The sequence below is a fragment of the Tamandua tetradactyla genome, chromosome 13 (assembly GCF_023851605.1).
Source record: "Tamandua tetradactyla isolate mTamTet1 chromosome 13, mTamTet1.pri, whole genome shotgun sequence".
Lineage (NCBI taxonomy): Eukaryota > Metazoa > Chordata > Mammalia > Pilosa > Myrmecophagidae > Tamandua > Tamandua tetradactyla.
In genome coordinates this window covers 86,411,482-86,638,176 of record NC_135339.1, presented here as the reverse complement: position 1 = coordinate 86,638,176, position 226,695 = coordinate 86,411,482, and the positions used below count along the sequence as shown (strand labels likewise).

The 226,695-nt window shown below is 44.8% G+C and overlaps 1 protein-coding gene, 1 long non-coding RNA gene and 1 pseudogene across 2 annotated transcripts; 1 reads left to right on the top strand and 2 right to left on the bottom strand.

The window, feature by feature from the left end:
- Positions 1–69,831: 69,831 nt before the first annotated feature.
- Positions 69,832–203,153, top strand: CPXM2 (carboxypeptidase X, M14 family member 2). Its single transcript, XM_077126333.1, has 14 exons — positions 69,832–70,138; positions 80,921–81,019; positions 103,948–104,057; positions 121,560–121,699; positions 153,651–153,735; positions 154,663–154,813; positions 164,937–165,025; positions 172,531–172,654; positions 174,884–175,080; positions 176,620–176,799; positions 189,960–190,257; positions 194,305–194,444; positions 195,919–196,018; positions 201,054–203,153. Exons 1-14 carry the CDS (start codon positions 69,832–69,834, stop codon positions 201,317–201,319), a joined length of 2,286 nt encoding a protein of 761 aa, XP_076982448.1. The 3' UTR covers positions 201,320–203,153.
- LOC143653283 (MICOS complex subunit MIC10-like) lies at positions 111,419–111,653 on the bottom strand (annotated as a pseudogene).
- Positions 151,495–170,553, bottom strand: LOC143654413 (uncharacterized). Its single transcript, XR_013161800.1, has 4 exons — positions 169,807–170,553; positions 168,501–168,657; positions 152,291–152,383; positions 151,495–151,835 (listed from the first exon to the last, which is right to left on the bottom strand). It is a non-coding gene; the product is annotated as an uncharacterized LOC143654413 (long non-coding RNA).
- Positions 203,154–226,695: the final 23,542 nt, after the last annotated feature.

Here is a 226,695-nt window from a genome sequence, read left to right as displayed (position 1 = left end):
TCTCTCCCAAGGACAGGGGAAGGCTCAGTGATTGGTAGGCTCGGGCATCACCTGTGGACTTAAATCAACACGTGAAATTCATCTACGGCTGATTGCACGTGTGGTCAGCTAAGGGGAGGGCCTTCCACAGTGAGTGAAGTTTTCTTTAATTAGCTGGAAGCTTGAAAAATAGAGGTCATAAGAGAGCTCGGCACTGCACAGCGCAGGCAGCTCAGCACACCTTGTCTCAGCACTTCAGCTCAGCCCAGACGATTGGACGTGCAGAAAGCGATCGCCCCGGGGAAAGCCGTTGGAACCCAGAAGCCAGGGGAGAAGGTCAGCGGACGCTGTGTGCCTTCCCATGTGACAGAGAGACTCAAGGTGAAAGCTAGCTGCCTTTTCTCTGAAGAGCTATACATTTTTAACTAAATAAATCCCCTTATTAAGAGTATGTTGCATTCTGGCAGCTTTAGCAAACTAAAACAGCTGGGAAGGCTGCAGGTCCCCAGCCCACCCCCCACTCTCTCTTCACCATCGTCCCTCAGTTGCATCTTTCTGTTTATTGATTACCATGTAAGTGTTCATTTGAAAAAGGATTCTGTGTCTCTGAACCATTTGAAAATCCCGGATCTGGCACCCAAAAGACTGTCCTGGCCTCAACAGTTGATGGTTCTGCAGCAAGCACTTGTCCTGCCGCATGGCCCGCCAGCTTGCTTGGGGCTGAAGCAGGGCTGAGAACCCCAAGCAATGCCAGATGAGTTGGTCACCCTGGCACGTTCTCACTTGGACGGCTTATATTTTGAGCCAGGGTCGCGTGGGGAGGGGAGATGCCACCATTCAGAAAACTCCCTCAGTGCTCGTGTGCCAGGAAGAATGGGATCAGAAACCAGCTCAGTGGAACCCTGAATGCACAGGGGAGGGAAGCTTATCTCCATTTGTTTCTGAAAAAAGCAGCATTTACTGTCACTTGCAAATCACAGCACGCCAATCCCAGGCAGGCCAGGAAACAGATTGAGGCCAGGGTTAGAGTGGCTGATGGGGGCTGAGAGGAAGGGAGAACTTTAAAAAAAGAAGAGGAATTTCACACTGAATCCTCAATCTAGTTTACAAAGAGACTCATAAAATTTCAATAGAGCCCTGGGACTGTCATGTTTATAGACATAGCAGCAGCAGAGGCAGTGGCTTGGAGTGTGACCAGGAAGTGTGGAGGCCAAATGCATTGCGGAGTGTCTGATTAAAATAACCCAGCAGCTTCCAGGCGGGGGAAGGCAGGTGGTGGCTGGGGCTCAGTCCACTCCCACTGCTGCACGGAGGAGAGGAGCTTCAGACTTGTCTGGAGCTTCAGTTTCCTCTTGTCTGGCAGCTGGCCCATGCCCAGCCCTGGCCCACGTCCTTCTGAAGGAGGGGACAGAGCTCAGGTCCAGAACCCCCCTATCCATGGAGCATTGTGCTTTTCTAGAAGACAGACACATCTAGGACAGTGTGTGACGTAGGCGGCAGCTCTCGTCCAGTAGGGGCATTTGTGATGGATTCAAGACTGGCTTGAGAAGGAAGTGGATCTGGCTCTGGAGGTTCTAGGAGTTCAAAGGACAGGGAGGTTTTCATGGCTGGGAGGGGTTCCTGGGGTGGTTGGCCCCGGGAACCACAGCATTTGGGTAGGTAGAAAGGGAGATCGTTGCAAGCAGGGGAAACAGCATTGAGCAAAGGTAGGCAGGAAGGAGGACCCTGAGTGGCCTGAGTGGAAGGGAAGGGGCAGGGTCCCCAAAGATGAGGAATTTTGTTGGGGAAAAGTATGAGATGAGCGTCACTTCCTGGCCCTGATGATGAGATGAAGACAAAAACAAAAACCTTGTCACTGGAGAAGAGCTTACAGCCTAGACTCTACTTGGGAGAAACGAGCCTACCAACATAGCTGATTGTGATGAAGGTACGGGAGTGGCATCCGTCAGTATCAGAGGCCCACTATGACCTACAGAGCTGAAATACTCAAATGAAATTGAAACAAGCCAAGTTGCAGGGAAGACCTTTCAAATCTATCTCTTCTCCCTCATCCCTATGTACTCCCACCACATTCCCAGGAATCTGCGTGGCTCGGTGTTAACATCATGGCTTTTAAATATTTTCCCATTATGTGTTTGAAAAGTAATTTCCACATATTGGTCTATGTGGGAAAAAGGAAGAAAGACCTGGTTTTCACTGGTTTAAGGCAACACGAGAAAAATAAAAGGTCATGAGTATTTTAAAAAGCCAGATTTATTCAATTTAGAGGACTGTCCTTTCCCTGCGATGACGCTGTTCCTAGATTTTTGCTGGTAAACTAGTTTTCTTTAATGAAATCATGGTGAGAGGTGGATGGTAGTTTTTTCTGTTGTTGCTTTATTTTAATTTGTTCTGTTTTAAACTGGCCACCCAACGTCAATCGCTGAATCCACTTAAAGTCCTGGTTCCTGAAATCGCAAAGGCTGGGCACCACTGTTCTGCTCATGGGCTGTCCCCCTGCTGAAAACAAATGTTGGCGGAACTTACAATTTTGACGTATGAACATTGGCCAGGAGAGGCTGGGCTGCAGGGGTCCCAGACTGAGCTCATGCTGTAGACACAAAGGCGGGGCCCCTGCAAGGAGAACCCACAGCCTTCCGTCCTGCCTCCTTTGTCCTGCGCAGTGGGAGAGGTGGGTGGTTATGGTGAGGGGGGTGGGGCAGGGCCAATGCGGGGTTTGGAAGATGCTGTAAGATTGGAACCTATGTAATTGCTGGGGAAACTCACTTCTTTGAGTTAGGTGTGAAATGGGGATGTTTTCTCTCCTTTGTTCCAGACCCAGGGAGATCAGCTTCTCCCAAGACCTGGAAGGTTGCCCACCCTCTGAGGCTTGTGTGTCACCCCTCTCTGACCAAATCTGGTCAGGCCCTTCCCATGAATCCTGGAGTCCCTGAGCCAGGTTGACAGGCCCACCCGGAGCCCACGCCCCTTTCCTTCTAGACGCTGCTGCATTGCCTGGAACCTTGGACAGCCCCACCTGAGTGGCCCCAAGGCCGTTCTAGCACCTGTGCAGGCCTCCTCCCTAAGCCCCTCCTCCTTGGGCCCTCCTCCCTGAGAACCTCTTCCCTGAGAACCTCCTCCCTAAGCCCCTCCTCCCTAAGGCCCTCCTCCCTGGGCCCTCCTCCCTGGGCCCCTCCTCCCTGGGTTCTTCCTCCCTGGGTCCCTCCTCCCTGGCCCCTCCTCACTGGGCCCTCCTCCCTGACCCCTCCTCCCTAAGCCCCACCACCCTGGCCTCTCCTCTCTGGGCCCTCCTCCCTGGCTCCTCCTCTGGGCCCCCAGCAGTGCCCCAGTCTTCACACCTAAAAATGAGAAGCCAGCCTCTTCTCTAGTCTGCCTCCAGAATATAAACCTCCCACACAGGAGCATGGGGGTCTCCTCTATGTGGAGAGTTCTCAGGCAAGAGAAAGACCCCCAGCTGCTGACGATTGCGAGCTCCCCCAGGAAATGGTCCTGACCAATGCCCTAAGAGCGACAAAATAAACCCAAAGCCCTGCTGTGCACATGGGGGTTTTGGTGCATTGCTCTCGACACGTGCACCCAGAGTCCACCAGACATCTGCGAGACCAGAGGAACAGGGAACACAGAAAAGTTATGGAGAAAAAGAAGCTCTATGTCACATTTTAGAGGTTGTACAGAGTTTTTTTCTAAACAAAAGCAAGATGTTTAAAAACAGAACTTTCAGAGAACAGAATGAATTACTGGAGGCTAAACGTGTGATAGCAAACATAAAATCAACAGAAGAATCTGAAGAAATTAGAAAAAAAGAAAAAGGGAAAACAGGAGAAAAAGATAAGAAAATCGGAAAATCGTATTAGACAGCCTGATAGCTACAGAATAATAATCACAGGAAAAAAAAGAAGCAAAGAAAACAGAAAAAAAGAAAATTAACTAAGAAATAGTTCTTACATTTAGCTTTGAAGTGATTATCTTCATCTGGATGAAAAATCAGCAGGCTAATTCAATGGCCAGAATAAGATTCTTAATTCCTTCCCCCAGAAACACACAAAAGCATACTTGTAATTCCTGTCCCCACCCCCGAAACATTGTTCCCTGGTGCCCTAACAGGGAATAGTACTGCCAAGCCCAGGGAACCCGGCTGCAGGTGGAAGCCACAGCAGACTTGCCCTTTTGTTTCCTCTGACCATGTTCCCAGGTGAGGGAAACTGCCTAAAACGAGGGGGTGAAAGAGAGAGGGGAGGCGAGAGAGCAGCTCTCAGAGTCTGTGGGTTAAGGGTCTTGGCCACACTCCTTTTTGAGCCGTGGACACGGAGGGGAGTCATGTCCCCAGTCATAGGGCAGCCTTGATTAGATGATTTTTCTCCTTTTGTTCCTACCCACACTGTTTTTCCAGCAGATTGCTGAGCCCTTTCAAGCTGAGATACAGGAGGAAAAAAAAAAAAAGAGCCAAGCAATATAAGTAAAAGTCAGATGAATAGCATACTTCAAAACAGGGATTGCTCAAAGAACGAAAAGATCTCAAATGAATTCTCCATAACCCAGAGGTAACTATAGACATAATGAACCAAAAAAACTGAGTTCATTTGAGATCTCTGCAAGTTTCCGGGAAGAGTATACAACTGAAATGAAAGGCAAGTTGGCAGAACTCAGGAAACCAGTGGAAGAGAAAAGCAAAACATTACGGAGATGGAAACCACTTTGTAAGCAAAAAAACCTGAGAACACAAGTTTGAAGAAATTGTGCAAAACAAACCTGCTTGAAGATCTCAACATGATAGAAGAGGATTCTCTCAGAAAGCAAGGGATAGCTAGTGCTTCCAAAGAAGAGCTCAGAATTAATGGAACAGAAAAAACACCCACTGGAAGAGGGGAAATGAAATTTCCAAGATTAAAGAAGGACTAGAGTCTTCGCCCAACTGAGTGCATGGAATGCCAGGAAAAATGAGTGGGCAGTGATCACTGTTGACTCCTAACCATATTCAACTCGGAATACCATGACAAAGGCAGAATCCTATGACAGCAGAGCAAGATGGAACCAAACCCAGCTCCTCATCACCCCCTGCAGCATTCAGCGCCGGTGGGGGTCACAGGCATAGGGGGGCAAGCGCTCCAGGGCTTGGGAGAAAGGAAGCGTGACCCAGTGATCTGGTCCTTGGAATGCAAACCCAGCAGACGTGTTGACGTAGTCAATAATTCAGGGTGTACCGAGCCTAAAAGCCTTTTTTTGACGAACCCTTGAGGAATCAAAATACAGATCTCAGAAAGGAAGGCTCCGTGCTGGGCGGATTGGTGGTGAGAGTGCAATCTATTCCATTTGGAGCTAAGAGGCAACTACTCTTGGAATCATGTTATGAAACAGAGCATAAATGTTGAAAGCCTACCCCATGTAAGTATCAAAAGGGAGGGAAGGGAAACTGGTATTTCCCTCATCTTTCATAGCAGGAAGTCAAGCTTGAAATATGTAGTCATATCAAAATATAATAACTTCAAGTTCTTAATATTTTGATAACCTTTTGCCCCGTTAATTTTAAAGGGCTCTTTGAAAATTTTTTTAATGACTATAATTTTATTTTAATTAAAAAAAGTCATTATTCTTAGGACATTTCTTTTGGAGTGTTCTCCTTTTTAGTTTGTTTCATTAAAAAAGAAAGAAAGAAAGAAAAGAGTAGGAAATTAGAAGTCTTTGAAAGGCATTTGCCCTAACTCAAGTCCTGTGGGCAAGGAAGGAGCTGAGGGTTGCAGACCAAAGCCTGCGAAGGGTGGGTGGGGGATCCCCGCTTCTGCTGAGGGGGCTCAGGGGCCGGCTCCCTTTTCCACTCCAGTCCTGCTCTCTCCCACCTGCCGGTCTTTCCTTTCTCCAATCTCAAACTGTGTCCTTCTCAAGCTGGGGCTTGAACAGAGAGAAACTGGGAGTGCGTGTGGGCGGTTCACTCACTAACTCACTCACTCACCCACCCGTGCACCGAGCAGGCGTTTGTGCTCTGGGCTGTGGAAGCTCTGGCATACAGAGTGGGTCTGCCGCCTTCCGGGTCTGGTGGCCTCGCAGCCTGGGAGGGGACAGACGGGGAAGGACTCTCAGAAGTCTCAGGGCCCTGTGGGGGCTAGGGGAAGGCTAGGCTCCTTACGAGTGAGGTGATAACTGTGGGCTCGGGAGAGGACGGGTTTCCTTGGGGTGGGGCTTCTCCTCTGGGTCTCAGAGGGTGATGATGGATGGTGCACACTGGGTCTTTTCTGAGTTCTCTGGAAAGAGCCCACCTTGCCCTTGGGGGTAACTGCAGCAGCCTTGTGTCTCCCTGGACTGGCCGTAACTGTTTGGTCCAAGGCTGGGGGCACAGGCCCAAACTGGGGTGAGATAATTTCAGATTGCTTGGTCCCAATCCCAGCTCCCTGACTGATGGGTTGTGTGAGCCTGGGCAATCTAGCATCTGCTCTGTGCCTCAGTTTCCCATCTGTGAAATGGAGCCAAGTCTACCTACTTCATTTAGTGGTGGGAAAATCAAAGAGAAGATTCCCAAAGCACTTGGCACCATGCCTAGAGTCCCTTGGAATAATGGTATAGATGGACCAAGAGACTCAGAGGGCCTGGGTCCCCGAGGGCACACTCTGTCCAGGCTCATAGTCCTTCCAGTGTCCTTGGCACTGCTAGACCAACCTGTTCTCTATGCTGCATTCCTCCTTCTGCTAGCTCGGTGGTGATGGTGGTGGAGGGGTTTTGTTACTGCCACAGAGACCCACAGTGTCCAAACTAATGTAGAGAGAGGGTGTCTTAGTCTGCAAGGCTGATGTGACATATACCACACAGTGGGCTGGCATAAACAGCAAGGCTCTGTTGAGTCACATTCTCAAAGGCCAAAGTTCCAAATCAAGACATTGGCAAGATCACACTTTGGGAATCTGTAGTGTTCTGTTGCTGGCTTGCCACCATCCTGGGGTTCCTTGAGTTGCTTCTCTGCCTCCATCACATGGCGTGTCCTGGGTCTCCTCCTGGGGCTTCCTCCAACTACTGGTTTCTTAATAAGGCCTCCAGCAACACAGATGAAGACTCACTGTGAGTCAGTTGGGCCACACCTACGTGGGATCTTCAAAGGTCCTATTCACAAATGACTCCACACCCTGCCTCACCTTCAGGTATTCAAAGATATTTACAAATATTAAATAGGAACAGGCATTAAGATTAAGAACCTGGCTTTGGTTGGTGCATGATTCACTGTACCACAAAGGGACTGAGGTGGCAGGCTCAGGGCTGCATCCTAGAGGCAGAAACAAAGCCGAGCAAGCTTGGGCTGGTGCCACGTCTCCGGAGCAGTGCAGCAGGCAGGAGGACCAACGGGGGCCAGACCACGGGGCCCTGGTGGGAGGCAAGAGCCCACCTAGGGCGTGGCATGTAACAGGTGCACACTGAGATTGGCTGCCCTGCCCGGGACACTATAGCGAGCCCCCCTCAGCGAGGTCAGTCTCGCTGTAAGATGGGTGATGAGTTAGATGATTTCCAAGATCACTTCCAGCCTGGGAAGCTGGGTTGTCTGGGATAAGTGATAGAGTGATGCAAGTGATTCATATACACAATGTGTGAGGTACATTATTGTGTTACATGCTTAGCCAGGCACTCTTCAGATCCCTCCACGGGCATTATCTCATTCAGTCCTCATATTCTTATCCCCATTTCATAGATGTGAAAAAAGAGGCTTAGAGAGGTGAAGTCTCATCTGCCCAGCAGGAACTGGGTATTTTTAACTCCATATCCTTTGCATTCAACCAGTACACTCATCTGCTTATTTATGACATATTTAAAGATGGATCTTTTTGTCCTTCCAGCTGGCGAGTGACAAAATACCAAAAGGGAAAACTAGTCAATTCATATAGAAAGAAGAGGGTAGAAAGGAGAATGTAAGGAGGACCATGTCAGAGAAAAGAGCTGCCATTTACCCTTACTTGAGAAAGCCCTTGGACAATACTTCCTGTTCTGCACAATAAAGGACTCTAGAAACCGGTTTATTTGAAAGAACCATGAGCTAATGCATATGTATGTGAACGCCCAGGCACAAGAGCGTGTGCTGTTGGCCTTTTCCTGTGTTTTCTCTGGGTCTTAGTCTGTATTTAATATATGTAACCAAATGCCTCCATCGTGCTGTTTCTCATCTAAGAAAAAAAACAAAGAAGCCCAAGAAAACAAGATTTAGAAATGCAGTAGAGAACAGAAAGCTTTTAAACTCAGCAATTTCATTTTTTTTTTTCATGAAGGAGCTCACCTAACACGGTGAGGTTGTCACCATGGTCCCAGGTGAGATGTCCCCAGCCCAGGCAACCCAAGGTTGTTAGTCCCCCAGCAGAGCCTTTCAAGTTTGTCTTTACTGTGTGGATCCAGAAGGAAACAGTTTCGCCTTTGGAAAGAATCCAGTTACTTGACCTTTTGTATTAAAGACCTGTCCGGAGAATTTTAATCATCCGGGCAGGATGAAAGAGTTCAGTCATCCTCTCTGGATTTTGGTGAATGTGCATTTCAATCTCAGTGATCAGGTGGCTTGATTAGTTCTTACAGGTAAACCAAGATGCTCAGAGATGGCTGCTCAGGGCACTTTCCTCACTGCCGGTGCATGGGACCTGAGCACTCAGGGCTGAACATGTGGACCTTGGAAGAGGATATTGAGTCTCAACCCAGCTGTAGCTCTGTACCTAACCTCAAGGGGGTTCAGTCGCAACTTTTCCCAGGGTCCTTTGGGCCTTTGAGCCCAACTAATATCGCTTTATATTATAAGAGTCTTGCTGAACCCAAACCTAGGCCTGCATGATTTCCCACTGGCTTGTGGTGCCAGTGTCAGGCCTGCCATATTAGTTCCTGCCACCCCCAGTGCCCCCTTACACATACAAAGCACTTACATGAGGTCAGATTAGCATAGCTTCATGCCAGCCTGTGGGATCCTAAGCATGGTCTGGGAAAGGCCTGGTGGAGGTGAGAGTGTGGGGAGCAGTAAGTATTTTTCAGCAATAATCAAATCTGCCATCGCTCTTCCAGTTTCCTGGGACTGATGTATGCCTTGTCTTGATCTGGTCTCAGTTTCCCTCTGGCTTCCCTCAGCTTTTCCACTTGGCCCTTCTCCTGGCTGATGTGCCATCATCTGTGACTCTGCCCTAATTAGCTAAAAATATCTTGAGAAAGAAAAATGAAGTGGGAGGTCTCACATGACCTGATTTTAAAGCACACTGCAAAGCTATAGTGGTCAAAGCAGCATGGTACTGGCATAAAGATAGATATTGAATTGAATGTTCAGAGATAGACCTTCTCATCTATGGACAACTGATCTTTGATAAGGTGGTCGAGCCAATCCAACTGGGGCAGAGCAACCTCTTCAATAAATGGTGCCTAGAGAACTGGATATCCATATGCAAAAGTATGAAAGAGGATCCGTATCTCACACCCTATACAAGATTAACTCAGAATGGATCAAAGACCTAAACATTAGAGCCAAGACCAAAAAACTTTTAGAAGAAAATGTAGGGAAATATCTTATAAATCTTATAATGGGATGTGGTTTCCTAGAGCCTTACACCCAAAGCACAAGCATTGAAAAAAGAAATAGATAAATGGGATCTCCTCAGAATCAAACATTTTTGTGCATCAAAAAACTTTGTCAGCAAAGTAAAAAGGCAGCCTATGCAATGGGAGACAATATTTGGAAAGCACATATCAGGAAAGAGTTTAGTATCCAGAATATATAAAAAGATTCTTCAACTCAACAACAAAAAGACAAACAACCTAATTAAAAGATGGGCAAAAGACATGAACAGACACTTTTCAGAAAAGGAAATACAAATGGCCAAAAGGCACATGAAAAGATGCTCAACTTCACTGGCTATTAGGGAAAGCAAATCAAAACTATCATGAGATACCGTCTCACACCCACCAGAAAGGTCATGATCAAAAAAAGAGAAACAACAAGTGCTGGAGAGGTTGTGGAGAAAGAGGCACATTTATCCACTTTTGGTGGAAATGTAAAATGGTACAACTACTCTGGAAGGCAGTTTGGCAGTTCCTCAGAAAGCTAAGTATAGAATTCCTGTATAATCCAGCTATCCCACTATTAGGTATATATTCAAAGGCATTGAAGGCAAGGAAACAAACGGACATCTGCACGCTGGTGTTTATAGCAGCATTATTTACAATTACCAAGAGATGGAAACAGCCCAAATATCCATCAACAGATGAATGGCTAAACAAGCTGTGGTATATACATATGTATACTATGCAGCTATAATGGAATAAAGTCACAAAGCATGTAACAATACTGATGAATCCTGAGAACATTATGCTGAGTGAAATTAGAAGCAAAAGGACAAATACTGCATGGTCTCACTAATATGAACTAACATTAATGACCGAACTTGGAGAGTTAAAGTTAAGAACACAGGTCACCAAGAGATAGAAATAGGATAGAGATTGGACAATTGGTGCTGAAGGAATACAGATTGTGTAGCAGGACTGATTGTAAAAATTCAGAAATGGATAGCACAATACTAGCTGATTGTAGCTCAATAATACAAGTACACTGAATGAAGCTGAATGTGAGTATGATTGAGGGAGAAGGGCTAGGGGCACGTATGAAACCAGAAGGAAAGACAGAAGATAAAGACTGAGACAGTGTAATTTGGGAATGCCTAGCATGGACAATGATGATGATTTTATATATACAAATACAAAAATGATTTTGCATGAGGGAGAACTCATACATGTCAGTATTGCAAGCTGTTGAAAATGGGATGGTATACAGGAATAATTACAATCAGTGGAAGCTAGGGTCTATAGTCAACAGTAACGTTGTAATATGCTTCCACTGAATGTAACAAAGGCATTACGCCAAAATTAAATGTCAACAAGTGGGGGTTATGGGGCAAGGGTATGAATTCTCTGTGGAAAAAAAGGAAATGTCTTCATATAGATTATGGTGGCTTTTCTAGTTTGCTAGCTGCCAGAATGCAATATACCAGAAACAGAATGGCTTTTAAAAAGGGAAATTTAATAAGTTGCTAGTTTACAGTTCTAAGGCCAAGAAAACGTCCCAATTAAAATAAGCCTATAGAAATGTCCAATCTAAGGCATCCAGGGAAATATACCTTGGTTCAAGAAGGCCGATGAAGCTCAGGATTTCTTTCTCAAGTGAGAAGGCACATGGCAAACATGGTCAGGGCTTCTCTCCCAGCTAGAAGGGCACATGGGGAGCATGGCGTCATCTGTTAGCTTCCTCTCCTGGCTTCTTGTTTCATGAAGCTCCCCGGGAGGCGTTTTCCTTCTTCATCTCCTTAAATCGCTGGCTGGTGGACTCTGCTTTGTGGTGCTGCAGTGTTCTCTGCTCTCTCAGAATTTCATGGCTTTCTCTCTCTTCCTTCTTCTCTGCTCTCTCTGAATCTCCAGCTTTCTCCACAATGTTTCCTCTTTTTTTTTTTTCCAATCCAGTTTAACTCCCACTCTTGAGTGAGTCACATCTCCACGGAAATAATCTAATTAAAGTTTCCAACATACAGTGCTGAATAGGGATTAGAAGAAGTACCTGCCTTTACAAAATGGGATTAGGATTAAAACATGGCTTTTCTAGGGTACATACATCCTTTCAAACCGGCACAGTGGCGAAGGCATGTATACATACTTAGGTTGGATTGTATGATGTATAAACAAACTGTTTAAAAATGAACAGAGAGAAAGAAGCGCTAGAGTAAATATGGAGAAAGAGATGAACCGATTCACTGTTGGTAGGGAAGCTGAGAGGTGCAGCCCCTTGGAGGGCAGTGTGGTGGTCCCACAGGAGGCTAGGGGTGGGGTTGCTGTAAGACCCTGGAACCCGGTTGCTCAGTGTATACCTGAAGGAACTGAGTGTGGGGACATGAAAGGACATTTGCACGCTGGTGTTTATGGTGGCAGTGTTCAGGATTCACAATGAATGGAGGTGGCCTAAAGGTACAATGCCTGAGGGAAGGAAGGAAGAATTGCGGTTTATACATACAATGAACTACTGAGTAGCTGCAAGAAGCAGTGAAGTTGTGAGACATGCAGCTAAGTGAACGCACCTTAAGGACTGTATGTTTAATGAAATGGCAGAAATAAAAAGACACATATTATCATGCCTCAATCATATGAACTAACTGTAATGTACAAACTTGGTGTCCTGAAGTTGAGAGCATGGGTTATCAGTGTGGGGCCTATTGTAAAGGGTCCTAGATTGTAAGCTCTCACAGCAGCCACATATATTCAGGAGTTGTAACTGTTATTTCTAAATTTTGAGATACTGAGCTGTTTGTATATAACCTGGTCATTCCCAGGAACTTCAGGTATTTAAGAGTCAGAGTTAGAGCTCTGAAGCTATGAAAGTCAGCAGTACCTCATATGGGAACTGTTTAAAAAGTTGAAAAAGGGATCAAACGTTGAGTAGGGATATGAATGAAGCTGATTTGGATAGGACTAAGGTAAATCTGAATGCAGGGTGAAGGATGATATCTTCCATATTTTAAAACGTCAACTTCTGAATGAGACCAAAGGGAGAGATGTTTATTTGGTGCAAAATTTATATTTTGGGTAATGCATTACCTAATTTAACTTGTATGGTCAGTTTAGTTGAACATGATAAGTACATGGGATCTTGAACAGGGTGTGAGATCTGGTTAGTTTCTATAGCTTAGGGTGAAGTCCCAATGTATTCCAGAGTAATCTGGGCAGCAAATAAAGCCCTCAGTCTTAGGGTTCAGCCCTGTGAAACTTATTCCTGCAAAGGAGAATCTAAGCCTACTGATAATTATGCCTAAGAGTCACCCCCAGAGAACCTCTTTTATTGATTAGATGTAGTCTCGTTCTCTAAGCCAACTTGGCAGGTGAATTCACTGCCCTCCCCCTACCCGCCCCCCCCCCCCATGGGACATGACTCCAAGGGGTGTAAATCTCCCTGGCAACATGGGACAGAACTCCTGAATAAGCCTGGACCTGGCATCATGGGATGAGAGAGTCTTCTTAACCAAAAGGGGGAAGAGAGAAATGAGACAAAATAAAGTGTCAGTGGCTTGAGAGATTTCAAACAGAGCAAGAGGTTGTCCTGGAGATTATTCTTATGCATTATATAGATAATTATTTTTAGTTTGTGGTGTATTGGAGTGACTGGAGGGAAGTACCTTGAAACTGTTGAGCTGTGTTCCAGTAGCTTGGTTCTTGAAGAAGATTGTATAATGATACAGCTTTTCAATGTGTGGTAGTTAGATTCAGTTGTCAACTTGGCCAGGTGAGCGTACCTAGTTTTGTTGCTGCGGCCACAAGCCAATGGTACGTGAACCTCATCTGTTGCTGATTTACATCTGCAGTCAGCTAGGAGGCAGGCCTGCTGTTTGACTTAATTGGCTGGTGCTTAAATGAGATAGCACAACATAGCACAGCCTAAGCAGCTCGGCATTCCTCATCTCAGCACTCGCAGCTCAGCCCAGGCCTTTGGATATGCAGAAAGAAGTCACCCTGGGGAAAGTTGTTGGAACCCAGGGGCCTGGAGAGAAGACCAGCAGAGACTATCCTGTGCCCTCCCACATAAGAAAGAACCTCAGTGAAAAGTTAGCTGCCTTTCCTCTGAAGAACTAACAAAATAAATCCGCTTTTATTAAAAACCAATCCGTCTCTAGTGTGTTGCATTCCGGCAGCTAGCAAACTAGAACACAATGTGACTATGTGATTGTGAAAACCTTGTGTCTGATGCTCCTTTTATCCAGGGTGTGGACAGATGAGTGAAAAAAATTAGGATAAAAATAAGTAATCGAGGGGAGATAAAGGTAAAAAATTGGATAGATTGAAATACTGGTGGTCAATTAGAGGGTGGGGTAAGGGGTATGGGATGTATGAGTTCTTTCTTTTTTCTTTTTATTCCTTTTTCTAGGGCGATACAAATATTCTAAAATGATCATGGTGATGAATACACAAGTATGTGATGAAATTGTGAGCCATTGATTGTACACCACGCATGGACTGCATGTATATGAAGATTTCTCAATAAAAATATTTAAAGAGAAAGACTGTGGAGGACAGATGTGTGGACTGTGTACTGCAGCATCTTAGGAGCATCTTCAAACCTGTGCAGAGCATGACCTGAATAAATAACTGAACGGGATGACCCTGCCCCACCAAGGAAAATGAGCTTGACCTCAGGGCAATAGGAAGCCTTCGAAGAGTTTTAAAAGGGTTGCTGTGGCTAGAAACGTGGGTTAAAAATCACACTGGCTGTGGAAAAAAAGGATGGCAGGAGGAGAGAGAGGAGGCAGGAAAGGCAGGGGGAAGGTGATGTAATCTAGAGGAGATGTGGCCAGGGAGAAAGGAGAGGAAGGCAGTGATTTGCGCTGGTCGTCTGCCCAGCAGCTCACATGGGCACAGAATAAAGAAAATGCCTTGCCATTGTAAACACCTTCAATGAATAACAATGGGGCTTGTAAAATTAGCCTCCATTTGTTATTGCTTATGCCGCGGAAACTTTCCAGGATTTTTCTTCTTCACGGTTTCAATGATGCTTGAGAAATCATTTCGCTTTGTTGCAGATAATATGCACACTTCAAGGCATTTCTTTGTTCCAGTGGCTCTTCCATGCTAGTGTTCAATACCTTTACTCTTTTATGACTCAAAGGATGTTATTGAGTCCTGCCACCCACACTGCACCCTGGCTCTGAAAAAGCAGAATAATTTGGATGCTCGAGATGGAATAATGTTTGTGTCGCCAGCGTGTCCAAGACGGATCACCTCGCCAGGCAGCCCTTCCCTGGTTAGTGCCTGGGGCCCAGCAGCTTTAGCTCTGCCCGGGAGCCTCCAGCGGAGTTTACTAGAGCCTGACCCTATTAGCTTCCCAGGTCCCCCGCCCCTCAGCTTGGCAGCCCACCCTCAGCACCTTGCAGGGGAGATTCTCGCACCTTTCTCCCAAAGCTGCCCTGAAGACCATCCTTGGTGCTCCGCTGTCTACAGATAGTTCTGTTCTGCATGATAGAGAGAGAAGACTTGGGAATTCCTGAGGGCAATTGAAGAGGGAGGGGTAAAGCAGAGAGCCGAGCAGATGGAGAAGAGAGGGGAAGCTGAAAGAGGAAAAAAAATCCCAGGGTGTGTGGCCAAAAGACTCTTAAAGAGCCAACTGCTAAAAAAAAAAGATAGAAAAAGAGAAAGAAAGAAAAATAAATGAAAAAAGAAGCAGAATGCCTATGATTCAATTTGAAATATGTGCCGTTGCCACAGAAGCATCTGAGTTGGTGGAAGCTATTGGCCACGGCAAAGAAATCCAAAGAAGCCAGGGCTCAACACAAGGGCAGTTTCCTTTCCTGCCTACTGGTGGGAGGTGGGGGCTGGGGCGGGGGTGGGAAGGGGAAGGTCCTGGGGTGGGAGGTCCTACAGGTCAGGTCCGGGAGCAGCACATGCGCTTTTTTTCTGATAACTTCATTGAGGCATGTTTTATGTATCATAAAATTCACCTATTTCAAGCAAATTCCACCAAGGGGTGGAACCATCACCATAAACCCATTTAGAACATTCCATGTCCCCACCCAGTAAGATCCCCGAGCTTATTTACAATGAACCCCTGACCCCAGCCCTAGGCCTCCATTGATCCACCCTCTTCTCTCTGTAGATCCCCTGAAGGGATCATGTATGACAAGTGATCTACTGCATTTGGCTTCTTTCGCTGAGCACAATGTTTTGAGCTGAGGGTGTACCTGAGATATCAGGATTTAAGGGATGATTTTGATTACTGAATCATTTCATAGTTATTCCTTTTTGCTTTCTGGTATATTGGAGTAGACGTAGGGAAATACCTGGAATCTCTAAACTGTAATCCAGCTACCTTGGTCTCTGATCATGACTGTGCGGCCTTTATCTTCTGCCCCTGTGATTGCAAAATCCCTGTGACTCACCCTCACTTGAGCCCAGTTATTCAGTTTTTCAACGTTAGAGTCTTGTGATCACTCAAGACAGCCCTTAATGTTTATTAATGAAGGGTCTAGGGTCAGCCCTGAATGAACCCGCCCCAGATCCGAAATTATCTTGATGACCCAGACTGGATCTAACCAAAATGTGACCACCTGACAGGCACAGTAGCTCAGACTTTAACCTATCAGTCACCTATACCTCATCCCACCATTTTCTTACATTCGTTCTGTGACTAAGTATGTAATTAATCTGCATATGCTCAATAATTAGCTCACCCCTAATTACATCATCTGGGGCCACTGAGCACATATCCTAAACCCTGCCCATCTTTTCTCTAATAAAACTATCTGAATTACTGCAGTTCAGGGAGACAGACTTTGGGCCGCTAGGCCATCTGCTCTCCTACTGCATGCCTAGTAATAAACTCTTTGTCTCTTTGAAACCCCCGTGTCTCAGGAATTGGTCATCGATTCGGCCAAAAGAATCCATGGCCTTTGTCTTGTAACAAGGGGCCTTGTGTGCATGGTTCATTCCTTTTTATACTGCTGAGCAGTATTCCATTGTATGGATAGACCACAGCCCACTCTCTGCTCCTCTTCCATTGGCTAGAACTCAAGTTGTGTGGCCAATCCCAGCTCAAGGGAGGCTGGGAAATGTAGTCTGTGTGCCAGAGGAAGAGCCAATCGTGGTGGACAGGTAGCAGTCTCCACCCCATACGCCCTCCCTGCTTCCAGTGATGCCATACAAAGCTATTAACACACACATATGGTATATGAGTGGGGTGGCTGTGTGTGCTTGCGTGCATGTGTGTGCATTGCATGTGTGCATGTATGTGTAGAAATTACAGAATCCAAGTCTGAGTTGGCTCGATCAGTTAACTGCTGCAGGGCATGTACGTGGAAGGCGGGTACAGACCATAAACTGAAGACCAGTTTAGGGGCAAAATTTCCCTCTGCCACATCTTAAGGGTCTTATCATTGCCTGTATCCCCCCAGCAGGAGGAAGGAGGGCCTGGAAGACAGCTCTATAATGCCCACCCTGCTCTCCTGGAAATGTGGGGAGGGCCGACGAAGGTCTTATCCACAGTCTGGTAGTCAGGGAGACCCCAATTAATGGGATCATTTAAAATGCACTTGGAACCAGCTCTTGGAACAGGCCTTCTGGGAGGGTGTCTAAAGACATTTATTTTGAGCTTTCAGATTTTCTCAGTGTATTGGTGACTCTGCTTTGCAGGTGCATCATCATCATAGCTCAAAGTCTTGGAGGCGCATTTTTGTTTATAAAGAAAATATTACCTCTCCTTACATTTTTAGAATAGTTGTCCAGGAAAAAAGTTTCCTCCATAAAAGTTCTGGTCTTTGTAGGAGTGGGCAAGTCCTTGTGTTTCTGCTCCTTTCCTGAAGTTGATGCTGCTACCAGTAGTTCAGGGTGAGAAGGTATTGGCGGTGCAGCCTGGGGTGGGGAGGTTATTTAAGGATGCATTTTGCCCCACTCCCTTTGATTCTTAGTAATGTTTTTCATTTAGAATTTTAATCATTTGGCAGGAACCTGGAGTTTAGTTCTTGCTGGCCGCATGCTCTTTCAAGGCCAGAGAACTCTAGCACCTCAAACAATAGGCTGGGCTGTCCACGCCGGCTGCCGGAGTGCAGCTGGCCGGCTTCCCTGGGGCAGCTCAGGCCCCACACCTGCTCTGGGAAGCCCACATTGGGGTCAGAAATTCTGCATCTGGGCCTCATGATGCCTGAGAATGGCTGGGTATCTTAATGGGAGAGAGAGAAAGAAAGAAAGAGAAGAGAAGAAGAGAAGAGAAGTGCTATTGCTGACCCACTGCAAACAGAAGGTTGAAAGTGCAATAGGGATTCTGCTGTCTGTTTTCCAGATGGCAGTGGGGTTATACAAAATTCTGCAAATAACTCTGAGGAGCCACCCTCAGATTTGCTCTGTCCCATCCAGAAATTCTCATCCAACGGCAAAACGCCTATTTGGATAGAACTGAGAAGAGAAGGGAGTAGGAGGAAAGATTTACTGCAACTTTGCAGCCATTTCTCAGAAAAGCAACTCACCTTTTCTTGGTCCTGGAAATCAGCAAGGTTGAATGCTAGTATTTCTTACCTGGGTCAAATCCCCTGATTTCAAAGACAATAAAACAGACCAAGAGAATAAGTGAAATGAGTTTGCATCAGAACCAGAAGTGGAACTCGGTTCTTTTGGCTCATAGAGGATGGCAGAATCCTGTGTAATGCTTCAGGCTCCTCCACTGACCTTCTGTTTCCCGTGATACAAGGAGCCAGTGGGGAACTCATGTTTATGTTAAATCTGCTCTGTACCAGGTACTGTTCTTGGCATATGTCCAGTGCTCTTCTGTAAGCCCCCCAGCCTCCCCCCCCTCATGTAGGCATCAATGTAATTCTCCTTTCGGGGCGTGAGGAAATCAGGTTGAGGACTCCCCCAAGGATTCTCATCCAGGCCAGCCTCTTGCCCAAACCTGGGACCTTCACACAACATGATGGACAAAGAGTTCCTGACAGTTTTACCCCTAGGGGAAGCACACTCTGTCCCAAGCTCTGGTGTGTGGCAGTGGCCCTGGTGGGAGCAGCTGGGGGTGACCAGAGCTATGGGCTGCTTCTAATGCCACAAAGGGCCTGTCCCAGCCTCACCTCTGGCGGCAGAAATGTCTTTGTAGGGCCACCCATTGCACGGAATTGCATAATACCTCCTTCTTCTCCACGGGGCAGATTTGGGGAGCAGTGGGGGCTCTATCTTGTGCATCTGGGAAGAGGATAGTGAGGGTGGCACCCTACCAGGCCCAAGGCTGTGCAGGTGAGCTCACTGCACCACCAGCCCCCCATGGCCTTGGCCCTGGACCTTCCCCATGGGTAACACTCAGCAAGTTCTTGGCAGCCTGCTCCAGCCAGTTGTACCCACATGGCCCCGGCTGAACAGCTGTGGTTCTTCTTTTATGATCCTGTTTGGGTGTTTTTCAGACCCAACCTCATGGCTCTTTGCTTCATGGGCTGAAATGCAACCTTCTACAAGGTCCAAGGGGTCTCTCAGCCTGAAAAGTTGAATTTCCCCTGAGCCCCATGATCCTGGAAACAGAGAGAATCAGCAAAAGAGAAGAAATGTCCTCACCCTTTGTGTCCCAGGAGACAGTTTGCTGCAAAGAACCCCCCATCCTCATATGACTTGAACTCATGATGTGCCCCCCTTGTTTACTTGTGTCAAGGCTGGAAACAGACCCTCCAGTTTCCCACTCTTGGACTCATGAATGGCTAGCTGAATTCCTTGGCCCCCCTGATCGGTTGGAACAAAATGCTGGTTAACCAAATTTTGTTTAAGAGTCTCTCCTTTCCTGTGAGGCATGCTACTAGGTGTATGAACCTAAGGACTGTATGTTGAATGAAATGTGAGGAACAAAAAGACAAATATTATCATGCTTCAGTTATATGGACTAACTATAATATAAAAACTCAGTGAACTGAAGTCGAGATCATGAGTTATCAGGTTGGGACCTATTGTAAAAGACTGTAGGCTTTTACAGCAGTCACATAGATTCATTTGTCACTGTTATTTCTAAATTCTGAGACTCAGAGTTAGAGCTCTGAAGCTATGAAAATCAGCAGCACCCCATGCAGGAACTGTTTAAGAAGTTGAGAAAGGGATCAGACTTCAAGTAGAGATATGAATGTAGCTGATCTGAATGGGACCAAGGTAAATCAGAATACAGGATAAAGGATAATATGGTCCATATTTTAAAACTTCAACCTCTATGTGAAACCAAAGGGAGAGATTTGGTGCAAAATTTATATTTTATGTAGCATATTACCTAATTTAACTTGTATTGTCAGTTTAGTTGAACACCATGGAATCTTGAATAGGGCATGAAATTTTGTTGGTTTGTCCAGGTTAGTGTGATGCTCTGATATATGCCAGAGTAATTTCAGCAGTGAATAAAGAGGTATTTGCAAAGTCCCATTGAGGGACTGGGGAGAAAGGAGGAAATATTTAATTTCCCCATTTGGAGAATTTCTGATATTCTCGCAAGCAGTGGGGACAAGCAAATCATGGGCTGGGCCCTCAGTCTTGGGGTTCGCTCCTGTGAAATTTATTCCTGCAAAGGATAGCCTAAGCCTACTTAAAATTAGGCCTAAGAGTCATCCCTGCCCCCCAGAGAACCTCTTTTGTTGCTCAAATGTGGCCTCTCTTTCTAAAGCCAACTCAGCAGGTGAATACACTGTCCCCGCCCCCAACTCACCACCACCACCCAGGTGGGACATGACTCCCAGGGGTGAATAAATCTCTCTGACAATGTGGGGCAGAACTCCCGGGATGAGCTGGGAACTTGCATCAAGGGACTGAGAAAGCCTTCTTGACCAAAAGGGGGAAAAGAGAAAGGGGACAAAATAAAGTTTCAGTGGCTGTGAGATTTTAAACAGAGTTGAGAGGTTATCCTGGAGGTTATTCTTATGCATTATATAGATATCCGTTTTTAGTTTATGCTGTATTGGAGTGGCTGGAGGGAAGTACCTGAAACTGTTGAGCTGTGTTCCAGTGTTGAGCTGTGTTGATTCTTGAAGATGATTGTATAAAGATGTAACTTTTACAATGAGACTGTGTGATTGTGAAAACTTTGTCTGATGCTCCTTTATTCCAGGTTATGGACAGATGAGTAAACAAATGGATAATAAATAAATAAATAATGGGGGAGGATAAGGGGTAAAATAAATTGGGTAGATGAAAATACTAGTGGGTCAATGAGAGGGAGGGGTAAGGGGTACGGGATGTAAGAGTTTTTTCTTTTCATTTCTTTTTCTGGAGTGATGCAAATGTTCTAAAAAATTATCATGGTATTTGAAATGACCTCATCTCCCTTCCTACAATCCTTAAAAACCTTGAATCCCCTACACTCAGGGAGACAAATTTTGGGCCATTAGGCTGCCTGCTCTCCTAGTACATGCAATAAACTCTTTCTGTCTTTGAAAACAAAACGAAACAAAACAAAAATGACTGTGGTGATGAATACACAAGTATGGGATGATATATTGAACCATTGATTGTGCAGCATGTATGGAATGTATGTGTGAGAAGTTTTGCCAATAACATATTTTTTAAAAAAGAAGTCTCCTCTTCCCCTAGACTGCTGAACGCTGGCCGACCCTTGAGGCAGCCCCTTCTGAAGGGCCCATCCTGGAAAGGAGGCTGGCCTCAGTGCCAAACATCCTTTGATCAGGGCCCCCCCCTTTCAGCCCACGCTCCCCCTTCTCCACACCCATATCTTCCTAGCCTTGCTACTCCCCTCTTTAAAAGAAATCCCCTCTTTACCTAACCCTCAAGAGCCTTTTGCAGATCTTATGGTCAGGGAGGCCCCCTATTGCAGTGGTCCTTTCCCTACCTTGCAATTGTCCTTTTGAGTAAAGTGTCCTTACAAAGTCCCCAAGTTTGTTTTTTTTTTTTAATTTAATAGGCCTTTGTGCAACCTGCTATAGTGGTGAGGGTGAAGTCTATGTGAATTTTATATTTATTGCCCCATTTCTCTGTCGGTCCAAGTAGAGGCAGTGTTTTAACATTACTCTCCGTGGAGACCATGGGTGCTCCAGGAAGAAGCACCAGGCTTGTCCTGCAGCGTTGAGCCCTGGCTAGCACTGTATCCACCAGCAAGAGAAGCACAGTCTAGCCCATGAGGCTGGAGAGACACATGCGAGAACCCACACCCTCCCCCAAAATAGAGTTGGTTTTAAATCCTGGAATTTGAGAGGGGGAAGCCACTGACATCTATGGCTGCCTAGGAGGTGGACGTTGGGGCCTCCACCAAGAACTTGGAAAGGTGGAAATGAAGTCTGCTGTTGAGAGCTGTAATTAAAACCAACACATGCAGGGCTAGAGCAGGCTGTGCAATCTTGCTGGACAGGCACAGGCAATTCCCTGCCTCGACGGTCCTTAATGGAAACAAACTCCTGAGAGGCTTAGAGACTCTGTTGCTGTTAGGAAGAGGGCTCCTCAGTCCTGAGGTGGGTGAAGGAAGAGTCATTGGAGGAAGTGTGGGCAGGAGCACCAGAGGGGAGCCTGAGGCTGTGGACTCTGAGTCCCCCCTGTCCCGAGGGTGGGGTGAAGGCATCCCAGGGGAGAGCTGGGTACAGGGGCAATGGAGGATTCCCGATGCTACAGGGAGCTTCACAGTCAGGAGAACTGGAAGATTCTGGTTCTGGGAATGAGGTCATTATGATGGTAAGATGGGACTATTTAGCACTCCGTTCTGCCAGGCCTCCTTATTCTGATTCCATGAACACTGTGTTAGTCAGGGCTGTCCAGAGAAACAAAACTGACAGGAAATGCACATACATAAATGTAGGTCAGTATTATGAGATTTATTATAGGAATTGAGGATGGAGATTGGCAAATCCAGATTCTACAGGCCAGGCTACAAGTTGGGCAAGCTGACTGGCTGAAGTAGAGGTGGAAATTCTTCCTTCTGACTGCTGAAATCATCAATTCTTCCTTTAAGGCCTTCAACTGATTGGATGAGACTTCACGCATTGCTGAAGGCAAGCTCCTTTGCTGATTGTAAATGCAATCTCCTTTGTTGATTGTAGATGTAATCTTCTTTATGGATTACAGTCAGCCATAGATGCAGTCAACTGACTGATTATTTAAACCCAGGAAATAACCCTTACAGTAACAATCATGCCACTGTTTGCTTGAATCCTGTTGCTGGGCCCAGTTAACTCTTCTTGTGCAGGATGAAGGTGTATGCCAATCCCTCCATCCCTGGTCTTGCACTATCCCTAGTCTCACTCAGGCGCTTCCCCATGGAGAGCCAGTCATGAAGAAGCTTGTGGTTCTGAGCTTCCCATGCCCTGCAAATTGGTGCACTGACGTTCCAGGTTTAGCCTTATCTCATTTTTGTGCTGATTAACATGAATTTGCCTGTCTGGGCCTGATAAAACCAACATCCAGGCAGTCTCCCCAAGATATGTGCTCTCCATGCTTCCCAAATGTTCACCCTCGGCTGATTCTGCACCAGGCTCTGTGTTCAGCACTAACTGTGCACAGCCTCATTTTAATCCCAGTCTCTCTCAACTAGGTATACTCCATCCCTCCCCTGCCTCATATCAGGATGAGGAAAGTGAGGCAGGGGAAGTCCCGTCACACGCCCGAGGCTACTTGGCAGGTCAGGAGCAGAGATGGGATTGGAATCCGGCTCTGTCTGACCCCAAAGCTGGGCTCTTTCCATCTCACCTCACCAGCTGGACTGAGAAGGGTGAAGTCCCCCAGGGCCCCCCGAGAGCACAGAGACTTGCTGAGCCTGCCTGCCCTCCGCCTGCTGGGCCTTGCTCCTGGCCGCTTTGCTATTTTGGCTTAAATGTGTGTGTCCTGTTACCAACCTCCCCCGAGGCTGGCTCAGGTAGAATGCATCGCCATGGTAACCCTTGTTAGAGAGGGGCAGCACATCGCTTCTGGAAAAAATAATACGTGGGTTCCCACCACTTAGCACTCTGTGGTCTGAGGGCTGAGTTTAACTGGCACCATTCGCAGTTGGCTCAGCAGATACACTTCTTGGCTTTATCTTGCTGATGTGGTATCCAGGATACCAGGAAACAGGATATGTTTGCTCCTAGAGAAGAGGAAGACGGAGAGGCTCTGAGCCTCAGCCGGTGTGTTGTTTGCACTGGCTCCGGTTTGTCTGATCAGGGGGCTGGTGCTCTGGCCAGGCTATGGAGGCACCCGGCTTTGCCCCACCTGCTTTCTTTGATGAGGGTTACCTGGGCTGCGTCACACTTGCATACCTCCAATAAGGGTCACCTGTGTCCCCTACCGGTCCCCCTCTCCCAACCCCATGAGGATCACCTGGGCTGGGTCCCACCTACACACCTGAAAGAGGGTCCCTCCCTCTGCCACCTTCAAGTTCATGGTGCATGACCCTCCTTTCTCTTCACTGGCCCTCACACACCAGAGAATATGGGGGCGGGGGCCTTGAGCATTTGAAAGGTGGCTGTGGCAGACGCTGCAGCTGGTCGTCCAGTAACCATTCCACTTTTCCTCTCGTGGAAAGCATCAGCCATGATAATCCCCTTCTGCTTTGCCAGATGTGCACTCTCCTAGGCTCCTTTGCAGCTTCAGGTGACCACATGACAGACTTCTGGTCACTGAGCTATTGGGGGAGGTATCCTTGGAGGCTTCTGGGAAAATTGTTCCCTCCCTAATAAAAGGAGAGAGATGCAAGGAAAGGTGGTCCTCTCCTCCTGGTTGTTTGGGATCAGCCACGTGAGTACGTGGTATTTGGGGCCATCTCGTGGCCGTGAGAGTTAGGGTGGCTGGCCAAGCATCCTGATGTGGCTGAGCTGTGGACCACCCTGGTTTGAGCCACCTCTAGACCTCTTTTTTGTGACATAGCAAATGGTCTTTTATTGTCTGATCCCTCCCTACTCGAAGTGTGAGCCCATCTCAGCACATCCGTATATCACCTGGGAGCTTGTTAGAAATGCAGAATCTCAGGTCCCACCCAGGCCTCTTGCATCAGAATCAGCGTCTTCAGGTGATGCGTGTGCAGGTGAGGTGTGAGAGGCATGGGCCACCGAGGCGGGACTGCAGCCATGTGCTGGGTGGCACTGGCTGAAGAGACTGATAGGCATTTGCTGATTTATAGTTGGGAGCTTCCTAGTGAAACAGCTGTCCGGTCTTCATCTTCGAGAGATAAAGAGACCATGAAAATTCATGATAATGATCCTTTGGATGGGAAATGACACCTTCTCTAAGCATGTTTGACATGTTTTGACAGATACGCCTTATAGAGCAAGACCAGATTCACTTTCTCCACGAGTGCAAGGAGAACACGAAGACCTGAGCCTACATATTTCATGACCATGTTATGAATGCAAGAAACCGTGGGTGTGAAAGCGTGATTTCACTACTTTGTGACCAGAGACAAATTTATTGCAAGGCTACTTGTACAGTGTGCCACAGGATTTCCAGTGTTTTTATTTTTTTTCCTCAGTGTGGTCTTAAAGATTTATTTGCCTATCTTTGTGTTCTCGTAGGAGCTAATGTTGGACTGTTGGGTTCTCTCTCTGTGTCTGTGTGTCTGTGTTTGGTATGTGTTGCGTTTCTGTCCCATTTGCCCTGCGGCAGCCATCATAAATGGGCTTACAGCTGTGCAACCCTCAACCACGGAGGTGTGCTCAGTTGGGGTCAGCCCAGCCCCTCTCCAAGCCTAGAAGAGACCAGAACCCTTTAGCTGATTTGTAAACATGGGAGCTGTGCTAAACGCTTATTGTATGACATCGCTGAGTTTCACAGTGGTTTATTGGATACCTCAAGTTTTCATAGCTCAGTGTCACTTGCCCCACTGCAGGTCTGTATGCTGTCCCCTCCCCCAGCTAGAGAGACAGCGATCAGCAGGGCACGGTAGGGGTGAAGGTGCAGAAGCCAAAGGAGGGGGTGGGTGTGGTGTGTTATGAATAAATTGACTGACCCTATATCGGATACTTTTTAGGTTGAAGTTCTATCTACGTTTAAGAAATTTAAGTTATTTTGGAAAAGCTCCCTCTGCATGGTTTCCCCTTACCTGTCAAACCAGAGGAGCGACGAAACCCGGTTCACGTTGAGAATCAGGTATCGTGTCCGCCTCCTGTGTGTAGCCCTGACATCCACAGACCTCCATCCACGGAGGAGACAGACTTGTGCTTCACTCTCGTCCACCCAGAAAGACCAGGTGAAAACTCTTGGAGGAACAAAGCTCCGTGGGGGTTGGAGGGATTGAGGTTCTCCTAATCCTCATGGGGAATGTGTGTGAAAACGTACCCCCGTTTTACAAGTGAGCAAGCGGAGGCTCGGAAAGCTCTCGAAAACTCCGCAGGGCTCAGTTCTGTTAAATGGCCAAGTCAGGATGCCGCACAAGCAAAGGGATCTGTGCAATGCAGTCCACCGCCTGCCAGGCTTGGTGGCCTTGGAGATCCGCAGTGGGGCATGGGGGACAAAGGGCATCAGGTGGGTCACCCTATTCATCGTCGCGTTCAGGCAAAATGTCCCCACTGGAACTTTTCCTAGGTTGAAACTGAGTTTTCATTTTTTACTAGCTTTTTTTTTTTTTCCCTTCATGGCAAAGGAATAGAGATTAGTGGCAGTTTCTATCCATTCCGATTAGTTTGGACAGGGCTAAAAACCTCCGTGTGAACTGGGAGATTTTTTTTGGGGGGGGGCGGGGGGATTCAAAAAATTCTCTTTGAAGTTAATTTTCTGCTCAAAGTTTTTATTTATGTGCGTGTGTGTGTGTATGAGACAGAGAGAGTGAGGGGGCAGAGAAAGATGCACAGATCAGAATATCTTGTTGAGAGCTGGCTTTTTCTGGAAATTCATTCTCCTGGTGGTATTTCTGTGTTTATGCATCTCTGAGCTAAGGACAATGAAATCTTAATTCTATTCACGTGGAAGACAAAGCTACCTCCTCCTCCTGCCCAATCCTTCACCCCACCTCGCTCCAGAAATAGGTCCCAGCAGCTGTTTCCTGGGTGGGGGGTGGGGGTAAAGGGCATTTGCTTTTAGCTCATTTCTCCTTCGGGTGGACTTGCCCTCATCCTCTCTGAAGTCCGGGCTTTTAAGTCGAGAAAGATCAAATTTACAAGTTCAAACCAGGGCCCCAGAAAACAAAACATATTGCCTGAGGCTTTCTCTCTCAAAAACGCTTGTTTTCCCTTCTCAGAACTTTAGTCAGGATGCCAGGAAGAGAAAACTCACTGTGAATTTTAGCTTCAAGGAGTTGTCAGGAGGCTTTGTTGAAAACGAAGGGTATTTGGTTCCTGGAAGTACACGAAAGGCTCAGATTCCGGGGAAAACAGTTTCTCTCCACAACAATAGGATTTTGTTCTTGATTTTTTCTTCCAACTGGGCTGAAAGTCAGGGAAGCACGTTTTCTAGTAGATGAGTGGGGGTGGGGTGGGGCGGGCAGATCTCAGATTTGTAGACCCTCAGAGAAGTTTCTCAGCATTATGGCAGGAAGGCACCTGCGCTCCAGGCCAGCCCCGTCTTCCCCAATGCCCCACACGTGGTGGGGAAGCCTGAGGCCCCCAGAGGGAAGCAGCCCTCCTGAGATCCCCCAGCTGCCCGGGGGTGGGGTGGGGGTGGGGTCAGGACTACAGCTCAGTCCAGGGCTCTTTTCTCCTTGACGGCATCCTCCCACCCCCCAAATCACACCCAAGTTATCGTCAGAGAGGGTTGGGGGGGTGGGGGTGGGGGGCGTGGGGACAGCTGCGCTCCTCTCTCACTTAGACTAGGAGGTCAAGTCCAGAGAGGGAGTTGCTAAATGCTCAGGATCTAGCCGAGGCCGCAGCTTTGCCTCCTCTAGTCATCATGGACCTTGCTGAGCCTCGGTTTCCACATCTGATGGAGCAGGGGACCGATAAAAAAGGAGCGTGAGAGTTATGACCTCCCCCACCCAGGCCTTTAGGGGGCACCCTGTGTCGGCAGCCCCTGGTGTCGGCAGCCCCCAGTGTCGGCAGCCCTGGGTGCAGGGTGGAAAAGCCCCGAGAGGGTGTCCACGCTACCTCCAGAAGAAGGGAAAGGAGCGGGAAGCCAGGAGGGGCAGAGTGGAGCCTGGGACGGGGAAGCCAGACCCAAGACCCAGGACCCGGAAGGTGGGAAGGTGGGAGTCGGGTGGGGGAGAGAGAGAAGGGGAGGGCATGGTAGGAAAGGAGCAACTGCACTTGAATGGGAGACTTCGGGGAAGCGCAGAGAAGTTTTAAAGGACTCTCATGTGTTGCATGATGGAATCCTCCCTTTTAAGGTTTTTTGGAGTTGCATTTCCATTTCATTTGGATGCTTTTCGGTGCTGAGAAGGGACCCAGCTGCTTTACCTGGGAGACATGCAGACTGTGTGCAGTAATCCTCCCCTGTGTGGTCGCAGCCAGACGTAGACTCACCTGCTCTGCAGGGAGCTGGCCCACAGACCAGAAGAGCTGCAGGCACCCCTGGGTGCTGCCGAGGAGTCACTCAGCTCCTGACCTTCCTGCTTCCCGTTTCTAGCGATGGATTTGGCACAGGTGGTAGAGCACAATGGCTCAGACCACGCGCTTTGGAGTCAGGTGAACGTGGTTTCGGGTCCTGGACACCCTTCCCTGCCCTGCCTTACTGCCTGCAAGTTCTGTGCTGCCCTTATTCTCTGGTGGCTTTGGGAGCGTGACTTGTCATCTCTGATCTTTAGAACTCATCCATAAATGGGGATTATGGTGCTGAGCTCATGGCACTTTCTCCAGGATTAAATTCAATGCAGCGTACAAAGCACAGTCTAACCCTGATGAAAGTTCAGTGATAATAGATGAAGGGGACGATGCTGCTGCTTGTTAATTTGACTGATCTTTGCTCAGAGTTCCTCCCTGGGCCCTACCTTACCCTCATTTTTCTTTCTCCTGACTACCTTGGGGAGCACCAGGCCAGGCTCCTAAACCCTAAGCCAGCTTCTAATCATCTGACACCAACTCCTTGCCATGGAGCACACTTGAAGCTAGGCCTTTTCAACCTTTTTTTTAGGAGTTCTGGCCACATTTTTGCTGCCTTCTCTGTAAAATAGCATCCATAGTGAATAAGTGACATGGTTGAGCAGATTCTATGCATTAGGTTCTGGGATGGCCCTTGAATCCCAAGCCTCACACTGTGCAGGGGAGGGGACAGTGTACATGAAGTCCAAGAATTTGCTGACAAAGCTGGGGGAGAGAAGAGGTGGGGAGAACATGGAAGCTGAGAGCTGGAATCGAGGGAAACTTGAACCAAGATCCATCTGACACATAATGAATGTGACATGCCATTCCCATCACCTGCATGGAGTTGGGTTTAACCAAAAGGTTAGCACAGGGTCATGGCTTCAAGCAACAGGGAGGGGAGAAAGGGCCCTGCAACCCGCTCCCTCCAAGCGGGTGGAACAGACTGTTCCTGGGAGGGGCCGCCCCGCAGGGGAAGGAAGAACTTGGCTCACAGTTCAGAATTTCCCCAAAACAGTCCCAACTAGCAATCCGATCTGCTGTCAGCTTCAGTTGTGCACTCAGAGCTCTCCTTCATGTCTTTACCAGGTACAGCGGGCACAGTTGTTGGTCAGCAACTATTTCCTGCTTCTCCCTTCTTAACAGAAGCTCACATTTGTTCAGGTGTTCTCTCTGTCACCTCAGCCCCAGCATGACTAAAGCAAAGGTGACCCTTCTTGACTCCAGGAGCAGCTCGATGGCACAATCAGATCATGTCATGCCATCCGATGCCCTTGCCTGGAATCAGTTTAGGAGCACACACAGTCCAGTCTGGACAAGAAGAGTTGGGTAGGAGATTTCTTGCAAGAGAGGCTTCTTCTCTCTCAAGTGAAAAATTCCAGGAAAGATGGCTCTCTCCTTCTTGTGCACAATGTGTCCCAAGGAGATAATGACCTCTCATGACCTACCTGCAGGTGGGAGATAAAACTGACCCATGCAGGACCAGACTTCCAGTTTTGTGAGGTTATACATCATTTTAAAGGGGGGGGGGTCCTCTGGTTTTGCAGTCCAAGTCATCTTTACTGACACACTAGTCCAGAATGCTGAATAAGTCAGAGAAGCACAGAAACCGTGGCCAAGTAGGAGAGAGCACATTTTGCCGTTAGGTCACTCACCCAAACCCAGCTGATGATGGATTTTGGTGTGTTTCCTAACTCTTTGATTTGTTAGATCTGAATATGGTCAAATCTTTTTGTTCTGTTTCCTTCTCATAGATCATCTATCTTGAGATATTTCCTACTCCCACACAATCAGAACACCTGGGGCTTATTCATTCTAAAGGCAGCCAATCCCAAATCAATGCTAGAATGAGAGGATCTGAAGGTTAAGTGGTCAGTGGCCAGCTGCTCCAGCCACTTGCTGCCCCCTGATGTCAGGGTTAGAGATTGGTCCTGCTTGTCTACCTTGTGAAGACCTCACTGTCTAAGGTTCCAGCTCTTTAATTCACATCCCCTGGTCAGTTATTGTCCCTAATGCACAATCACTGCACCAGGCTGGTTTGGTTCTGAGAACTTCCAGCCTCTGCCCCAGGGCACAATTCCAGCGGTTTTCAGGCACATTGTAATTTGGAGTTGTCTCAAGGGGCCCTCCTGTTACAGATTATAATACATTTCAGAACCAGTCCTCTCCGTGTGAGCCCTGTGCCTTGTGTTGTATCTGGGCTGCCTGCCTAGTCTTCCCCTTCCCTCCTGGGCCTTCCTCCTTCCTTATTGTGGTCCTTGCTATATATCATGTCACTTGCCACAGTACGAGAGAATCTCTTGGTTCAACCCCAGACTTTCCAGACTTGGAGCTCAGGGTACAGGCAATGGAGTTCAGAACTCTCCTTTCCCTGTTTTCAAAATCCCCCTTGTGCTCATTATGCACATCGGTCCTCTTGTATCCAGAGCTCTGCATATCAAAAGAAGAAGCAACTTTAAGCAGCCACTGTCTTAGTATTGATGAGTGAGTTATTTGATTGGGAATGAGACCCCAAGGAGCAAGAGTGGGACCAAGGGGAGGACACTGAAGGACAAGAGTCAACAGAATGATGGATTTTTTTGTAGACCACTGTAAACGGCAGTTGGTTGCCTGATCCTGCAGATTTCTAAGAAACCTTATGGAATGCATCTTGGAGGTGTCCACCCAAGGAATAAAGAGAGAATAATGGCATTGACTGGCTCCTGACAGCACTGCTCGAGGGTATCCAGTGGGGTTGAGTGTCAGGGCAGTCCAAAGCCTGCAGAAAGCTGGTTGTTGCTGTAGAGACTGGAGTGAGATGGGGCTGGGAGTTTTCTGCAGAGGTGTATAGGAGCCGTTTGATACCAGTACACATATCATACATACAACACACACAAAAGGGTGCCTGGGCAAGGGTACCTACTGACCTTCCATTTGTATTAGAGTCTTGGTTTGCCAGGCTTCTATCACAAATACCGTAGACCGGTTTAGGTTTAACAACAGAAGCTTGTTACCTCACAGTTTTGCAGCAGGAAGAAGTTCAAAATCATGATATTGTCAAGGTTGCTTTCTCCCTGAATTCTGTAGTGTCCTGGTACCGGCTTCTGGTCATCATTTATTTTTGCTTCCCATCATCATAGGTTAGTGTCCTCTTCCTTCTGACTTCTGTGACTTCTGAGTTTTCTTATAAGGTCTCCAGTCATCCAGATGAAGACCCACTGGCTTCTGTTGCTACATCTTAACGAAAAAGAACATCTCCAAAAGGTCCTATTTACAATGGATTCACACCCACAGGGTTGGGGTACATAATTCAGCCTACCACAGCTAGCAAGCCTGGAGTCTGCCCTGGACACAGAGTTTGGATTCAGGGGAGCCACTTGTCTGCCTGAAGAGGTAGTGGGCACCTTTCTTTTGTACAGTTTTACCTGAGCCTTCCTAAACCCACATATCTCTGCCTTCAATGATATTCTGATATTCTGCAATATCTCATTAAACAAATGCAGCATTTATGACTTTCATACAATCTTTGAATCCTTAGTTTTTAAATTTAGCCTTAGTTTTTAAATTTCCCGTGTTGTGTCAAAGTCTTGTAAGTTTCACCTTCAGTAGCTGCCCCATGGCCCTGGTAGGGCACACGGTTTGGCAACCAGGGTGCAATTCCAGATAATACTGTGGGGACAGCCTTTCACAGGGCAGTTTACTCTCCCATTTCATTGGTGGACTCCGACTCTGACTCCGACGTGACCATCCTTCTCTAAAAATAACTGCTGAGACCTCCAGCTTCGTTTTTTTTTTTGTTGTTTGTTTGTTTTTTTTAAGTCATGCTGCCTGACTTTAAGGCATATTATGAAGCCACAGTGGTCAAAACAGCATGGTACTGGCATAAAGATAGATATATTGACCAATGGAATCAAATAGAGTATTCAGATATAGACCCTCTCATCTACGGACAATTAATCTTTGATAAGTCAGTCAAGCCAACTCACCTGGGACAGAACAGTCTCTTCAATAAATGGTGCCAGGAGAACTGGATATCCATATGCAAAAGAATGAAAGAGGATCCGTATTTCACACCCTATACAAAAGTTAACTCAAAATGGATCAAAGATCTAAACATTAGGTCTAAGACCATAAAATAGTTAGAGGAAAATGTAGGGAGATATCTCATAAATCTTATAATTGGAGGTGGTTTTATAGACCTTACACCTAAAGCAAGAGCGCTGAAGAAATAAATAAATAAATGGGAGCTCCTCAAAATTAAACACTTTTGTGCATCAAAGAACTTCATCAAGAAAGTAAAAAGACAGCCTACACAATGGGAGACAATATTTGGAAACAACATATCAGATAAAGGTCTAGTATCTAGAATTTATAAAGAGATTGTTCAACTCAACAACAAAAAGACAGCCAATCCAATTACAAAATGGGAAAAAGACTTGAACAGACACTTTTCAGAAGAGGAAATACAAATGGCCAAAAGGCACATAAAAAAAAATAACTTCTGTGTCCTTCTAGGTATTTAAGATGAGCATCGTAGGAGGAGGGGATACGTGCAATCATCTGGATGAAGTCCAATCTAGAAGTCTGATTTTCAAATGTTTCTCTTTTGTGATCTTGGAACTCCCCCCTCCCCAGGTGGCAGGGCAGGAAAGCAGCCAATGGAGACCTAATCACCTGCAAGGCAGGAAAGAAACTTGAGTAAGGAAGTTGATATTTTGTCCTAAATGGCTTTAAACTCTAATGTGTCCAAGAGAATATAGCTCTTGTCCAAAACAGAGATGTTGACATTAAAGAAAAGATTGTAGAGAAAATAAACCTGGTTAAAGAATCAGCAGGCCTCAGCTCTCCCCAGTGAGTTGTGAAGGCAGCTGGGCTTGGAGGCTCACACTCACCAGAGCTGCATGGCCGGTGGAGGGAGCAGCCACTCAGCTCAGCCTGCGGTTCCCATCCTTGGGACATATGGAGGAGTAAGACAGGCTGTGGGACCAAGATTGCTTCCCAGGGGTGGAGCCACACCATAGGAGGGGTAGGGGGAGTTAGGGAATTATTAGGAGTGGGCTGAGGGTTGGAGACCAGTTCGGGAGTGGACCCAGGGGTCCATGAGGAGCCCCTCCCCACCCCCCACCCCCCCCTTTAGGCATCTTCCATTGTGAGATTCTAGCAAAGGGCAAAGCAAGCAGTACTTCCACCTTTGGCTGTTGTCCGGTTATTTCCTTTTCTGCAATTGCTCCAACCCTTCGTAAAAGCAGCGTATCTGTCTGCAGTGTGAAGTGCTAGTCTGGCATAGGTGCAGATGCAATGGAGGGGTTTGTTCTACCCCATCTCTTTCCAAGCTCCAGGAGGGGGGAGAGGGTCAGCCTAAGGGGGGGCCAAGAGCTCCAGGTGGTGTCAGATGGGGCTGGAGAGAAACCAGCAGCAGGGCAGGAGTGCAGGGGAGGGACATGGGGGTGAGAGGCAGTGAGCCCATGCCTTCCAAAGGTCCTTAGGGATTAGAGGCGGGAACACTCAAGAAAGGAGAGGAGAGGAGTCGTCAAGCTCCCAGACGCCATGGTGGCAGGCCCTGAAAATCTGCTGCAGCTCTAAAACCTGTCTGTGTAAATCTTGTCACAGGATCTGAGGCACCTGCGGAGAATGGTGCTTTGCCAAAGGCTGGGGAAGGGGGCATGAGAAGGGCTCTGTTTGCCCAGGCCAGGCTGGAAAGAGGCAACCTTTTCTGGGGGCCCTGCTCCACACACCTGTGTCCACTGCATGCATATTTACCAGCTTCCCAGACGGCACCCAGTAAGTGGATGCTGTGAATCATTAACAGGTGTTCAGTTAAATAGGAGCCTATGAAAGGCGTGTTCTCTGGGTAAATGAGTCGAGAAACCATTGTATACCAACGTCCTTTCTTGGGAAGTCCTCCTGCAAAGAGCACATTAAGGGCTCTGAGAAGTCCTACACTATGATCAACAAAAACATATTTAAAAAACTTAACTTAGATTCGCTCATTATTTTCCAAACTTTTATAGGGCAGGGTTTATGACACCCTGACACAGGGACCCAATCATGCACCTGTGCAGTCACCCACATGTGTACAGGGATACATCCAGGAAGGTTGGGGCTCATACACTCTGGTTTCTCCTAAGAGTCACCTCTGAAGAAGTCCTTCTCACTTCCTTTCTCCTTTGCTAATTAGCAAATAGATGCCTAAGGGCCTCTCCTCCCATGCTCTCCCAGCCCCCTCCCCACCTGATGGTCTCTATGGTGGTGCTTGGTTCCTCCCCTAAGTTTGCAGTTCCCCCTTGGCTGGGCAGCCTCATTAGTCCACGCTGTCTGTAGGGTTACCTGCGACCATGTTACCCCCGCAGATAGGGCTGGGCTCTCAGAGACCTGGACCATAAAAAGCCAAAGTGTTACAGCAAATCTAGTGAGGATAAATTTCTTCAGCCTACACTCAGATCTGCCGCTGCCGAGAGGAAAGCTGTCTCAACTCATTACCAAGCTCTGGAGATTTCCCGAGCCACTCAGTGTCTATAAATGTGAAAGGGTTGTGAGGATCGAACATTAAACCATATGATTGAATAGAATGTCAGGAAATGCCATTGTGAATTGTTTGGGGAACATTCTTTCAGTGGCTTGTTGGATCTGCTCTTTGGCTGCCTTTTCCCTGCCTTCCCGTAAGAGGGAAATTAAAAGCACGTGGCGGCTCTGAGACATGTTTTGAATTTTCATCTCCCGACTCCCTAACTGCAGGTCTGAATAGCTTGTCAGTTTCTGGGTTACTATCTTTTGGTTTGTGCTTTTTGAGATCCTGAGGAAAGTGGATAGGCAGGGCCCCTTTGAAGCAGCACTTGCCGTCCGCAGCGTGCTCCAGGATAGCTGTAGGAAGCAGCGGGAAGGGCGCTCCCTCCTTCTCCCCGCCACCCCACTCCCCGGGCCATCACTGGCAGAGGCAGGACCCAGTTCCTTTGGAATGTTTCGGGCCCAAGATAAACTACGCGGAGCCAGGGGGCTGCTGGGAGCAGGGCTCCCCAGTTTGTTTTTATTCCACTGTGGAAAACTGGATGGCAGCTCTGCCTAAGTATTGAGAGTGCCTGGGGAGCAAACTGATGTCTTCAAATTAACAACTTGAAAGCAGGCCTGGGAGGTGAGGGAAGGACTTAGAGACAATCTGGAATCATCTTACCGGCCCCATACATGGACTCAGATGTGGCGTTTCCCCAAGAAAGCTGATGAGATAATCAAGGTGTTTAGTTGGAAGACTGACTTTCCAGCTGGTTTCATTTATCTGGTGGGAGACATGGGCTGAGGTGGTGGCTGCACCAAAGAGAGGAGCTGAGGGGGCCGGGACTTCTCAGGGAGAGGCAGTCTGCTCCTCTTGAGCCCGCTGGTGAAGGAGGGGCCCCCACCCTAAATAGTCCAAGAGGGCCGAATGCACGATACCCTCTGGACAAATGAGCTTGGCAGCAGGTTATCTGTCCCATAAATTCACAGCCCACCCAGGAGGACACAGCGAGCCCCGCAGGGCCATGGCGGGGGGAGGGGGGTGGGCGGTGCACCTGGAGCAGAGGGAGGCGGCAGCGAAGCAGAGACGGGCTCAGCAGCGATGAGGGGGTGCGGTGACCTGGTTCCCGAGAGCCTCTCCCAGCAGGAAAAGAGGGGGAGAAAAGAAGGAGAAAGGGGGAGGCGTTTGGCCAGAGCACCTTGTTCAATGCAAGGATCACAAGCGGAAGATGTGAGTAGCAGGTTTGAGTAGTTTCACCGCTGGCAGAGAGGTGAGACCGCCAGGCTGAGGACAGGCTGGAGCGCAGCTGGGCAGGCTGGTGGGGGACGGCGGGGCGATGGGGCGAGCTGAGAGCAGCAGAGCTCGCAGTGAAGACTTTGGGGTTCTGGGAGGCTCAGAGATGCCAAGGCAGTGAGCGAATTGTTAGGCCCTCAGTACGCGGGGCTTCTCGGGAAAGGTAGCTAAGGGCTGGGTGGGCAGCCCTGCACGTGGCCTTTCGGGGGTATGCATGGAGATGGATGGTGGTGAGGGCAATGGAGTCTGCCTGAGGAGGGGCTTTGGGCAAACCAAAGAGACCCTGACTGGAGGACAGCATGACCCTGGGACTGGGGTGGTGTGTCCCCTGGCTTCCTGACACCTTCTGGTGATTACAGATGGGGCCTCCAGATGTGAGCGGACCTGGAGTGGGGCAGGCTGTGTGTATGTGTGTGTGTGTGTGTGTTGCAGATGCTGGTGCCAGGGAGGGATGCTTGCCTCTCTGGACTGTCACCAAAGCAGGTGATCTTGGGCAGCAAATCACTGGGATGGAGCCGGATTAAAATAAGACTTGTAGAAGGCCGAGGAGCATCTTCCAGCAGGAGCAGAGGCCGAGAAGAGGGGCAGAAACAGGATGGCCTTTGGCCAGAGAACCTTGTCCAATGTAAGGATCTGAAGGCAGGTGAAAGAGCAGGCCCAGGGCAGATGACACTTCCTCCAGGGCGGCCTCCCAGCCTTCCTGCTCCCATTGCTGCTGGTTGCTAGGCCCCCGTTCACCTGGGCTTTGTCCTGCAATGCAGGATTCAGGTGATGTCCTGCAATGTCCATTTTGGCAGGGCCCTGGGACTCTGACCCATAATGCTGTCCACAGCGCTGGACCCCGGTGAGAAACCTGAGAAGATCCTGGCTCTCACAAGCCAAACTGGCCCCTTTCACTCGGGAGTACGATCTGCCTTTTGGCGGGGAAATCTGGCCTCAGGAATCTTCCAGAACCTCAGTCCCCTCAGACCACTGCCAATGGCCAAGTCCATGACTGCTCAGGGCCCTCACTGGCGTCTAGCTTGCTTTCTGTGCCACCACCTGTCCCGGCACTGCCTGCCCCAGCCCACCTCCTTGATGGTCCCCTTTCTCATATCGCATGAAAGGACCTCAGGTTGTCTTCCAGCTTCAAGCCTCCTGGCTTCTTGAGGATCACTTGATCCAGCCTCCTGACCTCCAGAGGGACCTGCTGCAGCAGGGCCCCTGCTCTACCAAGGGTCACAGGGAGCCTCGCAGCCCCCGTCCCAGTTAGCAATGCTGTGTAACAAGCCACCCCAAACTGCATGGCATAAAACACCGACTTTTTATGCTCACAGATTGTGTGGGCCAGGAATCTGGAAAGGACCCCACGGGGACAGCTTGTCTTTGTTGTCCGATGTCTGGGAAGTCTCAAAGCCTGAGGGTTGGAAGCATCTGAAGGTCTGTTTCTTTGCGCCTGGCATGGGACGCTGGCTGATGGCCTGAGCACCTACACACAACTGCTCCCGGGGCTGCAGGATGGCTGCCTTCCAGGAGGGAGAGTTCTGAGAGGGCAAGACACAGCCATGGGGCCTTGTCAAGAGGACACTTGGTCATTTCCACCCTGTGTGGCCAACACAGCTGCGGTGACGGGATCCAGGGCTGCCGCCTGATGGAGGAGTGACAAGTTCATATTGTAAGGAGAGCATGTGAGGACCTGGTTTATTTATGTAGTCAATTTTGTTGACGTATAATTTACACAGAATAAAATTCACCAAGTTGGGATTGCAGGGAAATACAGCCCACCATGCCCCACCTTCTTCAGACTGCCAGGCCGTCCGTGGTGAATCACTATGGCTGCAGTGCTGAACCCTCCAGGAACCAATGCCCAGGTACCAGCTCTGGGATTGGAGGGGCTGCTGGGGTTGGGTGCCAGTGGTGAGCCCAGCTATTGCCTGTTTCCTGGTGAACACACGGACAACTATATAAAAAGTGGAGAATGCCATAGTGAGAAAGAAAATTATTATATTAGTTCTTAATAATTAATAATTATTGTGAGCTAATGACCAAGTGCTGTTGGGAACCATGAGGCTATCCAGAGCCACAGTTAAGAGCTTAGGCTCTGGAGCTGACCTACCCAGCTGGGAATCCTGGCTCTGCCATTTATTAACTGTGTGACCTTGGGCAAAGTGCTTAACCTCTCTGTGCCTCAGTGGCCTCATCTATATTAGGACTTATAGGGCCATGAGGAGGGGTCAATGAAGTAAAGAATTATTGCCAGAGATGTTACCAGTTTTGCTAAGTTGCTAGAATGACTCACTGAACTCAGGAAAGGTTTACTTTAGTAAAAAGGATACAAATCAGAAGGTGCTAGAAGCAGAGACAAATAGGGCGAGATCTGAGAGGGCCCCCCAAATAGGAAGCCCCATACCCTAAGAATGGTAGACTCATGTGTCAAAAGGAGCACTCTGGGAGCACAGCGGGGGGCCCAGCCCTCCCTGCTGACTAGGGGGCCAAGGAAAGCATCCCGAAGGGGCTGGAGTTTACCTGTGCAATGTCATTCTGACTCGTGACTACCTGGAGGGAGGTCAGAATCTACAGCACCCCCAGACTGCCCTCACTTATGACACCAGCTGCAAGTTCAGGGGTTCCCAGGCCACCCATGCTTCTGACCAACTGGCTATAAATTCCCTTCCATTCTTTATGGGGAAACTGAGGCCCAGTGAGGGAAAGGGCTTGTCTGGGATCTCCCCCTGGAGGGGGTGGCACTGGGGTTGGTTCAAATGCCTGCTCTGTCCACAAGACTTTTCTTGGTGATTTGTCCCCCAGCTGGGGACACAAAAATATGCCAACCAGATCCAGGTGAAGGGGCAGATTGAGGCCTGGAGGAGCCCCTGGGAGGAGGGTGGGTGGTGGGTTGAGGTCCTGACCTGAGCAGCCCACCCACCCCAGCCCCAGGCACCTGTGGCCTAACACCCCAGCTCGTTCAGACTAGCCTGCCGTGCCCAGGGGTGCACAGGAAGCCAGGAGGGACTCGTTAGCTGGCATCAGAGAATATACATCAGCCTTGCCCCAAGGACAAACCCTGCACCACCCACCCCACAACCACCAGCAGATTTTGCAGTAAGATTCCTGGGCCCTGACCCGGGAAAAGTGGGGCCTGGGAATATGCATTTTAAACAAATCTTCCAGATAATTCTGATGTGCCATGAAGGCTTAATGGCTAAGAGATTGTTTGGAGTAAACCCTGTATCAGCCCAGACCTCCCCCACATCCCCGTCAAAACCACGAGGCTCCTGTCAGCGCAGGAGGGAAGTTGCAGGGCAGGAAGCCTGGTCTAGCAGAGAGTTAAGGCTGGAGCAGATGGCAGAGAAGGTTGTGTTCCCAGGGGATGCTTTATAGCTAGGGAATGGGGAGGTCACGCATGGAATAGAGAGAGGACTGGGTCCTCACGAGGCTTCCGACCCATGTGTTGGACTAGATGGGCAACAGAAGGTTCTGGAAAGGCAGTGTTGGGTCCTGGGAGGACCAGGGACTGGGGGTCTGGCACCTGATCTGTTCTAAATTTTCTGTGTGACTGTGGACAAGTCACTTCCCCACTCTTAGACTCAGTTTCCTGTTCTCTAAAATGGGTGGGCTTGGAATATATGACCTCTGGGGCCCTTGCAGTCCTGAAACACTGTTATAATTTTCAAACACGATATACATATGCCAGGTCTTGGGATTTCATTGGCCATCAAGGCAAATAGTTAGGTCTTGTAACCTACCTTTATTATTTCACAGTATTGCAGATTATTATGGGTAGTAAGTTCCATAAGTTTTGTTCACTATTATATCCCTAGCTTCATGAGTAGAGCCTTGAGGCTTAGTAGCTGTCAATAAATATTTGTTGAGTGAATGAGTGAACAAACAGTTCTTATAGACTGGGGGAGGGGCTAGGCAGCAAACAGAAGATGGAAACCAGGTGCGGTGGCTGTGGGGTGGGAAAGTGTACGACACTGCAGGGGCATTAAGCTGTACCTAGAAACACACACACGGCTCCAGCAGAGACTTTGGAAAAGCAGATTTCATGGGATGTGTATGACTTACAAATGTTTTGGCACGGGCATAAGATTTCCAGGAGGCTGTTTACAAATTAGTTGTGCTTTTTAAAAAATGTAGGCATTTCAATTAAATTCACTCTATTATGTGAAATTGTTGTTGAAGCCATATCTCTCCTTGTACACTAATTAGCAATCAAAATGCTGACGCATTTTGCAGATTTAGCAAAGGCTGACGAAGATGATCTTTGATTCTCTGGAAAACAAAATTAATAAGTGTGTGAGATTCTTTCTAATAATCTCAACTGCTTAATGAGGTCTGGAAACTTGCCGAAGAGCTAGGCAGGCGTTCAAGCCTGACTTCTCTGAGTTTTGAAAGTGTTGCTGTTTTTAAATGCTGGTGGGAACATTTAATTGAGAGAAGCAGCCAGTGGACAGTTCCTCCAAATCACTCTCTGCTGGGATAAAACACCAGCTCTGGGGCTTACATTAGGTCCAGGGGCTCTAGCTACCTCCCGCCTCCTCTGTGGGTGGGTGTGGGGGCGATGGGAGGGCATGGGCTGTGTCCAGCTGTCCTCAAGGTTTCCAGTTTCAAGTGGGTGCTGGACCGTAAACAGCAGGTACCCAGCCACTACATGCTGTTTGACTACAGTCAAGAACAGCTACGGGAACTGCAGCCTCTGACCTTTAATGAAACTTTGAGACAAGTTGAACTCCTACCCCTCTCCAAACTTCAATTTAACTTATGCCATGCTTACTTTCTCTCCCTCTGCATGCATGTACGTGTGCATGTGTAGAGGTACATATTACCTATACATGTATTGTGGAAGACTGAATTACGTACAGCCGTGTAGACGTGTACTTAGCCCTGGTCTGTGTGCCTGTGGGTACGGACCCACTGTGAGCAGGACATCTTGAGGTTAGGGGCCCAGCTGGATGGGGTGGGACTTGCTCTGAATCCAGGAAGGCCTTAGAAAAAGAAGGAAGCCAGAGGTGGGAAGCCAGGTGAAGCCTGGAAGAGAAAGGAGAGGACAGCACCAGGTGACAGGAAAACCAAGGAGCTCTGAGGACAGCCAGCAAGCCAGCACCAGAATGCCAGTCTTCAGGGAAAAAGGAAGCCTTCTCAGTACCTACATTTTCTACTTGAGCCCATATGCTCCCGTTGTCTAAAACAAAACCTGTTTGCGGTTTGTGACAGCACCTCAGGTAAAACAGACATATGGACATGCATGTACCCCCACCTGCACACGTGTGTCTGTGTATGTACATGCGTGTGCAAAAACATACATGGACACACGTATATACTGAATTTATTATACACATGCATACATACTAATGCACAGCCATGCACACAAGTAATTTACAAATAAGTTCTTCCTATCATGAAACTTCATCCCGAAATCCTAATTGGGGTTGAAAATGGAGCCTGTCCATTTCTCCTGCGTTTTCCAGCTGGTGACACTCTACCCTACTCCTACCCCGCTCCTAGCCCTCTCTCTACTCCACTCCATACCCCTCTCCCTATCCCTCTCTTTACCCGACTCCTACCCAACTCCGTACTCCCCTCTCTAACCCGCTCCTATCCCACTCCTACCCCACTTTTTTGCCCCACTCTATACTCCACCCTTACCACACTCCCTACCCTGCTCCTACCCCACCCACTTGGGGAAGTCCCTTCACTTCCCTGAGACCCCTTTTCTTTGGAGAATGTAATCTCAGCTCTCAGAACTGTTGTAAGACTCAGGGAGCCCAGCGCAGCGTGTATACGGTGAAGTTCTGTATTCGCTGTGCACAGGAGACTCGCTGCAGATGTCAGGCCGGGCTGGGGACCGAGGAGCAGGTGGTAGCATCAGCAGAAAACCACTAAGGGGCTTGAAGCTGTCCAGGGGCAAGGAGCTCTGTTCTCCCCTGGTCCGTGTGACAGGCAGTCATATTTCTTTAGGAACGGCTGCTTTTATTGAGGGAGTCCAAATCTGCAGTGAAGTTGTCACTTCAGTAAGAGGAGAGTCACCAAAGAGGCATGCTTCCTGAGCCTTGCTCAGCGCCCCCAAGACAGATGGATTGTCCAGACAAGTGCAGAGGGTTGTAATGAACACCTGCTGCTTTCACCACCGCGTCCAGGGCACAGGCTTCTTTGCAGAAATAGATTTCTGATTTTCACGTGCACATCATGTCAAGACAAGCCCCATTCCTGAATTAATTGTGCGTGTGCCAGGGGTGGAGGCATGATCAAAGAACCTACTTGGTTTTATCAGGTTCTTGTTAGCTTGAAACTGAGGGTTCCTGTAGTTAACAGACAACAGGCTGTGTAGAGTGAACTGGGCCATAGTAGTTTTTAGTTCTGATAAAGAATTGCTACTTCTGCATGGCCCAGTATTAAGATTCTGCCTATTGGGCTTAAAGTCTACACTGCATTGTCAGCAGTTCTAGGGTCACCCCTCAACTGATAGCACAACTCCAGGGAATACCATCACTCCCATCGTGTGTTATAGATAGAAGGACACCATGTGAATGGATCCAATTGAAGTTGTGCAATATGGCCGCCAGACAATGCCCCACATCCCCTTGGAAACCCAGCACTTAACCCATGTTTTTTGAATGCATCATTGCCTATGTGCATTATATCAAGGAAAAATCTCTCTTCCAAAATTTTCTAACTTTGAACCTTGCATTTCTGCCCTTATCCCGTTAGATTCTGCCGAGTCCAGCGACCACACCTGTGGCTAAGACAGCTGGCCGCACTTCCTGCTTTTTCAGTGATCACTGTCTACAAATTTTCCATAATGGGTAGAGTAGGGGTTCTCGGTCAGGGGAGATTTTGCTCCCCAGAGAACACTTGGCGATAGTGGAGATGTTTTCATTGTTGCAGCTTGTGTGGGGGATGTTAGTGCAACTGGCATCTAGTGGTCAGAGGCCAGGAATGCTGCTTAACATCCTAAAATGCACAAGAGAAGCTTACAACAAAAAATTATCTGTCCCCAAATGCCAATTTTATTGAGGTTAAGAAATCCTAGGGGAGGACAGAGTAAGTTTCATATAAAAGGGTAAAGATTTGAAGGGCCAGGCAGAGAAAGACAGGGCGGGGGATGGAGCTCCGGCCTTTTGTAGGTGAGGAATAGCCAAGAATGGGGCAGGCTTCAGGCATCAGCACCCCAGTTTTCAGATCTCTCTCTCCTTTCTCAGTTCTTGGAAGGAGATGGGAAGCCAGGAGTTGGCTTTTCTCCCTGAAGTTAGAAGCTGCCAAGGAAACTGCAAACCTTGATTCTGAATCGCCACATCTCCTGGGATTCTTTTTATCTCTCTAAGTGTCTGTCTTCCTTTCTTCACGTTGGCCAGCGCTGGCCTCCCTTAGCAGCCTACGGGACTCTCCACTACTCAGAACGTCTCTGTCATTATGTCCACGTGTCAAGAACCTGAGCTCACGCGTCTTTGTCTGAAAACAGCTGTCTTTTGGGACTCGTGGAATAGGTGGGCTGCTGGTTTTTCTTGTCTCCTGTAGATAGCAACCCTTTAAGTCGGCTTCAGCCATTTTGGGCTATACGTGTATTTTTGTTTTGTTTTGTTTTTTTCCTTTCGGTTGATGATGTTATCCATTGTGGGTCAATGGTTACCATTAATATCTTGGAATATTCCTTTCCATAAAGAGCTTTTTCTTCATGAAAACAGAATCAAGAATTGCCAGGCCAGACCAAACCTCTAATGTTTCATGATTTTGAACTTTAGATGCTTTGTTTCTAATCCTAATTTCCTTGGATAATTGGAGCCTCATGAAAATTTGTAGAAGTTTAAATAGTTTGTCATCTTCCTCATCTGTGGGTGAGGTACCCTCTCATACTGCTCCCACTTTTCTGAAAAGAAATCTTCAATGATAAATGCACTATTTTTTCCTCACATTAAAATGGAGAGATTACTCCACCCTTTCCCCAACTGTCCAGTGCTTTCAGAGGTTTATTTTAAATGATAAGAAAAGTTGATTATATACTGAACCTTTGGAAAATATAGAAAAGTAAAGTGAAGAGGAAACTTGTTGACAGTTCTTTTATCAAAAGAAGTAACCAATTGCATTTTATTTTACTTCCATCTAGCCTTTCCTCTGTGAGCTGTACTTTTGAACATAACTGCAACCAGACTGTTTAATTTTGCATCCTGATTTTTTAAAACATTAGGTCATAAATTTTTTCCAAGTTATTACAAACTCTGTGTAAAATAATTTTGCTTTGCTCTTATTGTTTAAATTTATTTTTCTATTTATGAACTACTGTTGATAAATTCTGAGAATGTTTTTGTTTCACTTTTACTCCTGGAGAATAATTTTACTAAACGTAGAATTCTGGGTTGACAGTTCTTGTCTTTGAGAACTTTAGAAATATTTTTCAGCAGTCTTGTGGTCACCATGGTTTCTGATGAGAAATCTGCATCATTCAAATTGTTATTCCCTTATGTATAATGTACCATTTTCTCTGACAACTTTCAAGATTATTTTTCTTTATTCTTGGTTGTCAGCAGTTTGACTATGATGTGTCTTGGCATGGTTTTCTTTGAATTTATTTTGCCAGGACTTCACTGAATTCCTCGAATCTTTGAATTTATGTCTTTCACTGAATTTGGGATGTTTTAAGCCATTATTTCTTTAAATATTTTTTCTGTATCACACTCTTTCTCTTCGCCTTCTGGGTTTCCAATGGCATGAACGTTAGACCTTTTGATATTGCTCCAGTCCCCTTAGACTCTTATATTTTTCTCTCTCTGTCACAGAATGCTTTTTATTGATCTATCTTCAAATTAACTAACTTTTCCCTCTGTCATCTTAATTCTGTTATTACATCCCTCTAGTGAATTTTTAAATTTCTGCTATTGTATTTTTTAGTTCTAAAATTTCCACTTGATTATTTTTTATTGGTTGCATTTCTTTGCAGAGAACTTTAAACTTTTCACATGTTTTAAGAGTGCCCACCCTTCTTTTATGAAGTATCATTGCCATGGCTGCTTTGAAGTTTTTGTGTCATAATTACAACATCTGGGTCATCCTGTAGTTGGTATGTTGTCTTTTCCCTTCAGGGTTGTTGCAATTTATCTGGTTCTTTTTATGTTGAGTAATTTTGGATTGCATCCTGGATATTTTAAATATTATGCTGTGAGACTCTGTATCCTGTTAAAATCCTCTGGTAGATGCTGACTTTTTGTTTTAGTGGACAGTCCACCTGATTAGAGTTCGACCACAAGTCCCCACCCATCGTCTGTGGTTCCAGTGTCAATTTAGCTTTTGCAGCCTTGGCTGCACCTTCAGACATGCCCTGAGGGGGCACCAGTTGGGGCCAGCCTGCGTTTGTATAAATCTCAAAGCCTTGTCTGTGCTGCTTCCTGTCCATTCCACATGTACGCAGCTCAGAGCCCAGCTGGGACTTGACACATCGACTCAAGGGATCTCCTTCCCCAGATTTCTCTTCTGCTTGATCTCCTGCCTACCCTCTGGCACCCAGGGGACTCTCTTTCTGGTGCTCTGCCTGGAAAGCAGGGTTTAAATATCCCAGTGTTTTCATACACTTCTCATGATGGGCCCCACTTTGGAAGCAAAGTGGGAGGAGAAAAGAGAGGAAAAATAAAAGTCATCTCCACACCTCATTCTTTGGACCACAGGCCCCCTTTTCCCCATGTTTGTATAAGCAGAAGAAAGGATTTTCTCAGAATTTTAAGGGCTTGTAAGGCTGCCTTTGCTGCTGCTGTTAAAGAATATTGGCTTCATGACTGCGACTTGCCTCAAGGCAGGCTGGGAGACACATGGAGAAAAATGATTAAATAAAAAATGGGGATTTCCGCCTCCCATCCCCTCGCCCGGCTCCCCGCCACACACACACTCTGCCAGGCAGGGCTACTATACGGTCCTCTGGCCAGAAAGAAAGGGTTTTCTCTTGGAGCGTAATCTGTCTGCACCTGCTGCACAGTTCCAGGATTTGGTTTTCCTAACATCTAAGCCAGGAAATTTGGGGGTGAAGATCCCAGAAGATTCACCACCATGTCTGCGTTTTTTAAAGATTTTATTTCTTTCCTCAATCCTCCTGTTATTATTAACTTTTCAGAGTCCTCTGCTAGTTATTTTATATATTCTGTCTACATTTTTAGATGTGATCAATGAGAGAGAGAGGGTGGGTTGTGTTCCAGCATCCCAACCCGAACCAAAGCCTATAGAATCTTTTTTTTCATGACTGTATAATAGGTCATCAAGCACATGCCATGGTCCCTTGAACTTTTAGGTCATTTGTATCTTTCCTTTATTATAAATAAGCCACAGTGGTTACCTTTTACTGTATTAAGAATTACTGACTTAACAGATACTCAGGAATGGAATTACTGAGCCAAATCATATGAACATTTTTACCTCCTTGCGCTTCCCTCTATCTGGAATGGTCTGTCCCACATCTTCTCATGAATGGGTCCTTCTTGTCTCCCAGTTTAGGGTGGTGTGACAGTGACTCAGTGGCAGAAATCTTGCCTGCCATGCCGGAGACCCAGGTTCAATTCCCGGTGCCTGCCCATGTAAAAAAAAAAAAAAAGTCAACTCTCAGTTTAAATGTCACCCCCCTTGAGGAGGTCCCCAACTTCCTCACCTGCCTTAGACACTTGATCACCTGCTTTTAATGTCTTGATGGCTCGCATTGCTAAATGCAGCTGTCGTGTGCATCAGTAGTTTATTACGTATTTCTACTAAAATGTCATCCCCTCTGGTACAGGGGTCTTGTCTCTCTCTTTCAGCACTGCATCCCTAGCTCCCAGCAGAGTGTCTGGCACAGAGGAGGTGCCAATAACAGGGAATCTTAGCGCTTACTGTGTTCTCATCGCATTGCTTCTTCCAGAAAATGGGCCTAAGAATACTACCCACCACCCTTCACATACAAAAAGAGAATGTTTGTGAAAGCACATTTGGTTGCTAGGTAAAAAGGTACCATTAAAACCCAAGGCATTATGTCTCTTAATGTGCATACAAAATAGCAAGATAATTTCAAATGGATTTCGAAGCCCATAACAATCTCTCTGCCAAGAGTGGCACTTAAAATGAAGGTTCTGTCCGCAGGGCTCTCTCCAACTCCCTGATGGCTTTTCAGTGTTTCATTTTGAAGGAAAGGGTTGAAAAAAATCCAGGCTGGGTGTAAGAAATGATTGTGTAATTTAATTATTTTTAATGACACTAAAAATGTTAGTCATTGTAACTTTCCTTCCTGTGCCTGAACACATCAGAGACACTCCTTAATTAGAAAAGGAATTAAGGTCCTTCTCTGTGGCCTCCGCTAGAGAGATGTTCCAGGAGGATCACGAAGTCCTGAATATTTTGGCATCTGGGGATTGTCGAGATCTATTTTCATCTCCTACTCTCTCCCTCTCTGCCTTGAGTTCTTCTTGTAGGTCTGTCCCTCCACCGAATCTCATTCAATTTCAAGAAACCAGGCTTACCCTCCCTCCTTTCCTTCCCTCAGCTTGCCTGCCTCCTGCCCTCTGTCTTTCCATCTGTCTCTTCCTCCCTCCTTTCCTTCCTTTCTTCCTCCCTGCCCACCCCACCCTTCAGGCAATGGATTGAGATGAAAATCAAATGGCAGAAGGCAGCTTGAGCTGGCACTGAAAGATGATTGCAATCGTTTGGCCAGATCCAACCATAAACTTTAAACCAATGCCTGCTGTATACCAGGCTCTGAGTAGAGGAGAGAAGTGGGACCCACAGTTTTTCCCTTGAGGAGTTTCTGAGTTAGTGAGATCAGACACACAAGGAGAGGTCAACAGTCAAAGATTTCATGTGAGAGAGCTGAAGGCAGTCCGAGAAAAATGGCCAAATGCAATGAATGGACAACTTCTTTGGGAAATCCTGAGGAAGGAGCAGTCCCCACCATATCTAATTAGGGTATGTGGGCAGGCATTGCAGAGCTGGAAAAAGAAGCCCAGAACAATTCATATTCTTCCCTATTTTACAGCTGGTCTGAGCAGGCTGGTTCTCCAGCCTGGACCCCTGTCCCACCGGATGGGTTGCACCGTCCGTTCTTCCTCCACCCAGCCTACCTTGATGGCACAGACATGAGAATTGTGCACCCAGGGATGTAATTCTAGCTTAACTGCAGCTAACTTTATGTTCTTGGGGCTGGGACTGGCTGGTGGCCAAGATGGTTTTTCTCTCCTGTAGTCATTTGTGTTTGCATGAATGTTTCTCCCACAAGCGTAAAGTATGGCATCAAACTCCAAGGCTGAAAAGTGAACAAGTCTTGTGCAAATGCCCTGGAGTCCACCTGCTAAGGCCAGCTTCCAGACTTGGCCCTGGAGGGGATGAAGATGTCCTTGGTCTAGGTGTTAGAGGGACTGCAGTCCAGGTGTTGAAGAGGTTCCTGGTTTCAGGAGCCAAGACCTGCTCAAACCCAAGAGGGAGCTTTCCTGGAAAATTCAAAGAATGTGTATTGGAGCCCCAGGGTTGGGAGTGCATGCAGGCTTCCTGAGTAACCAGAACTAGGAATGGAAAGTCTGCAGGATAGTTTCTCAGCCCTCTTTGCTTAGCTTCCAAAATAATGCTTATTTAATGCCTGTTCTGGCAGGACTCTGGGGATGTAGTATGGGTAGATCCGACACAGTTCTTGACCTTAGGAAGCCACCGAGCAGTGAGGGAAGTCTACAATAAAGCTACCAACAAACAGCAAATAATTACCATTTTGAAATAAGCAGGTAGCTGCAATGGGGCCTGTTTTGCTTAGAGAGGTAGAGGAGGTCTCCCTCAGGGTAGGATGGTATAGAGTGAAATGAATGTGGGAGAATGAAGTATATGAAGGACAAGGCAAAGGACATTCAGGCAACAGTGGTATGTGCAAAGGCCCTGAGGCCAGCAAGTCTGGGTGTATTTGAGAAAGCAAAATAAATTAGTTGGAAAGGGGGCATAAAAGCTGTTGGAGGTGGGGCAGGACAAGAGCAAGTCCAATCTCAAGTACCTTGGTAAGGAGTTCACATTTATTCTTAGTGTGATAGAAGTTAAAGGGTTCAAAGTAGGGATGTGACATGATCTAATTCTTGTTGTAAACTGATGAACTGCAGGGGAGCAGAGTGAGAATGGGGGGCTGATTAGGAGATGCTTGAGCAGGTTCAGGTTGGAGATAGGTAGCTTGGATGGGATAGTAATTTTAGAGATAAGAGGAGAAAATGGATTCGTGGAGTAATTTGGACTTACTAAAAGTTGCAAGGCTAGTTACTTAAGTTTCTGGCTTAAGTAACTAGATATAGAATGGTGTCATTTACTGAGAGAAGGAAGGCAAGTTAATGGGAAAAAAACAAGAACTTACCTTTGGGCTTGTCTGGGAGGTTGATGAAAAATCTAGGTAGAGAAGTCAAGGAAGCTGTTGGATATAGACCTGGAGCTCAGGGAGCTGTCGGGCTTGAAGTCTACCTGGGAACTTACTGGCATGTCTGGTACCTAAAGCCATGGGAATGGAAGGGATCTCTTAGAGAAAGAAGATTAGAGGGGCCAAGATCCAATGCTAAAGAACATGAAGGTGTAATCACGGGAAAGGAGAAGGAGGTAGAGCGAGTCTGGTCAGGAAAGTGGGAGGAAACCAAGGAAGAGTGGCATTCCAGGCTCCAAGATAGGAGAGTGTTTGGGAATGTGGCCACGGTCAACAGGGCCCATGGCTGCGGGGAGATTGACTAAGAAAAGGGCAGTGTCATGTTTGGCTGCATGGAGCTCACTGATGGCCTTGGCAAGAGCTGTTATGACACTCACTTTGCCCACACTCACTTTCCCTGCTTCTCAGTTCACAGGGCAGATGAGAGCCCCTTCCCAGCTTGCAGGCTTTCTTGTTACAGGTCAAACTGCCAACAGCGTGGGCTGCCTGCCCTCAGTTTGAACTCCGTATTCACAGGGACAGAGTGTTCTTGGCCCAGCCTGACCGCATGGCATGGGGGTGGGGCCAGCAGGTATGGCTCGGGGTTGGGAAGTTTGTAGAGCATGGGCCGAAGGCAGCTTCCAGGTCTCAGAGAGTGGGAGGGTGTCACGTCCTGAGCTGGACAAACACGTTGAAAGGACACCTACTACCTCTGGTCCACGGCATCATTCTGGAGCTTCATCTCTGTGAACCTGGAGCTGCTGGTCACCATGGAAACAGAAGCTTTTGTTCCCCACTTTCTCTCCTCTTTTTCTCGTTCCTCCTCCTTCTTTCCCCTTTTCCTTCTTTTCTGCCCACACACCCACTCTCTCTTCTCCTTTACCTTTTCCCCTCTATTTTTACCTCTCATTTTCTATCTTGCTTGCTCTGAATTTATTCTGTTATGCACAGCTCTGTCATAGATACTTTTACTTCCCCTTGATGGACAAGTTGGTGAATACATACATATATCCATTTATGCATACATACATGCCCACCTACGCACATAAACGCATCCAAATGCAATAATTCCAGGGCTCTTTTACAACCAATGTTACCCAAACAATTGTTAGAAAAAGAATGAGGACTGGGGAAAAATGTTTTCTAGTCTTGCCATTCACCAAAAGCTACTTGGAGTGCAAAGATATTTCTTTTTCCCTGGCTTATTCTGAGGCTCCCAGTTCAGATAAAGCATCACTTCTTTGGCATATCTGTGTATAATTTAAAACAGCCAGAGTTTGATTGCTCCTATCTTAATATACATAGGTATCAGTCATACTCAGCTAATAAAATAAAATAAAAAAGGCTCAGTGAGCTTTTTATTTTATGTATACACACAAGTAATCCAGAATCTTCCAAGAATGCTGCTGCCAAACTCTGTACTCATTAATCAAATCAAGGCAGAGAGCCCAAAAGCCAACTAGGCAGATTTAGGACTCTAAAGCTGAGTAGAGTAGGGCTTGGGGACCCATCTCCATTACTCTCACATCTATGTACTCTTCCAGCATTTCCGGCAGCCAAAGAACTTAGTGTGAACTAATGTTGCAGAGAGCCTTGGATATGACTACAGATAGAGACAAATGACAAGTGCTGGAAGTTTCTTCATGACCCATGGTCTACATGGCTTGTTGGCAAATGAAAACAACAACAAAATAGTTGAAGCGTTGTTTGGCTCCAAGAGGGACAAAATAACTGGATAGCTGACTGCATTGAGATTGTGTTGTTGTTGTTCTAATGAATTAATAGATTTTAGGAGTCAACATGGCAAAGGTGGATTGTTTTTGAAAGTCCGGCTGCAAATTAGCTAAGTGCCTTTCAGAAGCTCCAAACACGGATACTGGCCAGATTTGGAATAGGTGTGCTTGAGCTCTTGCTCCCTAGAGCCCCGGGTGGGTGCCCGACAAGATGTGGGAGATGAAAGCAAACATACCTTGGCCACCAGGCCATCCCCTCCTTGACCCTTGGGGAATGTCCTCCAAGGGTCCATCTGCAGAGGCAGGACTGTGGCCTGGGCCTTTGGAACAGAGCCCAGAGTCCAGTCTCTGTTGCCCCATCTGACCTGGGGTGATAACTCCAATGTGATGAGACTTAGTCTCCTCCCCTGTGCCATGCACCAAACTCCCCCCTCCAGGGGGGCTGTGGGGATTCAGGATATGGTGTTGCTGGAGCTTCTCACTCACAGTGGGTGTCTGCTGAGGCACGGCCCTGGTCAGAGGCCTATGGAAGCTCTGGGGATGCCTTTGCCTTCTCAGAACCTGGCAAGTATCTCTGTGATGTCCTTGACTTGCTCCCATCTATCTCCTTAGCCTCGTCTCTTGCCAGCCTTCGAGTTCAGCCTGGCTGAGTCACGGGTTCCCTAAAGGTTCTGACCTTCTCTCATCTCTGGTCCTTGGAACTCTGTGCCCAGGGCCTCTCTGCCTGGGTAAGTAGCGTCTATCCCGCCCTTCTCATCTTTGTCACTGTTGCCTCACTGCTTCCTTGATGCCCAGCTAGGAGCACAGCTGTGCCTGCGAGTGTCCTTGCAGCCCCTTTGGCAGCAGGCACCTGTCATCCACTGGGTCACGAGTGTCCTGAGGCCAGGAGTACCTGGCACCTGGCACAGGGCCTGGATCCTAATGGGTTCTCGTAAGTGCTTGCAGAGTCAATTAGCAGATGCAGCGGTCACCAGACTAGATTTATCCTGGGAAACATATGGCTGATGGTGAGTCGGGACAGGGGTGTGGTTGGGTGAGAAGCTCTGTTTATACTTGCACCATCTTCTATATGCTGCAGTAGAGCTCATCTGCACAGCACTTAGAAATTGACTATCCTGAGCCAAGCTGGGCTTGCCCTTGGGTGGGCACCATTGGGAAGCCTGGTGCGACCGGGTGGGGCTGGCTGCGGGAGGTGGAGAAGGCGGGGTGTTGGTGGGCGGGGGCTGAGAGAGGGCCGCCTGCTGCAGGCCTGGCCCCTGCGGTGGCAGGGGAGGGGCAGTTAGTGGTCAGTCTCCAGAATGAATGGCGTAGAGGAGAGATGTCAGACCTGATAAATGCTGACATGATATCAGAGGGTTGTGTCAGCGGTGAGGCCAGGGTCTCAGCCATTCGTTTGAGGAGGTCCCCACCCGAGGCCATGGATGCAAGGGGTTGATTCCCAGCCTCCAGCGGGAGAAAGATTGAGAGCCCGGCCAGATGTCCCAGGCTAGGTCCAGGCCCAAGGCTGAGGGATCCAGAAAAAGTCATTCCTCTGGCAAGGACAAGGGAACAGAGGGCTGAGTCCACTTGTGCAGATTGGGCCGTAATGGAGGGTGGAGGGAGAGGGGGTGGGTTCAGTGAGGACACGTGTGGGAGGCTCAGCAAGGCACTCCCAGCCCTGGTCTGCCTCAGTGGGTCTGTGGCGGCCCCCCGACCGAGGGGGCTGAAGCTCTGGGACTACTCCTTGCCCTGGCCTAGGGCTGGAAGCTGCTGGGACTGAACCCATCAGGGCAAAAGGTGGCTGGGACCTAACCCGAGCAGACCTGACATAGGGAAGTGGGGGACACCTCTCCTGGTGGCATCTCCATTCCAAATGAAGAGCTCCAACTCATCTTCAGGGAGGGATGGGATGATTTTTATTTTTTTCTGAAAATGTCTTTAGTTCATCTTCATTCTTTTTTTTTTTTTTTTTTTTTTTTTTAAAGAGAGAGGGAGGAAGGGAAGGAAAGACAGAGAGAAGGAAGGAAGGAAGGAAGAAAGGGAAACATCTTTAAACATTTTCTTGTTTTATTGTATTTTGTTTGCTTGTTTGTTTTTTACATGGGCTGGGGCCGGGAATCGAACCGAGGTCCTCCGGCATGGCAGGCAAGCACTTTGCCCGCTGAGCCACCGCGGCCCGCCCCATCTTCATTCTTTTATATTTAAGTAATTTTTATTGTGGCAACATATATACGGCTTAACATTTCCCATTTTAACCAATTGTTGTAAACATTCACCATGTTGTGCCACATAGGATGTGCTTCTTTGTGTGGGGGAGACTGTGGTCAGGACATCCCCTGGGCCCCGCGAGTGACCCTCGGGATGACCGCCTGCCCCGAACCTTCCGGGAACAACTGGGAGGCCCCAAACCAGCTCCCATGTTCTTTGCTGTCAAAAAACCTGCCAGAGGAGAGAAACATGGTTACAGTTATTTGCTTGTGCCTCGCCTTCTTTGGATTATTTTAAATGAAGTCAGAATGACTTGTTGAAAGATGTTCCTTAGGGAGCTTTTACTAGCTTTCCAGTTGAGTCATACTTTAGACACTGAGGGCTTACTGTCAACCTCTGCGTTTAGGGATGTGTCGACAAAGATGTAAAGCTGTTCAGTGGGAAGAGAGATATTCCGGAGGCTTTGAACAGCCCAGCAATTAAGCTCTGTTGGATATATAGCAGCCTGGACAGAGGCATTTGGAGGCAAATGATGGCAGGTATGCAAGCTTCAATTTGTCATGTGAACCATGTGGGTCATAAATTATATAGCTGCTCTGCCTTTCTGGGCATTGCACCAGTTAATCACTTTGTTTAACAGAGATTTGGTACTTTTGGCAAAAGATGCTCTTAAAAATAAATGTTAAGCCTAGAGTGGACTGTCCTCTGAATTTATAGAGACATGGAATTTGGGAGGTGAAAGGACCTTGCCAAGGGCAAGTCACACCTCTGGACCCAGAAACCTCTGTGGACAGGTCAGATGTGGGCTCACAGGATGCTCGGTGGAAGCTTTCCCTGGTAGTAGAACCTCAGCGTGGAGGAGAGCAAGTCCTCAGTGAAGGCTGCAGAGCGCAGATCTACATGGGGTCATGTAGGAATCACACTGCCTGAGCTGAGCAGGCAGGATGTACCCTGAGCCCAGCAGAGGGAGGTGAAACCACAGCCTCGAAATGACAGAATTGCCTCTTAAAAGGTCAAGTCAGTTTGCTGGGTTCATGCAAATGTTCATTTAATCTTAGTGAGAATTAAATGTGAACTTTGATGGGTTTTGTGTTTACTGTTTTGTCTGGTCCCTGTGCAGCTGTCCCTGGTGGCCCAGGTAGGGGGGCCAGGGGGTCCCTCTCCTCACCCCCACTCTCTATCCTGCCATGGCCACTACCTCCTGGGATGTGGCCCCATTTGTATCTCTGTCTTCCCACTGGGTTGCCCAGGGACTGGCCCTGTAGGGTGTTCAGCTAACATTTTAGTGACTGGGTGAAGAAATTAGCAGGTGACCTGTCTCATCCACAAGCCAGGTTGTTTCTGCACTTGGCCTTCGGGTCTCTTGTAAGACCTGCTGCTTAAGCTGCTAATTCTGGCATTTAAACCTCTCCCTTCCTAGTCCTTCTGCATCAGAAGTCCTGCTGCTCAAACCTGCAATCCGAGAGCATCCTTCACCCTCCCTCTTTCCCCACCTCCAGTAAGCCCTGTGGATTCTACCCCCAAAGGCTGACTTGGATCCATCCTTCTTTCGCTTCCTGCAGCTCCTGCTCCTGCTCGAACCACGAGCACGGGACCTCCAGACCCATCTCCCCACATCCTTGCTTTTACCCAAAGCCCTTCTCTACCCAAATATAATCCTTAGTATGTCACCCCTGTTGTCTTGTAAACTCTTCTGTAAATTCCCACCAAAGTTAGCAAAATTCGAGACCACCTTCTCTGGTGTTCTGCTCACTCCTGCCCCGAGCCACCCTGGCAACACCGTCTGCCCGGGCCATTGTCCACTTGGAAGAAATGCCATTTTCATGATAACATCATTGTACGGCACAGAAACTTGAGAATAAGTAAAATCTGACTTGAATAATAGTCTCTCTTCTAAGTACAGAAAGCTGTGTGGTTTGAAAGGAAAAGAGTTTTCCATTAGGAGGGCTCTAAAAATAGTCCTGGTGATTTGAACCGCCTACTCCACTTTCAGCCCACCTGTTAATTACATTAGCAAATCATCTTGGCGGCCGGCGCAGGTACCCGGCCGTGAGGCCAAGGCCACCTCTTGGGAGCACTTCCCATTTGGATGGGAGCCCACTGGGGAACGCGACCATCTAGGACACACACCCAATCCCCCCTTGCCCCCAGGCTTCGCACAGACAGTTCTCGCGTGAAGTTCATTGTGCCGAACTCGTAGGGTCAGAGGCTCCTCAGTTCCTGGAGACGAGCGCCAGATGGGGAGCAGGCATCCTCCAGGCAGCTGCTGGGCAGTCAGGAATTGCGTGGGGAGAAGAACCCCAGGGGCAGGCTGCTGGTGGAGGCAGCCACGTGGAGAGCAGGGGCTCTTCCTCCCTGCTGGCTTTCCTTGTGGAGTGGGACCCGGCATCTCTCTCCCCTACAACATGCCTGAGAATGGCCTGAATCCTGAGCCAATGGAAGCCAGAGTTTTCCCGAATAGATTTCTTATCTTCCGAAGGGACCTGGGGTGGGGCAGGTTTGAGAGGGCACAACGGGCCAAAGCCTAGTGTTTACTTAGTTCGTTAGTTTGCTTTGGCATTCCACGGCAGGGAATGTGCAGTTTGATTTTTATGAAGCATCGTAGCCTCTGGATTTAATTTAAACTTGATTCCGACCTCGTTCACACGTACCCAGAGGCTCCAGGGCACCGAGGGGGCTGACATGATTTATGGCCGGGTTGTCTGGGGAGCCCCTGGCAGACCTCTCAAGGTCCCGAGCTGTCTGAAGGAGGGCGGGCAGAGCTGCCGCGGTGGGAAGGCTGTTGCGGGCAAGCTGAGGCTGCTGTGTTTTCCTGTTTGCAAGGCCTCTTTATTCCATTAGTCCTTTCTTAGCCTCCTGGGGCCACTGTAACAAAGTACTACAAACCATGGGGCTTAAAACAACATTTGTTGTCTTGTAGCTCTGGAGGCTTGAGGTCTAAAATCAAGGCTTTGGCCAGCGCGTGCTCCTCTAATCCCAGGGGCCAATCCGTAACTGCCCATTTGGCTTCCTGTGTTTGTTGGCAATCCTTGGCTAGTGGCATAACTCCATCTCTGCTTCCATCTTCACGTGGCCTTCTCCCCTCCGTTCTGTCTCTTATTCCCTTCTTGGGAGGACAGTCTTATTGGATTTTAGAGGTCCACTTCTCTCCAGTATGACCTTATTTTAACTTGCCTCATCCCATCTGTCATAACCTTATTTCCAAGTAAACTCGCATTCTGTGGTCCTGGGGAGAAGGACGCCAACATATATTTTGGGGGATCATGATTCACCCCACAAGATCTTAGAGATGAAGAAGCAGAGGTTCAGGGAGGCTCAATGGCATGGGGAGCCCAGGTCCCCTCTCTCTTGCTTCTGAGGAGCACCTCTCGATTGAAAGAATGGAGATGTGTGAATGGAGGTGGCAGACAAGGAGCTGGATGCAGGCGGCCTCCTGCAGGTGGGAGGATTCGGGAGGCGAGAGCAGGGGTGGTTCCTGGCAGTAGGACGCGGGTGAGTGAAGGAGCGGAGGGAGCTGAGTGGAGGGCATGGCCTCACTTTTATGTCTAGACACCCCCGGGTGGAAAGAACTGTTGGAGAGAGAGAGAGTTTGCAGGCAGCTCAGGCATTGCTGCAGAGTCTGCCTCCGGGCTGGGAGTCGTTCTGCAGATGTGAGGTGGTGCCGAGGGGTTCCAGCCTGTCCACTGAGGGACAGAGGAGGGGTCTGGGAGCAGGATGGAGGCTAGATTGGGTAAAGTGGGAGAAATCACTGCAATTGTGCTTCTTGGGTAACCCTGCTCTGGCGTTCAGAGATATTGGGGGGCGGGCAGTGATTGTGGGAAGGGGAAGTGGGAGATGCCAGGATCATGGGGAAAGGCAGACACGATGCTGGTCTGGCCTGGGTGGCCAGTGGGGAGGCCAGATCTTCACTGTGTTGGGTTGAGGTGACGTAGTCAGCTCTGGGACATTGTTCAGTCACCAGCCACCTCTGCTCTGGAAAGTCGGGGCATGCAGAAGGAGGAGGGGCCCTCAAGACCTCCAGTCCAACCCCCCACTTGGCCACTGGGACATCTGAGGCCCAGACCCCCCCGCCCGGTGCTGTCCGGCGGTGCCTCCCTCCCTGGGCCTGAGGCTCCCCATCAATGGCACATCAAGTGTCAACAGGGAAGGACACTTTGTAAGGCTGCTCCTCCAGAGGCCTTGAGCGCTGGACACAGGACAGGCATGCTGTGTTGGTGATCACTCTCTTACCACATCATCTGCTGGGGAGGCCTCTTGGCAGGGAGCTGGGCACATGGGGCGAGCGGATGCCCGCTGCCCCGCCTCTGTGTTGCTTCCCTGCATGCCTGCCCTCTGTGCGAGCCTGTTTGTGGTCCCAGGACACTGGGACTCAGCCTTGGGGACCCCATGCCCACCATGTGGGGGATGGGGCAGTGGGCTCGGGCAAGCGACGCTGGAAGAGGCCTGTTGGGAAGGGAAGGGGCTGACGAGTGAGTGCAGGAGAGGAAGTGCGCCTGAGCTGGGGGGGTGGGGGCTTGAATAAAAGAAAAGCCCATGTGTTCAGAAGCACAGGGTAAGAGCGGGGTGTGGAAGAGGCTGAGGCCAGCCTTCAGGGTGCACTGGCCCCAGGCTTCCAGGGCGTGTGACAGCAGTCATGCTGGAGCCTTCCCGCAGGCCCTGCTGGGAGCACTCACGTATGTCAACTCACTGACTCCCCACGGGGTCTGCGAGGTGCTGACCGCTGTCAGTCCCTGTCCCAGACGTGGGCACAGAGGCCTGGGGCATGAGGCAGCCTGCCTGAGGACGTAGCAGATCCCAATCCACTAGAATCTAAGTCCAGGCTGACCGCCTCCCGGGCCCACTCTCTTAGCCACCTGCCTGGGCTGACTCTCACATCAGAGCGATCAGAAACGCATTCGGAAGTGTGGTGGGAAGAGAAAAGGTAGGATGCAGAGCCAGGAAATGGGGGCAGAAGAGTAAGTCCTATTGGAGATAGAATTTTCTGGAAAGGGCTCTCTGAGAGGGTCACATTTAAACTGAGACCTGAAGGATAAGAGAAATTTTTATCTATGTAGCTAATAACCAGGAAGGTTTCATTTGAAAAAGAAAACTGTGTGCATTGATTTTAATTGTTATTCTGTTATTTCAATTCCACTTCATAAGCCTCACTATTTTTTCCTACAGAGAAGAGCTCAGAGCCGAGTTCGCTCAGCACTAGCTGAGGTGGGGAAACTCATGATGCCTGGAACACACAGGACCTGATGGGAGAGATGCGGGTCCAGGCCCACCAAGCACGCCAGGGATGGAGAGCTTTCCCCAGCAAATCTCCTATTTTTGTCAGGCTATTGCTATGTCTGGAAAGCCTTGCTTAATTTGGAGCTCTTGGATGCTTAAGAAATTAATTGGTTTGGCTCCAGCTTTTCCTCCCGAGACCCATTGTAAAATTGCAAAGTGACTGTGCAACGTAAATCGCTCAGTGTGTGGCAAAGCTGCCCACCTCAGGGTTCATCGCTGGGAGGCCAGGAGGCGCCGTGGCCTGGTTGCTGGAACTAGTAGGGTCCTCTTCCTCCATCGTGCCTGGCCCATGCCTGCGAGGGCTTCAGGGAACCTGGTGGAGGGACGTGGGACTGGGCGCCGGGTGGGCAAGTGCTGAGATGACAGGTGCACTTGGGGGAAACGCAGTTCCTGCAATGTCAATTTCAGCCCATGACTCTTTATTGAGTGCCTACTGTGTGCCCAGCACAGGGAGGAATCTAAACTTGAATCCTTCCTTCCAGGTCGCCGACCGGCTGGACCACCAAGCACGCTCTGCAGGCAATTGTGTCCTGACCATCCCTCCTCGGGATGTTCACTGGGAAGTGGGGCATCATTTCAATGCCTACCTGTGGCATCTGGGGGCCGAGAGAGACCTGCACAGGCAGGCGTGGAAGCCCAGGAGGGAGGGAGAGAGGAGGGCTGTACCGCAGCAGGAGAGTAGGTGTGCCAGGCGGACCTTGATGTGTGAGCAGGAGTGTGCCAGGAAAGGAGGGGCCCAAAGGCCCAGGGCGCTGGGTGCGCATGTGCTGGGGATTGAATCACATACCCCGTGAAAGACATCAGCAAGTCCCAATCCCCATCCTGTGGGTGTGAACCCGTTTATAAATGGGACCTTGGGAGATGTCAGTAAGTTGTGGCCAAACTGAATGAGGTGGGCCTTAACCCAAAATGGCTCATGTCCTTACAAGCAAAGGAAATTGGCCATGGAAGTGGAAGCCAGAAATGGAAGCCAGAGGGGACACGGATCACCATGTGATTGAGGCAGAGGTACGTTTATAAGCCAAGGACCACCAAAGACTTCTGGCAAACCATGGCCAGAGCGCTTGTATTCAGAGAGAAAGCCTGGCCTCGTGGCTTGGGTTTGGACTTCCAGCCTCCAAAACAGGGAAACAATAAATTTCTGTCATTTAAGCCAACCAGTCTGTGGTATTTGTCATAGCATCCCTGGCAAACTGAGATAGGGAGAGGGGTGATAGGAATGAGGAAAAAGCCATGGCCTAGAGGTAGCCTTTCCCCAGCAGACAGGAATGGGCATGAGCCTCACACCCAGAGGACAAGATGGTGATGACAACAATGCCTCACAGCTACCCCAGCTCACCCGAACCACTGAGAAGCCATCTAAGTGGTTAAGTATGTTATTTTATTAAATTCTTGACACATACTCTATTAGCTCAGGGCAGGATTCCCCCACTTAACAGATGAGCAAACTAAGGCCAAGGTAGAGGAGTTCTGGCTCAAGGTACACAGCAAATGAGGGGCAGGGACAGCATGAGAAGCTGTGGGCCCCCCGTTTGTCTGGTTTCACCAGGCACCCCGCCTGGCACAAGGCTGCCCATCCCTGTTGATTGGTTTGCTGAAGCGGCCAGAATGCAATATACCAGAAATGGAATGGCTTTTACAAAGGGAATTTATTAATGAATGAATTAATGTTCATTCATTACAGTTCTAAGGTCATAGAAATGCCCACACTAAGGCATCCAGAGAAAGATACCTTAACTCCAAGGGAAGGCCAATGTGTCCAGAACACCTGCCAGCTGGGAAGGCACATGGCTGAGCTCTTTGCCTTCTGGTTTCAAACAGCTTCCCTGGGGGTGTTTCCTTTCTGCATCTTGGAACGTCTGGGCCTCATGTTGGTTCTTTGTCTGCTCTCTCCAGATGGTTCCCTCTTAAAGGACTCCAGTAAGCGACTCCGCCTTGAATGGGTGGAGACACACCTCTACGGAAACCACCTAATCAAAAGGTGCCCCCTACAATAGGGTGGGTCACGTCTCCATAGACACAACTTAATCAAAAAGATCCCACCTAACAATATTGAATTAGGATTAAAGAACTTGGCTTTTCTGGGATACACAACAGTTTCAAACCAGCACACCCACCTTGGCCACTCCTGATTAGGTAACTCCATTTGGAGGCTCTCTGCATGCTAAAATATAAAATTTAAACAATTCAATATTGAATACCCCTTACCACCACCCTCAGAATGGAGAATGGAAACGATAATGGCAAAAATGCTTTCTATTTTACCCACTGGAGTTTGGAAGCTTGGATTTTAAAAAAGGTTTACAAATTTTATCCAGGTTGTTATAGTGTTTTTCAATTTTGGTCTGATACCCAAAGCATCAGATTTTCAACCTTGAAAGTTAACCTTAGATTTAGAAATGGATTCTTAGCTACAAACTTCATATCCTGATGTGATAATTCGCCTTCATTTATGCACAAAGGGGAACGTGCTCAGTTGGAAGGAAAACAATACCTTGCTGCTCTTGCAAGTACCTAGTGTTTCTAAGCCTCAGCCTCTCTGTTTTGGTTTCCCATCTGCTAAAACAAATCCCATACAATGGGTAGGTTTAAGAACAGGAATTTATTGGCTCATGGTTTCAGAAGCTGGAAGGCTTACTTCCTCAGGAGGTTGGCATCTGCTGGCTGGCAATCTTTGGGGTTCCTTGGCTTTTCTGTCACATGGCAGTGCGCATGGCCATGTCTTCTCCTTTCTCTTTCGGGTTCCATTGACTTCCGGCTTCTGGCTGCTCCCTGTGGCTTCTCCCTCCGTCTGATTTTCAGGTTGCTTCTGAAGGACTCCAGCAATCTGGATGGGTCTACACCCACCAGAATGCTGATCAAGGACATGTCCACACCGGGATACACAATTCAACCCACATCGCTCTCTAAAGCATGTGTCTGTTTCTGCATGTATTTACAACTCGGAAGCAGTCTTTGTAAAACTCAGCTGTCAAGGTGATAAGATTTGTGTTTCCTGATTGTACCTCTAAGGGCAGATGTGATTAAATTGAATTTAAGAAACTACTGTGCAATCCGCTTTTGATAAATGCTCAGTGTTATGATTTTAATCAGGTAATTGTAGCTTGAAAACTAGGGATCTATTTTTCTTACTGTCTAGAGGTGTTTTTAGATCATGAAACATGGATGGCAAAAGGACATTTTATAAATGATTTTAATATATTGCATCTGCTTTGTCCTTATGTCTGTTATTTCATAAAAATAATCATAAAGTTATAAAAGAATAAAAGGCTAATCCACTTTACTAAATATATAATTTGGGCAAAGTTGAGAAATTAGTGCCATAAAAACTGATTGGTTTATTTAATTCGGTGGAAAGTTAAAAATCAGTTAAGTTGATTGACCAATCTTCAGTTTTCAAACACTTTTGGCAATATTATAGAGATGGCTTTAGTGACCTGCATCCTGGGGGAAGGCGGGGGAAATGTTGATGTGTTATTCTCTACTGGTATAAGCCTACTAATAGAAAAAAGAGTTTCTCAGCTGAAGTTTTCTCTTTCATTGGGTTCATGACCTTTAATGCTTTCTCTCACACACATAACTGGCATGTGCCCGTTTGGAATTCATCAGGCTGCAGGAGTCTGCTCTCCCAGGCTGGTGGCACCTGAATGCATCCCCCCCCCCCCGCCCCCCAGCAGGCCTGTGTGCTCCTATAACCCCACATTGCCACCCATGCTAGGTGCTATCCGCTTTCTAACTTTGGCCAGGCTAACAGTTGTCAGATGATACCGCATCATTTAAATGTGCATTTCTCCAATTACTAATTTTGAGACTTTTTGCCCCTTTTTCCATTGGAATACCTCTTTTCTTCCTTATACATTATAGACATTAATTTCTTGTTTAGTTTTGACTTTGCAGATAACATCTCCGAATATGTTATGTGTATTAATTTTGCTAAGGGCTTCCTTTGAAGGACATAAACCCCATATCTTACTGCAAACCAATTCATCAATAATAATAATTATTATTGCTATTATTATTTTGCCTTATAGTTTGTGCTTTTGAGGTTTGCTTAAGAAGTTTTGCTCCATCTCTAGGTCACAGCAATACATTTCCATGTGTTTTTTTTTTTGTTTTACTTTTCAGTTTAGTTATTTAATCCATTTGTGGTCTACCTTTTGTGTGATCTTAGGTAGGGAACAGTTTAATTTTCTTCCATTTGGAGACCCAGTTTTCCCAAGGCAATTAGTAAAGAATCTACCTTGATTTCAAATATTCCTGTACTGTGTGTTTTCAGTATACTACACGTAAGTCCGTACCTAAGCGCCTGCTTTTGTCACATTAATGTGTGGTATGTCTATCTTTGTGCCAATACTAAGATTTCTTTTCTTTTTTACTGTTGCTTCATAATGTGTCTTATTTTTGTGATGTGAGGACATTTTTGTGATGTGAGGGCATTTCCCCTTCATTCATATATTTTAGATCAAGTTTATTGAATTCCTAAGAAAATCTAACTAGAATTTTCATCTTTGGATTTATAGATTAATTTATGGAGGAATAATTGACATTTGATGACACTAAGTTGTCCCATACAAGACATGGTATATCTTGCCATTTGCTCAGGACATCTTCTGTATTCTTTGTTATAGTTTTAAAATTGCCTTCTTAGAGGTCTTCTGTGTTCTTGGTGAGATTTATTCTAAAATAATTTATAGTTGAGCTACTATGATGAACTGTATCTTATATTTATTATATTTTCTGGTTTGCTACTATTGGTATAGAGAAATGTTATTGATTTTTTTTTAACTTTCATCAAGCAGTCTTTCAAAATTGTTATATTTTGTTTAACAATTCTTTTGGACTTATCTGTGATAATAAAGGTAAAACCATTTTACTTCCTAAATTTATACCTCTCCTGTACTTTCCTTTCCCTACAGCATTGTCACAACTTCAGGACCATGATAAACAATTACGGGGATGATGGAAATCCTGGCCTTGAATCCAACATTAAAGGAAATGAATCTAAATTTACTCTATTAATTATATTGTTTGCTATAGCTTTTTGGTACAAAATCTTTATCAAATTAAGAAACTTCCCTTTTATTTCTAGTTTGCTAAGAGTTTCTTTCTCAAAGAGCTGTTGACTTTTCTGAAATGCTTTTGTGCACCGACTCATATAATCATACAATTTTTGTCTTTTGGTCTACTGATGTGATGAGTTACATAGATTTTCTGCTGTTGAACCATCCTTGTCTTCCTAGAATAAGACTTACTTGAATTTTAAAAACTAAGTAGTTGGATTCATTTAGCTAATGTTTGACTTAGAAATTTTTTGCATTTATATTCACAGGGAATTAAGCCTATAATAAGCAATTTAAAATATTGTCATTATCTGGTTTTAAAATCAAAATTACATCAGCTTCATAAAATGATCTAAGCAGCTTTCACTCTCTTTTCCTATTTTTTAAAAGTAGAAAAAATTTAAAAGATGGGAATTTCAGCTTCTTTAAAAGTTTGGTAAATTCATCTTTAAAACCATGTGGAAGTTTTGTTTGCTTGTTTTAAAGAATAACTGTTTAATTTTTAAATTTAAATTTAAATTTTTTAAAATTAAAAATTTAAATTCCATTTTAATTTCTCTAATATTATTAGTTCTCTATTCTTATGCTGACTTTGGCATTTTATACTTTCTTAGGAATTTATTAGATTTTCAAATTTGTCAGATTCATAATGCTTTCTCATTATATTTTTAGTTCCTTTCCCATCAAGCTCATTGTCTTCAATGATGTGTGGACACAGCAAGGCTGTCCTACTGCAGAAACTGCAGTGGGATCCCAGGTTTTGGACTGAGTTGTTTTAAAATTGATTATAGATATGGGTGGGCCTTTCCAGCCTTGGGACTTCATCAAGTGTGTGAACCAACTGCACTTGACATTCTGTTGCAAACAGCCCCGTGCCTTGACAGACGACAGAGGAAGGGGTGTGCTGGGCTCCAGGTCTTCCAAACCCTTTCTTGTGACTCTGGACCAGAGCATGGCAACCCAGTGTATGGGGAGAAAATGGTGGGCTTGGGGCTTGGGGCTTGGGGCAAGCATCTTCCTGGGCTTTGCTACTTGGCTTCTCACATTGAGTAACTCTTCATGCAAACAGTGACTCCTTGGAGATTACTATTGCTTCTCTTTTAGGCTTCATGAACCAGGTGACCACAGGGAAAGCTCCTGAATTTCTACATTTGAGGGACTTAGGGACAACCGTCTTGTTGTAAGGAGGGTTAGAGATTTGATGGGGGCTAAATGCTCCGCCACCATTCCTTGTGATCGTCACTGGAGGCCCAAGCTACACCCTTGCTCTGGCCTTCTACTGAGAGCATCCGTGGGTTAGTGTGATGGGTCAGAACTCCCTTTGGCCAGAGGTGCAACGTGCTTGATGACGCAGCGGGTTTGGAGTCAAGACAGTGGGAGCTTCAACTCCCGAGTCAATCACTTGTTATTCGATGACCTTCAGCAGGTGGCTTGACAACACCTCATTTTCTCAGCTCTAAGATGGGGGAAAATTATTCTTCCCTCACAAGGTGGTAAGAGAATTTGATCAGTCAGGACTCTGCAGGAAACTGAAGGCACACACAGGCGCACTGAACAGGATTAATTGAAGGGTGTAAGTGTGGACAGGGTGAAGGAACAAACATGGGATGCTGAGGCTCCAGGGACAGACAACAACAGGAAGTCATTACACTTAGGCCTGCAGAGCTAGAGCTGAGAAGGAGGGCTGCAGGGCAGCACGGGGGTGCAGCCACCAGCAGGACCCCTGGGGCAAAAGGGGTGGTGGGGAGAGGTTGGGGAGCAGAGGAAGAAATACCCAGATCTTTCTTCTCCCCATACTCCTGTCCTTTGCCTCTTATTGACCAATCCCAGTGAGAAACTAGAGCACAAGGGTGCTCCATCCAAAGGGAATAGCTTCCAGGACACAGAGCAGGGCAGAGGGAAGTGGATACCAGAGAGCGTACAAACAGAGAAAAACTGACACAAAGATTAAATGAGATATCTGCACATTAGCTTGTGCACTGAACACCCAGCATTGCTGGGTCTCCAAAGAGTCTCAGCAGGCTTTGGCGATTCTGAGATTCCCCCAAGCTTCCTCAAGTCTTCGTTAACTTGGTTTCTTAACAGTTTTCACAACAGCATCTTATTATCTACAAATGGAGCATCTCAAGCCAAAGCAAATTTCTCCAAGGTCAAACTGAAAATGAAATTACAGAGTAAGGCAATAGTGAGGAGAGGAACTGAGTTGCAAGTTGGAGCTGTGAGCTAAGAATAAGGCTTATCAAAAAAACGGTCCAATCTATAGAGAATGCGAGTAAGAACAAACATGTTGAAAATGAAATGTGAAATGGATAATTGTGTAGTAATGAGATTAAGGACATTAAAAAGGACACTGCCATTTAAACCGCCACATCTCAGCATAGTAACGAACAGGGGGAAACCCTCTAGCTTCATAATTATAATCATAGTTGCCATAACAACTTAGTATCGCTCTCCCCGAGCATCCATCTCGAGACTGTATTTTTAGCAATGGTTGTGCCTGAGCATGTATTTTTCTTTATATAGCAGCTAATTTTTCAAATTACCAATCTTTCAAAAAAATTCCATTTTAGTTCTCTCTGAAAGTGTAGAAGTCTCAGGGATAATTAGGGAAATGAGCAGGTGTGAAAGTCCGCTATGAAAAATGCTATAAAAGTATTGATGTCTTGACAACATTTGTTTCAACAAAATGTTCTCTGGACCTGCATACTCGATTGTTCCTTGTCGAGCGGCTTAACATAAATCTCCGTGAGGCTCATAAATATTTTAGAAATTATTAGCTGTGGAAGGCATTTGAGGATTATTTGACAAGTACAGATTTATGTTGTGTAACAGAAATTGGCTTTAACAGAATCCTGAGTCTAAGGAATGGTTTAAGGACTGCTTTACCTTGCTTAACAGAAATGTACTTAACAGATTCTCAAGGGAAACAAGCAAAGGGTTGACTTTAAAGAACACCATTTGAAGAATTCATTAACCATTTTGGTCTCCCAATTTGCCCCAGCTGGAGTGTCTGCTTTTACAGCATGGCTAATGTCCAAGAAATGTTAGCTCTACTAACACTTTTCTCACCCCACTTACCCTATCGGGAGGTGCTAACAGCCCTTCTTTAGGGTCCCAGACTTAAGTTAGATCAATAAATTAGTGAGTTGAGAATAAATAGTTCTCAGAAAGAAGCACTCTTTGGTGGATGCCATGAGAGAGTCTTAGCCAAGAATAGTCACATGGCAAGATTTATTGGGAATTTTCTATCTTTCTTGTCTCTGCTGGTTTCCATGGTGGATATAAAATTAATAGATTATTCATGTATAAAGAATGTGCAAATGCTGGGCATAAGGCAATGACATGGGTGTCTTGTTGTTTGGGTCCAGTGATGAGCAAGTGAGCCTTGAATTCAATGAAGAAGGGCTGGATGTACTTGGGACAGGCAAGCACTTGGGATTCTTCAGGAGGGGGCGAACACTGTACATGGGGTCTCAGAAAGAATAGCTGGTGGCCTGCGAGTTAGAGAGGCCCAAAGTAGAGAGACCTGCTGAGCAGGTGTTGGAGTAGCTGGCTTGGGATGCTGAAGGATGGACTAGCCTATTGGCAGTGGGAACAGACGGAGAGAATATGTGACATAAGAAGCAACAGGACTTCCTGTAGCATTAGATAGAGCAGAAGGTTAAGGTTCAAAGATGATATGGAAATTCTTTACCTGGCAAAATGAAGGACAAGGGGACGACTCCCTGGCAGATGATCAGTGGGGAGGAGGCAGGATGAGTCATGGAGAACAAAAGATCAGGGTAGTGAGGTCAGCTTTGCCACCCCATTTTCCCCCACTGCATAACTCTGCCTCTGCCTCACAGATTTCCAGGCAAGCAGCCCTGGAGTGTAGGAGATCCAGGCAGACAAAGGGAGCTCCAGGACTCCGGGCTGCTGCTTGTCGGAAGCATTGGCACTGGTGCAATCAATTCCTCGTTCTATTTGTTCTGCTTGCTTTAATTATGCTTCTCTCCAGGGAAAACAAATAAGCAGGCAGTCATAGGGAGAACGGTCCTCAGTGGGCCTCACTTTCTGATTCCAGGGCTGTGCTGAGAGTCACATGAGGGTGGGACACTCTCTGCACACTCACCAGACCTGGAGGAGTACGTGTGTGTTACCTTATTCACCTGTGAGGTGCGGGGAAAGAAGCAAACTGTTCTCAGAACTTGTCGGTATGGGGCCACTGAGACTCCTGCTTCTTGACTTTCACTGTTGCACAAAGGCAGACGAGCAGGGTTGAGTCCTGACTGTACCTAGTTTTCTTTGTCCTTTGGTGAGTTGGAGCCTCAGTCTCATCCTCGGTAAAATAAGAGTTTCACATTTTAGTTTTATCATCATTGCTTGAGGAGCTTCATAGACGCGCAAGTGCTTGATCTCCAACTCTTAGGAGATTCTGTAGGTCTGGGGTGGGGCCTTGGCACCAGCAGCTCTGGAGGCTCTAATGGAGTCACAGCAGAATTTTCTGGCCAGAAGTGTGCTTGGTTGTGTTTTGCACAACTCAGCTGGACCCCCTGAGGGTGCTGCTTGTTGCTGGAGCCCTTTCTGCTTTGCACTCCATGTCAGCGTGACTTGCTCTCTGGAGTGCTGCTTCAGGAAAGGCAGCCCTGAGTGAGTGAGCCCTGGGGATTAGCATGGACAGGGTCCAGATGGGGTTGTGTGCCACAGGGAGGTTTGGGAGGGGAAGTGGTTCTCCTTCCCTCTCACTCTGAAGACCTCTGCTGGCTCTGGGTTCCAGACAGTCAGTGGTGAACAAGCACGTTCACCACCTCCTGCTCCTTAGGAACAGGGCCCTGCCTCAGCCTGCAATTTCTCCCACCTTAGCCATTCTGCCCTAAAGGATGGCCTGCTTAAGATGGACTGTGTGGGGACAGCAAGTGAAAATGAGGTAGCAAGTTGGGAGACTGGAGGAAGAGACTCGCAACTGCCCTGGCCCAAGCCCTGCCACTGTGTGAGCTCAGAAGCGAGTCCTGCCCTCCTGGGGAAATGGGGGGCCCAGGGAAGAGGCTTTACCTTGGTGCTCAGATTCCAATTCATTGGTATCCTGGGATCCTAGGCCCAAAGGAGCTGGCTAGGAGGGTGACAGCCTACCCTGGGTTCGAGGGCAAGTCTGTCCCTGCGGTAGGCAGAATGGCTCATGATGATGCCCATGCCAGAACCCCAGGGACCTGTGAATAAGTCAGGCCACATGGCAAAAGGGACTTGGCAGGAAGAGTAGCCTGGATTTTCAGGTGGACCTAATCTAATCACCAGACGCTTTAAAAGTAGAGAACTTTCTCTGGCTGGAAAGAGGGGAGATGTGGCAGAAGACAGGAAACCTGAAGCTGTGAGAGGGATTCAATGTGCCTTGCAGGCACTGATCTGGAGGGCCCACGTGTAAGGACTGGAGAGAGACTTCTAGGAGCTCATGGAAAGGAAGAGAAAGAAGGAAGTGGGGACCTCAGTCCTACAACTGCAAGCAAGGGAATTTCAGCCAACAACCTGAATGAGTTTGGCAGTGAATTCTCGTTCCCCACTCAGCCCCTCCAGTAAGGAATGCAGCTGTGCTGACACCTTAATTCTAACCTGGTGAAACCCGAGCCAGACTCTAACCTGCTGAACTAAATAACTGGGTGCCACTTTAAGCGGCTAAATTTGTGGTCATTTGTCACAGGAGCCATAAGAAACCACTCTGGTCCTGATTCTCCTGCCTGGAGAGCAGAAGCCACAGGTGTAAGGCCTTGGGCTAGTCAAGGGTGGAAGGTACTCCCCAAAGGAGGTACCCGAAGCGGTAGGGGCTCACACTGGAGGACCCTTTGGGCAAACGCCCCTCCCCTCCCCCGTGCCTCCAGGGACAAATTCACTTTCTCTTCTACTGCCTGAAAGCCAGAGTCATGTTTCAGATGGGAGCAGGGGTCCTCCAAGGGCACGAGGCCCTGCCCCCACTGAGAGTTTTCTTCTCTGGTCCCTGGGGAACTGGTGGCTCAGGAATTCCTCGTCCACAGCCCCTGAGACGGGATCACGGTGACACTGAGTAAAACACTGCTGTCCGCCAGCGCCGCAGCACATCTGGTGTGAGCCAGGGCACAGGGCAGGGCGCAGAGGGTGGAGGAGAGGCTGCGGCTCCGAATGTGCCGTAGGACCCTGGGCAAACCTTTTCCCATCTCGGTTCGCATTTCTCCGCAAGTAAAACGAAGGCAAGGGACAAGTGGCCTGGAAGTTTCCTTCTGCAGGATTTAAACTCCTTTGAGTTTCTGGGAAAGCGGCGTGCAGCAGGGCAGCGCACTGGCCCAGGTCCGGGGAGTTGGAGGCAGCTGACGGCGCTCCGGGGCGCGGGGCACCCAATCTCCCAGGGCCGGCCGCGGCGGGTCGGCGGGGGAGGGGGAGGGAAAAGGGGAGGGGGAAGGGGAGGGGGAAAGGCAGGGCGGGGCCGGCTCTCCCCGCGCCCGCCCCGCGTCTCGGCCCGCCCCTGCCCGGCCCCGCCCGGCCCCGCCCGGCCCGGCCCGGCCCAGCCCCGCGGGCGGGTCACAGGCGCCGCCGGCCGTCCGCGCCCCGCGCTGTCGCCCGCGCCCGCCCACCGCTGCCCGCGACCCTGCCCCTGCCCGGGGCGCGGTGCGGAGCGGTCATGGCCCGCCGGGGCGCCGCTGCGCTGGCGCCGGGCCTCGCGCTCCTGGCGCTGGCCGTGACCCTGACCCTGGCCGGGGCCCCGGGCGCGGCCCTCGAGGACCTCGACTATTCGGTGCAGGAGACCTGGAGCCGGGAGCCCTACGCCGCGCGCCCCGAGCCCCAGCCCTTCTCGCCGCCGCTGCCCGCGGGCACCCGGGACGAGGAGCGGGAGCCCGGGCTGCCCCGGCCCAGGCCGCCCAAGACGGTCACCAAGCCCAAGAAGGCTTCCAAAAAGGAGAAGCTGGCTCCGGAGACGCCACTGTCAGGTAAGTAACTTTCTGCGCGGGGCGCCCGAGGGGGCGGTGGCCTGCTGCCTTCCAGGGGACAGCTGGTTCCCTGCCCGTGTGCCTGGGGCTGGCAGCCCGGCGAGAGAGTCTGCCAGTCTCCTCACCGCTGCCGGTCCCTGCTCCCTAGAGGTTGCCTCTGAGCATCCCATCCCCACCCCACCCCCCAGCTTCCCGGGACTTTAACGTCTCCCACATTCCACCTCTTGATCCTCGCTCCTGTTCAGAAAGACACAGAGCTGTGTAGCTGGGAAGCTGCCTGGAGATCTGGCTACTCTGTGCTCTAAGTTTCGCAATCACGGGGCATGTGATGCCCCTGCTGCACACTTCTTTTCTTCTCTGCTCGTTTTTCCGTCTTCACACTGGGTATTTTCACTTCTCTAGAGTGGCTTTTCTGATTTGGGGACATGAGTGACCTTCTGGGGAAAGCCCAGTGAGTGGGACTTTTCCCAGCCACCTCCCCTCTCAGCTCCCACCCTCATGCCTTCTGTGGGTCCGTTAAAACCTTTGCCAGCTTGGGGCAGCTGGCACAGCCTCGGCTGCGGTGCATTGAGCCACGGCCTCTTTGGCTGGGACTTGGGTGCCTGTGGAGGGGGAGCTGCAGGGTTTCTAGAGCCCTGTTTTCCATCCATCCATCCCCACACTTCTCAGACCCGTCCCTGGTTTCTGCCAGCCCTGTGTCCTGGGGAAATGCCTTTCATTCCACTTATGGCACACACTGTGGGACTTTCTCAGTTGTTTTCTTGATTGTTCCCAAGTTCTTGCTCAAGTTGCAGGGGGCTGCAAGCCTAGTATTCCGAGATGGTGGAGTGAGCAGGACTGTGGCCAAATCCCCCGACCTTGCAATGGCCTTCCTGAAAGGAGAGACGTGCCTGTGGCACCGGCACGGAGTTCCTGGCAGGGAAGGAATCACATTTGTTTAGTTAAACTGTTCTCGAAAGTCAGCAGCACGCGTGGTGGGAAGGCTGTGCAAATGGAGATGCAAAACCTCCAGTGTGTGTGACGTGTCACAGCAGCCCGTTTTACACAGGTGTGGGGTCCTGTCCCAGTTTGCATCTGCGGGCAGCTCTACAGATCACCAGGCAGTTCTGTGAGTGGTGCAACCGTGAATAGGACCGTCCCGATCTTCCTAAAACAATGTTTTGGGAGGAGCGATTATGGGAATTAAGGTGTGCAAAGGCCTCACTGATTTAGTATCGGGCATAGGGATGGGAACAGGCCCCCATGTTGTAGGATGTCTGCCATGACTATACTAGGAGCTTTTGGTAAAATTATTTCCCTGAGTATTGCCAGTGGCTCTGAAGGGAGCTTGTGCTGGTTGTTATTTTACAGATGAGGAAACTGAGGCTCAGAGAGTTTAAGTGACTTGCTCAGTGCGCTTGCTGGCTGGGGAGATTGTGCTTTTAACTCGACCCTTTTTGTTTGGTAGTTTGATTCAAAGGCACGTATGTTTTGTCTTTCTTTTCGGTATCTGCTATGTGCCTAGCATGGCTCTGGGCATAGTGGAGAGGTTAGGTTCTGGTATTCCTATATGGTAGGAATGTTCCTCTATATTACGTTCTGGTATTCACAGGGGGCCAGAGCAGGGGGGAAAGGGGGAGAAGGCCTAGACCCGCTGTCAGGAGACTTTAACACCCAAATCCCGTGCTTGCTGACCCTGGAATCTGGGGCTCCTCATTCAGCTTCCTGGGTGCGAGTTTCCTCTTCTGCAGGTAGGAAGACCAGCACCTGCTGCTCCCTGAAATAGTCACTTTTCCACCAAGCTTCCATTGTGTTGACTTATATCTGCTTGTGCTGGTCCTTCTGTGAGCTCTTCATTCATTCCGCGGGTTTTTACTGAGCATGTGAGACCCCGAGGGCAAGAGCAAAGCTGTTGCCGATGTGGTGTGGGCTGCACAGAAGTGTGGGGTGCTGTGGGAGTGAACAGTAGGGGGCCTGACTTAATTTGGGGGGTGTAGGAATTTCTTCCCAGGGGAAGTGCTGTTTAAGTCCTGGCAAGGGAGTTAGCTTTATTGTCCAGGGGACTCTTACCAGGGACCAGCCATCCACCTGGTACAGGTAATTTCCAAGATAGCTTTTTGTTTTTCCTACCAGAAAAGCTCAGAAGTTGCAGCCTGGCCTCAGCAGCATCCGTGGCTTCATGAGCCTGCACATCCACAGATGAAACACCAGTGTTTGCCAGCCTGGCAGGGTCAGGGTGGGGCATCTCTGGGGGAGAAAAAATCGGGGTGCAGGTATGCCTGCGAGAAGCAGGAGACAGGCTCTCTGCTTTTGCAGGGTCCTCTTGGAGATGGAAGCTGCTGGGCCTAGGAAGCCTCTCAGTCCCCTTGACCAGTCCCTGCCACTGCAGGAAGCCACCTGGTTCCCGCCAAGCCTCTACCAGGTCCCTGGGCTGCTGACCCCCGAAACTCAAAACAGGCCCTTGGGACTTCCAGAGCCCCAGCTCCGAGCTTCGCCCTGGAGGCCTCTCGGGGGAGCTGGGCAGGCGGTGGCTGCTTTAGCATGCGTTTCTAAAGGACCCATGTTAGAGTGCTTAGAGCGCCCCCAGTGATGGTGGGCAGAATGGGGCATTTATTTCTTACTTTCAACTCCTGTCCATTTGCTGTTTTGGTGTTTGGACCCTGAGGAGGTGAGTCTGGTTTAAGAGGGTCACATTGATTAGGGGGTCAGTGATAGACTCCTGAAGCTAAACTGCACTAAGAGAAAACTACTTTTCCCAACTGAAGTGACAGCTTCGTGTGTGTTCTGTTCATGATGCAAGAGAAGCTTTCACCTCTGCACTGGAACATTTTGTAAAGGGCCGAGATGACATCTTAGGAAGGTGCTTACAGGGGAAGGAACTCTGGGGTGACACGTGGCCTAGGGTATTTCATGCAAACTTCGCTGGTTGCACTGGGCACGTGCCTAGCAAGCACCATTCTAGGCCTGAGGTGGGAGCCAGGGGTTAGATTTGGAAGTGACTAAGAGGGTGAAAGGATAGAGAGCTAGTTTAAATATATTCATATGCTCTATCTTTGCAGATGGCAAAATATTTTCCAAGTAGTCCTTGTCTTGCATGAAGTTCGGGCTCATGGGAAGGGAGAAGACAGATGTTCTGTGTGGCAAGGGGAACCTTATCCTGACCGCATAGGAAGATTTACACAGGGAGCCAAGGGCCTTGTGACTGGGCTTGGTGTGGGGTTTGGGTGGTTTCCTCTCTCAGTGATGCTTTGAGGTTCAGCTTGTCCATAAAGCAGAAGACCTTGACCTTTGGTTGTTCATTCACACGATCACAGAAATGCCCAGTGCTGGCCTTCTCATGGAAAGGTGGGAAATGAGGTGGATTGGAGAACTGACTCCTTTGGTTAATTGGGAGAATGGCATTTTTCCATGAGTGGCTGATGAGCTTCCAGAGGTCCGATACACTGAACAGAGTGTAATCCTTATGTATTTTTTAAGTTTATATTTTGAGATAATTTTAGACTCACAGGCAATTGCCAAAATAGTACAGCAAAGTCCTGTGTACCTTTTCCTCTACTTCCCCCAGTGATTACATCTTGGTTCACTCACCTGAAGGACAGGGTTCCTTCATCTTGGTGGTATTGACATTTGGGGCCAATTGTAGGGGGCTGTCCTGTGCATTGTAAGATGTTTAGCAGCATCTTTGGCCTCAACCTACCATATTCCAGAAGTACCTTCCAGTTGTGACAACCAAAAATGTCTCTAGATATTGCCAGATAACTTCAGGGCATTGACAACTTCTGTTCTATTCAATATCAAAATAGAAAACTGGCGTTGGTACATTACTATCAACTACATCGCATTCATTGTTCATATTTCGCCAGTTTTTAAATGTTCTTGCATGTGTGTGTGTATAACCACCTCTCCCGTCAAGGTGAAGAACTGGTGAATCTTTTTCTGAGGTGGCAGCTGTGGGACCTTGGTATCAATATTTTTTGAGGGCCTCATTGTGATTACTGGTTAATCCTAGAATCTCAGAACTTGGGGGAACCAACGTGGTCACTGAGTGCAAATTCTTATTCAATATGAGATTTCCATAGTGAACGTCTTGGCCTCTGCACATGCCTGGAACCTCCTAAAGCTGCCCATTCATTTCTGATTGCTAGAATAGTCTTCCTCATGTGGACCTGACAGGCTGCTTCTCTCTACTTACAAGGGGGTACCTGCCATCAAGGCACATCAGCTTCTGACATTTGCAGATAGCTCACCTGTCTCCCATGAATCTGTTCATCTCAGGCTAAATGGCCTCTATGCATTCAGCTGTTTCCAGTTCAACTCAATAGTTTCCAGACCCCAATAGTTTCCAGACCCCTGCAGTTGGGATGCTCTGGGGGCCAGAGAGTGAGTCTCAGGTTCCTAGTTTTCCTTATCCTGGGGTGTAAATAGAATAAGGGACCGTGTTTCGCGCATGAATGGATTTGGGCTATGCTGACTTTGCATGTCCTCTCCAAATTGATGACTTTGGTTTGTGGTGATAACTCTTTTAAGGAAATAAAACAAAACAGCAATAAACACCACCGTTATCTGATTTACCAACCTTTTCCCTCCCTGCTGGTAGTAAGAAACAAACTAATAAACAAGACTTCTAGTAGGCGAATGGAAGATATATTTTTCTTCTTCTTCCATTATGCCCTGTGGTAGAAGTAGGGTCAGATATGTAGCCGTGCCGGTTTGAAAGGATGTATGTACCCTAGAAAAGCCATGTTTTAATCCTAATCCCATTTTGTAAAGGCAGCAGTTTCTTCTAATCCCTGTTCAGTAAATACCTGTGAAACGTCAATTAGATCATCTCCCTGGAGGTAGGACTCAATCAAGAGTGGTTGTTAAGCTGGATTAGGTGGAGACGAGCCACCAACCATTCTAGGTGGGTCTTGATCACTCTACTGGAATCCTACAAAAGAGAGAATCTGAGAGAGCAGAGACTCCCACAGCATCATGAAGCAGAGAGTCCACCAGCCAGCCCATTGTGGAGATGAAAAAGGAGAACACCTCCTGGGGAGCTGGAGAGGAAGCTAGCAGATGACTCCGTGTTCGCCATGTGCCTTTCCAGCCAAGAGAGAAACCCTGACCATGTTTGCCATGTGCCCTTCCACTAGAGAGAGAAACCCTTCTTGAACCAAGGTATCTTCTCCTGGATTCCTTAGATTAGACATTTCCAAAAACTTGTTTTAATTGGGACATTTTCTTGGCCTTAGAACTGCAAACTAGCAATTTATTAAATTCTCACTTTGTAAAGTCATTCTGTTTCTAGTGTATTGCGTTCTGGCAGCTAGCAAAGTAGAACAGTAGCCTTTAAATTTGGACTCCTGCTCGCTTGGTTGTTTGCAGCTTTCTTCAAGGACTGGCAAGAGCGTGCCCCTGTCTGCACATGCGCATACCCGCATCGCATCCATCCTCGTCCTGAGCCCCTGGAATTTGCAGAGTGGGCAGCGGGCCACGCATGTGGTGTGTCTGTGCTCAGAATTGGCTCTGCGTGTTCAGCTCATTCGCATTTTGTACTCTGTTGTGTACTGACCACGGGGGAAAATAGCCAGAGCATTGTTAGCTGAGCATATTTGGTTATAAACAAAGCCCTTTCTGTTGTGAGTGCTGCACGCGAGTTGATGGAAGGGGCCTCACTCTCTCCAGGGTGTTTTGCAGGGTTTGGATGCTGGTATGTGAGGGTCAGAAGTATGTATTTGCAAACAGTTCAATATGTATTTTTAAATAAAGCCAACCACAATGTTATTAGCTCACCTAAAAACAAACAAGAAACCTTTATGTCATCATATTATATGCTCATTTTAACAGTTAAATTCAAAGTGTTTTGTCCAAATAAACTCCCCTTGAAATTCTGAGGGAATGGACGTTTGTTTAAAAAAAAAAGTCATTCATTGTACATCAGCAAATAGCTTTCTAAGACACCACACCCCTTTCCAGAATGCTTTCCAAAGTCAACCCTTCATGCTGGCAGATCCCTGCCTGCCTGTGCCCAATGTTCCAGAAACCAGGGCTCATGCATGGGTGATAAAAGGGAATGTGGGGGGCACTCCCATGTTTGGAGAAGCTGGGTTGGGGTGCTGCGGTTCTTAAAAGCAGTCATTGTGTTTATAGTGGGCCCCCATGTCCATGGCCATCTAGTCTCCTTGGAGCCCTGGGGCCAGATGGGAGACCCCCTGGGTGCTGGGGCTGATGGCAGCCTGGCCCCCTGGAGCCTAGAGTCATGGGGGTGGCTGCCTCCTTTAGGCCCCCCGAGATGCCCAGGAGTCTGAGCTTGTGGGCTTGGCAGTTCCAGCAATGGCTGCCCCCTCTGTGGTCCTTTCAGGTCCCTGCCCCCACTGCTGCCTTTTGGGGTCTCTTTGGATGGCCCAGGGGATGGCTGGTTTCCATATCGGACTGCAGCCAGTTAGCATCCATCTGGGTGTCGCAGGATCACTGATGTGACAGCAGCCACCATACAGGTTAATGTAAGGCTCTAATGCCACAGGGCCTTTAAAAAACTTCATTTTAAAATAATTTCAACCTTACAAGAAATTGCAAAAATAATACCAAAACCCCCCCACATAGAACTCCAGTATACTTCTCCACCCAGATATCCAGATTTACCAACTTTTAACATTTTGTCATATGTGTTATATCTGTTTGTCTACTTATCTATCAATCTATTTCCTAAACATTTGAGTATAGATTGTTTACATTGTGCCCCTTAAACACATAACTCTTCATTGTACTTTTTCTAAGAACAGGGTATTCAATTATATGGCCACCATAAGTACAGCTATCATTTTTAAGTAATTTAATATTGATATAAACCATACCATCCATATTCCAATATTTTATTTGCACCAATATCCTTTTGGGTAATGCCTCAGAGTTTTATTGACTAGCGTCTCCCTGCAAGGCATGGGGCGGGGGTGGGCGGTGTTCGGTGTTATGTTTATTGAGGGCTCATGTGACTTCTCCAAGCCCAGAGGCCTCCTGTATGGGGGACAGTGGTCATCCAGGCCTGCTGGTGGTGTGAGGGCCGATGGGGCCCACACCCAACCTCGCAGCCGTTGGAGGGGTTGCCTGGCGACACCTTCCCCTGACACGTTAGTATACTGCCCGTGGTCCTTGCTGCCAATGAGGCAGCTTGGACTTTGCCCTTCCCTTCTTCCCCTCTCCCTCCTTGGCTTTGTGACTTGTGCATCTTTTTATCTCAGGTAAAACACTGCACCCATGGCTGTGTCGCAGGCTCTCTTGCCAGGTGGAGCTCAGACTTAGACAGGCAGGTACCAATGGGCATATGCTTGGCATAAACCTACCTGCACCTGCTACCTGGCATCTCTTTAAAGGTAAAGGATCTTCCTTTGGTTGCAAGTCAGGAAGGTTGGCTGCTGGCTACATGGGGTGGAGATTGGGGGCTGCCTCCAAAGCACGGGGCCTCAGGCTGACCCCATGGTCCCTCATGCTCTGGAGATGTCTGATGGTGACCAAGCCTTCTGCATGAATTGCTGGTCCAGAGGAGGGCAGGGGCTGCCCAAGCTGGTTTCTCAGGGAAACTCTTTGGTGGTGGTGGGAATAGAGAGACGGAGGGAGATGGATTGAATTTGGTCTAGCCCTGGTAAAGGTACTTAGAAAACAACAGTAGTGCCTCTGACCTCCACAACCCAGATCACTGAGGTCACTGATTGCTCAGGATTCACCTGCACCGCCCCCTCTCCACCCCTTACCATACTTGTTGGAGCTTTCCTGTCTCACGACACAAGCTATTTCTTCTCTGTCCATGCCACCATCCCTTTCCTACCAGCGTCTGCACGGCAGCATGCTTTTCCAGAGGCTCTGGCTTAGGTGCTTGCTCCTGGCTCTCCTGATGAGCTTCCCTGCAGATGGCCTGTGTTTGTGGCTCTTCTCTGTCCTGATGCCTTGAGGCTGCATTTCTGGGGAGCTCCCCAGAACCCTCTTGAGCGTTAGGGTGCAGCTTTCCTCCTGTTTGGACTCCTTCATAAGAGGCAGGCAAGGAGCCTGGAGCCCTGGGCCAGGGGTGCTTCCCCAGAGGGAGTGCCAACCTACTGATCTTGTGGTATTCTGAGAAAAAGGCAGATATGCACCAAAGCATTTTTTTTTTCTTTTTTGGGTTTCTGGGATATTGCTACTGTAAGCTCTTTGTATAGAGATAGAAAAAAAATAGTTTCCTATTAACTAAGAATTATATTTCTCACCATAGACCAGAATAGAACATGTGGTCTGCACTGGCAGTTCAGATGTGCTACTTTTAAGGAATTCAGTTTTGTCATGTAGCCCAGATGGCGATGTTGATTTGATTCTGGGGTTCCTCCTTTTATTGCTCGGTACACTATTTCCACTTTATTTTCTTCTTTCATCTGTACAGACCATATGTTGCCTTTCTTTTTATAAGAGAGAAAGGGGTGACGAGGGGGAGGCATGCACACCGGCATGGAAGGTCCAGATTTGGAGTCAGCTTCCAGCTTTACCGCCTCCTGGCTTTTTGTGTGACCTTGGCCCGTCTCTTCTCCCCTCTGAGCCTCAGCTCTGCCCCCCGCCCTCCTCCCCCACCTAAAATGATGTTCCTAATAAACTTCCCACTCTCAAAGGTTAGTTGCCGGGACCCAGTGTTATAATCTGTTTGAAAATGCTTGTGAATTGTGACTCACGCTACACCTTAGCTGTTATCCTTTCCAGCAACTGAAATGTTTTCTGGTTTGTGGGTGGCTTCATAATGATGTCAACAATGAAATTATTCAGGGATTACTGCAGGCCAGGCATTCTCCTAAACTTTCCTGTCGTCTGGTTCCCGCTCACAGTAACCATTGAGGCAGGTGCCGCCGTCTCCTTGTTTTGCCAATGAGGGAGTGGGTGCGTGCAGGTGAAGTAGTTGGCTGAGGATGAGCGGTCAGGGCAGTGGTGGAACCTTCCAGAAGTCAGGCTGTTGGACCCTGAGGTCCAGGCTTCTCACTCTAACTACCTCCTCCGTAGAGAAGGTGGGGTCCTTTTTCCTGTTGTCTCTGGTTCTTCTGCTGTTTTTGACAGAGCTTCTGGTCCCCACATGTTGGTCCACCGGGGAATCCGACTTTCAGGGCGGGTAGGAAATTTGCCCCTTTGGGCCTTTATTGGAATCCTGGAGCCGGGCATCGGGTGTGATGGCCTGCTTGGGTCGTGCTCTCTCTCTTTCCGTGTTTGTGCCACGGATGCTGCCACGAGGTTGCCCTGGCAGAGGAAGGACGTGCAGCGAGCAGCCAGCTTCCAAGGAGGGTGGGATGGAACATTCTTGCCCAGAGCTTTGGCTTTTTCTTCATACAATTTGTGCATTTTTTTTCTTTTTTTTTAACGGCCTTTTTGCCAGGTCAGACTCAGTGTCACCAAAGGTGACGCTCCTGGTTTTGCAGGGAGGGCCCGGCCCCTTCAGACCCCGCCGGGGCTCTTCTGGAAGAGGCTGTCCCTGCAGGGTCCCTCTACGACGTTCCTGCCCACAGAAAGTGGCCAGTGTGTCCACGTCCTCTGGTCAGCCTGTGCCTCCCGCTCTCGTGGACATTCTCCTTAGCTGGCTTCCTGGGCCCTGATGGGACACTCAACCCCTGGTTTTCAGCTTATAGGAAAACTTAAAGACCCTCCCACCAGGCATCAGCTGAGAGTGTGACTGAGAAAGGAGTTCCCTTGGTTGGGCCTAATAGTGTCCCTTGAATTTTTAAGATTTTGGGTTTCCTTAGTAAACTTCTCACTCTCTCTTTGATGACTGTAGAACAGTCTGAAATGATTTCATTAATTGGCACAAATCCCCTAAATGTTCTGGTATCTCAACTTGTTTTGTTTTTTAAATTTAAAAATACTTCATTGTTAAGAAGTTCTAACCATTATCTGACCTTCAGTGAGTCATGAGCCTTCCTGGTAAAGAGTGTTGTCTCAATTTTGATGGCTGTTAACTGATGACTGTTGAAGGTTGAGATTGCTGTGGCAATTTCTCAAAATCGACTTGCTTTTTAAAGTCTCTTTTTTCCATAGACCTCCTCCTCCTCTTGGTTTTGCCTGTCGTCATTCACCGACTTCTGTGTCCATTCATTCGTTCATTCATTCGTCTATCCATCCATTAATTAATTCATTAATTCATCACAGCTGATTAGGTCCCAACTCTGGAGATAGAGTTGTGAGAAACACTGGATGCTGTCACACCCTCTGGGCAGCTTGATGCATGCTAGATTGCCTCTGGGGGTGGGGGGAGCCCCAGGGGAGAGGGGTGCCGAGGGCGCAGAGACTGCCAGTGCTCCCTTCCTGCAGGCCTCCTGCCCCGGGCTGCTGTGGGTCTTGGTTGCCCTTGGCTCACACCTGCTCCCTGGGGACCTGCCCTGGGAAGAAGGTTATATCTCGCCACACCCCCCTCAGCTGGTCGGGGTAGCCAGAGACTAACCAGCAGTGGGAAGGGCGAGCCCTTGTCTGGGTGGAATGCTCTGTGGTGCAGTTCCACAGCCAGAAGTCTGTGTCCCCAGGTCCGTTTTCACCAGGAATCCATGGTGTTACTCTTGGGGCTCAGCGTGGGTCAAAGGCTTTGCACCCCTATAACAGTAACAGCTTGCCTGTGCACACTCTGTATTGCACGTGCTGATTTTCCTGGTATTGGCAATAGTGTGTTTCCTCTCCTTTAACCGCCGCATTGTAGAGCCCGAGGCCCATCGCCATTCTGGATGGGGAGGAGGGGGTAGAGACTGTTCCTGCAGGGAGATGATGTTGAGTTCCCACCCTTCTAAGGGGACTTTGATGTACACAGAAGTAAAGGCATGTTTCTCCTTTTAGGTAAAAATAACAGCAGAAAAGTCCTGAGAACCAAGAACTCTGAGAAAGCCGCCAGTGACAGTCACAGTACCCAGGTGGCCCACGAAGACGTCCGAGAGAGTAAGTGTCCCCGGAAAGCCACCCACCCGCCTGTCACCTGTGCAGGGAGGTGGTAGCGGGTGCAGACCCCTGGCTGGATCCTGGAGCGTGTCTGTCCTTAGCCGTTTGCATGGCCAGTAGGGGCAGCAGTCACGGCAGCTGCCACTTCTGCAGGGCACAATAATGCCCTGTCTGAGCCAGGTCTTCCCCGGATGCAACTGCAGCCCCTTCTGAACTTCTTGCAGCCCTGCGTTGCTTTCCCTGTGCTCGCCCATGAAGGCAACGTCACTTCCTTTCTCTGCAACCTCTTCACTGTCCTCAGCCTTGGGTGCCTCTCCTAGTTCCAGCCAGACCCAGGGCGCCCAGGCTCAGGGGTCATGTTTGCTTCTGTTGCAGGGAGTAGGTGGTACCTGGCCAGGCCTTTCCCAGTCATGTGATACATATGGGCCCATTGATTAGTTACCATTTGGATGCCCTGAGGAATGAGTTCTCAGCTTGTGGGCCAACTTCATTCCCTGGCTATCACTGTTACTACTGTTAGCTCTAACCAATTCTGTTATTTTCTCTCTAGTACTTTCAACTGTGTGTTCAGGACCATATTTCTGCTAATATTAGTAATTGCAATCATTTATCAAGCACTCGTGCTCTCAGTGGTGGCCAGGCACTGGCCCAATATTTGACATTTCCTGGTGCCCCTCTGAGTATTGTAGGCATTATTGTTATGAGTTATTTTTATTATTATCATCCACATTTTACAGATGAGGAAGATGAGACTCAGTAATATGTGTGATTTGCAGAGGGTTACACAGACGGTCAGTGGAAAGACAGAGATTTGAACTCAAGGTTTTCTGATCCTTGACTTCCTGCTCAGGGGCACAGCTGCATTCACAGAGGCAGGAGCTGTTTTCAGCCCATTAGGAGGGGGTATCGGGTGCGATGCTGGGCTTTACTTGCCAGTTTGCCTGGAGATGGAGTCCTTTGGGGTATCAGCTAAATAGGGTGTGCTGGTTTGAAAGAAAGTATGCCCCCTAAGAAAAGCCATGTTTTAATATAAATCCCATTTCATAAAGGTAGAATAATCTCTATTCAATACTGTATGTTTGAAACTGTAATGAGATCATGTCCCTAGGTGATGTGATTTAGTCAAGAATGGTTGTTAAACTGGATTAAGGGACAACATGTCTTCACCCATTTGGGTGGGACTTGATTAGTTTCTGAAGTCCTATAAAAGAGGAAATATTTTGGAGAATGAGAGATTCAGAGAGAGCAGAGAATGCTGCAGCACCACAAAGCAAAGAGTCCACCACCCAGTGACCTTTGGAGATGAAGAAGGAAAACGCCTCCCGGGGAGCTTCATGAAACTGGAAGCCAGGAGAGAAAGCTAGCAGATGATCCCATGTTCGCCATGTGCCCTTCCAGCTGAGAGAGACGCCCTGACTGTGTTCGCCATGTGCCATCTCACTTGAGAGAGAAACCCTGAACTTCATCGGCCTTCTTGAACCAAGGTATCTTTCCCCGGATGCCTTTGATTGGACATTTCTATAGACTGGTTTTAATTGGGACATTTTCTCGGCCTTAGAACTGTAAACTAGCAACTTATTAAATTACCCATTTTAAAAGCCAATCCATTTCTGGTATACTGCATTCCAGCAGCTAGCAAACTAGAACATAGGGGATAATGAGACCCCTGACCTTGAGTGGGCTGTGGGCCTTGGCTTTTTATCCCCTTTCCCAGGAGGCTGACGCAATGTCAATGCTTTCTTCAGTTCTCCAATGCTGCAGGGCTAAAGTGGCCGTGGATACTGGTCTCCCCTCCCTGGGCTCTTTCTGCCACCGGATTTGGGCTTGGTAGTTCCTCACTGCTTGTTAATTCTTCAATGCTTTTGCAAACATTAAAAAAAAAAAAAAAAAGTCTAGATGCTTTCAGTAGCTCCAGTGGAAGGGTTGGTCTGAATTACCTAGCTTTTCATTAACAGAATTGGATGGTATTAAATTTCAGGATGCATTTTTCAGAAAGATTTTTGAAGGTCATTTCTCTCTCCACACACACATGCCCAGGCCCGCTCCCCATGCGCATTTGCTGAAGTATGAACTTGCCCCTTTTCTGCCACGGGTACCTTCTCTGGCCCAGCCCAGTGGGGTTGCTCCCCTGACCTCGTCCTCCTAGTGTTGTCTGAACAGATGCTTGTCCCCAGGGCGGCCATCATGGTGCTGACTCAGTAGTCCCAGGAGGGAGAGGACGGGGGTGGGGGTGGCAGCGAGCACTGGGACTGGGTCCCAGCCCCTTTAGACAGTCCTGTTGGGGAGCCCAAGAAATACCCCGTGCTTTGCTATTTTCTGTACTTTTCAAGTCCATCTCAAAGGTGCTTAGAAAGTGACTCTTCAATGAAAATAAAATTATTTGATTTTCTTAAAAAAAAAAGTGACTCTTTAGTCACTAAGACGAAACATGTGCCTTATAAAGCTTTTCTTGTATTCCTTGACAATTTGGGGGGTGATTCTCTTGTTCTTCCAGTGGGCTTGGTGATGGGGGCTCAGTCGGGGATCCTGAGCGTTGCTGCCGCCTGAGCTGGACACGTGTCTCCACCCAGCGTGGGTGTCATCCCATCAGAGCCTCGAGGTCCAGCCTGGGGCCTGGGCTTTGGAAGAGCTGGGGAGAAACTACCACCATGGGCAGGAACCCGGCCGGATGGGGGAGTAGGGACAGTGTGCGCCCTCGGGACGGCCTGGGGGCACTTGCGGACCCCTTTACCTGACCCCCGAGGTGGTCCCCGTGCACAGGCTCGCACCTCTCGGCGACAAGGACTCGCAGCGCTCCGGCTCCTTTGAACCTGGAGGACGAAGGCCGGCCGCCCTCGTGCTTCTCCCGCTCTGGGGGTTTTGTCCCTGCCACGCTCTGACCCATGTTTCCGTCGCCTCGAAGCTGTGGGGTCGACACTGTGTTTACAAGCCTGGCCCTGGGATAGATTTAGCAGAAAACTGAATTTGCCATGTCATAGCCTAGATTAAAAAATAAAAGTTTTAAGCCATTTAGGGTAGAAGTTGTTCTAAAGGACCTTTCTTTCCTGGCTTATTAAATAGTTGGACCATGAAAACAGTATATATACATTGCAGACAATTTGGAAGGTGTTGAAAAATACAAAGGAGGAATTAAAAGTAATCCACAATCTTATCTTCCAGAGATAACCCCCATCAACATTTGTAATCTTTCCTTCCAGTCTCTTCTCTCCGTCCTTGGGTGTATGAGTATGTGAACAAGGACGAAGATTCAGGTATATGTATAGATTATGTGCATGTTTTTTTTCAAAATTGAAGGAGTCCTTTTATTTTTACTTAAGGTACTGTTGCTATTTTCTCATGTCATCAAATATTTTTCATAACATGACTTAAAATTTTTTTTAGTGATGTTTATTTTTTGTGCACCTGACATCACATTTATTAATATTCATGCTGTTCCCAGCCCTTGCCTTTTACGCAGCTCTGTAAAAGCTGCTTCTTTTGCCCACCTTCTCCCTGAACTCGCGTTTCTTAGAGGAGAAATTGGTGGTCAGAGGGTGACCATCAACCTCTGGAAATGTTTATGTCAACTCGCACCGTCACCAGTTTTGATAGTCTTTTACCCATTTCCTATCAGATGTTTGTAGGTGTGTTGATTCATAAGAGTTCTTTATGAGTGCAGGACAGGGACCTCCTGGTTTAGGCACCACTGCCTAGTGCGGTTCAGAGCCAAACTAAGTCAAACTAATTGAGTCTAATTGAACGGACTGCAAAGTCCAGTTCTGCTGCTTACTAGTTGTGTGACATTGGCCGTGTTATTTAATCTCTTTGTACCTCAATTCTATCCAATATAAAATGGGGATAATAATTGTACGTATCTCATAGGACGGGGATGAGTATTAAATAAGATTACTCAAGCAAAACACTTAGAACAGTGGGTGGCACAGGGTAAATGTGCAATGAAAGCTGTCGATTGTCACATTAGATCCTGCTTATTGGGCTTTATAACTGGGTGGTTTCCATCTTTTATTATGTCCTGTGAAAATGTAGGGATGTAAGCAGCTATTCCTTGACTGTTTCAAATAACAAGGCTCTATGTCCATGATCTTGGTTTTTCCTAGAAGAAATTCTGTGACAACTCTTTAATTTCTTTCGTGATTATTGATCTATCAGTGCTTCGATCTAATACCTGTGTGGAAGGATATTCACCATGTGTGTATCAGATGAAGACGTGTGAGAAACAAATTAGTAAAATATAGATCATCAGAAAAAGGACAGGAAAATCCAACGCACAAAAGTGTCAGAGAAGCAATGTACATTTGAAAGTGATTTTATGTAACAGCCAGGAATATAATTTTTTCCAGAGTTGTTTGTTCTGACTACAGAGCAAGAGACAAGACCTCTACTTACCATTAAAGGATATGCTAATGTAAAAAGAAAGCAAGATAGGATAGATGGAGAAGTATTTAAAATAGGTCCAAATGTTAAGAAAAAACAAAACTAAAAATGAGGGGTGCAAGGGTCGTTCAGTGGTATAATTCTCATCTGCCATGCGGGAGACCCAGGTTCGATTCCAAGCCCATGCACTTCCTCTCCCCACCCCATCCCCCTATAAAAAGTTCAACAAATGGAGCTGCAATGATGGGTTACTCACGTGGAAAAAGAATGAAATGTGACCTCTACCACACAGCATAAAAAAAAAAAAAAAACACCAAAAGACTAAAAATGCAAAGGCAGAGTTAAAACCCACAAGGAAAGATCTATTAATTTAGAACTGAGGGTCTTTGCCAAAGCAGTAAAAAATAAATAAAAAGTATAAGAAATGGGAAGAAGAAACAAAATTGTCGTTATTTGTATGTGATGTGATTTTGTGCCCCCAAATCCAAGATAATGTATAAAGAACTAAAATGAATAAAGGTTTGGCAAGTTTTCTGGATAGAAAATCAACATACAAAAATCGATCGTACTCCTGTATATGAGCAATAAGGAGTTAACAACTGAAATTAAAAGTGTCGTAGACTATCAAGTACCTCTGGATAAATCCATTAAAAGATGGGCAAGACCTCTACAGGGAAAATTTTAATGAGAGAGATTAAAGAAGACCTAATGAATGGAGAGAGATACAATATTCATGGATTAGCATACTCAATGTTGTAAATATGTCAGTACCCCAAATTGATTTCTAGAATCAGTGCAACTGTGATCACAATCCCGAGGGAGGTTTTGTAGACTTGATAAGAGAGTAAGAACATGTACATATATGTGTGTATATGCGGTGAGTCAGTAATAGCCAAAAACTTTTGAAGAATAAGGACTTGTTTTAGAAGATATCAACATTTTTACAAAACCATAGTAATACAGACGGTGAGGTAATTAGCACCTGGGCAGAAAAATGAATTAATGACACAGAACAGCAAATCTGGAAATCTACCATATTTAGATATTTGACATCCAACAGACAGAGGCAGCATTGCAGAATAGCAGGGGACTGATCACCTTTCCAATGGGGTACCTTTAAGAAAATAATAAAGTAAAACTTCAATTTCACATCATAAATAAACAAAATCCATTTCAGGTGGTTGAAGACCTAAAAGTGAAAGGAAAAAGAAAGCTTCAGAATATAATATAATACCTTTATGACTTTGGGATTGAAAGTAGTTTCTAAAGCTGCAAATAGCAGCAACCATAAGAAAATGATTGATATATTTGACTACATTATAATTAGGAATTTGACCCCACAAGAATGAAAAGATAATTCACAGAAGCAGAGAAGATGTTTGCTACAAAAATTGTAATGTCAAAACCCATACCCAGAATAATTACATCTGTAGGGGAAAAAAATTGAATAGGAATTTCACCATGGAAATAAGATAATCAAATGGCAAATAAATGTATGAAAAGGTGTTCAACTCGTTAATAATTAGTAAATGCAAATTAAACCCCAATGAGTTACCGTCATATACCTAGCAGACTGACAGAATGTTCAGGTCTGACAATAGAAGCATTATGGAACTTGTGGAGCTACAGAAGACTCACACAGTTCTGATGAGGATATAGAATGGCACAGCCACTTGAGGAAACAATGGAATATTTGTTCAACAGTAAAATTGGGCCCAGTCTAAATTATACCTGGTGAAACCCACACCCATGGGTACCCGGCTAGGTACACAGGAATTTGCATAGCAGCACACAGTGGTTAGGGCTATCCAGAGAAATGGGGTATATGTGTGTGTGCATAGCAGATATCTGCTCCCACTCCTTAGCTTCCTTTTTATGTTATGTGACAAAGGTGGTGAATCTTTTGCCTGATGCACTCAAATGACTATTTCCTGAGATACCAGGGTTTCAAAGAGAGAAAAAATTTATTGCTAGGTGCAAGGCAGAAATCAGATGGCCTATCGACCCAATACCTGTCTCCCCAAACTGCATAATTCTGACAGTTTTATAGAATTGAAAGATGGGCAGGTTTTAGAATAATGAGCACAGTGGCCCTGGATGACGTAATCAGACATGATCTAATTATTGAACACGTGCAGATGGATTACATGCCTAGTCGCAGTGTGCATGTAATAAAATGACGGTCTTAATATGATGATGGGCATGATTTTTAGTATTATAATGAGACTAGGTGACTTGTAGGTGACTTGTAGGTTAAAGTCTAAGCTACCGTGTATGTCAGGTGGACCCACTTTAGTGAGATCCAGTCTCTGTTATCAAGATAACTTTGGACTTGGGGTGGGTTAATTCTGGACTGACGTAAGACCCTTCATTAATAAACATTGGGGGCTTTCTTTAGTGATTATAAGGCTCTAAAGTTGAAAAATGAGATAAATCGATACAAATGAAGATTAGTCAAAAGGTTTCTATAGTCATAGGGGCAGAAGATAAAGGGTATACAATCATTATCAGAGATCAAGAGATTTCAGGTATTTCCCTCTGCTACTCCATTATACCAGAAAGCAAAAATATCTATCTAATGATTCATAATCAAAATCATCCCTTAAATCCTAATCTCTCAGTTACAATTCCATTAACAAATAATAGATATTCTTAATTTGAATATAGACCAATTATCAAACCTTTGTCATGGGTATCTATAGTATAGTCATTTGTTTAGAGTCAGGCACATGAACCCCAAAATCATGAGGCTAAAATGTGGGTGAGAATGTGGGCATTTGGTGAGCAGTAAATGTGTCTGCCACTTTAGGTCTTTAACAACTCTCTTTCATAAGCTAGTCATTTTATTATTTATGAATATTATCTTTTTATTTTTATTTTTATAGTTTCACCTTATGGTAAGTGATCAAGTTTCTTTAAAAATTAATGTTTTTCTATTAAAATCATTAGTTAAATAAAACTTATGAAATGGTACGTGGAGATGGATGAGGTTAATGAACAAATGTTTGAGGTTGGAGGAGTGCTTTCTGTTTTGAGCTAGTGCTTCCTTTCCTAGCTTTATAAGCTATGTCTAAAGAACAAAATATTAATTTTCCATGTTCATGCATACATTGCAATTATCAGTCATACTGGATCATAATAAACATCCATTCATTTATTCAGGAACCATCCTTTGGTCCTTGGGAATGCAATGCTGTAAACTTGCAGTTGCTCACCGTAGCCCTGTCTGGAAGACAGATGTAGAAGCCGTGATCTTTAACGGGGGTGTGTACTTTCTAGAGGGAGTGACTTGAGGTGGGGGTAGGGTGGGTAGATGGGTGCATGCATGTGTGTGAGAGAGGAATGAGGGTTTGGGGGAAGGACAACTTCGATATCTTTCCAGATGAGGCTGAGCAGCACGCTGGAGGAGGAGATAAGCAGTCAGAGCTTCCTGCTTAGGACCGATGTCTGGAGTGAGGGGCTTTGGCCAGTGTGCGCCCAGCCCCGCGTGCCACATAGCTGTCCAGGTCCCTGGAAGTTGCCTCTCTCTGACCTGCTGGTCTGGGAGTGAAAATCTCTGAGCTTGGTAGACTTACAGGCAAGACTCACCAATCAGGTTGTGAGGGACCCCATAGGGCAGTGGTTGTCAACCTAATAGGCTCAGAGGACTTACCTGGGAGCTTGAAAAATAACCGGTGCCTGGCTCTACTGCTGTCCAATTGTGGCTGAGTTGGAGTCTCTGGGGAGGGGCCTGGATGGGCTTTTTTTTTACTACCCTGGAGATTCTGATTCTCATTCAGGGTAAGCGCTGCTGATCTGAGAAGTTCAGTTTCCTTTAAAATGATGGGTGTTCTGAAGATGTCTTCTTTGGGTGTTTTTCTTTTTTTTAAATATTTTTACTGTAAATGTTAACAAATAAACATACAAACATTCTTGACATGCAAATATTCTATACATGGTGTACAACCAATGGCGTACATTGTTATCAAATAGTTGTGTATTCATCACCATGACATTTTTTTGAACATTTGCATCTCTCCAGCAAAAGAAGTAAAAAAGAAAAAAAGAAAAACTCATACATGGTATACCCCTTACCCCTCCCTCTCATTGATCACTAGTATTTCAATCTACTCAACTTATTTTAACCTTTGCTTCCCCTATTATTTGTTTATTTTTACCCATATTTTTTACTCATCTGTCCATACCATAGATAAAAGGAGCATCAGACACAAGGTTTTCACAATCGCACAGTCACTGTGAAAGCTATATCATTATATAGTCATTGTCAAGAAACGTGGGTACTGGAACACAGCTCCACAGTTTCAGGTGCTTCCCTCTAGCCATTCCAATCCACCATAAACCATAAACTAAAAGGGGATATCTGCATAATGCATAAGAATAACCTCCAGGATAACCTCTCAACTCTGTTTGAAATCTCTCAGCCACTGACACTTTGTTTTGTCTCATTTCTCTTTTCCCCCTTTTGGTTGCGATCTGGGTATTTTAATGCTTGCCGAGAGTTAGGTAAGGCTGAAAGCTTAGCTCCTTTTCCCCAGCAAACTGAGAGATGCTGAGCCCTTCTGGGGAGCCAGGATGTCTGAGTGAGGCAAAGAGCCACTGCAGACACATTCTCCAAGGCCCCAGAAGCTCCCTCCTCATCCCATTGACCAAAGGGAACGTCACGCTCAGAAAGGCGGAGGAAAGAATTTCCCACATCAGAGCTATTCACTTTATGGGCAACAACGAAAGCAAAAATTCAGAAAGGTTGTGAACTCATCTTTGCACTTGATGTTTTGAAGAATTCTTTGCTCATTTTCCAGCAGACATTCGCAGCTGGCCAGAGGGCCACAGAATCCAAGCTTCCTTCTGCCAGCTGCTGACACCTGTCCCAGCTCTAGCTCCTTTTTCTGGTGTCTACCCCAGGCACCACCAAGCCTAAACCAGAACCCATCAGCCTTCCCAATATTTTCACTTGGCAACTTGAGTTTGCACTCAACTATTGTGTTTTCAAGTCAGGCCTGGGATTTTTTGTCACACTTGATTTTCAAATTGTAACGTGGGCACTCAATAGCTGCTTAACTCTGTTAGTGTTCCTGAATCTCAGTTTGTCCATGTGTAAAATGGGGATGTGATGCCCTTCTCTGGTCATTATGAAAATTAAATGACAAGATGTCTTCATTTTCCCTGAATCATTCCCCTTTAAAACTAATTTTCAGGATTTTACTCTGAGAGGATTTGACTCTCATAACAGTCCCCCTTTCCCACCCATTTGGGATATTTGGGATGGGGAGGGATAATATCCTGGATTAAAATGTCTAATGTATTACTATATTGTGATTATGCCCGTAACTTCTTGGTCACATAGACCCCCGTGATATTAGATCTAAATGACACTTTGATTTATTAAAGCCTGGTGTGCATAAGGGGAATTCATGATGATAATGATGGTGAAGATGAATAAATATACACCACAGAGCTAACATCTGTTTTTTAAAGTGGCTGCAAAGCAGAGAATTTTAGCCAGGGAGCAATTTAATTAAGTGGGGTTAAGCAGGGGTCCCCACGCTGTCTGCCCCCCGCCCCCCACCCCGATCAGTCTAGAGTGCGACCTGTGTGGTGGTGCCCCGCTCAGCACAGCACAGGCTCCTTGGAGAGCCGCTGTCGTTAAGGGAACAGTGGAGTGTCATCTTTGCAGCTGACAGGCACACTCATTCTTCCAGGTGATGACACGTTTTAAATCTCTAATTAATATTTTCCTGAAGGGTTCTTATCACACTTTCATTTTTCCCGTTCTCCTTATCCACATGCATCTCGGGTTTAGAGTATTTTCTGTCTCCAAATCAACAAAAGCCTGATTTGATGATAGGTTTTTTTTTAATAGGAGAGGGAGCTAGAGCCGTGGCCCATACAGTGGGCCTTCCAGAGTGATTGCAGAGCTTCTTTTAGTGCAGCCTCGCCGGGAATTTGGCAGAAGAGGCAACAGATGAAGGGCTGTGAATGAGTTTCCCACTCATTTTGAGTACTCTTTAAGCCTACCGATTATCTCATCGGCTGACATTATAATCTTGGTCGCAATACAGATCTATTGCTCTTCCAACAAAGATGCCATCACTTGGGGATTTGGGCCTTTTTGACTTTTCCCACTGCAGATATTTAAACTAAACTCTGAAACTTTTGTTTCTTCTCTCTTCTACTTTATCACCAATGCAGCCCTCCCGTCTTCCTCAGCAGTGTTATCTACAGGAAGGACAAAGGCCATTGTCGTTAGAGGTGGTTCCATGATTGACAGCTCCTTGCACAGGGACCAAACGTTTCTTTGAGAATTTCAGACAGAAGGATTATTAACGTCTTGTTCTGACTTTGCATGGCCTTTATTTCACCTTACCTGTTGACCACTAGTTTAGCTGATGGTAGATTCAAGATTCTAATGCAGTTTGCTTTTGGGTGCATGCCTGGCTGACAAGCAGTCTTGTATTGATCTTATTCTCCTTTTAACAATCTGCTAGAGGTATTTGATGAGGCAGGGCCTATATGCTGGGGCAGTGCCCTGTGTCTCCTTTCCTCTCTGCCATTCTAGATTTCTAGGATTTGAAGATGTGGAGGTTTCCTTCAAAGCTGTGAATTCATTCTGTGGCTTTTGTTCAGGTTGCTTTTTGCAGGAAATTGCCATTGGGCTCTAACGTCAGCATCAGTCCCTGATTCTGGCACATGTCCAACGTCTGCAGCCCAGGTGAGCGAGTGAAGTGCTCAGGGTGCCGCTTCAAGGACCAGGAGGTAGCCCTGAGCGTCCCCATTTGAGGGGGCCACAGCCAAGTGCAGCCCAGCCTGCCGTTCCTCACTGCTCCTTTTCTTTGTCCTGCTCATTGGTTCTTGTCAGCACAGGTGCAGCTCAAGAAAGGAAAGCCCCTCCCTTTGTGGACCCCTGAAAGGCGGGGGTTATCACTGGTTAGAGTGCTTTGGCAGCCTGGGATCCATCTCCACCCAGGGTCCCTGCAGCCTTCAGACTGCTCTATATGTTTAAAATTTCCTACCCACTTCTTTTGAGCGGGTGACTGTGCTTTGTGGGGGGTTCTCAAATCGCCATGCACAATTTTCTCTCCAATTTTGCATCGTTCTCCTTTGCAGGTGATCTGAAGGGGAAGTGGGGAGGAGTCACCTCATTTTGCTCATTTTGGACATTGAGTAGACTTGCTAAAAATCTTTGGTATGAAAAGGAAAAAACTACATCAGCTTGAAATGTATTCAATTTCATCAGAAGGATGAAATTAATGAAGAGTTCATGTCAGTGTGCTGTATTTTGGATTAATTTAGAGGCTTTAAAACCAAAGATAATCCCTAATTCTCCTATCCTTCAGTATAGAAAAATCCTTAATCTTTCTAAGATTCCAGTGTGAGACATTCAGTGTGAATCAGGCAGATGGGCCTGTGAACTTTTGGTGGATATGACTCTAACCCAAGATTTTTGCCTAGTGGCAGATCTTTGCATGAAAGTTTGTGTTTGAAATACTGTTGGAGATTGAATCATGTGCCTCATAAAAGGCATGTACAGGTTCCAACCCCTGGTCCTGGGGGTGTGAACCTATTTGTAAATAGGACCTTTGAATATGTTATTAGTTAAAGTGTGTCCAAACTGAATGAAGGTGGGTCTTAATCCACTCTGGCTGAAGTCCTTCTGCATGAAGGAGACTGGACACAGGGAGAGGCCATGGGGAGCAGTCAGATGCTGGAAGTCGATGGAACCTGGGAAGAGGAAAAGATGCTACCATGTACCCTGCTGTGTCAAGGAAAAGCTGAGAACCAAGGATTGGTGGCAGCCAGCCCCAGTATGGCACAATCTTTGGGGAGAAAGTTTCACCCTATTTATTGATGCCTCAAGCTTGGAGTCCACCTAACTTCAAAACTGTGAACCAGTAAGCTCCCAGTGTTTATGCCAACCCATTGTATGATGTTTATTTTGACAGCTGGGAAACTTAAACAACTACTTTATACTTAAACTTGTCTTAGTTAAAAGTGTCTTTAGGATGTAATTTGGGGGAGGTGGATAATTCCCAGCTCTTTTTTAACTGGGCCTAGCAGGATACCGTGTTGTGGGGCATGGCACCTTGTATTAAGTAAGGATGAAGTCAACTCAAGTTAACTTGAATTGATTGTTACGGAAACTATGTGAACATCAGTGTAGAACAAATACATAAGGGAAGGAAAGGAGTGAGAAAAAATTAAAAAATGGAGAATTGGTGAAATAGAAACTTACTGGGTGAAGATGACACTTGTGCCATATCTGTGTGATACTTTCTGGGGTTTCTACCATCTGAGTGTGTGGGAACAGAATGCCAAGGAAGAGGAAGTAACTGCAGCTTTGAAGAGCTTCTTCAGCAGCAGACTGTAGAAGGAGATGGTCTGGGATAATTCATTTTAGCTGCCATGTTCATATCTACAAGTGATACAAGCCAACTTCTGCTATCCAGGAAAAGGCTTGCTTCAGCCAGGGGTGGCAGAGAGAAAAGTGAAAAACAAGAAGAGGAGGTCTGGGGAGGAGGGGGAGAAAGAGGAAAACATGTTTTGAAATCCACAGATTAGCCAGGAAGGAGAAAACTCCAGGGCCCCCTATGGAAGAGACCAAGAAGAGTCCAAGAAGAGTCCAGGGCATCAAAGAGGGCCACCGAGGAAGGAAGGCCACTGTTTGTGGAGACAGAAGACAGGAGTTGAGAGTGCAAGAATATGGCAAGGATGTGGAGAAGGAAGGTGTGAACTCTACCTGGGGTTGGACAGTGAAAGTAGCTGGAGAAACTAAGTACACTTTGTGGACATTTATCTTCAGCACTGGACAGCACCTCTACCTGCAGTCCCAGGTGCCATGATGATTGTCTGTTTGGTGTCCCAGCACCCACTCCCCTTGCTAACTGTACCCTGATTCCCTTTTGGGAAGTTGAATGTCTCTTGCACTGTGCAGTCAAAGGAGCAGATGCCTGGCATAGTATGGGGAGTCAGGCCCTCTCCAGGTGGTGCAGTGTGAGGTGAGCGGGGTATCTCAGTGGTTTGAAACTGGTCTGGAAGGTGCCACTGGGATCAGTCCTTCCTTGTGTGGCACAATTTCGTGGTTACTCCTGCCTGGATGACGAGTGCTGTCATGGTTCTGTCCTGGAGCCTGTTCTCTTCCCAGCCTTTTGTTTATTCTCACCCTTCAATAACCCCTCTTCTTTCCTAAATTAACTCTCGTTGGTTTCTTATAATCAAAGAACCCTTACTAACACAAGTCAGTAGCTTTGCTGCTTTCATTGCATTTTCTTGGCATGGATCCATTATCTCTTGCTGCTTTATTGATGGCATGAGTGGAGAAGGCTTCCAAAAGGAAAAAAAGTGGGGCGGGCCGCGGTGGCTCAGCGGGCAAAGTGCTTGCCTGCTATGCCGAAGGACCTCGGTTCGATTCCCGGCCCCAGCCCATGTAACAAAAACAAAGAAACAAAATACAATAAAACAAGAAAATGTTTAAAAATGTTTCCCTTTCTTCCTTCCTTCCTTCCTTCTATCCTTCCTTCCTTCTCTCTGTCTTTCCTTTAAAAAAAAAAAAGGAAAAAAAGTTCTCTAAAGATAGTGTCTTCTAATAAGGCAAAAACCCCCCAGGTGTCAGATTCATGTGGGACTGCATTTGCAAGCATGCTGAGCAAATCGTGTGTTTATCTGGACTCCCTACCAAAGGCATTGTCGATTGTGCTTTGGATGGGGGAAGGGGCTTTTATGGCTTATGCTGTGGCACCATTGCAGTGACAAGAGTGTGTTTGTCTGATATGGCAGCAGATGGTGCTACCAGTGCATAAAACCCCAGTTTTGCCACATGTAGGTGATCATCCAGGCCCTTGAGAGTGCATGTCCAAGAAATAGCCCACTTATGGGCACTTTCTTTTTGCCCCTTGTCTCTTTTGTGTAGAGGATGGGAATGGAGCTTCCATAGATCAACAGAAGAGCAATATTGATGCATTTGTACAATTTTTTTATTCACATCGTTTCTTTTTTGAATTAAAATATTCATGTACGCATGTCCTGATTTATGTATTTTTTTCTGGAAGGATTGCTGTGGATGCTTTATTTAGCTAGCAAGTCATGTCTGTCTAACCTGCCTGCATTCATTCATTTGTTCTTTCCTTCCTTTGATCCACCCATCCTCCGTCCATCCCAGCCCATCATCACTTATGGCACAGTTCATCTCACAGAAGCCACCAATGTTCATGGTCCCTCCTACGTCCTCTGAGTCCTCCTGGGGTGTTACCCCCTCCTTGTGCTCTTCACCATGGCCAGGCATCAGCTCCACTGTCCTTCTCATGCACAGCACAGATGGTCAGCAAATGCTTACCAATCAAGGCAGGTCCTCAGCACATACTGACAGAGCGAAAGAGGCAGCATGACATAATGGGAAAGACTGGAGCTGAGAATCTGAAGTTCCAGCTTTGCCCTTTAGAGGAATGCCATTGGCAGTTCACTTTGGAACTCGGGCCTCTGTTTCTTCTTTCAAGGGTTAAAGGGAAGGATTAGATGGCATCTCCAGTCCTGGAAAGTCTGAATTCCTCTGATTCAAGCACCAAGGCAGTCTTCCTTACTCAGGGGCCCTGCAGAGCTGAGTGGGTGGCTGCTACTGGCCAGGCCCCTCTCACCTCCTGAGACTGAGGGTAGAGTGGGGTGGGGGATGGAGGTGGGTCTTTCCACTGCCAGGGTTTGACATGGATGGACAGATACCCTTACACCTCCAGGGGTGCCTCTAGGATCTTTGGGTCACTTCTGTCTTAGTAGTGACCCATGAGACTTTTTTGTTTTTTGCCTTTGTTACATTTTAGAGATTTAAAAATATTTCCAGTAGAAATCGATTTTTTTCACTTCTACTTTGCTGTTTTTGTTTGCTTTATTCAAAGTCAAGTGTTAAGGAGGTAGCATTACTGTGATGGTTTATTTCATGTGTCAACTTGTCTAGATTAAGGTATCCAGTTATTTGGTCAGACAAGCATTGCTGGGCTGATTGTTACTGTGAGGGTATTTAGTGGATTTAAATAATCAGTCAGTTGATTGCATCTATGGCTGATTATATAATCAACAAAAGAGAGTGCCTTCAGCAATGAAAGAAGTCTCATCCAATCAGTTGAAGGCCTTAAAGGGAGAACTGATGCTTGCAGCAGTCAGAAAGTAGAATTTCTATCCCTACTTCAGCCAGCCAGCTTCTCCCGGGGAATTCATTGACACCTTCATTCAAATTCCCAAGTTTTGGCCTACTTTATGGAATATAGACTTGCCAATCCTCATGGTCTAGTGAGCCAATTCCTATAATAAGTCTCATAATATTTACATATCTAAATCTCCTGTTGGTTCTATTTCTCTGGCAAGCACTGCAAATGTTGGTACTGAGAGTGGGGTCTTGAGAAGCAGAATTTTAAGGATGAGGTTCCTATGTTGGCTCTGGGTTTTTTGGAGTTGGTTCTCTAACCTAACTAGATTAAAGCCACTAATAATATTTCTGATGATTAAGGTGCCACTGATAGTTCATGACATGAAGTGGCAATACAGATACACAATATCACCATTGATTACTGCTTCTCAAATGTTTATAAGAGGCAAGGGTCTCGGTGATAATATACTTGATACCTTATTAGAGTTTTGTGGAGTTAAAAGCTATCATGATATTGGCTAAAGCATGGACCAAAATGTGGCTTATATTACCTAATGTTGAAATGCCAGAACTTCCCTGGAATAGTGTAGATAAGGAAGGCCAAAGGTTTAGATAGATTGGAATATTAGAGTAGACTTATTATGTAAGACCTGCCCGTCCACTCCAGGAATGTCCAGGGCACAAACCTTTCCCCAGGTCTGTGAGGAATAAATTTTTAAGAGTAGTTTTTTCGTCTCTGAAGAACTCCTGTGTCAGTTCTTCAGAGATCAGGAACTGCCCCTGAACTTGGGTCCTTAAACACCATGGGGATATTGGATTCCTGGTTAACTGGAGTCAGGTGGCAGCCTTAATCCCCAAAGATGAGTTAGGCATGGCTACCCTAACGGCACACCAAAGTCAAAGTAGTAATCATAACAGTCTGACAAGTAGATACCTGCGGTGTTGGCTAATCAGTCATGGGATACCTTGAAGAGAAATTTTTGGGCAGTCTACTAAATTCTTCCTTGATCTGTATAAACAGAAGACGTATAGCTCAAGTGAGCAAAAGTCTAATTTATTCCATAAAAACAGAGAGTCAAGGCCCCTCAGTCAATTGCTAGACTTGAGTCAGTTTACAGATGTAGAACCCCATGAATGAGGGGTACGTCAGGTCCCTTGAAGGAAGGATCCTGCTACACTGCCAAAATTTTCCATTCATCTTCCTGCCAGCCTTTGCCAAAGGAACCTAGTTCCCTTTACCAGGGTGACTGCACACTGGAGAAAAGGAAATAACCAGATATTTCAGGATTATTAGAAACTGTCTCTGAACTGACATTAATTTCAAGAGACCCAAAACATTACTGTGGCCCACTAGTCAGAGTAAAGGTGTATGGATGTCAGATGACCAATTGAGCTGTAGCTCAGGTCTGTCTTACAGCGCGCCCATTGTTCCTGAACCCATTCTGTGGTATTTCCCCGGTTTTGGAATACGTAATTGGAATAGGCCTACTCAGCAACTGGCAGAATCTCTATATTGGTTCCCTGACATCTGGAATGAGGACTACTATGGTAGGAGAAGCTAAGTGGAAAACAGTGGAACTTTCTGTACCTAGCAAAATAGTAAATCAAGTAACACTGCATTCTGGAGGGATTGCAGAAATTAGTGCTGTCATCAGGGACTTGAAGGTTGAAGGGCAGTGACTCCACCACATTCTTATTCAGCTCTCCTATTTGGCCTGTTCAGAAAACAGATGGATCTGGGAGGATGACATTATAAACTTAACCAGGTGGTGACTCCAACTGTAGCTGCTGTTCCAGATGTAGTGTCCTTGCTTGAGCAAATCAACACATTCCCTGGTACCTGGTAGGTAGTATTGATCTGGAAGATGCTTTTTTTCTTAATACTTGTTAGTAAAGACTGCCAGAAATAGTTTATTTTCATTTGGCAAGGACAGCAATACACCTTCACAGTCCTAGCTCATGACAGTCCTATGTCATTATCTACTCTGTACGGAACTTAATCACCTTTCCCTCTCACAAAGCATCACACTGGCCCATTATATAGATGACATTGTGAACCTACTGAGCAAAAAGAAGCAATTATTCTAGACTTATTTATAAGGCATTTGTATGTCTGAGGATGGGATATAAATCTGATGAAAAGACACAGGGGCCTCCCACCCAGAAGGCATCCAGTGGTCTGGGGCATGTTGAGACATCCCTTCTAAGGTGAAGGATGAGCTGTTGCCTCTGACTCCTCCTACAATGTAAAAAGAGGCACAGTGCCCTGTTGGCCTCTTTGGATTTTGGAAGCAACATATTCTTCATTTGGACATGCTACTTCAGCCCATTTATGGAGTGACTTGAAAAACTGTTAGGTTTAAGTGGAGAACAGAACAAGAGGAGACTCTGCAACAGGTCCAGGTTACTGTGCAAGCTGTTCTGCTATTTGGATCATATGATCCAGCAGATCCAATGCTGCTGAAAGTTTCAGTGGCAAATAGAGATGCTGTTTGGCAACTCTGGCAAGCCCCTATAGGAGAATCAGAGTTCAGACCCATAGTATTTTGGAGCAAAGCTCTACCATTTTCAGATAACTACTTTTCTTTCGAAAAATAGCTTTTAGCCTGTGTTCTACTCTGTAAGCTGCTGGAATGTGATATATCAGAAACAAAATGACTTTTAACTTGCAAGTTTACAGTTCTAAGGCTGTGAAAATGTCCCAATAAAGGCAAGGTTATGAAAATGTCCAAATTAAGGCATCCAGGCAGATACCATGGTTCAAGAAGGCAAATGATGTTTGAGATTTCTCTCTCAGCTGAAAAGGCACATGGTGATATCTGCTAGCTTTCTCTCCAGGCTTCTTCAGTGTTTTCTCCAGGGCTCTGTCCATTCTGTTGGCTCTTTTGGTTCTGGTGGCTCTAAAGGTTTTTCCAAAATGATTCCTTCTTAAAGAGCTCCAGTAAGCAACTCTGCCTTGCATGGGTGGAGATACATCTCCATGGAAACCATCTAATCAAAGGTTATCATCCACAATTGGGTGGGTCACATCTCCATGGAAACAATCAAAAAGGTCCCACCCAGCAATATTGAATGAGGATTAAAGGAATGACTTTTCTGGGGCACACAATAGCTACAAACTGGCACTAAGCCTGCTACTCAGCCTTAGTAAAGACTGAACATTTAACCATGGACCCACAAGTTACCATGAGACCTGAATTGTCCATCATGAATTGGATGTTGTCTGACTCCTAAAGCCATAAAGTTGGGCCTGCATATCAGCACTCTATCATCAAATGTATGTGTTATATACAAGATTGAGCTTGAGCAGGCCCAAGATACAGTTACATTACATGAGGAAGTGGGTCCAAATGCCCATGACCTACACTCCTGCCACATTACCTTCTCTCTCATAGCCTGAAGCTGTCAGCATTTGGGGAACTCTCTACCTCAGTTGACTGCAGAAGAGAAAACTTAGGCCTGGAGTACAGATGGTTCTGCACAATATACAGGTACCACCTGAAAGTGGAGAGCTGCAACACTGTAGCCTCTTTCTGTAATATCCTTGAAGAGCAGTGGAGAAGGCACATCTGCCCAGTGGACAGAACTTCAAGCAGTGCATCTGTTTGTTGTTTTTTTTTTGCTTGAAAAACAAATGGCTGGAGGTGTGTTTTTATACTGATTCGTGAGCTAAGGCCAATAATTTGACTGCATGGTCAGAGACTTAGAAGGAACATGATTGGAAAATTGGTGACAGAGGTCTGGGGGAGAGGTATGTAGATAGAACTTTCTGATGGGCAAAAAACATGAAGATATTTGTATCCCATGCGAATGCTCACCAGAGGGTGACTTCAGCAGAGGAGGATTTTAATAATCAAGTGGGTAGGTTGACCCATTCTGTGGAAACCAGTTGGCCTCTTTCCCTACTCATTCTTGTCATTCTCAGATGGGCTCATGAACAATATGGCATGGTGGTAGGGATGGAGGTTACACATGGGCTCAGCAGCATGGACTTCACTCACAAAGGCCAACTTGGCTCCTGCCAGCAGCAGAGACCAACACTTAGTTTCCATTGTGGTACCATTCCCCAAGGTGATCAGCTTGCTACCTGGTGGTAGGTTGTTTAGATTGGATCGCTGCCATCACAGAAGGTGCAGTATTTTGTTCTTACTGGACTAGACACATAGTCAGCATATAGATTTACCTTCTTTACATGCAATGCTTCTGCCAAAACTACCCACCATGGACTTATAGAATATCTTATCCACCGTCATGTTATTCCACAAGCATGGCTTCTGAACAAGGAACTCACTGTACAGCAAATGAAGTGCAAGAATAGGTACATGCCTGTGGAATTAACTGGTCTTACATGTTCCCCATCATCCTGAAGCAGCTGGATTGATGGAAGGGTGGGATGGCCTTTTGAATACTCAGTCGTATCACCAACTGAGTGGCAATATCTTTGCAGGGCTGAGACAGTATATTCCATGAGGCTGCATATGCTCTAAATCAATGTCCACTCTATGGTGCTATTTATCCCATAGACAGGATTTACAGGTCCAGGGATCAAGGGCTATAAATGGGAGTAGCACACTTTTACCTCCAAAGATCCTCTCAAAAAATCTTTGCTTCCTGCCCTTGCAACCTTAAGCTTTGCTTGTCTATAGGTCTTAGCTTCACAAGTAAGAGGGCTTCCACCAGGAGACACAATAATGAGTCCATTATACTGGAAGTTAAGACTACCACCTGGCCACTTTGGGCTCCTCATACCTCTGAAACAACAGGCAAAGACGGAATTACTATGCTAGCTGGGGTGGCTGATCCTGATTATCAAGGGGAAATAGGACAGCAACTATACGATGGGAAGTAAAGAAGAGTGTGCCTAGGATACAGGAGATTCCTTAGGGCTTGTCTTAGTGCTACCATGCCCTGTGAATAAGGTCAATGGAAAACTGCAACAACCTAATCCAGGCAGGAATACTAATGATCCAAGTCCTTTTGTAATGAAGGTTTGAGTTACCCCACCAGGAGAAGAATCAAGACCAGCTGAGGTGCTTGCTCAGGGTACAGGGAATATGAAATGGCAGTGGAGAAAATTAGTTTTAAATGCATCCATGTTGACCATTTGCAGAAACAAGGACTCTAGTGGTTATGAATATTTCTTCATTGTTTTGTTATGAATATATTTGTATATACAGAAGGCAAATGGTTTGGTTTGTTAAAGCTGCTGGAATACAATATACCAGAAATGGGTTGGCTTTTACAATGGGGTTTTATAAGCTTACAATTTACAGTTGTTAGGCTATAAAATGCCCAATTTAAGGTATCAACAGAGCAGTATCCAAGACCAGTTACCAGCAAGTTTGGGCTCCTCTGTCAGATAGCAAGGCATATGGCAATGTCTGCTAGTCCTTCTCTCCCGAGTACTGTTGCATCAGCTTCTGTGGGTGTGTCCTAGTCTCATAGCTCCTCTGGAGCTTTTTCCATGAGCTTTTCTGGGCTTTCTTTGTGTCCTTTAACCTCTTACAAAGTATTCAAGTAAGAGGATTAAGACCCACCTTGAATCAGGTGGGTCACATCTCAGTTGAAATAACCTAATCAAAAGTCCCACCTATAATAGGTCTACACCCACAGGAATAGATTAAGAGAACATGATCTTTTCTGGGGTACATAACAATTTCAAACCATCACAGCAAATATTTTTGTTTTCTTCCCTATCTTATCCCTATCTTATCATGTTACATATATGTTATTAACTTTATGTTATTAAGTGGCAGGATATCGAATTAAGAGTGAATCTTATCTACAGACTTGCATCCTCATCTGGGGAAAGGGTTAGTGCATTTCTGGTTGTATGCAAGACATTTGGATTAAATTAGGCAAAAATATGCCTGTTATTGTTTCTGTTTAGAGAGTAAGCATGGTTTAAGGAGAAGTATATGAGTGCCAACTTGACAAGGACCGTGATAGTTAAGTTCATTAAATTGTTAAGTGTCATATTGGCTAAGTGATGATGTCCAGTTATTTGTTTCTGTGAAGATATTTCATGGGTTTAAATCATCAGTTAGTTGATTGCATCTGTGGCTGATTACATCTACAGTCAACAAAGGAGATTGTTTTCAGCAATGGAAAGAGTCTCATCCAACCAGTTGGAGTCCTTAAAGGGAGAATTAGTGATTCCAGCAGTCAGAAAGAAAAATTCCTCTCTCTACTTCAGCCAGCCAGGTGCTCCCAGGAAATTCACTGAAACCTGCATCAGAGTTCCCTAGTTGAGGCCTGCCCTGTAGAATTCCAGCTTGCCCGTTTCCGTGGTCGTATGAGCCAACTTCCATAATAATTCTCATTTTATTTACATAAGGATATCACCTGTCTCTTCTGTTTCTCTGGAGAGCCCTGACTAGTGCAATCACCTTGAGACTTTTCAGACCTAGATGGGGGTGAAACAGCAGATCAGGAGTTGGGAAGCCAGATTCTTACCCTCAAGTTGCTGTCATCAGTATCGGGTACTCACCAAGGGTCGCCTGAGCTCCTGCGTTTTATTCTAAGGGCAGTGTGGATCCAACTGCTTTTAGGAGCTGTTCTCAGACTTACCAGCTTTGCCAAGAATGGAAGATAACAGATTTTTTTCTATTTATGCTGTTCTGCTCATTAAGATGCACAATACAAAGGTTAGAGTTGCTGAAGCAAAAGCAACAAGTTCTGATTCATTTGCAGAGCTCAGCCATGGGTTCATTTTGAAATTTGTAACTAATAACACTCCCTGACTCAGTCATGTTCTGGAAGGATGCTTAATTGGAAACAGACTCAGACAGTAGCATGGAGAGCAATAGAGAAGGAATATGGAATGGAAGGGGGGAAACACCCAGAAAGCTAATGTCATCAAGAAAGAAAATGTACAGAGTTTCTATTTGAGACTATGGAAAGGTTTTGGCAGAAGGTGGTGGTGATGGTAGCCCAGCATTGGGGGTGGGATTAACTGCATTGAACTTTATATTTGAATGTGTTCAAAGGAGCAATTATAGGTTGTATATGTTATTAGAATTAATTTTTTAAAAAAATTAGTGGAATGTACAACACAGTGGACCCTGAGTTAAACCATGGACTGCTGTTAATAGAACAATTATGTAAACGTGCTTTCATCAGTTGTAACAAGGTGTGTAGGGTGGTATGTGCGAACCCAATATTTTTATACATGATTTTTCTGTAAACCCATCAATTCTCTAATTAAAAAATGAGAGAGAGAGAGAAAGAAAGAGAAGAGAGAAAATCGACAAAATTTTGACAATTGAATCTGTGATATTTTTCCAGAAACATTAGGCATACCGGTGGGTAGGGTTGCTCTGGTGAGTGGGAGTTCAGGGGAACAAGCATGTGGTAGGTTTAGAAAATCAGCAGCACATTTCTTTCAACATCTGCCCTTATTTCTAACAAGCAATGTACTTTCCAGGTTGCCCACCTCTTGGTCTGGAAACCTTAAAAATCACAGACTTCCAGCTCCACGCATCAACAACGAAGCGCTATGGCCTGGGAGCTCATCGAGGGAGACTCAACATCCAGGTAGCAGCCCCATTTGAAGGATTCTGATGGCCTTGCTAGTTGCTATGGCAATAGAGACGGCAATGATTAATTACACTTGGGTTTGGCCCCATACACCACATTTAAAATGGGTTAGCCCTAGATCTTGAAATAAGGAAAAGACATTGCTGCATAGTCCTCATGTTACAGAGAGAGCCCTGAGACTCCAAGAGTACACGTCTTGTCCAAAGACTGTAGTTAATAAGTGACAACTCCAGTACCTGGGCCCAGGAGTGTCTGCCTCACCTCTTGATCTCTTTCTGTCCTTAGACAGGCAGGGGAGCGGTCTGAGCAACTGTGGGCACAAGGCTAGCAGCGACATGGTACATAGAGGCAGTGATATTTTCCCTCCTTTACCGCCCTGCCAGCCCTTCCCATCCCCATTACACATATACTCCCTTGGTCGCTTCCCTGACTCCCTCCATCATGACCTTTCAAGTCAGACCCACAGTGTCTCCCCTGGGTGTGGCACATCATATCTGACTGTCTGCTGAGAGTAGCCCTTGGAGAGCATCTCTTTCCGCCAATCCCAAACTCAAAGTTCTGCTCCAGGGAGGACCTCATTGAACACCTACATGTCAGGCAGATTTTGACTCCATGCCTTTGCCCAGGCAGGTCCTAGCTGGAGCTCCTTTCCCCTCCACCATGCCCAAACTCGGTAAATCCTTCTTTTCCATGCTGTTAGTTTCCTAGTGCTGCTATAACAAACCAGCAGAAGCTTAGCCACTTCAACAGCACATTGATTATCTTGTAGTTCTCTAGGGCAGAAGTCTCACTGGGCCAAAATCAAAGACTTGGCAGGGCCAGTTCTGGGGCTGTAGGGGAGGAGCCATGTCCTGGTATTTCCCAGCTTCTAGAGGCCTCCTGTGTACTTGGCTTGCGGTCTCTTTCCTTTAAAGCCAGCCACAGCAGGTTGAGTCCTTCCCATGCTGCCATCTTCTGGCTCTTTATTCTGAGTCCATCTTCCACTTTAAAAATCTGTTGTGATCCCATTGGGGATTTCCATCTTTTAAGGTCAGCTGCTTTGCGACAAGATTTCTGTCTGCAGCCTTTCTTTCCCTTTGCCATGCAGCCTAGCCTGTTCATGGGTTCTGAGGATTAAGACATGAGCATCTTGGCATTCACTGCCTGGCTGTCCACATCCACAAAACCCTTCCCCTCCCATGCCGACTCCTCCTGATCTGCCCTTTCTCTCTTCAGCATGTGCTCATATACTGTCCCGTATGGGTCTCTCGTGGTGCTGTATTCTAGTTTTCTTTCCCCTAATGCTCCCTTCTCTTGTGTGGTGTCCAAACCCTTCCCCCTGTCCACCACCTCTTCTCACCTCTCAGCAGAGGCCAGGCTCTCGTCACCATACTGGAGCTCCTCCAATGCTTCCCTGAAGGCAGATATCTTCTGAGTGGCAGAGTGGACAGTCATGGTGCCCCTGCCACTGGCCAGCACTGTGCTGGAGACTGGACCTGAGTGGATGAGGCCCCTCCCACGGTGCCCACAGGCTCGTCAGGGTCTGAGCTGGCTGCAGACTCCCAGCTCTGCCCTTCCCGCCACCTCCACACTTGACTGCATCCAATAGATTTTCAAACAGCTCAACCTTTACCACTTTTTGGTTCAGAGGAATTCAGGGGGAACATTTCCAGAACCAATTTTAATGAAATCCAAAGGCTGGTTTATGAATAGTCTTTCTTTTTTTACTTAATAAGAGCTTATAAGAAACATATGGAAGTGTGGCACTGGAAACTGTTTAACCAGACAGTGATCATATGAGTTCTCCAAGTTTGAAGAGAAGTAGCTTTCTGTAATCCCAGAGTGTTTTCAGCGGTTTGTATGGGCTCTAGTTTTCCCAGGGAATGACAGCTTCAGGCCACAGCAAGGCATAGGTACAGATGGGTGGAGGGTGCTGTTTTGTTTCTCAGTTGGGGGGTTGTCATCTGATGTCTTGAATGCTTTCCCTGTAAATGAAGTTAGGCTTTAAGAAAAGAGGGGGTGCTTGCATTTTTCCAGGCTTTTAGTAAAAAATTGAAAGACCCTGTCAGCCCTGAATTTGTTTGGGGGCTCTTTGTGCCCATCCGGATGGGAATTCAACAGACAAAGAGCAAGCAAAGTAGGGTATGAAAGTGTCAAAGGTTTCAGTCTGGTGCTCCGAGTTCAACTCTTAGCCCTGACGTTTCTGGATTCTGTGACCTTTAGAATAATTACCTCATGTCTCTGAGCCTTAGTTGTCCCCTCAGAAAATCTGAGTCCTTTGGAAACCTCACAGAGTGGTCAGGTGGTGGAATTAGGTGACGTGATGTTTTCTTTTTTGACAACTGTATTTTTTTTAAATAGAGAAGTTATAAGTTTATAAAAAAATCATGCAGAAAATAGAATTTCTGTATACCCCCATATACATTTATGCAATTTTCCCTATTATTCACTCTTTGCATTAGCTTGATACCTTTGTTACAGTTAATGAACCAATATTATTATAATTATACTATCAACTAGTTACATTAGGGTTCACTGTGTTGTACGGTTCTATGGTTTTGTTAAAAAATTTTATTCTGGTAACATATGGCCAACCTAAAATTTCTCCTTTCAACCACATTCAAATATATAACTTAGTCAGGTTAATTACATTCACAGTGTTGTGCTACCATCACCGCCATCCGCTACCAGAACTTTCCTGTCACCCCAAATAGAAACTCTGTAGCAGTTCAGCATTAACTCCTCATTCCTTACCCTAACCCAGGTCCCAGGTAATCTGTATTCTGGTGTCTGACTCTTTGAATTAGCTTTTTTCTATTTTGCATCAGTGAGATTGTACAACATTCGGCTTATTTCACGCAATATGCTATCTTCAGGGTTCATCCATGTGGTAGCATGTATCAGAACTTGATTTCTTTTTCTTTTTGAGTGTATAGACCACATTTTGTTTATTCATTTATCTGTTGGGTAGCACTCTGGCTACTTCCACCTTTTGGCAATTGTGAATAGTGTTGCTGTAAACACTGGTGTGCAAATATCTGTTCAAGCCCCTGCTTTCAGTTTTTCAGGGTACACACCTAGAAGTGGGTTGCTGGGTCATATAGTAATTCTATAATTTACTTTCTAAGGAACTGTCAAATGGTTTTCCACAGTGGTTGTACCATTTTACTTTCCCATCAACAATGAATGAGTGTTCCTATTTCTTCACATCCTCTCCAGACTTGTTATTTTCTGTTTTTTTTTTTAATAGTAGCCATTCCAGTGGGAGTGAAATGGTATCTCATTGTGGTTTTGATTTGCATTTCCATAATGGCTAATAAAAAGCACTTTTTATGTGCTTTTTGGCCATTTGTAGATCTTCTTTGGAGAAATGTCCATTTGCGTCTTTTGCCTGTTTTTAAATTGGGCTGCTCATCTTTTTGCTGTTGTGACTTATAATTTTAAAACATTTATAGCTCTGAAAGTTAAACATAGAATTACCATATGATCCAGCAATTCCACTCCCAGATGGACTCTTTCAGTCTTTCAATACCTCAAAGAATTGAAAACAGGGACTCAAATGCACACACATTTATATCCTTTGCAGCATTATTCACAATAGCTAGAAGGTGGAAGCAAACCAAGTGTCCATTGACAGATGGCTAGATAAACAAAACATGCCATGTCTGTATGGCAGAATATTATTCAACCATAAAAAGGATTGATGTTCTGATGCACGTTACAACTGGGATAAATCTTGAAGGCCTCATGTTGGGTGAGATAAGCCAGACACCAAAGAACAACAATTGGTTTAGTCTGCTAATATAATATATCCAGAACAGGTAAATCCATAGAGACAGATATTAGATGGGTGGTTGCCAGGAACTGGGAGAGGGGGCAGTGGGGAGCAACTGCTTAATGGGTATGTGTTTTCTTTTGGGACGATGGAAAAGTATTGAAACTAGATAGAAGTAGTGATGACACAACGTGGTGAATGTACTAATTGCCATTGACTTGTTCGTTTTTAAATGTGTAATTTTAGTTTATGTGAATTCATCTCACTTCTGTGCTTAAAACCTTCAGTAGCTTCCTGCTGCTTTTCGAATAAACTCCCTGCTCTACTCCCTGCAGAATGCCATCCCTCTCTGAAAGTCCACGAATGTGTTTTTTAGTGGTGTATCGTCTGTCTCCCCCTTGAAAGTGAGTCCGCTTATGAAGAGGCCTTCTGTCTCCTGCTTGCCCCTCTCCTGGGTCCCTAAAAATCACCTGCAATGGCAGATGCCCAAAGGATCTTGGATAAAGACCTGGCTGAAGTACAAATACTGCTTACTCGCTGACCTGCCTTCACTGGACCGTGCAGGGGGCCGAAAGCCAGACAAGCCTTCCAGCAGGGAGCAGCCAGGCTATGCTCACGTCCCGGTCATTTCTCCTGCCTCAAGTGTCCTGACCCACGAGCAGCTCCCCAGGTGGAACCCAAGCTCCCCAAAGCATAGGTGGAACACACTCTCCTGTCTTCAGTCGGGACAGAAATAAGAGGGTGGTTGAAAATGGCATGGGTGCTGTTTGCCTTTATAGGCATGGTTTCTTTAATGGCATGTTACTTACCCTAATGCCCTCTGGCAAGAATCTCTCTGTACCTGCTCTTACACTGTGAAGTGGATGTTTTCATAGCAAAGTCCAGCCCAGCTGTCTTCCAGCCTCTGTATCCCACCCCCCCTTGGGTTCCCAGTATTAGCTAGGAGGGTGAAGCACTGCCCACAGCTGGTGAGGGTGGGCTCTGAGGCTTTGTTGCATGACCCCCCTGGGGAAGCAGTGACTAGGTCACACCCCCTTTCCTTTGCGCCTTCTAGAGTCAGTGCCCTGTGAAGCATATTCCAGCAGCACAGGTGCACAATTAAAGGCAGTTCTCCCAAAAATATACCTCCCCGCACATAACGGTCGGAAATGGCATTTAAAAATAACCACATCTTGTCTCGTATAAGAGTTTTTGGTAGGCGTGTCAAGCTAATGGGATTTTATGTGAGAGAAACACGGAGGCACCAGGATTTGGAGCTATATTTAAATACAGGGTTGCAGATTATGACTGAGTTTAGTCCCTCCCTCTGCATGCCCGGGCTCTGCGGGGATGTGCCCGACAGTGGCTCAGCCTGAACATGGGGACCCAGAGGCTGGGACGTTCGCCTTGAATCTAACCAGCAGAGTGATCTTTGGGACCTTTGCTGAAGAATCCCTGCTCCTCTGAGGCCTGGACTCTGTGTCAGGAAAGTGGAGGGCGACTCCACCCCCAGCTCTGCTCCATCAGGGGTTTGTGAGGCCCAAAAGAAATAGGAAACTGAATTGTCCTTGGAAATTCTCATTGCAAATTCTCAATGCATAGTCATGTCCCTTAGAATTCCTCTGTGCAGCAGACCATGTGAAGATCCTGTTAGGTGCCAGCCACTGAAAGAGCAGAGAGGAAAAGCTCCTGTTTTATTCCCTACACTCAAGATGCTTCTAGTCTGTACAGAACAGAGAACAGGAATCGGCTCTAAAGGTCATTGCTTTGCACTGTGCCAAGCATTTTACATGCGTTATTTCATTTATTCCTTAACATGAGACAAGTACTATTATAATTACCTCCACTTAATTGAAATCAGACACACAGAGTGGTGGAATAACTTGGCCAGGATTTCCCAGGAGAGTTAGGATATGGATCCAAGCCCCTTTCTGCCTCAACTGGCTGCTCCCAAGGACTCCATAAACCTGCTTCCCATGTCAACACATTGATGAGGAATGTTCTAAATGCATCTGGAGTTATCCTTAGACCATGTACCTCCCTCTGTTTGAACAATTACCTGGTGCTTATTTACTCCTCTGTCACCCTCGCCTAATGATGAGCTTGCCGATGGTGTGAATCTTGCTCTTCTGTGCATACTCCAAGCTCTTTGAGCACGGCACCTGGCACATATATGCTTAAAATAAATGTTTCTGGGTAGTTGCTGCAACACTCAACGGTAACACAGCTGCTGTGAAGAAGTCTGGGAAGGCTTCCGAAGGAGGTGATGCAGGCTGGTCTGTTCTCAGGTGTGTTTCTGTGTTGTGAATTTGCTCATGTGTAGCATTGGTCCATGTATGATTCCTTTCAGGGACGCTGGTGTCTTGTGGGCCCTAGTGGCAGCACTTGAACACAGAACACACCAACACTCCGAGCACAGATGCTTCCGAGGAGCACAGTACACACTGCAATGCCCGTTGCTCCACGTTCCTCTTCTTGGTTCACTGTGCCCTGTGCTCTGTTTCAGAAATGCTTATTGCTTTGTTCCTTAATTCATGTGCTCTCACCCTCACAAGTCAGCAGCAGCTTCCACTCTTCCTTATACCCCTTTTCCTAAGCTACCTTTTTTTTAAAAGATCAAATCTATAATTATAGAAGTCTGTGCATGTATAAGCAATTTAACAGGTCTTTTAAACTCTGCTTAGCACTTTTTTTTTCAGCATTTGTTTGATTTTAGTGTTTTTATTCCAGACCTGTATACATTTGAATAGTCTTCCAGGAGCCCTATTTTTCTTTTTTGTAGTTTAAGATTTTGCAGACTGTAAACTTTTTTAGGAATGCATTTGTCATATTATAGCAGAAGCACCTGTCTATTTGTCCCTCATGTTAAGCAGAGGACCTTGAAAGATTAGAAGCACCTTGTATCTCCACTTATAACTTCTTTTTATTTTTGCAAGTTGAATTTTGCTTATGTAAATGTCATAAGATAGCACAGAGAAGAAACCAGAGTTTACCTTTCATCAGTACATTGGGACAAGCTAGATTATCCAAGACTGAAAGAAGGGATCATGTTCAACAGAGTAGCAAAGGTTTGACCTCTCTTCTATGATGATTCTTCCAGTGTGCCCAGGATCATTTTATGTCAGCTCTTACAGCTTTGATCTCACCTAGTAATTGGGGCAGCAACAGATGGATTTGAAATTAGTATCTTGGTTGGCAAAAAAAGCACATTTTGGCAATCACATTTGGATCATTTGTCTCTACCTGGTCTTAGCAGGTAAACCTGCATTCAGGTGATTCACCTAAAGCTACCCCATCATCCATCCTTCTCCTCTAGGACCCCAAGGGATTTTCCATGACTCATAAGCAGAATCACCACCTAAGTGATTTAACCTACCACCATTATTATGTCAGATGCTTCATTCCCTGGAAAGCCTCCTTCCCCTTCCAATTTCCAGAAAAATAAAAAATACAAAACAAGAAACAGACTTGGTTTCAGATGCATAAACAGTGTGCTGGAGTATAAAGCATTACTGATAACATTGTTATAGAAGAATGTCAGCTTACTCCAGGGCACTTCCTGAGTATTCCTGAGGAATAGACACGATTTCTCCTTTCCACCCAGTGGGATGTTCGTGGGCATACATCACTGCTCGTTGACATATTTTCCATGGAGAAGATATGGAGCCTGGAAATCGTGCTGGCATTTGGAGTAGTCCATGGCCAATCCCAAGCCAGAACCAAAGGCTAACGGTCACATTCTTCCTTTAAAGACGGTAAGGGAGAAAACAATTCCTAATCCAAAACCAATACCTATTTTCACAACCGCATCCGCCATGCGCCGGTCCGACCTGCTTCCTGCCCAGCTCTGAATCCGACATGTCCCCCGCCCACCGTCCCAGCTTTCCTGACCAGCGCTTACCATCTTAAAGGGCTGAGTTTCAATCTCATTCTGTGACTTTAAAGAAATACTGAAATATTGAGGCAGCGTGACTAGAACTCAGGCTGTCACTGCGAGTCCTGCCTATTATAAAGAATGAAATCAAGTTGTTGCTTAGATCAGGGTTTGGAAGAAAGTTGACGTTTTGAGGTCAGAAGGAAAAAATGCGGACCCAGCATTAACATTTCCAGGCGCCTTTGTGATGGCCTGGGCAGGGCCATTTGACTCTCTCGTGACCCATGTTTTGTCTCGTGTGTGTTAGAAATGATTCAGAGTTTGGCCCCTTAGAGACGTTCACCTCATGTTCTAAGTAAATGTCTGGTTAGATTAATAGTATCTGCCAGATGTGTTTCCCCGCAGCACCACAATGAACCGTGCCTCCTCTCTTTAGTCATTCCATGAAAAGAATTCTGCAGAGCACCTGGATGCTAATCTCAGGTCCAGTTTCAACCTTCTGATGATTTTTTAAAAACTGCAATGAGCCGTGTGGGCTTGGAAGGTGGCCGGTGCCTGTGGCTGTGTCCTGCAGGAAGACACCAACTTGGTTTCAGAACATTAAACCGGATTCTATCCTGGTGGTCTGGATGCCTTTTTGAGACGTGTGTCAAGGTGCATCCACGTGGGGCCAGCCTTCCCAGCCCCCTTGCTGTGGTCCTCTGCGCCAATGGACCTGCTGCCTAGCTGGCCCAGATGGAGAAGGATGTGGGTGACACCCCATGCACACCCCATTCCTGGCTCCTGCTGGACCCCACAACGCGAGCCTTTGGCCCTCATGTCTTCAGATCTTGCCTGATTTTCTCTGTGCTCCACTTCCAGCTTTTTCTGCTGCACAAAAGTTTGCTGTAACTCAACAATTCCTTCATGAGGCTAAATAACATACTAGGTGCTGCGGAGGCAAAAAAAATCATCACAGTGGGCATCATTTCCAAACCAAAGAATGTCATGCTCATGCCAATAAAGGGATTTTGTTCTGAATCTGCCTTCAGGAAACAATCTGGGAGACAGTATTTGGAGACCAGAATGCTGGAATTTGGGCTGTTCAGATTTTTATGGTAATAACAGGACCAAATATTTTAAATTATGGCTCTTAGGAAGTTGAAAATGAATATTTACCGTCATGATTATGATGTACTGTACTTATTCTCAAGAAACTCATGTCATAAATACATGTGAAGTTAGAAAAACTGAGGGTAGAAGAACATTGCATCGAGAAAGCCTGCATACCAATAGAGCCTGACCCGTGAATGACAGATTTTTAAGAAACCCAGGGAGCATCTGGTTCAGATACAGATTCTCTTCTACTTGCTACTTGCCAGTGACTGTGCTATGTTCATTTTTCTTTACTATTTCTGTTTGGAAGAATAGCTCTGTTTTAGACTTAAGGAAACTGGAGTCCAAAGGGGCAAAGTGACCTGCTCTATCCCCCCAGTTCATAAGTGCAGAGCGGAGATGAAAAGTCAGCTTTTCTGGCTGCAGGTATGCCCAGTGTGCTTTTCCTTGCCATTCCCTCGAATCTCTAGATGGTCCATTGTGTTCATCGGCTTGTGGCCTCCCCCTGTTACCCCGCTCAGGACTTGCCTTCCTGACTGCTGGCTTGAACTGCTCCCAGAACCTTCTGGGCCCAGAGAAGGCCCATGGAGACCTGATGAGTGTCAGTAATGCATGCCTGTGGCATCTTATGTACATTCAGCCATCACAACCTATGAGCATCTTCTCTAATGAAGCCAGGTGGGGATGGCACCTTGGCCCAGGCAGCCAGGCTGTCTCGTGGACGTGAACAGTTGTGGGTCGGGTGTGCAGGTCAATCGCTGTTCATGCCTGAATGGATGGAGAAGGCAGCGTGGAAACAGATAAAACCAGTGTGGGAGAGCGGAAGGAGACGGAGAGGAGGAAATAAATAAACCAAATTTATTTATTCATTTAATTTAAAAATCACAGTCTCCTGGGGGACTTTTATGTACCAGGCACTGCAGTAAGCTCTGGGGTGCAATGGTGAGCAGCACAGCAATAGTTTCTGATGGCTGAATTTATTGAGGACTTACTATGGGCTGGTCTTGGGATACTCGGTGACCAAAGCAGATAGGGATCCTTGCCATCTCCAAGTTATTATCTAGTGGGGAGGCAAATAAAAGGAAGAAATGTAGTAAAAACAATTGATAAATGGTTTATGGTATATTTAGAAGAATTTATTTTGAATGTTTTAAATTTGAAACTCTAGGCATTTATGGATTTCCTTAGCCAATGTAATAAAATATTTAGGAAATTGGCTTTGAGTTTGAAAAATGACTTTAAAAACAATGAGTATTTTTTGGTAACCAAATTGACTGCTGAGGTCTGAGCTGAGATAAACTTTGCAGAAGTATCAATTGATTTGCACCTGGGAAATTTTATGGATTTATCAAAGATTTATGGCAGAGGTTTATCACAGAGGTTTATTGAAGGTCGGTATTCACAGCACATCATGGCAGTTTCAAAGCAGATTACTGAGCCACAAAATATTGTGATTATTTCCTTTCATGAACAATTTTTTTGTTCTCCTATTATTGCATATGTTTTCGTTTTGAACACTGACTCCCTGTGACAGATTTGGTGTGTAAAACACCCTTCGCTATGATTTTCTGCAAGGTCAAGCCTGTTCAATGATTTTTAGTCTCTTTTTTGATTCTTGTTTTTCTGTTGACGAACCTTCAAGAGCCCTTTGACCTATTGCCTTCTGAACAGGAGTCTTCTACATACTTACTTTGCTGGGACTTCCTTTACCACATTCTGAGAATTCTCATCAGTTTTCTCTTATGTTGAAACTTTTCATTTCCAGATCCTGTATCTTCCTCTTTTTTTGGTGTTTGGCCTCATTTTTTTGTGGCACCTGTCCTCAAGTAGCTTCACGGAAATGGTGCATGAGAAGTAAATTTTTTGGAGATCTGTGTGTCTGAAAATGCTTTAATTTTATCACACTTGATTGACAGTTTGGCTGGGTGCAAAATTCTAGTATAAAAACCCTTCTCCTTCAGAGTTCTGAAAGCATTATCTGTTCATTGTCTTCTAGTTTCAGATATTGCTAATGAGAATTATGCTACTATTTTTATCCACCATCTTTCTTTGATTTTACTTTTCTTGTTACTTATTTTCTCTTTGGAAGTTTTTAGAATCTTCCTAATGTTTCTAATGTTCTGAAATTTTACAGTAATATGCCTTGGTGTGAATCTTATTTTATTTGTTGTACTAGATTCCTGGAGTTTCAATTTGAATATGTAAGGCTTTCAGATCAGTAGATTTTCTTATAGTACTTATTTAATAATTTATTTATAAATTAAATAATTTATAATTAAAATTAAATAATTAATTATTTATAATTAAATAATTAAAATCTTCTGGATGTTTTCTTCTGCTTTCGTTGTTTTCTCATATTGTCTGTTTTCCTTTTCTGTCTTATTTTTTTGTAATATTTCTTCAGCTTTATCCATCCAGTCTTTCTATTGACTTTAAAAGAATTAGCATTCATATGCTTAATTTCCAAGAGCTCTTTCTTTTTTAATGATATTTTCTTTTTTAGAATTACTGTTTCATGCAGCAAGATCTTAGCTTTCTCCCAATATTGACTATAATTTCTTTGACGTTTTCTTCTGTTTGCTGTTATGAGTTTATTTTTTCTTTTTGCTATAAGCCTGGCTGCATAGTATTTTAGAACTCAATGAGGAAAAGGGTATCAGTATGCTCATATCTCCAGAGTTCCCTGTTCTTAAGCATCACATCCCACCTGCTCTCTTCTGTGCCTGGTGTCCCTAAATCTAGAGCCTCTATAATTTGTTTTTACTTAGAGAAAAAAAATTGCAGGTTGTTCTAGTTTGTATGCTGCCTGAATGTGATATACCAGAGCTGGAATGGCTTTTACAAAAGGGGAATTTATTAAGTTGCAAGTTTCCACTAAAATATCCAAATTAAGGCACCAGCAAGAGATTACCTTCACTCAAGAAAGGCCAATGAAGTTCAGGGTTTCTTTCTCAGCTGGGAGGGACAGGACAATATCTGCTATCTTTCTCTCCCAGCTTCTTGTTTCAAGAAGCTCCCCCAGGGGAGTTTTCCTTCTTCATCTCCAGAGGTCTCTGGCTGTGTGGGCTCTGTTGGTTCTGGTTGCTCTTTCCAAAATAGTTCCCTCTTAAAGGGCTCCAATAAGCAACACCTTGAATGGATGGTTCAATCTACTCATTCTCAAAACTTACTACCCATAATTGAGTGGGTCACATCTCTATGGAAACAATCAAAAAGATCCCACCCAGCAATATTGAATGAGGATTAAAGGACATGACTCCTCTGGGGTACGTAATAGTTCCACACCAGTACACACTCCTATTGTTTATTTATATTTTTGTCCATATTTTTAAAAATTTTTCTGTCCATACCCTAGATAAAAGGAGTATCAGACAAAAGGTTTCACAATCACACAGTCACATTATAAAAGCTATATCATTATACAGTCATCTTCAAGAATCAAGGCTACTGGAACACAGCTCAACAGTTTCAGGTACTTCCCTCCAGCCACTCCAATACACCACAAACTAAAAACGAATATCTATGTAATGCATAAGAATAACCTCCAGGATAACCTCTTGACGTTGTTTGAAATCTCTCAGCCACTGGACATTTATTTTGTCTCATTTCTCTCTTCCCCCTTTTGGTCAAGAAGGCTTTCTCAATCCCATGATTTTGGATCCTGGCTCATCCCAGGAGTTAAGTCCCACAATGCCAGGAAGATTTACAGCCCTGGGGGTCATTTCCTACGTAGGAGGGAGGGTGATGAGTTGATCTATTGAGTTGGCTTAGAGAGAGAGGCCACATCTGAGCAACAAAAGAGGTTCCCTGGGGGAGACTCTTAGGCATAATTATAAGTAGGCTTAGCTTCTCCTTTGCATGAATAAGTTTCATAGAGGCGAACTTCAAAATCAGGGGCTCAGCCTATTGATTTGGTTGCCATACTTCTTGTGAGAATATCTGATTGCTTTTTTATACATGCTTTGAAGCAATTTCCTATTTCAGTGTTCTACCTCACCCTCACCCTCCAATAGACCCAGGACCCCTTTTTCTGAGCTTCCCTAAAGTTCAGTGTGGCTTATTTTACCCTGTGAACCACCTTTAAGTTTGCACTTCCTTCTTTTACTGAACCATATAGGATTCCTCTGTCTTGTTTTTGTATTCATATATTAAAATTTAGAGATTAGAAATGTTTTCTAGTTTTTCAGAGATAGATACTTTATTTCTGTATCTTGTTTTGGGAGAATTTTGAGAGAAGAAAAAGGAGAAACCAACATATTTGCTCTATCATTATGAAACAGAAATATTCTATTTAATTGATCTTAAAAAAAAAGTATTGGTTTTCTCTTTGTTATGGATTTAATAATTTCTATTTCTACCTTAAACAAAAAAATCTGTTAGATGCATTGATGTTTTTTTTTTCTAGACAGAGGCCATGAGTCCCTTTCAGTGTGATCGTCAGTGCCCATGACAAATGGAAACACACCTACAGGGTGTGTCCTGTAGGCTACCAAGTATAGGTGGTTATTGACAGAGAATGACAGGCTTCGTGGGGGCAGTTAGGTGTCCTCTTTGAAATACTTGTTATTTTAAGTGTCCTCAAGGAGCTATTTTTAGAGGATGTGTGTGGAAACTTGCAAAGTCAGCAGTCGTTGCTTTGTGTGCGTGTGTGTGTCTGTGCGTTTGGGACTTTTTTATATTTTAGAATGACTTAAAATCAGGGGCCCTCATTTTGACCTGCTGACTTTAAGGCGCTGAAGGCTTGTCTCAGGTGTTAGCATTGATGTTTTCGTAAAGGTAAAAAGTCATGTAAATAACATAGTTGCCTTGAGAAAATTATGTTAATTTTTAACTTATTTGCTACTTTAGTAGAAGAATTGTTCCATGTTAGTGGAGATTTCAAGCCTGGCTTGTCACTTAAAGGAATCAAACCTTTAGGTTCAATTAACTGAAATTTTCTAAAAATTTATCAAGTATTTCTCTGAATTATCAAGCAGAAATGGATGGACATAGCCTTTACTTGGTTTCTCAAAGACATTGTATGAATATCATTTACTGTGACACAATTTGGCGGTATCCCTGGGGCTGGTATATTTTCTTTCATTGAATTTTCTCAGGTGCTTGCTTTTTAAATTCATAATTGATTTTGCAGAGGTGGTTGTCATTTCTCAATGAGTCAGCTTCGGGAAGGGCTGAAAAGCTATAAACAAGGCCTTGTAGAAGGAGTTGGGAAGGGTTCTTTTCTCTTCTTTTTCTGAAGCATTTGTGAAAAATTGGTGTTTATTCTTTAAATGTTTGGTAGAATTGGGCAGTGATGCTATCTGGGTCTTGGCTTTTCTTTGTGGACAGGTCTTTGATTATTAGTTCCAGTTCTTTACTTGTTGTAGGGCTGTTCAGATTGTCTATCTCTTCTTGAATTGGTTTTGATAGTTTGTATCTTTCTGGGAATTTGTCTGTTTCATCTACTTTTATCTCATTTATTGATATACAATTGCTTATAATATTCCTTTTAATAATCTTTGTTATTTCTGTAAGGTTGGTAGTGATGTTCCCTCTGTATTTCTGATTCTGGTAATATGAGTCTCTTTTTCAATCCAGCTAAAGATTTGTCAATTCTTATTCCTAAAATTTTTAAAGAAGTATAGGTGTACAGAAAAATCATGCAGAAAATAAGAGTTCCCATAGCTTCCCTCAAGAGTTTGTCAATTTTGTTGACCATTTCAAAGAACTAACTTCTGGCTTCATTGAGTTTTTCTTTTTTATAGTGTATATTTCATTAATTTCCATTTTAATCTTTATTTCCTTCCTTCTCCTTGCTTTGTGTTTAGTTTGCTCTGTTTTCAGTGTCTTAAGATAGAAGGTTAGATTCTTAATTTGAGATCTTTCTTCTTTTTCAATATAAGCACTTACAGATATAAATTTCCCTAAAGCACTGCTTTAGCTGCGTCCCATATGGTATGCTGTGTGTTTGTTTTCATTTATCTAAAAATATTTTCTAATTTCCTTTTCATTTCTTCATTGGCCCATTCATTATTTAGGAGTATATTATATAATTTTCAGATATTCATGATTTTCTTAATTTTTTTTCTGCTGTTGACTTCTAATGTGATTCCATTGTGGTTGGAGAACATACTTCATATTATTTCATTCCTTTAAGATGTTTTAAGGTTTGTTTTATCATCTAGTATATGGTCTCTCTTGGAGAATGTTCCATGTGCATGGAGAAGAATACGTCTTCTGCTGTGGTGGTGGAGTGATCTATAGATTCCTGTTAAATCTAGCTGGTTTACAGTATTATTCAAGTCTTCTCTTTCCTTGTTGATTTTTTGCCTGTTGTTCTACCCATTATTGAAAGTGAGGTATTGCAGTCTCCAATTATTATGTTGAATTGTCTACGTCTCCTTTCATTTTGTCAGCGTTTGCTTCATGTATTTTGGTGCTATTATTAAATGCATTATATGTTTATAATTGTCAACTCTTCCTGATGGATTGACTCTCTTATTATAAAATGTCCCTCTATCTATAATAGCATTTTTGGTCTTATAGTCTGTTTTGTGTGGGATTAGCATAACCACTCCACCTTCTTGATGTTGCTTTTTGCATTATTTTTTCCCATCCTTTTGCTTCAATCTATTCAAAATGTCGTGAAACCACCACCTCTATCTATCCCCTAAACATTTCCATCACCTTTCCCCATGAAGGAGCTTCAAACGTCACAAAAGATTGTACATTTTATGATTCTTTGTGTGTGAAATATCTGGAGTAGACAAGCCTATAGAAACAGAAAGTAGATTTGTGGTGCATAGGACTGAAGGGGAGGTGGAGGGGGCAGGGAGGATTGAGCATGATATCTGAAGAGTTTCTTTTTTGATGATGAAAATGTTCTAAAATAGACTTTGGTGATGGTTACTCATATTTATGAATATACTATAAATCATTGAACTGTATACTTTAAATTGTATGTATGTGAACTATTGCTCAATACATCTTTTTTTTTCTTAAGTTGTCAAGACATAGTACCATGTGCAGATCGCAGCTCTTTAGTCTGATTCTGAGTCCCAAGAACAAAGGTCTCACATGTTTTTCCACCTTTAAACTTTCCTGTTGCCTAGCTTAGTAACTGACATGTAATAGGTGCATGGTGAATGTTAGTTTTATTGAATAAATACAGCTCTTCTAAACACCGTAGCCTCATGGGCTATTTACAAGGAAAGAGGGACTGCATAAAAAACATGTACCTTGTGATTTATTGAAAGATCAGACATGATATTGTAGGTCATCAATGTGTTACAGGTCCCTGTCATTAAGGGAATATCTGTCTTTGAATGAAAAAAGGGAAGGATTATGCAATGATAGCCTTCAGACAGTTATAATGATCTCCTTATTGTCTAGCAGAGTTGGGAAATGAGATGTATGCTTAATTGAGAGTCACCATCATTGGTAAAGAACTAGACCATAACAGAATATATTGAAGAACAGCTAATCACTAGTAATATGTCCTCACAAAGTTTAATCTTTCCTTCATGATTCCAAAAGGCAGAATCTTGCAGCATCTCCAGGTATTTATGATAGACATCCTTTCTGCCACTGGGACCTTGAGGTGCTGGTTGTCAGTATCTTGGGTTCCTGGAGAGTGTTGACTAATAGAGAGCTTTATTATGCACCTTCATTTGAGATAGAAGTGTTTTTAGAAGACCATGGTATACTACTATTCTAGCGTTTTCCCTAAAAGTTCCTTCAAGTTTGTTTCAGCAGTGGGTTGGGGATGCACTGTGGTTTGGTGATGACACAAGAATGACATTAGCTGGTGTGGTCATGGGTAGAGTCCCACTGATGGACTCCTTAGCCAAGTCGTTCATGTACTGGAGCTGGACTCTGAATTTCACATCATTGTGGCCCATTGAAAGTAAGGCTGTCCCCAGGATCTGAACTAAAAAGTGATCAGAGGTAGGGAAGGTAGCTATCTTTTCAATTTTTAGCATACTTCAAAATTTTTTTTCTCATCTGATTATGACCTTGTGAAATAGGCATGGAAAAATGGGATTAATGCAGGAATGGCTTAATGAACCGGGGAGCTCACCCGGATTAAATTTCCTCACATTTTTTCCTGAGGTTAGGGAATTCTCTCTTCAGTTGGTAATATTGTATGGAAAATTCAAGAGCAAAAACTTTAGCTAAATTCAGATTTAAAAAATTAAGTTCAAAAGAATCTTTGAGCTGAGATTTAATGCAGCAAATTATTTCAAAGTGAATACATAAATAGTCACTAGATACACTTACCCTTCGACACCCAGCCCGGATACCACCCCTGCATTGGGGCTGTTTGTCTGTGGTCTCCCGCGGACCGTAGGTTGTGCTGTCCTTAAGTGCTCCCGTCACAGTTGCTCATGTCCCTGAAATAGCACGTGCTCCTTTGTGTTCTAATTCATTTGTTTTCATGTCTGTCCTTTTGCCTGGATGGTGATGTTCTGGGAAAACAATTCACCTTCATATCCCCTGCACCTGGCATGTGTGGGCTGCTATGTAGGAGATGCTTAATATATGTCTGTTGGATGAATGAGTAATAGGAGAACTCATTAAATTTCATCTTTCACACTGGGAAAGAAAGAGGACATGTATAATATTGAAATATTTCAAAATAATACTAAGCAATTCCTTTTTGTGGTTTAAAATAAGGAGGTCAGGGTTATTATTTATCCCCTCCTTGTATTCTCTTCACCTATCCTCCCTCCCCATCTCGGAGTCCCAAGAAAAGATGGTCTTAATTTTTTGTTTTAATTCAGAGGCTTTCTGAAGAAAACCCTTCTCCTCTTTTCAGGCAGGTATTAATGAAAATGATTTTTATGACGGGGCGTGGTGTGCGGGAAGGAACGACCTCCACCAGTGGATAGAAGTGGATGCAAAGCGGCTGACCAAATTCACTGGGGTCATCACCCAAGGACGGAACTCATTCTGGCTGTAAGTCAGGTTGGGCCTGCGCTTTTCTGGATTCTGCCTCTTGGGTCTGGGGTTCGGAGGGTTTGGAAAGAGACAGGAAAGCTGCAGGGAGGAGGTAATAGGCAGGAGAGGTTGGGGACTGGAATGCAGACAGGAGGTTGGGCCTGCTGTAGACACAGGTTCTAAGGAAGGAGCCCATCCTGGAAGGACACTGCCCAGGACCAGAGAGGACCCCACTGGCTGGTTAAGTGGAGTAGACAGCGGTATAGTCAGAACAATGCAATTTAGGCAGGCGATGACCATCTCGGATCTGTGGCGAGATGGCACGTCTCCTGCTTAGTAGACTGAACAAGTGTTGACAGCCAGGTGAGGATTTTGGCAAGTAACAGTCCCAACCACAGTCTCAGGATGTAGGTTATACATCTTTCAGACTCTGGGAGGAACTGGGACCCTACGCAGTTCTCAAGTAAAGGAGTAGCAGAGATGGGGGCCAATGAGAAAGATGGCTCAGACCTGACCCCAGAAGCCCACAGAAGCCGATTTCTCAGAGTTGAATTGGGAACAGGACTGAGTAAGCAACAAGTGTGACCTGTTGTGACCTAGTGTGACCTCAGGAGAGGTGGGCTGCAGTACCTTAAACTCTCCATCTCAGCCACGGGCTGTTTGTAGAGATGGAGGGGGGCTGCATCTTTTGGGGGTGGGGATCCCAACAATGTGGACAGCAGGGATGCAGAGACGGGGAGCTAGGCAGGGCTCGGGAGGGTCAGCAGAATTTTGGGTGCTTTCCTAGTATAAACTAGAAAATTGGCAAATTCCCCTAACATCTGTCTTCACTGAGAAGCTGAGAGCACAAATGGTCCATACTTTAACATTAGGTAACTGATCACGGTCTGATCAGCTGGAACCCCTCTGTTCCTGCCACCCCCTGCAGCCCATCCCCACATCCATACCACACTCTCAAGTCCCATTTCTTGTCATCTTTGACTATTTACTACTTACCTGTTGACATTCATATAAAAATCTGTCTGTAATTTACTGGTAAGATTAATTTTAATTTCTGGAAAGGTCAACATTGATAAATAACTTGGGATAAGAGAATTGACCCTAGCATCTGTGCTGACATTTAACTACCTGTCATTAGGGGGACTTTCTTACCTGGTTAACAGTTGCCAGGTAATGACTCATCATCTTTCCTCAGATTTTATTTACTGTAAAGACAATATTATAACATCTAATAACATTTTAAAACGTCCCCATAATTTCATTTTCCTTATGCAAACATATTTTTATATATGGCAATCCTGTTACATCTGCCATTGTGTTATCTTTAACTTAAATATATATCTAACATTTCTCATGGTGTTACCTAAACTTTATAATGATAATTTTTAATAAGCTACAATTTACTCAGCCATACCTTTATCACCATCCCAATTATCCATTATCACACATATATTACAGAAAATCATTTTCATGTATTTTCTTCACTTGAATTATTTCCTTCAAATAAATTACCAGAACTGAGATAGTTCATGCATCTTGCCAGCCTTTTGGTTATGTATTTGTGCTGTTTAGTGTATTACATTTTCTCCCTTTGCTTTTCAATAGCATTTATGTTTGCATACCTATATGCCAGGTTTCATACTATGGTATACATTTTGCCCCAATCAGAAGCTTATTCTGATGGCAATTGTTTTTATTTTTTGTTTAGATTCTGAAAAGCAAGAATTTGAGGAAGGAAGTTGGGTTTTTCAAGGAAAATGGAAATTTGGAAAGAAAAGCTGATTTGCGATTGTCTATAGGAATGAGTGTAGAGAATCTACCTTAATGCTTAGGTATTAACCTGTGGTTTGATCATTGTTATTGGAGAACCAGTAGTCATTGTCTGGTTATGATTGAACTAAAAAGTGAGAGCAAGGTGAGAATAGGGCGCACATTCCATTCAATCTAGAAACACAAGAAGGTTATGGGTGAGCAAGGAATTATAGTGGAATGGTATCTTTCCTTGGCTTAGCTTAAGACAGGAACATCTAAGAGGCAAGACAAGGGCTAGAATTACTTTTAAGTTTTTTTTAAAGATCTAAAAGTATTGCAAATCAAATTGTTCTTCAGGTACAATGGAAAGAAATTTGATGAGTTGTGGTTTGTCTTACCTGGTGAAAGAGTCCTGTCTTGATTAAGGACTGTACATGGGACAAGGATACAGTTGGCATCCATCTGGGCCCTTTTACCCAGAGCAAATGTTCTAGGAGGAATTGAGATTTATTCCAGGATGACTAGAAACATGTCAACCGCAGGCCTATGTCATTTAAATGCCAATACAGATGAACACAGCAGCTGACCCCTTTCCTTCTTGAACCCTCGCTGCTCCTAATACAGATACTTATCATTCCTTTTTAAATATACCCATTTTCTGTATATTTCTACCAACTAGTCAGTGGGTCTCTGGGTACAAAGGACAGTGCCTCATTATTCTTTATCCCTGGGACATTGCCCAGTATTAGACATCAATTAGATACTCAACAAATAATTCTTTAAGGAATGAATACCATTATGAAGTAACAGATGGACAAAGGTTCATTCACACCAAATGCTAATGAGTCAATTAATCTGTGAGTGTAAATAACTGAGAACAGGTTTAAAATGTAAAGGGGTGGAGGTTGTGTTAGTGGAGAGGAGAGGAGACTCAGAAAGAGGAAGTGGAGAAGTGATGTGGGTTCCAGAGCTGGGAGGCACAGAGAACAGATATGACTTGGAAGTCACATCTCAGCTCTTGGCTCTTGTTGGGTTGAGATTCCCCTTTTCTGAACCTGTTTTCTCTCCTCTCAAATGGGAATAAGTACTCTCTGTCTCACAAAGATGTGAAGAGAGGTAAATGAAATATCATTTTTAACTGCCTTGCATGTAAGTTTTAACAAATATTTTCTTCCTTCTGTGCTTCTTTGCGTTTATCTGGAATAGTGGTTGTTCTAGTTTGCTAGCTGCCAGAATGCAACACACCAGAGATGGACTGGCTTTTAATAAAAGGGGATTTGTTTCGTTGGTACTTCAGAGGAAAGGTAGCTAATTTTCAGCTGAGGTTCTTTCTTACGTGGGAAGGCACAGGGTGATCTCTGCTGGCCTTCTCTCCCAGCCTCTGGGTTCCAACAACTTTCCTGGGGTGATTTCTGTCTGCATCTCCAAAGGCCTGGGCTGAGTTGTGAGTGCTGAGATGAGGTATGCTGAGCTGCTTGGGCTGTGCTACATTGAATCTCTCATTTAAGCACCAGCCAATTAAATCAAACATCATTCATTGCAGCAGACACGCCTCCTAGCCAACTGCAGATGTAATCAGCAACAGATGAGGTTCACATACCATCAGCTCATGTCCACAGCAGTAGAACTAGGCACCTTCACCTAGCCAAGTTGACACCTCAATCTAACTACCACAGTGGTTTTCAAGCTTTATTTTAGCCTCAGATCCCTTCTTCACATCAAAAGATAAAGCTGGTGTGTTTGAATCTGAATCTGGGGTTTGGGGGGCAGAGTGCTCCTTCCTCCCCCCTGAGTGACCCTGAGGGAGACATTCATGAGCATATTACGGGGTACAGAGCCTAGTAAACAGCTCGGGGTGCCTGTGTGCAGGTTACACTCCTGCCTGTTTCCCCAAAGCCTGGCTGATCACGGCTTCCCAACTCTTCCCGAACCCTGCTGGGTCACAGGCAGATAGAATTCAAACCAGCACTCATGATGGCAGGGTTGGAATTAGAGTTCTATCTTTCTTGATTTCATTTTCATCATTTTTCTAGATAAGAAATTCTGTGGCATTTTGGTTGCTAAGAAAAATGTTTCTGAAATAGAAAGGAAACTCTCTGGGTGAGGTCTCTAAACCCACCTCAGCACTTACTGTGCCCCTTCCTATTATCTCCATGGACCAAGAGAATCTCCTTTCCAAGGTTAGCCTTCCACCTCGGCCAGCTCCACACTCACAGGCCCTGTGGGGTTTGCCAAATGGATGTTGCTGTTTATAAATTGTTGGAATATAGAAGTACTTTACTAGTAGTTAGAGTTGTAATATATATTTAAGTATACTATTAATACTTTTCCTTTATAGGACTTTTTTAGTTGGTAGTTTAAAACAAACAGCCATAATCTTATTTGTTTCTAACATGCTCTTTACATATGTATCAATTCATTCATCTCTACATTGAGTACTCTATACTGAGTACTAGAAATACAAAGACAAGCAAGATGTGGCCCTGCTTCAGGAAACTCTCACTCATTGGAAGAATCCAGTATATTCACAGTCCATTAGTGTTCCACAAAATATGTTCTGACCTGTGATGGGGACAGAAGAGCTGTCATCACACATAATGCAAATGGAAAGGATGGTGCAGAGAGATCTTGAAGTGTAGCCAAGTCCCGCAGCTCATTTGTATGAAGTTGAAGATTAAATCTAAGATTCAGTTTTTAATAATTTTTCAAATAATTCATGCTATTTGAAAGTAGTAAAACTTAATTGCTTTTAATGATACTGCAGAATTTATATTTTCACTAATATAAATTATCCTTCCCTACTGCATTGCAATTTAGTTAAATGCCAGTATACTAATAAAAGCCAACCTTTTATTTCCCTTATGTCAGAAAGCGTGTTGGATATATGAATGTTAACATTATAACCAATATGCCTACTGAAAAGTTAATTATTCTGCTTGAGCTGAATAGATGCTTCTAATGACTTGAAAAAAGTACCGCAATTTCAAGTAACCAAATGTTTTTCATTTTAACTGCTTAATAAACAGAATGATTCTCTTTGTCTCTTGAAAGTCTGTAAATTTGTCCTCACAGGGAGGCAGTCATTTGATGGATGAGTTTGTAGGGTGAGAAGGGTTGAGGAGGGCTTGACTAGCGGGTTGAATTTTTTGAAAGCAGTCAGGCTAATTAGCGGAGGATGGATGGAGCTTCTGCGGTGAGCCAGGCTTTGTGTCTCAGAGTGCAGAGAAGAGGCCTCCGAAGCTTTTGTCCTATTTGGTAGTGGAGCATCTTGACAGAGATTCTGGATGTGGGCTTCTCTGCACTTTCTCCACCAGGAGGTGGTAGAGTTGACCCAAGTTGGGAAATGGCAGTTGCAGCAGGAGGGCAAGGGGCAAGGGTTTGCGGGTGAGGGGCGAGCGCAGACTGCCTGAGCAGTGCAGGGGAGAGGGGGTCGGGTCCAGGCCTGGTGGGCAAGGGTTAAAGCCAGAGGCTGCCTCCCTGAAAGCTTAGGGCAGGAGCCCGCTAGGAAGACTAGGCAAGGGGAGCAGAGGCCTGGCTGGGGAGGGGACGCTGGCCTGCCTCGGGGTTCCAGGGCATGGAGGAGGTGATGATAGGGCTCTGGAAGCAAGTGAAAGAGCTTGGAAATGTGAGTGAGCTGAAGGGCAGGGAGGGCAGAGTCTGTGGATCCTAAGGCTGTAGGGTTGGCTGCTTAGCACCACCCCCTGGGAGCCTCTCAGAAGCAAGCTGCAGCCCAGTTCAGGGGAGGAGAGGAGGAGGCAGTGGAAGAGACCACAGGAGCAGTAAGAGAAGAAGAAAAACTGGAGGTGAGAAGAAGAGGCAAATAAAGAAACAGGTAGCAGATGTTCATCCTGCCCCTTCTGTGGCACAGAGGCCACCACTGCATACCTGGACTGCCAACGTCCACAGAAGAAGGATTCACTGGCTTTCTCCTCTTCTCTTCAACTGTATCTGGTTTTCTGCTCCTCTGAGGGCCAATCTGGCTATTGCAATTGTCCTGGATCTCCTGGTTGGGTCTGGACCCAAATACAGCAGCAGGTGCCAAGGTGCTAGGCTAGGGGCCCTGGGGCTCGGGCCCCGGTGCTCAGGAGGGTGCCCGGCAGCCCCTGGGAGCGCTGTCAAAAGGCGGCTGGCGCTTCCTCAACCATTTGCTTGTTTCCTTCGGACAGTGCGGACGTGGTTTCAAAATATGTCATGAGGCGTGTCCTCACTTATTGGTGCAATGAAATGTTTGGCACCTGTTGGGGGCTGGGGAGAGAGACATTTCCAAACTCCTTTCTAACCTCTTTGAAAACTGTCAGTGGTTGAACTGCAGGGTTTGGCATGAAATGGAGGGTTTTCAATGTAAACATCTCCAAGTTCAGCTAGAAAGCTAGACATGCAATTATTTCTTCACTTTATCTTAAATTTCAACACTGCAGGGTACCGCATTGTTCTCTGTAATTAAATAAAGCTCTTACTTATGGTTGTATGGCTCGTACTTTGTTTCTGGGTGTCAAAGATTAAGGAATAAGCTCTTGGATGGTAAAAGCTCTGAAGTGGAAACTTTGGAGTTGGTTTCTGGGGATGAAGCGTGCACCCTGCTTTGTTCAAGCATCGGGTCTCTGGCTGTGACTCCCCAGGAAACTCTCCAGCTGGGTGCTTGGGCACACCCCCCTCCCCTGGCTAGTTCACATAATGTCCCTGCCCCTTGCCCCACAAGGACTGAGGTGGACTGGCTCCCCCCACCTGTCTGACCTCATTCCCTTTGCTCTTTGCACTCCTGGCACGGGAGCTTCCTCTTTGTTCCACAGATACACCTGCCTCAGGGCCTTTGCATTGATAGTCCTTCTGCCTGAAAAGCATTCAGAGGCTTTCTCTGACCATCCCTCTAAAATGCACCACAGCCATCTGCATACTCCCTTGATCTCACTTGACTACCTTTTTACATGTCTGTGCCTGCAGAGTGCAGCTTCCAGGGAGCAGGTGGAGCCTGGTTCTCCCTTGCCATGGCATGCCCAGTGCCCTGTTCAGGACAAGTTCTCCAGCTGCCCCCTTCAACTCACAACCTCTCTCGTCGCCATGTCTTGACCTTCTCTTCTCTGGAGGCTGCACAGCCCTTAGCCGACAGACTGCCCAGGGGAGGGGGCTCTTTAGCCCATAAACTACCACAAGGAAACGTGCCACGGCCCTGCAGAGGTACAGCCCGGGTGTCGCTTTGGCTGTCCTTCCTACTTAGATGACAGTCCTCATCTGGGTATTGAGAGTGGATTAGAGTGCAGAATCTGGAGTGAGATTGTGGAATTTCTGTCCTGCCTGGTTGCACATCTTTGAGTGTGTTTGTGAGCCTTTGGGTGCCTCAGTTTTTTGATCTGTCAATGCGGTTGCTGTTAAATGAGCTAATACATATTTGGAATTAAATATGTCTTGAGAGGCTCCTTGGCCGCGATGAGCACTGTCCCCACTATTGCCTTTAGGTCGTTCCTTCTTGCGGGGAGGAGTCGCTTAGTCTCAGCTGAGCTGGATGCACACTGCCTGCTGGAGCCCTCGGACCTCAGGCTTGGCCCTTGCTGCCCTCCGTGGGGCCCTAAAGTCGGTAGCCCGGGGGCTGCCGCCTCCAGCTCGGAGCAGCCGGGTGCTCCCAGCGCTCACCTCACCCTTCCAGGCCTCAGATTCCTGATCTGTAAGAAAAGGAGATGATGTGCTCTCTCCGGCTTGTGAGTTTCCACGGGACGTGGACGGAGAACACCCAGCGCCTTCCAGATCCAGCAGATGCTGCAGCAGTGGCAGCTGCGGTTAATTCCAAATGGGGCCTCATCTCACCCCCTTGGTCCCCAAGCCTCTTGAAGCCAAGTCAAGCCACAGCCTGGCCCTGCAGGGCTCTCCCAGGGCACCTGGGAAAGCCTGCAGCACTGAGTCATGTTGCCTCTGGGAAGCAGCGAGTGTGACATTTTGTGCAAACATTCCTGTGACATCTCTGTATTTCATCAGACAGATCTGGCTAGCAGGAGGTTTCCTTAAATAAAAACTCCCTGGCTCTGTTGAGCAGGCCCTCCTCCGCCCTCTACTTATATTACCTGGTGCCCCCACACAGTGACCCTGCCCGCTCACCTTTCCTGTCCGCGTTGTCAGATCAGGAGGCCGAGGTTTAGTGAGCCCTTTGATTCCTGGTGAAAATTCTTGTCCTTGCTGCTCCCTCCTCCCCTGACTCCAGCTTCCTTCCTGTATGGGGGTTGGGGGTGGGGGTGGGGTTGCTTCCCAGGGTGGGGTGCCCTGAGCTGGGGGTCGCCTGGGGTCCAGGTGGGCATGCCCACGTGCCCCCAGGGCAGCCTCATCCACCTGACTCGGCAGGCGTGTGCCTGGCCCTGCCAGACTTTCAGGGACCCATGGAAGCGTTTAATTTCTTTTAAAATCAGAAGGAAAAGAAAAAGAACTTTTAGGTTGGAGAAAGGGTTTTAAAATTTCGATGTTTGGCATAATTAGTCTCTTAAGGGTTCTGGGATTTCTGCCATACTTAAAAGACTTTGTCCCTTCTAAAGATGCAAATCAGTTTTCCCAATATTTTCTTCTGGTTTTTTTTTTTTTTTTTTTGCATAGGGAGGCACCAGGAAACAAACCCGAGTTTCTGGCGTGGCAGGCAAGAACTCTGCCACTGAGCCACCGTGGCCCACCCTCTTCTAGTGTTTTTATGATGTCAAATTTTACACTTAAATCTTTGAGCCATCTGGAATTTCTATTGATGTAGAGTAGGTTTATATAATGGATAAACTCTTTTCTTCCCTTAATTGGTCGCTGGGATGTCTCAACATTTTTTATTACATGACCTCATATTTGCTCCAACTGAAGTACCACCCACGTCATATTCTAAATTCCTATCTATATTGGGTTTATTTCTGCACATTTTATTCTGTCCCTTCAATCTGTCTTTATGTGCCAGTGCCACACTGCTGGCTACTGTCGCATGTGCTGTTTTCCTATGTGATAGATCTAATTCTCTGTAATGCTCTTTTCTGGAGTTTCTTGGTCTTTTATGCTATATTCTTTCCTTTTCATAGTAACTGTACAATCGGGTCCTAATTTTCTTCAAAAAAAAAAAGTATTTCTTTTTGACGTGTTGGGGGAGGTTGCCTTAACTTGATAGATTAAGTAGGGAGAATTGGCATCCCTGTGATTGAAGAATCTTCCTATATAGGAACATGGGGTTGGCTTTTCCATTTGTTCAGATGTTCCTCTGTAGCTCTTGGTACTGTTGTAATGTTTTCAAAGAGTTGTTTTAGAAAGTTGCTTTTTTTCCCAGATAGGTCTTATATATTTTTTAAATCTACTTGTATTAGCTAGGGTTCTCCAGAGAAGCAGAATCAGCAGGAGATATCTGTAAATATAAAATTTATTGAAATGTCTCACATAATCATGGGGATGTAGAGTCCAAGGTCTGTAGGGCAGGCCACAAGCTGGCAGCTCCAATAAAGGTCCTCAAAGAATTCTCAGCAGAGGCTGGCTGACTGCAGCAGGAAGAGTGATTGTCTCTTCTGAATCCTCCTTAAAAGCCTCCAGTGATTAGATTAAGCATCACTCATTGCAGAAGACACGCCCCTTAGCTGATTGCAAATGCAAGCAGCTGTGCATGCTGCCAATGTGGTCATGATTTCAATCCATGAAATGTCCTCATAGCAACAGATAGTCCAGCGCTTGCCTGACCCGGCATCACCACCTGAACAAGTTGACACATGAACCTGACCATGACACTACTCCTGAGTGTTTTATTTCTTTCCATCTGTTACTTTTGTAAACAGGGTCTTTAATTCTTTCAGTTTTTTTTCATATATGAAGTCTATTATCCATATGATTTTTGTGCTCAGTCATCTTATGCAATTCTTTTTGTTAATAATAGTTTTCCAGTAGATTCTCTTGATTTCTGAAATATGAAAGCATGAGCTATGAATAAGTTTACCTCTTTCTGTCCACTTTTTATGCCATAATTTTTTCTCCTCTGTAATTATCCAATTAATACCAAAACTAAGTAAAATATAAGAGGTGATATTGAATTTTTAATGTCTTGTCTCCAATATTAAAAGAAATACTTCTACTGTTTCCCCTTTACATGATGCTGGCTTTGAGGTTGAAAGACATATTTTATTCTGCTAAAGAAATATTCATCAACTGTGATTGTATTAACTTTTAATTAAGAATGGGCGTTGATGCTATCAAGTGCCATTTCAGCATCTCTGGAGATGCCCTGTGATTTTTCTTCCTACAGCTGTTATTTCGACCAATTTATTTTATTTTATTTATTTTGTTTTTTAATTTAATACTTTTTATTATTTTATTATATTTTATATTTTATTATTTATTTATTTATTTTAAATTTTTTATTAATTAAAAAAATTACAAGAAACACAAACATTCCCAACACGTACACTCAGCAATTCACAATATCATCACATAGTTGCATATTCATCATCATGATCATTTCCCAGAACATTAGCATCAATTCAGAAAAAGAAATAAAAAGACAACAGAAAAATATAACAAACAGAAAAAAAAATTTTACATGCCATGCCCCTTACTGATCCCTTTCATTGATCACTAGGATTTCAAACTAAATCTATTTTAACATTCGTTCCCCCTATTATTTATTTTTATTCCATATGTTCCTCTCATCTGTTGACAAGGTAGATAAAAGGAGCATCAGACACAAGGTTTTCACAATCACACAGTCACATTGTGAAAGCTATATCATTATACAATCATCATCAAGAAACATGGCTACTGGAACCCAGCTCTACATTTTCAGGCAGTTCCCTCCAGCCTCTCCATTACATCTTGAAGAACAAGATGATATCTACTTAATGCATAAGAATAACCTCCAGGATAACCTCTCGAATTCGTTTGGAATCTCTCAGCCATTGACACTTTGTCTCATTTCACTCTTCCCCCTTTTGTCGACCAATTTATTTTTAATAAACCATCTTTGCATTAACTCTATTTGATTGGGGATATGGCCCCTTTAATTTGCTGCTGGATTCTGCTTGCTAATATTTTTTAACTGTTTATTTTGAAATAATTATTGATTCACAGGAGGTTGCAAAGATAGCATAGAGAGGTCCCTGGGCCCTAATCCAATTTTTTTCCCTATAGCTACAACTTAAATAATTATTAAACACCATCAAAACCAGGATTTGACAGAGATACAATGTGTACATAGAGCTCTATACCATTTTATCGCCTGTTGGTTCCTGTAACCACTGTTGCAATCAACATGCAGAACTATTTCATCACCATAAAAATCTTGCTACTCCTTTATAATCAACCCTGACCTCTGCCCTCCCATTGTCTTATCCCCTGGCCACCAGTAATCTGTTTTCTAACTCTATAATTTTGCCATTTTGAGAATGTTATTTAAACGGAATCATCTGATATGTGACCTTTTGAGATTGGCTTTTTTCATTCAATTTCCTTGTGTCTAGTTGTTGACTCTATCAACAGTTCCTTCCTTTTTACTGTTCAGCAGCATCCCATGTTATACACGTCTCAATTTGTTCAACCATTCACCCATTGGGGAACCTTTTGGTTGTTTCCAGTTTTGGGTTATGATAAATGAAGCTGCTATCCACAATCATGTATATAAATGTTTTCATTTCTTTGGAATAAATACCCAAGTATGTAATTGCTGGGTCAGTTGTTAATTGCATGTTTAGATTTATAAGAAGCTCCAAACAGTTTTTCCAGAGTTGTTGTACCATTTTACATCCCCGCTAACATTATATGAGTGATCCCGTTTCTCTGCCTCTTCTCCAACACTTGTCTTGTCACTCTTTTTCATTTTAGTTGATCTAATAAGTGTGTAGTGATATCACATCTTAATTTCTCTCATAACTAATGATGATGAATATCTTTTCATGTACTTCCTCTGCAGTGAAATATGTCGCCAAGTCTTTTATCTACATTCTAATCAGATTGTTTGTTTTTTATTGTTGAGTTTTGAGTGTTCTTTCGTTAGATATTTGGTTTGCAAAGACTTTCACTCTGTAGCTTGTCATTTCATCACATTGATGTCCAGTTGGCTTCAAAGAATGAAAGTTTAAAAATTTGATGAAGTCTAATTTATTATTTCTTTGTTAATTAATTGGTGCCATGTCTAAGAGCTCTTTGCAAAGCCCTATATTCTAAAGATTTTATCCAACATTATCTTCTAAAAGTTTTGCCGTTTTACATTTAAATCTGTGATTCATATGTTGAGCCTTCCAACATATGAGCCTTCCAGCATGTCTCTCTATGGAGAGATCATAGAATGTCTCTCCATTTATTTAAATCTTTTATTATTTTTTGTAGTCTGTAGCATGTAGCATACAAGTCCTATATAGGTGTAACCTAAGTATTTTTATTTTAGCAATTTTAAATGGTATTGTATGCTAATATTTTATTTAAGATTTTTCATCAATGTTCATACATGACATTAAACAAAGTTTTTTTGTGTGCAATCTTTGTTGGGTTTTGGTACCAGATTTTCCAAACATGGGAAGATTTTCTTCATTTTCTATGCTCTGAATCCATGTCGGCGTGGAATTTCAGGGCAGCGAGTTGGGTGCACTCTGATAACTTCCTGTCTTTCTGTTTGGGTAATCAAATCTGCTCAGATTTTCTGTCTCTTCTGGAATAAGTTTTGATAAATTCTGTTACTGTACAACATTTTTATTTTTGAATATATTTGTATCAAATTCAGCAAAATGGTCTTTATGATTCTTTTAATTTCTTCTGGTCAGTGATTATTTCTTCTTTATTAGTTTTATTTTGGATATTTGGGCTTTCCCCCTTCATTAGGTTACCTAGTGTGTTATCTATTTTTATTTTTTGGGTGCATGATCTGGGAATCGAACCCGGGTCTCCCACATGGAAGGCGAGCATTCTGACATTGACCCACCCATGCACTCTATTTTTGTGTTTTAAGAGCAAGCAGTCCTCGAGATTATTTATTAGTTCTGTTGCTTTTCTGTTTTTTAATTCAGTTAATTTCTTTTTTTAATCAATTCTGTTGCTTTCTTTGTTTATTGTATATCTCTGTTACTTTCTTGAATTGAATTCCTAGTGAATTTATTTTTCTCTCTCGTCAGTAATATAAATATGTAAGATTGTGACAATTGCTCTGAGTACTGCTTTGGCTGTTTATCATCAGTTCTGATCTCTAACAGTTTAATTATCATTTGTTTCTTGACATCCTGTAACTTTATTTTGATTTCCTTTTCAATCAAAGATTGAGAGAAAGATTTAAATTTCCTGTTATAGGAAACTTCTGTAATTTTAATTTCATACTTTTCTCAGTGTATCAGAGAATGTTGCCTTTACTTTCTAATTTCTTGGTGTTTTGAAAGTTTCCTTTGAGGCCTAAAATGGTGAATAATGCATAAGGGCTGAAAGAGAAAGCTATTTTTGTTTTCAGCATTCAGAACTTGATATATATTAATACCTCCACCACTTCATTTATTAGTTTTAAATACCTTTTAATTGCCCTTCTCCTTCCTTGGCTATTAAGAGCTCACTAGTAAAATCAGGGTAACGGTGTTTGGGACCCCATCCTGCTCCTGAGTGAATTTGGGCAAGTCACTTAAACTTCCTGCCTCTGTAGAAGCATCTTGCAGAGAGGTGTCATCCTGCCACCCCTGGTCTGTGTGGTCTGTGCCCCTGGAGAGGCAGCAGACCATAGCAGTTAACAACTTTGCCACTTACTGCGTGAGTCATGTGACTGTGCGCCTTGGTTTCCTTATCTGTAAAATGGGAGCAACAGTAGTATTTACCACAGGGTTGTTATGACAAAGAGGGTGGCAAGAACTGAGTCTCACAGATAGTAAACCTCCTGCAGGTGTTCGTGGTACACCGTAAGGCTCCTGATTGCAGGAATTAGATGATATCAGGTGGGGAGAGTGATGCAGAGAAGGTGCCCACACGAAGTGTGGCTGAAAAGAGGAGCTCCTCTTGAGGCGCACAGGGCAAGCCGTGGAGCCCCTCTCACCTAGTCAAGCTGTTTCTGGGGAAACACACCAGTCCTTACAAACCTCACATTCTGCAAAATTGTACACTGAAAGCAATAGAGCTTATTTGTGCAGACTTTCCAAAACCCAAACAACTTGGAAGCCAGAACACTATCAAAAATGAAAACAATCCTAAAAAAATTAGTGAGTTAGTTTCCTAGGGCTGCCATAAATAAATTAATGCAAACTGGGCAAGAACATTTCTGGAGGATAGAAGACTGGTATCAAGGTGTGGGTAGGGCCGTGTACCCTCTGAAGGGTCTAGAGGAGACTCCTTCCTTGCCTCTTCCCAGCCTTTGGTGGTTTACCAGCAACCCTGGGTATCCCTTGACTTACAGATGCAGCACTTCAGTCTCTGCCTCCGTTGTCACATGTCCTTCTTCCCTGTGTGTGACTTCTCTCTTTCTTATATGGTTGGCAGCCCACTCTTCAGTGTGACCTCATGCTAACTTAACTAATTCTATCTGCCACATCTCTATTTCCAAACAAGGTCACAACACAGGTACTAGGGTTAGAACCTCAACATATCTTTTTTTGGGGACACAATCAAATTTGTAACACACTGTAAAAAACATGGTAAATCCTAATAAATAAATATTCAAGCACATAGAAGGTCTTTTAACAAAAGGGTGAAGGTAGCTTGGGAGGGTTGAAGCTGTTCTCTTATGCTCATGGACACAAGGACATCATCATCGGAGGGCAAGGTTGCCGCTCAACAGCTGCAAACTTTGAACAGAATGTCATGATGGGGAGATGAAGGCTCTGGATTATTGCTTTGCTTTCATTTCTTTTGCACAAAGATCATAAATAACCATGCAATAAACACTTCCAAGGCAAAGAACATGGCCAAACAGCTGAGAGGAAGAATGTGTGGAGAACTAGCCTTGTGTGTGAGCACTCATTCCTCTGGAGCTGTGTTCAGCTGAGTTAGTGTGTCTTCCATGGGATTGCTGGCCCTTGGTGGTGTCAGATGTTAGCTTGGCCTTATACTGGGGTTGTCGTCCCCTACCCCCAGTAGGTAAATGGATACATACATCGTGTGTGCCCACGGCAAAGAGCACCTGGTGTAGGAGGCTTACATGAGGTCCAGCCAGTGGATTCTCCATGTTGTGAAGTCCATTCTGGGCCATGGTTGAGGCATCATTTAGGTCCATAAGATGAAAGTTGTCCCCTCTACCCAGAAGCTTTTGGTCTTTCTGGAATTTCTAATAAGTGTCCAGTCATCACAGCAGAAATTTCCAAAAGCTACTGTTCTAGTCTTCTAGCTGCTGGAATGCAGTATATCAGAAATGGAATGGCTTTTTAAAAGAGAAATTTGATAAATTCCAAGTTTACAGTTCTAAGGCCAAGAGAATGTCCCAATTAAAACAAGTCTATTAAAATGTCCAATCTCAGGCATCCAGGGAAAGATACCTTGGTTCAAGGAGGCCAATGAAGTTCAGGGTCTCTCTCTCAAGTGAGAAGGTACATGGCAAACATAGTCAGGGTTTCTCTCTGAGCTGGAAAGGCACATGGCGAACATGGCATCATCTGCTAGCTTTCTCTCCTGGCTTCCTGTTTCATGAAGCTCCCTGGGAGGCATTTTCCTTCTTCATCTCCAAAGGTCACTGGCTGATGGACTCTGCTTCTCGTGGCTATGTCATTCTGCTCTGTTCTCTTTGAATCGCTTTCTTTCTCCAAAATGTTTCCTCTTTTACAGAACTCCAGAAACTTATCAAGACCCACCCAAATGGGTGGAGACATGTTGTCATCTAATCCAGCTTAACAACCACTCTTGATTTGGTCACATCTCCAGAGAGATGATCTAACTACAGATTCAAACCCACAGTATTGAATAGGAATTATTCTGCCTTTACAAAATGGTATTTTGATTAAAACATGGCTTTTCTAGGGGCCACACATCCTTTCAAACCAGCATAACTACCGTGTCCAGTTATTTTGTTTTGAGGGAAAAGGTGATTTTCGAAAAAGGAAAAGAAACGGTTCCTCTATGTGCTCTTCAGTGATTGTCCTGGCCCTCCCACAGGCATTGGCAAAACGGAAGTCAGTGGAGGACGTGAGGCCCCCCTGCCTAGTGTCCTTCAGGGCTGAAGATGCCATGTTTCATTATGAAAATGGTTGTGATGAAAATCAACACCACAGGTTGAGCTACTGAGGTAGCAAGTCCTTTGTATGTGTCAGCTCTGTTCATTACAACATCTGTGTAGCCCGTTGTCACAGATGAGAAGACTGAAAACTCAAGGTAAGTAAGTTGCCAGAGGAGCATGTTAATGCGTGGCAGAGTGAACTTTGCTTCCTGTTCGGCCAACTCAGAGAATCCCTGGTGTTGGCAGGGTCCATCCAGCATCGCAGACTGTCCACAGCAGGGCTGCTGCCTCCTGGAGCTCCAGCTGGGCTTGATACTGTGCAACTTTCAAGGTGTGACTTTTGTCCCATTGGTAGCACCTTTCAAGCCTGGTAGGAAACTTGCTGTTTTCTGACAAGAGCTCTCTCTTTTGTGGGGGGTGTGGGGGAGCCTTTTCTTACTAACCTCCTTCAATCCAGATTGAGGGAGAAGTTAAGCCCATGATTTTTCTAAGACCTTTGATAAAAATTTGCTAAGTTCGATAGAATTCATTATTTTTCTTCTTTTGAAATAACCTTCAGATCTCCAGTTTTTTTTTTTAAAAGTCCATCTAAAAAACAGCATTAACTCGGCCAACAGAGTAGTCGTTGGCAGAACATTCAGAACACAAGGCAGGCGATGGGAAGTTAAAAGCAAAAGCACTTTCCAATTCTGCTCATTAAATTCCACTGACTTTCTCCCCAGGGTAACATAGTAAAATGAGAACTCTTAAAAGAAGAAGCAAAAATAAATTCTGCTTTTTGGTCCTACTTTAGGTTTTTAACTGTGGTATAAATTGGCCCCAATTTTTGGTTGCTTTGGAAGAAAATGACTCTGGAATGGGTAGAAAATTAAGGAAGTATCAGAGGAGCAAAGTGGGAAAGAGAGAGAGAGAAATATGTTGTTTATTTTTTAATTAACAAATCACGTATATCGTTAAGGAAGTCAGATAGCACTAAAAGACCCACCATGAAAAGTAAATAGTAGCCCCTGCTCTCTACCCTCCAGTCCTAATTCCCTGCTCTCTCAGGAAACCACTTGCAAACTCTTTTAGTTGTTTCTTCTATTTTATTTTTTTTAACACCTATATTTCTGGACAATATGTTTTTAGTTCTCCTTCTTCATTCTTCTAGATTAGTTGTTATCTGTTGATATTCTACTGTGTCAAGTGAGAATTTAGGTCTCTTACTAACTAATATCCATGCACACATATATTCATATTGTCATTTTCTCACTCTTTCTGTCTCTCTGTCTCTTTCCTTCCAAAAGAGCTATGCTGCCAACTTTGATTAAATCAGTATTTAATTTTTGCATCAGAGTCATGGTTTAATTATTATTTATACCTCAGAGACAGTGTACTGTAATCACATTTCCTTTGATGTGAATTATTTGCTTTCCCTGGAGTTAATAATTGTTTGTTTTTAAAAAGTGTTTGCTTGGTTTAGTGATTATCTAGAGCAGAGTCACATGAGGTACTATAATGACATTTCCTTTTCTGTGCAGTGAGGAAGATAGTCACTTCTATTTTATGGGTTGCTTGTTTTCTTGTGCATTTCTCATTAATTCATTCCAAAGGCTTCTGATAGATCTGAACCCCTCCTCCTGGTATATATCCAGATATATCAGCAAATATCTAGTGCATTTTCTTCCTGGAGCTCTCCTTCCAGAGCTGTCTTGTTTCTGCTGTGTCTGATTTTCTTCTGGTTCTCCAGGCCTATGTGTAAAACTCTTGTCCCTTCGCCTTACTCTTGAATTTTCTTCTCTGTCCTGAGCATATTCTGTGTTTCTTAGAACTCATGTCTTTCTCTCTCTGTTTTTTAAAAAAAATTTATTTGCTGGGGCATATCTTCTGGAAATGGGGCTTAGAAGATAATATTTTGATTCCCTTAATGTCTGAAAATGCATTTTTGTTGACCTCACCTTTGGTTATTGTTATTATTTTATCATCACCACCATCATCATCATCATCAGTCTCACTTCAATTTTCTCCTGCCTACTTTTTGGAGTTCTTATTATTTGCATATGGAATATCTTATATATATATATTTTTTTTTTAGCTCAAGATGAAATACTTACCAGCCCCTACCTAATCACTTCACGTTTATTCTTCCTCTCTCAGCTCAAACACCACCTCTCCAGGAACACCTTCCTAAACAGCTCTAGAGGTCCTGCATCTTTACAAGCATACCGTATTTCTCCTTTGAACACTCATCACAATTGCAGCTTAATAACTAATTGTATAATTAGTATAATTAGTTATTCAATCTCTGTCTTCCTCTCTAGACTACAAGCTCCCTGAGGCCAGCAGCCAGTTTTGCTTTGCAATTTCTGTATCTCCAAGGCCTGGCCTATTCTGTCTTACCTGTTATTGACAAGTATTTGGTGAAGAAGTGGACAAATGTGGCTTTGCTCTCTGGACAAGTTTTGCACTGAAGCCTGCATTAGCTATAAAGAAAAGTTTTGATATGCAAAAGATAAGTGTTAACCTTGTGTGGGAGCTCTCTGAAATATGTGAGAACAAGTTGTTTTCAAATATTTTGGAAAAACCACCTATATTAATTGAATAACTGTTTGCTCACGTGTCAGGCAACTGGGCCACATTCTGTGCCTGTAAAGCTGTTTGCAGCCACCACCTTTTTGGTAGGTCAGGTATCTGTTTCTAAATCCTTCTTGTTCTATTTATCATTCATTAAGCTCGGGCAAATAAATGAGAGAATGCTAAAGAAACTTCTATTATCTAATATCTATCCTGATTGTTTGGAATGTCACGAGGTCTCGAAAACTCTGTGTGTTGGTTTCATTGCCAATGACTTTCATTGCCTTTGCTCAATTTTGAGCAAATTGAATGGAGATTTATTATCTTATTATTTAAATGGGTTAGCTGGAGATTTCTCAACCTCAGCACTATTGATATTTGGGGCTAGATTATTCCTTGCTCTAAGTGTCTGTGTATTTTAGGATATGATGTACCATCCTTGCCCCCCCCAACCTGTTATAGCACCCCACTCCTCAGTAGTAGCAATCACAAATATTTCTAGAAATTTCAAAATGTCCCCTGGGGTGCAAAACCACCCTTTTGAGGGCCTTTGCCTTAGATGCAGGCACAGTGTCTCTTCCAAGTCAGATAAACTTGAAGATAATTGCCCAAGGCCTTGTTGACATGTGAGGGACATTGACATCTGTAGTTAATGGGAATACACTTAGAAGGTTGGCAGAAAACTCCAGGAGCTTATTGAGCCTTGGGCTGGAGTGGAAAGAGAATTTTCAGAAATCCCCTGAAGCCAATACTATGGCCTGTCAGTTCCCTCCAGTGGGAATATCAGGCTCACTGTGGGTGAAGAACAGAATGAGTCTATTCCCAGAAGTCAACTTTGAACATGTGCAGATTACCAGCTTCCCAGCTAGGGCTTGTGCTCTCTGCCTCACTTTGAATTAGCAGCTTCCACATTTGAGGATCACTGAACTCTTAGTTAAAGTTTTTGAATAGGAATTTTTGACTAAAAATTATAGAAGCCTACCTTGAAGGACACTGTGTATGTCCAGGAACCAAAGGGCAGCAACAGAGGTGAGGCACTGGCAGCTTCCTGGAACCTGGGATCCTGGCACAGTTGGGACTCTGAGAGTCTCTCCCCTAGGCTAATGTGTTCTGCTCTTCTCTCTCTGCAGACTGGCCCCTGCTTCTCCAGCCATGTGATGGGAAGGGAGCCCAACGTTTAAACTTATGGCTGCAGCTACCTCTTGGTCTCATATCCAAAATCCCAATGAATATTGGGCCACCTTGAGTAAGATGTCTAGTTAGGTCAATAAACTGTGGTCGCATGGTTGAGGGACTGTGTTTGGCGTGGTTCCTGTCAGGTGCTCACCTTTAGGCCAGTCTGCCCCAATGCTCATCATGTGGAGAGGTAATTTCCAGAAAATAAAAGGCTGAGCCCACAAAATGGCCATGTCCAGACAGATATAATTGGAGAATATTGTATCTTCTGGGACACTGCCATTTTGACAGATCTTCAAACATTTGAGAATCTATTTATTGGATTCAACCAGTGTTACATAATTAATTACAAGTCATCCACAAAGTTCATTAAGATCTAGAGTTCATGTCAGATTTATGCTTTGAAGGTACTGGTTGTAGATTAAGATGTCAGCATTTTGAACTGAGAACAACTACCATTCATCATACAGCACTCCAGCTTATTTATGTCCCCAAAGTTTGGTGTTTGATCTGGGGAAAAAAGTAGTATGAGCACTGAAAGGTGGGAACTGTAGCATCTAGGCACAGAGATAAAGGACCAGAAGTGAACTGACACTCTTCTCCCACCAGCCCAGTTGGCAACCACATCCTTAAGGATAAACTCGGTTTGTTCTTCTTAAAGTAAGCTTGTGCATATGGAAGCATTTTGTAGACTCAAGTGCCATATAAATTATTATTAGAAAATGTTGGCATAGTTACTCTTTTGCAGAAGGGAAAATTGTGTATTTATAAGAAATTACAAGGGCAAAAGTTAAAATGAAATAAGAAATGAAGTGATGGTTCTCATACATCCCATTCACAAAGATGATTATGCATTTTCCCATGAGTAAGCATAGAGAACACATTCAAATAAATGTTTTTCTTTCTAGTATGCAATATTTATGTAAGGTGTTGAGTATTGTAGTAAGACCAACACTCATGAATCTACCGTCCAGCTGAAGAGCTAGAACATTTCTAATACCTTGAAATGGCCTGTGGACTCTTTCCTGCCCCCCACTGCTTCCTCCCAGCTGGGCAGCCGTTCTGCCTAAGGGGGTTGCTGCTCCCTTACGTTCTAGAAACAGTTTTAACATATAGTGATCACATATGGAAAAATTGATATCTTTCTTGTTCTGAATTTTATAAAAATAATTCTACACTGTTTGTAATTTTTCCATTCAACATTATGCTTCAAAGGCTCATTCATGTTTTTGCCTGTAGTTGCAGTTCATTCATTTTTACTACTATTTAACCTCGTGAATAGCCATCATTTTTTATTTCGCTCTTCCCTGATGATGACTGGATTGCTTTTTTTATGCATGGGCAGGCACCGGGAATTGAACCTGGGTCTCTGGCATGACAGGCAAGAACTCTGCCTGCTGAGCCACATGGCCCACCCTGGATTGCTTCCTTTTAAAAATGTTTAAATTATTTTATTTTACTTCATTTTTGCTCTTAAGAACAACATTGCTGGGTGGTGCAATGGTGGCTCGGTGGCATGAATTCTCACCTACCGAGTTGGAGACCCAGGTTCAATTCCCGGGTCTCCGGGAATTCCTGCATGTGTCTCTTAGAGCGATACAGTACAATGTTAAGTGGAAGCAGGAATGGTGGGATTCTTTATTTCATTTTGAAGAATTAACTAAGCACCTTCTATGCATTAAGCACTGTTTTATGTACTGGTTCTACAAGAGTAAATGGAACACATAAAAATTAATCCCTCTCCTCATGGAACTTATATTTAATTGAGGTAAAGAGAACACACATGAAATAAGTAAGCAATTTAGTATGTTAGGAGGTTAAATTTACTAAGAAGGAAAATAAAGAAGGGAGGAAGGGTGGGGAGCTCAACATGTATGATTTTTTATATTCAATTTTGATTAAGATAGAAAGAGAAGAGCTCAATGAGAAAATGATGAGAAAGTCATTTGAAGGGATTTCTCCTAATGTATCACTACTGAAATGGATTGCAGAGGGTTTTGGGCAGATACCCTTTATTAGGTTTAGTAATTTCCCTTCTATTCATATATACTTTACTGATTTTTCTTTTTTTATTACATGTGACTGTTCAATTTTATCGAGGATCTTTTCTGAATCCATTGAGATGATCATAGGGTTTTTCATCTTTAACAACTGTTAATATCATGAATTACATTTATAGATTTTCTGATGTTCAGTTAGCCTTGCGTACTTGTGAAAAACAATTTGGTCAAAATGTTTCCTCATTTAGAAGTTGCTGGATTTGATTTGTAAAAGTATTTTGTTGAGGACATTGGGATTTGCGATCATGAGGGATATTTGGTCTTAAATTGTTTTTCCTTGTTCAGTTCCTATTTGACATTGTTTATATGGTTATATTAATCCTGTGGAATTAATCCTGAGAATGAGCTTAATATAATGTCCTCTATTTCTACTTGTCTGGAAGAGTTTGTAAATAGTGGCATAATCCATTCCTTGAAAGTTTGGTTTTATAGATCTGTAATATGTGGGCTGGGTGCTTTCTTGATGGGATAGTTTTAAATCCCTGATTCTATTTTTAAATGATTATAGGGCTCTTCATTCTATTTTTTCTTGAGTTAGTTTTGATAAGTTTTTTCCCCTAGGATTTTAAATTTAGAAATTTTTATAAAATTGTTCATGGTATTCACTTATTATTTTAACTCTGGATATTAAGTTATATTTTCCTGTTCTTTCTTTAACAATCTTGTTGGAAATTTATCTATTTTATTATCTTTTTGTAGACCCAGCTTTGGAATTTTTGATCTTCTCTATTGTCTATTTCATTAATTTCTGCTTTTATTTTTAGGATTGTTTTTCTTCCACTTTAAAAAATAATGTTGATGCTATCTTCTTAATTTCTAATGTGAGCATTTATGGCAATATATTTTCTTGCTTTCACTGCATCCCACAGGTTTGGATGTAAGCATTTTCATTATCATTCAGAACTAAATATTTTTAATATTTCATAATGCTTTTTCCTTCATTGAAGAGCTACTTAAAAGTACTATAGTTTTAGTTTCCAAACGTATTTGTTTTTAATTTATCTTTTTGCCATATCAGTTTCTAATGTAATTATGCTATTTCCAGAGACTATGACCAGTGTGATAGTGATTCTTCAAAATGTTTTAGATGAATGGGAAATTACAAGGTCAATTTTATAAATGTGCCATGTATACTGGAGAATAATGAATATTCTCCAATTTCTTGAGTTCTGTTCTCTGTGTGTTCATAACATTAAGGTTTTTATTTGTCTTCTCTGTTTTTGCTTTTTGTGTCTTGATTTTTCAATAGTTGAAAGAGTTACTTAAGGCTCCCATAGGTTGTTTTGTTGATTTGTACTTGTAATAATTTTATTTCATTTATTGCTTATATTTTTGAGGCCCCTGTATTAGGTGTATAAAAGTGAAAATTGTTTTTTCATCCTGGTGAATTGCATCTTTTATATTAGGTAATGACTTACTTTATCCATAATAACGCATTTAAACTTTAAGTCTATTTTGTCTTTAATATAGCTACCTTAGTTTTCTGAGTTTTTGCCTTATATGGGTGCTTTCTTCCTTTATTTTCTTTTTATATTGTAAGTGGTCTCTTCTAAACAACATATTTGAAATTTTAATCCAATCTTACAATCTCAGTCTTTTAATTGATCTGTCAATATTTACTATGATAGCTTTTGTAATTTGACTTATTTTTTCTGCTTTTTCTCTGCTGCTCTTTTCATCTTTCTTGTCTTTAACTTACTAACCACCCCCTTATTCATCATTTCTAGTCTATTGAGGTTTTTTTTGGTTATATGATTGATCTGCCTTGCAGTTGGTATTAGAAAATAAAAATGAATTTCCCCAAGACTTGTATTTCACATCCTATAAAGATGTTATGTATAAAACCTACTGGTTTTAAATGACATGCTGTACTCTTAGTTTTCACTCTTGAAGTTTTACCAAGCATGCTTAGCAAAACTGAAAGCTAATATCTTAACCATACTTCCTGAACCAAAATAAGATCCCTTTGTCCCTCAGTTTCTTCATCTGTAAAATGAAGATAATAATACCTATCTCATAGCATTGTGGTAGTAATTAAACCAATTTGTGCATCTATTTAGGTCCTTATCTATATAAATCAGTATATCATATCTGTCTCTATGTATATCTTAGAATAGTTCCTAGCAATAATAAACACTATGTAATTATTAGCTACTCTTCATATAATTATGATCCAACTTATATGCAGTTGTTATCCATTACTTTAGCTATTTCTTTTAATTCCCAAATTAGACCTTTATATATATGCAGATAAAATTATAATATACATAGAGTGGTTGTTCAGGTTTACCCTGAATGTTATTCAGTTTCTTCACTCACCATTTCTTTTTGCATTTCAGACTTTCTTCTGGGGTCATTTTCTTTTCTCTTAAAGTATGTTTCTTGAAAGTCTTTTTAGTGATGGTATTATAGTGACAAAATTTTGGTTTTTAAAATGATATAAGAGTCCTTCATATCATACTCATTCTTGAAGTGCAGTTTTCAGGTTGATAGTTACTTTATTTTAGCCCTTTGAAGATATCGATTGACTGTAATTTCCATTGTTGCCTTTTGGCAGTCTGCTGAAAGTCTACTTTTCATTCATTTCTAAACGTTTTGTTTTTCTCTTTCTGGCTGCTTTTCATATTTTCTCTTTGTCTTTGATGTACTACAGAGTCACTATTGTGTGGTTAAAGTATGGATTTCTTTATGTTTGGCATACTTGGCTTTCATTCTTGGCTAGTCCTTCTTGAATCTATGGATCTGTGCCTTTCATCTGTTTTGGAATTTTTCTGGCCATTGTCTTTCCAAACATTGGGAAAAACAGCTGTAAGATGAAAAAATAATACTAAGCAGTGAACAAATACAAAAGCCAGGGTTGCATTAGGGAAAAATGCATATGATAGTGCTGAGATCAAAACAGTAAAATTGGAGGCCATCAAGAGGGTAAAGAAGGTGAACCTCAAACTTCTTCCTGGACCCTCCAGAGACCAATCTTCCTCATGTTTGGTCTCTCTTTGGAATTCTGATTAGGCATACATTCTATTTTTTCCTCAAGCCTATTCTCTTTCTTATTTCCTGGTTTTATTGTGCTGCATCCTTGGTAATTTTTCAGCTCTAAATTCGAAACTATTAATTTTCTCTTCAACTCTTTCTGTTAAGCTCTTTGAGTCCATCTGTGTATTTAATTCAGTGACTGTTTTTACTTCTAAAAGTTACGCTTCATTCTTTTTTCAAATCTGCCTGACCATTTTTATAGTCTCTAGTTTCTTCTTGATTTTTAAATTTCATATTTTGCTCCTTTACACATGTCTTATTTTTAAATGGTTAAAAGCAAGAGTTCTGGAGCCATACTGCCTCGGTTTGGATTTTCACTACTTATAACTTTTGTAACCTTGGCTTTCTGGGCTACAGTTTCCTCATTTGTAATTAGCAATAATAATTATACCCATGTCATAGGGCTATCATGAGGATAAAGTGAGTTAATAACTTTAAAGTGCTTAGAAAGAGGCATGACATGCTGTAAGTACTGTATAAATGCTTGATAAAAATGTTTTAAATATGGTAATTGCAATATCTGAAGTTCTTTGGGACCTAAATTTGGTGCTTTTAAATTTCCTTCACCTTTTTTTCATATGGAGGGTAATGTGTTTGTGTGTGTTTAATGATTTTTTTTTAAATTGTTGTGCTCTTATTTAAGTGAACTTAGTCAGTGAAACCTTTGAGGGCCTAAACTGAGGACTCTGTTCTCTGGAGGGGATTTGTGTTTGCTTATGTTGGGCACCAAGTAGGTACTCTGAGACCATATCAGCACTTCTGAGGGTCCAGGAAGAAGTTTGAGGTTCACCTTCTCTACCCTCTTGATGGCCTCCAATTTTACTGTTTTGATCTCAGCACTATCATATGCATTTTTCCCTAATGCAACCCTGGCTTTTGTGTTTGTTCACTGCTTAGTATTATTTTTTTCATCTTACAGCTGTTTTTCCCTTGGAAATTTTCTTCATTTGCTTGCAAACCCACTGGTGATTTAAAGTATTCATTTTTTTTTTAAGAAGTGTAACCAGGATCTAGTTGTCCAGAGTGGAAGGCTGTACGGGTACTTATCTGCCTTTTTATTGATGATGGGCACCCTTGATTTTTCCTTTTTAATCAAGTTAATCCTTCTATCACAAAATATCTGAATTTGCTTCAATTTTTCCTTTGTGACCGGCCTCCTCTGTTTTCCTGATCTGAAGGAAGAAGTCTGAATGGGAGCGAAGAGTGGTAATAGCTACAGGGTTTTTGTTTGTGGTATTTGTTTTAATTGAAGGAGCTGTCTGGAGCTCTGAGAAGAGTCACGTAGCCTCTCTGTCTTTTAGCCTCTTGAAGTCTTGGCATAAACACCTGTTTACTTAGATTGCAGTGCTGAAGTCAGAACTGCCAGTCACAAAGAATTGAATGTTGAGGTGGTTTCCTGATGTGGAATAATCCCTCCAAGGAAAAAGGAAAGAAGCTACAGAAGTGCTGTGAATTTCAAACCTTCCCTGAGGATTAGAGGCCAGGAAACAGCAACAACATAGTTCCAATATTTGGGGGCTGACTTTCTAATCATAAATTGCAAAGGACGTGTCTGACCCAAAAGAATACAGTAGGCATTTTTATGTGTTAGGTAAAGTGTATGTTGCACTCACTAACAGAATTCTGTATGTAAGTTCGTCAAAAGAGATGTACAGGAATAATCGTAGAAGCACTATTCATGATAGTCTAAACTGGAAATTACTCAAATGTTCAATGGCAATAAAATGGATAAATTGTGATTTATGCTCACAGTAGAATACTAGAAAGAAGTGAGAATGAATAAATTCCAATTACAGGCAATAATATGAATTGTCAAAGATAAAACTGTCTTAGACAAAATGGACAAAGGCTGTTTATTCATAAATTTGTGGCAAATTTCACCATTCAGCAGGGGTTTAAAGGTATTAGAAAGAAAATTTTCTTCAAGTGAATGAGGGCGTATTTGGGATAGCCTCTGATTTGTGGGTATTCCATTAGGGTGGGATTTTCTGGAAGTGAGACTATCTAATTGGTCTTCAGGTGCTTTGGGCAGTGCTTGGTTGCTGCATGGGGCCAAGTGAGCACTTTGAGGACATTTCAAAAGAGGAAGATTTTCTTAGTGTTATAGGCAGAGGGTTTTCTGTGATGGGCCATTTCCTGAAATAAGTAAGAGTTGGAGGAGTGTTTTTTGTAGTCCTTACTTGGGTGGGAGAGGCTGCATCTCAAAAGTATAGCTTAGTGAAAGAAATCATGTACAAAAGAGTATGCACTGCAACACTTCATTTATATGAAAGTTAAGCTAGATCAAAGGAATCTACAGCGTTAGAAATCAAGGTAGTGGTTCTCCTTATGAGTGTTGTAAGCCTGGAAGGGAAGTGAAGAAAGCTGTTAATGTTGCTTCTTTGGTTCTGGTTGCTTGAAAATGGGTCCGTGGCTCCCTGTTGCCTGTGCTGTGAAAGTTCATTGAGCTGAATATCTGTCACCTGTGCCCTTTTCGGCATGCATATTGTTCTTCAACAAAACATTATTCTTCAATAAAATATCATGTTGGGCATTTATTTTAAAGTTAGATTTGTATTTTGCCCCCAGGAGTTGTTCTCAGAAACCTGGTCAGAGATGTAAATACAGCCCACTGAACCTGTACTAAGCTATTTACATTTTTATCAACCTAGACATTTTATCTGAGCTTCAGATCCACTGATCTCACTGTGCCCGAGTTCTAGGTGACTCATGGGACCCTGAAGCTCAACAGGACTAAAATGGAATCCAAGAGAAGCCTTCCCCAAAGCAGCTGTTAATGCGGGTGCCACTTTCCCAGTCTTCTAAGGTCAGAAGCCTGGGGGGGGGGGTGTCCTTGACTTCAGCCTCCCCCTCCTGCTTCCACCCTACCCAAGTCCATCATCTGGACCTCCTCAATAGCCCTGAAAATCAATCTGCCCACTTGTCTCCACCCGACAAGTCCAGGCATCTGTCCTGTCCTGGCTGGGCTTGTGGAGCAGCCTTCTAACAGGATGACCTGTAGCTGTTTTTGCACCCTCTAGTCTAGCCTCTATCTTCCCTGGAAAATGGCTAAGAAGAAGTCTGAACAGCATTGTTTGAGGCTCCAGGGGAATGCATTTTTATTTCTAACTAGGTGTTTCAGTTTACTAAAGCTGCCAGAATGCAATATGTAAGAAATGGATTGGCTTTCTCAATGGGGATTTATTAGCTTACAAATTTTCAGTTCTAAGACCATGAAAATGTCCAAATTAAGGTATCAAGAGGGAGATACCTTCTCTGAGGAAAGGCTGGTGGCATCTGGGGTTCCCGTGCCACATGGAAAGGCACATGGTGATGTCTGCTGGCCCTTCTCTCCTCGTTTCTGGTTTCAACTGCTCTTTCGGCTTCTGTGGGTCCTTGTTTGCTTCTCTGGGGCTTTCCTCTAAACTCTCTCTCTGTTTCTGCCTTTTATCCTCTCATAAAGGGCACCAGTCAAGGATTAAGACCCACTTGAAATGGTTTGGTCAAATCTCAATTGAGACAACCAAACCAAAGTGTTCTGTCCACAATAGGTCTGTACCCACAGGGACGTATTAAAAGGACATGGCCTTTTCTGGGGCACATAACAGCTCCTGGCTACCACACTTGGTTATTTAGAATGCTTCTCAGAGCACAAAGCATAGATATGCATGGCCAGGGATCTTTCTGAAATACAAGTCTGATTGCATCTCTCCTTTGCTGAAATGGCTCGGCACAGGAAGTCCCAGCAAGCTCTGCCTGCTCTCCTCCATCTCTCTTCCACAACTCCTGGCTGCTCTTCCCTGCCCTCCTGTCCTGCAGGACCTCAGCCTGCTTTCACATCCTCCAAAGGGACTGTGGTCTCTCCTTCCTCCTTCTGTGAGACAGGTGCTTATTCTCCAGTGGGGGGATAAAGACACTACCAGATAATTGCAGAAAAGAGCATTTCATTGCAAGCAGAATTGAACTATGACAGAAAGGAGCATATCACAAAAGAATTTGGCTTGACTGGAGGTTTAGAACAGCTTTTCTGGCAAGTGGTGCTGAGTGTGAACAACCTAGAGGCAGACGGGAGAGAGGAAAGGAGTAGTCCAGATAGAAGAGTATGTGCTAAGGCCCTGAGGCATGAGAAAGTATAATCAGTAGAGGAAATTGAAAGAAGGAGCAGAGAAAACAAGAGATAAGCAAGGCTCTTGTAGAACATGATAAGGATTTTGGTCTTTAGTACTAAAATAAGAGTGATAATATTTCATCAAAAAATTTAAGCCTCTGACTACAAGATAGGTGGGGACAGGGGACGGTTTATATTCCTGGGGACCAATAGGAGGTGACTGTAATAGACCTGGCCCAAGAAAATGAGCTGGGGTCATGGCAGTGGGAATGTAGAGGCCCTGGGCAGATTCTAGAAAGATGTGGGAGGTTAAAATGGACAGAACTGGGGATGGAATCAATATGGGAAGGGGGAAGGAAAGTGAGATGCCATGTAGTTTTCCCTGAGTCTGGGAGTTTGGTCCCCCTGAGTGGATGTAGTGCCTTTCCTGGGGCAGTGACACTGAGTACCATTTTGGGGTTGGGTGGGAGAAATGAGTCCGTTGGCTTGGGCGGGGTGTATCTGAGATGTCTCTGAAACATAACTGGAGCCTCCGATTCAGTGGACGGAAGGGCATGAGGCCCGTCTGCAGTTCAGGAGAGAGGCCTAAGTCCTGTGGACTTTGAATTCCCATACAAATATGAGTGGTGGGTTTGTCCGTAGTTATTTATTACGTTAAATTTGAGAAATTGTTACTTGGCTCTCATCTCCTTTATTTTTTCTCCTTTCCCTTGGAAAATTACTTTTTAAAAAAAAATTTTTTTTTATTGACAAAGCAATGGACAAACATGAACATTCTTAACATATGAACATTCCATACTTGGTGTACAATCAGTGGCTCACAATATCATCACACAGTTGTGTATTCATCACCATGATCATTTCTTAGAACATTTGCATCACTCCAGAAAAAGAAATAAAAAGAAAAAAGAAAAACCTCATACATGTCACACCCCTTCCCCCTCATTGACCACTAGTATTTCCATCTACCCAATATATTTTAACCTTTGTTCCCCCTATTTTTTTTTCCTGTACCCCTTACCACTCCCTTTCATTGTGTAGAATTACTTTTGCTTTTTCTCTTTACCTTTCTCTTATTGTGGATGTGCCTTTTCTGGCTGAGGGGTTTCCTGAACCAGAAACTGCCTTGCTGGATCATCCTTGGGAGTTATCAGCAGAAAAAGAGACAGCAATGCGAACTGTAGTTACAAGTCATTTGGAAATTATTTGACTCTGGGAAACAGGTTGCTATTTTGGGTGAGGATAATTTTCCAGTGCAGAGGATACGAGCTGCCACCGAGGTGCTTTTCAAAAGGCATGTTTAATGCATCTGGATCTGCTACTGTGGCTCAAGCTGGTAATCCTCAGGGAAGGAATGTGTTGTTTGATAGATTCCAGCTTCTAGCAGGTATTCAGACAAAGCTGGTGGGAAGGTGAGAGAGGAGAAATGAGAAGGTGGGAGATGAGTGTTTACTTCCAAGCATGTAGAAAACCACCTCAGGATAATTTTCATGACAGGTCAGCCAGATGGACCAGAATTAATAGAACCTGCTGGTCTTTCGAAATAAACTTTGCTAGACAGTATCACAAATTGGAATATATGTGAATCCAGGGTCCAAGGAGATTTCATAGTAGGAAAAGGTTTCGACAGGAATTTTCTAAAAGGCTAATAAGCTGGTGCTTAGTTCCAGTGTTTTAAAACTTAACAATTAGGGATGCTCAGGAAGCACATTTCTATGTTGCTTAAAATTTAATATTATTAGAAAAATGAGGCAGAGGGGGAAAAAAGTGTTTTCCACAGGAAGGCTCCTGCCCCCCCACCCCCAGCCTATCAAATTGACCTCTACTGCTGGGAATCCAAATTCTGACTGTATTACCCTTAGCAGTCTCTGTGCAGTAGAACATGGTGGGAGGCTGGCTTCAGATCCAGCCATCATTGGATTCTTCTTGGGCAGAGATTGTCTAGATAGCTGCAACAGACAAGAAGAAATACAGTGCCCTCTTAGAGACTCAACTGCTACTTTTGAGTCTTAGGAGGACTTAGCTAATTACATTTCTGAACTAGTTTTCCAAATGAAATTTCTAGACCCATTTGTTACCTTTATGGGGATTACTTTGCCATGTGAGACTCCATTCAGCTGTTACTGTGTAATTTATATTCAATGAATGACTATAAATGTTCAATATAAACAAGTATGTTAAGTACAGTTGATCCTCATTCTTTGCAGATTCCTTATTTCTGAATTTTCCCATTGCTAAAATTTATTTGTAATCCGCAAATCAGTGGTTAGAACTTTTGTGGTTATTAATAGACATGCACAGAGCAATGAAAATTTCCGTTCTCCCAATGCGCATGCTCCCAGCCAAAGTCCAACAAGGTGATGCGCTGCCTTCTTTTTTCAGTGCTCATATGGTAGACAAGTCTCCTTTCCGCCGTATATTTAGTGTCATGTTCTTTTGCATTTTTGTGCTTTGTGTTGGCAATTTTGCTGATTAAGATGGCTCCCAAGCATGGTCCTGAAGTGCTGTCTGATGTCTCTACGTGCAAGTAGGCTGTGACGAGCCTGATGGAGAAAATGCCACGTACTAGATAAGCTTCTTTCAAGGATGAGTTATAGGGCTGTTGGCCATGAGTTCAATGACAATGAATCAGCAATATATACTAAATAAGAGACATGCATGAACAATGTTACATATTGATTGGCTGATGAAAATGAAATGACCAGAGGCTCTTAGGAACATAAGCCTATATTTCTTCCAGGAGTAGTGTTTTAGTATCCATTAATTCAATGTCCATGGAAACTTTATAACTACTCTACCACAAATTACAGGAATTGACTGTATTTATATTTTTTATGTGTCTGGCCAAAAAATTTTTTTTAACGTGGGTGGGCACTGGAAAATGAACCCAGGTCTCTGGCATGGCAGGTGACAACTCTGCCACTGAGCCATTTTGCCCGCCCTTGACCAGCATTTTCTGCTTATTGTCAGACATTGTCCTAAGTGTGTTATGTGCTCACATCAGTTCTTTTAGGTTAGCACTCATTATTCCCATTTTTAAGATGGAAAATAGTGGCATAGATGGGTTAGTTATCTGGCCATGGTTGTACAGCTGATAAGGCCAGGTTTGACCCAGTGCTGTCTACCTTTGCCACCTATTCTCCTTATGTCAACACCTCTGCATGGGACAGGTAAGTTGTAAATTATGTTGTTCCAATAATGTTTTTTTTCTCTTAGGAGTGACTGGGTGACATCCTATAAAGTCATGGTGAGCAATGACAGCCATACATGGGTCACTGTTCAAAATGGATCTGGAGACATGGTGAGTCTTTCCTTCCCTCTAACCATGCCCTTGGGGCCTAGCTGTGGAGCCCTGCAGAGGAAGGAATGTGTGTCCGGCCAGTTTTTGCTGATGCTGTGTCAGCTCAAACCAACCATGGGAATCTGATGGAAGATGATTTTCCCTTCCAAGCCCTGAAGCTCAGCACCAAATGGCCCTTACATTTGGGGCTGATGTAAAACTCATCTTTTGCTCCTATCAGGGAGCTGCTGGGATGCAGCCTTCTACACAGATCACCCATTGACCCTCTAAGGCATATGGCACAGAGAGTTTGGGGTCCCTCATAGCGATTCAATTTTAGTCATTTTCTAACTTCTGCTGATGACTCTAAGTTCTAACTTTAAGATTAGCTCCAGGTTAACCAGTTCTTGTCCTGCCACTCTCTTATTCAGAGTCTCATGTACATATTCTTAACTGCAGCCTCCTCTTTCAACCTTTTTCCTCATTCTCACCCCACATGCACAGTTCCATATTCTGGGAAAAAAAATGGACCTGTTGATTTTCTTCCTCCATCTTGGTGCATCTTTACCCACTGCTGTTCCTTTCCTTTAAAACCCCTCCGATCTCTGCAGATCCAACTAATTTTCCTTCAAGGTCAATTCAAAAGGCACCTGCTCCCAGAAGCTTTGCTTGATCCCCTCCTTCCTCTGAAATCCCACAGCCCTGTGGCTGTCTCTTTGCTACTGCACTAATGGATATCTCCTACTGCATGTAAGTATCTCCCCTGCACATGCCAGATGGGGCTTCCTGAGGGCGGGGTCAAGACCAACTCACCTTCACTTTCCCCTCAATGGCCAGCAGATGTCAGATGCCCCTCAGTAAGGTCTTATAGAGTGAGAGGGTGGCTGGCTCTTTTATCCCTTGTTAGCTCTGAAAGATTCTCCTTTTTTTTCCCTTGGGCATTGATAGATATTTGAAGGCAACAGTGAGAAGGAGATCCCCGTTCTTAATGAGCTGCCGGTGCCCATGGTGGCCCGCTATATTCGCATCAACCCACAGTCCTGGTTTGATAACGGGAGCATCTGTATGAGGATGGAGATTCTTGGCTGCCCTTTACCAGGTGAGTCCTCACTCTTACTTCCATGGGGACCAGTGTGCGGCCAAGGCAAATGGAAGAAAGCAAACAATAGCAATATGCATGTCTATTGGAGAATGTTTTAATTAGGTGTGTGATTCGTGGTCCTACCAGCACTGCCTGGGGAAGCTACCACCAGCTCTGATGTGGTATATGTACTGTGCCATGTCTACAGCCACTCTTGCTGGGAATTGACGTTGACTCTATTTTCAAAGCATATTTAATGTCACGTAATTGTTTTTCTCTCAATCCTGCAATCTCCATGATCTGGCCTTGCCAGTCTTGGATGTTCAGAACACAAACCCTTTATTGCTCAGAAAGATGGCTGTGTCTGCCAGCCTCCGTGCCCTCGCCCTGGACTCACACCAGACAGATCCTTTTAATATACGTATTTGTACTTACTAGATTATGAACCTTTCTTCACGTCCTTAAGACTGTTAGAAATCATGTTTTATGGATGCCTTCTATTCCACTTATGAGCAGAACCCCATGTTTTCATCTGTCCTTTAGAGTTAGTAGTTCAGTTGAGCCAATATTTTGAACCTATAAACAACTCAACAATGAACATCTTTATTTCTATGTCCTCGAATGTGTCCATGATTATTTTCTTAAGTTAGGTTCTGATCAGTGGAATTGCTGATGCAAAAGGTGTGCTCATGTTTGGAGCTGATACAGAGAGAAGGTCGATTTAGGATTTGGTCCCCTTTTATTAGTCCTGGAATTGCAATCACAGGTTGGCCTGCCTGCCGCACGGGGCCAGCTGGAGCTTTCCCAAGCACAGCTGGTCTGTAGGCACAGAGGCTGGCAGGCTTCTCCAAGAAGGTGATTGATGGGCTCTGGGCCTCTTTGGGCCAGGCCAGGTTCCTTGCTCTCCAGTTCGCTCCATGGTACTCAGCCTGCTGGCTTTAAAGGGCAGGGTCGTCATTTCTTTCTGCAGGCAGGAATTCATCTGCTGTTGGTAAAGGGCAAAGGGCGGCCTGGGAGAGTCTCATGAAATAAATATTTTCCTGTGAAGTTATTCTTTGTGTGTGTGTGTTTGAAGATAAGTCCCGGGGGCCATTTAAACACAAAGACAGAGTTAACATTGTGAAATCTGGATAGGTTTCAAGTATGGACTCGGAACGGTTCTATTTTCCACCCCCTAAATAGTTAGGGCCGTTTTTCTTCTAGAGGTTATTTGGCCAGTCTGCCCGGAGAGAAGCTGGCATTTGGCGCACGCCTCCTGCTGCTGGCGCTCACCTCTCAGGGCCCAGGGGCAGCTCAGGGGCCTCCAGTCCCTGAAGGTATCTTTGAGCCTCGCTCATTGCCTTGCAACCTGTTCCATTTCTTTGTGAAAGTTAATGAGGCCAAACACCCAAGACGGTCTAACCCAGTCGTCCTCCGAAACCCGAGGTGACCTTGTGCTCTAAATGCGAGCAGCCCCGAGTCTGTTTTTCCTGGAACTTGTTTATGAAAAATTCATTTACCTCTCTTTCTGCTTCTCTGTGCTCTGTCCTTTTCATTTCTTACCATCATCCTGTGAACCGTCCAGCGGGGGCTGAGGAGGGCAGTCGTTCTTTTTTAAGACTTCATAAATAATGTTTCCAGAAATATTTGAACTGCAAATTGAATTGCCACATACCACAGCCTGTTCACAAGGTTTTTAAGGTTCAAAAGTAAAGGAAAATTCTCTTCCCCCAATTTGAACTGACTTGTCCATTTTGGACTAAAGTTCTACCCTTATTAGAAGGTGGGGTGCACTTCTTAAGATAAATTTTAGATCATCACATCCATTTTCAGGCATTTTGCTGTTGCAAACAGAACTGCAATGTATGCCACCGCTAAGGGCCCCCTGACCTCTGGACATGCTTCCCCTACAAGGCCACAGGGTTGTGGCCAGGGTCCTGGGCTGGGGGATGGCGGTGCTCGAGTCCCTGGTGCTACCCAGGACTTTGTGTTCAGAGTGTTCCTTTGGCTGCTTTGGGGGAAGTGGTCACTCCCAAGCCCCCGAGCTCCTGGCGACCAGGGCTGAATGACATTCTCCCTGTACACGGCACTGATGTGTGCCGGGGTGTCCCTGGATTCGGCTCAGAAGATCTAGGGATGAGCTGCACAGAGGTCAGCGGGAAGGAGCTGGCTCTCCATCCAGCATGGAGTCGCTGCTGAAGGGTGCTGCCCAGAAATCTGCTCCGGGGCTGCCCACGTTAGCTGAAATGCTCAATCTCCTTTCTCCGAATCTATGCTCCCAGCCCATGTTAATTAGTTCACAAAATATTGAAAAAATGGTTTTAATTGTCAGACCACGACCTGACTTCTGTCTTGCTGCACTGTAATAATGCCTCAGTCAACTCCACGCCCTCTCCTAAGTATGGATAAATGTGGGGTGGGGTGGGCTCTTGCTCTGTTTCATCTCCAGACTCCAAGGATGATGGATGGAAGGAAGAGAAGACCTTTCATTCTTCTCATCCCCATGATTCCTCCACTGGTTTCCTTTTCTGTCTTCCCTGGGTAGTGTGCAGGCACTTGCCACCCTCTGACAGGACTAAATCTCTGCTTTTCTGGGAAGAAGAATGCCACGGCCTCACTCTCAAGTCTCCCCCACCCCGTGCAGGGGATTCTGGGGTTTAAGGTTGAGAGAGCAGATCACATGGGGAAGCACAGATTTTCCTCCTGCCTCGTTTCAAACTCCAGGTTTGGGGTCAGCTGCCTAACAAAGTCCACCCCACAGCCTGGTTCACAAAGGTGTGTGGGCCTCTCCCAGCAGGCTTTGTGTGGGGCACGGCACAGCTCACAGGCTCAGAGATGGCGTAAGATATCATAATTATCCTCAAACCTGAGGAGGTGGTTTTAAATTAACCACCCCCTTCACGCTCCCCTCTATCTCATTCTGCCATGGAAATGGGATAACAAATCACAGCATGAGTTGAGTCCCCATTCAGCGGTCTCTGGGCCCTAGAAAGCTTATCTTTTTCATAACTAGCCTTTCCCAAATGACTTGCTATTCATTTCCATTCATTCGTTTACTCACTCATTCATTCACACGGCAAGCATTTTTGGCGCAGCTGTTCCGAGGCGGGCTCCAGGCATTTGGAGATAAGTAGGTCGCCGTCGCTTCTCCTGGTGCTCTGACAGTTTAATAAGGGGACATGCCTGCCCCTGTTGGGCATCTCCACCCCCTGCCCCCAATGGGGTGCCTCTTAACTCAGGAGGGACCAAACTCTGATGGCCACAGCCTGTACTCCCAGCAGCAGAAGGCAGCTTGCCCTTACTGAGTTTAAATAAATGTGCACTTTCTCTTCTCAGTGCAAGTGCCCAGTGTTGATTATCTTGGCAGGCTGTAAAAACAGCAGGACCTTTGAAAACATTCCTTCCCAACAGCTCCTCCTGTCACTCAGATGGCAAATTGGCCCCATGGTTGTCGAGAGAACCACTGTCAGCCAGGAAATCAGAGGATTTTCCTGGACTTGGGGAGCATGCAGAGCTTTGTGATGTTAAGCCATGAAGGCAGCATGGAACGGTGGCGTGTGTCAACAAGCATGTGTTGGGATGTGCACCCCATTGGAGCCACGGGAAGCTAGAGGGCTGCTTTTGCTGACAGTAATTATCCATGTTCAAGACCGGCTCTCCCTGGAGGCCGTGGCCCCCTTGTTTCTCCTGGTTCTCTTGGTTTTGCACTAGAGGAAACGCTTTGTCATGAGAATAATTGAATGAAGCCTGGGCGGGTAGGCTTTGGTGCTCGGCTTGCCCAAGCACCATGGTACCAGAGTCCTCTGTGCCCAGGGTCTGTGCTTGGAGATGTCAGGGGTCATGGGGGGCCAGGGGGCCAAAGAGGGGGGTCATTTGCTATGTAGGTAGCAAATGATCATCAAAGATCATCAAAGATCTGCCTTCTCCTTGGTCCTTGGAGAGCACTTCAAGGCCAGTGATATATATACATAAATATATTTAATTGAAGTGAAGTTCATATAAGCTACAAGTAGCCTTTTTAAAGTGTTGACATTAAGGACATTCACACTCCTGGGCATCTGCCACTTCCACCTGGTTTTAGGACTTTCTGAAAATGTTTTTATTGGGTGGTGCGACAGAGACTCAGTGGCAGAATTCTCTCCTGCCATGCCAGAGACCTGAGTTCAATTCTCGGTGCCTGCCTATGCCAAAAAAAAAAAAAAAAAAAGTTTTATTGAGATATATCACACATATATGCCCCATCCAATATATACGATCAGTGGCTCATAATATCATGACATAGTTGTATATTCATCACCAGGATCATTTTTAGGACATTTGCATCACTCCAGAAAAAGAAATAAAAAGAAAAATGAAAGACTCATACATCCCATACCTCTTACCCCTCTCTCTCATTGACCATTAGTATTTCAATCTACCCAATTTTTACCCCTTATCCACCTCCCCATTATTTATCTATTTTTTGTCCTTATTTTTTTTCCTCATCTGTCCATACCCTGGATAAAGGGAGCATCAGACCCAAGGTTTTCACAATCACATGGTCACATTGTAAAAGCTATACAGTTATGTAGTTGTCTGCAGGAATCCAAGTTACTGGAACACAGTTCAACAGTTGGTTTTAGGACTTTTTAAATCACTCCCTGAAAACCCAATAAGTGATCATTCTTTCTCCCTTCTCCTCCCATACCTTGGTAACTTCCAGCCTGCTCTCTGTCTCTGCAGATTTGCTATTCTGGATATATCATATAAAAGGAATCATCAGGCTAGCAATTCTTGATTGCAGGTGAATCCCTTTACACTAAAGAGAGAGCCTTTTCCTCCTCAAGCTGTGAGCCTCCGCATTTCAAGCAAGGTTTCAAACCCAGAAGCAACAAACGGCTAAGGAAAACAATCTAAGCATCCTAACATTCCCTTTGGAATTCCAGCAATGGGAATCCAGTAATGATCTGGGATTATCCTATTCCTGATAAGTCCTGTGTGGTGAACTGGTGCTGGATTTGGGACCCAGAACCTCCAAGCTGTTTCCAGCCTGGGTAGGGATGAGAGTGGTTTTCAGATTCTGCCATATACCCTGCCTGGCCCACGTGGGGATTCCTTCTCTCCTTTTCCAGTCCTTTTGCTCTTCAGTCTTCATCGTGACTTCCTCCTGGATTCCATTATTACAAAGCTCACAGCCCAGCTGAGTGGGGACTGGCTGTAGCGTCTCCCCACCTCCATGCCGCCCTCATCCCACATCGTCTCCCTTCATTCTCCTTCTGAGCACACGTTCACTGTGCACTAAGGATCTGAGAATATCACATTGTTCAGAGAAGCTGTCGAATACAGGATCAATTTCTGCTTGACCTGCCTGAAGCCAGAGAGAAGGCCCCTAGAGTTAGATATGCCTCTTGTCTCTTTCTCTTTCTCATATTTCCTTCCTGAAACAAACAAATGCAAAAAGAATAACCCAGCCTTTGTCACGCATTACTATAAGTGTCTTTCAAAACTTTTGCTCCTTCCAGGAGCCTTGACAGTGTCCCTGCTATTTGGGTCCTTGCATCTTTTGGCCTTATGTCCCCCTATCTGGCACAGGGTTCGCATGCAGTAGTACATGCTCGGGAAAAGATGGCGTGAAGTCAGCAAAGACCTTAGCTTCAAGGTTAAAAAGGTGACATTTTCATAAATCACTGGGCAATGGCCAAATGTAGTTCATATCTAGCCAAAGATGGAGTCATGGGGTTGTTCTCTCACTTACTCTGGTCATTAAGATAGCAAAACATGAGACTGAGCAATTAATGATGATTTTTTTTTCACCAGAAAACATTTGCATGCATCTAATGTGGTTCTTAACAGCTAAAGGAATCTTCAGCTGTATAATTAAGTTGTCCTGTAAAGAGAGAGATGCTTCCTAGACTTGTTTGCCCTACTTAAGTAGGGCAATCATCCTGATTTGCCTGCCATCAAAAAGGATCCCAGGATATGGGACTTTTAGTTTTAAAACCAGGAAACTCCCAGGTGAACTGGGAGAGGTTAGTCATCTTTGGGTTGGACTATGTCAGAGGTGATGCACTTGATCCTAAAAGCCATGGTTTGGGAGAGCTGTTGATATTTCAGAGTGTTTTCAAAGAAAACTGAGATGATGAGAGCAGTGGAAATCATCATGAGGACAACTGAAGGAACGAGGACACTTAGGTAGGAACAGAGACAACTCAGGAGAAGATGTGGTTCCCTTAAAAATCTGTAGGATCCTCTTATACGAAAGGGAGAGGACTTCGTCACATCATAGTTCAACAGTAGTTCAACAGGGTTAAATTAGGATTGAGTCAGACTTCAGCTCCATCAAGGAAGACCCATAACAGTGAAACAGGCTGCCTGGCTAAGGCGTGAGTGCATGGTCTCCAGAGGGCTCCAGTGAATTTGCGTTTGCATCAGGCATACATTAAAAAAGATTCTTAAAGGGAGATGAAGAGTGGTCCAGGTGATGTAAGGAATTTTTTTTTTATCTGACCATGTCTGAGAAGTAAGAAATAACTAAAATGAGGATGGCTAGGCAGTGTCCGTGGAGCAGTTGGGATCTGTGTGAACCAAGGATGGGCAAGTTCAAGGGGAAGAGGGAGCATCCTTGGGGTGAGGAGGCAGGTGGTTTCAGGGCATAGTCAGTGACTAGTTTGAGCAGAGCAGAATGTTTGGGTAGCTGGGCAGAGGTGCAAGGTTGGAAAGATGGTTTTAGGTTCCATGTGCCCTGCCTGGGTTTGTCTGTCCCCATCATAGCGTGTCCCATAAGGAATCATCTGGTTCTTAGCATCAGTGAAAGATGAAATCAACGGCAGGAGATGAAGCAGGAGACTGGTGGCCCAGAGCTCCATCTGTGAGGATTTAAGGCATTGCACACTGAGTCAGTCAGGATGTGCTGTCTTTCAGATGTCAGAAGCCCTACTCTGATGAGCTGTCAACAAAAGTAAAAAACAAATCTAGGAAATTTGGGGCTCACATATATGAAAATGCCAGGGGTGGATTAGACTCTGGCTTGAGGCAAGAATAAGGCTGGTGTCTCTGGGCCTTGAGGGGGTCAGCGTTCTCCCTTCACTATCTTGCAGCCAGAAGGTGGATTTGGAATACCCCAAACTCCTACCCTTCCATGGGCGCCCCCAGCAGAAAGGGGGCTCCTCCCAAAGCCAGGGAGAGAAGTCCAAATGACCCAGCTTCGGTGATATGGTCATCTGTGAACCAAATGACTGTGGCCAGAGGAAGCGCATTGTGACTGGCTAGACCTGGGTCCCATGTTCACATGCCTGGGAGGGAGGCAGTTCCATCCAAGCCACCAGGAACAGATTTCCCAAGGAGAAAGGGGTTCTTTTCCCGCAGAAGCTGGCAGGCTTGCTGGGTATCAAGGTCTGCTCTGTCTTGGCCAAGTGATTGACCCCGTAGATGCTGGACCTGGTCGGGCAGAACTGTATGGCCCTCATTGAACCTATGGCCTTGGGCTCCTGGTAGCTTCGCAGTAAAACCTTGTGCAATCAGAATGAATGGACACATGAGGAAGTATCTGTTCAAAATGGGGAAGAGTGAAGGTTGTAAAATATACTCCCCTGTGCTTTTGGCACACTTTGTACCCTTAGGCAAATTGTCTTAAGGAAAGAAAGATTTGCCAACCCTCATGACTTAGGGGTCTATATTTTTCTTCAATCCTTTCTAAGAACCTTGAAGACACAAACTGTGTTCAAAGACAAAGAGGGCTTTGAAGTCCTTTGGAAAGGCTACTGGGGCTTCCGTGGTACTGAAAAGCCCTTAGAAAACAGTATGTGAGTAAGTTAAGTGTAAATGAATGCGAAAAATATGCATTATCTTTGCTTTGAAACACATAAGTTTGGAAATCAAAGGGAAGGTGGCCTGCCCAAAGGCATGGTCTGCCTGTACTCCCAGAAGGAAAGTGCTAGAAAAATAATTGGGGGGCCTTTGGCTCATCCTGAGTTGCTTTTGCTTCCATTCTTGGACAAAATGCCATTCTACCCTCCCATACTATTTCTCTTTCAACGACAGTCACTTATTTCTCATAATATTATTAGCAACCCTTTTGTGAATATTAAACACTGTATTTTCTGTGTTTGGGTCTTCTGTCCGTGCTTGTTGGCTTCTTGCATCTGCCTCAGTTCTCCAGGTTGAAACCTATGAGCCCTGGGAAATTCAGCTGTGGCAGCTGTGACTTTTGGGTGTAGGGACCCAGTCACAGCTGATTCAACTGATGGCAGATGTGACTACCATGTGCTGAATACCTTTCCCGGCTGGCAGTGTGATCAGCCCTCTACCCCAGGGCTTCTCTAACATCCATGCCTGTGTATACAGCTGGAGCCTGTTAAACATGGATCGTGCTTCAGGATGTCTATACTGGGAGGCCCCAGTTGATCCATGGGCCACCCTGGGAGAGGCAAGGTCCCTCCTGCAGACAAGGATCATGCAAGAGAAAGGAGTAAAGCTTGCCAGAGGGTTCCTCCTTTGGGGCAGGAAGGCTCCCCACCAAGCACAGGTGGCCGCTGGGGCATGGCCTGAGGCGCCTGGTGCTCCCCATTGCCCACCACTGCCTCTGCCTCCAGAGCTGGCCTTCCAGCCCCTTGGGTGAAATGGATAGTTGACCTGATTCTGACATTGCTCGCCTGGCCCTCAGTTAGTAGGTTCAGCTGTGTAAAGCGAAGGACCATCGGAGATGGCCGGGATTTCTGGCCGCATCGTCCAGCAGAGGACGCTCTTCCTCGTCCCTGCCCGCTCCTTTCTCCTCTGGTGTCCTAGGTTGAATCGTGCCCCCCAGATTGTTATTTTTAGTAACGTGTGTTCCAACTGAGTGGGGTTGGGCCTTAATCCTATTACTAGAGGCTTTAAGAAGAGAAAGACTGTATGAAGAGAAGAGGAACAGAGGCTGGAAGTCAGTGGAACATGAAGGAAAGCCAAGGACCCCCCAAAATGCTGCTGACCCCAGGCGGAAGCAGGCCTTCTAACCTCTGAAGCCGTGAGCCAATAAATTCCCATTGTTAAGCCAATCCATTGTGTGGCATTTGTCTTAGCAGATGGGAAACTAAGACATGTATTGTATAATCAATACATGCTTATAGGAATTGAGTCATTCTTTATAGGTGGGAATTAAGTGAAGAGGTGCCTTTTGCTTCCCCCAGCTCCCAGGCCTCAGAGGTCACCACTGCCAATTTGTTCTGCTAATTCTGGTCAGGCAGCTTCAGCTCCAAAGGACAGAGGGCCCAGCCCACACTGGTAAAGGAATTCCTTATGTCATGTGATTGGAAGTCCCGAGGAAGGCTGGCCTTCAGCTGTGGTCGATCCAGTAGTTACTGATGGTATTGAGGTTTTCTCGGTTCTCTCCCTGGGGGTCATCCATGAAAATCAAAGCGATCCTAAGGACTGCCCCTCGGGTGGCTAGAGGATGGCAGCAGCACCGGCTAGGCAGCATGCTTCTGCGTTTCTATGGCTGGGGGAGAGACTCTTGCTCATGCTCCTCTGTGCTGGCCATGTGATTGATCACTTCGGATCAGCGAAGGTGGCCAGGGCGTGATGTGCTCTGATTCCCTGAGACCAGGCAAGTTAGCCCGCAGGAGTTGGGGACACGAGCCTGCCTCCTAGAAGTGGGGAAAGGGCAGGGACATTTCCAAACAGTGTAGGTCTTCTGTTAGGAAAGCTAGAAGGAGAATGAATGCCAGGTAAGTAGTGAATCGTGCCCACCATATTTCCAAAAGTTTTCATGCACTTGCACGTAATTGGGATATTCATTCATTCATTTAAGGCTGACAGTTTGTCAGGGACATAGATTATCCCCCTTAATAATAACAACACACCAAGGAGGGAGGTTCCGTTATGTTCCCTGTTGTTGGGTGAGGAAACTGAGGCCAAGAGTGCTCGAGCGACTTACCCCAAGTCGTGCAGCGCATAGGTGGAAGAACACGAATTTGAACCCAGACAGTCCGGCTGCGGGGCCCACGCTCCCAACCACTGGGTCCTTCTGATTGGGGGTTGCTTCCCCCAGGCCAGCCCTCTCGCCTCTGTGTGAGCCGTGGGCTGGAGACCGTGCAGTGTTGGGGATGCTCTGCTGTCCCCACAGCGCTTAGTCTGACCCAGTCCCTGAACAGAGGCACTCAAGTCATAGAGCTGTGGGATGCATTCAACAGTCTATTTCTGTTCCTAGATCCTAATAACTATTATCACAGACGGAATGAAATGACCACCACTGATGACCTGGATTTTAAGCATCACAACTACAAGGAAATGCGACAGGTAAGACCCAGATGGCCCAGGCTCCTTCCAGGAGCTTCTCCGAAGAGCAGCGGAACATGTGCACAGAAGCTTTGCTTTTTTATTTTTTGGATGCTTAGGATGCTGTGTTAGGTATAGGAAGTTGAATGATCATTTTGGTTTGCTAAAGACACTAAATGCTTGTAGTTTCAAGGTCAGAATGCCTACTTGAAATTCGGGTGCCTCAAGGAAGGTTCTCTTACTAGCAAATGGCTGAAAAAGAATTTGAACCCAGCCTTTTCTGATTTAAGAGTCTCTGCAGGGGGAGGGGGGACAGGGGGCTGCAGTTGATTTTTTTTTAATTAATTTTTTTTTAAATACCAAAAAACACCAAACAAACGCAAACATTCGTAACTTTTGATCATTCCATTCTACATATATAATCAGTAATTCACAATATCATCGCATAGTTGCATATTCATCATAATGATCATTTCTTGGAATGGAACATTGCTGCAGTTGATTTGAGGGCACTGCTCTGGTGCAGAGTCAAAGAAGAAAAAGGGTCTGGGCTGACGCTGTTAGCAATAGCAGGAAGCATTGCACGGGACCTGCACCAACCAGGGATTGTTCTGAGTAATTTATAAACTTAGTGAGTTCAGTCCTCCTAACAACTTGAGGAGGCTAGGGATGGTTCTTATCCTTATCTTACAAGTGGGGGAAACTGAGTCACAACGATAGTGTATAACACCACCTTTATTATTCAGACCAGTGACTCCCAATTCCGGGGAAATATTAAAATTGCCTGGAAAATGTGTACACATACTTATATCTGCACCTCACCTGAGCCAATTAAAGCAGAATTTCTAGGAGTAGGGCTGGGGTTCCAAATTTTGAAAGCTTTCCATGTGATTCTAATTTGCAGTCAGGTTTGAGAACTACTGGTTGATACCTTTGTAGCACTCAGCATTGTTGGAAGTAACCCAGATGAGCTTTTTCCCGAGATGGAATGCTAAAAACCACATAATTCTGTACAACAGACAGCATTTCTTACCAGGTACAGAAGCGGGAGGGGACCAAACAAAATTAGGACAAGCTAAAACAGCTGATGCGTGGCTTGTTATGAAGTGTTGTTCAGTGCCTGCCCGAGCACGGTGTGAGAAAGTGTGGGGAGGGGCCAGCAGATGAGAAACCCTTAGACATCTAAGAATCTGTTTGAAGAGACAGAACGAACAGCCAGGGAATCATCCTTACTAATTTATTTACAGAGCGAAGATTCACCAAGGGCAACTTAATACGGTTCAGAGTGGGAGCTCCCAGGGGCCAAGTGGAGGAACCAGCAGTCCAGGGAAATGTGGGTGATAGTCTGAGGTCGGAGTAGTTTTAGATGGGGAGCAGAAGGCTCATGCTGCCCCCAGCCCAGGGAATGAGCAGACCCAGCTTGGTCTCCACGTGATTTAACCTGCAATAACTTGTGCAGATTCCAGACACTTGTCAGTGCATACTTGGAGGTGGGAAGTGCTAAAGAAACTGTCTTGCTGTCTGGCTCTTCCGAAATCAAGATAATGTGTTTAGACTTGAGGTCTGCAAATCATCACTCTGCTCTACATTCTCTGGGTGTTTATATGACTGCTCAGCACTCCGTTTTATGGAGCATTTGGATATTAATTCAGATTTGCTCACTGGAGATCTCAGGACATCTTGTTGAGCCCAGGAATTAGACAAGTGTCAACTCAGCTGGGGCAACTAACGTCAAAAGCAGTACATCTAAATGCATTTTAAATGAGCTAACTGCAGAGTCCAGGTAGCTGGTATCTGTAGGTAATTGTCCCGCATGGAGCACAGAGTTCTTCGGACATAGGGAAAGCAGTGGAGTGGGCTGGTGGACATTAGCATGATGAATCATCTGTGCAGCCCCCTCGGGTGGCACTGGGTGACCCCTCTGGGGTCCCACCACCCAGCTAGAACTCCACCGGAGCATCTGTCCATCCCGAAGAGTATTAAAGTGGAAGTGATTTGCCATTTGGCCCGTAGAGATGGACTGAAGACAGCATTTTCACTTGTTTCCCGGATGAAGTCTGCTAGACAACTGTAGGAGCCTTTCTACTTCAAGGAAATAAAAATGTTAGTTTATCCTACTGTTGAAAGAGACATTTGCAACCAACAAAATATGAGAAACAGCAGCAGGTGCAGGAAGTGAGAAGAAAAAATAGAAAACCTTATTGCGTTGTCTGAGGGAAATGATGAGAACACGTGTGACTCTTCTGCGCAGCAAATGTTTTTAGGGCACTGACTTGAAGGCGCCATTCCAGGTCCGGGGGGTGGGGAGGGAGGGAGATGCCTGTGTTATGAGGCAGAGGCAGAAAACTGTGTTGGGAGAGCACTGAAGGCCTGCATTGCATGTGCCACGATGCTCACGTGCCCATTGTCTTCTCCCTTGTCCTGGATAGTAGGGGCAGATACTGTCCGTTTCATCATCAACCTATAATAGGCACTCAATTAAAATGCAGATTTGAGCTTATAACAGTCACGGGGATTGGAGGGAGCGTGACCAGTCTGGTTGACCATGGCTGGGAAGGACTTTGGTGTCAGACAGGGTCAGCTCTCGTCCCCACAGGTGATAGACTTTGGCAGGCAGAGAGGACAGCAGAGCCAAGGTGTGCAGGAAGAAGTGTACAGGCGTGTTTCCAGGATGGCTGGCAGCTGCTGGGAGCAGACGCTGGTCCCGGATGCTGGGGAAAGACCCCTTGACCAAACCTGAGAGTCAGCGGGGTTCCGTGTGTGCAGAGCGGTACCCCAGGGGACCAGTCTGGAGTCACACAGAGATTGGAGAGCATAAGCTGGAGTCTGGGGGGAGCGTGGAGAGGCACATCTGGGGAGGACTGCCCAGTCCCCAGTCACCTATTAGAGGAGTCGGGGCAGGGGGAGGGGAGAGGGATGGGGGACTATCCACAGAGGTTAGGCAGAACGTGGTTTTGAGGAAGCAATGAATGATTTTGGTCTGGGGCGTGATGTTATCAGGTCCCAAGTGCTCAGTAAATACCTGAGGGTAAGTAAAGTGGGGCATGTGAAAAGAAGGTAAGTAATGAAACCTGGGTTGGGAGGTGACCCGTTAGGGCTATTAATTTCCATTTTAGCCAAGGATGGTTAGAGCCTGCCTCCTGATTCCTGCTCGGCCCGGCCCTGGCGTGGGTGATGGGGGCCAGGAAGCCAGAGCCGGGCAGCTGGCCGGCAGGTCCGAGCCAAGCCAATTCCACACCCACGGGGTTCCTTTCCCTCGGAGCTCCCACCCCACTGGAATTCCTTTCCCATTTGACCAGGGGCAGTGTCTCTTTCTCAGGCCACTGAGGAAAGATGATGGAAAAGAACTATGTTTTATAACATTTTAATTCATTGGACAAACGGTTTTATCATCAATCAGATACAAACCAGGAATTTGAAGGCCAATAATCCACAAGCCCCCCCCCCAAAGAATGGTTTTCATTTCCCCCCTTCCCCTCTAGTTCACAGAACTCACGCAGTGTTGATCATTGCATAATTGCAAGGTTGCTCTGCTTCTCAGTTCATATTTGACCATTAGCCATTTTCCATGCTGTCTTCATAATTGTAATTATCATGTCATGGAATGTTCTGGTAAGTTGTATGCATCACCGTTTTCTCAGCTGTTTTCCTGCCTGGGAGCATTTAGGTATTTCCCAACTTTTAATTAATACTGAGAAAATAGAAACCACCCTACAACAAGTATCATCGTGCATATAATTGTACCATTCTATGTGAATAATTTTCTTCTAATATGTTTCCAGAAAATGAATTACTAGAAAAGGAGGCTCTTTTATTCTATCCCCTTTAGTCAGGGAGGGAAGAAGCAGTATGTGGCAAAGTCCATTCCCATTTCAGAGATGTGGAAACAATCTTGAAGAAGTTTCGTGTCTTGCAAGCTTAGGCCCTCTCCAAAAAAATGTTTCCCAATCTCTTTTTAATTATTGTCAACCCAAGGAGCCTTCTTAGACATTTTTTTTTCATAATTGCCCTCCCCATTGTATTAAGTACTGAAGCATAAGATTATGTCAGACAGGGTTGAGGTTTGGAGGACGACAGAACATTGTAATATCTAACATGCTTAAGCCACTATGGTATTTAGGTTCAGGTGTCAGTGTGGCCAGATGAAGGTGCCTAGTTCTATTGCTGTGGACATGAGCCAATGGCATGTGAACATGCTGATTGTATCTGCAGTTGGCTAGGAGGCGTGTCTACTGCAATGAATGATGTTTGATTTAATTGGCTGGTGCTTAAATGAGAGAGCTCAAGGTAGCACAGCCCAAGCAGCTCAGCATATCTCATATCAGCACTTGTAGCTTGTCCCAGGCCTTTGGAGATGCAGAAAGGAATCACCCCAGGGAAAGTTGTTGGAACGCAGAGGCCTGGAGAGAAGGCCAGCAGAGATTGCCTTGTGCCTTCCCATGTAAGAAAGAACCTCAGCTGAAAGTTAGCTGCCTTTCCTCTGAGGAACTATACATTTTTAACTAAATAAATCCCCTTTTATTAAAAACCAATCCATCTGCACTCCGGCAGCTAGCAAACTAGAACAGCCCCCAAAGAATCAATCAGAGGTGATATCATTCCTGTGGAGAATGCATGCTTGTCTAAGGCTACTACAAAATTTTGATTCCTTCTTCCCTCTTTAGTCATCAAGACTCACTTATCACAGAGACCCCAACTCAAAAAAAAATCTGTAACTCTTTCCAGAAATCAATAATAGTTCTCTGTACAAGAAGGAGCTGTGTTTAATGGAGAACTTCATTCCTGGTAAGGTTAACTCCTACCTTGCTGAGTAGAGCAGGACATGTCACTTCCTAGGGCTTTGATGGTGACAGTGGCCACTGGAGAAATGCTTCCTGGCATCTCAGAGGACCTGCTGTGCAGAGAGCTGTGAAGAACCCCATAAAGGAGAAGGGTCTTCAAACACCTGTGTTGTCCTTAAGTGAGGAGAAAGAGGCTTGCACCGTAGCCACACAGTGGCATGTGGCTCTGTTTCTTTTCCCAGCGCTGCGCGATTGGAGGAAGAATGGGACCAGTAGAAGATACTGGGTGGGAGGTTAAAGGATACAGATGTATTCTAGTGACTCATGGACCAAGAGTCAACCCACACTGAGAGTCTGTATCCATGGCTACTTTGTGCAACCCAGGAAAAATATTTGTCTTCTTTCAGTGTCAAGGTCATAATTGGTAGTCCTGGCAGCAATTTCTTCTGCAGCTAATTGAAAAGGGGAAAGGGACCAGCTATTAGATGAACTAGATGACAGCCGGGCATGCCAAATGCTTTCCATTAGTTCTCTATTTGACTCCTGAGTCTGCAGAACTTTCAGTTGACCAGAAAGCAGAAGAGTGCTGTGTGCTCAGGATGTGTCCATATCATACTGGTGGCCAAGAGTGATTGAGCAGTCCGCAGAGACTAGTACTCAAGGCCCCAAGGAAATGGTGTGTATGCTGTAGGCATCTCTCGAGAGGGTTCCAGATTGCAGCAGACCAAGCCCAGCTGCCTAGATGTGCTGGTTCCGATTGCTTTATTGCATCTTCATGGATGGACGTGAGTGTCAGAAGACTCCTCAGAGTCCAAAGTCCTGCTGCAGTTGGCCCCAGCTTGGCAACCCAGCACAGATCACTCAGTGTCTAGCTACAGAATGGACACATCTGCCTTACCCACCTCACCTGATTGTCATGTTGAGGAGAGTCCGTAGAGAAGTAGAATATATTTCAGCTGCTGTTTTCACTATCCCTGTCATTCTTAATGAATTTCTAACACAGGGCACTACTTACATGTGACTCTTCTTCAGCCCTGCAACAGGCACCCCTTCTGGTGCAGAAGCTTCATTTTTCATATCTTCCAATGTCAAGGTCATGATCTGTAGCCCTGGTAGCAGTATCTCCTGCAGCTAATTGAAAAGGGGAAGGAGGATAACCAATAGAGGGAGTAAATGGCAGCCGGGCTTGCCCCACATGTCGTTTCTCCATTGATGGTTTTGCCCTCTTGTGAACAGGAGTCCGTGATAGCCAGCCTTCTCCCTCCTAACTATTGTAGCCCAAAGGGGGTGATCGTAAAGGGAAGTGTGTTTCCCCCACTCCCCAAGAGCAGAGGGAGAGTTAGACCCTGAATTCCTGACCTCAGCCACAGCCGGAGCACCTGAGAGGTGTGTCGGCAAAGCAAAGCAGTGGCAGCAAGAAATCTCTCCAGCACTTTAGGAATGTTCATTTGTGCTCCTGAAACCCACCACATCGGTCATCACTTGGGGTTTTAATGAAAGGTGAATGAGGTGCCCAGAAATAGAAGTCTACTCACTACCAACCTCGTGGTAATAGATTTTAACCCACCATAAGACTTACAACAGGTTTGTTTCTTTACAATTCCCAAGGACAGTTTATGGATAGTTGGGTTGTTCAGCATTTCTTGGAAAGATGGTCAGAGGACCTCCAGGGACCCCTGCCCCTCTGTGCACCAGGCCTTTCCCCTCTGCTCTGGTTCATCTTTTAGAAGGATGAGGCTCTCCGCCCTGCCCCCCACCTGGGGGGGCTTCCCTTATCGCTCCCCAGCACCGCAGCTGCCCTCTTGGCCTCTAACACAACCTGAAATCATCACGTGCTGCTGTGTCCACCCCCCCCCCCACCCCCACCCCCGATGCCTCTGTCCTCTGTGCCTGGGTGGGAACTGGCAGGGAGTGGACTTTCGGACACGTTGCCAAGTGAATAAGCACATGCCTTTGAACTGGATCTTCTTTTGCTTGGGGATTGCAAAGCAAATTTCACCCAGCAAGTCAAAGCTGCTTAGTAGCTTCCTCACAGCCCCACGTGCGTGTTCAGCGATAGGAGGCAAGGCGAGCTCTGGGGAGCAGTGGGGGTGTGTGCTCTGCCACCTCTTCGGGCAGTGTCAGCAGACCACACTGCCACTCTGAGGCTAACTCAACTTTAAGAGGAAAATTCAGAGAACAATGTGTATTTCTTGCTAAATCCCTCTGATGTCATTTCTGCCTGAAGCCTGCATTTCCTCCGCCATCACTCCCACTGCTGTCTTCAAGCTCTGCCTTCCCTTCTTAGCTTTAGGGGATGTGGTTGCCTTGCGAACTGCAGGTGGGCAGGGACAGTGTCTGCCTTCTTAGCCTGACGTAGTAGATGCTCATTAAAGTATGAAAAAAATCCATATTCAGTAGTAAACATTTACTTAGGCAGGGATACAGAGATAAAGGTTGAGTCTGTCTGCAGGCAGTCTACTGAGGGAACAGTAAGAAAACAGACCATGACAGCAAAGAGGAAATAGTTACAACCCAGGGATGCCAGTGTCTAGAAGCTTCTTCTCAGAGGGGCTGACGGTACCCAGGGGAAAGGGTCCCGGGGGAGCCTCCAGGCAGAGGGAACAGCGGCAGCTGTTGGGGGAGGATGGGGGTGCACAGGGCATGTGGGAGAGGAGTAGTGGGGGACGGTTCTTCCCAGGACCTCTGTCCCCTTCGGTCTCTAGCCATCCTTGCTTAGGGCCTTTAATGCATTTTGTTTTTCAGCTGATGAAGGTCGTGAATGAAATGTGTCCCAATATCACCAGGATTTACAACATTGGCAAAAGCCACCAGGGTCTGAAGCTGTATGCTGTGGAGATTTCCGACAACCCCGGGGTGCATGAAGTCGGTAAGGGGTGCCCCTGTGACGCGGCTGTCCCTCTCTCCTGTGGGGTCTTCTCCAAGGGCCAGGAGGGGGCTCACCCTATGAGAACAGTCATGGAGGGGAACATGGGTTAGCCACCAGACTTCCATGTTGTGTAGCTCTCATCTTGTAGTAAGGGCTGTAGTATTGAATCTAGAAATATCTCCCCCTTTCTTTCAAATGAGCCTTATTGGATTCCATGTTCTCCATCTCTGAGACCAGTCACAGTAGCACAAAAATGAAGGTGGCTGGAGACTGTTAGGACAGTGTCCTCTTCCAGGAGAAAATTCTGAACTCCCTGGTCATTTAATAGCTCAAGGTAAAGGGGGAGGCCTCAAAATCCTTTTTCTCTCAATCTTATTTTCAAGCACTTTCTGTTTTCAGTCATTTCCCATTCGGTCCCTCCCAAACCATGTTCCTGCAGGTCAGACAGGCTTCTTGGGTCTTCTTTGTGGCAATTATGAGGGTCCTTTTGAAATCCCCTGATATTTGAGTGCAAATATTTGTCTGAGCCACTCAATTTTAACATTCATCAATATCTCCCGCAGGCTAACCTTTTAGAGGGTAAGGGCTTTATCAGTTGGTAAAGTTGCATTTCTTCAAAAGCAACAGCTTTATCAGTGAGACGGAAAGAAGCATCCTTAGCTTATTCCCAGCAGTGCTAAACCCCAATGTTTAAGAAGTTGATCTTCAGAAGAGAAAATATCCAAAAACAGCCCTCTTCATAAAATTATGTCATTGCTGATTTGGCCTGGTGGACTATTTTCTGCTTATGTTTATTCATCTTTGAGGCCTGAAAAATTTAATAGGAAGTATTTTTTAAGAAAAATAATTACTCCCACCCCCCCCAAAAAAGAAAAATGATTGCTATGGTTTAATTTGTAAACTTTAAACTACAAGCACTGTTATTTTATGTTTTCTTGGTAAATAAGGATAAAATGATAAACCTGTGGCTGGTGTCATCTAAGATTTGCCTACACATTTTTTTATCTACCCAACTATTTGGGAATTAAAAAATGGCACTAATTTGAACAGTGAATAAAAAAGTATTTACAAAACTCCCTTGGGGAAATGGCAAGAAAGGGGGGAAACTCAACTTCCCCTCATGGAGAATTCTTGATATTCTCACAAGCAGTAGAGACAACCAAAGCAATAGGCAGAGCCCTCAATTTGGGGGGTTGTTCCTATGAAACTTAACCCTGCAAAGGATAGGCTTAAGCCTACTTAAAATTAGGCCTAAGAGTCACCCCCAGAGAACCTCTTTTGTTGCTCAGATGTGGCCTCTCTCAGCCAACACAGCAAGCAAACTCACTGCCCTCTCCTTGTCTACGTGGGACATGACTCCCAGGAGTGTGGACCTTCCTGGCAGTGTGGGACAGAAATCCTAAAATGAGCTGGGACTCAGCATCAAGGGATTGAGAAAACCTTCTCGACCGAAAGGGGGAAGAGAGAAATGAGACCAAATAAAGTGTCAATGGCTGAGAGATTCTAAACAGAGTCGAGAGGTTATCCTGGAGGTTACTCTTATGCATTTTATAGATATCACCTTTTTAATTAAGGTGTAATGGAGAGGCTGGAGGGAAGTACCTGAAAATGTAGAGCTATATTCCAGTAGCCATGTTTCTTGAAGATGATTGTATAATGATAGAGCTTTGGCAGTGTGACTGTGTGATTGTGAAAACCTTGTGTCGGATGCTCCTTTTATCTACCTTATCAACAGATGACTAAAACATATGGATTAAAATAAGTAAATAATAGGGGGAACAAATGTTAAAATAAATTTAGTAGATTGAAATGCTAGTGATCAAAGAAAGGGAGGCATAAGGGGTATGATTTGTATGAGTTTTTTTCTGTTTTCTCTTAATTTCTTTTTCTGAATTGTTGCAATGTTCTAAGAAATGATCATGATGATGAATATAGAACTGTGTGATGTTATTGTGAGTTGTTTATATATCAAGAATGGAAAGATCATATGGTAAGAGTGTTTGTGTTTGTATATTGTTGTGTTGAATAAAAATAAATTTAAAAAATCTTTACATATAAGAAAAAAATGGCACAGATATAATCATGGAGGCTTATTTGAAAGAACAAATAAGACTGAAATTGTCGGTCTCTATTATTCTGAGATTCCCCCCCCACACACACACGACATGGTTACTGTTGTGCTGTGAGTATTCCGCGTGAACGTGTCTCTCTCCCCCTCTCCGAGCGAAGGTGAGCCCGAGTTCCACTACATCGCGGGGGCGCATGGCAACGAGGTGCTGGGCCGGGAGCTGACACTGCTGCTGCTGCAGTTCCTGTGCCAGGAGTACCTGGCCGGGAACCCGCGCATCGTCCACCTGGTGGAGGAGACCCGGGTCCACGTGCTGCCCTCCCTCAACCCCGACGGCTACGAGACAGCCTTCCAAGGGGTAACCCGCCAGCCCTCCGGGGTGCTCGGCCACGCTCAGTGCACTGCCACATCCTCAGCGCTCCTGTCACACGGCCCCACGGGGCTTAGGAACCATGCGAGCAGAAGCTGAGTATTGGGATGGCCCTATTAGGTGCACACGCCAACCCAGGAGGAGGCTGTGAACGATGATAGTTATATGCAGAGTGCTGGTCGTCCGATAGAACGATAAGACCTAACATTTTGCCACCAGCCTGGGCTAACCTGGGTTATTACCTTTCCCCCTTTCATCAGTCCTCTGATGAGAGTCGTTTTTATTATTCTGATATTTATATCTCATGTTCTAATTGATCTCCATTATGTAAAGGATATAGTTAGTATTATGCTGAATGTGAGTAATTATAAATCATAATAGGTGGGAATGAAATGGAGAATACATATGGAAAACAAAGGTACCTATCAAGTGCAAACTTTACAATACAGAATTGTGTTTGCATTTATAAATGGTGCAAATGCGGTAGATTTCCGTGATTGATGGTAGTTATGTTCTATAAAGTCACTGAAGACCCTGGATTAGCAGACACTGAAGCATTGGCCCTAGGAGGAATAGAGGGTTAGGTTCCTGTGAGCCTCTGGTCACAAGGTTTTCACCACCTGATCAGGACAACCTTATTTTATGTGTGTTTCTTTTTAAAGACACCTTATTTAATAGGTCTTGGTGGTTCATTAATAAACTCATGGCCAACAGCCCTGTGACTGAGGTCTGAAGGAATGTCATCAACACACACCTTTTCTCTATAAGACACACCACAGCCTACTCAGGCTTAGGGACACTAGACAGCACTTCAGCATTGCACTGGGGATCATTTTAAACAGCAAAATTACACACACCAAAGTGTGAAAATGTGGCACTACATATGCTGCAAAAAGGGTGCTAATTTTACAGAATGAGAGCTTAAACAAGTAGGCAGTGTGTCACTTCAGCTGGGCATATGTCATCAGGTGACTCAAAGTTTTCATCTCTCTGTGTATGTCCATGAATGACTTCCAAACAACTGCCAATACTGATTTGGGGATCACAGATAAATCTTAGTGACTATGTGAATTTGCAAACACAGAATCTGTGAATAATGAAGATCACCTGTAGTCTATTAGGGCTTTACAATGCTAAACAGTGAGGCAGGCTCGTGGGCAGGTCAGGGAGAATGCACTAGCACGGTGGTGGTTGGTTTTGCCATGACGGGGTCTTTGCTTCCTTACTGCTTGGAGGTTCTGCCGAGCAGCGTAGAAGGGAGGGGAGACGAGGTGGAATGGGGACCTGATACTTTCTGAGTACTGCCCTGTGGCAGGAGTGGTTCCGCATCCCTCTTTGGACTGATTTGGCTGTGTCATCCATCACCCATCCAACACTAATAGAAAAGGCTTTTTGATGTTGTCCCGTAGAGGGTCCAGAAGCTTAGAGACACAGCCCAAATGGAGTCAGAGTTGGAGGTGTCTGAGGCGTAGGGAGGGAGGGCTGTCCCGCAGGCTGTGGTCCCTCACCCTCTCTGTTGTCCCCCAGGGCTCGGAGCTGGGCGGCTGGTCCCTGGGCCGCTGGACTCACGACGGGATCGACATCAACAACAACTTTCCCGACTTGAACACGCCGCTCTGGGAGGCGGAGGACCGATGGGGCGTCCTGAGGAAGGTTCCCAACCACCACGTCGCGATTCCTGAGTGGTTTCAGTCTGAAAACGCCACGGTGAGCAGCCAGGCCCCGCGAACCGTGCAGCTGCGAGGGCCGGGGGTGATACTTGCTGGGCTTGGCAGAGGAGGTGACGTTAAAGAACAAGACGAGATCATTGTTTTCCTTCCATGTTTCCTTCAAAAGTAGGGAATGTGCTCGATAATAACCACCTTCTAAATGCATATCTGGGGAGATTCTTCATAGAAAAGAAATCATTTAATTTTATTTCTTTATCATCATATATAGTGATTCGAAAACAAAAAGCACCCTCCACAGAATCTTAGAGTTGTGTGTGTTTATTGTTATTACCATTATTATCCAATTATTATAAAATTATAACATAATTATCCATTATTACCAATATTCTCAGCTATATGGCTGTGAAATAATCCTTAGTTCTCACTGATTGCTTGAGGTATCTTATTTTACTTTAAAAAATATTTTATTAATATTTAACAGATTTAAATAATAGATATATTACATTTAGTTCTTCTTCAGAAAGAAAATTAAAAGTGGATAGGGAATGTTTTCCCCAAGTCTTGTAGTTAGGTTCAGCTGTCAAGTTGGGCAGGTGATGGTGTCTAGTTCAGTTGCTGTGGATTTGAATCATTAGCTTGTTAAACTCATCTAATGGCTGATTACATATGCAGTCTCTAAGGGAGTGCCTTCTACAATGAGTGATGTTTAATTTAATTCATGGGAAGCTTAAAAGAGGGAGCTCAGCACACCTCATCTCAGCACTTACAGCTCAGCCCAGACCTATGGAGATGCAGAAAGGAATCACCCCAGGAAAGCTATTGGAACCCAGAAGCTGGAAAGAAGACCAGCAGAGATCACCCTGTGCCTTCCTGTGTAAGAGAGAACCTCAGATGAAAGTTAGCTGCCCTTCCTCTGAAGAACTATACATTTTTAACTAAATAAATCCCCTTGTATTAAAAGCCAATCCATCTGTGGTGTGTTGCATTCTGGCAGCTTTGGCAGACTAGATCACCAAGCGTCTTAGGTCTTGTTTCATAAAGAGCATGTTATAGAAGAAATAATTCTCACTAAATGTGCCATGCCTTTTATTGCCTCCTCAGCCCATAGTAACCTATCCCTTACCCCTGTTCTTTGATCATATTTGTCTTTCAAGAAGCCTGTCTTAATTGCTATGCAAGTTGGCCTCAGGCTCAGCTGCATATAACCAAACAATGATAGTCACAGTGACTTAACAAGGTAGAAGTTTATTTCTTCTTTCACCTGAAGGAGTCCTGGAAGCAGATGGCACAGGGCCAGCCATATAGTTGCCCCATGATCCTCAGGAAGCCAGGATTCCTCTTTCTACCTCTACAAGGTCTACATGTGACTTCCCTCCTCAAGGTCAGGATCTAGGATGACAGGTGGTGCTCTAGCTGTGAGTAGATGAAGGGTAAAAAGAGGTCCTTCTCTCAGATCAGAGGCCCTTCTAGAATCCGTGTCCAACACTTCTGATTAAATCTCGTGGACCAGATTTTAGTCACATGGTGTTAACCCAACGCATCCAAGTCTGGGGATTGCTGTATTTTAGGCAAGTGCATTGCAGCCTGGAAAGGAATTGCACTTCTCTTGAGGCTTCCAGGGAGAACAGATGGAGCATCAGCTTTACTGCTCTGCCTCAGAGCTCCAGCCCACAGTAAGGGCTGGCAATATTCACTGGACAAGGACCAGCCTAGTCATTCCATTGAGTGAAATCATAGTAGTATAACCCTTACCTTCCAGAAATTCCCATTTAAGTAATGGAAAGAGACAATGGATATACCCTATAGGGTTAGTTAGAATGCCCAAGGGTCTCTTACTGGGGATTTGGGGGAGGTGGGGGTAGGGGGGCTGAATCGTCCGAATCTTTTCTCTTACTTCCTAAGTCTAAAACACAGAAACCTTCTACTTCACATTTGTCTTAGGGACACCTGGCCAAGCTGTGAATTCATGTGATGTCATAATTTGGCAACCTTCAGATCAAAATTGAAATTTGGTTGTCGGGTCTCTTAGCCCTGCAGCTGTAAGCGATAGGTAATTATTTTAGCACAGTCAGAGGAAGGTTCCCGGAGTTCAGCCTTTGCTTTGAGGCCAGAATTTAGGATTTTGAGCTTGTTGTTATCTAGAAATACAAGGTGAATTACACAAATCCACCATCATGGTGAGAGTTGCCAATACACCTCTCGTTTATGGAGGTGTCAAATGAGAAATCAGCAAAAAGGAAGAAGATTTGAATAACAAAATTAATGGGCTTGATACAAGGGACTTTGACTACTCTACAGCCAAAATTAGAGAATATATTTTATTCTTAAGAATCTCAAAAATTTATCATGGGTTGGACTGAAAATGCAATCTCAACAAATTTCAGAGAATGGGAGTTATATAGGCTATAGCCTCTCACCACCATACGAAAAGCTAGAAGGCAGTGAAAAGAAGATAAAACATCACCATGTATTTAGAAAAAAATGTAAAAAGCACTTTTAAATAATGAGTCAAAGAAAAAGATGATACTGGCAACTAAAAAAAAAATTACAGCTGAATAATACCAAAACCATTACATATAAAAAGTTGTGGCATATAGCAAAAATACTGTTTTAGGGAAATGTGTAACTTTAAGTGATTACATTGGTAAAGAAAAAAGGCTGAAAATGAGAGCAAAAGAATAACCGAAGAAACCCAAAGAAAGATAAAAAAAGTAAGAATAGCTATCAGTGAAACAATAGAAAACAGAAGAATTATGAAGTAATTTGAGGAAAGAAGCATTTGATAAGATTTAACAATTGCTCATAATAAAATTGCTTAGTCAACTAAAATATGCAAGTGCTCTTGCATGTGAAGTTTAGAGTCAACTTGTTAGGTTCCAAAAACAAAATAAAAATAAGACAACAACAAAACCCTGTTGTGCTTTTGATTGGAATTATAAATTAAAATTATGAATCACTTTGGGCAACCCATATTAGAACTATTATACTAAAACTATGGGTCATAACCTTATGATAGTAAATATTCCTTTCCATGAACATGGGATAGCTCTCCATTTATTTAGGATTTCTTCAGTGTCCTTTGTATAATTGTTTTTGTGTACAGGTCTTGCGCATTGTATACAGGTCTTGTATATTTTTTGTTAGATTTATTCTTAGGTCAAGAATAGCTAGGCCGGAAGGGGACGCGGCTCCCACCGGAGTGGAGCGACAGGCCGGCGGCGGCGGCAGGAACGAGCGGCCCCAGGCAGCCTCGGAGCAGGGCACCGGAGCGCCGAGCGGCCGCGGGAGCTGCTCAAGGAGGTCCAGTCCAGGTGCAGCAGCAAGGAGTATTCTCAGAGCCGAGTGATGCAGATGTTCTAAGAAATGATCATGGTGATGAATATACAACTATGTGATGATATTTTGAGCCATTGATGTACACATTCCATACACTTGTATGGAATGGTTGTATGTTAAGAATGTGTTTGGACGGATCCAAGATGGCGTCTTAGTAAGGTACATGCGTCTTAGTTCCTCCGACTCCAAATCAACTAATAGGTGAACAGAAACAGTACAAAACAACTCCCGGGGCTACAGCAGGGAATGGACACACAGCGTAACCAAGTCTGGGCTGGCTAGTCTGACTGCGAAACTCAGCTGCGGTGAGTGAGATCCCCGAGCGGCGGGCGATTTCCTGAGCAGCCGCAGCTGCGGCGGTCCGAGCTAATCCCTCCCTCCTTCCGGGGCTGGCTGAGAGACTCGGAGAGACAAGCTTCCCAGCCAAGGCGGCCGGCACCACACTTTTGCGGGTGGCTTCGAGTCCGCGACTACAAGTCTCGGATCAGAGGGCTATCCAAAGTCTGGGCTGGCAAGTCTGATTCCGAGTCTTGGCTGCGGCGAGACCCCCGAGCGGCCGCAGCTGCGGCGGTCCGAGCTAATCCCTCCCTCCTTCCGGGGCTGGCTGAGAGACTCGGAGAGACAAGCTTCCCAGCCAAGGCGGCCGGCGCCACACTTTTGCGGGCGGCTTCGAGTCCGCGACTACAAGTCTCGGATCAGAGGGCTATCCATAGTCTGGGCTGGCAAGTCTGATTGCGAGACGTGGCTGCGGCGAGACCCCCGAGCGGCCGCAGCTGCGGCGGTCCGAGCTAATCCCTCCCTCCTTCCCAGGCCGGCTGAGAGTATCGGAGAAGTAAGTTCCCCAAGCCGAGGCAGGCGGCGCCCTTCTTTTGCGGGCGGCTTCGAGTCTCGGCTTTAAGTCCGCGGCTACGAGTCCCGGATCAGAGGGCTATCCAAAGTCTGGGCTGGCTAGACTGACTGCGAGACTCGGCTGCAGTGAGACCCCCGAGCGGCGTGCGATCTCCCGATCAGCGGCAGCTGCGGTGGTCCGAGCTACTCCCTCCCCCCTTTCCGGGCCGGCTGAGAGTATTGGAGAAGCAAGTTTCCCAAGCCGAGGCAGGTGGCACCCCTCTTTTGCGGGCGGCTTCGAGTCTCTGCTTCGAGTCCGCGGATACGAGTCTCAGATAGGAGGGCTATCCAAGCCGCAGAAGCCCCCCCCCCCCCACGGGAGGCTTCCTGGTCCGGTGGGGAATCCCCCAGGCCCGCTGCGGCCCGCAACCAGCCACAGGGTCCCCTCAAGCCGCGGCAGCTGACGCCCCCACCACGCGCGGCCCCTGAACCAACGGAGAGATTTGGATCCGAAAGCCCCAGGCCACAGAGATCGGTGACTGGGGGAGACCCATTCCAAACACTTGAGACAAACGTGTGCCACGTGCGCCACGTACTGGGCAAGATAAGAAAAACAGATCCCAGAGATTTCACAGAAAAATCTTACAACCTTGCTGGGTCCAACACCCAGAGAAATCTGAATAAATGCCCAGACGCCAGCAGCAGAAGATAACTGTCCACGCTCAAAAGATTGAGAATATGGCCCAGTCAAAGGAACAAACCAATAGCTCAAATGAGACACAAGAGCTGAGACAACTAATCCTGAATATACGAACAGAAATGGAAAACCTCTTCAAAAATGAAATCGATAAATTGAGGGAGGACATGAAGAGGACATGGGCTGAACATAAAGAAGAAATAGAAAAACTGAAAAAACAAATCGCAGAACTTATGGAAGTGAAGGATAAAGTAGCAAACATAGAAAAAATAATGGATAGTTACAATGATAGATTTAAAGAGACAGAAGATAGAATTAGTGATTTGGAGGATGGAACATCTGAATTCCAAAAAGAAACAGAAACTATAGGGAAAAGAATGGAGAAATTTGAACAGGGTATCAGGGAACTCAAGGACAATATGAACCGCACAAATATACGTGTTGTGGGTGTCCCAGAAGGAGAAGAGAAGGGAAAAGGAGGAGAAAAACTAATGGAAGAAATTTTCACTGAAAATTTCCCAACTCTTATGAAAGACCTAAAATTACAGATCCAAGAAGTGCAGCGCACCCCAAAGAGATTAGACCCAAATAGGCGTTCTCCAAGACACTTACTAGTTAGAATGTCAGAGGTCAATGAGAAAGAGAGGATCTTGAAAGCAGCAAGAGAAAAACAATCCATCACATACAAGGGAAACCCAATAAGACTATGTGTAGATTTCTCAGCAGAAACCATGGAAGCTAGAAGACAGTGGGATGATATATTTAAAATACTAAAAGAGAAAAACTGCCAACCAAGACTCCTATATCCAGCAAAATTATCCTTCAAAAATGAGGGAGAAATTAAAACATTCTCAGACAAAAAGTCACTGAAAGAATTCGTGACCAAGAGACCAGCTCTGCAAGAAATACTAAAGGGAGCATTAGAGTCAGATACAAAAAGACAGAAGAGAGAGATATGGAAAAGAGTGTAGAAAGAAGGAAAATCAGATATGATATATATAATACAAAAGGCAAAATGTTAGAGGAAAATATTATCCAAACAGTAATAACACTAAATGTCAATGGACTGAATTCCCCAATCAAAAGACATAGATTGGCAGAATGGATTAAAAAACAGGATCCTTCTATATGCTGTCTACAGGAAACACATCTTAGACCCAAAGATAAACATAGGTTGAAAGTGAAAGGTTGGGAAAAGATATTTCATGCAAATAACAACCAGAAAAGAGCAGGAGTGGCTATACTAATATCCAACAAATTAGACTTCAAATGTAAAGCAGTTAAAAGAGACAAAGAAGGACACTATATACTAATAAAAGGAACAATTAAACAAGAAGACATGACAATCATAAATATTTACGCACCGAACCAGAATGCCCCAAAATACGTGAGGAATACACTGCAAACACTGAAAAGGGAAATAGACTCATATACTATAATAGTTGGAGACTTCAACTCACCACTCTCATCAAGGGACAGAACATCTAGACAGAAGATCAACAAAGAAATAGAGAATCTGAATATTACTATAAATGAACTAGACTTAATAGACATTTATAGGACATTACATCCCACAACAGCAGGATACACCTTTTTCTCAAGTGCTCATGGATCATTCTCAAAGATAGACCATATGCTGGGTCACAAAGCAAGTCTTAACAAATTTAAAAAGATTGAAATCTTACACAACACTTTCTCGGACCATAAAGGAATGATGTTGGAAATCAATAATAGGCAGAGTGCCAGAAAATTCACAAGTACGTGGAGGCTCAACAACACACTCCTAAACAACGAGTGGGTCAAAGAAGAAATGGCTAGAGAAATTAGCAAATACCTCGAGGCGAATGAAAATGAAAACACAACATATCAAAACTTATGGGACGCAGCAAAGGCAGTGCTAAGAGGGAAATTTATTGCTCTAAATGCCTATATCAGAAAAGAAGAAAAGGCAAAAATTCAGGAATTAACTATCCATTTGGAAGAACTGGAGAAAGAACAGCAAGCTAACCCCAAAGCAAGCAAAAGGAAAGAAATAACAAAGATTAGAGCACAAATAAATGAAATTGAAAACATGAAAACAATAGAGAAAATCAATAAGGCCAGAAGTTGGTTCTATGAGAAAATCAATAAGATTGATGGGCCCTTAGCAAGATTGACAAAAAGAAGAAGAGAGAGGATGCAAATAAATAAGATCAGAAATGGAAGAGGAGACATAACTACTGACCTCACAGAAATAAAGGAGGTAATAACAGGATACTATGAACAACTTTACACTAATAAATACAACAATTTAGAGGAAATGGACGGGTTCCTGGAAAGACATGAACAACCAACTTTGACTCAAGAAGAGATAGATGATCTCAACAAACCAATCACAAGTAAAGAAATCGAAGCAGTCATTCAAAAGCTTCCTAAAAAGAAAAGTCCAGGACCAGACGGCTTCACATGTGAATTCTATCAAACATTCCAGAAAGAATTAGTACCAACTCTCCTCAAACTCTTCAAAAAAATCAAAGTGGAGGGAAAACTACCTAACTCATTCTATGAAGCCAACATTACCCTCATACCAAAACCAGGCAAAGATATTACAAGAAAAGAAAACTACAGGCCGATCTCTCTAATGAATATTGATGCAAAAATCCTCAATAAAATTCTAGCAAATCGTATCCAACAACACATTAAAAGAATTATTCATCATGACCAAGTAGGATTCATCCCAGGTATGCAAGGATGGTTCAACATAAGAAAATCAATTAATGTAATACACCATATCAACAAATCAAAGCAGAAAAATCACATGATCATCTCAATTGATGCAGAGAAGGCATTTGACAAGATTCAACATCCTTTCCTGTTGAAAACACTTCAAAGATAGGAATACAAGGGAACTTCCTTAAAATGATAGAGGGAATATATGAAAAACCCACAGCTAATATCATCCTTAATGGGGAAAAATTGAAAACGTTCCCCCTAAGATCAGGAACAAGACAAGGATGTCCACTATCACCACTATTATTCAACATTGTGTTGGAGGTTCTAGCCAGAGCAATTAGACAAGAAAAAGAAATACAAGGCATCAAAATTGGAAAGGAAGAAGTAAAACTATCACTGTTTGCAGACGATATGATACTATACGTCGAAAACCCAGAAAAATCCACAACAAAACTACTAGAGCTAATAAATGAGTACAGCAAAGTAGCAGGTTACAAGATCAACATTCAAAAATCTGTAGCATTTCTATACACTAGTAATGAACAAGCTGAGGGGGAAATCAAGAAACGAATCCCATTTACAATTGCAACTAAAAGAATAAAATACCTAGGAATAAATTTAACTAAAGAGACAAAAGACCTATACAAAGAAAACTACAAAAAACTGCTAAAAGAAATCACAGAAGACCTAAACAGATGGAAGGGCATACCGTGTTCATGGATTGGAAGACTAAATATAGTTAAGATGTCAATCCTACCTAAATTGATTTACAGATTCAATGCAATACCAATCAAAATCCCAACAACTTATTTTTCAGAAATAGAAAAACCAATAAGCAAATTTATCTGGAAGGGCAGGGTGCCCCGAATTGCTAAAAACATCTTGAGGAAAAAAAACGAAGCTGGAGGTCTTGCGCTGCCAGACTTTAAGGCATATTATGAAGCCACAGTGGTCAAAACAGCATGGTATTGGCATAAAGATAGATATATCGACCAATGGAATCGAATAGAGTGCTCAGATATAGACCCTCTCATCTATGGTCATTTGATCTTTGATAAGGGAGTCAAGCCAACTCACCTGGGACAGAACAGTCTCTTCAATAAATGGTGCCTAGAGAACTGGATATCCATATGCAAAAGAATGAAAGAAGACCCATATCTCACACCCTATACAAAAGTTAACTCAAAATGGATCAAAGATCTAAACATTAGGTCTAAGACCATAGAACAGTTAGAGGAAAATGTAGGGAGATATCTTATGAATCTTACAATTGGAGGCGGTTTTATGGACCTTACACCTAAAGCAAGAGCACTGAAGAAGGAAATAAATAAATGGGAACTCCTCAAAATTAAACACTTTTGTGCATCAAAGAACTTCATCAAGAAAGTAGAAAGACAGCCTACACAATGGGAATCAATATTTGGAAATGACATATCAGATAAAGGTCTAGTATCCAGAATTTATAATGAGATTGTTCAACTCAACAACAAAAAGATAGCCAACCCAATTACAAAATGGGAAAAAGACTTGAATAGACACCTCTCAGAGGAGGAAATACAAATGGCCAAAAGACACATGAAGAGATGCTCAATGTCCCTGGCCATTAGAGAAATGCAAATCAAAACCACAATGAGATATCATTTCACACCCACCAGAATGGCCATTATCAACAAAACAGAAAATGACAAGTGCTGGAGAGGATGCGGAGAAAGAGGCACACTTATCCACTGTTGGTGGGAATGTCAAATGGTGCAACCACTGTGGAAAGCAGTTTGGCGGTTCCTCAAAAAGCTGAATATAGAACTGCCATACGATCCAGCAATACCATTGCTGGGAATCTACTCAAAGGAATTAAGGGCAAAAACTCAAACAGACATTTGCACACCAATGTTTATAGCAGCGTTATTTACAATTGCAAAGAGATGGAAACAGCCAAAATGTCCATCAACAGACGAGTGGCTAAACAAACTGTGGTATATACGTATGATGGAATATTATGCAGCGTTAAGACAGGATAAACTTATGAAGCATGTAATAACATGGATGGACCTAGAAAACATTATGCTGAGTGAGTCTAGCCAAAAGCTAAAAGACAAATACTGTATGGTCCCAATGATGTGAATCGACACTCGAGAATAAACTTGGAATATGTCATTGGTAACAGAGTTCAGCAGGAGTTAGAAACAGGGTAAGATAATGGGTAATCGGAGCTGATGGAATACAGACGGTGCAATAGGACTAGATACAAAAACTCAAAAATGGACAGTACAATAATACCTAATTGTAAAGTAATCATGTTAAAATACTGAACGAAGCTGCATCTGAGCTATAGGTTTTTGTTTTGTTTTGTTTTGTTTGTTTTGTTCTTATTATTATTACTTTTATTTTTTTTCTCTATATTAACATTCTATATCTTTTTCTGTTATAATGCTAGTTCTTCTAAACCGATGCAAATGTACTAAGAAACGATGATCATGCATCTATGTGATGATGTTAAGAATTACTGATTGCATATGTAGAATGGTATGACGTCTAAAAAAAAAAAAAATGGTCAGCACAATACTGCCTAATTGTAATGTAATTATCTTGGAACGCTGAATGAAGCTGCATCTGATCTATAGTTTTTTTTTTGTTTGTTTGTTTTCTCTTATATATTTTTGTACTTTTTATTTTTATTTGTGTTTTCTCTCTGTGTTACCACTTTATTTCTTTTTCTGTTGTCGTGCTATTTCTTTCTCTAAATCGATGCATATGTACTGAGAAATGATGACCATACACCTATGTGATGATATTAAGAATTACTGATTGCTTATGTAGAATGGATTGATTTCTATTGTTGTGTTAGTTAATTTTTTTAATTAATAAAAAAAAAAAAAAAGAATAGCTAGGCCATTTCTAAAGAAGAATAAAGGTGGGAGGGCTTATCCTGTCAAACACAAAGATGTTGTGATGCTATAGCAATGACAGTGGTGTGGATTGGCACTAGGACAGACAAATAGAGTTATGAATGGAACAGAGAGTCCAGAAGCAGATTCATGCATGATAGGCTTATGATATCTATCTAACCACTGGGGAAAAAGTAGATTGCTTAAAAATGGAGATGAATAAACTGAAGATGGGTCCCTGCCTTATAACACACACACAAACAATAGATTAAGAAGTTAAATGCAAACAATAAGCTTTAGAGTATTAGGATATAACTGATGAGCTTTTAGGGTGAGGGAAAGCTATTTTAATGAAATGCAAAAACAGCATTAACCATAAAATATGAGATTAGTAAATTCATCCACATCAAAATAAGAAAGTTTGTTATCAAAAGATTTTTAAAACTTCAGTAACAAGCTACAATCTGGGAAGACTTACTTATTTGCAAATTAGATAACTGAGGAATAATTAGAATTTAAAAATAGAATAATGAGTAAATAAAAATAAGAACAACTCGGTATAGTAATGGGTGAAAAATATGATGAGGCAATTCATGGAAGCCGAAACATGGCTAATAAATATTGAAAGATGTTCAGTCTCATTAGTATTAGGAACTGCACATGAGACAACCCATTTGACTGGCAAAATTAAGAAGCCTGACAATACCCAAGTCTTGGAGAGACTATGGGTCAGGGATCTCTTAGATATTGTGTATGGGAGTGTAAATTAGCAAAAAAGCTTTGGAAAATAATTTGGTTACCTGAAAAGTGGAATATTTATGTATTTTATGACTCTGCAATACTACTCCTAGTTATATATGCAAGATAAATTTCAGAGACCAACCAAGAAAGTTCAAAAAACACGGTTCATTATAGCAAAAGAATCGAAAATGCCCTATATACTCATCATCACCATGAGAGTAGATAAAATAAATGATGAGCTATTCATATTGCAGTGAAAAAGACTGAACTACGCTAATATGTGTCAGTGCAGACAGATGTTAGAAACAATTTGAGTGGGGAAAAATATAGAAAAAAACAGTATGATCCCCCCCCCCCTTTTTTTTACCCACTCCTTTTTTTAGATCAAAAGCAAGTAAAACTAAATGGTGCATTTTTAGACAGACAAATATTGGATGTTGGGTTCACAGGTGTTTATTATATTCAAAGATATACGCTAAGTAAGAGGGCCAAGCATGGCTCACTGATTTTATACAGAAAGAGCTAAGGACTATTTTTACTCAAATCCTTGGTCTCTGATGTGTTTAAAACTTAATGAATCCTAATCAAGCCAATTTCATCCCTTAATTTTCTATACCACACAGTTAAGCCATTTTCAATGTTCATTTCTTTTCCATTATCAATTTTATTCTACTGCAATTATCTTCATAGTGATCAATGGTTTATTATTGATGTTTGATTTCCTTGATCAGTATTTGACCACATCAGACTTTTCAATTATAGCTTTAACACTGTGAATTTTCTTCTTTTTTAAAAAAAGCTTTTTATGGTAAAACATGGAAAACATGTTCAAAATTAGAGAAAGTATAAAGGTTCCGCCTTAGCTTCAACAACTTACCAGTTCATAGTTCATCTAGGTCCTCACCCTTTCTTTCCCTTCCCCTAGATTATTTGAAGCAAATGCCAGGCATCATGTTTCATCTGTAAATATTTAGATATACTAGGTATATCTAAAAGACAGGACCTCTCTATTAAAACTATAACCTAAATTCATTATCACATCAAATTAAAGTATTTCTTAATATTATAAAATATCCAGTCAATGTTCACATTTCCCCCATCATTGTTTATTTTTATAGTGTTTAATCAGAATTTAAACAAGACCATTCATTTTGATTGGTTTATAATTTTTGAAGTTTCCTTTGAACTGTAGTTTTCCCCGCTGTTACTTTCTCTCTTTCCTCCTTGCCGTTTTTTTCCTTCTTGAGGTTGTTTGTCTCATAGTGTTTTCCACTGTCTGAATGCCTCTGATTGCATCCCGCTATTGCCATGTAACTTATTCCTCTTTATTTCCTGTAAATTGTCAGTCAGAATAGAACAGACTGGATAGAGCAGGGGTCAGCACACTATAGCCCATGGGCCAGGTCATGCCAGGACCTGATCTTGTAAATGGTCTATTGGCACACAGCCAGGCTCTTTGATTTGCGTAATGTCTATGGTGCGTCCCTGCTATAATGGCAGAAGTAAGTGGCTGCAACAAATACCTTATACCCTGCAAAGCTTTAAGTATTTACTGCATGGCCCTTTATAGAAGAAAGTTTGCCGACCCCTGAACTAGAGATCAAATTCAGGGTTGATGGTTTTTGAGGTGTGTGTTCTTCCATCAGTCAGCGCATCACATCTGGTTCTTTTTTCTCCTATTTGCAGCCACTGGCGAGCATGCCTTAGCCAATAATTCACTGGTTTTCCAAAATGGTGATACGCTAATTCCACCATTGTGTATTAAGCTGGACTCTTCCGATGAAGAGAAATTTCCCTGCATCTATTTCCTTTTTTGTATCCATTATTTCCATAACATCCAGTGTTTCCAGGACAGATTTTAGCATCCTCAATTTTGTTAAGATTGTTCCATGAAATTATTGATTTCTCATATAGGTTCCTGTTCCGAGAGCTCGGGAGATAAGGGAGTTTCCTCCTCCTTTTATTCATCAAAATGTTTCTAACTTTACATGTTGACAGGTGGCAGTAGAGACCAGGGCGGTCATCGCCTGGATGGAGAAGATCCCCTTTGTGCTGGGCGGGAACCTGCAGGGGGGCGAGCTGGTGGTGGCATACCCGTACGACATGGTGCGGTCACCGTGGAAGACACAGGAGGCCACCCCAACTCCCGATGACCACGTGTTCCGCTGGCTGGCCTACTCCTACGCCTCCACCCACCGCCTCATGACAGATGCCAGGCGGAGAGTGTGCCACACGGAAGACTTTCAGAAAGAAGACGGAACCGTCAATGGGGCTTCTTGGCACACTGTGGCCGGAAGTAAGTCTCCATTGGTCCCACTCATTGCTACGGGGCCAGATGCTGACGGCTGGGACAGGGAAGAAGCCTCCACTCCTGTTAGCATCGTGATTTTATTATTGCTAAATAGGAGCTCCCAGTGTTGTGCATTTACAATGTGCCACAGCACTTTGCTGGGCACTTTCTGCATATATTTATTTCATCCTTATAACCTATCTTTGAGTTGAGTGTGATGGGATCCCCCTTTTAGAATTGAGATAACTTATGTTTAGAGCCTGGAAAGGATCTCCCAAGCAAGAAAGAGGCATAGTTGAGATCTGTTTGACTCAACAGGCTACTTTTGGTCACTGAACTATTATAGGGTCGGGATGGTTAGACTGGACTCTGGAAATAATTGGGCCCCAAAGCAAACCCAGCAGAGGGCAACAGAGCAAGTGAAGCCAGGCTCTTCACCTGGAAGTGTCTAGATTTGGAGGGATCTGTCATGCAAGGGCTTGCAGAGGGGGCCCGGGCTTTGACCCCAAGCCCAGGTGTGATGTGACTTAGAACTGCAGGTGTGTTCTGCTGGCCCAGCACGTGATGAAACTATCTCACATGTGGCTCCTGCCCACTGGAGGTTACAGGCAGGCCTCCCGGTCTGGTCAATGCCTGATTGGTCCTTGTGTCCAGAGAGGACTTCCATTGCATATGTCAGGGATCCTTTCCCAGCAGGCAGAGAAGACCCTGCACTTTCCAGTCATAGGAGAAGCACTTTACTTCCTGTCTTGGGGTTGTCCCCAGCCAGTGCTTCCTGGTCACATTCCTTAAGGTCCCTCTGCTCTGGGCTCACAAGACCCCGGGAACAATGCTCAACTGCTTATTTACTTAACTTTGTGAGGGTTGGCCAAGCCAATGAGGAATTTGAAAATATTCTCTGTGAGATAGACCTGGATTCACATCCTATCCCATCGTTTAGTTGCTGTGTGATCCTGTGCAAATTACTGTATCTCTCTGAAAGTAAATTAACTTTGTAAAATGAATATGCTGATGTTGACAATGACAATGATGAAATCTCCTAAGATTGTTGTGGGGATTACTTAAATGACAGATGGGGTGCACTCAGTATCTGGCTCATCAGGAACAATTAGTTCCCATCTCTGCCCTTCCCCCCTCTTTCCCAGTGGCATGCTGACTACCCAACCTCTTTTATGAGCGTGCCCTTACTCACTATTTCATTAATCAACTTTAGTGTTCTTTTACCTCGCTAAAGGTTCAGCGTCACGTATTTTCAGGTGCATTTCCTACTCTTGGGAGAAGAATAACAATAGTACAAATATTTACTTCCATGACCATTTTAAGATATGTTCAGAAATCTTGCCATTTTTTCTTGGCTGCATACCGAGCAGAGGCATTTTATTGATCTCTTTCATGGCTTCGTTCAGTAAGAAAATTTAAAAATGCAAATCCCTACCTATTAAGAAACTATCCAAATGGCAAACAGCCTTCTTGCCTTTACATTTTAGCCATAATACCTACACAAATCTTTAAGTGAAATAGTTCAGTTTATTTTCTAAGACCTCCGTAACTAGGGAACTGAATTGGGCATGAACACAGCCGGAGTCATCAGATTGATAGAAACATCTTTAAAAGCGACTGCCACATAATCACATGGGCAGCGTTTGATATTTTTCTATCAATTATATTTCCCATTATTTCAGGGACTTCGTGGCAAGCTATGTGGTGGCTCCAGTCTTTTTAATCATCCTACTTCCTGGTGGCATAATGAAGTCTGCAGGCTCATTTCTTTGTCTATTAATGAAATGTGATCTAATTTCCTTCCCTCCCCCTCCACATCCTTCCCACTTTTTGTTCGTTTAATTTCTCACTCGTGTGCAGTGCACTGGCAGGCGTTAGCAGCAACTGGTGCAGTTTAGTGCAAGAGCCGATACATTTCCAATTGCACGTCATCTGGATTTTGTGCATTTTAATTCCAAAGTGATGTCGTGTCCCTCTGCTCCTCAGCTGCAAGCTGGTGTCCCCCTGCCACCATAGAGGCAGGTGTTGTGAGAGCATCGGGCACACGGAGCTTTAAGAAGCATTCCTTCATGCTTGAGATTACGGTTTGAGACATGAGAAGGGCTCGGGTCAAAGAGAGGACCAAAGGAGTGTCTCGCCGTCCCCAGCCAGGACTGAAGGCTTGTAAAGAACGGTCTGGAGCAAATAATGTTTCATTTTCAAAGCCTCTTTCTGGCAAAGCCTTTTCAGCAACATAACATCCTCTGAAGGGCTGGAAACCCACAGCAAAGATGATACAGCCTGAGCTTTTCCCCCAGTCTTCTGGTTTCTCATCATTTTGCCAACCCTTCTTGTTGTCCTAACAGCACTTATAGTGTGTGAGGGGCACTCGTGGCAACTCGTAGGCCCTGTCCTGAATTTGTGACGAGGACATTTAGTTTAGTCCTGACAAGTGCTGGGTGGTTGGAGAAACGTAGTTTAATGTGCCTGCTCCAGGAGGCCCTGGCCGTGCTAAGCTAGTGGACAGTGATGTCCTTTGTCCTTTGTGTCCCCCGAGAGTCCATTCTTCAAGCTTGACTGTGTGACTTGACATGGTGTTTTGACCAACATCCTTCACTGGGACCAACCTTCCTAAGCCAGGCCCATGCAAAGGGCTTTCCATTGACTCGAGTGCATCCCAGCTCTCTCATCCCACTGCTCTCATGGCTCCAGGTTTCCATTAAAGGCCTGTCTCCAGTGACACGTGGATGCCCTAATCTGAGAGCCTGGGGGAGAGAGGGGTCATGTACTTTGTATCCCTGGGCCTCTGGCCTTAGCAATCAGGCAACAGGTTCTGAACAGAGCTGCTCTTGACACCTCAAAGCCCTGATCATGAAACAGACGTTGATGGCGTGTTGCCTGGGAACAAAGGGTGAGCTCATCAGAAAGGGGGGACAGGAGGCCATGGGACCAGCAGAGCAGCATGTCTGTGCCCCATTAAAGAACAAGCTAACTAGAAATCAGAGGAATCGATAAAAATGAGTTTTGAAGCTCGGGAGACTGCTCAGTAAGCGTAGGGCCCAGCCTACCTGACCTCCACTTTCTGTGGTGCTGCCTCCCCGACCCCACAGAGGACTTGGCGGTGGAGCCTGGCTGATGCTTTCTGTCCATCACATGAACACAGCCCCAGACTGTTCTTGCAAATCATCCTGCTCTACAAAAAATAAAATACATGTTGGGAAGAAAGCCACGGGCATTTTACATCATCCAGCATTCATCTGTTTATTAACAAATACCGGGTACCAAGCACATGACAGGCTGGCTGCTTCATATCCTGTTGTAGTCATGCTAGGAAGTGGAAGGTTTGTCTGCTTTCTGGGTTTATGGGTGAATGCATTTGCTGAGGGTCGAAGGCAGAGATGCTCTGGCTGTGGATAAAAGCAGGAACTTGGCGTCACCTTCAAATCCTGATCCTGGCCCTTTTCTGAGACGTGATCCCAGCTCTGTTTCGTACTATTCTCAGCCTCAAGGTGTCTAATTTGTAAAATTGGGATGTGTTCCCTACATCTGCTGGGTTTGTGTTGAAGAGTACATGGCCTGATGGTTGCAGAGTATCTAGGACAGATCCTGGCTTGTGCCAGGCCCTCAAGGAATGGTGGTCTGGGGAGCTATTTTTATGAACTATAATAGTGGACAATTATAGAGCTATAGTTGAGATCATTGTAACTGTAGAGAAAAATTGAATTAAACCCTTAAAGTTCTTAGTGTTAACTGGAACTTTCATTCTAAAAGTAGTGTTAAACTGAATTTAATAACATAAAAACTATATTGTATCTGAAAAGCCCCTCCCCAGTCCTCCTTTTTGCAAGGATGTCCTTATGTCTGTCTTCTCCAGGAACTGTCTGGCTGGTTCTTCTTTCTTTTGATCCCCTCCCCTCAATAAATCCACACTTGCTCTAGTGTAAGTTTCTGCACAGTAGACCCTAGGTAATGCTTTGTTGAAATGAAGTCTTCTGAGTTGTGTCCCTGAACATCCCTGCTCCCAGTGCCATTTGAGCTTGGTTTAGTTAAAGTGTCATTGTGTTGACCTGGCAGGTCTGAACGATTTCAGCTACCTTCACACAAATTGCTTCGAACTGTCCATCTACGTGGGCTGTGACAAATACCCACACGAGAGCCAGCTGCCTGAGGAATGGGAGAATAACCGGGAATCCCTGATCGTGTTCATGGAACAGGTAGGACCTGGGGTTTGATGGATGGGAGGGGGGTAAGCGGGAAGCCTGCCTTCACAGGGGCCCTTCAGACCTTGGCCATGGTCCTGGGCCAACCACAAGAAAGCATTGAAACCATCGTTGGATTAGATTTTATTGGGCCCAAAGGAGGTGAGCTTGATGTATTATTCATCCTGTTCACTGACTTATGCTGGTGAAATGAGTTCCGGGGCTCTGGGAGGCTGCTGTGTGGGTGGGGTGAGATCCAACCCACTTGGGGCACTTGTTGAAAATAGTCAATGCTTTAGGCCTCAGTCCAGGCCATCTGAGTCATAGCGGCACATGGGGAAGGTGAGATGCTTAGAAACAGTTTAAGCCCCCTGAGAGCTTGCTGTGCAGAAAGGATGGGTCCCCAGAATGCTCACCAGCTTCTCTTCTTCACCCTGTCAAGGCCAGCCCCATGTGGTAGCATGAATGATTGAATATGTTTTAACTTAGTGCTAAAACTAACCAAGGATCCAAATAAGGAATAAACAAAAACAGTGAACCTCCAGGACTCCTGCCGTTTCTGAGTATTCACTATGGGACTCTGCCTTTATGGTCCGGACTGTCCACGGAGGTTGTCCCTTACTCGGCAGTTGCTGTGGGCACCTCGGAGAATCATCCAGCAGCTGGCTCAGCCTGCAGCTTCCTGGAAGCTGTGGTTGCACCCCTGGGCCAGGGTTGGCCCTGGGACCTGGCATCTGGGTCTTCCCAGTGAGGTGGCCAGAGGCCCAGTTTAGGCCACAGGGAGCTTCCCTGGCATGGACTGGGTGCGAGCCTATTCTTCCGTCTTGGGAAGACACGAGCACATTTTCTTTCCCTACCCTGGAATGCCACTTTGTGAGAAAAGATGCTTCTTCATTTGCATGTATGAAAAGAATGATTGGTTCCAACCACCTAATCATTCTGCTGTAGCAATCCCCCCATCTCCAAAGTGCCTCTGTGGGTCAGAGGTCCAGCATAGTAATGTGTGTAAAGAATGTAATTGGAATTGTCGGTAAGTCACCTTGGATGGCCATGTCATTTTACAGAAGTGGAAACTGAGGCACGAGGTTCAGAATTTCTGTCTGATCAGCGAAAGGGCCCTGTAAACTGAGTTGCGGTTTGTAAGAAGGTCTCCTTGACTCTGTGTGTCCAAGAGAGTCAAAACAGATGTGCTGTACATTCTCACAAATGTTGCAGTCCATTTTTAGCAGATGGGATGTATTGAGCCATGTCAGGTCCTAATATTTTTTAAACCCCTGGGATGTTTTCTTCTAACTCCCATGTGAGGATCTCCTGGTATGTGCGCCCAAAGCAAAGGCTGGGGAGGCCTCTGCCCCAGAGCGGCGGGGGTGGGCCTCAGAGCCGGGTGGTGCTGGGTGCAGGCAGTGGGGCTGGCCCAGGCCGGGTTGGGGCTGCTCTGCTGAGCTGGTTGTGTGCAGACGGGCCGTGACTCACTTTCGTTGCGGAGCAGGTGCATCGCGGCATCAAAGGCCTGGTGAGGGACTTGCATGGGAAAGGAATCCCGAACGCCATCATCTCCGTGGAAGGTGTGAACCACGACATCCGGACAGGTAACTGGGGGCGTGTAAACTGCCTGTCCGTAGGAGATATTCATAGGAGATGCCCACTTTCTTTTTTTTTCTGCATGGGCAGGCACCAGGAATCGAACCCGGGTCTCCGGCATGGCAGGTGACAACTCTGCCTGCTGAGCCACCGTGGCCTGTCCCAATGATCACTTTCTTGATGTGTTTTACTTGGTGTTAAAACCAGGAGTTGATGCTGACACCTTCCTTGGTGGAAGGAGTTGATGGTTTCTTTCCTCTAATTTTCCAGAGACCCTCAAAAGCAAGGTTTTCAACCTGTGCTTTCTGGCTTCTCTTTGTCCCCTCCCCTGGATGGGCATGGAGCAGCCAGTCAACTTCCAGGTGGGTGGAAGCTTCTGAGAAGCAAAGGAGGCAGCCCCCTCTCTGGTTATACCCAGGCATCTAGCTCCTCAGAGCAGGCAGGCTATGGTCATGCCCGGGAAGGCTGAGGGCGGTGGGGTGGGGAGTGCATCATGGAGGCTGGGAGGAAGACTCCCAAAAGAGGAGAAGTTGTAGGGTAGGTGGGGGCAGGGATGTGGTGCTACAGGGTGGTGGTTGTGGCTCCCCAAGGCCCCTCTCACTTCTAGCACAGTGTATAGTACACTGACAGCTATTGTGCTTCTTGTTTGTTTCTGCCTCCCTGGCTACAAAGGCAGGAATCTTAGACTGTTTTGTTTGTTGATATATTACAAGCTTACTGCCTGGCATTTAGTAGGTGCTCAGTAAAATATTTGTTGAATGAATGAATGGACATTGCAGGCTACTTCTAAGATAACACAGTGAGTGGCTGAGCCAGGGTTTGAGCCGAGGCTTCTGACTCCCAGTGCAACTCATACCATCATTAAGTGGGGAGAAGGGGCCTTTTTTCTGCAGACTATTCACACATGCTAACAGCCCCAGTCCTCCCACTGAGACTGTCAAGGGGATACAGCAGGAGTTATTATCCCATTAGACCTGCAATGAAACAGAGACTGTTAGGACGGGATGAGGCTGAGATCAGCCCCCACCCCTGTGCTCTCCATGCCAGGCTGTGAGCTGATGTCCCTGGTGTAGCAGGTCAGTAGCTGTTTACGTGGATGGAGTGAGTCTGAAATGCTGCAAAATAGTAGGCGACGGACCTCATGCTTACCATCCAGTTACCTGGCTCTTCACACAATAGTATTTTCTGAGCATTCCTATCACCCATGCATGAGGCTGGCAGAGCCACAGTCTATGAGGTTTCATACTGTGTAGTATGTCAGTTTGTACACAGTAGCCCCTCATGGGCATCCACGCATTCCTTCACTCATGTGCTTGCTCATTAATTCAACAAATGCAGCTTACACACCTGTGATGGGCCAGAGGCCGTGCAGGGTGCTGGCGATCAATAAGAAAGGAAGACAGAATTTCTTGAATTTGTTTAACTGCACTTAAGGTGGATACATAAATGAATATCTTTGTTCTTAGGAAATCAACATGATAGTATTAAATGTTCAATGAACCTGTATACCTACTTCTCTGAACTGCTCTCAAGTGTTCAGAAAATAGATAAATTGATGGATGGATGTTTAGAATGGTACAGTCAGTTTGGCAAAATGTTAAAATTGATGAGTCTGGGTATTTTTGTGTGGGGGGTGGACGTATGTTGGAGTTCTCTGTATCTAATTTGTATTAATTTTGCAACTGTCATGTAGGTTTGAAATTATTTCTCAAAACAGTTGAAAGATCCTAAAAAGAAAAAGGAAATAAGGAAGACATTTGATCTGGTTCTTTATAGGACTGGTACCCTAAGCTTTGCTCATGAACTACTTTATAATAAAGTGATTCATAAAATAGCCTGGAACATTCCTTAGACTATTTAGTACCTTGTATACAATGTAAGAAAACATGGAGTTTTAAAACTGAGTGGGGGATAAAAAGGCTCTTGGGCCCCATAAGCCGAGATGAGAATACTTTGCCTAATGGGCTCTGAATTTCAAGCCCCTATAATCAAGGAGACAGTTTTGATGGGAAATGCATTTCTCTCTCCCTTTATTTTTTCCCCTATAAATAATTTCCCAGTGTATTTTCAAGACAGATGAATTCCATACTCAGCTCTTGGCATGGCTCTTTATTTTATATGTTTCAGCATTTTTCAGTGCTCAACATAAGCTCTGAATTTTTTTTTTCTTTATTTCTGTTGAGGCTTATACGATCTGACAAGCTTTATTTCAGAAGGGATTTTGTATAAAATAAACAGAAATAGTAAATGGAATTCCGCAGGGAGGGAAGCCAGTAAGAATGTTTTTAAATGCCAGCAAATATGTCAGTTAACACTAGACTTCGACTCCCCATTCCACAGGCCTGTTTTGTTCAGTGGATACTAATCTGCCCTGCTGTGCTCCGTTTCTCCGGCTACCATAGCAAAGTATGATGACAGACGGGTGGCATAAAACAATGGAAATTTATTCTCTCACAGTCCTGGAGCCCCAAAGTCTGAAATCAGGGCTCCTGCAGGGCCAAGTTCCCACCGAAGGCGCTAGGGGAGGCTCCTCCCTGGCCTTTCCCAGCCTCTGGTGCCTTCCGGCATCCTTGGGCCTTTCTTAAAGATGCATCGCTGTAGTCTCTGCCTCTGCTGTTCCATGGTAAACACCATGTGCAGACACTTGACATGGGATTGAGGACCCACTGTTTTCCAGGAATGACTTATCAGAACTAAATTCATCTGCAAAGACCCTGTTTCCAAATAAGAACACATTTTGAGGTTCCAGGTAGATATTGTATAACCAGGTACATGCTCCTGGGTCTGGGTGGCCCCTTCCTTGTGAAGGCTGAGCAGTGCCTGCTGTCATCCGCCTCCTGCCATGACCCGCAGGACATTCCCCACTGGATGCAGACCTGGTGGGTCAGGGAAACAGTAACCCCACGGGAATCCCTGAGTTTCATGGTGTGGTTGGAGTCTAGCCTTTCTGCGGTCACCAGGGGTGGACACAGAGATAAGGAGAGCCTCACGGATAAATGTGGGGAATGCCCAGCCAGGAGTGTCCAGGGGAGAGGGTACCCTGCCAGGCAGATGAGAGAATCAGCATATCTGTGTTACAGAGAAGGAAACTTCCAGGTTCCAAGGCTAACACCCCTTGTTCTTGTGCTGTGAACTTAAACAGATTCCTGGTGCCTTCATTTATGCTGTTAACATATCTTATTCGAGCACATCTGTGAGCCAAGTAAGGCTCCTACTGCTGTGAACAAGACAGATATGGCCTCAGACCTCAAACAGTAAATACTCTAAGTGAAGGAAAATAGAAGACTTCATTGCAGATGGCGGTCAATGCCAAGAAAGAAATAAACAAGGTGCTATGCTAGAAGCAGAGAGGTGGAGAAAGGGGTATGTCATATTGGGCAGCTGAAGAAGCTTCTGTCCATAAGCCCTGGAAGAATAGGGAACTGCATTGTATTGAGAGGGAGTAGTCATTACAGAGGAATGACAGAAAGTGAGCTGTTGTGATGCTTGTGCATCTGATTCCAGGAAACAGACTCCTTGATGTGGCTCGTGCCTTCTGAGAAGCCATGAAATGGCATTTTATTTCACTGAAAAGTTTACGTTTCCAGTAAAAGAAGACATGAAGCCCATGACTGAGAAACACCAGGAGTCCCCTACTTCATGGGCCTCTCATAGACAGTCATATTTGCTGTGTAGAAGATTACATGTAAATGTGGCAGACAGCTGCCTGCCTCTTTCATTTTTCCTAGCATCTTGTGTCCTCTTGAGCTCATTGCATCGGACAGCATGTCAGATGAAGAGTGCCATGTGAGTTTAAAAATAACTCTTCAAAGTGGTACATATAGTGTGTAGGAGGTGCATATTTACACACACACCATTTTCTTCCACCCCTTAGAAGACTCAAGCACTTAGTGAGGCAAATAAACTCTCCCCAGGGCTTACTTTGCCCTTTTTCAAATCCAGCCTTCACTTTTTTATTAACCAGCACCAAAGCTGTAGACAAAGCTGGACATGAAGACATCATAGAGAGGAAGCTGTGGAGACAGAATGGAATCTGGCACTGGAAGACTAGCTATGTGTCCTCGTGCAGGACACTTCACCACCCTGGGTGTCAAGTTGGTCAGAGAAGGAGACTACATCATGGGATTGTTTGGAGGATTCGGCCACACTCAGGCCCTGTGCTATGCGCTTCATCCTCAGCAAAAGCCACTGTGATTTCCTTTTCTGTCTCACATTTAGTTACTTGTGTCCATATGCTTAAGAGTTATTTATGACCCAGTAGAAGACTCCCCAGGAAGCATGACCACAGCTTGTAGCCTTCTTTATTTAACAAAGTTCTAAATTAGAACAAAGGAAGGACAAGATACACCTTAGGTGCTCCTTTTGGTAATCGACAGGTGCTAGAATTGTGGAGAAGCAGGGGATTCAGCCTGGTCCTAGGGCTGCTATCTGTCAGTTGAGTTCTCGAGGTCCTCTCTGCCCTTGCAGAATCCACCTGTAAATCCTAATCGGGTGCCAAGTCTCTCTTGGCCTTTGGGTCACAGAATGAGGCCATTGGATCCCAGGATCTCCTCCCAGGTGCATTGGGGCCTCATTCCATCTTTTCCTGTCCTTCTCTTTTCAGATGTGAGGTGCCCCAGTCCTTTAAAAACACCTTCTTCTATATTTACAGCCACACTAAAGGGAGGCAGGAAGCCATGCAGCAATGGCTTTCCAAGACGGCGTTTTTTTTGGTCAGGGCATGACATTAAGAAGTTCCTGCCTCCTAACAAAGGGCTCGCATTGTCATAGAAGGAGCATCAGTGATCGTTTCTCTTACTCTGCCCATGTGTGAGAACAATGCGGGGAGCCTGCACCCCGACCTCCCTTATAAACCATTAAGGTAGCTGCCAAAGAAGGAAACCTCTTGGCTCCGAAAACGTCTGGATGAATTTCATCTGCAGTAGCTTGAATTCCATGCTGCCTGTCCGAGGCTCTGGCTGGCTGGGAGGAATTGGAGTAGGGTTGGTGGTATCCATGTTAGAAAAGAACACGTCTGAATTCCCCCGTGTTTTCTTTTAACAGCCAGCGATGGGGATTACTGGCGCCTCCTGAACCCCGGAGAATATGCAGTGACAGCGAAGGCAGAAGGCTTCACCTCTTCCACCAAGAACTGTATGGTTGGCTACGACATGGGGGCCACTCGGTGCGACTTCACGCTCAGCAAAACCAACCTGGCCAGGATTAGAGAGATCATGGAGAGGTTTGGGAAGCAGCCTGTCAGCTTGCCAGCCAGACGTCTGCAGCTACGGGGGCGGCGGCGGCGGCGGCGACGACAGCACCGCTGGTGAGCCTCCCAACACTTGAGACTCGCCCGGACCTTGCAAATCAAACCAACCCTGGTAGTAGCTCCATAGCTGTCTTGCTTGCTGCTGTTTTCTCTGTAGAAGTGCCTGGAGAATATGTGCATTGCCAGGCTGGTCCTGAAAGGTAGGGCTGAAGGCTTAGGTTGTTTCCTTTCTTTTATTCCCATTTATCCAAATAACTTGGACAGAGCAACCAAAAAAGGCTGGTAGGAGTAAAGGAATTCAGCAAGGCAACTGGAAATAGGAATGGGCTTGTTCACTCACAGCCTCCTGGTTGCAGAGAAAAAGAAATTGGTGCAGTCGGTTTGGGTGCCCTTGAAATTTGCATGGAGAAAATCAAGTTGTTCCTGGGGCCCTGCTATGCAAAAGTTACCATCTGAGATGCTCACAGGCGTTCTAGGACAATCCACCCTCCCTGGCCCTGGGACATTCCAAGCTGCAGCAAATAAATTCTGCACCCTGTTCACAATAGGGATGTTATAAGTGAGCACCAGAGAGCCTTTTGAATCAGTTTATTTTCCTTTGCAACAAAGGTTCCTGCTCATAAAAGAAGAGAGAAGCTGAAATAATTTAAGAGTGATTGCTGGGCAGCTGGCATGCTTTGGAGGTTGGCCACAGGCAGGCTCGGTCCATAACAAATACCTAAACTCCCTGTTGGTCTGGTGGCCACAGGAGGCCCCCAATGGGGAGAACCAGGGACACCAACCTTCCTAAGGAGTCAGGCCAGATGGATTCAAAAAGAGAGTCAGAGGTGGCTGAACTTTTATTCACTGTATTACTCCTTTCATAAAAACAGACTTCCAGAAGTTGGACTTACGTCAGTGCAGGGGTGATTTTTGATGTGTGGAAAGCCAGACCTCCTAAATTAGGCTAAATGTGATTGGAAACTCTGTGGAGCATTGGTTTTGGAGGGGTTATTAAATTACCATGCAAGAAAAAGTTGTGTCGAACTTTTTATATTGATGTTGCTCCTTCACTGACCTGAGAAGAATGGAAAAACTTCAAGAAAGCAAATGGTAAGATCCTTCTAGTGTATGGTGCTTGTGACTTCCCTGGGTAGACTTGCAACCACTCAAATGCCACGCCCACTGCCTCCCCCTCTGAAACCATCTCCCTAGACCATGCCTACCACATGTCTAAGGCCTGCCTCCCCAGGCCTCACCTATCACCTCTGTAAGCCCTGCCTCCCTAGGCCACACCTACCACCTCTCGAAGGCCTGCCTTCTAGGCAACGCCCACCACCCTTCTAGGCCAGCCTCCCTGCAGGTGCATCCTGCACCCCAGATAGCTCAGCAGTGAGACCCACAGCCTACTGTTCCAGGCTTCCTTCTCAGGAGAGGCATGGACTGGGCAAACTCATTCTGATACTTGGGATCCACTATTGCTCCTGGAGATGCCAGTGAATGTCTCTAGAGAAAAGCTCCTCAGACAGCTTTCCACAAGCTAAACCAAGCATGGAGATGCAGGGCCCTGCTCTGTAATGAGAATGAGGTGCTGCACGTAGCCACCTACAATGACTGGGACAGAAGTTAGAGATTCTCAGACTTTCTCAGGGTTGGGGGGGATGGTGTACAGGTAATGTAAACAAAGCACTAAAACTGTTTTCCCTTGGTCACTGTTGATAACAAGCCTCCAGACCCCTGTGGCACGAGACCCTGCTGAAAGTCTGTTCTCACTCCCTATGGAATGTCTTTTGCCCTAAACCCTTATAAACTGTCCCTTGTACTCCTGATCTTTTGCAGCGCCCTGACTTCCATGTTCTAGGTCGCCACCACTGGGAAAGATCGTCTCCTGTTCCTAAGTCCCAATAAAAGCCATTCCTGACTCTCTGCCTAGTGTGTTCTTTCAGTCTTAGGGCTGTTCTGACCCAAGCTCTTGGGTTGGAACACCAAGACTTGGCCAACTTTTCCTGTAGGGAGTCAGATAGAAAACATTTTAGGATTTGCAGGCCCATTGCTCTCCCACAGTTACTCTACTCTGCCACTGCAGCCCCAAATGAGTGGCTGGGGCCATGTTCCAATAAAACTTTATTTGCAAAAACGAGAGGTGGCCAGATTTGGCCTGTAGGCCGAGGCATGGTTTGCTGAGCCTTGCTCTAAAGCAGCACTTTCCAGTAGAACTTCCTGTAATGGTGGAAATGTTCTGTTCTCTGCTGCCCAGTACAGTAGCTGCGTATGGCTATTAAGCAATGGAGGTGTGGCTGGTACAACTTAGAACAGAATGTCTACTATATATTAAAAATATCATTTTAATTTATATTTGTTTCAATAGCCTCATGTGGCTGGAAGTTATGTTAGACTGTGCAACTCTCACCCAAACCCACCATAGGAAAACCCTATCCTCACAGTATTAGATATGGTAGGTGTTACTATGAAGCATTTAAAAATTATAAACCACTTCTGTGGTTCACAAGGATTAACCATTCTAAGTTGTCTCTGCTGGTTGTGGATTTGTTAGTTCCTACCATTCCAGACCTAGAATCCAGGTCCTGACACCTTAATGCCTGGATAGTTCAGTCTAATGCTGGTTTCTAGCTCTGTAATCTGCTAGGAACTGTGGCACAGAATCTACTGCATTTGTGTAATTCTCAGCCCTTTTTCTAGGGCTGACACTGCCTTTTGGTATTTGGTTTCGGGCCAGGTAGCCTCTCTGGACTTTCCCTCACCTGCAAAGTGAACCCCTTGAACTCAATGGGGCCCAAGGACTAGCCTGACCATGGTGTCCTCTAATTTCTGATAGAGAGCTGACTCCTCTGAATTCCTACAGCTCTGATCTGTTGGAGTCACTCCTCTATTTAGCCCCTTCCGTAGGCTCCGCAATGCCTATGTAATAACAGCAGCTCCTCACCTCCATCGAACCCTAACCGGTATCCTGGAGTCCCCCTCCTACTTGGACTTCTCCCCTGCTGGTCAGTACAGTTATCCCTCCTGGATCTTGTCTAGGGGCGCCACTTGGGCATTTGCAAATGTGCTTTCTCTCCACAGCACCTCAGCTGGTAGAAAGCCTTCCTGTTTCTCTCTCAAGGCCTGTTTCAAGTGCCACTTCCTCCAAGAAGCCTTCTATTCTCCCTCTCACAACCCTCAGCGATTTCTCCTGCCTTTGAACAAATCTGCAAGCCTTCAGGGACTCTCAGAGTCACAGTTCTTAGACCCTTTTCCTTGGATTTGTCTTACTTCCGGATCTCTCTGCTGTCTGTCTGGAAGTTCCCAGCGGGCAGGACCTCAGCTCTCAGTATTGGCTCCCATAGGATGTAACCCATCTCCCTTCATACAGCAGGTGCTCAATAAATACATGGGGACTTGAACTTGCCTTGTGCCATGTGGTGCTCAGTTTTAAAATTTCCCTTATGAGTTAAGAAAGTGTGACTTCAAACATGAAGAGTCTGGAATTTGAATTTATTTAACATCTTTTTTTTACCTCCTCACAAGCGTTCACTTTTATAAATAAAGCCTGATGCTGGATGGAATGGAAACACATCCAAAAGATTGACAAAATGTTTCACTTTTCATCTGGATGTTTCTCTATAGGGTAAAGTCAGCACAGTACCTCTGATTATTATTGACAATGAATCCCCTATTTCATTTATCTTTATTTTCCCACTCAAGTCCCAGAAGGCCACAGTAGCTGTCCCAGTTTGCCAGAGCTGCTATAACAAACATCACAGATGGGGTGGCTTAAATAAGAGGGATTTATTGGCTTACAGTATATTGGAGACTAGAAGTCAAAATCAAGGGATCAGCAGGCCATGCCTTCTCAGAAGGCTGTAGGTTCTGGTCGTGGCCGGGTGGCTCTCCTTTTTGTTTCTTCCTGTGGTTTCTACTTCCATGTCCAAATTTCCTTTGCTTCTAAGGACTCCAGTCATATAGGATTAAAGCCAACTCTGCTTCTGTTTGGCCTCATCTAAATCGGATCTCTGAAGATCTCTTTACGAATGAGTTCACACTCACAGGACCGAGTTTATGACTTGAATACATCCTTGGGGGATGTGCCTCTATCTCCCACAGTGGTGTGCTCCTTTTTAATGCTACCGCTGTTTTATGTTGAAGGGCATTTAAGAAGATGCTCATGCAGAGGCTCAAATCAGCATTCTCCAGGGATCACAGCTCCTTTTGTGTGACTCTGGGGACACAGAGTTTAACCAGGAAATTCCACTATTTACTCAGTCTTTGTACAGCAAAGACAGCACAAATAACTTTAAAACTATAGGTTTTTTAATGTACAAAATGATCATGAAGTATGATTGATGCTGTATATAACTTTTTCAGTTGTATAATAAATATACAAAGCAAAGAAAGAAACAAGCAGTAGTTTTCAAAGCACTCTTCAACAAGTAGTTGCAGGACAGATCCCAGAGGTTGTCATGGGCTACCATACCATCATCTCAGATTTTTCCTTCTAGCTACTCCCGAATATAGGAAGCTAAAAGGAATGATTTTTTTTTTATCATCACAATCAACTTTTTTTCTTTTTTAGGTAAAATAATAGATACATGAAAAAGCAATGCATTTCAAAGCACAGCAGTTAGTTGTAAAACAGATTTCAGAGTTTGGTATGGATTACAATTCCACAATTTTAGATTTTTACTTCTAGCTGCTCTAAGGTGCTAGAGACTAAAACAAATATCAATTTAATGATTCAGCAATCATATTCGTTTTTTAAACCCTACCATCTCTGTATAACTCCAGCATCACCTTTGATCTTTCTATCCCTTTCTATAGGGGTATTTGGGCTATAGCCATTCTAAGTTTTTCATGCTGGAAGGGGCTGTCAATAATATGGGGTAGGGAGATGTAACTAGCTGATGTTCTGGAGAGGCTGGGCCGTCTAGGTTTCAGGCCTTATCTGGTCCAGGGACCCATCTGGAGGTTGTAGGTGTCTGGAAAGTTGCCCTAGTGCATAGAACCTTTGTAGAATCTTATATATTGCCCTAGGTGTTCTTCAGGATTGGTTGGAATGGTTTTGGTTGGGATTTGGCCAGTTATGACAGGTATAATGGTGTATTTAAATGGTATTTTTTGGTTTAGCCAAAACAGTATCCCAGATTTGCAGGTTCTGAATCAGCCCTGATGGCCACCTCTCTGCCTGATGTCTGTGCCACTTTGTGCTGATGTCCCTATAGCCAGTGTGGGTAGTCACAGTGGTTAGTGAAATTGCTACCTACAAAACCACAGCCCAGAGAGATTGGCAAGAAAACATGGAGACTAGTCCACTGCAGTCTGCCTCTGCAAATGAGTTTTGGGTACAACCCCTCCTGAGACTCTGGGAGCTCTTCCTTCTGTTGTTTATCCCCTGCCATGTAAAAACAGCCCCAAATTCCCTCCTAAGGCCAAGGATGTCTAGAGTAACTTAGAAAAAATTGAAGAGCTGGAATACACAGGAGAAGCAGTATTTCTGTACCTCTGGTGTCTGTAGAAGAGAATGACAGGTATGTAGGGTCCAAGGGTGACAACCAGATTTCATCTTGAAAGCCAACTCTCATTATTTGAAAAAAATAGCTATTGGGAATTCTGTGTTAAGAAGGACCATGAGGTAGAGTCCTGGCTTTGTGGGAGAGATTGCTGCAACTGATTAGCTAGGTTGCCATGGATTTTGCAAGAGTGACACACAGGTGTTCCTGCCTGTGATCTAACCCAACCCCCTTGCTTTAGAGATAGGAATACGGAGACCTGGGGAGGGCCACGAAGTATCCCAAGCCATGTTTCATTCAGTGGCAGAGGCAGGGTTGTCAGGACAGTGCCCTTTCTGTGGCCAGCCTGGAAAATTGCTCTTAGCTCCTGCAGCAGCCTTGGAGTTTGTGCTCTTGGCCCGCAGAGCTCGAGTTTCCTAGGAGCAATCAGCTGCCAGGCAGGGATGGAAACATTGGAAGAAGAAAAATCAGAAAGTAAAGGTAGAAATACTTATTTGGTAAACTTGAAGTTGTTAGCAAAGAGCTGATTAAGTGTGTTATTAAGCCCCAAAGAAGCTCCTTGAACTGATTTCAGCTGCTTTTTGGCCATCACAGCTTCTTGTCGGTTTGGGTTGACCCAATAGCTGGGTGATATCCTGACCCCAGCCCCGTTTTGATTCTGTGTAAGAGACACTTAAGGAGGTACAAGTTCCACTTCCCTTGCAGCCCAGCCAGCTTTTCTGGTATGTCAGGAGCCAGCATGCACAGGCATTTGCATTACCTAATTTATCACAAGAGCAAACCTGACAGATGAAGAGCATAATGACTCTGCTTGGTACTCATTAGCTGCTTGGTGGTGAGCTCTATCCTCACCTCATCTATTTGTCAGTCTCTGTGGGGGAAGGCCACTTCTCAGAGCCTCTCCAAGCCTCTCTTTGGAGAAAGCTGAATGGTAAAGATCAATTGAAATATTGGGCTGTCATTGTGAATCAGCCATCTGGTCAACCTCACTCATCTCATCTTTATGGTCCAGATCCAGTGTTCTGAGTGTGCAGAACAGCATTCAGTAAGTGCTTAATACCCTTATCCTTGTGACTTCTGGGTTGGAGTCCCAGCCCTGCTGATTACTCCCTATGCAATTGGGGGTAAATTATGTACCATCTGTGCATCTCAGTTTTCTCATCTGTAAAATGGGTATGGTCATGTTTCTGTCACAAGCATCTGATGAAAACATTTAGACCAGTGTCTAGCATGTTGCAAATACAAAGGAGCAGAGCAGCAGCTAATTATATTTTCTTCAGGTCCTATGTTCCCAACAGTGGGGCAGCCTTTCTCTTTATTTTATGTTTTCCTTTGGTTTTAACTATTTATTTTATAGTATAACATATATACAGAGCAAAGAAAGAAAAAAGCAATAGATTTCATAAAGTACTCTTCAATAAGTAGTTACAGGACAGATCCCAGAGTTTGTCATGGGCTACCATATGATCTTCTCAGAGTTTTCCTTCTAGCTGCCCCAGAATATAGGAGGCTAGAGGGCTTAAATATTTTTTTATCATCACAATCGACTTCTTTCCCTTCTTTTTTGTGAAAAATAACATATATACAAAAAAATTATAAATTTCAAAACATAGCATCACAATTAGTTATAGAACATATATCAGAGTTTGACATGGGTTAAATTCCACAATTTTAGGTTTTTACTTCTAGCTGCTTTAAGGTACTAGAGACTAAAAGAGATATTAATTTAATGATTCAGCATTTGTATTCATTTGTTAAATCCTATCTTCTCTGTAGAACTCCACCATCACCTTTGATCTTTCTATCCCTCTCTTTAGGGGTGTTTGTGCTATAGCAATTCTAAATTTTTCATATTGGAAGGATCTGTCAGTAATATGGGGTAGGGAGATGGAACTATCTGATGTTCTTGGAAAGGCTGGACTAGGTTTCAGGACTTATCTGGACCAGAGACCCATCTGGAGGTTGTAGGTTTCTGGAAAGTTACTCTAGAGCATGGAACTTTTGTGGAATCTTATACATTGCCCTAGGTGTTCTTTAGGATTGGCTGGAATGGTGCTGGTTGGGGGTTGGCAGGTTATGATAGGTGGCAAGATCTAACTGAAGCTTATATAAGAGCAACCTCCAGAGTAGCCTCTCAACTGTATTTGAACTCTCTCTGCCACTGATACTTTATTAGTTATACTTCTTTTCCCCCTTTTGGTAGGATGGAATTGTTGATCCCATGGTGCTGAATCTGGATTCATCCCTGGGAGTCATCTCCCACATTGCCAGGGAGACTTTCACCCCTGGATATTATGTCTCACATAGCAGGGAGGGCAATGGTTTCACTTGCAGAGTTGGACTTAGAGAGAGTGAGGCCACATCTGAGCAACAAATGAGGTCCTCCAGAAGTAACTCTTAGGCATGCCTATAGGTAGGCTAAGCTTCTCCACTACCTACATAAGCTTCACAGGAGTAAGCCGCAACATCAAAGGCATGGCCTATTGATGGGTGTCCCTAAAGTTTGACACAGTATCAGGGGATTCCCTGATGGCAAAGTTTAATAGATCCATATTCTTTTTCCTATCTCTCAGGGGTCTTTGCCAATACTTTTTGATTATCTGCTTAATATATTTGAGGATGTATCCAGGCATTACAATAATCTATACAGGATTAAAGGACCTCTTTCTTATTCTGGGCTCCCTGTGTTTCAGTCGTACAAATGAGTTATACATATAAGTAACCTCTCTCTTAATCCTCACACCTGCACTTTGAGGTAAATATTTTGAGTCTCCCCATTTTCCAGATGAGGAAACTGAGGCTTAGAGCCTGTGTAGCTGGATCACCTCCTTTCATTTTTTAAAGGTAAGCACTATAATGGAAGCTGCTGTTTTGATCCATTCCTTAATTTGCTCTGAAGCCTGTAGGGAACTAAGCAGTGAGGGAAGGAAGAGCTGAGCAGAAGAAATCGATGGTAAGGTACAGAATCAAATTTCCTGGCCATTAGAACACTGACTGCAGGATCAGCTTTCAGTGTTCAATGAATTCTCATTGATAACCGTGGGTTCCCTGACCGGCCTCCTGTCTGCCTCTGCCTTGCTCCTCCTTCTCCCCAGTGTCCGCAAAGGATGTCATCATCCCTTTCCAGCCCCAGGAAGCCCAGAGACTCTGACATTAAGCCCTGGTTCTGTGCCCTCTGCTGTTTCATTAAAACACGTGATTTGCACAGGGATTGAGGAATTCCTTGAGCAAAAAGAAGAGAAGAGGAAGACCTTGGAACCTTGGGGAACTTCCCAAGGCACCCCTAGCCCAGCAAAGGAGGAAAGGGTCCCCTGGTTACTGCATGTCCTGACGGTGGTGGTTCAGGAGGAAAGAGAAGAAGCTTTGAGGGCAAGTTTAAGTTTGACCCCAGTGCCACCTCTGAGCAGCTTTGAGCAAGTTGCTTAATATCTTGCTTAGTTTCCCCTTCTCTAAGTCTGGGGGTAGTAATAGCTTCCTCCTAGGGTTGTTGTGAGGACTCAGTTCAACGTTAACATATTAAAATGCTTGGAATCTTCAGGAGTCAACTGATCTAGAAACAAAATACAGGTTATTGTTAAAGAAAAGCACAGCCACTTGAGAAAGTTTGGCAGTTCCACAAAATGCTAAGTGGTAACTCTATAGTTACCATACGACTCAACAATTCCACTCTTAGATCTATGCCCAAGAAAAATGACATGTGTCCACACAAAAACTTGTACATGAGTGTTCATAGTACCAATATCTACATCAGCCAGAAAGTGGATACAACCCAATACCTGCCAACTGGTGAATGAATAAGTGTTCTAGTTTGCTAGCTGCCAAATGCAATATTCCAGAAACGGAATGGCTTTTAAAAAGGGAAATTTACATTTCTAAGGCCGAGAAAATGTCCCAATTAAAACAAGTCTTTAGAAATGTCCAATCAAAGCCATCCAGGGAAAGATACCTTCGTTCAAGAAGGCCGATGAAGTTCATGTTTCTCTCTCAGCTGGAAGGGAACATGGCGAACATGGTGGCATCTGCTGGCTTTCTCGTGGCTCTACAAAAGGGACTCTCTCCAAAATGTTTCCTCTTTTAAAGGATTCCAGTAAGAAACTCCACATTCAAGGGTGGAAACACACCTCCATGGAAATCATCTAATCAAAAGTTACCACCCACAATTGGGTGGGTCACATCTCCATGGGAACAATCAAAATACTCCCACCCAACAATATTGAATGAGGATTTAAGGACATGACTTTTCTGGGGTCCCCCACAGAGTCAAACTGGCACAATAAGTTAATGTTGTTTAGCCATACAATGATATATTAGTCAGTAATGAAAAGATATGAAGTACAGATACAGGCTAAACGTGAATGAACCTTGAAAACATTATGCTAAGTGAAAGAGGCCATTGCGAAGGACCACGTGTTGTATGGTTTCATTCATATGAACTGTCCAGACTGGGCAAACCTATAGAGACAGAAAACATATTAGTGGTTCTGTAAGGATCGGGAGTTAAGGGGTGATAGCTAGGGCATGCAGGGTTTCTTTCAGGGTATGAAGATATTCTAAGATTGATAGGGGTGGTGGTTGTACAGTCCTGGATATCTTAAAAATTGTTGAATTTTACACTTCAGATGAGTGGATTATATAGTATGTTATTTATATTTCAAAAAACACCGTCAAAAAACCTAAGTGGCTCTTCATAACTTAAATGAGCATCATTCCCAACTAAGACACTCCAGGCAAAGTTGATTGCATAACCATTTTTTCCAGTTGTATCCTGGTGAAAAGGAGGACAGTGCTTATCGAATCTATGCAGGTGCCTATATTACCATACAAAGTAACGAGACTCAGCGAGAGTTTCTGAATTCAGGTGCTATAAGCCAAGTCATATTCAATTTCCTTTCCAAGTTTCCTTAATTAGCACCTTCATATTCTGCAGCAAAATGACACTTTACTTGAGGACAGGTATCAGGGGTCTTGTAAGGTCCAAACTAATTTACTAGCTATACTAAAATGTTATGAATATGTGATTCATTCATTGTTGTTATCTTCAACAAAATTATCAGTTTTAATTTCCAATTGAATAAGCATGAATAGTTATTACACACACAAACAAAAACTCTTTGAAGTACTCCATAAGTTTTAGCAGTGTAAAGGTGTCAGGAGTCCAAAAAGGACCTGCGAAATGCCACTTTAGGACAAAACTACTCTTTTCCCTGAAAAACAGAAGCAGTTGCATTTCTCTATCAATATTACTTCTAGTACCATCTTAATCACTTATATTCATTAAAAAAATTTAACCAAAGTAAATAACTTCTATTTCATAGAGCAAACTGGAGGATGGATGATTGAGAACTGCTACCACCCACCAGCATTTTAGCAAATAAGCAGAGCTCATGAATTCACATAGCAACTTTCTACAACCCAATATGTCCCCTAAATACAGGCTTAGAGTAGCATAAATGAACATGTTCATTGACATGGCCCAAAGATATAATCTCTCTCTAGCATATAAAAATAGGAAGTAAAGGCACATAAATTCAAAATCATTCTTGGGAATCAATGTTTCAGTGTTAATCTTACTTAAAAATTATTTGGGCATATAATGGCCACCATTAATTAATACAATTTATTATCAATCAAAGATTTCAAGTTACTTAAAGATCTTGGAAGTTATCTTCAAGCTGACACACTATAGAGCGTAATTACTGTTGAAATTTAGAGTTTGTCAGAATAATGATTCAATTTAGTTGAACATAATTTACATGTTTCATAGCTTTGAACATTAAGTAGAAGAATGTTAGCTTATTTGATCAGTAAACCTAGATAAGTTTAGAAAAAACATACTTGGTAGTATAAAATGTACCTTGTATTATATATAGTACTCATAATTCGGAGAAGACATAGCTATTTTTATTTAATCAAAATTGTTCAACTAGCCTCATTTACTAAGGCCTAACTTAATTATATGGATTCTTAAAATTTTTCTGAGTTAATTTCTGTAAATATATGTGTGTGTGTGTGTGTGTGTGTGTGTGCGTGCATGTATATATATATATTTTTGTGTATCTATGTGTGTGTATATATATGTATATAAATATATACTCACACATAAATATAAATATAGTACATTTAAAGTATTTGATCTTCAATTTTCTGAGAATTTTAGGAAAATTTAATTTCTAAAAGTACTTATTTATCTTTAAAGCCAATCAGAATAAATCTTTAAGAGAATTTGTAATTTAATTTATTAATGCCCCCTGGGTACAGGAAAATATTACGTACTCACACAATGAAAGGTAAAAGCCTTTCTGAATTACAGACATGCATTTCACCAGAACTCATAGGTCCAAATAGCAAAGAGCTATTTTCCTTCCCAGTAGGCACAAGTTTCTTTGCTTGATTAGAGTTCAAAATAGACAACTGGACAAACAGAAGATGATTTCCAGGTGACCTTTTACATCTAATAGCCATCCATGGCTTCTCTCTCTCAAGCTTCCACGTCTGTACCTAGAAAGCCAGAGTGTCTGGGAAAATATGATTCCCTGGAGCATCCCCTTACCAATGAGGGATGAGTATGGCTCTCTTACTCCCTGGTCAGACCATTTCTGAGTTGTGACCTACACTCTCCCCAGAGCTCCCTCGTGAGATTGATCTAAGGCTACCCTTGGTGAGACTGCTTGACATTGCATCCTTTCTTGGCCTCCCTCCCTTGCTGTTCCAAGATTTCTAATCCTCTTCACAATCTTCCCGATAAGTACCTTTCACACAAATCCTCATCACAGGAGCTGCTCCTGAAAAATTCACTCAAAGATTCTACTTAATTATCCCTATCATCATTAATAGCAAAATGCTGGGTATTCACAGAAACAGTATCCGTCTAGGAAGAAAGCTACATTTCCAAATTTTTCTTGTGGCTAGGATTGACACCATGTTGATAAGTTCTGGACAATGAGGTGGAAGCGAGCATTCCAGAAAGGTCCCTGTAAAGAGAGGGGTTACCTTTTTGTTCTTTCTTCTTTATTATTCTGTTGACCTGAAACAGAGATATGAAGGCTGGAGCCCCAGCAGCCATCATGAACACTCACTGTGCTGGTCTGAATCTGTGGTGGACCCCAGAAATGCTATGCCCTTTGATCCTCATTCAATATTGCTGGGTGGAAGCATTTTGATTGTTACCATGAAGATGTGACCCACCCAATTGTGGGTGGTAACTTTTGATTAGATGATTTCCACGGAGGTGTGTCCCCACCCACTGAAGTGGAGTTGCTTGCTGGAATCCTTTAAAAGAGGAAACATTTTGGAGAGAGTCCCTTTTGGTAGAGCCATGAGAAAGCCAGCAGACACTGCCATGTACATCATGTGCACTTCCAGCTGAGAGAAACGTTGAACATCATCAGCCTTCTTGAACCAAAGTATCCTTCCCTGGATGCCTTAGATTGGACATTTCTATAGACTCATTTTAACTGGGACATTTTCTCGGCCTTAGAACTGTAAACTAGCAACTTATTAAGCTCCTCTTTTTAAAAGCCATTCTGTTTCTGGTATATTGTATTCCAGCAGCTAGCAAACTAGAACAGATTTTGGTAACGGAGAGTGGGGTCCTGCTGTGGTTTGCAAATACCAGATATGTTGGAACAGTTTTTTGGATGGCTAAGGGGAAGATTTTGGAGGAACTGTGAAGAGAATGGTGGAGAAGTCCTGGAGTGCTTAAAGAGACTGTTGGTGTAAAGGGAACCACTGCCAACCTGGACAAAGGTGGACACAAAAGGGAGAGATTGGAGTTTGCAGAGTGAGAACCATGGAAGCTCGGATCTGAAGCCATGAAACCTCGGCCGGGAGAGTGGACCCACCCATATACATAAAGAGGACGAGGGCGAGGATGAGCTTTCCACTTTATTGCAGTGGAAGAGTCATACAGCCTTAGGCCTTGGAGAAGGTACAGCACGCTCCTTGGGGGACTGGGGAAAGCCTGACTACCACCACATGGAGGGGTTGAGCATGTGTCCCGGAAATGGCAGAGAGCCCAGACATGGCCCTGATGCCTAGAGGGAGTGGAGCTGAGAAAAAGGTGGTCTCCTCAGTGTTCCCTGAGGTTGATTTGGAAAGAGGCGGGCCACTGCATAGGCCCTCAGGAAAGATGGGACTGCCACTTTCTAAAGCTGAAGGATAAATGACTTTCAGACTTTGAAATCCAATAGTGTTTGCCCTGCAGGTTTTCCTTCCAGTTTCTCCCTGTGGATCTTGTGACTGTCCCTCCTTTGCATATTGGCACCAGACAACTTGTTTTGAGAGTCACAGGTCCATAGCCAGAAGAGAAGTTTTTGTACCTTAATATTGTTTACGGTAATGCGTGTAGTTGCCAAGTTGACAAGGAGTGGACATGTGGTAGTTAGATTCAGTTGTCAACTTGGCCAAGCCAAGGCACCTAGTTTTGTTGCTGGGGACATGAGCCAATGGTACCTGAACCTCATCTGTTGCTAATTACATCTGCAGTCAGCTAGGAGGCATGTCTGCTGCAATGAATGACGTTTGACTTAATTGGCTGGTGCTTAAATGAGACAGCACAACGTAGCACAGCCTAAGCAGCTCAGCATACCTCATCTCAGCACTCGCAGCTCAGCCCAGGCCTTTGGAAATGCAGAAAGGAATCACCCTGGGAAAAGTTGTTGGAACCCAGAGGCCTGGAGAGAAGGCCAGCAGAGATTACCCTGAGCCTTCCCACATAAGAAAGAACCTCAGATGAAAGTTAGCTGCCTTTCCTCCGAAGAACTAACAAAATAAATCCCCTTTTATTAAAAGCCAATCCTTCTCTGGTGTGTTGCATTCTGGCCGCTAGCAAGCTAGAACACTCACCTTAAAAAGAGAAGGTAAGCACTGATGATGGCAAACCTGGGACCTGAAGACACCAAAGGGCCATCACATCAGTCCCAAGTTGTCTCCCTCTAGACATTTCCAGTCTACCTCATTTTGGCCTCAGTCATTGAGGGTTTTATAATATATGCAGGAGAACTTTATTCTAATTGACATAAGGCTCAAATTCAGGTCTCTCTGATGTACGAGTCAGCATCTCCAGCCCATTAGCAGACTGAACTCAGGAACATTTTTGCATGCATTTATCTAATTTAGTCTGCCCCAGAACTTTAGAAATCAGAAGCCCAAATGCTAAACTGTGACCAAACAGAATAACCTTGTTACTAGGGTATTTTTAGCTCTGGTTTTCAGATGTTCAATTATACGCCGAGGCCCTTTATGAACATTCTCACCAAATTGCCTCCTATCTCTGCTCTTTCTCAAGCTGCCGCTGGGTATCACCTTATACTCCGCAGCCATTGTTAAGTATTATAAAGTGAGAATGAAAATGCTCTGGTGTCCTGGCCTTGCTGAAGTTGTAATGCTGTTACATTCACACTTTTGGATAGGAACTTTCATTCTAGTAAATTCCTATCTGTGACCCTGGAAAAGTCCACATTTGCGGAGAATATAAGCATGACATTTCAAAACATTGCTTTGCACCTCCTAGCTGATCAATAAGTAAAGAATATCTCAAGATAAAAGAAAAAATAATGAGCTTCCAAAAGTGCTTGCTTGTTTCCTTAGCCACTTCATTAGGGATTAAATTACCTATGTTTCTCCTAAAACCCTAACAAAAAAAAATTGCATCTTGCTTGTATAGGGGTGGGTTTTTGAGTGAGGTGGTAGAGAGGAAAAGGTTCAGGCATTGGAAGGAGAGAAAAATAGGCTTGAATTCAGACTCTGGCACTTGCTATCAAGTGTCACTTGTTACTCCAAGCCGGTCATTTGGTCTTGCTCAGGCTCGGATCATCCAAATGGGACAGCAGTGACTGCCACGCAGGACCACTTAAGTAATTCTAAAGGAGCTGATGAAGTAACTCATCCTGTGTGGTACTGACAGAACAAGCACCCAGGAAACAAGGGACCCTTCTGTTTTATTAAATCAATTCTACCACCTTCAGGTTTTTTTCCTTTCTTTTTAAAAAGAATATTGGGTAAATCTTTTTTTCCCCCTTTCATTTGTATGGCACTTTGCCATTTGCAGAGGGTTTGCATGTTCATTGTTTTATTTGCTACTGACAGTAACTCTCATTATGCAAATGAATAATGGAGGCTGGAGAAGGTCACGGTTACTTGGCTGCCTGGCCAGGAGGGGCTGTGCAAGACTTGCTGCAGGAGAAGCTGTGCGAGGCTCTCACCTGACCCCGACCCCCTTTACTGTGGAAAGGACAACCCCAGCACATTAGCTCACAGGAGTATTTGTTTAGGCTGTCTGATCCCCAGGCCACAGGATGTGGATTCTTTGATTTTGCCCTCCGTGCCAGCAACCACAGTCTCCCCCCACACTCAGCCTCAGTTTGGATTGTGGAGCCATTTCCATCACGCTGTGGGTTCGTTGCACTGACACCCAGTGTTTTCGATGCAAGGGAGCCTCCAAAATCAAGGTGGGTCCTGGTGCTTCAGAGGGTGGTAAGGCCCGAGATGGAGAAAGACTCAAGTCCTTCCCTGCCAGACACCTCCAGCCCACCCCAGAGGCTCAAAGGAGGATGAGCACAGAGGGGGGCATCAGACGGTCACTTTATGGAGAGCTGAGCCATGCAGGCTTCTCCAGCCACAGACTCACACCTTCCCATCCCCAGCGGCAGTCTTGGGTCCAGTAATGTCTACAGCACTCGCTATTCTGTGCATGCACTCCAAGAAGCCCGACACTGTGTAAGCTCGAGTCAGGGCTCAATAGGGGCTGAACGCAGGTCCTGCCTCTGAAGCACAGTAACCTTGCCCAGTAGGAAAACACTGACCAAAGCCTGTCTTGGGTGCTGGTCAATCAGGTCCCAGCTCAGCCTGTGGGAGGGAGAGGAGGAGCTAGGAAAGGGAGTGGGAGTGGGGGCAGGCCTTAAATGGAAAGAGACCCAAGTATTGGCGTCACTGCCTGGGATCCCTTATAGTTGAGATGCAAAGACACCTGCACAGAAATGGAGTCCCACCGTTCCAACAAGCATGTGGCACTGCCTGGTCTTCCACGAAGGAATTATTGTGTCCTGCTTCCAAGTATTACATTGTGGGTTTCCTTACATGCAGGTGGGTCATTAGATTAACTTTGGTGCCAAAAGCCTTTATTGAGTGCCACCTCCCACCCCGATGGGCACTGAGGACTCTGAGATTGCAGTGACCTTGCCACAGGGGACAATGGAGGCATGCACGTGTATTTTGACTCACACCTTCGAGGCTGGTCAGCTCTGGGATATTTTGCAGAGATGGTGTCAGGCAAGAAAAGTGATCAGAAGCTGGATTTGGAAGGTGACTCAGCACCCAACAGACCACAAGGGACAAGAGTTATGTTGCATTTGAGGAAATACATGAGGACTTTGAGAAGAAAAAAAAATACATCAGATGGTGCTCTAGTTTGCTAGCTGCCGGAATGCAGCACACCAGAGATGTATAGGCTTTTAATAAAAAGGGATTTATTTTGTTAGTTCTTCAGAGGAAAGACAGCTAGCTTTCATCTGAGGTTCTTTCTTACATGGGAAGGCTCAGAGTAATCTCTGCTGGCCTTCTCTCCAGGCCTCTGGGTTCCAACAACTTTCCCCAAGGTGATTCCTTTCTGCATCTCCAAAGGCCTGGGCTGAGCTGCAAGTGCCAACATAAGGTGTGTCAAGCTGCTTGGCTGTGCTACGTTGAGGTCTCTCATTTAAGCACCAGCCAATTAAGTCCAACATCATTCATTGCAGCAGGCACACCTCCTAGTCGACTGCAGATGTAATCAACCACAGATGAGGTTCATGTACCATTGGCTCATGTCCACAGCAACAGAACTAGGTGCCTTCACCTGGCCAAGTTGACAACCGAATCTAACTACCACAGGTGGGAAAAAGCAGAAGATGCCAGAAAGGATAAAGGAGCAGGTTCGTGCAGGCCTTAGGGTGCCAGGTCCGGTGTCGATGGGCCTGGGGAGAACTCAGCAAAGGTGACACATATAATTCCAAGAAATACAGAGAGGAGTGGGGAGCGCGGCTTCCCGTGGAGAAGGAATGGGGATATTTTGGAGAGTAGTTACTTGAGTCTAAAAATAGGCACATTAAAAAGCTTTCATTTAATAAACGGAGTGGAAAAATTGTTTCGTTCTTGAGAAAGGAAGATAAATAGGCTTTTAAAAGATCAAGAAACTGCAGGACTGGCCTTAGGATTTAATTGCCAACCTAAATTTGGCAAATCCAGTCCTTTTGTAAGCATTCCACAGGCATTAGTGTCCCCGGGGCTGTCTCCCGGGACAGCAGGGAGATTGGTGAAGATGGGTGTAATTATTTCCATTTTATGTTGTGGAAACGAGGCCTGCCAATGATCGACACTTGCCCAATTTCTTTGCAGTATCAAGAAGCAGAAGTTTTGAGAGAATTGCAAAAGGATAATTAAAAGGTTGGCAAAATGGGACTTTGGAGCAGAAAAATGCCCACCGTGGGAAATTTTTTCTAAAAATTTTGCTTTGATTTGGGTCCCCTGAAAGTCTGAGACAAGAACGGGGGTGCAGGGACTTTATTTGGAGTGGGGGGTGAGCACAGGAAGCTCACAGAGGCGAGAGCTGGGGAGAGCAAGAGGGGAAGAGGAGAAGCTGAGTCAGCTGCAGCACAAGCAACGGCAGCCCCTGTTGTCCGTGTGAAGGATGGAGGCAGGAGCTTTCAGCCATCTTCTCCTTTCCCCACAAATTATGGGGTGTCCCCAGGGTGTTCACTGCCCTGCATTTTCAAGATCCAGTAAACCCCTGGGTATCAGAGGAGAGCCTGGGTCTGAAAGCAGAAATGCAGTGTTTGAAGCAGGACACTGCCAGTAGGAAAGAATAGTGAAGTCGAAGGCAGGGGTGGACTGAGGGACACTGGTGACAGCCACCAAAGGCATTGCTGGGAGCTGGATCAGGGAAAAGGAGCTGGGCATGTGACGGCCGAGTAGAGAGGGCTCTGAGTTGCCTGCTGCAATCCCCTGGGCTGGGAAGATTCGGGACTCTATCTCATCTCCCTTCAACACTGTTGTGTTCAAGGCATCCTAAACAGCTGGTAACTGGAGGGGAGGCAGGAGCTGGGAGTTGGGTTGAACACTGTTGTTCATTCATCCACTCATTCATCTGACAAATACTTGTTGGCTGGCCACCTATTTGCCAGGCTCTGGGCATCAGAGATACAGTCAGGGAAGGAAACAAGAAATATCTCTGTCCTCACTGAAAAGCCATTTTAGAGACATTCTTCGGGGTTCCCTTTGATGTTTGAGCCCCGGTGGGATCCTTCAGAACAGATCATGGGATTACTTGTAGAGAGAATCAGGTGAGGCAGATCTCAAATTGAGGCAAATTGTGTTGATGCATTCTGCTACTTTGTAGGTACGAATCACCCAGGAAGGAGACAAAGAAAAGGTTCTGCAGGATATACACATTTGTCCAAGAGAGTGGATTTCTGGAGAGAGGTTTGAGACTGGGGGTGATCCTCAAGCCTTTTGGGTTTGGGAAGATTAAGAGCTGCAGATTCTCTAACTGCAAGAGTATGAGATGTCCTAGGAAAAACATACAACCAACCTCTCTACATGGTCTGCTTAAGTTGATGGGATCAATTCTTCGTGTCTTCACACATAATACTTAATTTCATATTTGAATGGGTGATCTTTTGCCCGTCCCTTTGATCTGTATTTTAGGAAGAAAGTTTTGATAGCAACAGGAAGGGGTTGCCAGGGGAAAAGAGCAAGGAATGGAGGAGACCAGTGGAGGCTACACCAGTCCAGGTGAGAGAGGGTAAGGGGCCAGGGCAGGATTGTGGCTATTGGAGATTGTGGCAGCATATGTCAGTCATTCTAGGGCTTACTCAAAATGATCCTCTGCTTCAGGTGCCCATGGAGATGTCAAGATGACACTTAGAAAATGTCAAAGCTAGACGCAGCCTTTAATATGTCCAGCTGGTCTTTCTCTCCTCATCTATTAGATAGCAAGGAAGCTGAGGTTGTGTTATCTCAGGGCAGCAGAATCAGCCAGGCTGCTGCACATCTTTCCCTGTTCAGGGCATCCATGTTGGGGCCAAAAAATCCAAGTTGTGGTGACCACACCCTGAAGCTCTCTAGGCAGGATTTTCTTCCACTTTGAAAAGTTTTCAGCAAAAGCACTCTACTTTCTCTTTGCAATAATGGAAAGAAAGCATAAGGTATCATTTTTCTCAGAAGTAGAGCATATGCTGCCATTTTATTAACTGTTTTTACTTTTTGGAGAAAAGCATGGTCTTTTTCTATACATTAGAAATGGATTCAAAGGCATGCCAACTTTTCCAACGAATGCCTAAAGGCACCAGAAGTACAGTGGGTTTGTCCTGTGTGGTATAGACAACCAGAGAATATAATTAGTTGTGTTTCATCGTCCTTGCCTGTTCAAGTACATTTATATCCTGTGTGTCATGTTTCCTACACAAAAGAATTAATATCCTTCTTAAAAGAAAAGTACTTTCTGTGGGAAAGGAAAACATGATAGACAGCCTCCGTGCCCTACAAACAAATGATGTGTTCTCCTGGGGATGTGTCAATCTTCCAAAAAATTAACAGTATCAGCTTACACATTTAAGTTACTATCAATCATCCCACTCGGCCTAAATGCCAGAGGCTGATTTATATCAGCCTGACATAAGTTCTGTACTTACCACGGATCAGACAACAGAAAAATAATTGTAGACTAGAGAAATGTGAGGTTCTTTCTATCAGCATGCCTCTGTTGGTATCACTTGCTAATTCCCAGGCGCCTCACCATGGGGAGTTGCCCAAAGCCCCCCAAAGACTAGACATTAGTGGGAGGCCAAATCAGGGTGAGTCGTTTCTACAGATCCTTGTGCAATCCCTGAAAGGCAAATAGCCATCTGCCCTGGCTGGTTTGCCAGGCGAGTAGGTGGCTTTGTGCGAGGATGCACCATCTTGAGTTCATTCAAGCTGAGACTCAAAATTAGGCCCAGAAAAGGGGTGGGCTGAACCAGGAATGGGGTGAAGGGCAGCCCAGACCACAGTACCTTAGCACTACACCAAAATGCTTCCCAGGATCACTAGAGTTTCTTACTTCTCAGGAAAGCCAGAAGTCAGGATGCTTAAGTGATTTTTATATTGGTCACTAATTCAAATAAAAATATATCTGGGCCCAGATTCAGTATATAGGCACACGTTAGAAAGAGCTCTGTTAATTTTACCTTTTTCTAGGCCTCTAGCATCATAGCAATAACTCTGGAAAACAAAGGGTATCTTTATTTGAACTTTTACAGTCTGATTCAATCTTTTCTGAGCATTTTAACACAATTACAGCTGAAGCCAGTCTCCACAACATTGTCGCTGGGAAATAGAAGCTCGAAAAGGAGGTTAGGTTACCAAGATCACATTTAGAGTGATTTGCACGACACTCTGAGAGAACAAGTTACATCTTTCTCAAAACAACCCATATAAAGGCTCTTTTATGCTCAAACTTGGTTGAAACTCCCACTATCTACCCACAATAGGGAAAGCTGTGTCTAGCATTTGTTGGGATTATTTGCCTTTTCTATGCTAGAAGCATTCAATAAGAGGGTACATGTTGCTTCCATCTGATTCTCCCTCCTGGCAAAGGAGACCATGTGGAAAATGGGTCCTTTGGGGTCAGAAAAAGGCGTAGGAGAAAGACCTTTAACTGCATGGTACCTAGCACCAAAAATGATTCTGAGGGAAAGGGATGGGGGTAGAGAAGACAAAGCGGAAGGATCTGGGGATATTAGAATTTGAAGTGTGGTGCAACTAGGGGAGGGGAAACCATTTGGTTATGGGTGGGGGTCCAGAGGTGGGAACAAACCACTGGAAGTGGGCTCCTGTAAATAGAAAACAGCGAGACAGTGTGGGGAATGGAGCTGACTTGTTCCTTGGCTTTGCTTGTCAAGGGTAACTGCATTTGAAGGGAGTATTAAGGGTTGTCCACATAAGAGATGTGAGGGCTCTTTCGGTGTAAGTGATAGAAGAGCAGCCGAAACTGGTTTAAGAGAAAAGGGAATATCCTGGCCAATGTGATTGAAGAGGTCTTCAAGGGGGAGGTAGGCACCAGGCATGGCTGGATCTGGTGTCTGGATGATGTCACTGGGAGTTACTCTCTCTCCATACCTGCCTGTAGTCTCTGAATTGGCTTCATGATGAGGGGAAGCGTGACTAATTCTCAGTGTGTATTGTAAGTAGGTTGAATAGCGTGCTCCCAAAATTCATGTCTACCCAGAACCTCAGAATGTGACTTAGTTTGGAAAGTTGTTGTCTCATATGTAATTAGTTAAGAGGAGGTCATCCTGGGTTAGAGGAGGACAGGGCACACGGCAAAGAAGGCCGTGGGAAGGCAGAAGCAGAAATTGGAGCGAGGCAGCTACAAGTCAGGGAACATCAGGAACCACCATACGCTGGGCAAGGCGAGAAAGGAGTCTTCCCCAGAACTTGCAGGGAGAGATGGGCCTGCTGACATCTTGATTTCAGACTTCTGGCCTCTAGAACTGTGACAGAATACATTTCTATTGCTTTAAGCTGTTATGTATGGGGTGGTTTGTTATGGAAACCCCAGGAAACAAATGCTTAGTGTTAGAGAAAACTTTCAGCAATTTTTATCCTGCCAGTATAATGACACCAGGAGAGAAGAGCACCTCTTCTCCAGTAATTCTGGGAAACGCTTTGGATTTACTGGAATTCACTGATCTGGGACATACCCAGATCTGACCCAATTTCTTTGGCACAGGATTTGCAAGTTTTCAACTGGGCAGGCCTGGGTCACATGCCTGCATTTGGAGCAGGGTGGGGGGTGGGGGAGCAAAGGGGCTATGCCCATCCTAAGAATGTGGCTGGAGAATGGAGAAAAGGTTGGATCTACAAAGGAAAACCAGAGTGTTGTTACCAGAAAAGAGAGAGGATTGCCGGGCTCAGAATCATACGAGGGACTCTTGCTAGTTTGTTGACCAGGGCATCACTGGTGCCCAGATGCCTTGAAGGGTATCTGCTACGCAGTCCAGAGGAGTCCACTGTGCTGACCACACACTTCACCGCGTCCCGGAACATGCTCTGGTCATTACTGTGTTGTGCTCTTGTAAGTGATCTTGAGAAAAACATCTTCCCTAACCAGGCCTCTCTGTCCCTAAACACCAAGATGGTCTTATAATTCACACTGGGATGTTTATTTCCTTCCCTGATAGGTGTATCTTATGTATGCTATGCCTGTGCAGGGTGTGAGTGTGTGTATGTGTGTGGGCAGGGGAAAGTATCTGTACCGAGCCCCCCAAGGAACTATTCTCTGTAAAATAAAACAGTCCTCCTGTTGGGCTTACAGCAGCTCCTCTGTGAACTGACACATCCCCTCCCCCACCTTGCTGCTAGCTCTGCCTGTGCTCTGGAGAAGGTTCTTTCTTCTTTCTTATTAAAGCGGCCCTGAAAGAAATGCAGCATGTGGAGGACAGAACAGCAGGGACTTGGGATATCTAGATGGGAGGGGAGCAAACTCAGATGAAACATTCCTTTTGTTTTGGCCGTGACTGTGACTTCAGCACACAGATGAGCTTTATTTGCTTATACTTTCCAAGCCCCATGAATCTTTTCCTGCATGGCTGGTTAACTATCCTTCCAGAGTCTGTGTCTGAAGAAAGGAGAGGAAGAGAAGAAACCATTGAAGACGTAATAGTGCATTTACGCCAACAAAACTCAGGCTGGAGGTTTTCTTTTTTAGTTAAGAAGGTTTGTATAAAACAGGATTTTGCAATGTCAAGATGACTGTAACTCTGGGTTGGGGTACAAGAGGACCTGAATGAGGACATTATTTGAGGCTCTAGTGAGGGATAAAAGCCCAGTCATGAACGGTAAGACAGGTCATTCTGTCCTCCTCCATCCACCTGCCGATTTATCTCTTGGCCCTAAATTTGACCACGGTAGATTCAGGTTTAGGAACTGGTGGACACAGCTTTTCATAATCCCATGGAAATGCCTTGGCAGTGTTAAGAAATGCCTGGTGTTAGATATTCTAAGGCAAGGAGATGTGGTATTACCTCTGCTTTGGAGCTGGCTCTTCCCCAGGTGAGTCTGGCATTTAGGTAATTTTTGGTGATGGAAATACAATTTGGGTGCCATGTTTGTTTTCAAAGACGAGCCAAGGCTCAGGAAGGCTGAGGAGTGATACCCAAGGTGTTGGCAAATCGGGTCAGACCTCCCAGGAGGGAATGGAGACTAACTTGGAATTCCCAAGCAGGAGAGTCTGAAGCTTGCTGAGCACCCTAAGGACATCTCCATAATCCTCCCTCTTGTGCCCCATGATGGCTTGAGAGGTCTCATGGTAGTGAGCCACCTCACACCTAAAGCTCCATGTCTCAGCCCTTCATACCCTTTCAGTTCAGGTGCAGTCAGGTAAGCAGAGCCTAGGCACTTCTGATGTATCCTCCAATTCCTGCTTTCCTTTGCATCCAGAGGCCCCTCCACCAATTGTCAGCTACTCTTTACTTCCATCCTCTACTCCTGCTTTCCTACCATGGGCTCCTCCACATTGACCTATGGGCTGTAGTCTGCTTGATCCCCAAGAATATTTGGTTTATACAAGTAATTTTTATCACACTTTATGTCACAATATATAAGGTACAGTGAAATGGTTAAGAACTTGAATCCCAAATCCACCAGTTAGGAAGTCTGACACCTTAATTTCTATGAGCCTAGAATGTTTTCACCTTTTAAATGGGGTTAATAATAATAATAATAATGTTAAAAAATAAATGTAACAATATTTATAAAGTGCTTGACACCTACTAAATACTTAATAACTGGTGAAAGCTACTAACTCTTTCTAAAAAAAATATACCTACAGAAAATTTATCAACAGTGATTAAAATGTTTGCATCCCTAATGGTAGCAATGCTTATAAATATAGTTCCACCACCCCCTTTGTCCCCTGTTATATTTGTGTTTATCTGCTGACCTCTCCTGAATTCTCCTGACATGGAGCACAAATAAGACCAAGCTTTGATTGGAGTATGTGTCGGTTTGAATTTGTTGTGTACCCCAGAAAAGCCATGTCCTTTACTCCTCATTCAATATTGCTTGGTGGTATCTTTTTTTATTGTTTCTGTGGAGATATGACCCACCCAATTGGGGGTGGTAACTTTTGATTAGGTGGTTTCCATGGAGATGTATCTCTACCCATTCAAGGTGAAGTTGCTTACTGGAGCCCTTTAAGAGGGAATCATTTTGGAAAAAGCTTTAGAATTGACACACAGCCAGCAACATTTGGAGATGAAGAAGGAAAATGCCCCCAGGGGAGCTTCAAGAAATAAGAAGCAGGAAGAGAAAGCTAGCAGATGTCACCATGTCCCCTCCTAGATAAGAGAGAAACCCCAAACTTTATCAGCCTTTCTTGAGTGAAGGTAACCTTTTGTTGGTGCCTTAATTTGGACATTTTGATAGCCTCAGAACTGTAAACTTGCAACTTTTTAATTCCCCCTTTTAAAAGCCATTCCATTTCTGGTATATCACATTCCAGCAGCTTGCAAACTAACACAGAGGGATTATGCCTCAAGTGGAGCAGGAGGAGGGGGTCTTGCCCTTGGAACTGTTAAACAGCTGCCACAAGTCTTTCCTGACACTTGCTTATGGCTAAGGCTTGGAGATTTGGACTCTTCTGCCAGCCAAGACCATGGGGTTCTGCTGAGTGACTGGGAAGAAGGACCTTTTGGGGAGTGCTTGGCTGGAACTGCTTTTTAAAAGTAGAAATCACCATTGTCCCCTTGGAGGTGGAGTTTCTCATTTCATAGACTTTCAATGATACGATGGAGTTTTTTTCCTGAGAATTTTAGAAGAGATTTTCTCCCCCAAACTGTGTCTCATCTTTTTTCTTCTCTTTTGAAATTTTTTTTCAATGTGTTTCACCCTCTCTTAGTTACTGGGAAGTGCTTTAAAATGTTTTTCCTATCTTCTGAAGATG

Excerpts from the sequence above, each read along its gene's own strand:
- CPXM2 (XM_077126333.1), top strand. The coding sequence starts at position 69,832 with ATGGCCCGCCGGGGCGCCGCTGCGCTGGCGCCGGGCCTCGCGCTCCTG. Across the intron at positions 70,139-80,920 it reads TCCGGAGACGCCACTGTCAG|GTAAAAATAACAGCAGAAAA; the intron begins GTAAGTAACTTT and ends TTCTCCTTTTAG. Across the intron at positions 153,736-154,662 it reads AAAATGGATCTGGAGACATG|ATATTTGAAGGCAACAGTGA; the intron begins GTGAGTCTTTCC and ends GGGCATTGATAG.